Source organism: Canis lupus, chromosome 23 (assembly GCF_003254725.2).
Source record: "Canis lupus dingo isolate Sandy chromosome 23, ASM325472v2, whole genome shotgun sequence".
Classification (NCBI taxonomy): domain Eukaryota; kingdom Metazoa; phylum Chordata; class Mammalia; order Carnivora; family Canidae; genus Canis; species Canis lupus.
This window is the reverse complement of record NC_064265.1, coordinates 2,238,783-2,527,140: the sequence shown is the minus strand read 5'-3', so window position 1 is coordinate 2,527,140 and position 288,358 is coordinate 2,238,783. Positions and strand designations below refer to the sequence as shown.

The following is a 288,358-nucleotide window of genomic DNA, read 5'->3' as shown; positions in this document are numbered from 1 at the left end:
AGGATAGGATAGGTTTGCTTCAACAGTGCTCAGCCCACACAGCCCTTCTCACCCCAGTCCCAGGTATGGGATTGGCCTGCAGATAGGTTGATTGCTCCAAGGTTGGGGTTTGCAAGATGGGTGTGGCAGAAACAGACAATGGCCAGGACCTTCCAAGTTGCTAAGTGATGCCTTGAGCTAGAAGGGTAGAGAGTGAAGTCTGCAATTAAAAGATTTCTGAGTTGTGTAATTCTAGGAGGGGGTGTGCTCCACAGTATGCCACCATGTAAGTGATTTGCCAAAGAGGGGAAGTAGGGAAATTGTCATTGGAGTTATTGGAATAGGTCAAGGATGAACAGGAAAGCAGAAGCTGTGGGGTATATGGAGCAGCTTGGAGTGGAGAAGAAAAACAAGCAAGGTTTGCCAAAGTTTTTAGGGATAGAGAGGGAGTGATCTGAAGGTCGGTGGAAGGTGGCTGCTGGGAGGGGAGAGGGAGATAGGGATCAAGGACAGAAACTTCAAGAAGGAGATGTCTGCATGGGAAGTGCAGTGTGCAACAGCAGCTGCAGAGTCAGTGGGAGACAGGCATTGCTCCACTGGCAGCAAAGCAAGACAGAAGAGTGGAGACAAAATGAGTAGCACGCACTCAGGGAGTACACTGCACTGCCTAGGCCAGGACTGAAGGAGCCAACACAGAGAACATTTACTGAAAGCCAGCTACTGCCTGAATATTCAGATTAGCTCAGTGTCCATCAAAGTGTCCCACTGGGTCACTTTCCCTAGGTGAGGTGGTGTCAAGCAGTCCATGATGATCATTTTCTCAATTTAAGATTAACAATTTGAAGCTAACATTCTCATTCTAATATGTGTTATAAATATGTACATAACCAGCATGTTATCCTGGAGAATCCACAGATATTCTTGCTTAGAGTAAGGCTAAAGTTTAAAATGGAGTCAACTTAAAGAAAGAGATCAACTAAATAATAAAACAGATGGTACACAAGTCAGGGGCAAAGTGTGACCGTAGTACAAATGCCCCAAACGTGGGAAAGCCTGGACTATCTCATGTACTCCACACACCTCCATGAGTTTGACATAGCAGTCATTGCCAGCTGTGTGTGATGACAGCCCAGGTGTCTCACCGCTGAGGCACACGGCAGCCCCAGCTCACACAGCCCCAAGCAGCCGCCAGGTCTGTGCTGCAGAGGGAACCACAGTTCTCAGCCACAGGTGTCTTTACAGCCTGGAATGGAGCACAGGGAACCCTGGGCCTGCTAAAGGGAAGCTTCTTTCCCAAGTTACCCATCCTGTACCTTTTATACTGAGACATTTGGGATGTCATTCCAGCCTGATTTCAGCCCAATTTCTTCTAGAAAATGTAAAGAAGAAAAATCACCCTTACCGTGTCAGACACCTCTGATGCCTTGTTCTCTTAAGTGGCTGGCACCCTGCCCGGCCTCTGCCGTGATGGCCTCCAGGAAGCAGCTACGTTCTGCCCCCCTGAGGCCCCTGTGTGAGTCTCTGGCTGCTCCCGTGACTTTAATACTCAGATGACCTGCCGTGCTGCTGGCTGTTCCCTGGGATCTAGCTTCCCCAGTGGCTCCTGAAGGACTCAAGCCATACAACCCAGAAGCACAGGGAACTTAATTCTCCATGGGGGGAACTGGACCGATGAGGGACAAGAGATGAGAGAGAGCCAGAAGACAAATCTCCTCTCCATTCCACCATAATGGACACTTTAAAAGCATGATGTTTCTGAAAAATCCACTCAGAGACATCCCACATGGCAAAATTATGTCTCTTCTTGAAGCTGCTTGGTGAAGCACCACGGTGTGTGTTCTTCTCATTTTTGCCTGTGGCACTTCCCCCCACCACCCTTGCCGCCCTGGCATGGCAACTTCTGATAAAGCACTAGCACGTATGCCTGCCTGGTGCCATCTGTTCAAGGGAGCCCAGGCTATCTGAAACCAAATAGGGATTATTTCTTCCCCCCAGTTCTCAGCCATAACAATTTAAAAAGTCAATTCCAGGGATCCCTGGGTGGCGCAGCAGTTTGGCGCCTGCCTTTGGCCCAGGGCGCGATCCTGGAGACTCGGGATCGAATCCCACGTCGGGCTCCCGGTGCATGGAGCCTGCTTCTCCCTCTGCCTGTGTCTCTGCCTCTCTCTCTCTCTCTCTGTGACTATCATAAATAAATAAAAATAAAAAAAATTAAAAAAAAAATTAAAAAAAATAAAAAGTCAATTCCAAAAGTATAGTGGGCTATGCTCCTCACCTCAAAAGACTGCCCAGAGGAACAGAGTGATTTGCTGGCAGAGGCTGGGAGGAAGACCGCCTGCTTGGGTCTAGGGAGTGGTAGCAGCAGCCGCCATGCTTCTGTACATGCTCAGCATTGGGTGGGAGGCGCCCACCCACTAGACAGCCCAGAGCCATCAAGTGCACAGACATGGCAGCTGAACGAGATGGACCTGAGGCGAGAACAGCAGTCATGAGTGCCAAGGCTGTGCCAAGGCTGTGCCACGGCTGGGTTCTGGCTTCTGGCTTGGCCTGTCCCTTGGACTGACTGAAAGTCCCTGAGACAGTCCCATCCGGTGGGGGAGGGGCAGCACCTTTTGGAATGAGAACTTTGAACTGGATTATGATTGAATTCTTGGATTAGACTAACATTTTTATTGGATTAGACTGGCCTTTACTGGAGTGGACTGAATTTAGTGTTCCTGCTGCCAAGTGGGAATGAGAGCTCATTAAAGAAAGTACATGCAATTATTATTATTTTTTAAGTGCATTTGTACTCTCCCAGACCCTACTTTAATTTGGCCAGGAGCCCTGTCCTTGAGTGTGAGCCCTGAGGAGAGCCAACCAGACTCCGGCACTTGGACAAACAGGGCTTATGTTTCTGAGGCTGGAATAACAAGGCCTGGGGTAAATTACCAAGATGGGGGTCAATGGTTGAGTGGCAGGGCCTGTCTACATGAGAGGCCAGCTGTATGCTCCTGGCCACAGAAGTCCTGGGAAGGAACAAAACATCAGCACTTCGACTGCGTTTTTAGTATGCTTTCCTGGGTATCATCAGTGTGAACACAGCCCCAATATCAGTTTGCTGGTTGTTGTAGAAGTGGGTGTGTGTGTGTGCTTGTGTACACGTGTGTACAAACGATGGCTCAGAGCTCAGGCTCTGACCTGACAGATGTGGATTAAGACTTGGTGTTATCCTCCACGGAGGTGAAGACCCACCCACCAGCAGTGTAAGGTAGGACTTCTTAATGTCTCCAAGGCATGGCTGTCTTGTCTGGAAAGTGGGGATGATCCCCCCCAACCTCACCGGACTGCCGTGAGAACCCAAACTACATCCATGACATGCGTGCCACCTTCACAATTCCCGCCCTCCGCAAGTCATTCTCGGCTCCAGCTCTGCCCCATCCTACACCTGGTCTCCACGCAGACCCACACCCCTGGGAGGCTGACCCACGGAAGGCCTTGGCAGGAGAAGATTGCTCCAGGGGGTAAAGGCCTGGCCACCGCTTCCCGTTCCTCCTCACTCCAGGGTCCTGACTCCATTCACAGCTGGGCCCCTCGGTGTCTCAGCTCTCAGTGGGGCCTGGTCTCCTTCTTCCCTTTGGGCCTCTGTGGTAACAGCTGGCCTTGGGGCTACTTTGGGGGACTTCAGCATTTATTCAGGCTCCATTTACCCCGTCCTGGGATCTGCGAGGGGTCCCCTCATCAAGTCTTGTCATGGGGACCATCAGGGAGGACTCTGGTTCCTTCCTAACCCTGGGAGACACACTCCCGGAGTATTGTTTAATCAGTGTATCCTTAAACACATCTTACAAATCTAAATGATTTGTTTTATGGGAATTTTATGTCTCCAAGTCATTGTGGACTTAATATGCTGGTGTCAACCTTCCTCATACACATTAAAAGAATTTACTTTTAAAATAAAAGTACTCACCACGTTCCACCCCAAATCACCTCCGGTACCTCTGTGGCCTGTGCAGCCTCCTGTAGGAAGCGCAGAGTCGCTCCGTGGTAAAGCTCTCAGCTCAGGACACACACTTTCTGTCTGAATGCCGTCCGTAAAATTAGGGCCCACGCTGTCACACGGCAGCCCCTCCAGACATGTGGCAACTGCACACCAGGCTGGAACATGTTCCTTCTTAAGCCATCTATACTTTTCTCATAAAATACAACATATCATCCTGTTGCTAATAGAGAATGAATGCCCCCCGTTGTGGCAGCTCTCTTCATGAGAAGCATCTTCTCTCCCCTGCAGAAAGGGCAAGGAGTTCATTTTGAAAAAGAAATTATCTGCAATCACCCCCACTGCAAACATAAAGTCTTTCTGAAGCCCATCTTCAAATTACAAGTATTTTAAAAATAAATTTGGTGGAATCTTGCTGGGATTTTCGTACAAGAGGCTGAATGGGTAAGACAGAATGTATCAGTCTTTGTTAAAAAAAAAAAAAAAAAAAAAAAAAAAAAGAACAGGCCTGGCAAGCTGGGCTCCACTCCTAAGCACCATCCCTGCTGTCCCATCTCTCCCCACCACACCTCCCGGCCACACGCTCACACACTTGTGCACACTGCACCCCCACCCCCAGCCCACCTGCCGCCCAGCCCCAGGCTGGATGGCGCCTGGCTCCCTGCCCTCAAGCATCGGGAGCTGGCTGCTTTCTGTACAAATTGCCTCCAGAACAAAGCAAGTTGGCCTGTGAGAGGACTTCCCCACATCTGCCGCAACAGTGCTGCTCAGGATTGAGCCAGACTGACGAGAAAACTTATTTTTAAAAATTCTTTTTGCTTTTTCAGTCACTGCCGACGAGAATCTGAACTGAGATGTGTAGAGGGGTGCCCTGCTGGGTGCCCTATAACTTCCACTTGTTTATGGGAATAAGAGGGAGAGAAAATGACTTCAAGAAGCATACTTTGGTCATTGAGAGGGGCTTTTTTGGAGGCAAGCCTGTCCTGTGTCCCAGTGCCAGTACCTCCTATTCTCTGCAGAGGTGAAAACAGCCCTCTGGCTTGCTAAAGAGACAGAGAGCCACGGGAAATCCCTATAAGCCCCATGTCAGTAGGGCTTCCCCTCCCTGCCAGATGGAAGTTTGAGGACCAGACCCACAAGGCCACTGTGAGGAGCCAGGTCCCACGTCCTCCACAGATCCCTGCAAATTCTCAGCACTTACTGCCAGACCCTCCCCATGGCTCCAGACCCTTCCCTGTCTGGAATCCAAGGTGGTGCTCCATTCACACCTAGGTGGCCCAGATGAAAAATACCAGCCCTCTCACTGATTTCCATAAAACAATCCACTCTTACAGGTACAACTCTCCACCACCTGACATCATCAATTTATAGCCCTCTCCCCTCCAACAGGCGGGCATAAGGTAGAAGTATTTTGCAAAAAAGCCCCAACTATTTATTTCAATGGAAGAACCTTTAATCCATCCACGCGGATACTCCAAAAGGTGTACCGATTTTTCACACACATAAAATTCTTCTATGAAAGAGGGATCCCTAGTTTATATAAGGTGAAAACTATAGGTTTCTTTTTTAAAACGCCAGTCATTTATTTCAATAACTAAGGCAGCACCGAAAACATTCTTGAAGTCTCCTAGGTGCTGTGAGTGTCTCTGGCTAAGCACAGTGCTAAAGGACCTTCTCTGTGAAGGCAAAAGGCAGCACAAGAACACAAAGAAACCAGCACAGCAATGATGTGAGGACTGAATGCTTATGTCCACCCAGATTCATATGGCGAAACCCAAATGTGAAGGTATCTGGAGGTCCTAGGAGGTGATGCGGTCGTAAGGGTGGGCCCCAGGATGGGGAGGAATTTTATGTCTTGCCCTTTCCCTCTCCATCCACCAACTGGGAAGTGGGCCCTCACCAAGAACCAGATCAGCCCACATCTGGACCCAGGGACTCAGTCTCCAGAACTGTGAGCAATAAATGTTTGTTTTCAACCCCTCTGTCTATGGGAATGTATTAGACATATTAACATACATGTGTTTAAAAAAGCCAAATAGGGGCAGCCCAGGTGGCTCAGAGGTTTAGTGCTGCCTTCAGCCCAGGGCCTGATCCTGGAGTCCCCGGATCGAGTCCTGCATCAGGCTCCCTGCATGGAGCCTGCTTCTCCCTCTGCCTGTCTCTGCCTCTCTCTCTGTCTCTGTGACTCTCATGAATAAATAAATATACTCTTTAGAAAATAAAATAAAAATAAAAAGCCAAATAGTACTAGAAGGGAAGTGAGAAAAAAAGTTTTTCCCTTCCCATGCTTCCTACCCCAAGATCCAACTCCTTGGCAAATAGATGTTTCATTTACCTCCATTTGTCTGAGCAAAAGGCTTATACTATTGTGTTGATTTTCCCATTTTATACATAATCTCCTGCCTTCCTGCTGTGGGTGAGGAAGGTTTTGCATATATACCTTTGCTTTATCTGCTTTCCCTCCTGCATCCTGCTCATGTATTCATATCACAGTTTTTGTTAAATAAATATTCCATGACTGTATTATTTTTACTAAGTAAACATTGGTCAAGCTGCTCCAGGAAAGTATTACATTTCCTTTCTTTTTTTTTTTTTTTTTTTTTAAAGATTTTATTTATTTATTCATGAGAGACACAGAGAGAGAGAGAGAGATAGAGACACAGGCAGAGGGAGAAGCAGGCTCCATGCAGGGAGCCTAATGTGGGGCTCAATCCCAGGACTCCAGGATTAGGCCCTGGGCTGAAGGCGGCGCTAAACTACTGAGCCACCCGGGCTGCCCTACATTTCCTTTCATATATGACTTTTGTTTTCTCTGGACTTAATAATTGGCTTTTTTCCCCCCAAGAGCATAATTACAGGTATCCATCACTTATTCTCCCCATAAACTCTCCAGAGGAGATGTAAAATTCTCCTCAATATATTCAAACACAGGGCAGCCCCGGTGGCGCAGCGGTTTAGCGCCGCCTGCAGCCCAGGGCGTGATCCTGGAGACCCTGGATCGAGTCCCACATGGGGCTCCCTGCATGGAGCCTGCTTCTCCCTCTGCCTGTGTCTCTGCTTCTCTCTCTCTCTGCGTCTCTATGAATAAATAAATAATAAAAGAAAAAAATATATATTCAAACACATTGGTTCCATCTGTATTTTGAAGCTGTCCTTCCTCCTGTTCCAGTCTGGGCTGAGGCTTCTTCCTATCCTTGCTTCCCAGTGGTTGTCCTAGGGCTTCACTCACCAAACCCTGGATTCCCTCTGCCTTCCTTCTGTGTTGAATTCATTTTCTGGGTCCTATGCATTCCTCTTTCTCTGTTAATTCCCTATTTTAGCAAATCTCTTCTGGGATCCAGAGGCGACCCATGGCTGCTTGACTGGGTACAGTAGTCCCCCTTTATCCATAGTTTTGCCTTTTGTGGTTACAGTTATCCATGGTCAACTGCAATCCAGAAGCAGATGATCCTCCTTCTGATGTACTGTCAGGTCAAGAGCAGCCTGATGCTATGTCACAGTGCCTACATCATTCACCTCCCCTCGTCTCACCAGGTAGGCATTTATTTTATCATCTCACATCATTACAATAAAATACAATAAGATATTTTGAGAGTGACCACATTCACATAACTTTTATTCCAATAGATTGTTATAATTGTTCTGTTTTATTATTGTTATTATTCTCTTACTGTGCCCACTTTACAATTTGTTTCATCACAGGGACGTATGTATAGGAAAGACATAGCACATACAGGGTTTGGCATTATCCACAATGTCAGGCAGCCCCTGGGGGTCTAGGGAATGTATCTCCTGCAGATGAGGGGGGACAACTATATAGAATTCTAGACCAGAAATAGATTTTCTTCAACATTTTGAAAGTCTCATTTCCTTTTTTTCTAGATTACAATGTTGCGGAGATGATTGATGTCACTCTGACCCCAACACTTTGCATGGGATCTGTTTTTCTCACCCTGACTGTGCCTGACTGTCCCAGAGGGGTTTTTAGGATCTGCTCTTAACCTCTGAAATATTTAAATTTCATGAAAATGTGCTTCAGCTGGACCCCTTTCCCCTTTTAAAAAAATTCAATGTGCTGGGCACTTTCAGTGTGAAAAAGCATATTCTTTAGTTCTGAGATATTTAAAAATATTGCTTCTGATAATCTTCTCTACTCCCTTTTTTTTGGTGTTTCTGTTGTTGTTGATCTCCATGGAATACATTTTATTTTCTATTGGACCTCTTATTTTACCAAGTATTCTTTATCACATTTTCTGTGAGATGACCTTGTCCTTAGCCTCATCCTCTTTATTTCATTTTATTTGTCGTGTGTTTTTTTCAATACCCTTATTGTCTTCTGAACACTCAGCTTATCGATGCCGATGCCGTGACTTCTCTGGCCTCCAGGGTGGGGCATTATCTCTGTTTATTCTGTTCCTTCTCTTGTTTATTTTGATACCCCTTCCCACGTTGTTGGTATTTCTTGTGGTCTTTGTCTCTTTATATTAGACCGGTGACATCCAAGGTTGGCTGGAAACTCTAAGTGGGAATGGGCTTGCCACCTAGGGCTTCACTCCCTTAGAGGGTTCTCCCAAATTCAGCATTTTTGTTTTTTCTCTGGTTTCTTACTGGCAATCAGTATTCTGGGAACACACTATGGATAGAGGACCAAAGCAGGAGTAAGACCTCAGCATTTTACTCCTTCTCATCTCTGGCTCGGCCTTACCTCCTTCCCAGCTGTGCCAGGCATCTCCAAACCAGAAGTTGCCCTGGGTGGGTTTCTCCAGGGGGAAAACTCTAGGCTCTTGCTGGGGCAGGGAAGGGCAGAGCTCAGGTTGTGTGGAGCAGGGACTTGACTGCCCTTCACACAGACTTATCGATGCTCTTCCTCAGCCTTACCACTTACCCTTACTTTCAGAGATACCTGGTCCTTCGATTCCTGACTTTTTCTGGGTGTCTGTGGCATGAATGGGCATGTTGCTTGTTGGCATCCCCCGTACATGCTTTTAACAGCAGAGAAAGCTGAGCGCTAATTGGATTTTCCTTCTCTTCGTCATGCTGGGTGTCTGCCCTATTTATTGCTTGAATGCAAGTCCTGGTTCTAGTTTCTGTGCGTTCTCTCTCAGACCCATCCTCACTACCCCACGAGGTAGGTACTATTATCAACACCACTCAGAGAGGGGAACACAGGCTACTAGTGAGTAGGTAATCTGCTAAGGCCCACGGCTATGGTGTGGACCTAGGCCATTTGACCACAGAGCCCTTGCCCTGAGCTACCACATCAGGCAGCCTTGGGGGTGGAAGGGCAAGAGCAGAAGATAAGGGACAAGATGTGGGAGAAGAGTGACCCTGTATAGGGGTCCCAGCTCCTTCCCCTCCCACTGGCTGCATGACAGGCCGTTAAGTCGAGAAGCAAGGTGCTGGGAGCAGGAAACGACTTTATTTGGAAAGCTAGCAATCCCAGTGGTCCATCTCCCCCAGCTTGAGATTTGAGCTTCTTTTATGTTAGCAAGAGGGGCAACAGGGCAGGGAAGGGGGTGAGGAGTCAGAAGGTGACCGACATCTACAGACATCCCAGGAAGGTGGTATAACCTCTGTGTCTTTGGTCAGTTGGTCTTTGTGTATAGGAATCTGGTCATGTTGTTCCTGCAAACCTTTAAGGTGGTATGGTCACGTCTGTGTGTACTTCCTTATCTCCTCAGGTGCGGTAGGTTTCAGGTAAAAAGCAGCTTCTGCAAACCTTAGCTGTAACACTCCTGCATGCAGGGCTAAGCGGGAGTTTCTAATCCACAGGTCACAGCAGCAAGAGAAATGGAAGCAATATGGGGTCAGATATGCTAAGTTTCTCCCTGATACGATCCTGGAAACTCCTCTGAATGTCTTCCATTGGCTTGTCTTCTGTTGAGTCTTGGGGCGAAAATCTATTACACAGAAGTTTTAGATGGTGGGAGCAGTACCTCTGGGGAAGAGCTGTGGTTGGTGGAAGCAGCAAACTTTGTGTCCAGCCCAGGTACTTCACAAGGTGTCTGGGTTTCAACACAATTTGAAAAAGGAAGTGTTCTGAGATAACTTCGTTCTGAGCAGTTTTCAAACACTATTGTAATCAAACACCATTACCATCCTCTGAGAGACTTTAAAAATCCAGAGTCTCGGGGTCCTCCCTCCCCAAAGCAATTAAACCAGAATCCCTGGGAGTGTGGCTCAGGACTAGAGTGTGGGACGCTTTCCAGGGATTCCAATGCGCAGTGAGTTCAGAACAAGTGCTGCAGACCAGTGCTTTGCAAACTGTAAGGTGCACCCGAATCACCTGGGGATCTTGTTAAAAAGCCGACTCTGATACACTACATCTACCAGGCTCCCATGTGATGTTGCTGGTCCTGGGACCAAAGTGCCTGCATTGATGATGCTGAGCAGGAAGTGCTAGCCTGGGAGGCGGAAGCTAAGGTTGGCATTAAGGTCTGACTTTCAACTTCATGATTGAATTCTTTTTCACAATTGCTATAAAGATTTATGGGAGCATCTGGGTGGCTCAGTTGGTTAAATGTCTGACTTGATTTTGATTTTGGCTCAGGTCATGATCTCAGGGTTTCAAGATCGAGCCCCACGCCGGGCTCTGCACTGGGTGTGGAGCCTGCTTAAGATTCTCTCTCTCTCCCTCTGCCTCTGCCTCTCTTCCCCACTAAAAAATTTTTTGCATTGCAGAAAGGGATATGAATTCTGTGACACAGTTCTAAACAATTTAAGAAGAATATTAATTAGCAAAAGTTTTTATGCTTTTAGAAAGTATAGATGTTACTGAAGATATCAAAGGGGGGGCAGTTTATATGTCACATTTGGTTTATAACCTAAATGACCAGGACCAGGTGAACACCCAGGTCTCCCCTATCTCAGAATTCCCAGGGGTGACCAACATCTCTCTGAAGCTTCATATCTACTCAACTCCTTCAGCAGTTTTCCTGCTGACTCTCCTTCAAGATCAACACAAAAATCCCTCCCCTTGAATAAAAAAGAGTAATTTACTCTGTCCTGAAAGCACCTACCTGAATGATGCAAACACTGTTCCCAAAGACTCTACTGTTTCTTATAGGAATTTTGATATGTTAAATATTCTTAAAATATATATTAGACCTATAAGGAGAAATCTAGGTTTACAAAAATAATTATGTTTCTGTGCATTTCTGTATGATGGTTAAAGAATTCCAAATGTACCCCAAGGGGTCCAAGCATTCAGGGAATTTCTGAGATGCTAAAATGGCCTGTACTTACTCGTATCTTCTTCCTCCCATCCCTACCCGGCATCTCATATTCTCTCTGCTTTTCTCCACCTGCAGACATGTGTATCACATATCAAAGGGAAAGAATACTTCAAGAGGAAATCTGTACTGTCCTTATTTTATAAATTGGGTTTAATAATTCATCTAAAAGAGAATTTTTAGCAACAAGGTTTGCATATAAAAAGGGAACATGCCTTCCCTAAACAGGCATCTGTTACTCTTGCTGCAATGCTGAGTGGGGGGGAAAAAGACCAGTCGGGTCCAAGTGCCTTTCTCAAATTTGCTAAGGATACACACGGTCTCCAGCCCATTAGGCAAAGTGATTTGAGAGCAAGCCTTGCAAGGAATTTAAACCACACCCTAAAAGCCTCTTCTTTGTCACTGCAGAAATCCACCTAGAGGTCATTGCAACAAACACATATATTCCAAAAATGTCTGCAACTGTAGGTCTGTTCATTTCCTGGTCATGAAACACCACCTGCCTAGACTCCCATGGTTGCCTCAGATACCAAAACCACAGCGTCTTATAAGTCAGATGGCATTGGGTTTGAGGGTCTGCAGGTCTCCACAGGCACACACAAAGCTGTTCAGAATGTCAAGAAAATCAGTCATTCACACAGCTGTGCTGCTCATGCGTGACAAGCTGACTTTAAATATTTGTCACTCCAACTTGCTGATATGGGGGGAGGGGGAGCTGGTAAAATGAAAGGCTGGGGGGTGGGGGAGGAGATGAACAGAAACCTCTAATTGCCCAGGTTTGCTGCCTTGAATATATTTCTGCAGTAGCTCTGCGGCACGCAGCACCTTCAATGTTTTTAGACCTGACAATGGGTAAGTTGCCAGGGAGCAAAGGCCCAGCAAAAGAAGCAATTAATAGTTCCTTTTTCAGTTTATAGACAGCATCTGTCTCCCTGCCTGATGATATGAGAATTAACTTTGCGAGTTTCTTTCTCTAAAATGTCCCTATTTTACCATATCCTTTGCAGAGTCCCATTCAGTCAGGGGAGCATCTGAATAAATGAAATTTCCCAAATGTTTTTAAAATCTGCAATAATATAAAGTCTTTCTCTTGAAATCCAGCATATTCCAACAACATTACCTAGGTATTTTTTTTCTTTAAGGGTGTCACTTGTTTGTTAATACAGATTCTCTTGAGCAATGACACCCAAAATGGGGAGAAATATGGACATGTACACTCTTCCTAGAGGTGTGTGGACTGAGACCTCCTTTCTGGAAAGTATGTGAACCCTTTTTTTAAAAAAAAAAGATTTTATTTATTTATTCATGAGACACACTGAGAGAGGCAGAGACACAGGCAGAGGGAGAAGCAGGCTCCCTGTGGGGAGCCTGAGCCTGACCGGACTGGATCCCAGGATCCCGGGATCACGCCCTGAGACAAAGGCAGATGTTCAACCAGTGAGCCACCCAGGTGTCCCTGTATGTTACCCCTTTAAAAGCATGATGTTCTTTGAGGGGCAGCTCCACTGCTAGCCATTTGTCCTAAGGGAGTGGTCATGGTGTATTAAAGACTATTGCATTCTAATGTTCACCATTTATAATAACAAAACTAACAAAAATATAAAGCTAGTGATTAAAGTATGGCAAAATCATGCAATGAAATACTGTGCAGTCATTAAAAAAGAGTTGTAGGAGAATATTTGATCAGGAAATGTTCATGATGAAGTGTTAAATATTAAAAAGTATAAAACAGAATGTACATTGATACTGTTTTAAAATTTTTAATAAGTCAGTTTTAATTTATCACAACATATCTGCATAGAAAAATGACTGGAAGGATTTTCAACTACATATGGTATGGGGGCGCTGAGATTACAGGGGACTTTCCGTTTCTCTTTTGGGTTTTCCTATATTTTCCCAATACTGTGCATCACTAAGAGGAAAATAATAAATGGGGAACCGAGAACCAAATTCGTTAAACTACGAATATTATCACAATTAGAATAAAAGACGCTACCAGTCAGTTTAAAATGACCGGTGGCCTTTATTGATCAAGCGTCAAGAGATTCCACGTGGCCCAGCCAAAGTCCATTACTTCGAGGCCTTCTGGGCCTGAGGGAGCAGCCCCAGGGTTCAGATGAACTAAATGGTGTTTTAGGCGCAGGCAAGAGACAAGGGTCCCTTCACCCACGACGTTCAAACAGGAGTCTGAGGGCTCCCGCGTTCAACAAGTAGGGAGCGTGGATCCCTGGGTGGCGCAGCGGTTTGGCGCCTGCCTTTGGCCCAGGGCGCGATCCTGGAGACCCGGGATCGAATCCCACGTCGGGCTCCCGGTGCATGGAGCCTGCTTCTCCCTCTGCCTGTGTCTCTGCCTCTCTCTCTCTCTCTCTCTCTCTCTCTGTGACTCTCATAAATAAATAAAAATTAAAAAAAAAACAAAAACAAGTAGGGAGCGGGTAAGATGCAGGTTCCAGAAGCCACGCTGGTGCGAGGCCCGCCCGCCGGTAGGCTTAACCTCCCTGCCTCACTCACTCACTCCCTCCTCCGGACCCAGCGCGGCGACAGCACCTGCTCCCCCGGGCCGAGGCCGAGCAGCGCCCCTCCGGCGGGCCTGGGAGCGCGCCCGCCCCGGACGCACGCCGGGACCCGAGGGACGCGGAAACAATGCGCGCGCCCCCGCCCCGCGCCCCCCGCGCCCCCGCCCCGCGCCCCCCCCGCCCCGCTACCCCGCGCCCCCGCGGCCCCCGCGCCCCCGCGCCCCCCGCGCCCCCCGCGCCCCCGCCCCCGCTTGTGTGCGCGGCTGTGGCCGGTCGAGGCCCGACCACCTGCTCCGAGGACTGTGTTTCTTGCTGACACCAAACGCCCGGCAGGGGGTGGAATGAAAAGGACAAATAAATTAACTGTAAAGAAAAAACAACCCTTCCCGCCTTCTGCCACCTACAACGGCCTCTCCATTCCCAAGCGTTCTCTCAGGGCCACCACCAGGCCCAGAAACCGCCGGAAGGGGGAAGGGACGTGGATAAGAGCTAGGTGAGGAGCCAGATGCGTCAAGGAAGGGGGACGTCCTCCTGGGCCCCCCGCCCCGCCCCGCCATCCGACCTGCGCGCCCAGGTTCAGGGCCCCTGCGGGTGCTCGCAGCTGGGGCCGACGCACCTGCTCCAGGGGCCGAGGCTCTGGTCCCGGCAGGGGCACCCCGGAGCTCCAGCTCCGTCTCCTGCCTGGGGGCGACAGGGCCCGCAGAGTCAGCGCAGGGGCCAGATCCCAGGTCCCTGTCTCTCCCACGCGATTGAAGAGAACATTTTTGAAAGGAAACTGAATTCATCTTCGAGAACACTATGGCAAACTGATAATCATTTTGTTTTTATGATTAGAATGTCAGGCACAGAAGTCACAAAGATTTTATATGGGCTCAAGATTGCTTTCTCTCAGCAACCAGAGCTCTTCAAAATGAAAAGAAAACTAATCTCTAAAGTTTTCTCTTATATAGCCTATGGAATGTATATTAAAATCCTAAAATTCCAAGGGAATTTTAGCTGTCATTGTCAGGTGAGCTTGACCCACTGGACAAACATTGAACAACTTGAAGACAGAAGTAAAATGATGAAATAAGAATGTTAAAAGCCCACTAAATATTTTGTAGCGATTGGTCCTGTGTTTGAAATCAACTTTTTACCCTTTTCCCCCCCTTGTTTTCGTTGTTGTTGTTGTTGTCGTTTGTTATCTGTACATTATTGTCTTACAGAGAGTGTTGGTCTCCCTTTGGAGCTGATTTGACCTCACTCCCCTTCTGGCAAAGCTTTTATTTGCATTTCCCTTGTGCACCCAACAGGTATGTATATTAACAACATACTTCATTTTTGGCACAACAGCCTCATTAATTATGTCAGCAGAGAACTGGCATCAGGACTCCTGATAATTCTTGTTTCCCCTCTGCTGGCATTGCTGCTTCTGAACTACCAACCTACCATCAGCAGGCTTCATTTTCTCTCTGCCTTCACCCTACTCGCTCCTGTGCTCTAGTCTGCCAACCTCCCAGTTCTGCAAAGAACAGAACATGAGGTCCTAGAAGAATGAACTCTACTAGTTTTATTATTATTTGGCTTGAAAGAGACTTTCTGAGCCTACATCCTGGGTCCTTCTGGCCTCTTTGATAAACTTTTGATGAGGAGGAGGAGGAGGAAGAGAAGGGGTGATAACAGTGGTTACCACTTAATGAATACTTACTATGTGTCCTAGGTATACCATTATTTCTAAAAAGACAGATTATGCCATTTAGTTCCTAAAACAACCCTAGAGGAAGCTATCATTATTAAATATTTTTATTTAGGGATCCCTGGGTGGCGCAGCGGTTTGGCGCCTGCCTTTGGCCCAGGGCGCGATCCTGGAGACCCGGGATCGAATCCCACGTCGGGCTCCCGGTGCATGGAGCCTGCTTCTCCCTCTGCCTGTGTCTCTGCCTCTCTCTCTGTAACTATCATAAATAAATAAAAATTTAAAAAAAATATATATATTTTTATTTATTTATTCAGAGAGAGAGAGAGAGGCAGAGACACAGGCAGAGGGAGAAGCAGGTTCCATGCAGGGAGCCCAACGTGGGACTCGATCCTGGGTCTCCAGGATCATACCCCAGGCTGCAGGCAGCACTAAACCGCTGCGCCACCGGGGCTGCCCAGGAAGCTATCATTATTAATACCCATTTACCAGATAAGAATGCTGAGGCTCAGTGAGTTAGAGTCACAGAGCCAGGACTCGCAGGACCAAGGTGGGACTTCGATATGTCTACTGGTGCCATGCCGTGAGGCAGTCCCGTCTCTCACAACACACAGCAATGTCGGCAAAAAGTAACTGGGGGCTCAGAGGTGTGAAAATCACTTCAAGAGTTAAATACCAGATAATATGAACTAATAAAAGATCAGGAAAGCCATTTCTGAGCGTCCATTTGGCTGACACAGCCCAGCAAATACTATTGTCAAAAACACAAACACAAAACTCGGCTGTGTTTTGTTTTTAGTTTCTGAAGTTTCTATTCCGAAGTCTGAGATTCTGGTCAGTAATTTCTCCTTGAAGCCTAACATGCCTTGCCCAGTGACCAGGGAAGTAGGGCACAAGTGGTTGTTTTCACAGATATTCTTCTGATTTTAGTCTATACCATCATTCAGGCCATCACGTTCCCTTTCCATCCACATCTGGCATCTTGGTTGACATCCCAGGTGAAGCCTGTAGAGGAATTGATGGCTTGTCCCCACCCACACCCCCATCCCTGCCCCCCAGTGGCTGCCTTATTAAGACAACTCAGTGGTTATGAGGAGTTCCTGAATATGAAGGTTCAGCCATCACTCAAGAACATTGGGGGTTTGGGATCAACTACATCAGGCACTAAGCTGAGGCACTGCAGATAAATAAATGTGGTCTCCATTCCCATTTTACTTAAAATTAGGGCTTTGAATAAATCAGAACAGCTGACTTATGGGGCAGTTAGAAACTAAGGATGACAGACAGTGCGTATCATGTTAGAGAAAGCAGAGAGCAGGAAGGATCCAAATGCATCCCCGAGAGAGAAGGAGGCCCTCGGGATGGGATCAGTTACCGAAGATGGAGAGACACTCCCAAGAAGAGATAGGACAGATACTTGGTCCATACCACAGGGTAAGGCAAATGGCTCATCATAAAGCACATTATTTTTTAAAGTTACCAAAATTTGATATGTTTGATATGAAAACTTCAAACTCTATAGAAATAGAATACCTTGGTTGGCATTACCCTTTCACTGTCCCCTGGTCTATAAGCTCACTCCCTAGGGACAGGTACTGTCAACAGTTCAGTGTGGAATAAAGGAACGTAGTTGCTTCTTTCCTGAACATGACCAAGAAAAGGATTCCAAAGAACATGGTCTGAAGGAAAACAGACCACAGAGCTTACAAGGATCTCTGCTTGCTGAGTTGTAAGATTCGTCTGTGGAGCAACTCACTGATGCCTGACTTCTGCTATCTGTTTTGGAAGAAAAGCCTAAGGTAGGTAATATGTGATTGTCACGTGGAATCTAAGATTCGGTGGCAGTCACCAGGCAAATGACCATTCCATCCTCTGGATAAGGTGTGAACAGGTTCTGGTTAGATGTCAGTGTGTCCACCTGGTTGCTGCCACGGTTAAACCTTAACCAACATGAACGTCTTTATGTTAAACTAACCTGTCACATTGTTAGTGTGCAGAGCCTTGGGGAATGGGACAGGTGTGTTTTAAGGCGAGGAAGAGGAACTTGGGTTGGTGAGTCAATGCCTGGGGCGAGGGGGGTGGGCATCATAATCATAATAGTTCCAGCTCTGGGCAGCTGGAACTCTGGAGGGAATTTGGAAGGGAAAGAAGGGGCCATGGTTCCAGGGGTGGGCTATGTCCAGGGGATGAGTTTTACACACTTTACTTTGCCTGGGGGCAGACAGTAATAATTATGATATAAAGTTAAATTTGGGTCGATTTTGATTAATTTATATCGGCACAGACTTGTCAAAGGACTCTATCTCTCTACATCCTGCTCCAGAACCTTGACCTTGCAGGGATTTGAACAGATCTTGAAAGGCTGAGTAAGGAGGAGTAGCCACACTGTCAGCAGGGCCCCCTTGCATGGCCCATCACAGATCACTGTGTGGCCCTGTGACCAGATTCAGCCCCAGGAGGGATGAGTGCAAGTGGTGTGTGCAGTTTTTCTGTCCTGCCCTCTGTGTTCCCCTTGAAGCCTTACATGCCTTGCCCAGTGACCAGGGAAGTAGGGCACAAGTGGTTGTTTTCACAGATATTCTTCTGATTTTAGTCTATACCATCATTCAGGCCATCACGTTCCCTTTCCATCCACATCTGGCATCTTGGTTGACATCCCAGGTGAAGCCTAGAAATAAACGCTGACAGCAAGATTCCAGTGCAGGTCGTTTCTTTGAGAAGGTGATTCTAGGAAACATAAATAGGGAAGAGGGGAAAGTGTGTTAGTCTGGATTTTCTGAGGAGAAGGTGCCAAGGTGGGATGAAACATGCAGGATTTTATTAGGGGAAACATGTATGTGAGGCACAATGGGGACGGAGCCAGATGAGGCCAGGAGAATTGGCACACCGCCAGACAAAGGTGAATCTGAGAGGGAAAGCCTTTGACTGCCTGCCAGGCTAGGAAGGGTAGCAAAGCCAGCATCAGGGGAGTCCCAGTTCTCCTGGGAATGACCTGCTTTGGAGTCCTCATGATGGTCATTGACTGGAGCAGCCCATGCAAAGCAGGGCTTGCACGAACACAGCCAGGGCTTCACAGCACAGCAGCCAGCCTTAGAAACTGTACGCTCTGATTGGAGGCAAGTCTGCTAGTGCATTCTCTGGCCACCCCAGAAAAAAGGCAGGGAAGGAAGCGGCGTGAAGAGTGCACTGGTGAGCAGCTGGGGGCAACCAAGGCACAATCTGCTGGGGCTCTCTGGGGGACTAGGTAATCCCCCACAGGAGGAGCATGGGCAGGGATGCACCCCCACCATCTTGCAGCTGATTGGCTGGCCCTCACCACCAGAGCTAAACTAGCCTAGCAACCAGTACAGGTTCAACACCCAGCATGTGCTGGAGACACTTGTTAACTTCATTTTGAGAAAGCACTTCTGTTTGCTCCTGCATGGAATCTTTCCACCAGAGCTGCTAACAAACTGAACATATAACTGATTGGGGTTATGCTTCCTCTTTCTTCACACTCCTCACCTCCCACCCCACTCATTTCTGCTGGAGAATTAGAAAAGTGTGAAATACCCCCAGAGTGAGGAACATAGGGGATTCTGGGAAAAACCAGATGGAACAATCCATCGCTCCCCACTGTAAGGACACACCACCAAACTCTGATTATAACCATTTCTCTTCTTTACAGTTCTGTGTGGAAACTTATGGTCAAGAAAAAAAAAAAAGATTAGAAAGAATATACTGTACTAAGGGTGGTATTATTATGGTTATTTCCCTTTTATTCCTTAATGAAGTGTGATTTTACCTCTTTAAATGTTTAAAAATGGCTATTTTTTTCAACTTTTCTGTATGCTTACATGCTTCCATTATAAGAATTATTCTTTAAATTTCAAAACATTTATTCCTCTTACCTTCCCATTTTTGTTACCTTAATATCCTCTGCTTCCTGTTCTTCCCTTCACTGCACCATTCTCCCTGCCATCAAAAAACAAAAGATTCCATTAATTCCAAATCTTTGGTGGTTCATAAGGGCACATGTGATCTTGGGTGGATGGCAGACTTTCGTTATTCCTGGCTGAGAAGTTCGCTGAATCTGAGGAGTGATGACGATGGTGGGGTCTTACCTGAGAGGAAGATGGCAGATAATATTTGGTCTGAGTTTATATTCAGTCTTCTAAAGAAATGTCGTTTCCTGCAGCAAAACCAAGTAGTTAGTCATCAAATCTCTCGTCCTCTTCTCCTTGCAAACGATAGTGGGACCGTATTTCCCAGATTCCCTTGCAGTTCATAAATATCCCTGAGAATGCTGCAGCCCATGAACAGCAGTAGAAGTGATAGCATTGTTTCCAGAGCTCCAGATGTTATGAGCGTGGGTCCCTCCCTGATCATCACCTGGAGGGGAGATTCCCACCCAGCAGGAACACCCATTCTGGACTTGACTTAGCAAAGAAATAACCTTCAATTGTATTAAGCCATGGAAATGTTTGTTTCAGCAGTGAGCCTACCACAACTAATACACTGTTAATCTTTCATGTCTGCCAAGTTCGCTCTAAATCTACAGAGTCCAAGGTGAATTTGACTGCAGGGACTAGTGGAGCTCCACATTTTAAAAGACCTACAACCTGGACTCTTTTGCAATCACAATACCATGAGGAAGTAGTAGCCTTGTTGTTTCCCGATCTCTTGCTGTCCTCTAGATTACCGTAACTTCCACAGTGGAAGCAGCAGCTTTAGACAGGGAGCCCAGATTATCTGTCCCTACTCAAGAACAAGATGATGCATGAATCTACTCAAACCCTGAGAGCCTCGGAAAATACCAGTTCATTTTAGAAACAACCAACCACCGCAATACTAACAGCTAACTGTGGCCGAGTGAGAGGCTGAGGACTTTGAATAGATGAACTCATTTAATCTATATAGGTACTAGTGATGTGGGTGATAGTCTCACCATTTGGGGAACAGAAGGCACTGAGGCACAGAGAGATAAGAACATCACCCAATGCCACAGCTAGTGAGTATCAGATTCAAGCACAGGCAATCTAACAAAAACAAAATTCTTGGAATTCCAAAATCTTGAGATTCACACTAGAATGAGATGTTCTGTGACTGCAATGCTCTTGGTGCTGGCTGTGTGATGGCCTGTGCATGGTCATTCCCTCCTCCCCTCATTGTGCTCTCATCCTGCTCTTAACATCCAAACTCCTCCTGTTGATGGCCTCAGCTCTGGAAATGTACAGCCTTGCAAAGGATGACACGATCTCCCTCTTTCTTGATCTACTTAATCTCATTAGGCACAAATTGTAATATGCCTTGATTCAGGGAACTTCTCTGCCAAATTAAGTCCCCTGAGATCTCTCACACACAGACCTTGATTTATGAACACCAGACTCTTTCAGTCCTCTGTGATTTTCTTTACTGAAACCATGCAATGCCAGTAAAAGAGAGTTGATGATAAAATCTTGGTTTCCTATGAATTCAGAGAATTCAGGGAACATCAGAGGTCATGTGTTTCAAATACATAGTAAATCTCTATGACTCTACTTACTGGGATGACAATTAGAATAACAACCAGACAAACCCTGGGCTTTGATAGGACACTTGGTTTAATACTGAAATACTAATAAAATGATCTGTTACGACTATTTTCAGTAATTCAACATTTCTTTTACAAATGCCGCATCTACTCGGAATTTCTCCAACTGCAGGACATGGTGCGCTGGACCATAATGAGGATAAAAACAGTTACCATTTATTAAGCACCCACTATGTTCCCAGCACTGTGCCAAGCAAACACTATTGACTTACCATTGCATTCCTATTTTAGAGATAAGGAAACTGACACTCAAGGAGGTTACGTTACCTAAGATATGACAGGCAGTATACTGGGCCCCCCAAAGATCTTCCTGTCCTAATCCCCAGAACCTGTGAATGGATACCCTGAAAGGTAAAAGGGACATGGCAGGTATGATTAAGTTGAGGACCTAGAAAGGGGAGATTATCCTGGATTATCCTGATAGTTCTTATAAGGAAAAGAGGCAGGAGAGTGAGAAAAGGAGATGTGACAAGTGAAGCAGAGGCCAGAATAATGTAAGGCCACGAGTCAAGGAGTATACAGGTGGCCTTTAGAAGCTAGAAAGGCAAGAAAATGGATTCTTCCCTAGAGCCGCCAGGGAGAATACCATCCTGTCAACCGATTTTAGACATATGACCTCCAGCACTGTAACATAATGAATTTGTGTTGCTTTAAGCTACTAAGCTTGTGGTAATTTGTTATGGCAGCAATAGGAAATTGCTAAAACAATGTCACATGGAGGTTGAGTCGTAGAGGCAGGATTGGAACTGTGTTCTGTATGACCGCAGAGACCATGCTCTTTATGTATAAGTTAAATTGCCTTGGAACTTAAATATATGGCTTTTAAAATATGATTTTTATGTTACACAAAATATTATATTAAGAAACAGAATATGCAACCCCAAAGATTTTTTAAAGATGAAATACGAGAGGTCAAAAACATACAATAGACCAAAAGAACAAGTAGAAGGCATAGAACTAGAGTCATCCTTTTTTTTTTTTTTGAGATTTTATTTATTTATTTGAGAGAGAGAGAGAGAGAGCATGAACAGGAGGGAGGGGCAGAGAAAGAAGGAGAAGCAGACACCCCACTGACCAAGAAGCCCAATGTTGGGCTCCATCCCAGGACTCTGAGATCATGACCTGAGCTGAAGGCAGATTCTTAACCAGCTGAGCTACCCAGGCTCCCCTAGGGATTTCTTTATATGGTAAATTGGTACAATGATGAAGGTGGTATCACAAAACCATAGTGTAAGGATGGATCATTTAGTTCATTGTGATAAGAAACTGGAGTTTAAAATCCAGTAATAAAGTATGTGCAAGAACGCCTCAGTCCCAGGATTTTTTTTTTTTTAAAGATTTTATTTATTTATTCATGATAGTCACAGAGAGAGAGAGAGAGAGAGAGAGAGGCAGAGCGAGAAGCAGGCTCCATGCACCGGGAGCCCGACGTGGGATTCGATCCCGGGTCTCCAGGATCACGCCCTGGGCCAAAGGCAGGCGCCAAACCGCTGCGCCACCCAGGGATCCCAGTCCCAGGATTGAGTCCCACATCGGGGTCCCTGCATGAAGCCTGCTTCTTCCTCAGCCTATGTCTCTGCCTCTCTCTCTCTCTGTGTCTCTCATGAATAAATAAATTAAGTCTTTAAGAATAAATAAATAAAGTATATGCAAGGCAGTCAGACTACAGCCTTTCCTCATACCCTGAAATGGAAGACTCCAGATTGACTAAAGTTTTAAATGTGAAAGGAAGGATGATAAAACTAATAAGGGAAAATGTATGAGAAGATCTTCATAACCAAGAGATGGACAACTGTAAGGCAAACAAAGAACAATAGATCTAATTGTATTAAGTGAAAATATTTCTGTTTGGTAAACCAATATAAACAGGTATTAATTTGGAAAAATATAGTCACAATGATTTAAAAAGAGAAAGAATTATTTATTCAAGAACAGGCAAAAGATATGTATAGTCCATTCACAGGTGAGTTTCTCAAACTCATATTAATGCAATCAGATAAATGCAATTAAAACAGTGGACACAACATATTACACCCAAAAGAATAGAGGAAAAATAGAAAAGTAATTAACAATGAGGGTTGATGATATTGTGAGAAAACAGAAAATTTTGTGTGCTGCTAGTGGAAGGGGAGACTGAGATGGTCATGCAGGTAACCTATCTGGCATATGCCCTAGGACCCATGGCTTCTCTCCTAAATAATATCCTAAAGACCTGATCATATGTGGATTGTAAGTGGACGTTTATAAGGATATTCACATCTGTGTTATAGAGCTGGAAGCAATGCAGGGACCTGTCCTTGAACACAACGGATAACAATGTATTATGGACACACCAGAGGATATGCTCTACAGCAGTTACCAACACACTAGCTGTACAGCCGTGTGGACATACCTTAAGACACAGAGTTGAGTGAAAAAAGAAAGAAACAGAGCAAGTTCCAATGCCATATACGCAAATTAAAACACAAAATAACACTATGTTCTACAAAGAAACAACTTATCCAGGGGCTTTTATCAAACACATTGAAGTGGATGTCTAGGGAAAGAAGGGAATAGAAGAGGTGATAAGGGATAAAAAGGAAAATAAATCAATATAACAGGAGTGGTGGTTCCTACAGAGCAATGATGCTGATATGCTGTAACTTCAGATCTTTCTACACCTAAAATAATAGAAATAATAGTTTAAGGCAGGGGAGGGGCTCTTTTCTCTAAGCCACACCATACTACAGAACCAAGTCCCCAGGGGAAGCCACTTTTCCGTGTCATGTCAGTTAGAAAACATGAAGTGTTAACAGGTACCTAATGTCATCTGATTCTGTAAAACACTCAGAGTTATAAAGAACAGAAGCAGGGTAACCTGCATCTCAAAAAGCCCTCTTTAAGCCCTTTTTAAGGGCTTTTTAAGTAAGCTTACTTAAAGTAGGAACTAAAATGTCATTTCGAGTAGTGAAAAAAATTAGAACAGCATCTTTTTAAACTTCAAAAGTGAAACACAACGTTTTAAGAATATGCTTTACCTCATACTTTATAAAATTGTATTTTTAATGCAACACTGGTCTGCTGTATTGCCCAGAGCTGGAAACCATGCAATAAATATTTGTTGGATGAACAAATGAACAAATGATGACCAGTTCTTAGGAAGAACTAAGGATGTGGAATGAGCACTTGGGTGTTATGCTATATGGTGGCAACTTGAACTTCAATAAAAATGAAAATAAAAAAAAAGACAGAACAAAGGATGAATCGAGTGCTAGGTTTTTCTTCAGAGCTTGTCATCATTCATTTCTTTTTTTTTTTTTATTTAAATTCAATTTGCCAACACCCAGTGTCATCATTCTTTCTCTCGTTTTTTAACTGGTTTAACTCTGCAAGATGTTTTGGTTTTGCTGAGCTTGCATGTGACTCTAGTGATTCTCCAACTTCACATTTATCAGCTTTGTGAAAACCTACATATTCACAGGTGTCAGGATTTCTCTTTGCAATTGCCCTGCATTGTATTTACATTGCAAGTGTGGACATGAACATTTTGACAGGAACCGCTTTCATAGCTGATCACTGAGAAGTGGCTTTTTGATCCGTATGTTCACTTCTGCTTACCATGAAACCCTATTTCTCTGAGGGCTCAATGAATGCTCAGGTTACAGAAATACTCTCTACTAGCTCCACTTTGCAGGTAAGAAAACTGAGGTTCACAGAGGTGAAAGGCTTGCCCAGAATCTCATGGCTTGAAAGTGGCAAACCATAGGAAGCACAGTGGGAGGTAGACTATTCACTCACATGACCCTCAAGCAACACTATCAGGGGGTCTCTGTCATTGCTCCCACTTTACAGATGTGGTGCCTTTGAGGCTCACAGAGATTAGCTGCCCATGAGGAATCCTAATAAGTAGGATGCAATTTGAACCTGAGCCAATTTTGGATTTTCACTTCCTCTGCCTCCTCTGGTTTCTCAACTCTTAATTTTTTTCCCAATTCTTTTGTTGTGGTGAAATACACATAACATAAACTTTACCATCTTAATATTTGACTACGTCCAAGTTCAGTAGTATTAGATATTGTTGTGTAACCACCACCACCATCCATCTCCGTAACTTTTTTCATTTTATGAAACCAAGACTCTGTACCCATTAAACAGTAACACTCCATTCCCCTCCTCTCCCAGCCCCTTGCAACCACCATTCTACTTTCTGTCACTATGATTTTGACTACTCTAAGCACTTTATAAAGTGGAACCAAATAATATTTGTCTTCTTATGACTAGCTTATTTCACTTATTATGATGTCCATAAGATTCATCCATACTGTGGCATATTCCAGAATGTCCTTTCTTTTTAAGGCTGAATAATATTCCATTGTGTGTATATACCATGTTTTGTTTATTTGTTCTTCCATCAATGGACATTTGGGCTGTTTCTACCTTTTGGCTATTGTGAATAACGCTGCTACAAACATGAATATGCAAATATCTTTTTGACATTTATACACTAGGCTTTCAATTTTTTTGGATACATGCTCAGAAGTGGGATTGCTGGGTCATAGGGTAGTTCTATTTTTAATTTTTTGAGGAACCTCTACACTGTTTTCCACAGCAGCTATGCCATTACCTTCCCACCAGCAGTGTACAAGGATCCCCTTTCCTCCACATCCTGGCCAACAGTTGTTGTTTTCTAACGTCTTGATGGTAGCCATCCTGATGGTGTTAGGGGGTTATTTTATTATAGTTTTGATTTGCATTTCCCTAATTATCAGTGATGTTGAGCATCTTTTCATGTGGTTGATGTTTATTCATACATCTTCTTTGGTAAAATGTCTGAATAAGTCTCTTGCCCACCTTTAATTAAGTTCTTTGGTTTTCTTGTTGTTAAGTTTTAGGAATTCTATATATTCTGGATATTACTCCCTTATCAGAGGTATGATTGACAAGTATCTCTGCCTATTCTGTGCATTGCCCTTTTGCTCTGTTGATTATGTCTTTCATTGTACACAATTTCAAAATATTCATGAAGTTCAATTTGTCTTTAACTTGTAATTTTTTGAAAAAATATTTTATTTATTTATTTAAGAGAGAGTGCTCAAGAGAGCATGAGCAGTGGGGAGGGGCAGAGGGAGAAGAAGAAGCAGACTCTCCGCTGAGCAGAGAGCCTGATGCAGGATTGGATCCAGGATCCTGGGATCATGACCTGAGCCAAAGGCAGATACTTAACCGATTGAGCCACCCAGGTGCCCCTCAACTTTTAATTCTTGTTCACAATGTCATTCCTGGCCTCTTCTCATCACCATTTCCTTTTTAGCTTTTTGGAAAGTTTGGAGAAACAGAATGGTTGATAATCATTGCTCTGATGACAGATCCCAGCTTGGCATTTTCACAAAGTCATACACTATAAGCACCATTATTACTAAGTCTTTATTGACATCATCCTGAACCTGTGTTATAGCCTGGGTCCTCCCCACTCCAAAAGTAGACTCTGAAATAAGGACTTGGGTGCAGCTGATTTCTCTGGGAGGTGATTCCAAAAATTAGGAGTGAAGGAGAGTGGGACAGTGTGAAAGGAAAAACCACTAGAAAATTGTCGTATTGAGGTCATCATTATGAGCGACTGGAGTTAAAGACCCCAGGAGATACTCTTGGGGGCTTAGAGGATGCTTCTCAGAACTGTCCTCTGTGGGTCTCCATTTATGCATTAGCTTCTAGCCTCCATGGATTGATTCTCCTGCGTGTTTGGGCTGTGCATGGTGGGTGCTAAGATGCCCCCAGATTCCCCAGCAGAGAGGAAGGCTTATTCCCCCAGTGCTGGTGTGCTGCCTAAAGATGGCCATCAGCTATCAGAATTCCTGGGGATAACTCCAGAGAGGAAAACTTCCTCATCCAAGGACATTCTTCCTTCTGGGGGAGCCCACAGTCTGTCAATGCTGGGACACAGAAGCCTGTCCCAGCCCCCTATATTGGGCAACCTTGTAGGGCTATCACAGCTTCAGAGCACGCTGAAGGTTCAGCTCAGGGTCTCTTGGAGACCACATCATGGCTGATTTCTTCCTCTGCCCTACCTGCCTCCATAACCTCAGAGGTTGATGCCGAGATCACTCCTCAGCAAGCCAGACCTGGTACAACTTGTTTACATACCACGCATGGGTCCTTATCTTAGGGAAGGGAAGCCCCAGAGAAGGAAGTGGAGAGCACACAGCTTGTGGAGGGATGCTGTAGGCCAAAGGAGCAAGGGGACTCACAACTCACCAGGGCTGTAACTGCACGTGAGGTTTGGGGGGGCCAGATGCAAGGCCCAAGGACACACCTGCTACCACGAGTCAGAGCTGATTCCCAAACCATCAAACAAATCTGAGTCTTGCTCTGCTGAAGTTTAAAGTTATAATTCATTGCCATTATTTTTGAGCACCTCAATATGCCCAGGTAAAATGATGTTAATCAGAAGAAGAAGTGGAAAGTTATGACATCAAGAATAGTCATGATGAGGACAGACAAAGGCTAAGAACACATCGGCCACTGAAATAAAAGCAAAAGGCCTGTTCCTTTCATAAGCCCAGCCACTGACTTCCAGTCTAGTGCTTTTAGTCTGGCAGGCCAGCCTCCTGCAGTGATGCTGGTAGGAACTGGAATCATCAATATTCCACTGCTACCTTCCAAGTACTGCATGGAGTGCCTCATCACCAAGGAGGGCCTGCATCTGGCTCTTTTCCACCCAAGTCACTGAGAGGAATGGAGACCCATAATCGAGGAAGCAAAAATGCATCTGTCCACACTGCTGAGGGAATCCTAGAGAATGCATACTGGTGCCAGGAAAGGTTTTGGGGAGCTGAGACATGAGCATGGAAGAAGGGCTGAGAATGGCATTACTGATCTCAATTTTGTGCTCACTGGGGCCTTTGCCTATGCATGATACTCTGTGTTTTGTTTTGTTTTAATCCCTGTTTCAGATTAGTCCACAGTCCATCTAAAGGAACTCTCCAGAAGGGAAAAAGACACCAGGATTGAAACTCTAATAGGGGATATAAGGATTTTCTTTTATTTACCAAAGAACAAAATACAAGGAAAGATCAGAATAGTGAAGAAAATCATTGCAGCAGAGATGATGGAAACATTGGCTGGATTGAAAAGATGCTAAAGGAATTTCAGAATAACCAAATTGCGCTCAAGGTACTTAATCCCTTGACTGGGGCCAGTGGCTTCTTTCTAAAGAATATTTATGAAGTCTGGGGGTCTGAGATGCTTCAAATTATATCCGGCAAAAGAGAGAGTCACTTAATAAGACAATAAGGTGAATAATTGTGGAAGTGCAAGCAAATTATGTAGTGGCACCTTTAATTCTATTTTTTGGAGCCAAACAGAGTGGCATGTTCAACGTTTTCTCCCCTTCTGAATGGAAATTAAGATAACAGTATTCAGGAGAAGGAATTTGTGCAGATCCCTGAGTACCTCACTTGGCAAAAGTGAGACTCAGGATTTCCAACAGCAAAGTGAGCGGTGGTGGAAGCTCTGGCAGTGTAGGTATTGGGTCTGACAAAGTCAGATACCCACCACCAAAAGAAAACATCATTGAAAATTATCTAGATCTTCTTTTATTTTATTTTTTATTTTTTATTTTAATTTTTTTAATTTTTTTAAATCTAGATCTTCTAAGAAAAAGGCAAAATTATGTGGTGGTTGTGTCACTGCTGATCACCTTTAACCTATTCTCCAGTTCACCCAACTAGGGGAGGCTTCGATTGGCTTAGTCAGGCAATATATCATCACTACTAGATCCTTCTTCATTGAAGGCAATCAACCTGCCATGAATTCCTGTGAGACTGAGTTTCAGGAGGGTGAGGACTGTGTCCCCTTCTCTTGTGGCTGTGCTGTGCTCAATGTGTAACATGCTCAGAGTCTGTTGGCTGAATGGGTAAAGGGAGCTAGAGTTTGCTGATGTGAATACCCAGCCTTTATAATTCTCCCTCTTGCTCATCTGTCCTTCCTACTCCCTACCCTACCCTCAAATGACTCAGGGGCTTTTTTCTTAAGACCATATTAGCTACCACTAGGATTTGCTTTTGGCCTGGATTTTCCAGACAATCATATCCAAGAGATCTCCAAAACACGAGGTTAGTGGGAAATAAAGATCAGAAATGAATGGCACTGATATTCCAACAGAAGAATCCTAAGCAATTAGAAGAAATGTGTGGGAAATATCAGAAAGGGAGACAGAACGTAAAGACTGCAGAATAAAATGCAGGAGGCAAAGCAGGGGGAGCGGAGCGTGGACCAGAGGGGGATCCAGTAACACTGGTTTTGTAAAATTTAATAAAACGTATAATTGACCCTCATTAGATTTATTCACATTACAAAGAGAAAGCTGTTTGCTAATGAGAAAAGCTTTATTCCCCAAATTTCAGATCACGAATTCATTTCCCTCTTCCTTGCTGGTTTGGCACATTTTTAAATGGCTTGGTTAAAACAATTATTAATCCTAAATTAAATATCCATGACAATTAATCCCCCAAGAGCCAAGGAAAGTTGCTATTGCTTCCTACCTCATTTTCTCCGTGACCAAGTTGTTACTTGCTCTCTCTAATGCTACTTGTGAGCTTTATTAAAGCAGAAGAAATACACTCTAGGTTAAAGGGGAGAAAATAAATAAAAATAAAATAGACAGTGAAAATGTTTGTTAATTAGGCCATAGGCGGGCATTTTTAGCTTTGTTTTACTGTGTACTTATTAAGGATTACATTTAAAATCGAAAGGCCAAAATGTTTATTATTAGCTGTATACTTCATCTGTAAAATATGAATTATAATTGTACCTCATAAACTGTTGCAAGGCTTAAATGAGTTAACCCATGTAAATTGCTTAGAACAGTGCAGAGTGCCCCACAAGCCCTGGTCCATGCCAGCTGTTATCATTGTGCCCCTGTGTGTTCTTTCCACACATTTCAGCTATTATTTTGGCATTATGTCAAATAATATTTTTAAAAATATCTGATCAACGTTTAATTTGGACTCTGAGAAACTAATTTTCTTTCTCTCTTTTTAAGATTTCTTTATTTATTAGAGAGAGAGAGATTGAGGGCAGAGGGAAAGGAGGGAGACAATCCTCCAACAGACTCCTCACTGAACATGGAGCCCAATGCAGGTCTCCATCTCAGTATGCTAGATTATGACCTGAGCCGAAATCAAGAGTCAGCTGTTCAACCGACTGAGCCATCCACATGCCCAAAACTAAATTTCTCTTTAAAAACTTTTATATTCTTCTGTTTGAAATAAAAGTAATTGCAGACCTTCCTCTACTTGCAATGGGGTTACATCCCAATAAACCAGTCATAAGTTGAAAATATCAGGTCAAAAATGCATTTAATACCCCAAACCTACCAAACATCATAGCTTAGCCTAGCTCACCTTAAATATGCTCAGAATACTTACAATAGCTACGGGTGCAGAAAATCCTCTAACATAGAGCCTATTTTATAATAAAGTGTTGACTATTTCATAGAATACTGTACTGAAAGTGACAAACAGAATGGCTGTAAGCATATGGGTTGTTGACCTTCCTGATGGCATGAATGACCTCAGTGCTGCGCTTGCTGCTGCTGTTCAGCATTATGAGAGGATGGTGCATATTGCTAGCCTGTGGAAAGATCCAAATTCAAAATTCAAAGGATCGTTTCTTCGGAATGCATATCACTTTCACACCATCGTAAAGTTGAAAAATTCTAAGTTGAACCATCATAAATCAAAGACTGTGTGTACACGTATTTGTTATATGCAGTTTTCTGGATCAGAAAAACTGGGCAGTGTTTTAAATGTTTTAACTATTTAGATCATAAACCATTCCTTCTGTTATACACTTTTCTGTTTCAAAATTTCAGCAACATTAGCTGCTAAATTCAGCGATGGCCAGCTGATGAGGCTTCCCCTACTGTGTCCACCTCTCACAAGTCAATGAGAGAGACTCATGGACAGGGCACAGCTGGTCTTCGTCACATATTTTCATCCAGGTCCAGTCCTCCTTGGTAGGAATGAGGCCAATTTCTCTTTGTCAATTGTAATAAGCCTCGACAGAGATAGATTGGAGTTAGGGTATCTTATTTCCATGCGAAGACATTTATCTTTTTTCCCTCCAAAAGATGCCTAATTTGCATTTTCCAGTGGCACACAGGATGCCCTGTCTAGAAGCCTGAGTCAATGGACAGCATACTCTCTAGGGTGCATTTAAGTACTCCTTACAGTCTGTACCTCTGAACAGGTGCCCTCATGGGACACAGCTTCAGATGACTCCCAAACCAACTCCTACCTCATTCACACTCTATTCAAGTTCTCCTCCTAATTGTCTTATTTTTTTTTCCAGAATCATACATTTATTTCAATGTAGGGCCAGTGCAGCATGTGGGGAAGCAAGGAGAGGAAGTTAGAGGCTCAGAGGACCAGCAAGTAGGAGATCAGAGTTTTCCAATGAAGATTTTACTCTGAGCTGGAAATGAGTTGCCCTTTGGGTTCCAGTACAATCTGTGCCATTTATCTGCCAGTCTCTCAAAGGTAAACTAGAACATCTCCCTGCAGGTAGTCACCCTGACAGTGAAATGGGCAATTTCTATCCTTGTCTCATTTCGTCTTCACAGCCAAGTTGTGAGGTAGGCATCTGTATAGCTCAGGGACACCTAAGTAAAGTGGTTTGGCCAAAGTAAGAGTTTTATTTCCCTCATGTGACACAAAGTCCAGACAAGGCTGGTACAGCTGCTTGAGGAGTTAATTATCAGGAACTCAAGAACCTGCTCCACTACCATTCCTGAGCATGTGCCTTCCAACTTCATTGTCACAAGATGGCTGCCCCTCCTTCAAGAATAGCATTTATGTCCCAGGCAAGAAGAAAGGGAAGGGCAGAGAGTAAAAGGCATGTGCCAGCTGAGTCTGGCCCTATTTATAAGGAAAGCAATAGCTCTTCTTGAAGCCACCCCAGCAGGCTTCTGGCCACCTCTCATTAGTAGGAACTAGCAATATGGTCACCCCTGGGTGAAGGGAGCCTGGGCAGGGGAGCACTTAATTTGGGACATTGTCTTTCCAAATAAGACTAGGCTTCCATTGGTAAGAATGGAGAGGTTGTGGAAGTAGACGAGGAGCAGTGTCTGCCTCACTACTATTATTCCTGTTTTACTGATGAGGAAACAGCTTTGGAGAAGCTACAAGATCTACTCAAGGCCATGCACCCGGGCAGTGAAAGAGCCAGACCTTGCCTCCAGGTCCTCCATCTGTGCAGATGCCTGTGTGAGGTGGTACAATGAGCAGGAGCACAGAAGAACCAGGTCAGTGATCCTCCTGCACAATATAGCACAGTTGGAATTCAAATATAAGGAATGGTTAATTTTTTGTGTTCCTGGGTAATATCTTTCATTTATTTGCCAGTGATGTGGATATAATTTGAGCTGCACCTGTTTTACTGACAGAAAAAGTTCAAGCCACTTAATCCAACTATTTACTTAATCAGTGGAGGAACTGGGAACAGTGCCAGATTCATGATGAGTTGAAGGCAAATGAGCATTCCACTGTGTTGGATATGCTACCCTGCTCTATGAAAGAAATCCTAGAAAAATCAAAGACATAGAATACCTTTGGGATTGATAAATAACATCTCCATCATGCTTCTTTAATGAGGTTTACTCAAGAATTTAAAATTTCTCCCAGGGCTGCTGGTCTGTGACCATTCAGAAAACTGAGAGGTATCCCAGCAGATAGAGAGGAGTGGTACTTGGTTTTCTCTTTAGGGGTTGTATACAACATACTGGCTTGAAGGAGATTGCTGCCAGCCTTGTGAGCCATCTATACTTACCAGTTCATTGCAGTGTCTCCTTCACTGTGTACTATGTATGTGAATAATCTTGATCCTAGTTAGGTCAGAAGAGTCATAAAATCCAAATTCAAATCTATGTAGATTATTGGTGCATAAAGGTGGACCCGTGGCCAAAAATACTGTCCTACTCTAACGCAGTCACTTCAACTGCATGCCTCAGTACCTGGGTATCTCAGCCACCTCTAGGCCTTTGCCTGGGTAGATCCTCTGCTGGACCTGACCTTTCTCCTTACCTTGAACTCCCCCAGAGTAGCCCCTTCACATCCTTCTAGCCCCAGGTTAGCCATCCCTTGTCCTGTAGGTCAGGATTAGGATTCCTTCCAAATGGCTTCCATAGTCCAAACTCAGAACTGGCCACTCTGTAAGGTTAGCAGATAACTAAGGTGATCATATTATTTACCACCTGAACTAGAACCCTTAAGAAGGAATGGCAACACTATTAGTAATTACACAAGAATAACCACTATAGACAAGCACATGTATGCTCAACTCCACTGATTTCAGAGGTATTAAAATATGAACATAAAAAAGATACATCTTTAAATCAGTGAAATATAGCATTTAACTTTTCCAATTGTTTGGACAAATGAAAACTGTGTTTTCCATGGCCTTTGTGTGTATTCTATTGTTATTGAATGTTTGTTTTTTTGCTTAAGTGATAGAACCTCACAAGGTTCCAGAAGATTCTTGACACTGTGTGTCAAATGTCTTAAAATCATTCATACCCTTTGACTCAGCATTTCTATCTCTGGGAATCTATCCTATAAAAATATTCGAAGTTTTGTAAAAAAAAAAATTGTCTGTACTTATCATAGCATTAATAAAAAACAGGAAATAATTTAAATATTTGGCCTATAAAGTAGATTAAATAAACTATGGTACAAATTGACAGAATTTGTATATAGACTACAAAAAGCCATTGAAAACTTATGTTGTATGGGGCACCTGGGTGGTTCAGTCAGTTAAGCGTCTGTCTTTGGCTCAGGTCATGATCCCACCAATTGGGATCGAGCCCCACATCAGGCTCCCTGCTCAGTGGGAAGTCTGCTTTTCCCTCTCCCTCTGCCCCTATCCCCCACCCTGGTTGTGCTTTCTCTGTATCTCGAATAAATAAATAAAATATTTTCTTTTTAAAGAAAAATTACATTGTAGAGATTGATTTAATGACATTTTGTTAAGCAGAAAAAGATTTATAAAATAATTGAAACAATTCATTTTTATTTGTAAAATATTTTTGAAAAAGAAATCTATAGATGTTTTCTCTATATGTCAGAAAAAGATGGAAGGATATACACACCAAAAATCATTTATGATAATTTGTTTTTCCCTGTGCTTTTTAATAGTTTCCAAGTGTAAGTATAAATAAAATTACAAAAAAGGACTTAATGTGTACTTCTATATAAAAAACATTTTAGGTAGTGTTTCTGTTTTTCTGTACTTCATCTGGTTCTAAGAAGAGAGACATACTTTTGAAACACATTCTCCTCAAGACTGGAAGCTGGTTTGGGGTAACAAAGCCAAGCATCTTGTCTGGCTAAACATATTTTCTTTTTGGCATACAAAGAGCCAATTTTGTACATAGGATCATACTTTTATACTGTTCTTCTAAAGAATGTTTTTAAAGAGAAAGAATAGGTGTTCCTATTCTTTTTCATGCAGCTATACTGAACTGGCCTCAGAGCCATCTAGAAAACTGTGTTCACCTTTCAGCAGAAAAGCTGACTCCCTCCAGGCCTTGGGTCCAAGATCCCAGTCACTCTGAAGAATGATGATGTCACGCCATGGTCAATAACAGCAAGGGAAGCAGCTTTTTCAGTGCTGGTCCCAATGCCTTAGCCTCAAGCCTCTTGAGCATCAGAGAATCTGTAATGAACAGCACAGAACAAAATACAGGATAGGTGTCTCTATGTTCAAGTAATTTCCTGATTCCAGAATCTGCACTGGAGCCCCAGTAGCTCTTTTCTGCAGTTCCAGACCTGGTCTACGATGCTCAGCATCTTCCTAGCATAGCAGCAATTCATGGGTTCCAGCCCAAAGGCACAAGTAGTTTCTGATCTCAGGGTATCACTTTCTTTCCTTATTGTTTTTCCAGTCCTTCCAATGCCCTGTAACCAATTTTCTTTAAATAAAAAAAAGACTACTTAACATTAGTCTCCATACTTAGTTACAAAGAAAAGCTCTACTCTCTTAGCAACTTTCAAATGTATAACACAGTATTATTAACTATAATCACCATGCTGTATATTACACTCCCATGGCTTATTTAATTTACAGCTGAAATTTTGTACTTTTTGACTGTCTTAACCCATTTTGCCTACCCTCCCCACTACCTCCCCACCTCTGGCAACCACCAATATGTTCTCTATATCTATGTTTTGATTTTTGTTGTTGTTTTATATTCCACATATAAATAAGATCATATGGTATTTGTCTTTCTCTGTCTGACTTATGTCACTTAGCATATTCCCCATGTATGTGGTCTTCAACAGCAAGATTTTATTCTTTTAAAAAAAAGATTTATTTTTCCATGAGAGACACACACACACACGCACACACACAGAGAGAGAGAGAGGCAGAGACATAGGAGAAGGAGAAGCAGGCTCCTGCAGTTCCAATGCAGAACTTGATCTCAGAACTCTGGGATCATGCCCTGAGCCAAAGGCAGATGCTTAACCACTGAGCCACCCAGGTGTCCCGATTTCATTCTTTTTTAATGGCTAAATAGTATCCCATTTCTATCTTCTTTATCCATTCATCCATTGATATACACTTAGGATGTTTCCATATCTTGGCTATTATAAATAATGCTATCATGAATACATGGATACAGATAGCTTGTCAAATTACAGTTTTCATTTTCTTTGGATAAATATCTACAAAATGGAATTGCTGGATTATATGATATTTCTATTTTTAATTTTTTGAGGAACCTCCATACTGTTTTCCATCATAGCTGCACCAATTTACAGTCATATTAATAGTGTACAAGGGTTCCTTTTCTCCACATCCGCATAATACTTATTTCTTGTCTTTTTTATAATAGCCATTCTAACAGGTATGAAATGATATTTCATATTGTGGTTTTGCTTTGCATTTCCTTGATAGTTAGTGATGCTGAGCACCTTTTCATGTACCTGTTGGCCATCTATGTCTTCCTTAGAAAATGAGTCTATTCAGATTCTCTGCCCATTTTTTTAATTGGATTTTTTTTGCTATTGTATGAGTTCTTTATAAATTTTGGTGATAAACTCATTATCAAATATATGATTTGTAAATATTCTCTCCAATCAGTAGGTTGCCTTTTCATTTTGTTGATGATTTCCTTTGGTGTGTCAATTTTCTGTACTAAGTTCTCTCTTTTTTAAATACCTAGATAGTTTTTACATTCTTGATGGGACCATGAGTGATATACCATAATAGCTCAGGTTACCAGACTCAGGGTGTTTGTATTTTAACATTCTAGAAACTGATACTTCATTCTAGATACTGATACTTTCTCGGAAGGTGAAAGTCTACTTGGGGAATTTCCCATCTCTCCTATGTTTTAAATGCCCTTTGCCTTTGAGATAGGAACAAAACCTTACTGTGGCAAATGTTGGATGCATAAGGGTCCACAGGCCATAAAGGGTCTGAATAGCTATGACCAGGTTGCAACCATAGTTACCCACTCCTTCCTCCCTAAGACCCAGAAAAAGCCTGGACAGAAAAAAAAATCCATCATTGATATCCAAATGAAGTATGTTCAAGGATAGCGGGAAGCCACCACTGGAATTTTTTTATTGATTGGGGAGGGATGGCATGTCCTCAGAGAAAGGGAGAGGAAGCCCTTACAGAGGAAAATGTGGACGTTGAGGAGGCTTGAGCAGTGAGAATGGGAAAGGGGAGCACCCCTTTGGAACACTCAGGAGGCCTGGTCTCCCAAACAAGGTAAGTTAGCTAATAAATCCCCTCAGTTTATATGATTTGGGAGACTTAGACTGGAATTCCTTCTAAAGGCATTGTTAAAACACCACCAGAAGTCACTTTACATTTAGGATACAGAAAACTAACAAAGCCTATTTTCGAAAGGGTAACCTCCCTTGCCCCCAACACATAAACACTGTATCGACTTCTGGTGACCCTTATCCCATTTCCCTCAGACTGGCAGAAGAGACCCCAAGTTAGAGTCCCTTCCTTTTTCCCTCTGCCCAAAGGGCAGCGTGGGACGCCCCCCAGTCCTGTGGGATGGAAAGGAGGGGCCTGGAACAAGAGTTATGTTCCAATATTGGGGTAACTGAGGGCCAGTTCCTCGGCTTAGTCATATCTACATCCAAACAGAATGGCATATAGTCGGCACTCAATAAATATTTATTGATTCAAATTCGGTCTGCACTTCTATGCATGCCACCCCCTTTGCATCTTCTCTGCAAGTCTACCAACTGGAAAACACTTTGCAATGCTGTTTCTGAGCCAATACACACCATCATTTCTTTTACAAACCTTCTGGGACTTGGATTAGTTTTGAGAAATCCACTAGCATTAGGGAGTCCTATGAAAGGGTGTGAGGATAAAGAAAGACAGTCACTGTTCAATATATTTTTGCTGACTGGTGTGCAGCTTGGATGTTAACTAGTACCAAGTGAGCAGGTCTCATCAGATGTGTAATGGCAATGAAGTGGCTCACTTCTTGGGTGAGACTAACTTGAAATCTCTTTAGAAGAAAGAGGGTATGAGATAAGCTTTCCCTTCTGAGAAGTAAATTGGCAGGGTTTACTAATTAAAGTTAAAAGCAAATGTCTGAGTCACACTTCCTTTCTGGCTTTCTGGCTCCTTCCTTTTGGTCTCCCACTTATTTCTAAAACATGTGCTGCTCCACTGGAAAACACTGTGGATAACACATTTGACACTAATGCAGACACTAATGATTTTAAGTTTTTCCAACCAAATCTGAGAGTTTGTGATACAAATAAATATGTGCTTTGGGCTATGATTCTTCCAGTTAAGTTCTTTGGAATTCTGTACACTTGTTTTCCCTTTTTTTCTCTAAAGCATAAAGGTTTTCATAAATGCAGGAAGTGTGCATTGGGGGAGAGGGTGATGTGAGAACTTACTGAACTCCAGGTTGATAAAATCCTATGGGACTTTGAGAATGACTACTGCCTCTTTTCTGGAAGGTATGTGGAGTAGAAACTTCTGCTTCTTGGTTTGACAGCACACACTTTAAAAGGAGCCTCCTTACGGTTTTGTAATTGATTTTCAATTTTTTAAAGTGAAATAATACTGCAAGCATGGCAATAAAAAGCACTGGTTTCTTCCCTCCTCATTACCAATCCACAGGTCCACTCTCCAGAGGCAACCACTTAGTTCAGTTGTTTGTCCCAGTACTAACCCCCCTGTTTTAAAATAACATGCTATGCTGCAGTTTCTTGATTTACCAGTGTTGGAAATGATTTATTGATTCCTATTAGTTTAGATAATGACTTAGCACTCTTACAGATCCTCACATTCCCTTCCCATTTCACCCATTCTCCTAATATGCTATTTTGGGAATTAAAATAGTTGCCAATGTTTATGTTATTACAAGTATGTAAATATTGGTCACTGCTAAAGCAGGATAGCTCTTTCATCTTTCCATCTCTAGTAAAATGTTTTGTTTTTCCTGCAGTTAACCACTGCCTCAACCTTTTCCATTTACTACTTTTCCCCATATCTTCCAATGGATCTGTCAAGTATGTACAAATAATATTTTCTAATGACCAAGTATATCAGGCGCTTTATTAGTTCTCTTGATTTCCTAAAGACCTCTCTTCCACAGCTCTCTACCCTTCTTTTTTATTCTTAACTGGGTGTAGACTACATTCTGGGTTTCCTGTCATGATCCTTCTGTGTTGTTTCCCTGGTTCAATGAATCTAAAGTTTTCCTCTTTCCTTTCCTTTCTGCTTCCTCCCTTCTTTGCTTAAGCACACCCTCCAGCAGCTTCCTGATACTGGTTGCTTGAGAAACAAATTTCTTAGGGCTGTACTCATCTAAAAATTTTTGCTTTCAAATTTGACTGATAGCTTGGAAATACAGATTCTTTGACTCAAAATTACTCCTTCTCATTCTTTTAAATTCATTGCTTCCATTATGCTATTGGGACGATCAGTGTCATTATGCAGCCCAGTCTTTTGTGTAGGATCTATTTTTCTTATTCTTGGAAGCTTTCAGAATTTTTCTTTATTCCTGGGGTTCCTTGATGTGGATCTTTTTCCCATTTCCTGAACTGGATAACTAATGTGCCCTTCCAGGTTCTGGAAATTTTTTCTTGGAATGTTTCTTTAACATTCCGTTCTTTCATTTCTCTTTCTAGAATTCTGGACCATTTATGTAATTTTTAAAATTTTCTCTGCCCTATCATTCATATTTTTAACTTTTTATTCTATTCTTTGGAAGAATTCCTATACTTTATCTTCCAGTTTTTAATTTTTTATAATTTTAATTACATTTTAAAGTTTCTAGGTTGTTTTCATATTCTCTCCATTGCTTCTTTTCCATGGTATTGTCTTTTTTTTTTTTTTTTGGCTGAACTATGCTTTCTTTTCTTTTTAAGAGGATTAATTTAGTGAATAGGTACATTCATGTGGTGGGAGACAGGATCCAGGGTGCCTTTCTCTACTTTGAGCGTAGGCAGGGCTTGTAGATTGGTCAGTGTGCAAGGGCTATTGCGTTGCATTCAGGCCTGGTCTTGCCCCCAATGACAAGATCTTCAGGCTTTCCTTCAAAGTCTACAGATTCTTTAGAGAAGAATCTTTCAATCTTCTGCCTGTAGTAGGGGTACCTACATGCCCACATTTGGGGACAAGATAAGACAACAACAAAGGGACATGTTCAGAATGCAGACTTGCATTTTGCCTGCCATTGTAAGCCCCATATCTCTCTGTCACCTCCCCTGTGCTCATGCCACTGAATCTGAAGTATCTGAAAAGATACAAATTTCTCATCTCCTGTGGGTGATAGTGGGTGAGACCGAGGGTCTATCCACTTCATATATAGACAAAGCTAGTGTTTTACCCCTATTTGCCCTCCAACTTCTGTAGTTTGGTGTCTTAGGACCCTGAGCTTTTTCTGAATTCTGCAAAGTGAACTCATTTCTTCTCAGTACTTGGACTATGCCTGCCTCGATGTGCAAAGTCAGAGACGATGCTTCCAAATGCTGTTTGCTCCCAAAGATTTTTAGAAATCCCTTGTCTACAGCTTTTTACTTCTTGTTTTCTCTGTCTAAAATGAATCTAATTTTATTTCTTTGCTGTCATTTTAGGGGAGTTTCAGCAGAGAACAAAGATAAAGGTTTCTGTAAAATATTTGCAAATCATGTATCTGATAAGGGCTCAGATTGCTACAATTCAACAATAAAATGATAACCCAATTTAAAAACAAGCAAAGGATTTGAATGGACATTCCTTCAAAGAAGGTATACAAACGGCCAATAAACACATAAGAAGATGCTTATCATTAGTCATCAGAGAAATGCAAATGAAAGTCATAGTAAAATGCCACTTCATATCCATTAGGATGGAGATAAAGTAGCAAGTATTGGCAGGATGTAGAGAAATTGGAAACTTCATACATTATAGGTGTTGGTGGGAATGTAAAATGGGATTGCGTTTTCCTTCAACAGAAAAAAAGAGAAGGTTTTGATTATTGATCATTATTAGTCCATCCATCTAGTCATCTCTTCAGTTTTCAAATTGTGTTTATTAAGCACCTACTCTATGCCACACAGTGTTTTAGATACTACTAGGATTCAATTGGGAGCCAAAAAAGACCAAGTCCCTGTGCTCATGAGGTTTTCAGTGAAGATGGACATCAACTAAAAGTGTACCAATACTCAATTATAACTGAGATAAGTGCTGCAAAGGAAAAGCAGTGTTCTTCCATGGGAGAATATAAGCAGTGTTCTTCACCCGAGCTGTGTAAGGACAGGGAAAGCGACCCTAAGAAGGTAACTTTGAACTGAAACGTGAAGTTCAAGTAGGAACTCATAAGGATGAAGGAGAGTGCTCTAGACAGAAATGAAGACCCTGAGGAAAGATTACACAGGGAGTGTTTGAGGAACTTCATGCGAACACAGTGTCTGTTTCTTGAAAAGCACAGCTCAGAAAGGAATGAGTTGAGGCTGAAGCAGTGACCCAGCGCCAAAAAGATCCTTAAGGCCATAGCCACAGTTTTTTTATTTGGAAGGTAATAACAGGTCATGGGAGGATTTTAAGCAAAGGAGAGATATGTTTCAATTTTTATTTCTTTGTTTAGAAAATCACCTTGGGCTTCCAAATACAGAAAAAATGGTGGGGAGTAAGCATCAATGAGAAGTAAGTATTAGAGTGGTCTGGTTGGGAAAGTCAGTAGGTGAGCAAAAGTTTGGAATAGAGATGGAGGGAAGTGATATTTAGGTTGTGTTAATGGGCTTTGGCAATAGGATGGGATGTAAGGGCAAGAGTCGTGTCCAGAGGAAGTGTTGGTGCCATTTGGGGGGGTGGAAGAAGGTTTGTGGGGAGGATAGGGAGACCACAAGCTTGGCCCTTGATTTGTCGTATGTGAGGTATTTGAGCCATAAAACTAGAGGTGCTGGGGACAGAGGGACAACTGGATATGTGGGCAGATATGGGGTAAAGTGGGCTTGAGGTGTATATTTGGATGTCATGTATATTTGGATGTCATGGGTATGCCAACTATTGACATTTACTTCTTGTGCAGCTGTCAACTTAACAAGCAGCAGTCAGAAACTTCAACCAAAATCTACTTTCCTCGAATGAAATCAGTAAACATGATGACAGCTCATGGTATACAAGGTTCCATCCTGGAGGCTGAGGGGGAGTTAAGGAGTGTAGGTTTGACACTGTAGCTCGAAACAAGTAAGAGCCAACTCAAATAAGAATACAGAAGCCAAAGAGCAGACCACCACAAGATGCCCTAAACAGCATGCAGTGACTGCTGAGCAAGGAGTAGAAACATGAACCTCCTGATTTTTCTGACCAGGAAATGATAATACCTCAGTTTTCCTCCCCCTGCCTCATCAGGAGTTCTGCTCCCACATTTCCATTATGTTTCTTCTTGCTGTACAAAACAGAAAATGCCATACTCTTTCTTCCATTCCTGTACCCCTTCCTTCCTGCATGTCTCCTTTCATTCCTCCTTCCCTTTCTCATGCTCTGTTCTTCCTCATCAACAGGCATCTAGAAGCACAGATCTCCACTTTCTGTGTCCAGGGGAACATGAACTCATAGAATGTAAAAATCAAACTGCCTGAAGAGCATCAAATCCAGCTTTTGTTAAAGTGAGGAAGGGAAGGGCCCCAGAATGGGGAATCAAAGTCCTCACTCAGCACATACACCCAATTCTGGGCATCTGGACACTCCTGTGGCCCTCTGCAACTTCTCTCTGAGATCACCAATGTCCTCATGGCCACCTTATGGTTCCCTTAGAGGCTCCAGGACAATGGGTTTTCCTGCTTATCCTCCTACTTCTCTGACTTCTCTGTTACGTTCAAGACAAGATATTTGGCTTGATACCTTGTCTTGAACATAACCAGCCTTGGCCCCTTCTCTGTTCCCATGTGAGCCTTTCCTGGCAATAAATGTACTAGAGTAAGTATGGTGTCCTAGTTCAATAACCTTCTCTTCAGGCAAGGTCTCCATTTCCTTTCTGAACTCCCAGTTGGACTGAGGATTAAATGAGATAGAATGTGTTGGCAAGTACTGACAAAAGTGACAACAAATTTAAAAATCTCTTAAATGAAACTAGATATCTTTTCTTTACCTCCAGATATAAATGGAACTAACACACTTTAGTAGTAACAGACTTCATCTCCTGTGGAACTATCTCTCAGAGTTATGCTCCTATCAATTAGGAGTGTTTTCAGAATACAGAATAGAAACCTCAGTTTACAGGGGACTTATTAGATACGATTGATTTTTTTGGTATGACAAGAAGATCAGAGGTAGGCTCTTATAATAATCAGTTCAACTCAACCAATTGTGGACCTCGTTTCCATCTTTCTGTGTGATGGCCTTTTCCCCTTAGGTTGCAAAGGGTTCCCCTCATGGACGCAAGATGTTTGCCACAGCCCCAGGCATCCCCTTTGCACCTAAAACAAGGTAGAAGAAGGAAGGGGCAGTGCAAATAGTATCTATTCTTTCAGTTAAAATCACAGTCCTTCCCAATAGCCTTCAAGAGGCTCTTGCTTACATCCTTTTGGCCAGAACTATGTCATGTGGCCCTCTACAGTTAAAAAATATTCAGATCATGACATTCCGTATGTCTCTAGCTTTAACAAAACAGAGTGTTTATTGGAACAGAAGCTTAAATTTTGTAGATATGGTATCTGTTCATACTTTAACATAAAGTGTTCATAACACACACACACACACACACACACACAAATATTCAGATTATACCACCTCTGTACTGGAGACTGGTATTGGAAGAGAGGATTGGGATTGGTGTTGAGTTATCCAACCGCCAGTCTGCTGTTGACTCTTCTTTGACTCTGTAACATAAAGAATCAGGAGGTCATAACTATAAGTAGATGATAGAGATCCAATCAATCATAATTGTGTGTGTGTGTATGTGTGTGTGTATAATATATATTATATATATAATGTTTATCTCTACATATATACATATAAATATATATATAAATATATATAGAGACACATCCCTAAATATATACATATATAATAAGGTCAGGTGAGTTGAGGTTTCTACTTTATATTTATTAATTAATAAAAAGGTAAATTTCATCTTAAGAAGAAAACAAAAATATTTTTGTTTTTATTTTTATTTTTTTTAAATTTTATTTATTTATTCATGAGAGACAGAGAAAGAGCAAGAGAGAGGCAGAGATACAGGCAGAGGGAGAAGCAGGCTCCATGCAGGGAGCCCGATATGGGACTCGATCCCGGGTCTCCAGGATCACGCCCTGGGCTGAAGGCGGCACTAAACCGCTAAGCCACCTGGGCTGCCCCTGTTTTTATTTTTAAGTAAAAATTTCTTTTTCTTTTTTTTACTGAGAGCCTGCGTGTTCTGGGATTTTGTGGATAAACTTAAATCCTTAAGACTAGCAATGTAGACATTATTATCCCAATTTCATAGCTGGGGACTAATGATATTCTATTTCTTAGTTGGGTAGAGCTGGGTTTGGCCTTATGCCTTTCTAATTTTAAAGCCAGAGCAACACAGAATCCAGGACAAGGAATCCCCAGGGGAAAATGTACAACCCTGGGAAGAACATCTGAAACTATTGAGAACTGCTCCCTGCCAAGTGGAGGGAGATGCTGTGAAGTCAAGTTGTACATTGGTGAATTGCAAACACCACTGAGTGGGGACCCAGAGCAAGGAGTTTCCTTCCTAGTGTTTCTGATCTGGCCTCTCTCTGGAGAATCATCTAAAGCCCTTAAATTTCTGAGTCCTGGAGTAGAGGGCATTTCTCATCTCAGGCACATCGAAAACTTTTTCTCTGGTGGGAAATAACTGCTCTCCTGCCAAACAGGACCAATGAGCAGAGGCCTGAATCCACACTAAATCCCACATAACTCAAGTGCCAACCAAAAGCCTCCAAACTTGCCAACTAAGTGCCAGGTGTGATGCTAGATTGGATCCTACATTGTAGGGGTATAAATGTTGCTATAAAAAATGGGGCCATTAGCAGTATAGCAATGTTAATTCCTCAAATTCTATTTTTGAACTGTGATTATGTAAGAGAATGTCCTTTTTCTAAGGAGATATATGTTAAGTATTTAGGGGCCTAGAGTCTTAGTCTCTGCAATTTACTCTCAAATGTTTTTCAAAAATAAGGAAGGAATGAATAATGTATATATTTCATATGGTTCAACCTTATAAATGGAAAGAGAGAAAAAAGTGGTAAATGAAAGTGGAAAAATGTGAACAATAGGTGAACAAAATATAAACTCTATGCCAAAGATATGTTGGAGTCCACTGAAATATTTGAAACTTTTCAGTAAGTCTGAGAATTTTTTCCTAAACAAAGGGTTAGTTTTTAAAGACTCAAAGATGGAGTAACATGCTGTTATGTAGTGGGCATACTAGAACACTTTGTAGTAGGAGGGTGAAGTGATAGCAGTAATTTGCAAGTTCTGCATAGGTGTTGCCTCCCTTTCTCCACAAAGCATTCTCCAAGCAGGCACTTGAATCCTACCCAAGTCATTTCAAAATCTCCCACAAGATTCTCAAAACTGCATGTCTCAGAAGTATGGCTAATGGGTTCATCTGCAAGAAGTTACCTTGACATTTGACTTATGACTTCCCCTCTTTCTCAGTTTGAGGTGAAAGACTAAGTGGTTTTCCAAACTTGGCAGAGTCCAATGGGCCTTTCAAGGCAGTCTTTAACTAGAGTTCCATGGCCATGCCCTTTGCACCTGAAAGTTCCATTATGTTTTCCCAAGCTTCCTTCCCAGGAGTTGCTCCATCTACTACTACTATTAATAATACATGTCTTGGCAAAGAACCTCGGAGTAAGTGCTTCTAGAAATTGGCCCATCAGGTGGATCTTCCCTGAAGCTTTCCTCGCAATGCATTTTCCTGAGCCTGCTGAATTGGTGACACTGAGAAGGGGTTCACTCAGCTGAAGTGTTAAGACCCATCATCCCACCTGGGAGAAAGCTATAATTCCCAGAAGTTCTCATTAATTCTATTGCATGGAGGGGCTTATGTGTGAGGGGGTGAGGTCTCCAGAACCTAGAAGGAGGAAGACATAGAGAGCTATACCTAAAGCTACTTTGAGAGGAGCTGTGACTTTGGGAAGGCTCTAGGTCAGCCAGAAGCACCCTCACTGAGGGGGAGCCCTGACCTCATGCACCCTACCCTCTCACCTCCTGTAGGGACTCCCCTACCCAACCCAATCAAAAGCCAGAGGGCAAAGGCAAGTCCCCTGAGCACAGAGTGTGAGTCTGGAGGTAAAATAGAAATAATAAAAATAAAAATAAATGAGAGATGATGGGTTTAAAAGAGACAATGTAAGTGAACATCCAACTTGGTGCATGTTGTTTTCATTATATTCCGGGAAGGAAGTCTTTATGGGAGGGATCTTCCAGGAGAGAGCTCTGTGCTTTTTGCTATGCTTTTCTGGGAGAAAGAGAAGTCAAGAAAGCCCCATTTAGTGTTGCTAATGTTGCTAGTTGAAATAATTTCTAATTTCAAAATTTACTGTAAAACCACAGTAATCAAGACAATGTGATATTGGCAGAAGGACAAACATAGTTCAATGGGGATCTATGAGTCCAGAAATAAACCCTTACATTTTTCAGTCATGGATTTTTGACAAAGGTGCCAAGACCATTCAACTAGGGAAAGAAATCTTTTCAACAACTTGATATACACATGCAAAAGAATGATTTGGGAATCTTATCTCATACCAGATACAGAAATTAACCCAAAATGAATCTAAGAACTAAAACTATAAACTCTGAGAAGAAAACATGGCTGTAAATTTTCATCACCTTGGATTAGGTAATGATTTCTTAGATAGAACACTTAAGACACAAGCTATCAAACAAAAATAGGTTAATTTGACTATATCAAAATTTAAAACTTTTGTCCTTCAAAGAATACCATCAAGAAATTGAAGACAACCCTCAAATGGTAGAGTATATATTGCAAATCATATATCAAAGAAGGGATTTACATCCAGAATATATAAAGAATTCTTACAACCCAATAGTCAAAAGACAAATAAGCCACTTTAAAAGTGAACAAAGGCTTTGAGTAGACATTTCTACAAAGAAGATATGCAAATAGTCAATAAAAAACACATAAAATGTTCAACATCATTAGTTACTAGGGAAATGCAAATCAAAACCACAGCGACATACCACTCCTCACCTGCTAGGATAGCTATAATAAAAAAGACATACAATATCAAGTGTTGGCAATGATGTGGAGAAACTGGAAGCCTTATAAATTGTTGGTAACCTAAAATGGTGCAGCCTCTGTGGAAAGCCATTCAGTAGTTTCTCACCAAGTTTAATATAGAGTTACCATATGACCCAGTGATTTCACTCCTGGGTATACACCCAAGAGAATGGAAACATGTTCACACAAAAACTTGTACACAAATGGTCATAGCATCATTATTAATAACAGCCAAAATGTGGAAACAACCCAAATGTCCGTTGGCTGATAAACTGATACACTAAATGTGGTTTTTCCGTACAATGGATTATCATTCTGCACCCCCGCCCCCACAGAAATGAAGTGTTAACACATACTTCAACATAGATGAATGTTATGCCAAGTGAAAGGAGCCAGGCACAGGGAGCCATATGTTATATGATACCATGAATATAAAATTCCAAAAAATAGGCAAATTTATAGAGGCATAAGGCAAATTAGTGGTTTCCAGAGGATAGAAGGAGGAGTAAATGGGGAGCAATGAAAATGTCTGGAATTAGATCATGATGGTAGGTGTACAAACTTGTAAATAGCTAACATCACCAATTGTACACTTTAAAATGGTAGATTTTATGGTATGTGAATTACATCTCAATAAAGCCATTTTTTAAAGATATCAATGGATAAGTTGGTATAGGGGAAAAGAGAATTAATGGACAAAAAGATAGAATTGAGATAACCACTCAAAAATTACACAGAGAGAAAAAGTGATGGAAAATATGAAAGAAAAATGTAGAGATATGAACAAAAGCATGAGCAGGACAAACAGAGCTTCAAAGAGAATATAGAGAGAATAGAGAAGAATCAGGTTCAAAGACATAAAGAATTAAAGTTCTTAGATTGAACTTTGTATCTCAGATTAAATAAAAATAAAGTCTCATCTTGTTACAATGTAATGAAATTGCAGTGCATCAAATACAAATAGATTGTCCTAAAAGCTGCTAGAGGTAAAAAAAAGATTGCTGTTAATGTGTTGGCTGTTGTTTTGGAAGTAGGTAGGCTTCTTAGGAGAATTATGGTTGCCCAAAGACAAAGGGATACCTTTTAAAATGATAAAGGAAAAGATTTCTCCCACCAGACTCCTATGCTACTAAACTTTGACTCAAGAAGGCCAACAAACCCATAGATGATTGCTGAAATAGAAACTAGACCCTGCACTTTGGCAGGAAAAGAAAAGTGAACGTGGACTGGTGGAATGGAAGACCCATTGAGGAGCAAAGAATTGCTAAAGTATTGGCAAATCTAGACAAATGTTTCTGAACAGTGAGCTGTGTGTGATTCTTTTGGGGTGATAGGCCACTCTATCCACCATACTGGCAGTAAGCATTTGAGTATGGTTTTCATTGGTTTTATTTGTAGCCCATAAATGATATGGTTCCCTCTATCCATGCAGTCCCTCTGGAATTGCCCCTGCAATTGTCTTCTGAAATTCTAGTCATTCTTTAACACAGAGGGGCCTCCTCTGATCTCTCTCTCTCTCTCTCTCTCTCTCTCTCTTTTTCTCTCTCTCTCTCATGCACACACATACCTGTACATATATGCACATGCACACAAACAGAACTGTCTACTAGATCACTTGAGTTCCTATAGCACTGTGCACAGCTCCTGTCATGACACTTAAGAAGAAATTATATGATGGCTGACTGTTTACAATCAGCAAGCCCCATTAGATTGGGAGTTCTTTAAAGTTGGAAGTCCTCCTTTGCTAGCACTTCGCACAGGCTGGCATGTAGTGGATCTCCAATGAACTGTCCAGTTGCTTTGGCACATACAGGCCATCTTAGTGTTGGATAGCTGGTTGAGTTTTGGGTCATTCTTAGGTAATAGCAAGGTTTTTTTTCAATTTATTTAAACTCTTCTGGACAGCTTACAGATAGCAACCATTTTATTCTAGACTTGGATAAGTTCTATAGGACAGTAGGGGGCTGATTCCACCCAATCTTACAGCAACTACTAACAACTACCAGAAATTCATCCCCAGCATTCTCATAAGACTCTGACATTCAGCAGCAAATTAATTGCTATGGCTTATCAGTAAAAAATCTATGCATTTTCAGCCTCTCCTAGATTTTTTTTTTTTGCCTCTCCTAGATTATAAATAAATTAACATAACAATATTTTCAATTCAGAAAACAATGCCAAAATATAAAGAATTGCATAAAGGAACTCAAGTGCAATTAGAAAGGAAGAATCCAATACACCCTACAGGAATCCCTCTAACCCTGAATTCCTGCAGAGGGAAAATATCCAAGTGTTCAACACTGGAGATAATTTAAACATCTATCCTGTAATTTTAAATTCAGAAACTCAAGTTGCCCTGGTATTCTTTGCTTAGCAGACTCAGAGAACTTGTCATCTTCCATCACTTGTGTTTAGTTTCACAGTTAAATATACATACCAGAAGCAACCTTCCACCCTCTTTTATTTCCTTCTTTACTCTTCTCTCTCCCTTCTCAGACATCACTGGTTTGGGTGGGTCTGGTTCTGTTCCAAGTTTAACTGAACATCTGGAACAATTTTTCTATTGTTCTTCATCTGAGTTTGAAACACCACAGATAATTTTGCTAAGCACCATTTTCCCTTAATTTTTAAACCTACCCAGATTTCAGATGTATTTATTTCTTGCGCTTCTGATTCATATATACCTTACTCTTCAAAGTGCATTTTGTTTTTTCATTGTTGTTTTTTTTTTTTAAACCATTTGCAACCCAAGACAACAGTTGGGCAATCTTTGCAGTCTTTGTCAGCATCTTATAACCATTTTTTTCTTCCAGGAAAGCAGATTATTGACAGAATAAAGGAATAGACATCAGGAACCCACAGTACTCATACCCCCTCCCTGTAACACCACCCAAGAAAAGCTGATGGTCAGTCCAAATCCTGAAACCATGTGGTAAATGAATGTGTCTGGTAGGCAAAGAGGCCCTCCTGAACACAAAACAGAGGATTATTAGTTCTTGGTGATAATGTATGTATAGAAACTAGAAGGACTAAATGAAAGGATTTTTGTATACCTAAAGAAAGCATACATCACAAACACTTTTTTTTTTTTTTTAAGAAAAACTTTTCTGTTGCGGTAAAACACGTGTAACACAGAATTTACCATTTTAACCATTTTCAAGTATATAAGTCCACAGAATTAAGTAACCATCACCACTATCCATCTTCAGAAATTTTCATCATTCCCAACTGAAACTCTGTACTCATCAAATACTAACTCCTCAGTCCTCCCACCCCCTAGCCTCTGGGAATCACCATTCTATTTTCCGTCTCTATGAATTTGACTATTCTAGGTACTTCATATGACTAGAATCATATAATATTTGTTCTTTTGTGTCAAGCTTATTTTATTTAGCTTGATACATTCAGGCTTCAACCACGTTTTAGAATTTCATTCCTTTTTATGGCTGAATAATATTCCACTGTATGTTTTTATAGCAATTCATTCATCAATGGTTATTTGGTTTATTTCTACCTTTTAACTACTGTGAATAATGATGCAATGCTGCAAATCATCCAGCTGCAATGAACTTTGGTGCACAAATGTCTTTTCAAGTCTCTGCTCTCAATTCTTTGGGGTATATACCTGGAGTAGAATTGCTGGATCATATGGTAATTCTATTTTTAATGTTTTGAGGAACCACTATACTGTTTTCCATAGCAGCTGCTCCATTTTACATTCTTACTAACAATGCTGAATGATGTTTTTTAACTGCCTACATTACTGATGCCAATGTAACCCAACCAACAAGAATATGAGGGACAATCTGTTTCATCAGGAGAAGAGACAGGGGCCAAGGTGGTTATTGTATCACCCTTGTATTCAGGATGTCTATCATTAACAAAATAGCCCCATAAGTGAGAATAAAACTTGAGGTTTCAGGAAGCTTTAGAGAAACTAAGGAATCCATTAAATTTTCAGCAAGTATGAATTTATAGGCACCCAGGACCCTCTTCTAATATACTGCTGTCAATATTCACAGCCAAGCACAGAGGTGTTCTGGCTAGATTGCATTGCATTTTTATTGTATTTCTATATCTAGTAATCATAGCCCAGCTAAAGTTCTCTGCTTATGCACACTGCTCCCTGCCAGCTAAGCCACCTGGTAAACTTTTGTATCCAGTTAGAAAGCATCTCATTCTTGAAATAGCAAGTAGTACATGGCCTCACACTCAGGCTCTCCTCCATATTTTTCCTTGCTTCTCACCTATGGAAAGGGCAGTGCTAATGTCCTGTCCCCCTGGAGCCCCCAGGCTGGCCCACATAGTCACTGCCTCTGACAGGGACCCTCCTCAGTGGGACCAGTTGAGAAATGGGAGGAACAAAGTGAAGTTCCCAGCCAAGCTTTGAATGGGTTCGCAGAGCAAGCTCATCACTGCATCTGGCTTTTTAGTTCTTCCTATCATCACCACTGATAACTTATCATACCTTACCCCCTAGCCAGATCCTCTGGACTAGGAACAGACTTCTGTATGACTAGGGGCAGAGAGGGTATGAGAAGTGTCATATGGCAGAGAGAGCACATGGGAGGGATTTCACCCAACCAAACAGTGTGAGAATCGGAGGCAAGCCCAAGTACCCACATATGACATCTAAGTGCCCCAATCCATACACTGTTGGCTGTCCTGGTGACCTTCACAGGGCCTGCTGAAACTATGATCAACTCCCGTCCTCAGGAATGTGGAGTTCTAGTTTTGATTAGTTTTTCTTGTGAGGGGCTGGTAAGGGGATCACATAACCACAGACAGATGAGCCTCAGAGACTGTAAACTAGGCCAGGGTGGCCCATTTCAAAGGCATTGAGGAGGGATCCAAGAAAACAAGAGGCAATTTCCTCTGGCCACATCACAGAAATGCTGGGCAGGTTGCATCTAAACAATTGCAAAGAGCTTGGAAAACTCCAGGCCACAGGCAAATCATAGCCACGAATAATTACACCCCCACAGTATTATGGTGAGGAGGATTTCCCACAGTCTCAGGGTGAGACTCCCAGCTCAGCATGTGGTTCCCAAGCAAGGCCAGAAAGTCAGGGTAGGAGTGACTGGAAACTAGATAAGACCCTGAGATAAAGGGTACAGTCAGTTAGGAAATGAATAGCATCACTAGTATCAGGAGATGCTGGGAACAGGCAATAGGCAGAAATGCTGAGTAGACCCAGTGAGGGCTACATGTGGAATGTAGGAAAGAACTTCACTTTGAGTCAGCCAGATTTGTTTATATTCCAGCTCTGGTACTGCCTTCTTTTTCTTTTTTTCCCCTCCTACTGTCCTCTTTGGAGACCCCTCCTCACCATCGACACACAGACTCTGAAATGAAGAGCTAGATGCAGATAGTTGATTTGGGAGATAAGCCCAAGAAACATCAGTTGGAGTGGGGAAGTGAGGAAAAGTAAAAGATATGGAGGGGGTTATCCAGCTGTTAGCACTGGGGGAAAGGAGGTGCAGAGCTGTTCCCAGTGAGAGGTGAGAGAGCCGGAGTATATGTCCACCAACACCCTTCTGTCAACAGTTGAACCCGCTAACTTCTCTGGCACTTCAACTTGTCCCTTGTGCTTTGAGAAATGGGGCACCTAGGTAGGAAGTTCAGGGTTCTCAGTATGGAAAGGTGTTGAGGGAATACAGGGGGGATTCCATGACCACACTGGTGTGAGGATAACAAAAGACAACAAGTCTGAATGGGTGAGCCAGGAACAGAAGCCTGAGAGCTCCTAGGGACTGGTCATGGTTCTAGGGAAGGCTCTGGATCTCTCTAGACTGTGGAGTTGGTGGTGTCCATGTCCCCCCAAAGTAGCCTCTTAAATAAGGACTGAGGTACATGTAGTTTGCTCGGGGAGGTGACCCAGAGGTGGGAGTGTGTTAATGAATGGGTCTCCACTGTGGTCAAGTTGGGATCCACCCTGCCAGGAACTCTCTGAGGAACTATGAGGAACTAACAACTTCAGGATTGTTTCAGGAAGGATAGAAAGCTAGCTTTATTTACAGACCCCCCCCCCCCCCCGCCCAGTTCAGGTGAGAGATGTCATTGGGTCTGAAATATCCACATATGCCAGCTGCCATGCCCAGGCTAAGCAAGTTCCTATGCTGCTAGGGATGGCCTCAGTTAGGGAGCAGGGGATGTAGACACTGGGAGTGGCAGGTGTCGTATGTGGGGACTCTTCTCAGCAGCATGTTTGAACCCTGAGGTGGGTGGTGGGAACATGCAGCTTCTGTTCCATCTACCTAGACTCTGAGGGAAGGTGGTCTCAACAGTAAGTGGGGCACAAAGATAATGATCTTCTGATCAGCAAAGGTGTCTGGAGGCCATGTGGCTATCAATGACAGGTAAAGCCAGAACCACAAAATGTTCAGGTATTCCAGCATGCAGGCAGCCAGGGGCTGCATGAAAATCTGACTGTACCTGGGAAGAGGACTGCAACCCCCAAACAGGGCAGGGGAGACCAACAAGTATTCCTGACCCCTTTCCCTAGTTATTTTTTTTCTTTAATCTATTTAGAGTTTATTTTTGTGAGTGGTGATAAGTTTTGTTTTCTTGTATGTGGACATCCAATTTTCCTAAGACCATTTACTAAAGAGAATTTTCAGAGGGGCAGGGCAATATGCCGGAGGAGTAGGGTCCCGAAGTCACCTGTCCCCACCAACCTACCTAGATAACTTTCAAATCATCATGAAAACTTACGAATTCGACTTGAGATTTAAAGAGAGAACACCTGGAATGCTACAGAGAAAAGAGTTTGCACTTCTAACAAGTACAACTCCTTTTTGGCCACTCTGCACTGAGCAAAATGACTAGAAAGAAGAACTCACCGCAAAAGAAAGAATCAGAAACAGTCCTCTCGCCACAGAGGTACAGAATTTGGATTACAATTCAATGTCAGAAAGCCAATTCAGAAGCACAATTATAAAGCTACTAGTGGCTCTGGAAAAACGCATAAAGGATTCAAGACACTTCATGACTGCAGAATTTAGATCTAATCAGGCCGACAAAAGATCTAATCAGGCCGAAATTAAAAATAAATTAAATGAGATTCAATCCAACCTGGAGGTCCTAATGATGAGGGTTAATGAGATAGAAGAAAGACTGGGTGACATAGAAGACAAGTTAATGGCAAGGAAGGAAGCTGAGGAAAAAAGAGAAAAACAATTAAAAGACCATGAGGAAAGGTTAAGGGAAATAAATGACAGACTCAGAAGGAAAAATCTACATTTAATTGGGGTTCCAGAGGGCGCCGAAAGGGACACAAGACCAGAAAGCATATTTGAACAAATCATAGCTCCCTAACTTGGGGAGTGAAACAGTCGTTCAGATCCAGGAGATAGAGAGATTCCCCGCTAAAATCAATAAAAACCGTTCAACACCTCAACAGTTTAATAGTGAAACTTGCAGATTCTAAAGATAAAGAGAAAATCCTTAAAGCAGCAAGAGACAAGAGATCCCTAACTTACATGGGGAAAAATATTAGATTAACAGCAGACCTCTCCACAGAGACCTGGCAGGCCAGAAAGGGCTGACAGGATATATTCAGGGTCCTACATGAGAAGAACATGCAGCCAAGAATACTTTATCCAGCAAGGCTCTCATTCAGAATAGAAGAAGAGATAAAGAGCTTCCAAGATAGGCAGAAACTGAAAGAATATGTGACCACCAAACCAGCTCTGCAGGAAATATTAAGGGGGACTCTGTAAAAGAAAGCGGATGACCAAAAAATAATCCACAAAAACAGGAACTGAATAGGTATTATGACACTAAATTCATATCTTTCAATAGTAACTCTGAACATCAATGGGCTTAATGATCCCATCAAAAGATGCAGGGTTTCAGACTGGATAAAAAAAGCAAGACCCCTCTGTTTGCTGTCTACAAGAGACTCATTTTAGACCTAAGGACACTTACAGCTTGAAACTGAAAGGTTGGAGAGCCATTTACCATTCAAATGGTCCTCTAAAGAAAGCAGGGGTAGCCATCCTCATATCAGATAAATTAAAGTTTATCCCAAAGACTGTAGTAAGAGATGAAGACGGATACTATATCATACTTAAAGGATCTATCCAACAAGAGGACCTAACAATCATGAATATTTATGCCCCTAATATGGGAGCTGCCAAGTATATGAATCAATTAATAACCAAAGTAAAGACGTACTTAGATAATAATACACTAATATTGGGAGACTTTAACACGGCACTTTCTGCAAATGACATATATAGTAAGCACAACAACTCCAAAGAAACAAGAGCTTTATTTTTTTTTAAGATTTTTTTTTATTATTATTCATGAGAGATACACAGAGAGAGAGAGAGAGGCAGAGACACAGGCAGAGGGAGAAGCAGGCTCCATGCTGGGAGCCTGACGTGGGACTCCATCCCAGGTCTCCAGGATCACACCCTGGGCTGCAGGTGGCACTAAACCGCTGCGCCATCAGGGCTGCCTGAAACAAGAGCTTTAAATGATACACTGGACCAGATGGATTTCACAGATATTTATAGAACTTTACATCCAAACGCAGCTGAATACACACTCTTCTCAAGTGCACATGGACTTTCTGCAGAATTGACCACATACTGGGTCACAAATCAGGTCTCAACCAATACCAAAAGATTGGGATAATACCCTGCATATTTTCAGACCATAATGCTTTGACACTTGAACTCAATCACAAGAAGAGATTTGGAAGAAATTCGAAGACATGGAGGTTAAAGAGCATCCTGCTAAAAGATGAAATGGTCAACTGGGAAATTAGAGAAGAATTAAAAAGATTCATGGAGACTAATGAAAATGAAGATACAACCGTTCAAAATCTTTGGGATACAGCAAAAGCAGTCCTGAGAGGGAAATTCATTGCAATACAAGCATCCCTCAAAAAATTGGAAAAAAAAAATCAAATACACAAGCTAATCTTGCACCTAAAGGAACTGGAGAAAGAATAGCAAATAAAACCTACACCAAGCAGAAGAGAGTTAATAAAGATTCGAGCAGAACTCAATGAAATAGAGACCAGAAGAACTGTGGAACAGATCAACAAACCCAGGAGTTGGTTTTTGAAAGAATTAATAAGATAGATAAACCATTAGCCAGCCTTATTAAAAACAAAAGAGAAAAGACTCTAATTAATAAAATCACGAATGAAAAAGGAGAGATCACAACCAATACCAAGGAAATACAAACGACTTTAAAAACATATTATGAAAAAAATAAAAAATAAAAAAAAAACATATTATGAGCACCTACACGCCAATAAATTAGGCAATCTAGAAGAAATGGATGCATTTCTGGAAAACCACAAACTACCAAAACTGGAACAGAAAGAAATAGAAAACCTGAACAGGCCAATAACCAGGGAGGAAATTGAAGCAGTCATCAAAAACCTCCCAAGACACAAAAATCCAGGGCCAGATGGCTTCCCAGGGGAATTCTATCAAACGTTTAAAGAAGAAACAATACCTATTCTGCTAAAGCTGTTCCAAAAGATAGAAAGGGATGGAATACTTCCAAACTCCTTTATGAGGCCAGCATCACCTTAATTCCAAAACCAGACAAAGACCCCACCAAAAAGGAGAATTACAGACCAATATCCCTGATGAACATGGATGCAAAAATTCCCAACAAGATACTAGCCAATAGGATCCAACAGTATGTTAAGAAGATTATTCACCAGGACCAAGTGGGATTTATCCCCAGGATGCAAGGCTGGTTCAACACTTGTAAAGCAATCAACGTGATAGATCACATTCACAAGAGAAAAAACAAGAACCATAGATCCACTCAATAGATGCAGAGAAAGCATGTGACAAAATACAGCATCCATTCCTGATCCCAACTCTTCAGAGTGTAGGGATAGAGGGAACATTCCTCAGCATCTTAAAAGCCATCTATGAAAAGCCCCAGCAAATATCCTTCTCAATGAGGAAACACTGGGAGCCTTTCACCTAAGATCAGGAACACGACAAGGATGTCCACTCTCACCACTGCTATTCAACATAGTACTGGAAGTCCTAGCCTCAGCAATCAGACAACAAAAAGACATTAAAGGCATTCAAATTGGCAAAGAAGAAGTCAAACTCTCCCTCTTCGCCAATGACATGATACTCTGCATAGAAAACCCAAAAGCCTCCACCCCAAGATTGCTAGAACTCATACAGCAATTTGGTAGCGTGGCAGGATACAAAATCAATGCCCAGAAGTCAGTGGCATTTCTATACACTAACAATGAGACTGAAGAAAGAGAAATTAAGGAGTCAATCCCATTTACAATTGCACCCATAAGCAAGAGATACCTAGGAATAAACCTAACCAAAGAGGTAAAGGATCTATATCCTAAAAACTACAGAACACTTCTGAAAGAAATTGAGGAAGTCTCAAAGAGATGGAAAAATATTCCATGGTCATGGATTGGAAGAATTCATATTGTGAAAATGTCAGTGCTACCCAGGGCAATTTACACATTTAATGCAATCCCTATCAAAATACCATGGACTTTCTTCAGAGAGTTGGAACAAATAATCTTCAGATTTGTGTGAAATCAGAAAAGATTCCAAATAGCCAGGGGAATATTGAAAAAGAAAACCAGAGCCAGGGGCATCACAATGTCGGATTTCAGGTTGTACTACACAGCTGTGGTCATCAAGACAGTGTGGTCCTGGCACAAAAACAGACACATACATCAATGAAGCAGAATAGAGAACATAGAAATGGGCCCTCAAGTCTATGGTCAACTAATATTCGATAAAGCAGGAAAGACTCTCCACTGGAAAAAAGTCTCTTCAATAAATGGTGCTGGGAAATTTGGACAGCCACGTGCAGAAGAATGAAACTGGACCATTCTTTTACACCATACACAAAGATAAACTCAAGATGGTTGAAAGATCTAAATGTGAGACAAGAATCCATCAAAATCCTAGAGGACAACACAGGCAACACCTTTTTTGAACTTGGCCACAGCAACTTCTTGCAAGATACATCTATGCAGGCAAGGGAAACAAAAGCAAAAATGAACTTTTGGGACCTAGTCGAGATAAAAAGCTTCTGCACAGCAAAAGAAACAGTCAACAAAACTAAAAGACAACCTACAGAATCGGAGAAGATATTTGTAAATGACCTATCAGATAAAGGGCTAGTATCCAAGATCTATAAAAAACTTATTAAGCTCAACACCCAAGAAACAAACAATCCAATCATGAAATTGGCAAAAGACATGAACAGAAATTTTACCAAAGAAGACCACACATGGCCAACAAGCTCATGAGAAAATGTTCCGCTTCACTTGCCATCGGGGAAATATAAATCAAAACCACAATGAGATACCACCTCACGCCAGTGAGAATGGGGAAAATGAACAAGACAGGAAACAACCAATGTTGGAGAGGATGTGGAGAAAGGGGAACACTCTTGCACTGTTGGGGGGAATGTGACCTGGTGCAGCCACTCTGGAAAACTGTGTGGAGGTTCCTCAAAGAGTTAAAAATAGACCTGCCCTATGACCCAGCAATTGCACTGCTGGGGATTTACCCCAAAGATACGGATATAGTGGAACACTGGGACACCTGCACCCCACTGTTCACAGCAGCAATGTCCACAATAGCCAAACTGTGGAAGGAGCCTCGGTGTCCATAGACAGATGAATGGATAAAGATGTGGTCGATGTATACAGTGGAATATTCCTCAGCCATTAGAAACGATGAATACCCACCATTTGCTTCGATGTGGATGGAACTGGAGGGTGAGTGAAGAATGTCAGTCGGAGAAGGACAAACATTATATGGTCTCATTCATTTGGGGAATATAAAAATAGTTAAAGGGAATAAAGGGGAAAGGAGAGAAAATGAGTGGGAAATATCAGTGAGGGTTATAGAACATGAGAGACTCCTAACTGGGAAATGAACAAGGGGAGGTGGGGGGCGGTGGGGTGACTGGGTGACGGGCACTGAAGGGGGCACTTGACGGGATGAGCACTGGGTGTTTTGCTATATGTTGGCAAATCAAATTCCAATTAAAAATATATACAAATAAATAAATATTTTTTTGTTTATTGTATATTCTTGGCACCCTTGTTGAAGATAAATTGATTATATATGAGTAGGTTTATTTCTGGTCTTTCTATTCCTAAGTATCTTGTTCCATGTGTCTGTTTCTATGCCAGTACCACATGGTTTTGATCATTATAGCTTTCTAATGTTGTCAGAAAATATGATGCCTCCAGCTTTGTTCTTCTTGATCAAGATTACCTTAGCTGATCAGAGCTTTCGTGGTTCCATAAGAATTTTAGGATTAAAAAATTCTATGAAAAATGGCATTGTAATTTCAATAGAAATTACAGAATCTACAGATCACTTTGGATAGTATGGGCATTTCAACAAGATTAATTCTTCCAATCCCAAAACATGAAATATCTGTATCTTTTAAATTATTTCTGGCTTCTACACTTGGTTTCATCAATGTCTTATCAATGTACAGCTCTTTCACTTCCTTGGTTAAATCTATTCCTAAGTATTTTATTGTTTATGATACTATTATAAATAGGATTGCTTTCTTAATTTTTCTTTCAGATATTTGTTAGTATATAGAAATGGAGCTGATTTTTGAACATTAATTTTTTTATCCTGCAAGTTCACTGAATTCATTTATTAGTTCTAGCAGCTCTTTAGTGGAGTCTTTGGGGTCTTTATATACAAGATAAAGTCATCTGCAGATAAAGATAATTTTATGTCTTTCTTTCCAATTTGGATGCTTTTTTTCCCCTTTTTCTTGCCTAATTACTGTGGTAGTACTTCCAGACTATGTTGAATAAAAGTGGCAAGAATGAGCATTGATGTTCCTTGTTCCTCTTTTCACCGTTGAAAATGATGATAGTTATGGACTTGTCTTACATGGCCATTATGTTGAAGTTTATTCTTTTTACACACAATTTTTTGAGTGTTTTTATCATGAAAAGCTGTTACATTTTGTCAAATAGTTTTTCTGCATATATTGAGATGATGAAATGATTTTTATCCTTCATTCTGTTAAGGTATCCTTCATTCTATTGATTGAGTGTTGAACTATTCTTACATCCCAGGAATAAATCCCACTGAATCATAGCGTATGATCCTTTTAATGTGCTTTTAAATTTGGTTTGCTATTATTTTGTTGAAGATTCTTTTGTCTGTTTATCAAGTATATTGGCCTAGAATTTTCTTTTCTTGTAGTGTCCTTATCTGGCTTTGGTATCAGGGTAATACTGGCCTCATAAAATGATTTTGGAAATGTTCCTTCCTTTTTTATTTTTATTTTTTTAGAAAAGTTTGATAAGGATTGGTATTACCATAGGACCAGTGAAACCATCTAGTTCTATGCTTTTATTTCTCAGGAGATTTTTTTATTATTCATTCAATCTTCTTCTTTGCTATTGGTCTGTCCAAACTTAGTTATTTTAAAAGAAAATAAACATTGAATCCAGGGGGAAAATTAGAACTGTGAGCAACTATATCCATCAGGAATGAGTTAGTCTGTAACAAGAGACTCAAAGCAGCATGGCTTAGACAAGATAAAAGGTTATTTCTCTCTCTGGTGAAAGGCTGGAGCTTTTTATTTGGGAGCTTATGTGGTGAGCTCTCCTACAAAGTCTCCAGGTTCCTCCCAGTTCCTTGCAGTGCCACTCCAGTGTGGTCCAAGCAGGTGACCCTCACATCCCATTCCAGGCACAAGAGGAAGAAGCGACCAAGAAGAGAAAAGGGAGAAGGACAAAGGTGATGCACAAGCTGTTTTGAAGGAAGGCTCCAAGTAATTGTCATGTCACTAATTTAGTTACATCCCGTTAGTCCAGTCTGAATCCCATGACATGCCATATTCAGGAAAGGCTAGAAACATAGGCTGCTTTCTGTGTGACCATATGCCCAGCTAGAAATCCTCTCACTGAAGAAGAAGGAGAATATGGATACAGGCCCCCAGGCTACAGCAAACTTTGCTGGTCACCTTTTAATTGTGGATTCTTAGCCAAAGGTGGTTGAGTGCATGTGGAGAACATAAACTATATCTCATATATGTTCTGAGCATTAAATTACCACCCACTCCTGTGTCCTCCCATCTCACATGACAGCAGGGCATCTCATCCTTGCAGCAGTGCGAATGGTGTCCCATCCCCTCCTTTCGACCCTCCTGAGTTCACTTACAGCTGTGGGGGACAGTTCCTGCATGACAACTGCCACCTCTGGTGGACATGTGTCTCCTTCTCTCTACCTAAGACTTCCTTTCTCTAGCACATGAGAACTTGTTCCACCACAAGCAGGTACAAGTGATGTTTGGAGGCATTAATATGCCTGGAGCAACCCTCAAAGAAGGGACCTAAGAGTCAGTGGGTTCATGCCCGCCCCAGGGTCCCCAGCCTACAGCAGGAGAATTCTAAGGGTGTTCATCACAGTTTCTCAGACATGACCCAGCAGGACTGATGCCAGGTGACCAATAGTTTTCACACCCATTACTGTTATTTTCTCCCCCATGCTTCATTTCTCCCCCACTATGTTACCCAAATAAACTCCCTGCACCCGGGTCCTTATCTGAGGGTCAGCTTTTGGAGGAACCCAAATGAAGACACCTTCACATGCCTTCCCTGTGGCCACCTAATTGGTGGCTAAATCAGAATTCAAACTCAGATCTCTAGATTTTTAGACCAAGTGTTTTTGTTTTTTTTTTCCCCACAGTTCTAGAACAAGAACATGGGAACATTTTAAAAACCACTACCCTGTCAGCAAATTGCATTCTGAAACTGTTGACCTGATTTCTGAATCAAATCCTAGGCCCACAAAGAGTGAATGGAGTAGATGAACATGCACTGAAGACTCAGTCTACTTATTAAAGATAATAGGCAGGATTGGTCTTGCTAATAAATGAGGCCTGTGCCTCCTCCTGCCGGTCATTCTGGGGACAGCTGTTAGATTTGATTTATTGTGTTTTTCTTTATTAGGATGCTGTGCACAGTGGCAGGAGCTACTGTGCTGAGAGGGAGGAACTCTGCCCTGGTAAACCCCAGAGACTGTGCATCCTAAGGCTAGGACAGAAAGAGACACTTTGGGGAACTGCCAAGGTCATCCATGACCTCAGCTGACCCTGTGCCACGGGAGGTAGGCATACAGCCTCCCACAGCCAATGCTTCCATCCATTCCCTGTCAAACACATATACAAGATAAACTGAGGCAAATGACTGAGAACTCATCAGGATACTGGGATTGGAGTCTTGAATAGCGAAGGAGCAGATGAAGGGGGTGACAGTCAGATGGGGCCAGATAGAGAGCCTGGTAAACGTGGCCCTGAGATCCTGCCCCCCGTCCTGTCCCAAGCTGGCATCTCCTCAGCTCCTACCTCCCTGGCTCTGGATTATTGTTTATGAGCTGCAGCTTATACATTTGTCTCAATAGATTTGGTACTTCCAGCATTAATAATAATTATTATTATTATTTTACTATAAGTATAATAATGTTGATAGCATCAACTACTGCTTTCTTTGGCTGAGTGTTTATATGGCAATGGCTTTACTTTTAATACTCCCTTTGAGCCTGACAACAATCCCATTTTACAGATGAGTAAACTGAGCCTGAACAGGGCTAAGTAACCTGTCCAAGGCCACATAGCCTAGTTCCAGTCTGTCTGCACCCAAGGCCATGGCCTTCTGGTGGGTTTTACTGGGACATCAGGTGTTACAGTGCTAAGACCCCAATAGAAATGTTGGTTTTGACTCTCACCTAGGAAGACCAGATAACCTGATTCCCTGCCTGCCCTGCCAAGTTAGGAGGCTGAGGACATGGGTTGAGGTGGGTGAAGGGGAACCAGGCTCTGCTTACTCTTCAGCCTGCCAGTGAAGCCTGTTCCCCCTTCCCGAGGTACCTTGAGTTAAACCTCGGGAAGCCCTGCCTGGGACCACGGAAGGCCTTGGAAGGGACTGAGACCTTCCAACAGGCAAGGTGGGCTTCATCCCTGGGCAGCTGTAACTGTCCTGGCCCTGGAGTGGGCCCAGCAATCCCTACACCTGCCTCAGGCTTTCTTCAAAACATGTTCCAAAACTGCACTTTCTTGGAGAAATGAGGGTTATGAGAGGGGAGAAAGAAAGAACAAAAGTGAGGGCAGAAGTATTAACAAATGATCTGGGATTCATTTCTTTGAGACAGCAGACTCCTTAAATTTTTATATGTGGCAACTTGGTGATTAAGTGTTGCTGGTGCCAGAGGCTTCTGAGAATGAGCAGGGTGCTGGGGACAGAAGGGAGGGCCATCCTGCCCAGCCTGCAAGCCTACTTCCACAGGGTCTGAACATCAAGGACATGCCCATGCTCCTTTGGGCTCTCCTCTGCATTCCAAATCATTAGCTGTACCTCTTCAGGCCCTGGTTCCTTCTACTGAACGTGTGTGTGGTGGGGGCAAGGTGGCTAGTGCACTGTGTTTTGGCTGTTTCTTGATAAAATGGAGAGGTTGGTGTGCGTTCTTGAATACCAAGGAGCAGAGTAGCGACTGGAGCCAGGGTTTTCCTGATACTATTAAAGGGCTAGTGAGCAGAGGGCTGTCTGCTCTTAACCTCTAGAAAATGAACACAGCAGCTCAGCAGCCTGTGATGGATGGGGGCTGGTGCACTAACGACTCTGCAGAAGACGGGAATCTGGGACAGGTCTGCGCTTCCTGGTCCACAACCTGAAACGTGCAAAAGGAGGTTTTCTTTGTTCCTTATGCACCAATTACAAGAGGCCAAACCCCAAAGCCTGGTGCACATTTGCCAACATCCTATTGGTCAAAATGCTGTGTTAGTCCTATCAATACAATGGCTGGGTTGAGACATTTCCCACTGCTTTATTTTTCTCTTGCGTTTTAGGATACAACAGAGGAGGGTTGGAAGTGTTACTCAAAAAAGGATTTCATTTTAACTCCAAGAGAAATCCAGTGTCGTTCTGACTCTGTATTGTTCTTATTAGTAACTAGAAATATCTACTCATCTGGAGGCTCTAGGGCAGGGATATTTGGATATCTGATAGGAGGTCAACAGAGCACTCTGGACTGGAGAGAATTTCTTCAGGAGACACTAGGTGATCTGAACTAGAGAGTCCTTGGGAGAAAGTAGAACCTGCCACAATGGTTATTTGGGAGTGCTCTCAGGGGAGCAGAGGAGAGTAAGGGGAGGAACTGAGCAGAGATGTGGTGAGCTCAGCCTGTCTGCATGGCATCTCCAGAGCATGAATTACACTGGAGTTGTCCCACCTTGAGGGAAAAGGACTTACCTTACTGACCTTAGCAATCTCATGTCACGCAGTCACTGGCCAGATTGGTGGGGGTCAAGGTGACCCTTAATCTTGTTGGATGTTGGGGTGGGAGAGGGCTCCTATTCCTCTGGGAGGGGCCGGCTATGTGCCATCAACGGCCAACACTCAGAGCTGCTGAGGACAGGTGCACTTGCCCTGCAAAGGGATCTGAGTGGGCCACCAATATTACCCACTGCCAAAGGAAACCCCACATTTCATCCACATGAGTAGCTAGCACCAATAAACACACCCAAATCACTGACAAGTAAGATTTATTGTGTGATCTTGGCACTAACAAACACTACTGGTTCCCAGCTTATCATAAAAGATGGGTTCCTTAACTGCTTTATCTCAGTTTCCTGTGGGTAAAGTAAGATCCTCTACGTACTTCCCATCCATTAGATCCTGATATTTTAAATATTCTAATCAATAGCCAGACTATTTGGCTCTGTTGAGCTTTCCATTTTGAAATGTGTGTTTCTGAGCTACTGCTTAGATGAGCCTGGGTCTTAAACAACCCAACTGCGAACCAAAACCAAGAGGAAAGAAAAAGGTAGTTTTCTAAATCCAAATGGAACCAAATCCAAAGTCTTTTAACTGGAGCATGAATCAGAAACGTAAATGACAAACAGATTCATATACTTTCCGAAACTACTGAAGCAAAGAAAAGCCTGCATGTTGAAATAATCTCAAATTTTTGGTGCAATTTCATTTGGTGTGAGTCACTTGTGGACATTTGTCTCTAATCATCAGCTGCTTCAGTTTTGTCATGATGTTCTTATCTCAGTCCTATTTCATCACTATTCACTCAAAAGCTCCCCGTTTACCTTTTCAGTTTGCCTCTTGAAGGTGGAGGAGGAAAGGACGGGAGGAGGCTAGTTTTAGAATCTGCTGAGTATGTTGACAGGAAGAAAGAACTCTTGTTTAGCTGCAAACTTCTCTGGTTGTTTTACTGGCATATTAACAAAATTGACTCCTTCCTGCCTCTCTTGTCCTCATCCTTTGCTCCTAGAAGTAAACCACACTGGAATCATTTTGGCATTGCCATACACACACTACCTTCTAGGCCTCGCCCTGGAAGACTGCAACCAAATAGAGCACAGTCATCTCTGCAGCTCAGGTCGTGTGCAGCTTCAGGACCCATTCGTTTCCAGGCAAGTGCCAAGGGAACTAAGACCACTTCATTTTCCTGAGGACTTCCAGGCGGCGCTGAGACTGGGACTGGCTATCACTTGTGTTTCCCTGGACTACAAAGGGACACGGGCCTGCTGTTCATTCTGGCAGGATCTCGTCAATTAGTTTATAATGCTGTCTCAAGATGACTTCCCCTCTTTTCTTTGAAATATTTGCTTACATACATTTTCTCACTTTTCTTTCTGCCTTCCCATCCTTCCCACATACACACTCAGAAATAGCTCACTGCTCCAGAGCGGCAAGCTGGGGCCCCAGGCTCTCCGGGTAGGGCTGTGGAAACCTATGGTCGCTCCTTGGAGCTGGCTAGCAGCCAGGGAGGGAGATGGGGCTCTGGCCTCGAACCAAGGACGTAATTACTGACATGCTTAGCATCCATTGACTCCTCTCCTGTGAGGGCGTCGCTAATGAGATAATCCACCACACAGGACTTTTGCTGGCTTCATGTTGCAAAGAGAAAGAGAGCAAGAGAGAGAATTGGGACCCAAAGATTCAAAGCCCAGGAATGAGCTCACACAGCCATTTGGAAGCTTCATGAAAAATGTAAGCAAAGCCTAAGCCCCTTAAACAAGCGAAGTCCAGACTTAAGTACCTATACTCGTAACATGCACTTACATCACAAAAATCCCTCCTACAAAAAAAAAGATTAAATATTCGACTCTAAAATTAAGTGAACTCATGCTCAGAGATGAGGGATATGCTGAATGACATCTGAAATCCAAAAATTCCGTGGGAGATGTTTGAGACACCAGATATATTCATGGCACATCACTAGTGCAAGTGCAAATGACCATGATTAAGTGATTGATGTTGGCTGGGTAGGGACCATGGTGAATGAAGAACATGTGTCAGGTAAATGAGGCACCTGTTACATTGCTCCAGGTAAATTTAGCCGCATGTAAGAAAACAGCCAGAGGTGTGAAAAGCTGGCGCTTTTTTTTTTTTTTAAGATTTTATTTATTTATGAGAGACACAGGGAGAGAGAGAGAGGCAGAGACACAGCAGAGGGAGAAGCAGGCTCCATGCAGGAGCTGGATGTGGGACTCGATCCCGGGTCTCCAGGATTGTGCCCTGGGCCGAAGGCAGGCGCTAAACCCCTGAGCCACCCAGGGATCCCAAGCTGGCGCTTTTTAAAAGAGAAGCTAGAAATTCAATATTTTATATGAAATCTCTGATTTTTAAATGCTGTGTCTAAATATTTTTAGACACTGTACAGACCAAATAATGTCTGTATGTGTTAGATCTGGCCTGAAGCCTTTGAGTGAATAAAAGCTTCAAAGAGAAAGTCCTAATGTCCATGAACTTTGCAGACCTTCACAGAGATTGTCCACACCACTCCAGGGAGATGCTAGAGACCTTATTTACATTACCTGCTATTAGGGTTCTGCAATGATATCTGGACACTAAAGGAAGCCAGACCTGCAACGTGAGGCTGTGTTTCTCCATCAGGCCAGGATGACTCAGGGAGCCTGGCTTGGCTGAGCCAAAATCACTGCAGACTCGCTCACTCAGGCAACCGTTCGATGCCTGTGGAAGGAGAGCAGAGGACAGTGCTCCACCCACAGCCACCCACTGCTCAGAGGTCTCTCTGAGCATGGTGTGACCCTCTAGTCTACAGATTCCATATGGAACCCTAATATCAAACTGATACATGACAGGCCTGAGGAGCAGAGGTTCCCCCAGTGAGCCCCTCCTGCTGTCTCATAGACACAGTCCGCAGCCCCAGAACCTCACCTGACATGCAGCCAGCAAACTTGCCTCAGTGCCCCTGGTCTCTTTGGAAGCCTACACCCCTCCCCTGTGATGTCTACTGCATTCCTGAGCCCTGTGTTCCAGCTTCCCTTGGGCGGCTTCTGTTCTATTCCACCTCTACAGTTGCCAAATATTTTAATAGATTCTTCTAAAGACACAAAAGAACATGATCAACATCTTTTACCTCCCAGGCATCTTCCTCCTTCCCCTACTATCAGGAGGGATGCAAATCCCTCCCCACATGGCACATATAGCAGCATGGCAAGTGTGGTGTTTTCGAGCTCTTACATCTACCCTTGAGGACTCACCTGCTTCCCCCTAGCTACCTATTTAAGGACTACCTCTTGGGGTTGCTTCGTGGGCCTGTGACCCATACAGTTGCTCAGGACCCCACATCTAAATGGTCCTACACTTGATTTAAGTCTCTGCTGTCACCATCTAAAAATTCTTAATAATTTTTGAATAAAGGGCTCCACATTTTCTTTGCATCAGGCCTGGCCAATCTTGGGCAGTCAGTCTTGGCTGTACTCCTTTAACCCACACAGTGCCCTAGGAGGATGGTAGAATATGAGGATACAGCTCACCAGGCCTCAGTCTCTTCACCTACAAAAGGTATCAGGGAGCAAAAATCCCTGTCCCGTTCAAGGTCCTTCTAGCCAGACGAAGAAGCAAGTTGACATAAAACAGATTAACAGGAGAAAATCAAATTTAACAGCATACACAGGGAATCCACACAGATAGGGAAATTCCAAAGACAGTCAGGCACAATGAGGTCTCTATGCCATCCTGAACTAAGGAGAAGGGGTAGGGGTCTGGGTCTTCAAAAGGAAGGAATACAATTCATAGGAAGATTTTAAAAAGTATATGTTGATAAACAACTGTTTATTGGGCCACTCAGAAACAATGGGACACAGAGGACTGATCAAACAGTCCTTAAAAAACAAAAAACAGGCCTGGCCGGGTTCTTCCCTGTCCACCATCCTTAGTTGACATCATGATGTAGTTGTCTGTGACAGCACACTTCCCTGACAGCACACTTCCCAGAGCAGGTCCTCTGTCTAAATTCTTTTAGGCAGTTGTGAGGGAGGTAAAGAGTTTTTCCAGAATCTACTGGGTTTTGATTGCTTTTTAACTCAAAATAATCTTGCCAAAGTGGCCCATCCTGGGCCACCTGCCTTTGATTTCCAACATGACATTATCAATCTTAAAGGACACTTACAAGGATTAGATGTGACCATGGTAGGAGGGTTGGCAAAGGGCCAGCACAGAGCAGGAGCTGGTCATTACCCTGCAGGCAAAGCAGAACAGAGTCACGATGGGGAAGCTGTGGGGCACAGGCCATATGCAAGTGGCCTACTCCACAGAGGGAGGGGCTCTGAACTACAGACTCCATGAGGAGGTTCCCTGCTAATAATAAAAATAACATTTACTGGAAACATATTGTGTGTCAGGCACTTTTCATCCTTACAGCTTTCTGAAAAATATGCAGTATGTGATGTTCCCATTTTATAGATGGGAAACTGAGTCACAGAGGGCAATTTACTCAGGTCCAGAATGCTGAGTGGCCGAACCAGAATCCAGACCTCATTCTGTCTGTCTGCAAACCCCCTGCTCTTTCTGCTTTGCCATGCATGGGGAATGAAAATACAGTATCATCACCCCTTCTCTGAGCCTGAGAAAACTTGCTGCCAATCCTGGCACGAACAAGCTCAGAGCGTTGGCTCAGCAGGTCTACAGCAAATGTCTGACCTATGAATGACAAGAAACATCAGAAGAAAGAGAAGTGGAGTGACCACATCACTGAGCATCCAAACCAGGACACTTCTGAGATTGGTTACAAGGACCAACAAAGACTGTACCAAGTCCACCGGGGCATCTGGTTACCCTGGAGAGAACTGAGCTCACTGGCATTGTCATTATTCATAGAGATTTATTTTTTCACTGTTTAAATATTCTAAGAAGATATCCAACTCACTTTTTTTGTTTGTTTGGTTTGTTTTTTTGTTTTGTTTTGTTTTGTTTTGTTTTTTGTTCTCCTCTGGGCTGGCCTCTCCTCCAGTTGGTTCCTGCATTCTGCACAAGCCATTCACTGGAGAGGGTTTTTTTTTCCTGTGTCTAGTTGGCCCTCACCCAGCCCACACACACAGCATCTCCATTGCAAACAGGAGGGACCATGCTGGACACTGTGGCCTGCCATTGGAATGTTTCAGGGTTGGATGATGCCCTGGTGTGCCCACTAGACTAACTTCGAGGCTATACAAACTGATCCGTTGCTCCAAGGTAGAGCACTCAGGCAGTCTTCCACAGTAGACAAGTATTACTTGTCTTGTATTCGCTGCTGCCCAGGAGATGATGGCAGCCTGTTTCTAGGCCCATTTATGGATGCCAGAGACAGTGATTCTCGAAGAAGTTTCCAGTTTCTTGATCATTTTTCTTCCCATAAATGTAAATTTTAGAATCTTAAACATAGAGAAAAGTTGCAAGTCTAGGACAAGGAATACCCATACACTCTTTATTTAGATTCACTGAGTTTTAATTTTAACTTTGTTCCTCCAACACTTCCATTTATGCATGTGCACGCAGGGCTTATCTAGACATATGCCTGTGAACAATAAAAAAGAAGAAGCAGGATTGAGCAGCAAGCCCATCCACTTGCTGTGCAACTGGGCCAAAGTTTTGGGCAACCCAAAACAGAGTTTCAGAGCAGAGAGTGGCTGTTACAAAAGTCCTGTGCTGGGACAGATAGTCGGCCCATGCTCACTCATCAGCTGGGCTGGCGTGTGTGTCAACTTAAGGCTGGGGGTGCTCACTGCATCCTCCTAGCTTGGGGCAAGACCTTTCTTGAGGGAAGATCCAGGTGCAGCCCTGCGACTTCCAGAGAGCCTCACCACTGCACATAACTGTACCAGAGTCTTAGCAACACCTGCAACATTTCCTATTTGCACATAAACCCCACATGTCCTTGACCCAGGGAGCAGATGTGATGGATACCAGCCCATAGGGCACAGTGCTCACCTGTACATGCAACCTACCCAGTGAACACTTGCAACTCTGGCTGAAAGCACTTTGGGGGTACAAGAGCATGTTCTGTGCATAGATGGGGAAAGCCAGAAATGCTGGAGAGTTGCTGGCCCTGGAAGCAGCCCTCCCCTGAGGACCAATGGGACTTGGTGGGTACCTGTCCCAGCTTCCTTGCCAGCTCAGGTGGGACCTCCTGAGGTGCATTCTGCACAGTTTCTCAGAGACCCCAGTGGGACCAGGCCTCAGGGGCTCTCCACAGACACCTGCACAGAAAAGCATCCCACATGGACTTCATTCCCTGCCTGAACTCACTTCCCACTCCCTTCAAGGGCCTTCCTGGGATTTCCTTCCAAATTAACCACTTGCACTTGAATTTCTCATCTCAGGGTCTGCCTTTTGGGGGGCCCAACTCAAAGCAATGCCCATGCATTTGCCATTTTGCTCTTGAGCAAAAGTGAATTGTTGCAAAGGAGGTCAGGCAGAGATGAATCACTAAGCTAGTGCCTGGGCCACAGACTATGTGGCTCCTCATTTCACCCAGGCTTGGTCATTTCTACATGAGGTTGGAAGGATGCACTTTTACTTATCAGTTTTACTTTGTGACCTCTCAAAGATGTCAGAGCATTAATACCCAACAAGTGACTCAACCACTGAAGAGGGGAGTTTGTAGAACACAGCTCAGAATCACCCTACTGACAGGCTAGTTAGAGTGATAGATACTGGGGTATTTAGAGCTCACTGTCTCATCGATCCCCAGTGGGATTTGCCTGCTGCCCCTCGGGATCTATTTTGGCCTCTTTCCCTGTTTATTCTTCTTACTCCTTCCTGGGATATTTCAAATGAACTACTTTGGCCTAAATCTTTGTCTCTGCATTGGCTTTAGGGAAAATACAAACTAAGATGTCCCTACTTTTCAGATGAGGAAACTGGCAGACTTCCTCATTGAGGAATCTATTCAAGGTTGAACAGCTATGATTGTAACCCCAACGAAGTCTGGCTCTACAGCCTGAGTTCTTAATCTCTAACACAGGGGTTCTCAAGATGGGTCGTGCACTAGAATCATTCAGAAGGTATGCCAAACCCAAATTGGGGGGCCCCACTCTTGATGCCAAGAGCTTCTAGGGTCTGGTGAGGCCCTAGAATTTTCATTTCTAACCAGTTTCCAGTACTGTTATTGCTGTTCCCACACGACATTGTAAGAACCACTGCTATAGGACTTAGGCCTCAGTAACTAGGGACTCTGTAATCCTGCTGATGAAGATGTTTGTTAGAATTGATCCCTCTTACCAAGATAGTAGAGCCTATCCCTATGTAGGTTGCATGCCTCAGGGCAACTGAGCCCAGGTGTGATTCCTGCACTGCATGGTGTGCTCACACACACTCCTGCTACACTCAGTGATGTGCTCACACATACTCCTGCCATGCTCCCTGGTGTGCTCACATATACTATATCTGCTCTCCAGCCTGTATTTTCTGAGTACCCACTATGGCAGATATTGTACAAAATACTGCAAAGATACAGAAACCTATAAGAACAATATCTACTCTCGGAGAATGTGGATCTAACCTAGGGTGGAACATTCAAGACCGAGTCCAAACCACGCTATTAGGTAGTTGATTTTGGAAGCCACTAGCGGAGGATCTGATGCCTACAATTAGTATCTCAGAACAGAGAAAGCAAAGACCAGAAATTCACCAAGTCAGTCATCAGAAGAAGTGGGAAGTCAAGCTCTGGTGTGGTGGGCACAGGGCAGTGGTGAACTATGGACACTGCTCCTGATTGTGTGATCCCTGTTCTATCTGCAGTTAATTAACAAAGCTTATGGGGTTGCCTCAGAATGAGATTCAATCAGAAAGCCCAAGTCTCTTGCAGTTTTGATTCTGACATTGGAACTCGTTACTCCACATTCTTCATTGTGCTAGCAAAAGGAGATTAATTGATGGGATGAAAAGAAACCATATTAATGGAAGGGACAATATAAATTTGTATTCAGTGAGGCAAATCAGCAGTGCTCTGCGACTACCAGAGCGGGAGGCAAAGAATGGCATGCTAAATTACTCCTGTCTTAGGTTGTCAATTTAAAACACCTTTTGTGCATTCTTTTCTTTAATCAAATACATGTGCATTTCATGCACAGTGTGAAGGCAATACCCGCTAACCTGCAGCGCTAGGCCCTCCCCCAAATATAAAGGGTTCAATAGCAAAGGCTTATAAGTTTAACTAGAGTTGCTTTTATTGGAAGCCTTTTCTGTGTATAAATATAAGGTAGCTATTAATGTGTGTTGTGTGCATATGTGCGTGACTTAGTTGCAATTAAAAAAAAAAAGACTGCAATGGTTTGAATCATAATGATTTGCAACTAAAAATCCATTAGCCCTGTCTATGGATGATGCTAAATATACCAAATGTCAGGATGTGGTGGACTGGAAGGACAGTCTTAAAATAGTTCCTTTGAAAATAGCCCCTCCGGATGGTTTTTCTCCACAGATCTATCTCCTTGACATATATTCCTGGAGAAATAAAGCCGATGATCAGGGAACAGGGCAAATTCTACGGAGGGAAGAACAGACATGAATATTTTGCAGTGTGAGACCTCGGGGATCCCAGGCCAGGGGTCCCCACACCTGGGATTGCCATCCAAGTCCTGGTGGCAGGACACGTGGATCTTTTAGCCTGGTGAGACAGCTGACCTCACTGTCAGGTACAGATTTGTTGCAGTTCTGCACTGAAGTTGTTATATGCAACATCTAATGTGCAGACAGTGTCAAGGAAGTATAAACAGGCTTTGGCTGTGGGGCTGAAAGACTCTTGAGGGAGCCACTTGAAATGGTTGGAGGTTGTGGCCAGACTTCCAGCTGCTTACATCCACCTTGCTTTTCCTGGGGGCTCTCCCTTGCTGCTTTGAACCCACTCTACTGGCTTCTTTCTTTTTTATTGCAAGCTCTGAGTGCCAGGGAATTCATTCCCCTAGGAGCAATCCTCACTCAAGGAATTGTTCACAAATACCCCAGCAACTTTGCCCTCAAGTGAGACAGATCTGAGGTGCACGTTTTACATTTATTCTTAGAGTTGCTCAAAGGGACTAACTTTCAGGGTCATCCAGTAGTAACCTGGTTACTCCACAACCTTTATTGACTGCCTTCATTTCCCTATCTTACTTCACCAGTGCCCTCCTGGAATTCCCTGACATCACTGCCAAAATTAACTATTTGTACCCCATTCTCATCTCAGGATCTGCTTCTGGGGGAACCCAAAGTAAGATGAATGTATGACTTCTATTATATCTATTCTGAGTCCTTATATATGTATTTTAACAGAATACAGACAAAAGGGAAAGTGCCAGATATTTGCACTTTTATATGCTTTAATTATATAATATATTATGCATATGATAATTATGCATATAATTAGGTACTGTGACCTAGAAGCTGGAAATTAGATTGATGGAGAGGAAAGATGTTTAGCAGACAAAGAACAGTATCAGCCTCTAATCATCATCTTCATATTTTCCTTAGATTACAAGTATTGCTTTGGGTCTTATTCTACATCTAGGGAACTCTAGTAGGTCAAACCAGCCCACTAAGAAGTTTTTTGTATAAATATTCTTTCGCCAAGGGTTCAGGTGCATGAAGACTTTGAGACTATTGGTCTGGATGAAGAACCAGGCTTGGAAAAGACAAAGGCTGCCCATCTACCCTACCTGTTGTCCTGGCCCTATCCCGAAGACAGGACTTGGCTCATGGGTTTAGCAGCATCAATGTCACCTGGGAACTTGCTGGAAATGCAGATTCTCAGCCCCACCTGTTGACCTACTAATCAGGATTTGCATTTCAGGAGAGCCCAAGTGCTCTGTGTGCCCATTTGCCTCTGGGAAGGGGATGGAGGTGGAACTATTTGTGGGCTATTGCTTTTAAATGGGTGGACATATGACTTTGATAAAAGTTTTACACTACCATAAAAAAGGAAATATATGTTTGAGAGTACGATTTAAAGGCGTAAAGTATAAAAACAAAAGAACTAAAAGTTTTAAAAGATACAATAGGTATAAAGGCAGGGTGAAGGCAGGGGAGTAGAACATATTGACCAGATGCTGGATCTTCCACATAGAGGAAAAACATGCAACTCAAGAAATAAGAATAAATATGTTATTTTTTAAAATATTTTTTTCTTTATTTATTTATGATAGTCACACACACAGAGAGAGAGAGGCGGAGACACAGGCAGAGGGAGAAGCAGGCTCCATGCATCGGGAGCCCAGCGTGGGATTCGATCCCGGGTCTCCAGGATTGCGCCCTGGGCCAAAGGCAGGTGCCAAACCACTGCGCCACCCAGGGATCCCTAAATATGTTATTTAGAAGAAATGTGGATAGCTACTGGGAAAAAATAGAAGCAGAATCATTTTAAAGCTCTTGGCTCCAGGGAGCAGTATTAATGGAGAGGTGATGTGCAGGAAAGAAGCTTTTATTTTTATTTTGGGCATTCTATACCGTTTGAATTTTTATTGGAACATGCATACATTATTTCCTTTGTTATTTATAACATTAAGCTTTAAAAAAGAAGAGAGCTAAATTAAAACTAAAGTACAAGGGCAAGAGGGCTTTTTAGAATATAAAATATTTGGACATATTTACAGGTAGAAGATAAAAGAAAAATAAAAAGATACTAAAGATAGAAGAAAAGAGTGGCAGGTAGATCTTGGCCATTTAGCTATGTCTATGCCTCCGCCTGAACTTCCAAAGAACCTTGATTGGAACTTGTTTTTTTCTGAATCCCAGAACATCACTATACAACTTTTCTTTGTTAAAATTTATTCTTTTCTTTTCAGTTGCAGAAGCTGACCGCCAGTCCCCTCCCTTCCTTAAAGACAATCAATGTTGTTAGTTGGGCATGTTTTGTTTCTCTATTGGTTAGTTAATGCCACAACACATCATTTTGGTGACACACTGCAATAGACATGTATTGCTTCGTGTCTAGTGTGGTCAGGTCGGCAGCCTTACTCACTTTGACTGGGTTTGCCCAAGTCAGGGGGGTCACCTGACTATCAGCCAAATATAAGATAGCCTCATCTGGACAACTATGGAGACTAGGCTCTTGTCCCCCAGCAGACTAGCCTGGGTACGTTCTCTGAGTAATGGAACATGAGAGCAAGCCAGCCCCATTGCTCCAGACTCTCTCCAGCTCCCACTTGATTCAAAGTTATTAACATCCCATTGATTCAAAGCAAACCACATGGCTGAAGTCAGGGTCAGGAAGAGATGGGGAAACAAAGATACATAGCAAGAGTACAGATGTGGGAAAGGGTGACGCATCAGGACCTTCATTACAATTAATCACACTACTAAGTCAGGAGCTGGAAAGTTATGGACCACAGGCTGAATCTGACCCACTACTTGATATTGTAAATAAAGGTTTTTTTTCTCTATCTATCTATCTATCTATCTATCTATCTATCTATCTATTTAAATTCAATTACTTAACATATCCTGTATTATTAGTTTCAGAGGTAGAGGTTAGTGATTCATTAATCTTATATAACACCCAGTACTCATTCCATCACGTGCCCTCCTTAATGTCCATCACCCAGTTACCCTATTTCCCCATCATCCTCCCCTCCAGCAACCCTCAGTTTGGTTCTTATGACTAAGTCTCTTATGCTTTGTCTTCCTTTCTGATTTTGTCTTGTTTTATTTCTTCCTCCCTTCCCCTATGATCCTCTGCTTTGTTTCTTAAATTCCACATATGAGTGAGATCATATGATAATTGTCTTTCTCTGATGGACTTATTTCCCTTAGCATAATAACCTCTGGTTCCATTCCATCCACATCATTGTAAATGGTGAGATTTCATTTTTGATGGCTGAGTAGTATTCTTGTGTGTGTGTGTGTGTGTGTGTGTGCGTGTGTACACCACATCTTCTTTATCCATTCATCTGTCAAAGGACATCTCAGCTCTTTCCATAGTTTGGCTATTGTGGGCATTGCTGCTATAAACATTGAGGTGCAGGTGCCCCTTCAGATTTGCTACATTTCTATCTTTGGGGTAAATCCCTAGTAGTGCAATGGCTGGATCATAGGGTAGCTCTATTTTCACCTTTTTGAGGAACCTCTTTACTGTTTTTCCAGACTGGATGTACCAGCCTGTATTCCCACCAACAGAGTAAGAGGGTTCTCCTTTCTCTGCATCCTCACCAACGTCTGTCATTTCCTGACTTGTTAATTGTAGCCATTCTGACTGGTGTGATGTGGTATCTCATTGTCGTTTTGATTTGTATTTCCCTGATGCCAAGTGATGTGAAGCATTTTTTCATGGGTCTGTTGGCCATTTGTATGTCTTCTCTGGAGTAATGTCTATTCATGGCTTCTCCCCTTTTCTTGATTAGATTATTTGTTCTTTGGGTGTTGAGTTTGTTAAGTTCTTTATAGGTCTTGGATATGAGCCCTTTATCTGATAAGACATTTGCAAATATCTTCTTCCATTTGTAGGTTGTCTTTGGTTCTGTCAACGGTTTCCTTTGCTGTTCAAAATCTTTATATCTCGATAAAGTCCCAATAGTTCATTTTTGCTACGATTTCTCTTGCCTTTGGAGACTTGTCTAGCAAGAAGTTGCTGCAGCTAAGGTCATAGAGGTTGTTGTCTATCTCCTCTAGGATTTTGATGGATACCTGTCTCAGATTTAGGTATTTCATTCATTTTGAGTTTATTTTTGTATCTGATGTAGGGAAATGGTCCAGTTTCATTCTGTATGTGGATGTCCAATTTTCCTAACACCATTTATTGAAGAGACCGTCCTTTTTCCACTGGATATTCTTTCCTACTTTGTCAAAGATTAGTTGACCATTTCTGGGTTCTCTCCTCTGTTCCATTGATCTATGTGTCTGCTTTTGTGCCAGTACCATACTGTCTTGATGATTGCAGTTTTAAAATAGAACTGAAGTCTGGGATTATGATGCCACCAGTTTTGATTTTCTTTTTCAGCATTCCTTTGGCTATTTGGGGGCTTTTCTGGTCCCATATAGAATTTGGATTATTTCTTCAAGCTCTGTGTAAAAACTTGATGGTATTTTGATAGGGATTGCATTGAATGTGTAGATTGCTCTAGGTAGCATAAACATGTAAACAATATTTGTTCTTCCAATCCATGAGCATGAAACATTTTTCTATTTCTTTGTGTTCCTCAATTTCTTTCATGAATGTTCTATAGTTTTTGCAGTATATATCCTTTGCCTCTTTGGTTAGGTTTATTCCCAGGTATCTTATGGTTTGGGGTGCAATTGTAAATGGGATCAACTCCTCAATTTCTTTCTTCTGCTTCATTGTTAGTGTCTAGAAATGCAACTGATTTCTGTGCATTGATTTTATATCCTGCCACATTGCTGAATTCCTGTATGAGATCTAGTGACTAGGGGTAGAGTCTTTCGGGGTTTCCACATAGAATATTGTATTATCTACAAAGAATTAGAGTTTGGCTTTTTTGCTGACTCATATGCCTTTTACTTCTTTTGTTGTCTGATTGCTGTGGCTAGGACTTCTAGTACTATGTCGAACAGCAGTGGTGAGAGTGGACATCTTGCCGTGTTCCTGGCCTTATGGGAAAAGCTCTCAATTTTTCCCCATTGAGAATTATATTTGCTGTGGGTTTTTCATATATGGCTTTTATGATATTGAGATATGTTCCCTCTATCCCTACACTCTGGAAAGTTTTAATCAAGATAGGATGCTGTATTTTGTCAAATGCTTTTTCTGCATCTATTGAGAGGAGCATATGGTTCTTGTTCTTTCCTTTATTGATGTAGTGTATCACATCAATTGATTTGTGAATGTTGAAACATCCTTGCAGTCCAAGAAAAAATCCTGCTTGATCATGGTGAATGATCCTCTTACTGTACTGTTGGATCCTATTTGCTAGTATCTTGGTAGAATTTTGGCATCCATGTTCATCAGGGATATTGGTCTGTAGTTCTCCTTTTTGGTGGGGTCTTTGTTTGGTTTTGGGATCAAGGTAATTCTGGCCTCATAGAAAGAGTTTGGAAGTTTTTCTTCCATTTCTATTTTTTGAAACAACTTCAGAAGAATAGGTATTAATTCTTTAAATGTTTGGTAGAATTCCCCTGGGGAGCCATCTGTGCCTGGACTCTTGTTTGTTGGGGGATTTTTTATTACTGCTTCAATTTCCTTGATGCTTGTCAGTCTGTTCAGGTTTTCTATTTCTTCCTGTTTCAGTTTTGGTAGTTTATACATCTCTAGGAATGCATCCAATTCTTCCAGATTGCCTTATTTGTTGCTATATAGTTGTTTATAATATTTTCTTATAATTGCTTGTATTTCTTTGTGTTGGTTGTGATCTCTCCTCTTTCACTCATGATATTATTAATTTGGGTCCTTTCTCTTTTCTTTTTCATAAGTCTGGCCAGTGGCTTATTGATATTATTAATTCTTTCAATGAACCAGCTCCTAGTTTTGTTGATCTGTTCTACTGTTATTTTGGTTCATATTTCATTGCTTTCTGATCTAATCTTTATTAATTTTCTTCTCCTGCTGGGTTTAGGCTTTATTTGCTGTTCTTTCTCCAGGTCTTTTAGGTGTATTGTTAGGTCATGTATTTGAGATCTTTCTTGTTTCTTAAGAAAGGCTTGTATTGCTATGTACTTCCTTCTTAGGACTACTTTTGCTGCATCCCAAAGTTTTGAACAGTTGTGTTTTCATTTTTATTAGTCTTCATTATTTTTTTAAATTCCTCTTTAATTTCCTGGTTAACACATTCATTCTTTAGTAGGATGCTCTTTAGTCTCCATGTATTTGAGTTCTTTCCAAATTTCCTCTTCTAATTGAGTTCCAGTTTCAAAGCATTTTGCTCTGAAAATATGCAGGGAATGACCCAATCTTTGTTACTGGTTGAGACCTAATCTTTTGTGGAGAATGTTCCACGAGCACTCAATAAGGATGTATATTCTGTTGCTTTAGGATGGAATGTTCTGAATATATCTGTTAAATCCATCTGGTCCAGTGTGTCATTAAAAGCCCTTGTTTCCTTGTTGATCTTCTTAGATGACCTGTCCACTGCAGTGAGTGGGATGTTAAAGTCCCCTACTATTATTGTATTATTACCAATGTGTTTCTTTTTCTTGTTAATTGGTTTATATAATTGGCTGCTCCCATGTTAGGGGCATAAATATTTACAATTGTTAGATCTTCCTGTTGGATGGGCCCTTTAAATATGATATAGTACTTTTCTTCATCTCTTATTACAATCTTTGGTTTAAAATCTAATTTGCCTGATATAAGGATTGCCACCCCAGCTTTCTTTTGATGTCCATTACCGTGATAAGTGGTTCTCTACCCCCTCACTTTCAATCTGGAGGTATCTTTGGGTCTAAAATGAGTCTCTTGCAGACAGCATATTGATGGGTCTTGTTTTTTTATCCAATATGATACCTGTGTCTTTTGATTGGGGCATTTAGTCCATTTATATTCAGAGTAATTATTGAAAGATATGAATATAATGCCATTGTATTACTCATAAGGTCACTTTTTCTGTATATTGTCTCTGTTCCTTTCTGGTCTATGTTACTTTTGGGTTCTCTCTTTGCTTAAAAGATCCCTTTTAATATTTCTTACAGGGCTGGTTAAGTGATCACAAATTCTTATAGTTTCTGTTTGTCTTATATATTCTTATATATATAAACTATAAGAATTTGTGATCACTTAACCAGCCCTGTAAGAAATATATAAATATATAAATATAAATATATATATATAACCAGCCCTGTAAGAAATATATATAAATATATAAATATAAAAAAATATATAAATATATGTGTGTATATATAACCAGCCCTGTAAGAAATATATATATAAATATAAATATACATATATATTTATATAGTTTTATATATATAGTTTTATATATATAGTATATAATAACATGCCAGTTCTTTTTGGCCTACCAAGTGTCTGTGATAGGTCTGCTGCCAGCCTTATGTTTCTGCCTCTGTAGGTTAAGGACCTCTTGTGGTGAGCTGCTGCTTTCAGGATTTTCCCTTGGTCTCTGGGATTTTCAAGTTTCACTATTATATGTCAGGGTGTTGATATATTTCTATTGATTTTGAGGGGGGGTTTCTCTGTGTCTCCTGTACTTGAATGCCTCTTTCCTTCCTCAGATTAGGGAAGTTCTCCATTGTAATTTGATCCAATATACCTTCTGCCCCCTTCTATCTCTCTCTCTCTCTTTCCTCTTCTTCTGGGATCCCAATTATTCTAGTATTGTTTTGCTTTATGGTATTACTTATCTCTTGAATTCTCCCCTCATGATCCTAGTTGTTTATGTCTCTTTTTCCCAGCTTTTTATTCGCCATCATTTTGTCTTCTTTATCACTAATTCTCTCTTCTACCTCATTTATCCCAGCAGTTAGAGCCTCTATTTTATTGCATTTCATTAATAGCCTTTTTAATTTTTTACTTGATTAGATTTTAGTTCTTTTATTTCTTCAGAAAGGGATTCTGTAGTGTCTTTATGCTTTTTTTCAAGCCCAGCTAGTATTTTTCTAATCATCCTGAACTTTAGTTCCAACATCTTACTTATGTCCATACAGATTAGGTCCTTGGCAATCAGTACTGCCTCTTGTCCTCTTCTTTAAGGTGGGTTTTTCCATCTTGCCTTCTTGTAGGAAGAGGTCACTTTTCTATTTGTGGAGTAGCAGCTATTCTCTTCTCAGATCTCTAGTTGATTTTGCAGGTATTCAGAATGATTTGATAGCTATCTAGCTGAGTTTCTGAGATCAGAGGAAACTAAGGTCTCCTACTCCTCTGCCATCTTAGACTCCTCTCTGTAAATAAAGTTTTATTGGAAAACAGCCATGATCATTCATTTATGTGTTGTCCATGGCTAGTTTTACACTATGATGGAAAAGTTAAATAGTCACAATAGATATAATATTGACAAAAGTATTTAAACCAGGTTCTTTATATATTTTTTTTAACCAGGCTCTTTATAGATAAATATGCTGACTCTTGTTCTAGACCTTTCTAAGCATTTACACATATATATTTATACATATACCATATTTATTTTTTTAATTTTACATAAAGAGGAACACATCATACATATCATTTTATAATTTCTTTTTCTGCTTTCTTGGAGATCTTTTTATGTTGGTACATATAAATCTACCCCATCCTTTTTAAAATCTTTTGCATAGCTTTCTGTTTTGTGAGTAAATCATAGTATATTTAACCTCTCTCACACAGAGAGAGGCAGAGACATAGGCAGTGGGAGAAGCAAGCTCCCCAAGAGAAGCCTGATGCGGGACTCAATCCCAGGACCCAGGGATCACAACTTGAGCTAAAGGCAGTTGCTCAACCACTGAGCCACCCAGGCATCCCACCGCCCTTCTATTTTTAATTTTCTGCTATTACAAATAATACTGCAATGACCAGCCTTATGTATGCCTCTTCATATACATGTGGATTATACTTCTCTAGGATAAATAACTAGACATAAATGGAGAGGGTGATGGGTGTATCTATTTTTTCCAATATTTAAATATGAATCTTTCAAACAAACAGTGAAGACTAAATAAATTTAAGTGAGTACCAATATATCACTATCATTCTACCATTAACATTTTTGTATATTTGTTTTATTACACATCCACCAATTCCTCTGTCAATCCATTAATCTATCTAATTTTCTGATGCATTTCCAAGCAAATTTGAGAAATTATTACACTTCTCCCTAAATGCTTCAACTTGCATATAGTTGACTAGTGTGAAATATTTTTCAGAGTTTTCTTTTTATGTAAAATTCAAGTACAATAAAATATTCAGATATTAAATGAACGTTCTATTGAGTTTTGACAAATGTTATGCCTGTGTCACAGTTAAATCCATTAAAATATAGAACAGTAACATCACCCAAAGTAGTTTCCTCATTCTATTTCCTGGTCACTTCCCATCCCCACACCAAGAAGCAACTACTTTTCTGATTGTTTTTTCATCTTTTTGTCTGTTAAACTTCATTTATGGAATAATACATCCTTACCAACATTTAATAGTGTCACTCTTTTTAATTTGAGCCTATTTGGGAGGTGTGTAGTATCTTATTATTGTTTTATATTGTATTTCTCTAATGACAATTGATACCAAATGTTTTCCAGTACTTTATATATATCTATATCTATATCTATATCTATATCTATATAAATCTTTTGCCCATTTATCTCCAGTATTTGTGTTTTAATTGTTGTCAATGTTCATTTTTTTTAACTGTAGTCTATCTATGTCTCAAGGGAATTTGTTTTATTTAGTATAGTTGACAAATAATGTTACATTTGTTTCAGGTGTACAACATACTGATTCAACAAATTCAAACATTATGCTATGTTCACCAGAAGTGTAACTACCATCTGTCCTGATACATTGCTATTACATTATCACTGCCTATATCCTCTATGCTGTGCCTTTTATTCCTATGCCTTGTTCATTCTATGACAAAGCCTGTATCTCTCACTCCCCTTCACCCATTTTGGCCATCCCTCTACCCTTTTCTTCTCTGGCAACCATCAGTTTCTCCTTTGCATTTAGAGATGATTCTGCTTTTTGCTTGTTTACTCACTTTTTCTTGCTTTATTCAAAGTTCTTTATATATGCTGAATCTCAGATCCTTGTCAGATATGTTTTTCAAATATTTTCCTCAGTCTGTGGCTTACATATTTACTTCCTTAACAGTGTCTTTTGATGAGATGTTTTTAATTTTGGTAAAATTAAATTTTTCCATTTTTAAAAGGTTATTGCTTTCTGTAACCTAGAAACATCTTCCTACCCCAATTGATAAGATATTCTTCCATCTTTTTCCAGAAACAATTCATGATTTTAGCTTTTATGTTTAGATCTCAGAGACATCTTGAATTAACTTTGGTGTATAAAGTGAGTTAGAACATAATTTTTTATTTGAATAATCTGCTCTATTTGTTGAAAAAAATTTTCTCTCTACATTGGATTGTTTCAGCATCTGTGTTACAAATCAACTGACTGCATAAGCTTGAATGTATTTATGGGCCCATTGTTCTGTCATTAACCTAATTACTGACCTTTATCCCAATACAGTAAGTCTTGAGTATAAATTTTCTGACTTGGTGTGTCTTTTAAGGATTGCTTTGGATATTCAAGGTTATTTATTTTTCCATATAAATTTGAAAATCTAAAAAAAAAGTTTTGAAAATCTAGTTGTTATTTTCTTTTTAAAAACTGCTGGTTCAGGCTCCCTGCATGTTGCCTGCTTCTCTCTCTGCCTGTGTCTCTGCCTCTTTCTTTCTCTGTGTCTCTCATGAATAAATAAATAAATAAAATCTTTTTTAAAAAAAAAACCCTCTGCTGGGATTAAGATTGAAATGGAAAGAAAACTGAAGATCAAGTTAGGGCTAATTAGCATTTTAATAATATTGGATTTTCCAGGTGATTGACATGATGTATTTTTCTATTTATTTAGGGCTTTTAAAATTTATCTCAGCATATTTTCCAGTTTTTAGTCTAAAGTTCTTGTTTAGCTTTTGTTAAAATTTATCCTAAATATTTTTCTTTTCTATTTTTTATTTTATTTATTTTTTTATGTTTTTTTCTTTTCTATTTTTTAAACAATGGAATTTATTTTCTAAAAATTCATTTCCAATTATTTGCTGCTAGTACATAAAAATATAATTCATTTTGGTATATTAACCTGTATCCCATGACCTATATAAATTAACTTCTGAGTTTAATAGTTTTTTTATAGACTCCATAGAATTTTCTAGAATTTATGTCATCTGCAAATAGAGACAGTTTTACTTCCTTCTTTCCAAATATTATGTCATTTATTTATTTTTTCTTGCCTTACTGCAATGGCTAGCATCTCTAATACAATGCTGAGTAGAAGTGGCTAAAGTGGGTATCATTACCAGTCTTAGGGGTAAAATTTTCAAAATTTTACCATTAAGCATGATGTTAGCTATGAATTTTCAATAGATTTGTTTTATTGGGTTGAGGAACATCTTTTATTTCTGGTTTTCTATTAATTGTTATTATGGATAGATGCTAACTATTGTCAAATCCTTTATCTGTATCTGTTCAGATGATCATATATATGGTCTTTCTCTTTATTTTATTAATATTATGAATTTCATTGATTGATTTTCTTTAATGTTAAACCAACCTGGTGCTCAGATAAATATTATTTAATTATGATACACCATTCTTTTAATATATTGTTAGACCCCAGTTGCTAATATTTTATTAAGGAAATATGTATCTATACTCACAAGGAATATTGGTATGTAAATTTTTTGGTAATACCTATGTGAGATTTTAGTATTAGGATTATATTAGTCTCACAAAATAACTGGGAAATATTACTTCCTCCTCTATTTTTTGAAAGAATTTTTTTTTAGTTTAATAAACATTTATTCCTTTAGTTGAACAAACTCTACACACAAAATATATGGTTTAGGATCTCTTTTTGAGTGGAAAGGAATTTAGGTCTCAAGATTTTGAGCCTGTTTTCTGGAAATCATTTAACTAAACCTAAGACTCCTGAAAAAAATATAAAAACTGCTTCAAGGAAACCAGCAATTAGATTTTTAAATTAAACTATGGATTAAGCCAGCAAACTTAGAACTGGGGCAATTCCTCTCCTTTATTTCCTCAAATTCACTCTGGGAAACAGAAACCTCATCTACTGGAAGACAGAATGGAAACAATGTGGTGGTATACTTTACATCAAGGTGGGCACAATTGGGCTGGCAAGTTTATGGAATGGCAAGTATTTTGAGGGGTCTGAATAAGGATGAGAAAAGTTAACTGTGGAGAACACATGTAAGGATCAGAATGGAAACTACTGACATTGACACCAACTAGGAGACTTTTCTCAATAGCCTAAGGAAATTGCACAAGTGGGTTGACCCAGAGGAATTAGGACTTGGAATGAATAATTATGTACTTTTAAAGCCAACCCTATTTTTCCCCCCTAAGGTGTCTAGTGGATAAAGACCAGGGATAAAGTATTTAAAATTCTGATCAAAGCTAACTTTACCTTCACACTTAAAAGGCTGATGGTCACCATTTTCCCAATTTGAGCATTAGTTACTAGCTTACAAACCTTAAGGTAAAGTCTTCTCATTTACCTAATGTTCAATTTCCATCAGTTTTCATATAGACCAGAGTAAATACCATTAACTGACTGCTTAGTATAAAATTCAGTATTCTACATGAAGTTGTGGGATAAAACCAGGAGCCTCCACTTTTTATGTGGATTTCAATGGTACTGTGGAGGAAACCCATGCAATTTTGCTTCCATTGTGCAGGATTATTTTCATTTTTAAGAAAACCTTACAACAGCTTTGTTCAATTTTTTAAAAATGGTGGCATTCTTTCCAAAGCAGCAGTTACATAATTGGAACACTGGATTCAATCTAAAAATGTGTTTCCTATTTAACACTGTTCTGCATACAATCACGATTAAAGATTAGGATTGTATAAGATTGATGTTATTTCTTATATGTTTGATACAATTGATGAGTGAAACTATTTGGGCCCAGAATTTTGTGTGCCAGAAGGTTTTTTGTTATTGTTGTTGTTTTAAAGATTTTATTTATTTATTTATTCATGAGAGAGAGAGAGAGAGAGATGCAGAGTAATAGACAGAGGGAGAAGCAGGCTCCTCCCAGGAAGCCCAATGTGGACTCAATCCCAGATCTTGGGATCATGCCCTGGGCAAAGGCAGATGTTCAACCACTGAGCCACACAGGTGTCCCTCTAGAAGTTTTTTATTTTATTTATTTATTTATTTTTTTAAATCTTTTTTTTTTTTTTTTTTTTTTTTATTTCTGATAGTCACAGAGAGAGAGAGAGAGAGAGGCAGAGACATAGGCAGAGGGAGAAGCAGGCTCCATGCACCGGGAGCCTGACGTGGGATTCGATCCTGGGTCTCCAGGATCGCGCCCTGGGCCAAAGGCAGGCACCAAACCGCTGCGCCACCCAGGGATCCCTAGAAGTTTTTTTTAATGCTGAATTCACTTTATAGTTATAGGATTATTCAAATTTTCTCTTTCATCTTACATCCACGTTGGTAATTAGTGTTTGTCAAGAAATTTGAAGGAATTTATCCATTTTTATCTGTTTTTCAGATACATTGGCATAAAATGTTCCTCTCTCACTTGCCTTTTACATTTTGAAGATTCCTCACAGTTTCTGATTCACCAAAAATATTCCTTTTTTTATCTAGTGTAGTTATGGATTTATTAGTCTTTATTTTTATTTTCTACTTAATTATTTGGGGACAGGAAGAAGAGGGTAGAATAGAAGCTCAGTCCACAGCCATGCTAAGAAGTTTGGATTTTATGCTACAAAAAATCCAGTCTCAGTTGACCTTCCCAGCTCCAATCCCATCTCATCACACATTGTCTGCACTGGAACCATGTGAAAGCTCTAGAGTTTCCTCATTTTTTCCATGTATCTGCAGGCCCTTATGTCTTTCCAATTCCATACCCTCCCATGTGCCAATTTCCTACTCATCTTTTAAGACCTAGAACATACCTAATCGCCTCAGTGAAGCATTCATGGACTTCCCCATCAGGGTAGTGAGCCCCTGCTCTCTCTAGTTTATAGCTCTATCAGGACACTTCATTCACTGCTCCAGGGTCCAATTTTAAATTTATTGATGTGCTTTTTCCCCCCTGCCTTGCTAACTTTGTCTTAGGGCAGGGACTGGCAATTTTTCTGTAAAAAGCCAGATGGTAAATATTTTAGGCTTTACCAACCATACAGTGTGTGCTATTAACAACCATACAGTGTATTATTCAACTCTGGCATTGTAGCGAAAGCAGCCACAGACAATGCATAAGTAAATGAGTGTTCTCATGTATTCCAATAGATGTTTATTTCTAATAAACATGTGTGTTCCAATAAAACTATTTACAAAAACAGGCAGTAGGCTGGATTTGGCTTATGAGCCACAATCTGCTGACCCCTGTCGTAGGGGCCACTCATTATCCACATTGTGGGAAAGAGATTAGAAATGATTAGCAGGAAAAAAAAAAAAAAAAAAGAAATGATTAGCAGGGATCCCTGGGTGGCGCAGTGGTTTGGCGCCTGCCTTTGGCCCAGGGCGCGATCCTGGAGACCCGGGATCGAATCCCACATCGGGCTCCCGGTGCATGGAGCCTGCTTCTCTCTCTGCCTCTCTCTGTGTGTGTGTGATTATCATAAATAAATAAAAAATTTAAAAAAATATTAAAAAAAAAGAAATGATTAGCAGATGCTGCCAGTGACTCACTCATATCTCCTTACTTTTTACTTTTAGTACTTGCTGCTAACTTCAAATGGCAAACTTGGACATTTTTGTGAGTTTGTGAGCAAGGCTGGGGCTTGCTCAGACCTGGAGTCTACTTTGCTATCAATGAACCAGACTGGCAGTGCCAGAGAATTAATGCCCCCTACAAGCTGCTTTCTGCCAGTATGTATCACTTACCTCTTGAATGGATTAACTCTGGGTTGCATGTTTATAGGAGTTAGAACCAACAGCAAATTTGGAGGGAGTACATTCACACAATACTATCCTTGCTACTGATACCAATTGCTTTTGGACGCCCCCAAAGCCACCTTTGGTTACAAAAATTTACCAGAAGGACTCATAGAGTTTACTGAATGCTATTATACTCATGGTTATAATTTATAACAGAGAAAAGAAATAGGTTAAAATCAGCCAAATAAAGAGATGCATAGAGTCCAGGAGGGTCCAGATGTGTGGCTTCCAGTTGTCCTCTCTCAGTGGAATCATGGAAAGGGTTATCTTTTCTCAGCTATAGTGTCCATGATACACATGAAATATTGTCCACCAAGGAGGCCCACAGAGCCTCAGCATCCAGAGTTTTTATTAGGACTCAATCACATACTGCTTGTATTCTGACCTTTTAGTCTCAGGCCCAAAGGCTGCACTATAAATTACATTGTTACACTGTTTGGTGGTCAAAGCTGCCAGGCAAAAAGGGACACTCCTTCAGGCAGGACATTTCCAGAAGCCTAGAGATCACCTCTCATTAGCCAAGCACAAAAGCCAGATCTCTCTTTGGGTAATGTTAATTCCTCACTACACAGTATTCTACACTGGCTCTTTGAGTTCCCAGAATAGCTAAGTTCCAGTTGCTCATGGTAGTAACTTCTTGCCTATATTCTCTTTATTGCCTTCCTACATCTCTTAACACATGTACGTTCTTCACTCCCATGTTGATGTTTCCTGGGATCTTTCCCCAGATAAAGTAAGCACACTTGATTCTTTTTTTTTTTTTTAAGATTTTATTTATTTATTTGACAGAAAGAGAGAGAGAATGACTTGCCTACAAGTAGGCAGAGTAGCAAGCAGAGGGAGAGGAAGAAGCAGGCTCCCGCTGAGCAGAGAGCCTGATACTGGGCTCAATCCCAGGACCCTGGGACCATGACCTGAGCCAAAGGCAGATGCTCAACTGACTGAGCCACCCAGGTGCCCTGCACACTTGAATCATTATCTCATGACCTTCTTTTGGGGAACCACACAGGGACAAAATGTTGCAAAAAGTACACAAAAATATCAAGAATTAAATTTTGTTCCAAGACAACAATCTGGCCTAGCTATTGCCTGAGAGATTACATTTTCCAACTACTTTAGTTCTTATTTATATTATCATTCTCCTTGTCCTGAGAGTCAATTCTCGTAGGGTTCTCTACTAGTACAGGTAAAATTCTTCTGTCAGCCATTAAGACTTAGATGAAATCATAAAAGGGGATAAGATATCCAAATAGAAAAAGAAAGGAAAAAGTCTATGCATCTGAGGCTCCAAGAGTTCTTGGGAGGGAGAAGTGGGTAAGAACAAAACAGATGAGTGAGACAAGCAGGTACCCATCACACACAGAGCCACCTACTATATAAGGGTAGTAGTACCAGAGGAGAGCCTCTACTCACTCCCTTTTTTATGGTTAGGCTTGTAAATCAGTGGTTCTGAAATCTGTGCATCAAAACCAGAACCACTTGGGAAGAAAATCAGACTGAATCTGTTGATAATTCAGATTCAACTGATGAATCTGTTGCCTCTGAGAGTGGGGTCTCTGAATTTGTGTATCTCTCAATAGCTATCTGGCTGATTTTAGCGTAGCTGGTTACAGTTTGAAAGCCATCATGGATGACTTGTGAACTCCCACACCTCACCACCCCACCTCAGCTGCCTAAAATTCTGAATTTAAGTGATATTTGTTGTTATTCTTCACAGTGTGTTTCCTGAAAAGAGCTCCCATTGTCACATCAGTGTTGATCTCATTGAAGGCTCTGGGTCCTATTGTCTTCCTTTGCTTAGGAAAATACTTTTCACTCAAGTAGGAAATGGGTTGTGAACATTTGTAAATAATGCTGACATCCTCCTACCCTTCCTACCTCTTCCTTCCACCTGCACATCCTCAGGGCTGAAAGGAAGAAGAGGAGCCATTGTGTGTCTAAATGGGCTCCCATTTGTACAGTCACAAAACTGTACGCTCAAGCCTGAGTTTTCACATCAAGCAAATTAGGGGTAATTTTTTGCTTTATAAAAATTATTCTTTGTTGTACAAAAGGATTCAATGTAGGCTTTCTTTTAATATCCAAGTTCTTTAGTGCATTTCAAATATAATTCAGTTTCCAACAATTCAGTTGACTTTTTTTTTTTAGGAATACATTGATTGTGTAAAACCAGGTATGCCAGAAAGTTCCTCATTATTGGTTTTTATGTCTTTGAAGTTCAAGAATGAAATTCTATAAATTCATAGGAGACATTGGAGGACCTGGTTATGGTTTCTAGAAATGGAATCTCCCACTGAGTTGTTCAGATGTTAAAAAAGCTAAGAAAAAAAATCACAAGCTACCCTGAAACCCTATAACCTATACTCATTCTCTACTTTTGATAATGTCATTTTTTAGCAAAAATCATTAAAATTTTGCAAAACAATAACTATAGCTGGTATTTCACAAGGTTGTACAAACTTCACCATTATCCATTTGCAGAATTTTTTTCTTTCATCATCTCAAAAAGAGAGATGATGATTTTCTTTTGTTTTTTACAATTGCATCTAGATTTTTAAAAATATAGTTTATTGAAGCATAAATTGACATACAATGCTACATTGGTTTTAGGTGTGCAACATATTCATTCAACAACTCTATATACTATGCTCACCACAAGTGTGGCTCCCATCTGTCCCCATACAAGGCTATTACAATATCATTGACTATATTCCCTATGGTGTGTCTTTCAGCCCTATGACTTATTCATTCCAAAACTGTCTCCTTCACCCATTTTGCCCATCCTCCCAACTCCCTTCCTTCTGGCAATCACCAGTTTGTTCTCTGTATTTATGGGTCTGTTTCTGCCTTTTTGTGTGTATTAGCCTTGTTTTTTAGATTCCACATATAAGTAAAACATACAGTATTTGTCTTTCTCTGTCTGATTTCTTTCACTTAGCTTAATACCCTCTAGGTCCATCAATGTTGTTGCAAATGGCAAGATTGCATCCTTTTTTATGGCCGAGTAATAATCCATTGTGTATGGAATATAACATGGAATATTGTCATACCTTCTTTATCCATTCACTTATTGACAGACATTTAGATTGCTTCCATGTCTTGGCTATTATAAATAATGCTGCAATAAACACGGGGGTACATATATCTTTTTCAATTCATGCTTTTGTTTTGTTTGCATAAATACCCAGTAGTAGAATTAATGGGTTGTATGATACTTCTTTTTTTTTTTTTACTTTAAACAAATTTTTGTTACACAAAGGTTGTCACAAATGTGGATATTTCTCTACTTTTTTCATCTACTTTGTACACAATTATTCTTACTCTCCACAGAATGGCTACTTCTGAGCTTCTCATCTAGTGATGGCAAGCACTAAAATCCTGATTTTAACAGAATAGTAGTAAAAACGCCTCAGTGATTTAAGTTGAAAGTAGTACTTTGGTACATGGCTCTTGTACTCAGTTACCAGGAATGTACAAATATCTTTTTATTCAAAAGCACAAAGCAAATTATCTGTAGGTATGGACAGTGACAGCAGTAAACCATCATATGCTGTCAATTGAAACCAGTAAACTGATGGTTACAGTGATTTTCTTAAACATCAGGCAGCCTTTTCTTCAGTCATTTCCTTCAACGGACTTCTCTGGTTATCGTTGAGGAGCTCTGCCTTGAGCTTCCTCTCACAGTTCATTAGTAATGGTAAAGCACTATTCTAGGAATTAGAAAATGTCACCATGCATACCATCTCCCATTCTACCCATTCTGCCCACTCCTAGGTCTTTCTCTTCTTTGGGAACCCTGGTGACTACAACTTCTGCTGTGATTAATAGAGAGGCTACTCCAGCAGCATCCAAGAAAGGTTCTTACAACCTTAGTTGAATCAATGATTCCTTTTTTCCATTATATTCACAAAATCTTCAAGCACAGCATCATAACCAATTTCTGAGGAAGGTCACATAATTTTCTCAACTATCCATGATCCTTCCACACCTACATTCTTAGCAATAGTCACTGCAGGAATTTTGAGTACTCATTTAATAATTTCTATACCAATTTTTTAATCTCCATTAGCTGGGGTTACTGAATGCAAGGCTAGAGTGCACTGAAGCAGGGCACAGCCCCTTGCCAGAACAATGCCTTTTTCAGCAGCAGCTTGTATAGCACCGAGGGCACCCGTAACTTTTTTTCTTTTCATTCACTTCAACATCACTTGTTCCACCAATCTTCAGCACAGCTACTCAGAGAGGGTTTTGCCAGATGTACATTCAGTTTTTCCTTTTCATATTCACTTGTTGAAATATCTAACTACTCAATGATTTCTTTTTAAAAAAAATAAGATTTTATTTATTTATTCAGGACAGACATACACAGAGAGAGAAGCAAAGACACAGGCAGAGGGAGAAGCAGGCTCCATACAGGGAGCCCGACATGGGGACTCTATCCCCGGTCTCCAGAATCAGGCCCTGGGCTGAAGGTGGCGCCAAACCATTGGGTCACCGGGGCTGCCCCTCAATGATTCCTTGAGTACATTTTTCAATTTGAAATGTGCTTGTCATCTTTTCCTTTCAAGAGCATAGCATCAACTCTAGTCACAATGGCCTCTCTAACTTCTCCTAAAGCATGAAGCTGAACATCTGCAAGATTTGGTCAATCCTTCTCCAAATACTGCACCACCAGTACAGTAGCCCTATGTTTAAGCTGGTTCTCTCTATTGTTGCCAAAACCTGGAGTTTTGAGTGCTACAGCCTAAAGACCAAATTTTAGCCTACTCAAAACCACTGTACTTAGAGTGTTTCCATCAATATCTTCAGCAGTTATGACTAACAGCTTACACTGCCCATAGGCAATTTCAAGAGCAGGTATAATGGATAAGACACTAAAAATTTTCTTTTCACTCAGGAGAACATAGGCATCTCAGAATTCATATTCCTGACCCTTTGATGTATTAATAAAGCACAGAAAAATATAACCTCAATAAAACATCATACCTTCAATAATTTCTAATTAATCATTTAGTGTTTTTCTATCTTTACTGTGACGACACCCTCTCTTCAAACCATTTTCATTGTATCAGAAATGATGTTGCCAATTTCTTAGTGTCCATTTGCAGAAATCATAACAACTTGAGCAATTTCTTCAAGGGTTGTTACACGTTTAGACTACTTAGATTCAGCAATTATAGCATCAACAGCTACCATTTCCACAGGACTAGCACCTTTTCTAATCTTCTTAAAGCCTTCCTTGGCTTTAAGTGTGCTAGTACAGTAGCAGTAGCGGTGCCATCCCCAGCCTCTTCATTTGTATTACTGGCAACATCTTGAACAAGTTTAGCACCAATATTCTTATATTTATCTTCTTATCTATATTTATCTTTTAAGTTAGTGGACTTTGCAACACTATCTGTTGTTACTTTGGGACTTACCCAATTCTGTTTAATAACCACTGTTCTTCCCTTTGGCCCCATATTAATGGCTACAGCATAGGCTAAAAGGTCTGCATTTTCTTGCATTAAGGCTCAAATTTTGGCATAAGCCCAAGTGAGATAAGGAGCCAGTGCCCTCTCTGGACACTGGCCTAATTTGGCAAAAGACTGTGTATAATCAAAGTGTTTCTGTGGGGCAGCAGTAGGGGGTGCTTGAAGCTATAGGAGGTGAGTGAGGAATAGAAGGATAGAATGCATGGCATATATGGCCAGAATTGTATATTTCTGTTAGTACTCTCCTACTGTTTTCCACAGTGGCTGCACCAATTTACATTCCCACCAACAGTGTATGAGGATTCCTTTCTCTCCACATCCTCACCAACACTTGTTATTTCTTTTGGATACTAGCCATTCTGACAGGTGTAAGGTGATATCTTGTAGTTTTGATTTGCATTTCTCTGATGACTAGTGATATTGAGCATCTTTTCATATGTTGGCCATCTGTGCGACTTCTTTGGAAAAGTGTCTATTCAGGTCGTTTGTCCATTTTTAGTCAAATTATTTGTGTGGTTTTTTTTTTTTTTGGTTTTGAGTTACATAAGTTCTTTATATATCTTGGATATTAATCCCTTATGTATCACTTGCAAATATCTTTTCCCATTCGGTAGGTTGCTTTTTTGTTTAATTGATAGTTTTCTTCACCATGCAATATCTTTTTATTTTGGCATATTCTCAATAGTTTATTTTTGCCAGAAAGAAACTCTTTACCCCTTGACCAATAATTCCCTATTCCTTTCTCTCCTCAGCCCATAGTAACCTTTCATCTACTTTCATCTCTGTAAATTTGTTATTCTAGTTACCGCATACAGGTGGAACATATTTTCCTTTTTGTATCTGACTTTAGGGTTGAGTAATATTATATATATATTTTGTTTATCCATGCATCTTATGATGGACAGTTGAGTTTTTCCATCTTTTGGCTATTGTGAATAATGCTGATATATACACTGGCATACAAGTATCTGTTTGAGTTCCCGCCCTCAGTTCCTTGGGGTATACACCTAGATGTGGAATTGCTGTATCATGTGGTAAATCTAGGTTTAATATTTTGAGGAACTATCAAAAAACTTTCCACAGAAGCCATACCATTTTTATTCCCACCAGCAATACACAGGGTCCAATTGTTCCAAATCCTCAAAAACACCGGTTATTTTATTTTTGTTTGTTTATAGTATGTGTGTTCATTTATAACAGGTGTGAAGTGGTATCCCATTATGATTTTTTATTTCCATTTCTCTAATAACTAGGGTTATTGAACATTTTTTTATGTGCTTTTGGTCATTTGTATGTCTTCTTTAAAGAAATGTCTATTCAAGTCTTTTACCAATTTTTGAATTGGGCCATTTGTTTTTATGTTGTTGAGTTCTTCATATAATCCCATATCACATATATGATTTGCAAATGTATTCTGCACTCTGTAGGTTGTTTTTCCACTCTCTGAGTAGTGTGCTATAATGCACAAAAGCTTTTGATTTTGGTGAATTTACCTATTTTTCTTTTGTTACCTATGTTTTTGGTATTATAACCAAAACCCACAGTCAAATCCAATGTTATGAAATCATAGCAGCTTTTTATGAGAAAGAAAAATGACTTTTGGAATTTTGTCAATTGCCAACAACAACAACAAACTTTAAAACAGGCATGAATGTTTTAATTCTGTGATGTAGGAATGTTGAAATTTAAGGATGGAAATATTAATTTTTTAAAAAAGCAGGAGTGGCTATATCAATAACAGACAAAATGAACTTCAGAACAAATAAAATTACTAGAGAAAAAGAGGGAAGGTATGTGATGATAAAAAGATCAAGCTACACAAAGACATAACAATGCTAAGTGTGTATGCACCAAATCACAGAGTCTCAAAATATATGCAATAAAATCTGATAAAGTTTAAAGGGGAAATAGACAAATCTGCAAATGTAGTTGGAGGCTTCAATATTCCTTTCTCAGTAAAGGATAGAATTACTAGACAGAAACTCATTAAGGACATAGAAGAATTTAACAACATCATCAATTTACAGAATCTAATTGACATTTATAGAACACACCATTCAACAATAGCAGAATACACTTTTTTTTTTCAAAAGCCCATGGGACATTCACCAAGATAGACCATATCTTGGTTCATAATACAAACTCCAACAAGCTTAAAAAATGGAATCATACAGAGTTTGTTCTTTGACCATAACAGAATCAAATAGAAATCAATAACAGAAAGATAACAGAAAAATCTCCAAACACTTGGAAATTAAACAACATGCTTCTCAAAAGAAAAATTTTAGTATCTTATAACTGAATGAGAATGAAAACACAACATGTCAAACAATGTGAGACATAATTTAAAGCAGTGCCAAGAGGGAAATTAATAGCAGTAAATGCGTGAGGAAACACCAAAATAATTTCCACAGAAGCTGGACCAAATAGGAAAGATTTCAAACCAATAATGTAATTTCCTATCTCAGAAAACTAGAAAGTTAAAGCAAAATAAATTCAAAGCAAATAGAAGGAAAGGAAAAATGAAGATAAAAATAAATATGAATAAAATTGAAAATAAGAACATAATTGAGAAAGATCAATGAAACTGACAAAAATTAAAATGGAGAAGACATAAATCACTTATGAATGAAATTAGGCATATTGCTACAAATATTGCAGTCATTAAAAATAACGAGAATACTATGAACAACTTCATGCTCAGTTTCCTAAAAGAAATTTGAAAGCTTAGAGGAAATGAATCAAGTTACTGAAAAACATAAACTACCAAAATGCAGCTAAGATCATCTGAATTGTCATATAACCATTAAAGAAATCAAATTCATCAACAAAAACTTATTTAAAAATTTCCAGGCCCAAATGGTTTCACTCAAGGACTCTACATAATATTGAAGAAGAATTAACACCAATTTTATACAATCTCTTCCAGAAAACAGGAGAGAGCAATTCTCAATTCATTTTAGGAGGCTGATACCAAAACCAAGCAAAAGCAGTACAAAAAAAGAAAAGTTTGGGCAGCCTGGGTAGCTCAGCGGTTTAGTGCCACCTTCGACCCAGGGCATGATCCTGGAGACCCGGGATGGAGTCCCACATTAGGCTCCCTGCATGGAGTCTGCTTCTCCCTCTGCCTGTGTCTCTACCTCTCTGTCTCATGAATAAATACATAAAATCTTAAAAAAAAAAAAAAAGAAAAGCTTATGTCAATATCACTCTTCTAAAAAAAAAAAAAGATTCTATTTATTCATGAGAGAGAGAGAGAGGCAGAGACACAGGCAGAGGGAGAGGCAGGCTCCATGCAGGGAACCCCACGTGGGACTCCATCCCGGGTCTCCAGGATCCCACCAGGGGCTGAAGGTGGCACTAAACCGCTGAGCCACCAGGTCTGCCCCAATATCACTCTTGAACTTAGGTGCAAAAATATTCAACAAAATGTTAGCAAACTGAACTTAAGTATGTATAAGAATTACACACCATAACCAAGTGGGATTTATTCCACATGTGCAAAACTTGTACAACATTCAAAGATCAATCAGTTGTATCAATTCATCACATCATATAATCATATCAATTGGTGCAGAAAAGACATTTGACAAATTCCAACACCTATTAATTATGAAAACTCTAATCAAGTTAGGAATGGAGGAGAATTACCTCTACTTGTTAAAAAGCATCTGCAAAACCTTACAACTAATAACATACCTAAAGGTGAAAGACTAAATGCTTCCCCCTAAGATCAAGAGAAAACAAGGATTCTGTTCTCACCACTCCTTACCCAGTAGAATGCTGGAAGTTCTAGCCACTAAAATAAGACAAGAAAAAAAAAAAAAAGGTACACAGATTGGAAAGGAAGAAATAAAACTGGCTATCTTTGCAAATGGCATGATGGTTTATAGAGAAAATTCCTAGGCCACCAAAATATTCCTAGAACTAATCCAGAAATTCAGCAAAGTTGCAAGATATAAAATGAATTCATGAATTCAGTTGTATATCTATACACTAACAATGAAGCATAAGAAAGAGAAATCAAGGAATCAATCCCATTCACAAATGCACCAAAAATCATAAGATATCTAGGAATAAACCTAACCAAAGAGGTAAAGGATCTACATTCTGAAAACTATAGAATACTATGAAAAAAAACTAAGAGAGACACAAAGAAGTGGAAAATGTTCCATGCTCACGGATTGGAAGAACAAATATTGTTAACATGTCTATGCTACCTAGAGCAATCTACACACTCAATCCAATCTCTATCAAAATACCATCAACATTTTTCATAGAGCTGGCACCAATAATTCTAAAATTGTATGGAACAGATAAGATCCCAAATAGCCAAAGGAATGCTGAAAAAGCTGGAGGCATCACAATACCGGAAATCAAATATCTTACAAAGCTGTTAGCATCAAGACAGTGTGGTACTGGCATAAAAACAGTGCCAGTGGAACAGAAGAGAGAACCCAGAAATGGACCCTCAACTCTACGGTCAGCTAATCTTTGACAAAGCAGGAAAATGGAAAAAAGACTGTCTCTTCAACAAATGGTGTTGGGAAATTGGACAGCTACATCCAGAATGAAACTGGACCATTTCCTTACACCATATAAAAAATAACTCAAAATGGATGAAAGACCTAATGTGAGATATAAAACCATCAAAATCCTAGAGGAGAACACAGGCAGCAACCTCTTTGGCTTTGACTACAGCAACTTCTTGCTAGACATGTCTCCAAAGGCAAAGGAAACAGTAGCAAAAATGAACTATTGGGACTTCATCAGGATAAAAATCTTTTGCACAGCAAAGGAAACAGTCAACAAAACTGAAAAGCAACCTACAGAATGGAAGAAGATATTTGCAAATGACTTATCAGATGCAGGCTAGTATCCAAAACCTATAAAGATCTTATCAAACTCAATACCCAAAAAAAACAAAAAATCCAGTCAAGAAGTGGGCAGAAGACATGAATTGACATTTCTCCAAAGAAGACATACAGATGGCCAACAGATACATGAAAAGATGCTCAAAATCATTCATCATCAGGGAAATACAAATCAAAACTATGAGGAGATACTGCCTCGTGCCTGTCAGAATGGCTAAAATTAACAACTCAGGAAATGACAGATGTTGGTGACGATGCAGATAAAGTGTAACATTCTTATGATGTTGATGAGAATGCAAACTGGTGCAACCACTGGAAAATAGCATGGAGGTTCATTAAAAAGGCAAAAACAGAGGAGTTCCTGGGTGCTCGGTTGGTTAAGCATCTTCCTTTGGCTCAGGTCATGATCTTAGGGTTCTGGGATGGGAGCCCATGTTGGGCTTCCTGTTCAGTGGGAAATCTGCTTCTCCCTTTCTCCCTGCCCCTCTCCCCCTTGCTTATGCTCTCTCTGTCTCTCTCTTTCTCTCTCAAATAAATAAATAAAATCTTATTTTAAAAAGGTAAGAATAGAACTACCCTACAATTCAGCAATTGCACTACTAGGTATTTATCCAAAGGATACAAACATCATGATTCAAAGGGGCACATGCACCCCAATGTTTATAGCAGAAATGTCCACAATAGACAAAATATGGAAAGAGCCCAGATGTCCATCAGCAGATGAATGGATAAAGAAGATGTGGAATATATATATATGATGGAATATTACTCAGCCATCAAAAAGAGTTGAATCTTGCCATTTGCAACAACATGAATGGGACTAGAGGTTATAGACACATAAATCAATGGTATTAAATAGAAAACACAGAAGCAGACCTGCACAAATATGCCAACTGACTTTTTATAAATGTGCAAAAGCAATTTAATGGAGGAAAGATAGCTTTTTCAACAAATGATGCTAGAACAATTTGGTATCCACGGGCAAAAAAGAATCACCTCATACCTACACATCACACCTTATAGAATAATTAACTCAAAATGGGCACAGGCTTAAATATAAAACCATAAATTTCATTTTAAAAATTGGAGAAAAATCTTCAGACTTTATGGATAAGAAAAATTCCTTAGACTTGATACCAAAGCAAGACCCATAAAATGAAAGATTGACAGTTGGATCTTATAAAAAATGGAAATTTTGCTTTGCACAAGTTCATGTGAAGAGAATGAAAAGACAAGCTACAGACTGGGACAAAATATTTGCAAGGCACATACTTGGAAAAGGACTTTTTTAAAGAATATATAAAGAACTCTCAGAAGAGTGATGATCCCAGAAGATCCCAGAACTTGTCATCCTATAAAAATACCAATTTAATAACCATCCATGCACAGAAAAGCTTAGGAGAGCTCCAAAATTCAGGTCAGTGGTTACAGCACACCAGTGGAATACAGAAATGAGGAAAGTAATTGAGAACGGTAAGAAAACAGTTTCACTTTATCTGCATTAGGTTCCCCCAAGCCAGCACAGTGCAGTGACAAGAGAGATCCCCTCAGCCAATGAGCTCTCTTCTGGGGGAAAGAGCAAGCCCACCCACAGAGTCCAGCGCTGGGTCCACCCATGGTCTCCGTCAACTGGCCTGTCCAAAATCTGTGGCTAGGCTGATTGGTGAAGGGCTTTCCCTGACAAAAGTAGGTTATAAAGACTGCAGAGGTGATTGCTTTTAAATACTCAGAAACAAATGCAAGGCTACAATAATCATGAAGTATTGGGGGAACATGATACCACCAAAGGAACAAAATAAAATGCCAGTAACCAGCTCTAAATAAATGGAGACCTATGAACTGCCTGACAAAGAATTCAAAATAACCATCTTAAAAAAGCTCAGTGAGCTACAAGATAACACTGATAGACAACTAAATGAAACAGGGAAAAAAAATACATGAACAAAATAAATAGTACAACAAAGAGGTAGAAACCATAAAATAAAGGAACCAAACAAATTCTGAAGCTGAGGAATACAATGACTAAATTGAAATAACTTTTAGAGCATTTCAACAACAGACTTCACCAAGCAGAAGAAAGAATTAGTGAACTTAAAGAGAAGTTTGAAATTATAATGATAATTTGAAATTATCCAGTCAAAAGAAAAAAATACAGGGAAAGAGCATGAAAAGAATGAAGAAAGCCTGTGAGACTTAAGAAAACCATAAGTAAACCAAAATACATTGTGTGAGCACCAGGAGAAGAGAAAAAAGGGGAGTACAGAATGTTTATTAAAAGTAATAATGAATAAAAACTTCCCAAATCTGTGGAGGGAAATAGCCAGATTCATGAAGTCCAAATGACCTCCAAAATATTGACTCTAAAGAGGTATATACCAAGACACATTATACTTAAGTTATCAGAAGTCAAAGGCAAAGATAGTATAGTACACAGGGAGTTCCCAAAACTATTGGCTGGGAAAATGAGAATGCCTTATTATTATGAGTTTTTACAACCAGAGAAGTTCAAAGATTGAAGTTTTAGAAGTTTGTGCAGTGACTGGGTGGAGCCTGGCACACAGAGCTATGCTCCTGTGGAGGGTGGCAAAGGCCCAGAAGCAGACAGCATGCTCTTGAGGACCCCCTGGGTCAAACGGAGAAAAATAGTTCCCCTTCTTGGAGTGCATTTGGGAGAGGTGGTACTGTGTCTCAGAGGACAAAAGAGTTGGCAGTGCCATTGTGCTGCCCTGTTCATTAGCATAGGGGCAGAGACACCTGCTGAGGGCAGCAAACCTGGATGCGGGCTTTTGCTGTGTTTTACTCTAAACACCAAGTGCCTGTGCATTCATGCAACTACCTTTCTGGGACAAACCAGCCCTAGCCCCAGGATGGTGAGACCCTCCCTCAGAGGATCTGTGTGGGTCCATGCCACACCAGGTCCCTAAAATTTTGAAACTCAGCTAAGGTGCTTGAGATAAAGCACAGGTACACTACGCTGTGCTGCCTGGTGGGCAGATGGCTTAGACACAGGGTGAGAGCCGTGATCTAAGGGATGCCTGGAACACATGGAAGGAGATTGTTTGCTCTTCTATGAAGGCTTCCTGGAGAACAGTGTAAGGAAACTCCCCTCAATGGGGATGAGAGAGTGGGTTAGCACTATGTTAATGCTCTCTGTCCATCAGCATGGTCAGACGTAAGTGTGCAGCACAGCCACCCACAGCAGAGGCTTGAGCAACTTACACCAAGCCCTGTACCCCTGTGCCCGGCACATACTTTTTTTTACTAGGGCAAGTGTGCCTGAGAGCCAAATCAGCAGCAGGCCTCTCCCCGAGAAGACCACCAGAGTGCCCCCTCCAACAACCCTCATGTGCACCAAGTCATAGACCATAGACTTCAGCAAAGTTTCAGCTCTAGTGGAAATAGCATCAGGTCTGTTTTAACAAGCAGGCCAGAGCATACCTACTTAAAACTTGCCACACTCTGGACAAGGATCAAACACCCGCCACTGCAGGCAAGGAGAAACTCTGCAGAGGACTAGCCTGAGGGAAAGACTAGCCAAAACACAGCAGAGTGCACACAGCATATGCAAGAAATACTCTCTGAAGAGATAGGCACTGGACAGTATATGACCACTTCTTAATAAAGCCATTACTCTCAGCAGCAGGAAACATAACGGGCTTTCCTAACACAGAGAAGAAGACAGAGACCTAGAAAATGCCAAGACAAAGGAATTCATCCCAAAGAAAGAACAAGAAAAGGTCACAGCCAGTGATCTAATTGAAACAGATATAAGTAATATGCTTGATCCAGAATATAAAACAACAATCATAAGGATATTAGCTGGGCCTGAGAAAAGCATAGAAGATACCAGGGAGTCCCTTACCACAGAGATAAAAGACCTAAAAACTAATCAGGCTGAAATAAGAAATGTTATAACCAAGATGTGAAACTGACTGGATATAATGACCACAAAATGGAAGAAGCAGAGAAATGAATAAATGATATAGAAGATAAACTTATGGAAAATAGTGAAGCTAAAAAGAAGAGGGAAAGAAAACTATTGGATCATGAATGTAGACTTAGAGAATTCAGCAAATACATGAAGTGTAATAACATTTATATCATAGAAGGCCTGAAAGAAGAAGAATGAGAAAAGGGGACAGAAGGTTTATTTGAGAAATTACAGCTGAAAATTTCCCTAATCTGGAGAGGGAAACAGACATCCAAATCCAGGGGGCACAGAGAACTCCCATCAAATTCAACATAAGCAGGACAGCACCAAGACATATTGTGGTAAAATTTGCAAAATACAGAGATAAGGAAAAAAATCCTAAAAACAGCAAGGGAAGAGAAATTTCTAACTTACAAGAGAAGACAAATAAGGTTAGCAGCAGACATCCACAAAAACTTGGCAGACCAGAAGACAGTGGCATGATTTATTCAACATGCTGAATGGGAAAAATATGCAGCCAAGAATATTTTATCCGTCAAGGCTGCCATTCAGAATAGAAGGAGATATTAAGAGTTTCCCAAACAAACAAAAATTAAAGGAGTTCATGGGGGATCCCTGGGTGGCGCAGCGGTTTAGCGCCTGCCTTTGGCCCAGGGCGCGATCCTGGAGACTCAGGATCGAATCCCACATCGGGCTCCCGGTGCATGGAGCCTGCTTCTCCCTCTGCCTATGTCTCTGCCTCTCTCGCTCTCTCTCTCTCTCTCTGTGACTACCATAAATAAATAAAAATTAAAAAAAAAAAAAAAGGAGTTCATGACCACTAAATCAGCCCTGCAAGAAATAATAAAGGGGATTCTTTAAGTGGGAAAGAAAGACCAAAAGCAGCAAAGACTAGAAAGGAACAGAATAAATCTCCAGAAACACCAACTTTACAATGAATACAATGGAATTAAATCCATATCTATCAATAATCCTTCTGACTGTAATGGACTACATGCTCCAATCAAGACATAGGATATCAGAATGTCTGATAAAAACAAGACCTATCTCTATACTGTCCTATAAGAGACTCATTTCAGACCTAAAGATACCTACAGATTGAAAGTGAGGGGATGGAGAACCATCTATTATGCTAATGGATGTGAAAGAAAGCCAGAGTAGCCATAGTTTTATCAAACAAACTAGATTATAAACCAGAGACTGTAACAAGAGATGAAGAAGGGCACTATGTCATAATTAAGGGGTCTATCCAACAAGAAGATCTAACAATTGTAAATACTTATGCCACAAACTTGGGAGTACCTAAATATATATAAATCAATAACAAACATAAAGAAACTCATTGATAATTATACAATAATATTAGGGGATTTTCACATGCCACTTACAGCAATGGACAGGTCATCTAAACAAACAAACTAAATCAACAAAGAAACAATGGCTTTGAATGACACACTAGACCAGATGGACTTAACAGATATATTCAGAACATTTCATCCTGAAGCTGAAGAATATACATTTTTTTTTTAGTACAGATGGAACATTCTCCAGAATAGATCATATACTGGGTCACAAATCATCCCTCAGCAAGTACAGAAAGATTGAGATCAGACATACCATCCATATTTTCAGAACACAATGCTATCAAACTTGAAGTCAACTACAAGAAAAATTTTGGAAAGACCACAAATACATGGAAATTAAAGAACATCTAACTAAATAATGAATGGGCTAACCAGGAAATTAAAGAAGAAATTTAAAAAGTACACAGAAGCAAATTAAAATGAAAACAGGACAGTCCAAAACCTTTGGGATGCAGCAAAAGCTGTCCTGAGAGGGAAATATATTGCAAAACAGGCCTACCACAAAAAAGCAAGAAAATCCCAAATACACACCTAAACTTACCCCTAAAGGACCAGAAAAGGAATAGCAAATAAAGCCTAAAGCCAGCAGAAGAAGGGAAATAATAAAGATAAGAGCAAAAATAAATGATTTAGAAACCAAAAAAACTAAGTAAGAACAGATCAATGAAATCAGGAGCAGGTTCTTTGAAAGAATTAATAAATTGGTAACGCCCTAGCCAGACTTATCAAGAAGAAAAGAAAAAGGACCCAAATAAATAAATCATGAGTGAAAGAAGAGAGATAACAACTGAATACCACAGAAATACAAGCAATTATAAGAGAATATTATGAAAAATTATGTGCCAAACAAAGTGTGCAGTCTGGAAGAAATTATATCCTGGGAAGATATAATCTACCAAAACTGAAACAAGAAGAAATAGAAAATTTGGACAGATATATAACCAGCAAAGAAATTGAATCAGTAATCAAAAATCTCCCAACAAACAAAGATATTGGGCCAGATGGCTTCCGAGGGGAATTCTATCAGAAATTTAAAGAAGAATTAATACCTATTCTCAAACCATTCAAAAAAAAAATAGAAATGGAAGGAAAATTTCCAAACTCCTTCTATGAGGCCCATATTACCTTGATTCCAAAACCAAACAAAGACCCCTAAAAAAAATTACAGGCCAATATCCCTAAAGAACATGGATGCAAAAATTCTCAACAAGATACTAGCACACTGAATCCAGTAGTACTTTAAAAGAATCATTCACCACAATGAAGTGCGACTTATTCCTGGATTGCAGGAGTGGTTCAACATCCACAAATCTAACAACATGATATACCATATTAATAAAAGAAAAGATAAGAACCATATAATCCTCTCAACAGATGCAGAAAAAGCATTTGAAAAAGTACAGCATCCATGATAAAAACCCTCAACAAAGTAGAGATAGAGGGAACATTTTATCATAAAGGAAAGCCACATATGAAAGACCCACAGCTCATGTCATTCTCAATGGGGAAAAACTGGGAGCTTTTTCTCTATGGTCAGGAACAAGACAAGGATATCCACTTTCACCCCTGTTGTTCAACATAGTACTCAGCAATAAGACAACAAAAAGAAATAAAAGGCATCCAAGTCAGCAAGTAAGAAGTTGAACTTTCACTATTCACAGATGGAATGACACTCTACATAGAAAAACCAAAAGACTCCACCATTGCCTGAACTGATGCATGAATTTAGCAAAGTTGCAGGATATAAAAGCAACATGTAGAAATCTGTTGCATTTCTATACACTAGTAATGAAGGAGCAGAAAGAGAAATCAAAGAATTGATCCTATTTACAATTGCACCAAAAACCCATAAGATACCTAGGAATAAACCTAACCAAAAGGGCAAAAGATCTGTACTCTGAAAACTATAGAACATTTATGAAAGAAATTGAAGAGGACACAAAGAAATGGAAAAACATTCTGTGCTCATGGGTTGGAAGAACCACTATTGTTAAAATGTCTATACTAAAAAAGAAAAGAACAAACAAACAAAAGAAAATGTCTATACTATATTACTATAAAGTAATCTACACATTTAATGCAACCCCGATCAAAATACCACCAGCATTTTCCACAGAGGTAGAATGAAGAATCCTACAATTTGCATGGAACCACCAAAGACCCCGACTAGGCAAAGCAATCTGAAAAAGAAAGGAAAAACTGGAGGTCTCATAATTCTGGACCTCAAGCTATATTACCTAGCTATAATCATCAAGACAGTATGGTACTGACACAAAGAAAGACATAGATCAATGGAACAGAACAGAGAACCCATAAATGGACGCTCAACTATATGGTCAACTAATCTTTGACAAAGCAGGAAAGAATATTCAATAGAAAAAAGACAGTCTCTTCGACAAATGGTGTTGGGAAAATTGGACAACCACATACAGAATGAAACTGGACTACTTTCCTATACCATACACAAAAATAAACTTTTATAATAGATGAAAGACCTAAATGTGAGATAGGAAACCATAAAAATCTTAGAGGAAAACACAGGCAGCAACCTCTTTGACATCAGCTGCAGCAACTTCTTGCTAGACATGTCTCCCAAGGCAAGAGAAACAAAAGCAAAAATGAATTATTGGGACTTCATCAGAATAAAAATCTTTTGCACAGCAAAGGAAATAGTCAACAAAACTAAAAGGCAACCAATGGAATGGGAGAAGACATTTGCAAATGACATATCTGATAAGAGATTAGTATCCAAAATCTATTATGAACCTATCAAACTCAACACAAAAAAACCCCAAATAATCCAGCAAAATAAAGGGCTGAAGACATGAATAGACAGTTTTCCAAAACAGACATCCAGATGGCTAAAAGACACATTAAAAGATGCTCAACATCACTCACATCAGGGAAATACAAATCAAAAGTATGATGAGATACCACCTCACACCTGTCAGATTGGCTAAAATCAACAACACAGTGAACAACGATGTTGGTGGGGATACTGAGAGAACTGTCTTACACTGTTGGTGGGAATGCAAACTTGTGCAGCCACTCTGGAAAACACTATGTACATTCCTCAAAAAGTTAAAAACAGAACTATCCTATGATCCAGCAATTGCAATACTAGTTATTTATCCAAAGGATACTGATTTGAAGAGGCACATGCACCCCAACGTTTATAGCAACATAATCAAAATCACCTAATTATGGAAAGAGTCCAATGTCTATCAGTTGATGAATAGATAAAGAAGATTGATGAATATAAATAGTCCAATTATCAATTGATTAATGGATAAAGAAGATGGATAAAGAATATATATATATGATGACATATGATATTAAGAATATATGATGCTATCTAAAGAATATATATATATATATATATGATAGAATATTCCTCAGGCATCAAAAAAATATAATCTTACCATTTGCAAGGACATGGATAAAACTAGAGTATATTATGCTAAGCAAAATAAGTCAGTCAGAGAAAGACAAAAACTATATGATTTCACTCATGTGGAATTTAAGAAAAGAAAGCAGGTGAACATAAGGGAAGAGAAAAAAAGAGAGGGAAGCAAACCATAAGAGACTCTTAATGGTAGGGTAGAAACTCAGGATTGATGGGGAGGAGGTGGGTAGGAGTTGGCCTAAATGGGTAATGAATATTAAGGAGGTGACTTGTGATGAGCACTGGGTGTCACATGTTATTAATGAATCACTAAATTCTACTCCTGAAACCAATATTCCACTATTTGTTAATTAGCTAGAAATTAAAAACTTGAAACAAAAAGAAATTAAAAACAAAAAATAAAAATGAAGGAGAGATAAAGACTTTCTCAGATTAATAAAACTGAAAGAATTCATCACTAGACAAACTGAAATAAAAGAATGCTAAACAGCAACATGAAATCTTATGAAAGTATAAACTTTCCTGGTAAAGATAAATATATACAAAAATAGAGTAATGTGATAATGATGGTGTATGAGTCACTTTTAATCTTAGTACGAATGTTAAAAGACAAAAGCCATAAGAATAACTATAACCACAAAAATTTGTAAATGGATATACAATGTAAAAATAAGTAAATTTTGATATAAATAAAATAAAGAAGGGGCTAATAAAAGTGTAGTTTTAATGTAGTTGAATTTAAGTTGTTACCTAGATAGATTTGTATAATAAGAAATTTTATTCAATCCTCATGGTAATTACAAAGGAAAACCCTAGGGGTATTAAAAACATATAAAAGAATCAAAGTATGTCATTAAAAAAAAAAGCCAAACACATGTCAAATCACAAAGACAGCAAGAATGGAAGAGAGGAACAATGGATTACAAACTAGAAAAAAATGAACAAAATGACAAATGACAATATAAGTCTTTACCTATAAGTAATTACTTTAAATGTAAATGGATTAAACTCACCAATCAAAAGAGATAGAGTGGCTGAATGGATAAAACACAAAATCCAACTATATGCTATTTATATAGATTTGCTTTAGATTTAAGGACATACATAGACCAAAAGTGAAGTGATGGAAAGACATTCTGTGCAAATGATAATCAAAAGAGAGCAAGAGTGTCTATATTTATATCAGATAGAAAATGACTTTACATCAAAACCTGTCATAAGAGACAAGGAAGTTCATTACATAATGATACAAGGATAAATTTTATAGTATTATATAACGATTATAAGTATGTATGCACCCAACAACAGAGCACTTTAAATATATAAAGCAAATATTGACAGAACTGAAGGAAAGATTAGACAACAATATAACAGTATTAGGAAACTCCAATTTCCCACTTTCAATAATGGATAGGTCATCCAGACAAAATCAATAAGGAAACAGCCAACCTGAACAAAATATATTCTGAAGAACCTAACATCCATATACAGAACAGTTTTTCCAAAAGCAGCAGGATATACATTCTTTTCAAATGCACACAGAACATTCTTCAGGATAGGTCACATGGTAGGTCATAAAACAAGTCTTAACAAATTTAAGAAAACTGAAATAATTCTAAGTACTGTTTCTGAGCACAATGGAATAAAACTAGAAATCAATAACAGAAAACAGAAAAGTCATATTTGAATGGAAATTAAACACACTATTGAACAAAGAGGAAATCAAAAGGGAATTTTAAAAACATCTCAGACAAATGAAATGAGAACACAACATACCCAAACCTATAGGATACAGCAAAAGCAGCACAAAGATGGAAAATTTATAGAAATAAATGCTTACATTAAAAAAGAAGAAAGATTTAAAAAAATACAAGATCTCAAACAACTCAACTTTGTTTCAATGAACTAGATAAAGAACAAATTAAGCCCAAAGTTAGCAGAAGGAAGAAAATAACAAAGGTTAAAACAAAAATAAATGTAATAGAGAATAGAAAAAAAATCAACAAAGCTAAGAATTGGTTTTTGAAAAGATAAACATAATTGACAAACTCTTAGCTAGACTAAGAAAAAAGACCCACATAATTAAAGTCAGAAGTTAAAGAGGAGATGTTGCAACTCACCCACAAAAATAAAAAAGATCATAAAGGACTATTATGAACAAGTATATGGCAATGAATTGGACAATATCGAAGAAATGTATAAATTCCTAGAAACATACAGCCTATCATGATGGTATCTAGAAGAAATAGAAAGCCTGAAGAGACCAATAATAAATAAAGAGATTGAATCAGTAATCAAAAATTTCCCAAAAAGAAAAGGCCAGGACAAGATCATTTCACAGGTTGACTCTACCAAACATTTAAGGAGAATTACCAATCTTAAAAATTCTTCCAAAAATAAAAAAGGAACACTTCCAAACTCATTTTATGAGGACAGCATCACCTTGATATCAAGGTCAGTTAAAGACACCACAAGAAAAGAAAACTACAGGCCAATATCCCAGATAAAAAAAGAAGCAAAAATCCTCAAGAGAATATTAGCAAACCAAATTAAACAGTGCATTGAAATGATCATACATGATCAAGTGGATTTGTCCCCGGGATACAAGGATAATGCAACATATACAAATCAGTCAATGTGATATACCATACTACCAGCATGGAGAATAAAAGTCATATGATTATCTCAATAAATGCCTAAAAAGCATTTGACAAAATTCAACACCTTCTCATGATGAAAACTCTCAACAAATTAGGTAGAGAAGGACATACTTCAACATGATAAAGGCCATATATGAAAAGTCCACAGCAAATACCATATCTAATGGTGAAAAACTGAAAGGTTTCCCTCTCAGATCTGGAACAAGGCAAAGATCTTACCACTTTCACTTACCAGAGTACTGAAAGTCCTAGCCAGAGATATTAGGGAAAAGAAAGAAAGAAAAGAAAAGAAAAGAAAGAAAAGAAAAGAAAAGAAAAGAAAAGAAAAGAAAAGAAAAGAAAAGAAAAGAAAAGAAAAGAAAAGGTATCCAGATCAGAAGGGAAGAAGTAAAATTATGTCTGTTTGCAGATGGCATGATCTCAAACGTAGAAATCCCTAAAGATTTCCTCTTCCCCCAAAAAACTGTTAGAACTAATAAACACATTTAGTCAAGTTTCACAATACAAAATCAGCATGCAAAAATGGGTTGCATTTCTACACTAAAAACAAACTATTCAAAATGAAAAATTTTAAAATTATCCCACTTACAATAGTATAAAATACTTAGCAATAGACTTAACTAGGTAGTTAAAGATTTTTACATGGAAAATTTAAAAATACTGCTGTAAGAAATTGAAGCAGACACAAATAAATGGAAAGGTATCACATGTTCAGGATTGGAAGAATTTATATTGTTAAAATGGCCATACTACCCAAAGCAACTATAGATTCAATGCAATCTCTATCAAAATTCTAATGCTATTCTTTATAGAAAAGAAAAAAAAGTCCTAAAGTCAGTAAGGAACCACAAAAAAATCCTGACTAGCCAAAGAAATTTGAACAAGAAGAACAAAGCCAGAGACATCAAATTTCCTGACTTCAAAATATATTACAAATTTACAATAATCAAACTAGTATGGTACTGACATAAAAACAGATGTACAGACCAATAGAACAGAACAGAGAGACAAGAAATAAGCCAAACATATATGGTTAACTGATGTTTGACAAAGGTGCCAAGAATAAACAATGGAGGAAGAATAGTCTCTTCAATAAATGGTGTTAGGAAAACTGGATATTCAAATGCAAAGAATGATATTGGACCGTTTTCTTACACCATACACTAAATTTAACTCAAAAAGGATTAAAAATTTGGAGTGCCAGGTGGAGAAATTGGTTAAACATCCAATTCTTGATTTTGGCTCAGGTCATGATGTCCAGGTCCTGGGATCAAGCCCTGTGTCTCCTGTGTCTGGCTCCACATTCAGTGGGGGGGGGGGGGGGTGTCCACTTGTCCCTCTCCCTTTGCCCCTCTCCTTCAACCTGTGCTTTCTCTCTCTCTCAAATGAATAAAATTCTTTTTCAAAAAAGGATTAAAAATTTAAACACAAGGTCAGAAACCATTAAAGTCCTAAAAGAAAAGATAGGAGGTAAGTTTCTTGACACTGGTCTTGGCAATGATTTCTTGGATGTGGTAAAAAGAAAAAAAAAGCAAAAACAGACAAACTAAAGATCTGCACAATAAAGGAAACAATCAACAAAATGAAAGGCCACTGCAGAATGGGAGATATATGTGGAAAATATATTTCTGCAAAGGGTTAATATCCAAAATATGTAAGGAACTTCTACACTAAATAGCAAAACAGCAGCAACAACAACTAACCCTGTTAAATATGGGCACAGGAACCGAACAGACATTCTCAAAAGAAGACATATAAATGGGGAACAGGAACATGAAAAGGTGCTTAACATCATTAATCATCAGGGAAATGCAAATCAAGTTTGCAAAAAAGATCATCTCACAAATGTTAGGATAGCTATTCTTATTAAAAAGAAAAAAAGAGATAAGAAGCATTGACCAGGATGTGGAGAAAACGGAACCCTTGTGCACTATTCATGGGAATATAAACTGGAGCAGCCACTGTGGAAAACAGTACAGTGGGGTATTAAAAAACCCTAAAAATAGAACTACCGCATTGAACCAAACATCCCACTTTTGGGTATATACCCAAAGGAACTGAAATCAGGGTCTTGAAGAGTTACCTACAATCCTATATTCATTGCAGCATTTTTCAAAATACCCTACATACTGAAGCAACTTAAATGTCCACAGATGGATGAGTTGATAAAAATATGAGGTATATACACATGTGTATGTAAATATATATATAATTTATAGTATATATGGTATACATATGTATATGTATGTATGTAGATTATATTTGTGTGTATACATAGACAGATGAATATATGTGTGGAATATATTCCATTACACACATAATGGAATATTATTCAGCCTTAAAGAAGAAAACTCTGGTATTTGTGACAACATGGATGAACCTGAAGACCATTATGCTGAATGAAATAAGCCAGACACAGAATGACAAATACAACTTGACACCACTTACTGAGTCAAACTCATAGACATGGAGAGTATAATGGTAGTTGTTAAGGTCTGGAGGGAGAAGGAAACAGGGAAATATTAGTCAAAGGGTATGAAGTCTCACTTCTGCAAGATGGATAAGTCCTGGAGACCTACCCTATAGCATATCACCTGTAGTTAACAATATTGCATTTTATACTTAAAATTGTGCCAAGAGTGTCAATCTTATGTTGTGTTTTCATTGTACATAATAAAAACAATAGAGTAGGAGGAAACTTTTGGAGGTGATGGATGTATTTATGGCACAGCTTGTGATGATAGTTTCACAAATGTATACTTATCTCCAACTTATTAAGTTGTGTACATTAAATACGTACTGTGTCTTATATATCAATCATACCTCAATAAGGGGCTTTTAAAAAAGAGCTCTCAAAGCTAAAAGTAAAATTCGAAACAACAACCTCTAATTAGAAAATAGGCAAAATATGTAAAGAAACATTTCATTAAAAGGTTATAAAGATGGCAAATCAGCATATGGAAAGATGTTCAGTATCATTAGCTATCACGGAAATACAAATTAAAACCACAATAATATATTGCTGCACCTATCAAAATCACTAAAATAAAAAGCAGTGACAATACCAAATGCTGTGGAGGAGAGAAGCTGGATGTAAAATTGCACAAGCACTCTGGGACAGAGTATGGCAGATAACTAAAAACGTGCTTACCACATGACTCTGCAATTGCCCTCTTAGGCACTTATTCCAGAGAAATGAAGAGTTACATTTACACAAAAACTTGCACACAAATGTTCATGGCAGCTTTATTTGTAACAGCCAAAATCTGAAGACAGCCCAAATGTCCTTCCACAGTGAATGGTGAAACAAACTGTATACACTTGTGGAACCTTCATAGCATGGCATAGTATCCAGCAATAAAAGGAATAAACTATTGATACACCTAAGGACATGGATGAATTTCAAAGGAATTTTGCTGAGTGAATAAAGCCAGTTCAGGGGTGCCTGGGTGGCTCAGTGGGTGTAGGGACTGACTTCAGCTCAGATCACCATCTTAAAGTCCTGGGATTGAGTCCCAGGTAGGGCTCCTAGCTCGGCCAGGAGTGTGCTCTCCCCCTCCCTCTGCTTCTACCCCTCCTCCTACTCTTGCTCTCTCTCTCTCAAATAAATGAACTCTTAAAAAAATAAAATAAAGCTAATCTAAGGAGACTACATTACTTTATAATTCCATTCATATAATGTTCTTGAAATGACAAAATTATAGCAAAACAAGTTAATGGCTTGTCAGCTTGTCCCTTCCCTCCAAGCATGGTGGTTTATAAAAGGCAACAGGAGGAATTGTGTGGTAATGGAGCAGTTCTGTATCTTGAGGGTGGTGGTGAATACCTACACATTTGATGAAATTCTATGGAACTAAATATATGTGCATAGAGGTAAAACTGGGGAAATCTAAATAATATTGATGGGTCAAGGCCAATACCCTGGTTGTGATATTGTGCTGTAGTTTTGGGAACTGTTACCATGAATGGAAAACTGGGTAAAGGGTGGACAGGATCTCTGTGCACTGTTTCTGAACAGCTGCACGTGAGTCATCTTAACATACTTTAATATTATATTAAACGTGCGTTCCTGCTGCAGCATCCACTATTAGGGTTCTTTATTTTTATATTAAAAATGTACAGTCCTTTTAAAATGCATTGTCCAAGGCCAGAAAGCTATTTCGTAAATTTTAAGAAAGCACCTAGCTCGCAAGCGACACTCCCGCACCTTGCTGTCAGCTCGGTGGTGTGCGCAGCATGGGGTTGGAATCGGGAGCTCCGGAGGGAGATCCGGCCGTGGCCTCGCGGTATTCAGGTGTGCGTGCGCGTCTGTGTGTGTAGGTGGGCGCTGGTACGAACGTGAGAAAGAACGGAGAGGGGGAGCTGCTGTTACTGTCAAGGAAGGTGGCCGGCTGCTGAAGGTTTCCGAAGGGTGCTGGCGCCTCGGGAACGCCCTCCCGCTGCATCCCGGGGAGGCGGTGGGCGGCGGCCCAACAGCCGGGGCGCAGGGACCGAACCGCCGTCCGCAGGGAAAGGTGAGCGCGGGACGGCGGCGGGGGGCGCGGTTTCGGAAGCGGCCGCAGGCTGGCGGAGCAGCCCGGCCCGGACGCTGCAGCGGACACGCCGAGGAGACTCGGACGCCAGGAGCTCGGCGTAGAGGCCGGGGAGGGCGGGGCCGCCCGGAAATCCCGGCGGCGCAGGCCGGGGGCGCGCACACGAGGGGCACGTGGGTGTGGGTGTGGGTGTGGGTGTGGGGGAGCCGCCGCCGCCGAGGAGCGGCGGGCGGGGAGGCTGCAGCGCCCCCGCGGCCCCCGCGGCCCCCGCAGGCGGGCCGGGGCGGGGAGAGCACCGGGCCCTGCGCCTGGAGGCGCTCTCCGCGCGGGTCTCCTCCCGCCGCCGGGGCGGGGCGCCCCCCACCCCCACCCCCACCGCCCCGGCTCCGGTGCGGGAAACCCCGCGGCTTTGTCCAGGGATGGCCGAGGGTGAGGGCGGAGGGCCAAGGGGCTTCCAAAGCCGGCGCGGGGCAAAGACACGGATAGACAGAGACCGGCGGGCGCGCCGCGGGCTTCGAGGGAGCCGCGTCCGCAGCCGAGCTCCGGAGGCTGGCGCCGGGGGCCGGCGGGACCGGCGGCTCCACGTGGGCGGGCCCGAGCCGCGGGCCTCGGTGCGGTCGCAGGCGGCCGTCGTGTGCGCTGCCTTCCCCCGCGCGCCCACGCGGGCCCACGGAGCCGGCCCTCCCCCGCCGCGGGCGCGGTTGGCGCCGGGAGCGCGCGGCGCGGAGGAGGCGGCCCCGCGGGGAAGGTGGGGTGGCGCGCGGCTGAGGCGGGGCTGGGCGCGGGGGCGGGGGCGGGGGGAGCCGCGAGGTCCTGGCCCGCGGCCGCCGCAGCCCCGCAGTGGCGCCCCGCGCGGAGGAGGCGCGGGGGGCGGCGAGGTCCCCGCCGCTGGCCGCACTGCGGTCCTCGCCCGCGTCAGTGTCCTCGGGCTGAAAGGGAAGGGAGGACCATTTAAAGGGACCGGGCGCGCAGAGACTTTTGCTGGCTCCAACCCGTGCGAGGGCTGTGGCCGCGGGGCCGTGGGAGTTGCAGGGCGAGGGCAGGTGTCATAATGCGGGAAGGCGACCGCGAGCGCAGGCGCCTCCGCCGGGCTGACCTCCCGGGAGCGCAGCGGGAGAGCGGGCGATCCTTTGAACTGGGCATTTCCCACAGTGGTCCTAAACCCAGCATTAACCCCTTCCCAAATCCTACCCCCAACGCCTCCAAATTCCTAGTAGTCTAAGTCGGTTCTACCAGCTTCATGTTATGTTTAAAAAAAAAAAAAAAAAAAGACAAGATTTTCGCTTTGTTCACCTCTCCGTCCCCAAGTCCCCCGTGAGGCAGCTTTTCACAGTCCGAAGACGTGGTAACTCCAAACCCACATCAAGTTGCTCTGCGCCCGGCTTTCGCTCCGCAAACCCGGACGGTGCCACCGGGGGACGCTGAAGGCGAAGTCGCGGCGGCCGCCGGAGCCCTTGACGCCGCCGCCGAGCGCAGTGCAGACAAGCTCGCGTCGCTCCCGAGGCGGGCGGCTCGGCCCTGCACCGACACTTGCTGTGCGCGTCTGTCTCCCGGTCGGGCAGCGTTCATTTCCTCAACAGAGCTGACCCGGTAGACGATGGACTCGGAATCCCGAGAACCCTCTCGCCCGCGGGCAGCGTCCTCCTCCGGACACCCTGCACTCGGCTGCGGCCGGCGCCGCTGCTCCTGCCCCCCCCCCCGTGCTCCTGCCCCCCGCCCCCCCCGGGCTCGGTCCGCAGCTCCCCACTGCCTACTTCCCAGCAGCCCAGAGGGGGCTTTTCCGAGTTTCCTGTCTCAAGGCAGCAGCTACGCGGTGGCCATCCCCCTTTTCTGGTTGTCAAGGGCAGAGCCCATGAAAGTTCCAGGCACCTGTGCACTCACCTTCCCCCCAAACCCACCGTTTGGGGCGACCTCTCGGGGTGGTGTGTGTGTGTGTGTGAGAGAGAGAGAGAGAGAGAGAGAGACGCATGTGCCACATAGTAATTCCCGGAAGACAAAGCATTGGTCTGTACAAAGATGGTCCAGAGTTCAAGTTAAAAAAAAAGAAAAAGAAATCTCCTCGAGGCTCTGAGAAAGTGCTTGTCGCCTGCCTCTGCTTCTGTGGCATCTGCATGGCGGAGAAGGGATTTTAACTCTGAATCTCCTCCAGATCCGCTTGGCAGTTATCTCCTCTGGCAGTGCCGCATCAAGGGGCCCCGCCGCCACCCCGGACTACAGCCCCCCGGTCCCCAGTCCTTGCTGGGGGAGGCGACTGGGGTGTGTGCAGGGGCGGGAGGGGGAGACTGTTTTTAATTGTGAAAATTCTGAGCTCTGTGTGCTGGTATTCTCTTGTCACAATCAACCCCTATTTTTAAAGCGGCGGCATCATCAAGATTAACACCTGGAAATGGAAAACTTAACCACCTTCCTATTAAAGAGGTGCTGTTTTTATAACCGAGCATTTTTCTTTCCGATGGATTTAACACTTTATTGATAAGACTTCCTCAACCTTTGCGGCTGGAGGAATTGGAGGCGGGGACTTAGGGAGAACACGTTTCTTTTTACATCTGATGTTTCTCTCCACCCCCCCCACCCCCACCCCCACCCCCAGTTTACATTGGTCAGATTCTCAGCTTCCTCAGAGGTTCCCTATGCAGCGTTTGTGCCAGAAGCTTTGTGGCTAGACCCCCTTTTCGGGTAAACCTGCTCGGTGCTTGTCCCGCGCCCAGCGAAACCTAGTACCTATGGGTCAGGGGCCCCTGACTTCCATACTGAGTCACAGTCTAGTCGGAAAGGCTCTCGGGGGCGGCAGCCGTGTGGCCCAGCTGATGGAGTGGGGGACGGGCCGGGGCACCCAGGGACCCGTCTTCCTCCCCGAGGTCCCCTTGGCTCAGCAGAGTTCCGCGGCGACCTCACCCGCGTCCTCGCCCAAACCGAGTACAAAAGTACCTTGCACAAAAGTTTGAGAGAATCTAGTGTAGAAACAAGAGTTTTCCTTTCAATTTGGTTATAATAAATAGTCATCTAAGTGTATCCACATAGCCACCCAAGTGGAGAGCAGATGCCCAGATTCGCGGTCCCCACGTGTTGCTGGAGCTGGAGCTGGCGCAGACGCGTCCGCGGGCACAGTGGCGAACGTGACACCGCATTTTCTCCGAATTCCTGCCTTCCGGGGTGGTGCAGGGCCCCGGGGGTGGGGGAAGAGGCTGCGGAATCCGTCCGTACTGCAGGACCAGAGCTCGGGGACGGGGGTCTCGTACGGCTCCGCTCTCCCACGTGAGGGAAGCAGTGCTCGCTACGGTTGATTCATAGCCGGGCTTTCCACGACCAGAGGGACGTCCCTGCCCGCACCACTAGCTTAATAGTTTTTATTTGACCTTTGTCGTCAGTAACACGCTCCCGGAGACGGGGAACAGGACGCGCACCCCGAGGGCTGCCTCTCCCTCCTCCACCCGGCGGCGTGCTTCCAGGGGAGGGTCGGAACCTTGCAGCTCCCGAGGCGCCCCCCTGTCCCCCGGGATCCCGGAGCCGTCAGACCTCCCCGGGCGTGGTCCGGGCCCTCCAGGGCCTCGGAATTGGGCGGGGTCTGCAATGCTTCGCTTTGGGTTCCCTCTGGCACAAGGTGCCTGTGTGCAGAGAGAAAAACCGAACCGAACCAAACCAAACCAAACCAAACCAAACCCAGAAACACACTCCTGAAGTGCCACTGGCATTTGTGGCGGTGGTGGTCTACACCGAGTGCCCGCGCCCGGAGCCGTGGGGGAGGGAACCGCGGCCGAGCGCAGGGCAGGGGGACCGCGAAGGCCCGCGCGCTCTCCGGGTTCAGCGGTCGGGAGCGCCCAGAGACCGGGCTGAAGGGGCTGGAGGCTCTCCCGCACCCCGCCAGCTCCCCCGCCCTCCCTGTGTCCCCCGGCTTTTCCAGCAGGAAGATGGGGTGCCCAGCGGGGGTGGGGCGCTCGGGGCCGCGGGGCCGGGCTGTCACGTGCCCCCTTCCCCCGCCACTGCTGCGGGAGTTCCAATCAGAGCGCGCCAGGGGGCTCCTCCTGGGCAGGAACCACCCGGCTCGGCGGCGCAGGGTGGGCCGCCGTCACCTGACCGCCCGCCCCCGCCCCCCGCGAGTAAGGGGCGGTGGTAGCGTCTGCTCGGTTACAAATGGCCCCTCCCGCCCCGCTCGCCCGCTCGCTCGAGCTCGGCGCGGACCCGCCCGGGCGCGCTCCTCCCGCGGCTCCCGGCGTCCCGCCGCCCAGCCCGGAGCGGGCCCGCGGGCCCCGCCACCCTGGAGGGCGCCGCCGGCACCCGGCGCGGAGGCTCGCCGGCGGAGGTCGCTGCGGGGGGCTAGACCCCGGCGGCGCGCCGCTCTCCCCCCGCAGGTGAGTGTGCAGGACGGGCGTGGGATGCTGCGGGCACGGTGCGGGGGCACTTACGGGTCCTCGGACGCAGACGCGGATCCGGGCGATGCGCAGGTTAAGTTTGCAGAGGGAGCCCGAGGTTTCTCTCCCTCTCGGCCTCCTCTTGCTGCTCCAGCGGGCTGGGGTCTCCCGGGAAAGCCTGGGTTTGGGGGAAGGGCTTTGGGAAATTCTTGTCTTGAGATACTTGACAAAGGTTGAAAAGACCTATCAGGTGGAGCGTGGAGCTGCAACTGAAGGGTTAGACAGGTGCATTCGAGTGTGCCTGTGTGTGTGTGTGTTTGAGAGAGAGAGAGAGACTGACTCTTGGCTAGAAGGATGAGCCCAAGATAGGGCGAAGTCTCTGCGGTGGGTCATTCCATCCCCAGAAGCCACTTAGATGCCAGAGAGGGAAATTGCGCTGCTCTGAGGTGGTCACTGGATAGATGATATGGCAGCAAACCATTGACTTCCTCCCACCCCACACTGGATTTCTGATATGCCCTTATAATAGCAGAAGTGCAGGTGCTTATGAAGAATGTGTGAGATTTTCAGGCACCCAGAAAATATTCCTTTTACATTTTAACTTCTTGGCAGAAATTAATATTAAAAGTGCTGAATCATGCAAAAAGATGTGAAAAATAATGTACTTTATTTTTTTGGTAAAGTTTTTCAAAGCTACTAATATCTGCCTTTCTGGATGAATGCTTTAAATTTAAGGTATAGGCACTGGGTGTTTAAAATGCACATTTTTAGACTCTGCCCTTGGCTTTATGAGTATCAGCTGCTTTTCTTTCTTTAGTGTGAGTTGCATCCATTCATTATCTCCTACCACCACCCCCCCGGGGGGGGGGGGGAAGAAAAGAAAACCCAAGCCTTTTTTTTTTTTTTTTTGATGTGTCCATGATTGTGAATGGAGTGGAGGAAACAGTCCTCGGAAATAGAAAACATCCTCCTTTGATGAGTGCAATGATGGGCAATTTGATTTGTCATATGCCACTGAAGGGAATGTCAAGCTGATAACATGCAGACTAGAGAGAAAAAGAAACAGGAGTTGCCCATGGAGGGATAAGCCCTAATCCAATTGTGCTAGTCAGTAAAAGAGCTGAAGGAGAGTGCTTCCACATTGGGGCCTGAGTCTTTGGTGGAGGTGAACGGCTGCAGTTTTTGATGCAAGTTCTGAGGTCAGACACCAAGTAACATAAAGATAATTAAAAAAAAAAAATCAGCGTCAGGATTAGTAAAATGGGTGTGTCCAAAGACAGCTCTTGTCCATTTACTCTGGGCTGCACTGTCTGAACTGCTCAGTGGCCTGCTGACTCATAAGGGAACCAGAATGGCTTACAGGGTTGGATTTTACTTGTAGACTCTGAAAGAACTGTACCTGCTGGCCCCCCCTCAATAAAAAAACAATAATAGTAATAAAAGAAAGAGAAAGCTCCTGCAGCCATCCATAAACAGAAGTCCATTTCCTCTTCCCTTCTTTTCTTCAGGGAGGTTTTTCCCGATTCCTTGACTTGTCACCTTCATTTCAATACCTGTCATCCATGCTCATGCAGATAACATTTAGTTTGATATAAATATTTTAATCTAAATCTTAACATGAGAAATAATGGCACTCCTAAATATGATTATTTCCAAGATATTTGTGAAAGATACTGAAAAACGGGAATATGAACGATTAATTGAGTTTTCTTTGCAGCATAGACTCCCTTAACATTGCATGCAAGACTAGGAGCCCCACCCTGTTTCTGAGCATCTGCATGAAAGGCCAGGAAAGGATTTCAAGAATTGCAGTGGTGCAGAGAGAGGCAGTTTCTAGGCTTGGGTGTTACATTTACTTAAATGATTACTAAAATTGTGAAGGGTAGCCTTTAATCCGTAGGTGGGTCTTGAAAAGCACAGTGTTATTCTGTTTCACCTGACAGCTTGTTAAATATCCATTTAACTTTCAGGGGTTGATTTTGATAGAAAAGCGATATGAGGTGGGAGCTGCTTCCAAATTTTAAGATCCTGGAGCTAAAAGACATGATTGGAAGGACAAATGTCAAAGCATTTGGTAAAGCCAAAAAGTTATTTTTTTTATTTTTTTTTGCTCTGATATTTTTAATACGATTTATTTACAAAAGTAAGTTTTTCAGAAAGAGGGAGCTCATTTTCAGGCAATAAACCTGCTTGCAGAATAGACAAACACCTGGCATCTCACAACAGACATGCATAAGTGGAGCAAGAAAGATGTGAATGAGCTTACCTTCTACTGCTTGGTCCTTCAATCAGAACCCAGTCATGTCACGTCAGATTAGGAGAAGGCAAGGCATTTCTGCAACAAGACAAGGAGATTTCAAATCTTATTTTAAATACTATGGGAAAGAAAATGTTTTGAGTTGCTCTGAAGAAAGAGACAATCTGTATAAATTCACAAATCATCATTATTATTATAGCCATGCTTATCTGCATTGTCTATTGCAGATAGTGGGTCTGACCATGACGAAGAGAGATACCAAGACTTTTTTCTTTCCTTTTTTTAAAAACAACTCAAAAGGATGCCTACTTGATGTTACCATTCATTTTTTAAGACAAATAAATTATTTAAAAAATAGAAAATAATACTTTTCCCCTGATGGCTAGAGTGAAGTAATGTACTACTAGTGTAGAAGCAGTAACCAGTTAACAGTATTTTAACAGTTATTCCAGAACGAAGTGAGACTCTAGGTAAAAATTGTATGTTCTCTTGAGAACCAATATAGGTTCAAATCTGCTAAAACTACCTCCTGTTTTTTATTTTTCCTTTTTTCTTATACTATCTCTGCTGTCTTTAAAATCCACAAACCACACCTACAAATCCTAGCACCTAGAAGGCTTTGGGGTTTCACTTGGAACACACAATCAGATAAACTGCCTATGATTGTGGGTCATTCTGAAATCAAAATAGATCTCAGCTTCAGCCTCAAGAATCAAATTGGTAGGATGCCTCCAGAGCTTTGCTTAGACACCAGTATCCTGGCATCCTGTTTTCAAAAAGGGTCTTTTCCGGGATCCCTGGGTGGCGCAGCGGTTTGGCGCCTGCCTTTGGCCCAGGGCACGATCCTGGAGACCCGGGATCGAGTCCCACGTCGGGCTCCCGGTGCATGGAGCCTGCTTCTCCCTCTGCCTGTGTCTCTGCCTCTCTTTCTCTCTGTAACTATCATAAATAAATAAAAATTAAAAAAAAAATCAAAAAGGGTCTTTTCCTAAGATTTGCAGTGATTATTTTGTGGAAGTTAACTCTGCCCACTTGCACAGTTAATTGCATTGTGAGAAGGTTCCAGAACAGTATTTCCTTGAGTTCTGACAGTAAATATGTACACAGCATTGCATGAAGAGCATTCCAGAACACCCACCTCCCAGTGAAGTGAATGCGCTGGCTGAATAAACACCTGGGCTGCTTTAGCCTGCCAACAAATCTCATTTTTTACTGTAGGAGATGGTATTTCATCTAAGCTTTTGTCGGACCCTAGAGAGCTTTGCAGGATGAAGAAGAACATCTGATGTCTGACTTCCTTTAGAGTTGGCCTACAGGAATCTACCTATTTTCCATTTGACAATGTCAGGTTACACATATTTGCAAGGAAATTGAAGAAAACTCACAATGCTAATCTTATTATAGTGAGTTGTAAGATTAGTAATATCAGTAATATCAGCAGATTTATGTATTTTAAAGTTAATTAATATATTGATATATTTCTCAGTGTGGGAGTATTGGGTTGGGTTAAGTGTTAGTAGGAAGTTGCCTTTTAAAAACCATTTGGGAACAGCCCAGGTAGCTCAGAGGTTTAGCACCGCCTTCAGCCCAGGGTGTGATCCTGGAGACCTGGGATCGAGTCCCATGTCAGGCTCCCGGCACGGAGCCTGCTTCTCCTTCTGCCTGTGTCTCTGCCTCTCTCTCTCTCTCTCTCTCTCTCTGTGTGTGTGTGTCTGTGTGTCTCTCATGAATAAATAAATAAAATCTTAAAAAAAAAATTAAAAACCATTTGAGGAGCACCTGGGGTGGCTCAGTTGGTTAAGCATCTGCCTTTGGTTCAGCTCATGATCTTGGGGTCCTGGAATGGAGCCCAGGGTCAGGCTTTCTGCTCAGCAGAGAGTCTGCTTCTCCCTCTCCCTCTGTGATCTCTCTCATGCTTTCTCAAATAAATAAATAAAAATCTTTTTTAAAAAAGTAAAATAAATCATTTGGAAATTGCTACTTCTTAAAAATCATGTGACATTACATACTTGCACCATATATCTCTGCAAAATTAAAGAACACACATTTTGCCACCTATGCATGCATCCTACACAAATTAGAATTGCTATTTAGGATCATTCAGTTATTTATTTTGAGTAGACTTGGGGTAGTGGGGAGCGTCTTTATTTCTTTTCTGGTGGATGTTGGGTTTTGATCCTTCTGTGTTTAATCCTTCTGTTGGGTATCTTCGTACTTACAAGCCTCAAGAAGAGGCAGTGAACAAATGCAGTAGTTTATATTATATGTAAAGTATATTTTTTGCAATGTGTCTTTTAGGTTGCTGATTTAAAAGTATTCATGCTCTAGGTTTTAGAACTAAAAATACCATGAGAAATAACTTTTGTCCCAGTGTAGCTCAGGATACATCTCTTTTGGTCAAATTTCTATAAATCTTCTTTGCTACTTATGGAATTTGGAAACTATCCAGACTGCTATTGATCTAAATATTTTCATCTTACAGGTCTTCCTTTGAAATAGTGGATGGTGACTCGGCTCTTCTGCCTGAGAGTGGTTCAAAATGTAAGTTAAACAACCCAATAATGAAATATCAGTAATTCTGGAGCTCCATGCAAAACAGTTTCTTATTTTTGTCCCTTCTGCCCAAGACATTAGCCTCGTAAGTAAGATACCACTTCCTTGGGTTGGGGGAAGGGGTGCCTAGCTTAGACCGGTTGTTCACCATGCAGCAAGGTAGCGACGTTAGTTACCACATTGCCATCACAGCCATGGAATGCCATTCTCTCCTACCCTCCCCAACCTTATAATTTTTCTGGTAATAGAATATGAATCTTTGGTGTCTGGATGATGCTTGAATTGACACTTCCCCAGATGTCACATCTTTCTGGGTGGCCCTGCCTATTCTAATCTCCCAGCTCAAGCAGACGGATTCCAGTATGGACACGCATCTAGCCTCAGGACTAGAGTTCTTTTGTGGCCAGATGAAATTCTATGGCTACTGTCAAGCTCCCTTTCCTACCATATACATTGACTCATATACACTTCTTTAGCTCTGCTGGTAAGGTCATACTATAGGAATTTGGTAAATTTCATTTATAAAACAGGAAGAGTCAAAATCTGTAGGAGGCCATTGCTGTTTCACACAGAGACACTGGATGGTGCAGGATTTTGCAGATTTCCCAGGGTCAGTCTACCTTTTCCACTTTGCGGATATCAAGTACTTCCAAGTACAGCTCTTTACAGAGGGAGCTATATGTTCTCAGAAAAGGACTCCGTGCTGGGTTAGACCCTTCCCTGCTTTCTTAGAGACCTCAACATGAAATTTAAGATATTTTTTCAGGCCCTAGAAAGCTAATTTTTATTAGGAAACCCATCTGCCCTACCTTTTCTTCCCCTTGCTTTTTTGCCTTCCTGTCTCTGTCCCTTTGCCCAGAACATGGATTTCCATGTAATTCCATTCACTAAATATCTCTCCATTTTTGTTTCACTGCAGAGTTTATTGCTAGAGCTGCTAATAGACTTTCAGCACAAATAGTATATTGATCACTTGAAATCTTGTTTGAGCTTGACTGAATATACATAATGGGGTGTCAATTGGGGAAAAAAATCTTATAATAAATGGCAGGCGACTTATATTCATGAGAAAAAATGTCTTGGGCAGCACACGAAATATCATGTTTACTGTAGCATGACAGACTATACCGTTCTCCATCACATTCAACGGGTAGATTTTTAATAGCAGAGGCAAGGTTAGAATACCAAGATCTTGGAAGCTTTCTTTCTTTGTTTATATGGGGAAGCATTTTTGTACACTCTATAGAGTATAAACATCTTCTAGAACCACAGCCAGCAAGAAAGATCTTTTCTACCTGAGGAATTCAGAAATTGCAAACAAATCTGTTTAAGTTGGTGTATATTTAAAATCAGCAACTGATTTATGCAGTCCATATTTTTTAAGTTTTTACCATGTGTGTATCAGTGCATACACTTACTGTATGCAAATATCATTTTCAATGTGTATATGGGAGAGCACAGTATATTTAGAGAAAAGCCTGCTTTACATAAATTATTCTTAAGAACAACCAAGCAGAGAAGTTACCCGTGCGTTAGGAAAACTAAATCTTTTTTTTCCCTTTAAAATTTTCCAGTGAATAATGATAAGTAAAGAAATCTCAATTTTATTGTTTTATGTGCAATTCACTAAAATCTATTTCATGATAGAGCAGTGATTATGATGGTATGTAGTTCCGAGAAAGTGATATTTTTGGTTACTTTCTGTAGTTGACATAGAGCTAACTTCCTGACTGCTTGCTGTCTGGGTGGAATCTGGCCACAGAGGGAACGCGGAGTCTTGTAGCTGCTGTAATCCTGCTTTATCCCAGGATAGTGGGATCCATTATACTCTTCCACTGGGTGGGGTGAACCTAGCTTCCATCAGGAGTTCTTTGTCTCCTATAAGTGAATAAAGTCAATGGGCTCTTTGCTTATCGGGTTTTAATTATTGGGTGGTTTTTTTTTTAAATTTTTTTTTTTTTTATGGCAAAAATCAAATCACTCTCTACACAAATGTCTCTTCCAGTCCTGAGCAGTTTTCAAGAATTTTAAAAGTGTGCTGTGACAGAGTTTTAAAAAAAAATCTCAGGTCATATCAGATAACCAGAAGAATCTACTACTTATCACAAAAAATGGGTGAAACAGGACAAGTGAGGCTATCAAAGCATAAAAGACATGACATCAGGCCCTGATCATGTCTACTCTTCCGTAGTGTTTCAAGAACTTTTGCTTGGTCTTATCTATTTCATTAAAGTGCTTTTGATTTATTTTTTAAGGTTTCCAGTTAGCAGTTAAGACAATGCAAAGTTTGCTGAGAAAATGGGGTTATCTGAGACCTAGCCAGTTGCAGAGGCTTAATAGTATGTGAATATAGGAGACCTATGCATTTTAGTTCTATTTTTTTAGAAGTAAAATCTTTTATCTATATATTCCCTTATGTATATACTAGTTTTGTAACGATTCGGAACTATTTGTCATACGTGTTTTTTTGCACAAAAAGAGGCAATCAAATTTGATAGTTTAAGCTTGGGGAATTATGCATTGAGACTTTAGCAAAATTGAGGTTATATGAGAACCTTAAACTCGGGAATTAACTATTTGCATAAACTTCATTACTTTTAACCTACAGAGAAATGTATGTCTGCAAATGTCAAAACTGGGACTTATTGGATGTCACCAAATTAAATCCTGGGGAGAAGAAAACTGGAAAGAAAACATTTCCCAGAGAAATTTGAGTCTGAAAACTGCATTTACAGGCCTTGCTGTTGTCTTAAGTTTGGACAGTTTTACAAATTTATTTTAATTAAATGAAGGGAGAAAAATTAATAGGACCTAAGGTAGAAGTTCTATGAACTATTTTCTGGTGAAGAGACACTAAAGATTATATGTTGGTAATATAATACTCAGTTTGGTGATATAAATATCTAGTTTCAATAGATTGCTTTCTAACCAGTCCTTAACATCCTACAGTGAGAATATTTAAAGGCAGAACAAATGTAAGCACATATAGATCTCTTCAGTAGAATTAAAAATAACTTCAGTATACTCACCTGGTTCTCAGTAAAGCTTTTGAATTGTTTCAAATCTTTATTTACTATAAATTTCCAAAACACAGTCACATTTGCAGCTGTTTTGCAGAAATGGACATTATGATTTCTGAGGTTTAATATTTTATATATGCTAAATGGAAATTTGGAAGTAGCTTTAACTCCTGTATTTTTTTTTTTTTTCTTGTAACTGCTATATTTTCAGAAACCGGAGTCTAAGCTCTTTTCCCTTTGATGCAGCATAAAGTTACATTCATTTAATAGAAGAACAGCAGTGGGACTATTTTTTCTTCCAACAATGATTTCAGTAATAGGTAATGGATTAAGGGTAATAATATGCTTTTTAAAAATTGATTTTTTTCGGGATCCCTGGGTGGCGCAGCGGTTTAGCCCCTGCCTTTGGCCTAGGGTGCGATCCTGGAGACCCGGGATCGAATCCCACATCGGGCTCCCGGTGCATGGAGCCTGCTTCTCCCTCTGCCTATGTCTCTGCCTCTCTCTCTCTCTCTCTGTGTGACTATCATAAATAAATAATTTAAAAAAAAAAAAATTGATTTTTTTCACTTTAATAAAAACACATTCAGGCAAAATAAAGAAAAATTACCATGTACTAATTCAGTTATCGGTGAAATAGTTTGACATATACTACTTTTAGTAGATCTAGCTTCACATTTAATAAAAAGTTTATTTTCAGGTGTAACTGCTCATGCCAACAGAAAATCAACAGGCAGTTTGCTTAGGGCATGTACCTTCCAAGCTCTATGTAAGTTAGTGTCACTAAAAGAAACTCTGTGACACAGAGCAAACCTTTATTAAACTCCCATGTGCCTCTTAAGAATTTGTATTCTTAAGGGGATTAGCTGGGGTCACAGTCAGCCAATGACTTTTTGTGCTTATTGATATATTAATAATATATGTACATTGTATGAATTTATAACATATGCATATTGTTATATTTATTAATAGTTAAGTGCTTATGCCATTTCAAGGAGCCTAAACCATTCCAGTTTAATTCAAACCTAATACTGAGAAATAGGCATAAGCAAATGTCCTAACATTAAAGGAAATAGGCTTGACGATTTCCAAGCTTAGTTTTTGTTTGAAATACAACGTGGTGAGAGAAATCATCTATTGATAGGCAGACCCACCATGGTCATATAGAAGTTTGGTGAAAATACTATGTGGTAGACTTTTTGGTTTGTTCTGGTTTTGGAGAGCGTCTGTGTGTGTGTTGGGGATAGGAGCTTTAAGTCTCATTTTTAAAAATAAAAAAATCAAGTGAAACCAGTTAGCCTATTTTCAGGTTAAATCTCTTCATCTTGCTGCACTTTGTTCCCCTGGTGACCATGCTTTGCTCACACAGACAACTGTGAACATGCAGATCCATTGTCCGATGGACTTGACTTTGTCTCAGCCAAGCAGAGGGCATACCCCAGTCTGTGAATTATGTACCTACATCAAGAATTTGAAAACCCAGTGTCCTAGCAGTGTTATTCTCCAGCAAGGTAACCATACCCTTTCAGAATCTTCATTTTGTTGCTGTGCTCTTCCGTAAATCCCTGCAAACACCCAGATCTTCCCATAAGTTCTTCAAGATCATTTTTCTCCCTTGTTAAAATAAAAGCTAACATTCAAGGTAAAACTTTAAAATATGAAACCTGTGATAGACCCATATTGTTAAGCTCTAAAAGTGATTTGGGGGAGCATGAATTTTCAGCCTAGACAAAGTTCTAACTCAGGCCTTCATGAACACCCTTTAGGAGATGTGTCTTAGCCAAGTGTTTGCAGAACTGGGGTGCTGGTTATAGCAGGCAGACAAACATTTTCTAGGCAAGGACTTAAATTGAAAATTTTAGATAAAAGCTAAAACAGCACAAGGTGAACATTTAGAGAGATAACAATTTCTGCTGTTTCTTTGGATATGTTAGTAAATGTAGGAAAACTGGCCAGATTCCAGGTTTTCTTCCTTTTTTTTTTTTTCTTGTGTAGTAGTCTAGGGATGCTGCTAGTGGTGGCCACGATGACTAAACAATCTTAGTTTTCCTAGATCCAAACATGAGGCTGACCAGGTTTCTCCTAGAGCCTACATCTTGAGCAGCATTGTCCAGTGGCACCTAGCTCTGCAATGACAGAAATGCTCTGTATCTGCGCTGTCCAATATAGCACCGCTAGCCACGTGCAGCAGCCGAGCACTTGAAATGTAGCTAGTGTGACTGAAAAACTGAATTTCTGAAATCTTATTTAATTTTAACTAAGAGTTTAAAAAGCCACATGAAGCTGGTGACTATGTGCGAGATGGCATTGCCTCAAAGCATCAGGGAAGTGAGTCAGGCTTGCCATGAAGTCCCCTTCATGGATAACGTGAGCTAAAGAAAGGCAGCACACGCTACAGAAACCAGAGATGGGTCGGCACCAACCATGGTGTTCTCTGCATGGTGGGCCCTGCAACTCATGGTGGCTCCTGGTGCATTCTTGTTTTTACAGTTTTAAATAGAACCAAATGCTTTCAATCAGGACACAGTGTATGATATTGTCATTGCTCTCTCTCTCTCTTTAAATTTTAATGTGGTAGGAACACTTAGAATGAGGCCTACCCTCTTAAAAGATTTTTAAGTATACAATCCAGTCTTGTTATCTATAGGCATAATGTTATACAGCACATCTATAGAATGTATTCGTCTTGCATAACTGAAATTTTATACCCGTTGATTAGCAACTCTCTATACCCCCTCCCCCAGCCCCTGGCAACCACCATTCTATTCTTTGCTTCCATGAGTTTGACTATTGTTGCTGCTCCGAGACTCAGTCCCCAACTGGGCACTTAGCTTCAGTTGTCAGAACCTACCCAGATCCTGGCTCATTTGTTTGGGTTTGGGCGTCCACCTGAGGGGCTCTCAGGGAGAATTCTGGCTTTGAAAGAAGGGGCTTAGGGACAAAAGTCTGGATTTGCCCTTTCACAAGGTCCTTCTGTCACTTCTTTGTGGTCACTCTACCCTGCTGCACATGGTTAGGGCTTCACCATCTGACTGACATGTGGACTCCTGGGTCTGAAGAACTTACCTCAAGTGTGCTTAAAAAGGAAGCTTAGACCCCTTCCATCAAGGCAGGACTGACTGAGAAATGAGGACAACTCGTTGATCCCACAGGCACAGGCCTCTTACTGAAACCAGCTAAAGCTTCCGCCATCAATGTAGAGGGTGTTCTGACTGAATTGACTTTGACATTTTCAGAGTCTGTTCCAGGATGTAAGAGTCACTGGGCTAGTAGACTTTTTCTTGATGGAGCTTGGGGTCTTCAACTCCCACCATCCTAAGACTTTACCAATAGATATGTGGGGGATGAGAGAGGGGTAAAGGCTGCTTTGCAGTTGTGACCATTCCCTTTGTGTCTGCCCAGGGTGACTCTGTGCAGCCCAGTACCACGGGAAGCTTTTATGGGGAGAGACAGACACCAGGGTGGGGGCAGGTGGGTAAGGCAGCAATGTCCTCAGAAGTTCACAGCCTAGAGCTCATCATCTCCCCCTTGGTCCAAGATCTTCCAAATTGGCCCTACCTCACAATCATCTAGGAGATTGTTTACCAAAATACTGAATTAGAACATTTCTTTCAGTTCTCTCAATTCTGTCTTCGTGGTTAGGGGATTTTCAAAACCTGCTTATGCCAGGCCCCGACTCAGACTGAATCAGAATCTCTTGGGGTGGGGTTTGGACGCTGCATCTGCGACAGCCTGCATCTGGCTACGTCAATAGGAGTTTGCTCTGGGAGGCCGCCACCCCATTTCCCCACTTAGCTTGTGCACACTTGTTGGGTACCTGCTGTGAGTCAGGCCCTCCTAGGCCAGTGTCCTTGGCCTCATCCTCTTGGCTGCCTCTTGGCAGCCTCCTCACTTCTGCTCTGCCGAATGAGCCCTGGGCCTATGTCTAGGCAATGACTGCTCTAGACAGTCTTCTAGCACCTGTGGGACGTGTCCTTGGGTGTAGGTGAAGTGGTGTGCCCTTCCCACCCTGCTCTCCAGGAATTTGGGGTCGTGTATAATCTCAGCAGCTCCTCCTCCCAGGGTCCAGTGTGGTCCCTGAGCCCTGCCACCTCCACTGCCATGGTCCCTTGCAGTGTTCTGTCTCTCCAGCCACTCTGATGCTGACGTCATTCAGGCCTATCTCCTGCCCAGGCTGAGTTAAAGGGCTCCTTGGATTGCTCTTCCCTCCAGTCATCCTTCCAGGCTTGGGGACAGGCCGGTTGTGTCTCCATCATCTGCCCAGCCCTGCCTTCACTGCCCCCTGTCCTTCTGGGCCACTGACAGGGCTTCTGTACCTGGCAGCCCCTGTACATCATCTGCTCTTCTGCCCTCCCCTCTGTGTTTGCTGATCTGATGACCCTCAAGGCCTGCTTCACTGGGTGCCCGCAAGCTTCTCTTGACGCCTGTGGCTAAACTGCTCATTCCTAAGATCGCCACCCCGCATCTTCTCCCACCTCTCTAGTCCTTAGCTCTGTTTCCTCATCTGCCCTGGCTCATATTTGAGTGCCCCCAGGGCCTGCTTCCACCCTGTAGCTCCATCCTGTAGGCAGGAGCCACAGTCCGTCACTACCTGTCCCTCAGCTCCCAGGACAAGGCCTTTGCAAGGGCTCTCTCTGTATCACACACCCCTACTGAGGTGCCTGTGACATTTTTAGTGCCCTTGACTGGATGCTCTTGGCAGTGACCCAGGCTTTTGCTTTTCCCCTGACTGTGGATGTGCTGGGCGTTCATCTTAGGCCTCCTAGCCTGCAGCCTCTGCTCTTCTCACTGCTTCCACCCAACATGCTGCACACACACGCACACATGTGTGCACACATGCACACAGATGCACATGTGCGCTGTTTTCCCCCTGGTGAACTGTGTTCCTTCCTGCCAGTCCCTCATCCTTCCCTCCCTCCCCATCAAGCTGCTCACCCATACTTGCCTTCTCCGAGCAGCCTCCTAGCACTTTGCTGATACTTTTGGAAATTCTTCCACGTCCTTCTTCTTTGAAAGAACAAGAATGTTGAGGCATAGCTGGCAAGTCTTTGTAGCGTGGGGTGGAAGGATGCCAGTAACCCTCCTGCTCTTGCCCTCTCTCACTGTGTGCCCCAGTCCCCAGCTTTGTTGACCTGCCGGAACAAGTTGTGAAGTATGGTTCAGCATGCACAGCAGCTCTGTTTTGTGCAACTCCTGGCTGTACCTAGTAAGCCCCTTTCTGGGGCTGCTGCTTTGGGGGTAGCCTCAAGGGGCACTGAGCCTTCCTTTCCTGGAGATCCCTCAGAGACTGTGGGGACAACCAGGCCCCTCCTCTGGACAAGTGCATGTTGATGAAGGATGCTGGCTCTGCACCCATTCCCATAGGGAGAAGGGCACATCAAGGAAGAGAGAAATTGTGAGAGGGAGCTGGTCCAGGGCACAGAGGACCTTGCCCATGGGTGTTGGTGGTGGGGAGGCTGAAGAAGCTTCCAGAACCCAGTCTTAGTGGAGGAGGAAGAAGGTATGAGACTCTGAGGGACTCTCTGTGGACCTGTGAGGAGGCAGACGGGCTGAGGGAGCAAGACTGGCTGGAGGAACTGCACTTGTGGAGGGTATGTTAGCGTGGGGTAGGAGGAGAAGAGGGAGGGGCAGAGGTAAGTACCTGCCTTGCCTGCCTAGACTGATCAGTTGGGGGTATTGCAAATGCCTAGGAGGGCCACCGGCCGCCATCTGCTTTCCTCATTCCAACGCTGTCGTGAATTTTCCCATCTTAGTGCTGCCACACTGCTGCTAGGCAGGTTGAACTGGGGCATGTCCACCCTGGGCTGTGTCATCGTCCCATCATCCCATGCCTGAGCCATGCTGCCCAGCATGTGGAGAGCCTTTACTGCAGTGACCATAGTCAGGTGGGAGGGCTGATGTGGGCACTGTCTCCACCTGCTGTAGATAGTAGCTGACCTACCAATAACCTCATGTGGAAGAGAACTAATCCTAGAGGAGAAATGGCCGCAAACCCCCAGTGGACTGTGGCCCTGAAGATGGCATTACATTCCAAACTTGTCCCTCAGCTAAGAGGCCCTTTGGCAACTTCTGGGGAAAAGCCTGGTCAGTCTCCTGTGCCCTTCTTAGGTCTTTCTGCCGCAGCCCCACCTAGTGCCAGAAGCCAGCCGGGCTCTAGACTGTGGCATGCCTCATATAAAAGCCCCATCCCTTGGCCACCCCAGAGCTCCACAGCCTGAAATGTGTGGATGGCTCTGGGTGGTCCCCTCCATGAGCACCTCCCACCATCACCTCTCCTCTGCTGTCCATCTCTGGCTGACAATTAAACCAAAGATAAAGGACAAATCACAACAAGCCTACACAGAAAAGTCCTTCTAGGCACAAGAATGGCTCAATCCTCCAGATTAGCACCATTTATATCTTTATTTATAGGCGTTACTGTACTTGAGAATGATCAAACAGCATTGCTTCAAGAAGGTTGTTTGGTCATTGGATTTAAAGTACACAGAGAGGGTTCATTGTCCACAGTCCGAGCTGTAGCCCAGGCCAACAGCAGAGATTTGATCAGAGTTTGCTGAGTAGGTGGCAGAGTGCATGCTGACACAGAGTCAAGGGTCGCATTGGCAGAGCCTTTGTCATGGGGTCTGTGAGCTAGGGGAGGAGGGAATGTAGGCCTGTGACAGGCCCTCTGCAGAATGACACAGCAGCTCGTGTGGGCAGGGAGGGGAGCTGTTCTCTCGGACTCCCACAAATTGAGAGACGCTTGGGTTCATCAATAATTTAAAGTTACAGGGCAGCCTGGGTGGCTCAATGGTTTAGCGCCGCCTTCAGCTCAGGGCCTGATCCTGGAGACCCGGGATCCAGTCCCACGTCAGACTCCCTGCGTGGAGCCTGCTTCTCCCTCTGCCTGTGTCTCTGCTTCTCTCTCTCTCTTTGTGTCTCAAATAAATAAATAAATAAATAAATAAACAAACAAATGAATAAAATCTTTAAATAATAATAATAATTTAAAGTTACAGTATTGGGAACTAATCTCGTGTGGAAAGGACGATGGTTATTTCTAACTCCCAATTGTCGGCACCAATGCGCCACTAACTAGTAAGGATGTCCCCACAGACTCCTCTACCCTCCTCTCACAGATAGGTTGACCCGAAGCAGTTGTCTTGACAGAAGCTGAGTGCACATTTGGAGATGGTCTGGAGTGCTTGAGGAAGACTTCCCTGGTTCCATCACCACCTGTCTTCCCAGTGTGATGCCTCTTCTTTGTCTCCCAGCACCCACTATGCCTCGAGGGGCTGGGGAGAGTCAGGATCATACGCTTCAATTGGCTCAAGCTCTGAGGGCATCAATTGAATTGGGGATACCCAGGCGTGTGCTCTTTCTCCCCCAAGTTTGGACCTGAATTCGCTGCCTGGGCCCAAGCAGCAGGACCTACGGCCTAAGGAAGTTGCCTCCTCACCCTCATGACGTATTATTACCGCTGTTGTTAACTATCAGTCTGTAGTGTTTCCTCAGCACTTGATGTGGATATTTTCATTTTATTTTCACAACCACCCGGGTAGTAGGTACTGTGATCACCAATTTGCAAGTGAAGACATTGGCTTAGAGAGGGTAGGCTAGTGGCTCTAGATCTTCTAGATCACGCAACTAGAAGAGGTAGAGGCCAGCCACATCTTGTCCTTCCCCTTCAAGGCCCAGACACCGAGTTCCCTCAGGCAAGGCTTTTAGACCAGCTCACCACCTACCCCAGGAATCAAGAGCCTGGCAAAACAAAAAAAGAAGGAACAAACCAGAAGCTCCAATGTGCCTCAGGGGCCTCATTTCCCAGCCTCCTCTTCCCAGCCAGGCCTCAAGCCTCTGCAGTCCATCCATGTGATTCCCCAGGACCCACTTTCCCTCGCCTCCATGCATACCATCCTCAACTTTGTTTTCTTAGAGTTTTATTCCTATTAGAAGAAAAGTTTTCTTCATATTGATTTATGTCTCCCTCTGGAGATCATTGGTTGAAGTGTTCCAAAGACTTCAGAACTACTTTTTGTTTCACCATTAGATTTCTGTCTCTGCAAGGTACCTGACCATATGCTATCCATTCTGGATGTTGGCTTCAGTGGAGTGTCTACTCTGAAATTTTTCTTATTCCAGATACCAATGAAACATTCTGTCTCATGGCAATCTAAACCTCGGTTGGAGAAATGCTAAGAGAAGGGGGAATGGGTTCATGCTCAGTGACACATGGTACCTATCATTCCTGATTCCCCCATCTACCCACATTAGCAGGAAGAGAAATCAAGGCAGATGCAACCAACTTCAGGGGCAGAGGGAGAAAGCAGGATGAAAAACCCTCAACACAGGGCCAGGCACCCAAGTTCATGAGAGTGACCAAGCACTGGCTTGGATTCAGACGGCCTGGGTTCATATTCTGGCCATTCTGGCCATTCCAGCATTCAACTGCTGGTTGCCTTTGACCAAGTTCCTTAATCTCTCTGTGTATCAGTTTCTAAATATGTATGATAACAGCCCTCCCTCCAAGCGTGGTTATTAGGACCAATGAGTGTGTGTGTGTGTGTGTGTGTGTGTGTGTGTGTGTAAGCACCCAGAGAAAGTGCCTCGCACATAATAGTGCTTCGTGTTAGCAATAAGAAGAGACTCATGCCCACAAATGACTATGCAGAATGATGGCTGTGGATATTGTCACCCACAAAAACCAGTAATAATTCCTGTTTTCTATGGGCAGAAATGGTTGACAGCTCTAGGGAGGTACCCACTTAAAATCAGAAGAGGCCCTGCTGGCCACATTACAGGATTCAGGGAGATTATGTGATTTATTGTTTGTTTAATTTATTTAGGCCATGCTGAGTTCCACACAGTGTCTGAGCTATATCCCGTCTGCTTTCTCTCCATGTGCTGTTGCTTCTTGGTGACTAGACTGTATTGTCATCTGGAGTACCCTCATCTCCCTCGTGCCCACATGTCCCCACCCCAGAGTCATCACCCAAGCAAAGGCCACCATCACCACCTTTGAGCCCATACCCTTGGCCTCTATCTGACCCACTTACATCTGCTCTACCCATCTCCAGCCTCTGCTCTCCTCTTCCCCCCTCTACCCCTTGTCCCTGGCCATACAGCATCCACGGTGGTCTTTAGAAACACAAATCTGAAAAAAAAAAAAAAAAAAAAAAAAGAAGAAAAAAAAGAAAAGAAACACAAATCTGATCACTTTATGCTTCTCATTCCCCTCTCCCTGCCATGGGCTGTAGCTTCTTCTATGTTTCTTCATAATACTCTGCAGTTTCACTTTGTACTTGGTGGGGTCTGCTTTGTTCCTTTGGCCCACATTAGCTGGTAAGGGCCACAAGCACAGGACTGTGTCTGTATTGGTCACCTCTGTACCCCAGCACCAATGGCCTCATGGTCATTGCTTGGGGGCAGAAAGAGAGAGAAAGAAGTCTGAGAGCAGCTAAAGATAGAAATGTCTGGAAGTCTACCTGCTAAGAAGCTAGGAGGACCCATTGGAGGTCACTGGGCTGGTACAGACGAGGTGGGGAGAAGAAAGCCCCAGCACCGCACCCACCTGCCATCTCTGCCTCTGAGAGCCAGGCAGGGCTTTCAGGTCTAGGAAGTGCACATGCTCATGGGGGGCTGGGAAAACAGGTCCTTCTCTCACCAGGATAAAGGTGGCTAGCTCTTGGGGAATGCAATACTGGGTGGGTTAGAGAGGAGTGGTAAAGATTTGTTGAGTACCTTTGGTGCCGTCTTTCTCACACATCATCTCAGTTCAGCTCCACCAAAACTTTTTGGGCTTAGTCATGTGGTTCCCAGGTACCTGATTAGAAAACGGAGATTCAGGGATCCCTGGGTGGCGCAGTGGTTTAGCGCCTGCCTTTGGCCCAGGGCGCGATCCTGGAGACCCGGGATCGAATCCCACGTCAGGCTCCCGGTGCATGGAGTCTGCTTCTCCCTCTGCCTGTGTCTCTGCCTCTCTCTCTCTCTCTGTGACTATCATAAATAAATAAAAATTAAAAAAAAAAAAAAAAGAAAAAAAAGAAAACGGAGATTCAGAGAAGCTCCATGCCGGCCTCTCCTCTTCACTCTTGGTCTCAGAGCCAATCCTGAACTAAACAAATCTACCACAAAGCAGCAAGGGCTCAAGCTCTCACAGTGAGGAACGTTCAGATATGATGATGGTCTGTTAAGCAAGGTGGACAGTTTTTATTTTTTATTTTTTATTTTTTTGGTGGACAGTTTTTACCTGAAGAATCTGGCAACTGTCTGAACCTGTCCAGGAAAGTGTTGCTTAGCTTCAGCACTGTGTAACTGGCTTGACTCCCCTCATCTGGAGCTCTTGAGGTCTGATGATAAGGTCAGGTGTTGGCATTCTCCAGATGAAGCACTGACCGGCCAGGAAAACAAGTAACAGCGGAGGTGGGTGGGAAAGCAGGACCAAATCTCCCCCTCTGGGTATGGCTCTGCCTGCGTCTCTGTCAGCAGCTGAGGGTTGTGAGATGAGAGCTTCACAGAGCTGTCACAGATGACAGACAATAAATGTGTAAAATAGGCTTTGGTAACCAAGCCATGATAGAAAGATCGTGTGATGGTGGTAGGAGGCGAGTTATAGGCAAAGGAGAAAGATCAAAGGACTCCGAATACAACACTTAGTGGTGGTTCCTGACCTTTTTCTCGGCAGAGGACACAGTCACACCCTCATGGCTCCACTCTTGCTCATGAGCAGGCCCCACTTCTAGATGCTGGTGTTGGTCAGACAGACCCAAGCTCCTGCTCTCCACACAGATGGACTCCTAGGGAGTAGACAGCATCACACAGAGTCCCCTTAATCTGCTCTTATGTAAAAGAGTCTTCAGCTATAGCACCCCTCATGTTGACAGTGCTAGCCCAAGCAAGGAATGGTGGTAGCCTTTAGGGTGAGGGTAGGTAGAGATCAGGTTTAAAAGATGTTGAGAAATAACAAGAGGGCACAGCCTTGCCTTCCGAAAGGAGCCACAAGGCAATCCCATCCCCTTATTAGCTAAACATTCAGAGATCCAGATTCCCAAGGGAGAATACCCTGAAATCAGTAGGCACACTCCTGGCCCGGGACTTAGCTTCCCATGTCACCTCATTCCTGTCCCTTTCCCTCTTCTACAAAAGGGCAGTGCCATTGCATGCTGTAGTACTGCACATGTCAGGTTTGTATAAATGCAAACTAGATTCAGGTCTACAGTATTTTCCTTTCAAACACTGATACTTTAATGGCTTAAGCCACACTGACCCTGTAACTTTATCCGGTAATGTTGGTTTTTAAACTGTCTTGTGATCCACATGAGTAATTCACTTGTGGTCCAGGTAGACCACCTCTATGGAAAGAGGATGATTGCACACAGCCAATAATGTTTTGTGCCAAGGCCAGGAAAGTAGACCATGGAAAACTAGACCAGGAGGAGAGCACAGGGCACTGGTGGTTAAGAGGAGCTGTCCCAAGTGGCTGTCCACACTTCCCTAGGGATGCCCCCAGTGATAGGCAGTCACAGGCCTCCCCCAATAGTATCAACTGCCCTGGCTCTTAATTCTGACATAACTTAGCCATAAAGCAAAGCAGCTGGCTCTTCTGTGGGCTGGGGTGGTCCTACTTTAGTCCATTTGTTTTAGGGGTATGGACCAGTGCTCCAATAACTTGACACCTGAAAGTATTGGGTTAAAAATACAAAGGGGAACTCAGGCTCAGAGACCATTAATAGGCCCCAAAAGGAAAATGGAGCTTGTTTTGTAATCAGGTGAACAAAACAGTGATTTCAGTCTGAGTTGAGCCCAATGCAGTTAAGACAAAAAAGCTCAAAGTTTAAACAGCTGTAAATCCTATGAGCACTGGAAGTGTCCTCAACATCCTAAGAGGGTTTTTTGTCTTTGTTTTTAAAGAACTCTAATCACTACAATAAACATTTTTATACGGAAGATAAAAAAATTTTAAATTGAACACTGTAGTCTGTAGTCTGTGATGGCTGTAAGAATAAGGAGTTTATTTCCATTTAGAATTGCGGGGAAATTGCTTGACATTCCAGTAAAAATAAATTAAAAAATTTTTTTTCAATACCAGAGAGAAAATTGTTTATAATCAATATGTGTTCTCCAAATGAAAAATAATTTAATATAAATTCCTCTTTTTTTCTTCTAAAATGATTTGTTAACATGAGATGTGATGAAGTTTTTCTCTCTTTGCTCCTGTTTTAAATGGCTTTAGAAGATAGTTGGGCAGTGGCTTTTTCTACTGGAAAGGAGTGCCCCATTGTCTCCCTCTTGTTGAATTTATACCTTGTTCAAAACTCTATTATTTCTTCTATTGATACTTCATTCTGTGGAATACTTGAGGTGCTTCTATGGTGTCTCAGAAGAAGCTCAAGATAGACTTAACAAACCCAAACTAGTTCCTTTCTAAATAATGAATGTATTGGGTCCCTTCTTTTAAATGAGATGCTACAATATGGATGCAAGTGTTTCATTACAGAAATGGGATGAATGTATTACAAATACTTTCAGTAAAAAGAAGTACGTTGGCCCTTGAACAGCATAGGCTTAAATGACGCATGTCTCCTTTTAAAATAAATTTATGGGTAAATGTTTTGGAGATTTACAACAGTTTGAGGAAAACAGATGAACTGCATAACAGGAATACTGAAAAAATTAGAAAAAGGCATTATTGTAAAAATACAGTATGTAGTGCATGTAAAATACAAAATACGTGTTAATAAGACTGTTTATGTTATTGGTAAGACTTCCAGTCAACAGTAGACTGTTAGTAGTCAAATTCTGGGGGAGTAAAGAGTTATGTGGGATTTTGGACTGCACGGGAGTCATGCTCTTAACCCTCACATCGTTCCAAGGTCAGCTCTGGTTTGGTTAGTATTGAACACAGGAATAAAATTCCACTGCTTCTCAAGCTCAAGTTAGAATGTCAGTTGCCCCCCAAAAGAGTGATTTTTGCAAAGAGAAATCTGTTTTTAAAAATCAGCAAGCTAATGGACCACAGCAGATTTTGAATTCCAGTCCTGACCAGGAAGCAGGAAAAAGAATCCTCAAATGTACTATTAAGAGATGGCTGTGTATGTAGAGAATACAAGTGGATTTTAATGTTAGAATAAACACAGCATAAATTTGAAATGCCAATCAGAACACGTGCATTGTCTCCCCTAAGCTGTCCTACGTTGTTGGATGAACCCTGTCATTGCGCCTTCCGAAGGGTGTAGGTAAATGAGTAGTGGTAATGTGTGTGCCAGGCCCACACGTTCATGTTCACGACAGCTCCTCGCTGGCAGCCATGTTCGTCTGTGAGTGGTGAAAAATAAAGGAAATCTGAAGGTGATTCGTCCCATCGTGGGCCTGATAAATTAAAAATTTGTGTGTGTATGACAAGAGTTGTATAGTCCTAGGAAAGCGAAGAAGAAAGTGAAAACCATTAAAATTAAATGTTGCTTCTAACAAAGCTTTTAGAAATAGACAAATATAAATGATATTGATTGATTTAAATTGATTTTTTTTCTTTTTATCTTTTATTCTGGAGAGTCAAGGGAGAGTGACCCAAAGCTTTGCAGGAGCGCGTGAGCTGACAGAGTGCTAGTGGCTTTCTGTTTTTATAAGAGCCTGAGCAAATTAGGACATAAATGTTGCCTGAACATTTTCTGTTTTCAGACCTGCAAGAGAAAACAGCACCCGTAAGTGGGAACAATGCCGCAATCTGCTTTGTCTGCATATAGGGACTTTGAATGGACGCTCCAGCTATAAAATACTAAACAATCTCAGCATGCCCCCTTTCCTCATCTCACAAAATTAATTTTAGGAACAGTGTCTTCTAGGGGCTCAATCTTTGTGCATTTCAGCACCACAGATATGCTCTTTGTACCTAATTTTCTTAAACTGACCAATACTTTCATGGGAAGAAATGAGGAAGATGGTGTGTGCTGGGTATTTATTTTGTGACACTGCCCACAAGGGCGCACTGGCCTGTAGGCTGGATGCCAGCCACCAGCCCATCACTTCTCAGTGAAAAGAACCTTTCAGCTCGGTTACCTCCTAGAGAGAGCTGATTTTCCAGCAGTCAGGCTTGATCTGGGTAAATAATTAGAGAGCTAGAGAGCGAACACATCACCCTAGTGCTGTCTGTGATTCTGCTAATATAGCCAGACCCTGTGATTCCATCACTGCAACAATCTTATGGCTGCTTTTCTCTAAAGCTGCACAGAGAGAGAGAGAGAAGGAGGGAGGGAGGGAGGGAGGGGAGGGAAGGATAGAGGGAGGGAGGGAGGAAAGGCAACAAAGCCAGTTGCTTGCGTTTGTCTTAAAAGAATTAATGACATTTCTCATTCTTTCCGCGGAACCAAGAAAACAGCTGCAGCTCTTTATCTGCTCATAAGAAGGTAACGCTCAGTGTGCCTTCGTCTCCCCAACACCCTCACCTACCAGGATATGCATGCCCAGTTCAATTACTTCAGCACATTGATTTATTTTTAAAAATGGTATTGCCAAAAAAAAAAAAAAAAAAAAAAAAAAAAAAAAAAAAAATGGTATTGCCCCTAGTTTACTGGAATTTGCAGGGCTCTGGGTTGTGCCGGAGGATCACATTTCTCATAAAGCAGACCCTGAAGTGGTTAATAGCTTGTCGTTGAACTTTTGCAGCTGCTCATTAAAAGCCAACTTAACAAAAGAAACACTGGCTGTTGTAAAGCACAGTGTGGCTCTCAACAAATATCCAGTACCCTGAAACTTTGTCACATTTTGTCCTGTCCTTCTAGAGTTAGGAATTGGAAAGATGATAATAAGGTCGTAATGAAATTCCCAATTTTTCTCTGTGACTTCAGTTGCAACATCTATAATTATTGTACTGTTAATTCTTGTTCATGGAGAATCGTGGTAAGGCCAGTCTGATTTATTGAAAAATAGTAATTGTACTAATGGAGTTTTTATTACTTTTGGGAAGATAGTTATGAATGAATACTAAGAAATAGAAAAAGGTAACTTAATTAAAATAGTTAAAATTCACAACAGTTATGTATAATGTGCTGTGTTAACTACAGAGTTTCCTTAAACAATTTCTGGACCAAGAACTGGAAGACACAGTGAAGAAACAGGCTGTTAGATGACCCCCCCCCCCCAACACATACACAGTGTGGAAGATCCTGAATATCAAGGAAGTTGGAAGTCAGCTATTCCCCCACTCAGGGCTCACCTCCACAGATTTATTTATTGCAAATTTCACAATTACTGAGTTCTTAATAGAGTTGAACTACATAATTTTCCAGCAAACGCTGGCTGAATTGTGACATTCAGTCACCAACATGTCAGGCCTTGCTGGCATGTGACAAACTAAGATGGTCTGGCCTATCTAAAGGGTTAAGTACCAGCCAAAGGACCTACTTTGTTTCTCTTCTGCCAGAATGCATTCAGACTAAATCTCCAGACCCAAGGTTTTAATTTATTTTTTAAAGTTTTCCACCCATTTAAATAAACCAGTTTGTCTTGGAGTTCAGAGCATCAATAGTTGACTACTATTAACCATGGTATCTCTTAATAGATTAGAGTAAGCTCTCCCTCCCTTCCTTCCACCCCAAACCCAAGGCGGCTTTGAGGGCTTGCTCCCTGGCAAGACTGAGGGAGGTTTTTGGGACTGGACCCCAGCAGGGTCAGTGTGTCGGGTGTTTTCTGGCCTTGCATGAGGGGGATCAGGAATGTCCTTTGGAGAATCTTGGGACATGATGGTCCCTCCTTCATGGGGGAAGTGTCAGGACTTTGGCATTTTAGGGTGTCATGAAAGAATCTTCTGGGGGAAAACAACGTGCAGGACCCCTCTCAGTAATGCTCTTTGCAGGTTGCCGCCTTCAAAGCAGAGCCAGACTCGGGCCCTGCCCCGGTGAAGTCTTTGTCTGCCTGCGCAGGATCTCCCAGCTCCGGATTGATTTTTGGCCTCTGCCGCATCAAGTTGGGGGCTGGCGCGGAGTGTGGGGGCGGCTGGGGGCGGAGTGTGAACTCGCATCCACTGCACCAGGGAGCCCAGTGCCGCTCCACGATTTTTTTTAACTTGGAATTTCCATTTGACAAAAAGGCAAGAGGCTTCTCCTGGATGTAGCGGAACCATTAACATCTATTAATAAGGCGGCCGGGGTAAGTAGCGGCGCGGCAGTGCGCGGGCGGGCTGCACGGTCCCGCGGTCCCGGGCTGGGCTGGGCTGGGCTGGGCTGGGCTGGGCCGGGCCGGGCCGGGCGCCCCCCCCCCCGCCCCCCCCCCGCCCCGGCCGGCCGCGGCCCGTGCACCACGCACCCTGCGCTGCGGTCTGCGCCCGCCCCGCCCGCCCGCCCCCCAGCCCCGGCCCCGGCCCCGGCCCCGGCCCCGGCCCCCGCTCCAGGTGCCCGGCCCTCCGCACGCTCGCCCCCGACCCTGACTGCTCCTGCCCGGTACCGCGTGTCGTTTCTCACGGGCACTGCCTGCCGCCTTCCCGGAACCGTCCTTTCAGATTTCGTGATCCTGCCCCGGCACAGCAGCTCTCCTAGGAGGTGGTGCTTATGCATATTCATTTTGTCTAGTAACTGGCTGCCCGTCTTGCCATTGCAGGCTGATTTATTGATTTATGTATAAAGTGTGTTTTATTTTAGTAATTAGGCAGTCCTCAGTTCATGGAGCCGTCTGCACTTCCCAGGCATGTTCACTGCGAGGATTGAGAGACAAAGGTTGTCGCGGCACCGCCCCCCCCCCCCCCCCATTTCCTACCTAGTGACCACAGACTTCGTTGTTTTATGGAAAGCTAGTTAGGAATGGCTTTTTCTCCCCCGGAGGCATCAGTGGATTAAATATTAGTGTTTACAAAGAAAGGACACAGTTATCTTGGCAAGCCCAGCATTTGACAAGTAACTCCTGGGGGGTGTCATGCAGCTTGGACTGGGTGGCATGTTTCAGTTTGAGAATGATTGTAGGATTGATGTTACTTCTGTGAAACCGTCACTGGCACATACCTTCCTATCAAGGCACATGAAAATAAATGTTGCCTTTCATTACAAAGATGGTGCAGTGAAAAGGGAGACCTCACTTCAACTGTGTTTTCTAGTATCCTTGTTTTATTCTCAACTTTGACTTTCATCTTTCTATGTTCCCACCCCTTGATTCACCCGTCGTCCATCCACGTCCCCATTGTTAAAAAAAAAATTGTCTGCCCAGGCATGCTTATATTTTTCAGGAACTCTATTATGCCTATAAACTTGACCTGGATTGTGTTACTAATTTGGTAGGTTATCCTGTCATGCAGGAAATCACAGCCTATGAGTCGATATGTCCATATGAACCCCTCAGCCAAATTAGCTAAATTGTTTTTAAAGGATATTTTTAGGCCAGTGAACACTTAGTAAAAATGTCTTTACAGATCTTGATAGACCTATTTTTAGATTCAGTACTTTAAAAACCTGTTCAACCCAACCAGTTCTCAGTTCTAATCAATGTAAAATGTGCTTCTAACAAAAGATGTTTATTTTGTTAATGATTAAGTCATTATACATTTCCTTTATGGAAATAGCTGATCTAATGGCGATAGAAATTTCACCACCTAAACTATTACTCTGATTTTAAACTCAAGAAAAAAGTACGCATTTCTTATATGGGACGAGGAAGGAGCCATGTAAGCATGAATAACTAAAGTACAGTTACATTTGTTTGGGTTTATATTTTTTGTGAACTTGTATATTCTATCTGGCATGCCTCTTTTCCTTTTTAAAAGTGATTTAAAAAATAAATAAAAATAAAAGTGATCTAAATTTTCAATATACTGCCAATTTATATTGTATGTAAGGTAGATGAACATGCTACATGTATGTATGTATATGATTTAACCCACGGGTAGAAACGACAGCCACTAGTGTGGGAATAAAGAAGCGTCTGCCTCTATGAGAAAGAGCAAGAGAGAAAACCATCCTAGATCAATAACTCATAAGTAACTAGCACAGAAAGGGGCCCGAAGCTTTTCTTTTGCTTCAATTCTTAAATAAGCCTTTTTCTGGTGGCATCATATTCATATTGGAGTGGTTAAGCAAAAAGAAGAAAACAGGACATTTACCAGGCAATATGTTGTTTTTATTTTATATATTTACTACAAACATTTTTGAAATGCCCTTATCGTCTACTGAAAGGTAATCATAGGATTGATATTCTCAAGATGGCATGAGAAATAGATGTTTAAGAGTAACAGCAGATATGAGTTGGGATGTGATTAAGCTTGTGGGAAAGAATCTGGCATATAGACATGCAGTGTGTTTGGTGTGTCTTTGTGCCTGTTTTATAGGAGGCACATTAGCATTGTCTGTGAACCACAGCACTACGTACACACAGAATGAATGTAGGGACTTAACACAGCAATAATACATTTAGTGCGGTAAGCAGTACATAGATCTTTCTAAAGTCTCGGGTATAGCAGAAACTTACCACAGCGGACGTAATGATGGAAAGAATTACAGTGAGCAGGGCTGATTCCCCCTGAGCAAAGAGATATTATGCCTTGAAATGTGGTTGTTTGAGTAAGCAGACGGTACAACTCCCCCTACCCTCTTTAGTGGCACTGTCTCTGCGTGGCCTTTTGTTTATTGTAGGTGGAGTTGGCACTAAATCCCTGGGGAGGCTTATGGTGTATATATATATATATATATATATATATATAAAAAATCTTTTACTGATGGTCTGAATTCTATTGCACTCGTACAAACACACAGTTATTAGAAAGCAACCAATGTGAACATGTGCTTGTGCAGGCTTCTTTAAATCTATTTAAAAGAGTATAAGGGAATTTTTAAAAACTCTACCCCAGATCATTGCCCTACAGATTACTACTTGTGCATTTTTTTTTTAACCTAGAAAGCAACCTTTTCTCTACTGGAGACTCTTGATCATTAAAAAAAGGAGGGGGGGGGTGTTTGTTAGGCTTCTGTTCTAAGAAAGAATAGCAACTGTGGACTGTTTTCAGTATCAGAAAAATTGGGGAGAAATATCCTATTTGGTTCAAGGATTCACAAAAAAATATGTATTTTCTTCATTTTGATAAATAAGTGAAAGGGAACAGTTTAATGTAAAAGCCTATACCAAGGCAACATGATATGGTATCATGGTCTTTTGTGGCTGAATCCAGAAGCAAGGGGAAAGTCATTTCCACTTTGCAGATGTTATCGATCATCCCTTGTTTATCAAGGCTGGTGTTGAGAATGAAATTACTGGGAAGTATTAGAGACTATTTGTATAGATGTTTACTGATGCAGAAATGTATTCTGAGGGATCCCTGGGTGGCTCAGCAGTTTAGCGCCTGCCATTGGCCCAGGGCGTGATCCTGGAGTTTCGGGATTGAGTCCTGAGTCGGGCTCCCTGCAGGGAGCCTGCTTCTCCCTCTGCCTGTGTCTCTGCCTCTCTCTCTCTCTCTCTCTCTCTCTCTCTCTCTCTCTCTCTGTGTGTGTCTCTCATGAATAAATAAGTAAAATCTTTTTTTAAAAAAATGTATTCTGAGTGCAACTCAGAGTAGGATGGAGTTCTTTGAGTGGCTGTGGGCATAGGTCTGTAGCAGTATAGGGGCTGAGGGCATTCCAGTTACCCCACTAGGATGTCTTAAATTACCCTGAGAAATTAGGTAGCATCCAAAACCCCACTCATACTGGCCTACCTTGGTAGCCTTTGACTTCTGGCCACCTTTTAGGCAAAACTGTTTCTAGGCTCACTTTAATACTGTCTGTCATTTGGGGATCAGGATATTTTCCCCACCCAAAAAACTGCATCTTCTGTGTACTTGAAAAAGAGTTGATTTTGGTGTAGTTTTACAGAACTCAGTTCCAGGGAGATAGTAAAATACCTTAGTGGTTTCATCTTTATGTAATTAACATATTTTAAGCTCTTTATTTCAGGTCAGTGGCCTATTTTTCTACTTTAGATGATTGACCAGCATTAACATATCCAACATATCCTAGAAAAAGTAAATTAGGAATGACTGAGCAGCCCCAACGGCCCTCCATAACTAGTTTGTAATAGATTCAAAGAGAAAAGCTCTTGCCCTTTCTTCAAACTTTATCCCAAATACAGTGCTCCACTGGCTGATAATCAATAATGATTCATGTGGGGTTTGACTTCAAATGAAATTTTGTTGTCTTTTGCCCCACAGGATTTCTCTGTAACAGTCTCCAGGTGGCCTAGGTGCTAAACAGGCACTTCCCCTTTGCTTCAAGGATTAACAACATGAAAATCAAAGTGTACAATAGCATCAAGGTATTGTTTAATTATTAGATAACTTATAGTTTTTGAAATTAAAGATGGTAATATTAGTCTCATAAAATATCTAAAAGTGCAGGGCAGATACTGGATATGGAATTGAATATGGAAGATGAATTTTTGTGCTGCACTCACATTTTTAAAAGCATAACCTTCACACCACTGTGGAACTGAGTGTCATATGCGCCTAAGAAAAATGTGGATGGGTAGAAAAATAGGAATGTGTGCTTATCTGCTCCGAGTGCTAATCCAGGCTTGGTGACTCACCAATCAATGTTGTGCTTAACCACAAAATGCTTAAGACAGGAACCTGTCAGGGTGCAGATGGAGGCTTGTCACTGCATGGAACCTATAATGCTGATCAAACGTTGTGGCACCTCTTACACAGACCCCTCTCTCCCCTCTGAAGAATTTCCCTTCTACTAAGGAGGTGAGTGGCAATAGAAGAAACAGGAGCAAGAGAGCAAAGCAGTCCCAGAGGTCCTCCTTTCACTGCATGGGTCTGTGATAAAGCAGATTAAGTGTATGTAGTCGGGGGCACTGGCGGGGAGTTGGCTGTATGTTAGCAGAGTGTGTGTAACCTAGCACCCAGGAGGACGGTGGAAGGGAAGCTCTGAGAAGTCCTTTCCTGTGTGCTGTGTGGGCTGCAGAGACACGGTGAGACCCCATTGCTCTGCTTCCACCAGCAGCCACCTGAGAGGCTCCTCCTTGTTCAGCAGCAGTCTCCTGGAATATGCTCCGGTGGTTGCAGGCACCACAGCCTTATTAAAGCATTGTTCTTGTTCCCAGTGACCATCTAATAGGGCAGGGAATCAGGTTGAACCACAGGAATTCGGCTATTTCTGACCTACAAAAACAGCAGTTCCTCATTCCCTATTTCTAATCTTGCTCTACTTCTCACAGCAACCAGATCACGTAATTCCCCTGACTAAAAATGTTCCACTGGCTTCTCAGTGCACTCAAGAAAATCCAGGCTCTTCACCTTGGCCTCCTCCCAGTTCCTTCAGGACCTGGCCCCTGCCTGCCTCTCCCCGTTTCCCTGCTCTCCTGCAGCTCACTCTGGTTCTCCTGAGCTGGCCTCCCTGCTGCTCCAGAGCTCACCTCAAGGTCTTTGCATTTGTCCCTCGAATCCTATGTCTGGCTCCTTCTTGTAATTCATGTCTCAACTCCAATGTAACCTCAGATGGGCCATTCCTGGTGCTTCTGTCTGAAGGAGCTCTTCCTCCTGACTCCATTTTCTTCTGAGTACTTTATCCTTATCTGATATTTCCACTTTTACTTCTCAATTGCCCTCTCCTTCACAACAGTGGAAGAGGAAGCAAGCACCTTGCCTGTCTTGTTCTCTGCTGTGGCCTCATTGCCTGGTGCATAGCAGGTGCTTGGCGCAGATTTGTTTAGTGAACGTATTGGACGCCTTGTGCACCGCTGGGACTCCTCTCAGCTTGTAGCCACTGCAGAGCCTGATTACAAGCAGTGTGGGGCAGCTTTCTATAGGTACCACCAGGGGTGCTCTGCCCAGAGCTGTCTGCCTCCGCTTCCACCCTCTGCTGGCCATCACCCTCATAGTGCCTCCTCCAGGGGTGGAGCACCTGTGGTGGTACCACGGCCAGCCAACCCAGCATGGCAGCCCCTACTTCCTTGATGACCTCCTCCATCTCATCTGCCTGTCCCCACTCCTGCTAAACTATCTGCCTGCACTCAGCCTAATAAAGGTGCAGTATGTTTTATGATCTTGTTCTAAAAAATAATAATAACCCAGTAAGTTTCTATACTACCCAGTTGATTTGGTAATAGCTAATGGTTAATGAGGATGTACAGTTTTAAGTCTAAACATTTAATCCTCCCAGGAGCCCTAGGAGGTATTCTCCCCACTGAATCGATGAGGAAATGGAGGTACAGTGACATTGATTCAGTGGCTCAAGGTCACATGCCATCAGCTGCAGGGCTAAGAGCCACATCCTGGACTGGCTCTCTCAGCCTCTCCCTTATGACCACCATCTCCTGGCTTTTGACTCAGGCCTTTGTCAATAGCCTCAGACCTTCCTTCCGAGTCCCTCTATCCCTGTTGTTCCTCTCTGTGAATTCTTCTCCCAAAGTGGCCTGGGTGCCCAAGGGCACTAGGAGACCATGATCAGGTGTTAGCAGTTCATTTGCCTGGTTGACCACAGGTGTGAACTTGTGCAGGGGTGAGCAGGAGCCCACCCCAAACCGGCCCTAGCATTTACACCTGCTCTGTGGGCTTGCTTCTGTCCTGGGGATTCCACACCTGTGGTTCAGTGCATGGTAGCTGGACCTCCTGTACCTCTTCCACCCCCCATCCAGCCCTTGGAGTTGGCCCAACACCACTATGCCTCTCCAACCCTATTTCTTCTTTACCACAGTGCCCACCTGCCAGGTTATTCTAAGGATTAAATGACATGGCATCTATAAAGTGCTGAGAATACCCAACTCCCAGTAAGCACTATAAAAACTACAATAGAGGTCGTTGGGAGATAAGGATGGGACCTGAGGAGAGGCAAATCCTGGGGAGGGCCCACCTTCTCTGCTGTACATTGGAACAGAGGAGAACACAGTTTTGTCTTCTTTTTGCCTCTATCAAGTCAGAGAAGATGGGCGCACAGGAAGGAGTGAGACCAAGAGTGCTGTGGACACGTGTCCTTTTGTCCTGGGTATCTAGAACCCTGGACATGAGCCCACTTACTGTACATCGGCAGAACAGGTTGTCTTGAGGGTGGGGAGAAGCATGGACGGAGAAGCTGTCTGTCATGAAGCCCGCTTGGGTGGCCAGGGCATCATTTCACGTCCCTAAAGGCAGAGTCTCAGAAGCAGTTCCAGGGCACATTCTTTAGCTACCCAGAGGAAGGGAAGAGGTAGGTTGGGGTCAGATTCACCATCTCCAAGACACTGGATTCTTCTGCAGGGACTGCCACCCACCACCTCCCCTGTCTGTGAAGGTATGAATATCAGTGCACTTACCTGTCTCCTTCCCAGTGCATGTGGGTGCAGTTGGAATGTTTCCTGCACACTTCCTAATCAGAAGTGACACAGTCTTAGAGGTTGCTTTTGTTTAAAGATTTTATTTGAGTTAGAGAGCGTGAGAGAGAGAGAGAGAGAAAGAGAGAGAGATAAGCAGACTCCTCACTGAGCAGGAAGCCTGATGTGGAGCTCAATTCCAGAACCCTGGGATCATAACCTGAGCTGAAGGCAGGTACTTAATCAACTAAGCCACCTAGGTGCCCCAGTATTAGACTTTTTTTTTTAATTTTTATTTATTTATGATAGAGAGAGAGAGATGCAGAGACACAGGCAGAGGGAGAAGCAGGCTCCATGCACCGGGAGCCTGATGTGGGATTCGATCCCGGGTCTCCAGGATCGCGCCCTGGGCCAAAGACAGGCGCTAAACCGCTGCGCCACCCAGGGATCCCAGTATTAGACTTTTTAATTGGTTTTTAGCTGAGGGTGTTGCCCACCCAGGGACATATTAGGAACCAGAGGGTACACGTTAACTTTGAGAAATGTTTAAGTGGCTACTCTTACCCTAGGCCCTCTGAGTAGTAGGCGAGCAACCTAGAGGCCAGTGGTCATGATGGATTGGCACACCTCGTACTTCCTGTTTCAGCATTCATGTATGGGGACTGGCAGGGTTGTTCAGTGCAGAAGACTCTCAACTTGATAGTGCTTTTCCTGTCCACACAAGGCCCACATGCATCTGAGCAAAGAACATTTCAGGTACAGCTTTAAATTGTAGGTCATTGATGGTATTTACAAATCCAAAGAATAAAACATCAGGCAAAACAGCTGATACCGAAAAGAAATAATCTTTTCTGGCCAGGAAGACCCTTCCTATGGAAAAGGTAGAACCCTTGAATCAGCAAGGGATCAAAACACTTTGGTATCTCTTATTACTTGGTATTTCTTTTTTTTTTTTTTAATTTTTTTTTTTATTTTACACACACACACACAGAGAGAGAGAGAGAGAGAGAGAGAGCGACAGGCAGAGGGAGAGGCAGGCTCCATGCACCGGGAACCCGACGTGGGATTCGATCCCGGGTCTCCAGGATCGCGCCCTGGGCCAAAGGCAGGCGCTAAACCGCTGCGCCACCCAGGGTCCCCCTACTTGGTATTTCTGATGCAAAACAGAGTCACACTCTGAGAAGCTAGTCTTCCAGTGTTGATCTTTAACTCTGTTGGAACGTACCAGGGTCTTATTGACCGTAAGTGGCGAGAACAGTCATTTTTGCTCTTCTAGGTATACCACCATGCCCAGAAAAGAGATAACAGATAATGTAAGATAACATTCTGTTTTGCCATTGTGGCCTCCTTAAATCCTATGGATCTGAATAGCCCATTTCATAGAGGAATTTGTTGACTCTTTTATGAGGGTTTTTTTTTTTTAATGCACAATACCATCTTTAAGTTCTTGCTCATGAGTATGTTATTCTCTCGCTTATTGGCACATCCAGTCATGTTTTTCAAAGTCAAGCTTTCTTTTAATTGACGTATAGTTGACACATGATGTCAAAGGCAAGTCTTCATCTTCCTCTTTCTTCTCAAGTGTGTACATCCTTTACAGTCCTGTGTTTCTGCCGACAACACAGGGCAAGGTGATCAACATCATCAAAGGAAAAGTCTGCACGTAGTCTAAAGGCCTTTGCAGATCAGACCAACTCCTTATCTTTTCTGGACTTAGTACCTCCAGTTTGTGATTCCATCCTCCATCTTACTTGAGGAAATGTCCCTCTGTTTTCACATCCCACAAGAGAATTCTGTTAAACGTTTTAATCTTTTGCTTTGCTTTTTGAACCATATTTTCATGTTTCTAAAAATGTGTGAGGAGGAACAGGAATGTGGAGAGGTGAAACCATTACCTGGTCATCAACAATAACAACACATAAGTGCAAATATATGGAACTGTCACCACCATACATAATTTATTCAGATGCTTTCTTCAGTGTTTCCTGTTCACTTTCAACAGAAGGAGGTGGATTGGCCCTGTGAACTGTTGAGAGGCACTTTGCATGTCAAACGGCTGATTTCCTTGCCCTTCTTTTGGTTGACTCTTTATCCATGCATAGTACTGTTCTAAAATCCATCACTTGCTCTCGTTATGATTTTAAAATTCATACTGATATCAGTTTAATGCAAATGGAATACCTTACACATTTGCATTACAATGGGAAGATATGAAGTAGGCTGGCTTGGGTTGCCTCTTATAGACTCCATGAATATACCTGCTGGCTTGGTTCCCAGGATGGTGGTTTAAATCTAGCCTGCCCAAGTAAGTTACCAGATGAGAGTAGTTTATGGCCAATCAAGGGACAGAGCACTGCGAGGCAGGGGGAGGGACACAAGGGGAGGTAATCAGGTGGGGCTGCCAGCATTGTGATCACCCAGGGATCTAGTGGCTCCTAAGTGAAGGTGATTATTGAAAACAATCACTTGGGGATGATTAAAAAAATAATTCCCAGGAAACCCCCTCCCCAAACCTGAGTTCTGATCCAGTAGGTCTGAAGCTGAGGCTTGGGATGCTGTCGTTTGAACAACCACTCTGGTATCTGTGATGAGCAGCTTAGCTTGGGCACTTCTCTTAGCTTTGGTTTCTATATCCCTAAAAGAGGATAATATCTGTTTCACAGAGTTGTTGGCAGGAACTGAAAGAATGTGTGGAAAGGGCCCTGGGAACTGTGAAATGAGACAGACGAGGACCTACTGAGTTAGTGGGTTTATCTCCCAGCCTCCTCCTAAAGGAGTTTCTGCTCTCTGCTCCAGATTGAGGTTGGCCCTGCCCGCAGGTCTCGGGATTCAGAAAAGTACTGTGTTCCAGGTAGGAGCCTATCTTCAGTCTTCATCTTCCCACATCCAGATGCCGAGAAAAGCTGTCTAGTACCTTAACTCTTTCTTCCCTATACTGAGCACCCATTGTTCTAGGTGCTTGGAATACACCTGAGACCGGGTTTCCCATCTTTCTTCATCTGGACGTGTAGGAACACACTGTGGTTTGCTCCACTGAGAAAGTAGTGTCTATGTGAGTTCTCCCACTTTTCAGATAACCCTCAAGATGGTATTGGTCAGAAATGTCTACAGTTACTCCTGTAAACACTTCCTAAGAGATAACTGGTAGCTCTGAGCCCATCTATTCCAGCCAGTAGCAAGGATGGGTCTTTCGTGGTCATGTCATGTAGCACTGGCCTCTGCTGGCTTTCATACAGCTGCAAGAGATGCTCCTGTCCTGTGCTGCCCATAACTGAGCCCAGAGGTGGAGATTTCCCCATACCTTCCTTGTCCAGAGTGCCCAGAAAACTTCAAGACCAACAGCAGTCCCTAGAAAAAAATCCCAAATTATCTTCACTTCCTAGAGTTAATTAGGATAAGGTAACAATTCTGTTTTGTTTGTTAGCTAGAATAGGAGAACAAGGACTTTGAACTAAAGATAAGGTTTTTTAAAAAAAATTTTTAAAGATTTTTTTATTGGAGAGAGAGTGAGGGGGGGAGAGAGATTGAGAGAGAGAGAGAGAGAGAGATTGAGAAAGCATGAGCGAAGGAGGGATGGAAGGAGAAGCCGACTTCCCTCAGAGCAGGGAGCCCAACGTGGGACCTGATCCCAGGATTCTGGGATCATGACCTGAGCTGAAGGCAGAAACTTAATAGACTGAGCCACCCAGGTGCCCCTTAAAGATATGTTTTAATGAAGTCACTTGTCAGCCATTGTGGAAGATAATCTGGTTCCAGCTCTCACATGCCATTATTATTAAATACACTGATATATAGTAGTAGTCAATATAGTAGTCAATGGAAAAAAATGTATGCCAGACTCCTTTTAGGAGTTATCTCATTTAGTTTGTTGGAAGAAGTTATGGAAATAAGTGTTGAAGGAGCTGAAACATAGAGGCTAAGTAGCTTGCCTGAGGTAGTACAGCTTGTGGATGATAGATTTGGGATTTTAACCTGAGTGTATATGACCACTAGGCTGTTCTACCTCCCCCAAGATTGATGGTCGAGCTTTGTATAAAGCAGATTCACCCTGAGATCCCTTGAATGAGGAATATAATTACTGAAATAACAAAAAGAGTTTGTTGAAATACAGTCAGTAGTTCTTAGTTTCTTGAAAGTATTAAGCCCTAAGGCATCTATCATGTAAAGAATTAACTATTCTGTGGCATATCTAGGAGGATACCAGTTATGAACTATCTTTGGGAGACTTGGGAAAACAGTCTCTTCAAAGCTCTCCATTACCTTTAAAAGGAAGACCAGAGTCCCTTACGCTGCTCTTAGGGCCTTGCACCATTGGGCCCCTGCCCACTTTATTTCATTTCCTTTAAATGCACCATGCTTTCTCCCAGCTTGGAGCTGAAATCTTCCTTTCTCTGTTTTCATTCATCAGATCACAACTTAAAAGACACTTTTCTTCTTTTGTTCTTCCAACTTCATTAAGATATATTATTGACATATGACATATGTAAGTTTATGATGTACAATGTGATGATTCCATACACATATATAATTTTTTTAATTTATTTATGATAGTCACAGAGAGAGAGAGAGAGAGAGAGAGAGAGAGAGAGGCAGAGACACAGGCAGAGGGAGAGGGAGAAGCAGGCTCCATGCACTGGGAGCCCGATGTGGGATTCGATCCCGGGTCTCCAGGATCGAGCCCTGGGCCAAAGGCAGGCGCCAAACCACTGCGCCACCCAGGGATCCCCATACACATATATATTGTGAAAAAAATTATCAGTGTTTTAAGTTAACACCTCCATTCCTTCACAAAATCGATGTGGTGATAATATTTAAGATCTACTGTCTTAACAACTTTCAAGTACATAATACAGTATTTTTAATTATAGTCACCACACTGTACATTAGATTCCCCAGAACTTATCCAGCATCTAACTGGAAGTTTGTACCCTTGACCAACATTTCCCCTTTTCCCCGTCACCCCCATCCCTGGCAACCAGCATCCTATTCTCTGTTTCTATGAGTTCAGCTTTTTTATATTCCACGTGTAAGTGAGAACATAAACTGTTTGTCTTTTTTTTTGTCTGACATATTTTGCTTACCATCGTCCCCTCAAGTCTCTCCGTGTTGTCACAAATGCCAAGATTTCCTTCCTTTTTATGGCTGGATAATATTCCACTATGTATATATACCACATCTTCTCTATCCATTCATCCATCAGTGGACATGTAGATTGTTTCCATATCTTGGCAATTGTGCATAGTACCACAATGAAATGGAGGTACAGATATCTCTTTGAGTTGGTGATTTCATTACCGGTGGGATTGCTGGATCTTATGGTAGCTCTGTTTTTTATTTTTTGAGGAACTTCCATACTGTTTTCCATACTGGTTATACCAGTTTATATTCCCACCAACGGTATACAGGTGTTCCCTTTTCTTTACATCCTTATGAATACTTGCTCTTATCTTTTTGGTAGTTAAAAAAAGAAAGGCACTTCCTCAAGGGAGCCTTCTTTGTATGATTATTTTAAAAAGTCCAGTGAGAGAGTAAAAGTTCCATGAAGGTCAAGATGTTGTCTCTTCACTCTTGGATCCCCATCACCCTGACCATGCTTGGCACACATGAATGTGCACCACATGCACAATATAGAATGGATGGATGCATGGATGCATGCATGCATGGGTAGGTAGATGGATGGACAGATAGAAGGAAGGAGAAGAAAGATGGGTAAAAGTGTGGAAGGAAGAGTAAACACAGTTAGGAGCCCTAACAAGATTCAAATGTCTCTTATGTGATTTATCAATAATCCCCAAATAAGGGACCAGGGAGGCTGGACCGTGTATTTCATTTTGTGTTTCCCATCAAAGCTTTTGCCATTCTGGCACTGAACTCGTTAACTTTCTTGCCAGGTCCAGTCCTCCTGGCTTCTCTATCTCTGTTAATGGTACAACTAGTCATCAGGCTATCCAAGTCATAACTCTTGGCATTTTTGCCCAAGGCCCATCCATTCTGTTTCCCTTCTCTAGCATCTCCCACTCAAGCCATGCCCAGCCCTGCCCGGGGTCAGCCTGTCATCTCATCCCTCATCTCTTGCCTGGTCTTACCTGCAGCCTCAGATCTGATGATCTTCACCCTACGTTGTGTCCTTCCAATGTAATTCTCAGAGGTGGGGGAGGGGGAAACCTGGTTTTTGAAAATTATAAATGACCCAGGGGGGTTTAGTTTGAAGTAGAATTTTTAATATTGCCTTTTTATATGTGGAAATGGGAGAAGAACATAGAGGAGGTGGCAAGACAAATTTTGGCTTATGGGCTTGTGCAACATATGCCCAAGGACACCTCCCCAACTCCACTGGGGTGTATGGGGGTAGAAGGGACATTTCAGAATCTTTCAGGGGGGTGGAGTGTGAATTTATTTTTTGTTACTCAAAGGGGTATGAATGAAAAATGGCTGAACAATGCCACATTAATGATTCTCTGTTGCCCCTGCAAGGGTTTGTCACTCCCAGGAGAAGGAAAATCTGTGTGGCACAGCCCTCATACCTCTAGACCAGCGTACTTTGGTGGCACCCCAGGAGCCAGCTAGTACCATTGGGCATGCACCTTGGAGGCCCATTCTCCAGTTGTCAGCAAAGCCAAAATACTGCCCTCCAGTGTTCCAGGGCATGGCAGCCTAGCTCTGCAGCATGGTGCTCCTAGCTGAAGTCAGTGGGCCCCTACTCTGTCTTTGTTGTCAAATTTCCCTCCACTCGAAGACCTTCAGCCTCTCCAGAATGCTTACCCCTCTTAAAGAGGATTTCATTGAAGATGGGGTTTGTCAGGGGTGGGAAGGATTTTGCTGAGATAAATCTGCTGGCCTTCCCATCTCTAACCTTTGGACCAAGATCCTCTTCATTATCCGTAACTTCTTTCCCTGGGTGTCACCAAGCCTTGCAGCTCTTCATCATGGGGTGTCTAGTGTCGTGGGTCACTTCTGTTCCACATCCCTGTCTTCCCCACCTCAAATCTCATGTCCTTATAGACAGGAATCCTGGCAGATCCAACTTTCTTTGTGTCCTTAGCACCCAGCACAATGAGTGGTACACTAAGTAACGACCAGGTGGGTAGACAAACGGACAGATGGATAGATGGCGAATGGATGGATGATGGCTAGATGGGTGGATGGATGGATAGACAGATGAACAGAAGGATGGTGGATAGATGGAAGTGTGCCTGGATTTCATAAGATGAACAAATGAAAACATTTGTAGTTTTTTGAAAGACAGGGGCCCAGTATAGTCCCATCCTGAAGAACTCCTCATGAATATAAACTTAACTACCACAGTCCAGATTGTTAGTTATGGGAAGATCAAAAGCCTTTGGCTGAAACTCATATTCTGTTATCTGTGCAGCTGCTTCCTGGGAAATCTCACACAGCTGGCCCTTTCTACCTGGTGCCCCTTTGTCACCCCATCCATGGACTTTCATGGTGCCCCTCTTATCTTTTGCCAAATTGTTCTCACTTTCCCACCCTTATCTTGAGATCCCTGCCCTTGTTCTTGGGCAGGTATGGAGTCTGCTGCGGGCTGATCTGGTGCCTGAGTGCAGGCAGGGCCAGCATGGCCTTGGCGGTGCCCTCTGAAGAGAGCTGGTGGACACTGGGCAGCTGCAGGCTGCGGGTAAGCCTTGTCCCCCAGGCCTAGGGGGCTTGGGGGCTCTGTGGTGCCTTCCTGGTGGCAGCTGTGGTTCTAATCTCAACCCACTCTCACCTAAAACTGCTCTGCCCTCCGTAATTAAACAGTGCTTCTCCGTGGCTATGTCCCTATGGCACAGCTGCTGGGTTAAGAGGAAATTCTCTTTCTGGCCTTTTTAATGTTATCCCTTCCAGAACATTAGACATTTTGAGATAAAGACCAAAAATCAAAGATGATATTCTGTTTCAGATCTTTTTAAAAAAAAAAAAAAAAAGATGTGAGTGTAAAATCCCACACAGTAAAAATACTCATTGCTGCAGCAATTTAATATTCTCTTTCTTTGGTGATAAACTCCAATTTCTCATTTAAATTCAGAAATCTAGGGCGATCCTCACATCTCAGATAACTCACTGTTTTACAAAATGGTGTTATGATAATAGTGATAATGACAATAGAGCAACAGTAAGATGATCCCTGAACTAGTCCTTAGCTGTATGTCACCGAAAAATAATTGTTTACGAGCAAGGTCTTTCTTACTGAGAAACTTCTCTTGTCTCTCTAGGATCAAAATTCTCAAATAATTCAGAAGGCTTTTGTCTCTTTCACTGTTGTTCCTCATTTCCCAGAGTGCTTAAGTGATCCCTTGGATTTTTAGCCAATGATTTCTATAGTCTTAAAACTCAGTTCCCAGATTCTCTGTCTTGGGGTTGGGCAAAGGCTCTATTTTCTCTGGTGATGAGAGGCAAGATGTTTTTCTGTTCTACAACAACCCACATGCCTGTTTGGGGGTGTTAGTACCTTAGCATATGCCTTATTTCCGTAATTTCATCCTGTCTTATAAGTACTATGTGGCATGCACTTATTTCTTACTATGTTTTTTTTTCTCTGACTCTAGAAATAATATATGTTCATTTGAGACAATTTAGAAAATACAGGAAAGTATAAAGAAAACATTAACGCCACCCACAGTCATACCCCCAGGGATAACAACTGATTAGACCATCTTCTGATTCCTCTCGTCTTTCTCTGTGCAGATATGAGCCATAAATTGGAACTCTGCTCTACACACAGTTTCATATCCTGTTCTCTCCCCACCTTTCATTTTCTTTTGAGCATGTTCTCCTGGCATTAAACATTCTCTGAAAACATAATTTTAATAGACAATTATCTACCACGTGGAAGTACCTGAATGTATTCGCTGTTCACCTACTGCTGAATGTTCATATTGTTTCTCTTTTTTTGCTAGAATGAATAGTGTTTCTGGAGATGTCATTGTTAATAAACCTTCACTGGTGTCTCTGGCCCTGGGCTTCTGTAACTTTTTAAACTGAGGTATATCATACATAAAATAAAACAGACTGTTAGCATACATTTTTACATTTGTAAACACCTGTGTGTTATGCCACCTTTAAAGGCTCCTTTTTATATTTCCTCAAAATTGTTTGCTGTGGGTTGTTTCAAGTCTTCAAACACCAGCAGTTACCATGGACTTTTTTTTTTTTTTAAGATTTTATTTATTCATTCATGAGAGACACAGAGAGAGAGAGAGACAGAGACAGAGGCAGAGACATAGGCAGAAGGAGAAGCAGGCTCCATGCAGGGAGCCTGACGTGGGACTCGACCCCGGGACTCCAGGATCACGCCCTGGGCTGAAGGCAGGGGATAAACCACTGAGCCACCCAGGGATCCCCACCATGGACTTTTCTTGTAGAATTTTATATAATGCTGTTGGGCACCCCGTGGTAGAGAGGCTGCTATTTTGACTTTCGAGTTGAAGAAATGGAGTCTCCACTCGCTAAGTAGATGCCCTAGTCATACAGTGAGTAAGGGTGGAGATAGACTCGGATCCCTGGCTCACTGGCACCCAGAGCTTTAGCTCTACGTGATGTTCTCTCCCCAATAATTAAAAGTAAAAGCTACCAACAGTCCTTGATAGAATAGGAAACCATTAGGTTTTGTTTTTTCCCTTTCAAACAGGCTGCACTGACTCACCTGCTCATAGCTTGCATTTAAAATCAGTAGAGAACTGTCATTGCTACTTTCTCATTTGGATAGTATTTTGCTCACCGGTATTGCTCAGGACTAGAAAGCAGTATCGGCTGTCATTGAGTTACAAGTCACCCACTCATGCCCCTCCCACAGACTCAGGCTTTCCCCATTTATGTTCCCAAGGAAAGGAGCAGTTCTGAGGATGGCAGCTTTTGAAAACCAGTTAACAAGTTGTCTCTGGTCAGCAAAGCATGTAGAGAGGAGCCCTTAGTTAAGGTGCACAATTTAGATTTGGGACATGAGAGAAACTTCAGGCTGTCTGGTCCAGCCTTCCCAGTTTACAAAGGTGACACTGAGCCCAGCATCATCTGCCTGGGGAGACAGCCTATTGGGGGTAGGCCTAAGACACTACCTAGGACATCTGCCTCAAGCACAGGGTGTGTCTCATCAAGTCAGTGGATGGCCTGGAGCTGAGCTACTACTTCCTCTGGAGGATGCAGTCAGATTGCAGGCAGTCAGGTTGGACACCGCCCAAGTGCATCCCACCTTAGAGAAATCCAACACAATGGAGAAAATTGTCTTTCCCAAGTTCCTCAGTGTATGTGGTTAAAAGGAATGCCAGGATAAGCTACTTGGGTAAGATGGGTGAGGACCCCCCAACTCCCCCTGAGAGCAAGCTGCCACCCAAAGTGTGTGAGCCCAGTTAATGCCAGGGCTCTGGTTCGCTGTGTGGGGTGTGGAGGTTTGGGGCCAGACCTGCATGGGGATGGGAGCATCTACACCTAGTAGTTCAGGCACAGTAGCTGGGTGAGTTGCCTTTACCTTTCAGGCCTCATGAGCAGAATGGGAATGATAAAAGTACTGGCATCCAAGGTCGATAAGCAGACAAATGTGAAATGCTTAGAACAGCACTTGACGTGATGGAAACACTGCCAGGACAAGGATTGCTGCCACTCCTGCTGGTACTGCTGATGAAGTGGAAGGTGTGGACTCCCTGCCCCTTGGCACCCTGGAAGACACTGTGATCTCTGGCACCACTACCCTCTGCACAGTTCCCTTGGGGCAATAGGAATCCTTGCCTGGAAGAAATGCTGGAGAGTATTTAAACAAGTGGCAAATTATCAACTTGTCCATGGCCCCTCCTTAGTCTACCCCTTGGATGTTTAGACACCCCTTCCTATGTCTCTTGATAGACCAGGTCCCTCAGCCCAGCCCAGGGCCCCATGTGTCTCCAGGAAGATGTCGTTTTCTTAAGGTTCATTTTGGGGAAGTAGACCTTGGGGGTTAAGAGGCTGGTCACCAAACCCCTTGTGCCTCTCAGCTAATTCCTGTCTTTTTGGGGGGGCTTATGGGAAAACAATAACACCACCTCAGAGAGGTTAAGAACTACATAAGTGAGTGGATGCAAAGCATTTACACTGGTGCCCAACCCACTATCGATATCAATAGTTATCATCTATTGCATATTATTTTCCTCTTCCTGTTTCAAACCCGTAATTCTTCTATATTCCATTTATTCCTTCTTTCTTTCTCTCTGACATTTTCCACAGTATTAGACTTCTATGCCCATGTTCTTGACAGAAGACTTCAGCTGTGTTGTTCTGTGAATGTTGTACTGATTTCTTTTAAAGATAAGCTCTTTTGTGTGTGTGGTCTTCTATGACACTCTACATTTTCTAGTATAGGCCTTTAACCCTTGGTTTAAATATTGGAGTATCTCAGGCAGACTCTGCTCCTGGAAGGCCGGGACAGTCAGATCCCCAGTGCTTAGCCAAGATTCTGGCGCAGAGCATGTGCTGACAAATTTTTGCTGAGTCACTGATTTTCCTTACAAAGAAGCCATAGAGAAGGTCGTTGGTGGCTGATGTATGGCCTCAGGTAATCCACGGAGACATCTGTTGGCAGCATCATATTCTTAGTCAAAGCAGCCACCCCTGCCATCTTTTTCCTGTTTTGCCTTACTTCCAAAGTTCTTGTCTTAGAACAACTGGCTTTCTGTTGGGGCAGATAATATTCTTTTATTTTGTTCTTCCATCCCCTCTGTTCCTCTGCTGTAAAAGCAAGAAGAGAAGTTGCCAGGAGCAAAGCACTCCATTGAGGACATCTGTTTTCTGTTTCCTGTCTGGGGCTCGGAGGTTTAGTGAGCATAGGTTCTGATGTGCAAGTGTCATTTTCAGACAAAATCAAGTAAAGGCATTTTCCCCGGGGTCTCTCTTGTAAAAATGTACAGTGAGAGTTTTTCTAAACTTTTTCTCTTTGTGTAAGTAATATTTGCCATAAAAATCTCTGGCTCTGCTGAAGACTTTAAGGTAATTTACATGAAGAGGGAGTATACACACACACACACACACACACACACATATATATACTCCCCTCTTCATATATATATATATATATATATATATATATATAGTTATTTTTCAGGGGACATAATTTTTTAAATCAACTCTTCTCCCCGCATCTCCACCATTCACACTAAGGTGGTCAATATTAATAGCCAGTGAGTTTCACATACGTATAACATAAGTGTGATGTGGTCATTATTTTGTACAAGTATAATCATAGTCTGTGTGCTTCTCTGCATTTCACTTTTGTCACTTAAGAAACTGGGCCAATCCCTACAGTCAGTTTTTGGAGTTAGCCCTAATTCATCCAGGATGAAGCAGGATGGCAGCAGGATGGATGTACCACTGTGCAACCACATAACTAAAATGAATCCAGCAACTTGTTAGTGAAGAATACATCAATACAAGGAAATGCAAGGATGACTTTACATCTGAAAATCTATTAGTAGAATTGATCATAATCACAGATTAAAGGAGAAAACGTGTTCAGTCGTTGCAATACATGCATGAGTAGTTCTTGATAAAAATTTTATTTTCATTCCCAAATTTTAAATGTGTTTGACCACTATGGGTCAAGGGCAGATTAAGAGCACCTACCAAACCTACAGTAAACACTCAGCTTTACTGGCCAATTGTTACATGCGGAGATGCCGCAGAAATGCCTCATTCCACCACTTTAACATTTTACTGGCAGTCCTGAGGGGTATAATGATTGAAAAGAGAAGAAATTTATCATTTTCTGAACCTCATATTGTAATCTGCATAGAAAATTCAAAAGAATCTATATGATCAGAACTGTTTGGTGAAGGGGCACCTGGGTGGTTCAGTGGTTGAGTGCCTTTGGCTCAAGTTGTGAACCCAAGGTCCCAGTATTGAGTCCTGCATCCAACTCCCTCACAGGGAGCCTTCATCTCCCTCTGCCTGTGTTTCTGCCTCTCTCTGAGTCTCTCTCATGAATAAATAAATCAAATCTTTTTTTTTAAAAAAGACCACTGTTCAGTGAATCCAGAAAGTTTGCTGGATAAGAAGTTTGCAACTTCTAAGAAGGAGGTGAAATTTAAGAGATTCTGTTAACTATAGGAAACTCAGAAATAATTCTTGTAACAGCAGCGTGAGGTGTATATGGAAGTAATTTTAAAGCCTTATTATTGAAGGACAAGAGAATACATGGAGACATAAGCCAGTAGTTTCCCCAAATTAATATATTAGTTCAGTACAATTTCAATAAGAGCTTCAATAAAAATTTCCACAAAATTTAATGAGCTGATCCTAAAATTCATGTGGAGGAGTAAAGGTCCAAGAAAACCCAAGATAAGAAAGGATATAACCTTCACCATGAGAGAAATTTTTCATAAAGACATAGTTATTAAAATAATGTGGTATTTGCAGAGATGTAATATTTGGGTTCTCTAGTCCGTTTGGTCTAAGTGTTTATCGGAGTTATACTTCACAAGTGGTGTTATTAATCAGTGGAAGAAGGGAGCCAAGTCAATATACTGTGCTAGCATGACTGATTTTTTCATACAAGGAAATATAAACTTAGATAGCTTTCTCACATCTCACACAAAAATAAATTCCAGATGGTTCTAAGACCTAAATGTGAAAGACAAAGTTTTTAAATGTTTAGAAGAAAAACAAGCAAATATCTTTATGACCTCAGGAAGGGGAGGATTTCTTTTCTTTTTTTTTTTTCCAGTTTCCTCAATAATGACTGAGAACCAACTCTAGTAAAATGTATTGAAGTATTATCCTTAAAGGCATGAACCCATGAGCCTTGAAAGCTGAATGAATCTTAAAGTCAACCTCATTCCACATTCTTTTTTTTAATTGAGATCTAATTGATGTACCACATTATATTAGTTTTAGGTGTACAATTTAAGGATTTAGCATGTGTTGTATATATTGTGAAATGATTGCCACAGTAAGTCTAACATCAGCCATCATACCTAGTTACACACTTTCTTTTTCTTATGAGAAGGACCTTTAAGATCTACTTTCTCATCAGCTTTCAAATATGCAGTACAGTATTATTAACTGTAGTCACCATGCTGTACAGTATATCCACATGATTTATTTATTTTACTATTAGAAATTTGTACCTTTTGGCACCCATTTCTCCCAACCCCCACTCCTGCCTCTGGCAACAACCAGTCTGTCCTCTGTATCTATGAATTCAATTTGTTTTTGTTTTTGTTTTTTTAGATTCTACATACAAAAGAAATCATACAATATTTGTCTCTCTCTTCCTGACTTATTTCACTTAGCATAATGTTCTCAATACCATACGTGTTGTATATGTAAATGTATAGACCACTTTTTTAAAAAATCTACTCATCTGTCATGGACGCCTAGGTTGTTTCTATGTCTTGGCTATTGTAAATAATGTTGCAGTGAACATGGGAGTGCAGAAATTTTTTTCAGGTTAGTGTTTTCACTCTCTTAAGGTAAACACCCAAAAGTGGAATCACTAGACCATACAGTAGTTATGTTTTTAATTTTTTGAGGAACCGCCATACTGTTTTCCATAGTGGTTGTACCAACAATGCACAAGAGTTCTCTTTTTCCACAATCTCACCAACACTTGTTATTTCTATAATAATCCATCCAACAGTTGTGAGATGATCTCTAATTGTGGTTTCGATTTGCATTTTGCTGATGATTAGTGATGTTGAGTACCTTTTCATGTACCTGTTGGGCATCTGTATGTCTTTTTTGGAAAAATATCTGTTTAGATCCTCCACCTATTTTTAACTGAAACTTTTGTTTCTCTTTGTTTTTTGTTTTTATTTTTTATTTTTTATTTTTTTGCTATTGAATTGAGTTCTTTATGTTTATTGGATATTAATCCTTTATAAGTATTGGATATTAATCCTTTGTAAGATATATGATTAGCAGTTATTTTTTCCTGTTTTGTAGGTTGTCTTTTCCTTTTGTTGATGTTTTCCTTTGTGCATAAGCTTTTTAGTTTGAGGTACTCCCACTTATTTGTCTTTACTTTTGTTGCCTTTGCTTTTGATGATCCAAAATAATCATTGCCATACCAATATTAAAGAATGTACTGCCTATATTTTCTTCTAGGAGTTTTATGACTTCAGGTCTTATTCAAATCTCTGATCTTAAACACTCTCCTTTCTTGGCTCCTTTTGTTGTAAATTAATTGACCTTATATCCTTGGGTTTATTTCTAGATTCTCTATTTTGTTTCATTGATCTACATTTCTGTTGTTATGGCAATACTGCATTGTGTTATTTACTATAGTTTTGTAATGTAGCTTGAAATCAGCACATGTCCAGTTTTCCTGTGGTTTCTCAAGATTACTTCATATCTTTTTTGGTTACATGAAATTTTAGGACTGTTTGCTCCACTTCTGTGAAAAATGTTGGTGGAATTTTTTTTTTCATCATGATAAGTGTACTGTTTAATCCCATCATCTATTTCACCCAGCTCCCTTCCCAACTCCCATCTGGTAATCACCAGTTTGTTCTCTATAGTTAAGAGTTTGTTCTTGTTCTTGGTTTGTCTCCCTCTATTTTTCTTACTTTTGCTCATTTATTTTTTAAATTCCGCATAAGAGCAAGGTCATATGTTATTTGTCTTCCTTGGACTTACTTCCCTTAGCTTAATACTCTCTAGCTCCATCCATGTTGTTGGAAATGACAAGATTTCATTCCTCTTTATGGATGAATAATATTCCATAATATATATATAATAATACATATATTATATATATATATTCCCATCTTCTTGTTAAAGAAGATCCCATCTTCTTCCCATCTTCCTTTGTGCATAAGCTTTCCCATCTTCTTGTTCCATTCATCAGTTGATGTTCATGTGTGGTGCTTTCATATCTTGGCTATTATAAATGATGCTGCTATAAACATAGGGGTGCATGTATCCCTTTGAATTAGTGTTTTTGCATTTGGGGGGTAAATACCCAGTAGTGCAATTGCTGGACTGTAGGTTAGTTCTATTTTTAAGTTTTTGAGTACCTCCATACTGTTTTTTTCAGTGGCTACACCAGTTTGCATTCCCACCAATAGTACAAGAAGGTTCCTTTTTCTCCACATCTTTGCCAACCTTTATTGTTTCTAGCGTTTTTGATTTTAAACTTCTAACAGTGAGGCACTATCTCATTGTAGTTTTGATTTGCATTTCCCTGATGAGTAATGTTGAGCATCTTTTCATGTGTCTGTTGGCCACCTGCATGTCTTCTTTGGAGAAATGTCTTCATGTCTTCTCATTTTTAAATTGGATTTTTTTTCGGTGTTGAATTCTATAAGTTACCTGTATATTTTGGATACTAACCCTTTATTAGTTATGTTATTTGCTAATACCTTCTCCCATTCGGTAGGTTGCCTTTTAGTTTTGTTGATTGTTTCCTTCACTGTGCAGAAGATTTATACTAATGTAGTCCCAATAGCTTATTTGATGTGATATATCACGTTGATTATTTTGTGAATATTGAACAACCCTTGCATCCTGGGAATAAATCCCACTTGATTGTGTATATGATTTTTCAAATGTATTCTTGGATTTGGTTTGCTAAGGATTTATGCATCTATATTCCTGAGAGATATTGGCCTGTAGTAGTAGTTGTTGTTTCTTCTTCTTCTTCTTCTCCTCCTCCTCCTCCTCCTCCTTCTTCTTCTTCTTCTTCTTCTTTTCTTTTCTTTTCTTTTCTTTTTTCTTTCTTTCTTTCTTTCTTTCTTTCTTTCTTTCTTTCTTTCTTTCTTTCTTCTTTCTTCTTTCTTCTTTCTTCTTTCTTCTTTCTTCTTTCTTCTTTCTTCTTTCTTCTTCTTCCTTTATCTGATTTGGGAATCAGTGATATTGGCCTCATAGAATGAATTTGGAAATTTTCCTTTCTCTTCAATTTTTTGGAATAGTTTGAGAAGAACAAGTATTAACTCTTCTTTAAATGTTTGGTAGAATTTGCCAGTGAAGCTGTCTGGTCCTGGGCTTCTGTATTTGGGAACCACTGGAACTTTGATAGGAATTGCTTGAATCTTTAGATTGCTTTGGGTAGTATGGACATTTCCACAATATTAAGTCTCCCAGTCCATGAGCACAGAATACCTTTCCATTTATTTGCCTTACTCTATTTCTTTCATGAATGTCTTACAGTTTTCAGTGCAGGTCTTTCACCTCCTTGGTTAAACTTACTCTTTTTGATGCATTTGTAAATGAAATTGTTTTCTTAATTTGTATCTCTGCTGGTTCATTATTAATGTATAGGAAGGCAAGAGTGTTTTGCATATTGGGCTTGTAACCTACAACTTTAATAAATTTGTTTATTCTAACAGTTTTTTGGTGAAATTCTAGGCTTTTTTATATATATAATGTCATAACTGTCATCTGCAAATAGTGACAGCTTTACTTCTTTTCCAGTTTGGATGCCTTTTGTTTATTCTTGCCTAATTGCTCTGGCTAGGACTTCCAATACCGTGTTGAATAGAAGTGGTGAGAGTGGAAATCCTTGTCTCATTTCTGATCTTAGGGGAAAAGCTTTCAGCTTTTCACCATCGAGTATGATGTTAGCTATGATCTTGTCATATATGGCCTTTATTATGTTGAAGGGAAGGATTTCTTTTTTTTTTTTTAGTTACATTTTTTAAAATAATAAACTTATTTTTTATTGGTGTTCAAGTTGCCAACATACAGAATAACACCCAGTGCTCATCCCGTCAAGTGCCCCCCTCAGTGCCCGTCACCCATTCACCCCCACCCCCTGCCCTCCTCCCCTTTCACCACCCCTAGTTCGTTTCCCAGAGTTAGGAGTCTTTATGTTCTGTCTCCCTTTCTGATATTTCCTACCCATTTCTTCTCTCTTCCTGAAGGGAAGGATTTCTTAAGACACAAAAAAACAATAAAAGGAAAAATTTATAAATTTTGGAACATAAAAATTCAAGCTTATGAATGACAATAGAAACCGTTTTTTAAATGTGGATGAATAAGACCCTCACCAGGAGATGTTTGAAACATGTAACAAAGAACTAATTCAGACTACCTAGAGATTTACTAGCATTCAATGAGAAAACCACAAACAAGCATTAGAGAGATGGTCAAAGTATAGTGGAGAAGAAGCTGTTTGCAGAAGGGGAAAGTTGATAGTTCATAAATATATGGAAAGATGCTCAATTAATAATGAGGGAAATGCACATTAAAACCTCAAAAGGCAACCATTCCACAGCCAGCAGATTAGTTCAAGTGTTGAAGTCTGACAAAAATGAGCCAGGTAGGAGAGGAAGCATTGAAGAAGAACTTGTCATACTGCATGGTGGGATTATAAATGCAGACAACAACTAGTAAATTTCAAGATCCAGCCTCTCCCCAGCAACTGCACTTTGTTGGTCTATCCTAGTGACCTCCTCCATGTGCTCTAGGAGATGCAGACCTATGACAGAATGGAAAACAAGTTAAACACCCATCTGTGGGAGATGAAAAAGTACTTTTTTGGCACACATAGTCAGTGCAGTTCTAAGTGGCAGCAAAAATGACAAGGATCAACGTGGATAAAACTCAAAGGTATATTGGTGACCAGACTCATTAAATTGTATATATAGTGATGCCATTTATGAAACTATTGGCATATATATATACATATATATACACACACTCATGTATCTATATCAGATGGACTATACAAAAAATATATACATATGTATATATAAAATGGATAATAGAGGTAAAATATAGGTAAAAAAAATGGCTGATATTGACCAATTCATATAGTCCTTTCTAATATACATATAATATAAAATATTAAAAGGTGAAAAGAAAGACACTTGCCAACTCCAAGATAGTGATTGTTTTTGGGGAGGGTGAAAGAGTTACTGAGTTAGGAAAACCTACAAGAGAGCTTCAGATGTGTCTATAAAGTTTGTTTTAACATGCAGAACATGCATAGGGCATAATGTGAACATTTGTGAAACCTGAGTTATGGGTACTTAGATATTTTCTACCTTCTTCTCTGTACCTTTCTCTGTGTTTAAAGTACTTCACAAATTAGAAAGAAAACCTTTCCTTGGCAAGAAAGGTCAGTGGCAGATGTGGTTCTAGTAGGCCCTGGTCCTCATCTGTGTTTGTGCTTTATTCCTAGACTGAAAGCAATGATGGCTGCTGTCATCTGTGGCCTGGCCACTGCATTCAACAACAGCCAGAGGAAGAGCGAGACTTCTGCTGTCTCTCCTTAGAGTGAGGAACCATCTTTCTCAGAAGCCCCTGGGAACTTCTGCTTCAGTCTCATTGGTCTAGAACAGGTCACATGTCTAGTCTTGAACCAAACCTTGAAGCCAGGAAAAGGCCAGCAGTTAATTGGCTTATTAGACCTGTATCCCTGAGCCAATCATGGGCAAGGGAGGTGAGATCACTCTTAGACATACTAAGTCTTTGAAAGAAGCTGTGGGTGAAGATCAGGTGAGTTATACCAGGGCAAAGGTGGGTACCTGAGGAAACTTAGCCTTCCGTTACAAAGAGGAAGGGGAAATAATGCAAAGTAGAAAACCAACCCAATAGTGTCTACCATAGAAAAGATTGCCAGGAGTAAGATTTAAGTATGAGGGAATGTGCCCTTTAAGTTGGAATCTATGTTGTCAGATTGCTTTCTAAAAAGATTGAATTAATTTACATTTCCACTGGTGATGTTGAGCCTGACCCCTCAGCAGTGGGATTTCTCACCTTTCAGATTGATAAAAATTAAGAAGTGATAAGTGATAGCTAATTGTTGCTGTGATTGCGGTTCCCTGACAACTCCTCAGGTTGGGCATCTTCCCTTTGTGTATTGGCCATTTGAACGTGCTCTTCTATGAACCGTCTATTCATACTGCTCGCCAAAATAAGAGTTCTTGTCATCAAGCTTTTAGACTGCATAAGATTCGAATATGTTTTAAAAACATTTTCTGGGCTCAGAGGAGAAAAGAAGTGATATACATTTCTAGAAGCAGCTTGATGGGTTGGTAATAGGAATTACACAACAAGCAGGATACCCAAGACTCTTGTCCCCATTACTCTACCCCAGTTGTGTGTTTGTGGTACCACATTAGGGACAGTGAGGCCCAGAGAAGGAGGCAATGTAATTTGTATATAAAATGCAAGAGTTGCATGGTTGTTTATGAGGAGCTTCCCAGTTATAGTACTTTGTGCTGCTCTTATGGACAGAGCTGGAGAAGGTTGGTCTGCCTTTGACTCTCCAGAGGTCCCAAGTCTCCACCCCTACCCTGTGCTGCCCCTCACCAGACAAGACGATCTCTGGGGCTAGAGTCTACCTCTCTGGGCAGATCAGGATCTTCAGTTCCCCTTCCTGGATTCCTCAGCTGGGAGACAGAGCCTTTGCTCTTTCACCCTTCCCTTGCTGCTCTGAGTTGCTCCATATGGGACACGGGTGTGAGCATCCAGTTCTGGAGATCGATCAGACTTTATTTCTTTCCAAAGCAGCCCTATAAAAGCAAAGCCTGACCTCAGCGCCAGTGTTTGCTGTATAACAGCTAGGCACCAGTTACACATATCATAAGCAGGTGAGGTGAAGAAGGCCAGAAGATGTCAAACAGGAAGGAGTTAAGAGCTTGTTCTCAGTCATGGGTCTCTCTGCTCATTCAGACCAAAATTGTTTACCTACAGATCACCTTTTACCAGTGAACGCAGACATGGCAGCATCAATGACAGTGTTAGTGATCCAAGCCATATAGTTACAAGTCTGCCTCAGGACTTCAGTGTGGGGGAGGGTGGCCCCAAGATGCATGCAACGAAGAGGGGCTGGGCTATGTGTCCTTCCTGCCTGCCTCCAGTACCGGAGTGTTCCTCTGGTGAGCAAAGAATGGGGTGCAGTGATCTTCTGGCCTTGCCAAGGTGGCTTCTCAGCCACGTATAGAGGCACCACACTGCATTCCACAAATGCCACTACCATCTCTCATTCAGTGATACCAATGTGAGCTTTGCCACCAAGGCAACCAGGGTTAGTTGTTTTTTTTTTTTTAACTTTTAATCCCCATCACTCCCCAGATTTTGAATTTGAAAGAGTTGTCCCATGGCATTCAGAACTTGTTTAGAGGAAATAGAAAACCATGCAGATTCTCAGCATTTCTTACCAACTATTTTAGGGACAGATCTGAATGCAGTGTTGTACCAAGGTGTCTTAACTTTTCTTTTTTTTTTTTTAATTATTTATTTATTTATGATAGAGAGAGAGAGAGAGGCAGAGACATAGGCAGAGGGAGAAGCAGGCTCCATGCACCAGGACCCCGACGTGGGATTTGATCCCGGGTCTCCAGGATCGCGCCCTGGGCCAAAGGCAGGCGCTAAACCGCTGTGCCACCCAGGGATCCCCTGTCTTAACTTTTCTTAATGTCCTAATTGACATCAGATTTTTATAAAAATTTCAAAAGCCTCTGATATTATTATTCTGACAGCTGACTGTATTTATAGATTTCCAAGCAGAAAAAGAATCACTAAAGCTTTTCTAATTTAATCATCTTCTAGAAAGCCATCTGAAAAAAAAATAGGGAAGTGCTTCATTCTCAGAGGTTCCCTGGACCTCAGCCAGCTATGCCCAGGTCCCCAGTCAGAGCTGCTATGAACTTCACTGTGGGAAGGGACTTTCAGCTCAGGGAAAAGTAAGTTCCTGCTGTGACCAGCCAGGTGCAGTTGGTTGAGGCCACTCTGCTCATCTAGTTGGGGGTTTCCAGGGTGTGCCTGGCAAGTCCCCAGTGCATGTGCACAGGGTGAATGGTAGGAGGGTCTGGAGCTCCTGTGCTGGGGGCAGGAAATTAACATCAGCCATGACCACTTTCTTCTCTCAGTTGTCCAAACTTGAGATCTCCTAAGTGGTGTACCACCAGAGAACCCACTGTGGTGTGGGAAAAAATGCACATTAGACTAGAAAAGTTTATCCTCTTGCATTTGAAAATGGACCTAATATGTTAGTATAGTGATGTATACACCTAATTTGTAAATAAATATGCATATAACAGCAGGCAGAACCATAATTTGTCTTTCACTAATGGGGTCCTGTGCTCAGAAAAGTTTGGAGGCTACTGTGTTAGATGATTGCCATTAATCTAGAACAGAGAGAGTCAATTTTCAGTTGAATAGATGAAAATGCTAACAGACTTCAAACTAAGCGTCAATTGTGTAGATCAAGTCTGATAATTTTCCTCACAGCATCATATGGTATGTTGGTGTGCACTTAATAGCATTGGGTTATTTCCTGCAGAAACCTTAAAGTGTGAGATGTCGTATTTTACATACATTGTTAGCCTCTGTATGTGCATAACAGAATGAAGAGCTTTCTAAAGGGCCTACAGCACAGTCAATGCTGTCATTCTGTATGATAGAAAAACTGCAGAAGTGGATGGTAGAGGGGACCACTACTGATATTTTGCTGTATATTTTAGCATCTTTTCTCTAAATATTTGCATTTTTGGTTAACCAAAGTATGATTATGTTGAACAGTGTTTCATAACCCCAATTTTTTCATGTAATATGTATTTTTTCTTGTCAAAAGGTGAGAATAAAAAAAAAGGTGAGAATAGATCACAGAGACAGGGTCATGATCATGAAGGTCATTTGTGTCAATTTGGCTTCTTGGTTCTAAGATTCAGACCTTGGAAGATCTATCCTTGTTGCTTACACTTTCTTTGTAAATCCAAGAACTCATCAAGGGCTTTCCAGTGAGAAGTACATCTCCATGCACACCATGATTCAGGTAGAGCGGTGAGTGCCTTCTCTTCTCAGCACTGAACATACGTTTGAGAACCATATTGCAGTGAGAAGCCTTTGGAAGATGCATAGTCTTGACCTAAACCTGGAATTCCTCCCAGCAAGGTGGGACCTGAGACTCCCCTGTCTGAGCAGTAACCAGCTGCTCCAAGCAGCTGCCTCCTTTGCCCCATTCTCGGTTCTCCATCATAAGATTTCCCACTTGGGATGCCTGGGTGGCTCAGTGGTTGAGCATCTGCCTTCGGCCCAGGGCATGATCCTGGAGTCCCGGGATCGAGTCCCACATCAGGCTTCCTGTGTGGAGCCTGCTTCTCCCTCTGCCTGTGTCTCTGCCTTTCTCTCTCTCTCTCTCTGTGTATCTCTCATGAATAAATAAATAAAATCTTTAAAAAAAAAAAAAAAAGATTTCCCACTGCTTCTGAGAAAATCTTGTCCCTCTCCCCACCCGAAACATGGGCATTAGGTAATAGTGACACATGAAATATACTTCAAGGGGTGTCCTTAGATTCCAACAAAACTAACAGCCACCCAATCTCAGGCAGGGGAGCAAAGCACAAAGGTACTTAGTAATTGCCATCACCCTAGACAGGATGAGATTAATGGGTCCTCACTGAGGCCAGTGGCCCAGACAAAGCAGGCTGACACCTATAAGCAGTTCCCTGGTAGTTGCCTAAAGTCACTACCTTCTCCCATTCCAGCAGCTCATCTGAATGCAAGGGATGTGATTATATGGATAGACCTGACAATGCTATTTTTAAAAGCAGATCTTATTCTTAAATTTTTAACGTTTGATTAACTCTTAGTTTTGAGTTACTGCACAGGACAGTACCAGGCCTCAGACATTTGCCTATGGTCGTCCCTTCCAGGTCACCAGGCCCTGCTTCTGATTATCTTGAAGCAGCAAGACCTCCCCCTCCACAGGGAGGGCACAGAAATTCAGGAACCTCCTTGGATTTATGTAACCCAGTCAGGGTCCCAAAATGTCTTTGGCATCCTTTTCTTTTCTTTTCTTTTCTTTTCTTTTCTTTTCTTTTCTTTTCTTTTCTTTTCTTTTCTTTTCTTCTTTTCTTTTCTTTTCTTTTCTTCTTTTTTCTTTTTTTCTTTTCTTCTTTTCTTTTCTTTTTTCTCTTTTCTTGTCTTTTCTTTTCTTTCCTCCCTCCTATCTCCTCTCCTCTCCTCTCCTCTCCTCTCCTCTCCTCTCCTCTCCTCTCCTCTCCTCTCCTCTCCTCTCCTCTCCTCTCCTTCCTTCCTTCCTTCCTTCCTTTCCTTCCTTTCTTTCCTTCCTTTCTTTCATGAGAGACATAGAGAGGCAGAGACACAGCAGAGAGAGAAGCAGGCTCCATGCAGGGAGCCCGATGTAGGACACAATCCCACATGTCCCTGGCATCCACATTTCTTGTACACCATTAAGTTAATGGCACAAGCGTGTTTGTAGAAGGCCCTTGATTCCTATCCCTCTGTTAAACATCATGTTCCCAGGATGAAGGGGCAGGAGGGTTTTCTGCAATCCTCAGAGTGGTCTCTGGGTTCTACCTTTATGAACCAGCAGAGTCTGGAGGTCTGGTGATGGAGGTCAAGCAGGTGATCCATCCAATACAGAAGCAGTTTGACAGCCTGTGTGACTTCCTTTGTTATCTTGGGAATGAAGTTTGACAGGAAGGTTCTGGCTTCCAGATAATTCATGTCCTCTCTAGAGGCCTGCCCTCCATTGCTAGTCAGTTCAGAGCAACCCTGAGGTCTTTGGTGAATGGTCATTTCAGCTCTTTGTAAATACTTTTGAATTGGGACATTTCTCTGTGAACAGCCCAGATAAACAAAGGGCCCAGTGTATTGGGTTTTGTTGGTATTTCGACCAAGTTAGTTGAGCCAGCCTTCTTCATACCAGTCCATTCTTGGAATTCTAAACATGACTGTGGTAGACATCTGAATGCTATCTTTAAGCACAAAGCTCTTATAATCCATTTCCTTAGTAATGTCCCTAGGCTTGTGGTCTGAAAACTATAGATGAGGAAATGCTATCTGCGTTTGGAAGAGGGGATTTCCTTGTTATAGCTGGGGGGAGGGTACTGGGGACTGCAGTCAGTGTTAGAAGGTATGAAGTTGCATGTGACTAATTAATAATGTCTCCCACGGACAGCGGCAGAGAGTGATAACCAGCTGGCAAACTGTCACCCCAGAGCTACCCAGCAGCCTGAGATCCCTCCCTGCCAACACTTAAAGCCAGCCGCTGGGGGTTTTACTACACCTGTGTAAGGGGTCTTATTTGTGAAGGACTTACCTGGGATCACCAGGAGTCAGCCTCCAAACTCTGAGCTTTGTCTGACCAGAGCATTTCTTCTCACCTACATGGAAAGTGACTGTTCCACTGTGGAGTCTGTTCATCTGTTTTTAAGGTCTTTCCAGCAGTGCAAGGACTCTGGTTCTGCAGAGTATCTTCCAGATACAGATGTGAATTGATTGTTTTTCTATAGGCAGGACTGTCTAGTTTGATCAGGGCTTCCTCCACAAACCTCTCTATCAGATATAACAACAACTAATACAGCTTAAACCCCATAGCACCAAACGCCAGAAGACTGTCTGGGTTTGGTGCTTATACTAGAACATGATGGCATATAAATACTGACTGGGGCTTAGCAGTGTTAAACAGAGATCTTCTGGTAATCAAGTTTATTAATAAGAAGATTTCATTTGGGGATAAAATTTCATTTATGATTTTGGCCCACTCATGCCTTTGCATTAAAATTTTGAAAAAACACTAGAGTAAATAAGTACAGATTTTTATTTTCTTTGCTGTGGATATTCTTATATATCATTGTATAAAAGCCCTTTTGGCTCATGGCAGAAAGATTTTTCCTACTTTTAAAGGAATTTTATCTACAGACTCATTAGATACCATTTTGCAGTCTTCACATTTCAAGAGCGATTTAACGCTCAAGTGTCAGAATGCTTAATCCAATTTCAAAAATCAACTTTAGTTCCGTTGACATCAACATGTTAAACTGCTGAGATGCACGTGTGACAGCGTGAGGGCAGATGAAAGGGTGCCACACGGCGTATACTGTAACCCCTACTAGGTGGAGACCCAGGAGTGTGGAGGAGAAAGCCATTTGGTGGAGACATCGGCACCCTCTGGGTGTCTTTGTATCTCTGTGATGTCCACGCTGCCACCTGCAGATTGGCAGTTAGTCACCTTATGATGCTGCAGAATAGTCCATAGAATAGTCCATCTGAAGGAGAAAGCCAGAGTGTGTTCCCTTGTTTCTGGGTCATGCTCAGTGTGTGCACAGCTCTCCCAACTCAGGGTGAATTATGCAAGGACAATGGGAGCAAAGATTCCCACTGTTCATTGGTGCAGCATGATGCCAGGGGCTCGGCTGACAGACACTGGTGAGCTGCAGGCCTGACACCACTATCTGTCTGCTGTCCCTCTCTGCTGGCCTCTCCGGGGCTGAGCCCAGTGCCTTGCACCTGGTGGGACCTCAATACATCCTTGTTGACTTGAAATGGGTCCTTCATGGCTGATCCTTATGTCCTTCCCCCTGGGGCTGGGCCCATCACAAAGGGCTTTCCATGGAGCCGTTGCCACTGCTCTGAATCAGTCCTTAGCATGTCCTCAGTCTCAGAGCATCGATGAGGCTGCTCACCCCGCCCCTTGCTGGTCAGCACATCTGCACTGTCACTGGCACAAAGGACAGAGCCAGGCAGGGGGCAGGGGCCTGGCTGAGTCTCATATAACTGACCCCAACAAACCCCCACTGTCGGTGTGGCGCTGCTGGCACCCCAAGCTTAAGGTTGCTTTCGTATATATCCTTCCACAAGCCTCTGTACCGTATGCTGTATGAAATCAGATTTAGAATCACAGGGCATCTTAGAGACTTGCCTGGATCTTACTTTATAGGGAAGCAAACAGAAGCATGATTCTAAATGAGATTAGATTCTTTTAAAGGGTAAAGAGGTGATTTCTGAATTTCAGGGGAACCACACAGACGTAGCCTGGTGTCCTCAGTAACACGCTCCCTCGGGAACTGTTTATTGGGCTCTTCCTTGCACTGGGGCTTCAGGAGGAAGAGGGGCAGCCTTTGGGTTCTGGGGAGATGCCAGGCTGCATGCAGGAAACTGCGTGTGTCGGGTCAGAAGAGTCCTCGTGGGTGAAGACAGCAGGAGAGGCAGAAGCAGGAGAGAAGCCCACACAGGAAAATGGTACACCCTCCCCTCACCCTGGACTCAGCTCTGAGCTCCCCTGATAGGAATTCTGGGGGCTCATTTGTCACCAGATTCCTTTTTTTTAAAAAAGATTTTATTTATTTATTATTCATGATAGAGAGAGAGAGACAGAGACGCAAGCGAGTGAGAAGCAGGCTCCATGCCGGGAGCCTGACGCAGGACTCGATCCCGGGACTCCAGGATCGCGCCCTGGGCCAAAGGCAGGCGCTAAACCGCTGAGCCACCCAGGGATCCCCGTCACCGGATTCCTAATCCCCCAGGGACAGCAGAGGAAACGGTGACCACAGAACACCCACAGACAGAGAAATTGGAGATCTCTGTTTATCCAAATGAGCTTTATCTGTGATGAAGTACTCACGGGCCAAGACGTTTGTATTTGTGGCTCGGGAGGCCTGGGGTCCAGGGAGTGCTCCCTGTATTGGGTGGCGTCCACACAGTTGCCCTTCCTCCTGCTCACCCCTCGAGCCACCATTCACGTGTCCAGAGCAGTGTCTGCTGGGCCAGAAAGCATATTGTCCCTGCCCAGGGGTCCTGAGACCACAGGAGAAGCGGCTCTGCCCAGCGTCAGCCTAGGGGAAACCCACACCACATTTCCTCTCACACTGGCCCCCTGGCCTGCCTGAGCAGCTTCCCCAGGGGTGAGGCTCTGGGGTGTATTTAGACATTTTGCAGACCCATCCTGGGCCTGGTACTGATTCTCTGCCCTGACTCCCACCTGCCAAGGCTCCCTGCCTATCCCCAGCTCATCTCCCTGGAGGGCCAGGACTACCGGCCTCCCTAGCACTGGGGTTGCTGCCACCACGTGGCCCAGGGGTACAGGGATCTCCTTCCACTCAGGCACCATTCCCCGAGCCCAGTAGAAGTTCACCTGCCACATTTAAACCTAGCCCAGCAGTCAGCAACGTGTAATAGAGAAAAGGAGAAGTGCCCACCAGAAAGGCCTGTCTTTCCGCAAGCATCCCCACTGAGCACTTCTCCCAGCCCCTGTGCTACCGAGAGGTGGAGGATGTGTCTGCCTTCCCCCCACCTGCATCTGCAGAGATGACTGGCCTCTGGAGACGCAAGCCTCCCTGCCCCAAGGGCCCACTCTCCCTGCACTTCATTTTTGGCGTCCCATTCTGGCAGTAAGAAGTTACAGTCCCCTCCAAGGAACACCCCGCTAACTCTACCAGGCTGGCCTCGTCCTCTTGCCCTGCCCAGGACAGTGCTGCCAACACTCTGCCTATTGCTATGCTAAGGACCTTGTAGCACAATGATGCTCCCACCGACCTCATCGACTGTCACATCCTCCGCTGCTCAGGATGACTTGGCTCTCAGGCAGCCAGCAAATTCCCCCAGTCCAGTTCGTTTGGTCTAGGAGAGCAATAGATGTGCTGCCAGGAGTCCAGGCCTCCTGGGAGGAGCCTCAGCCAGTGCAGGCCTTGGTTCACTTTCCTTCCAGGGGCCCTTCCCAGGGTTCACAGCTCAGAACAACTGTCTGAACAAGAAGACACACCTTTAGGACACAAAACAGAAACACAACTCCACTTACAATACGGATCTTAAGTCAACTACAGCCAGCTGTGGTGATAGGCTATTATCTTAATTACATAGATGCAAATACTCCTGATTCCCGTAGCTTTTCTTTAGACTTTTTCATTATGACCTTGTTCTAGAGCTGGGCTTGGGACTCTTCCTCATCACATCCTTCTTAGAGGACTTGTCAGAATATTTTCATTCAACTTAATCTGTATTTTTATGTGAGCAAAAGCATACAAAGCTGGTAAGTCATGGTTAAGGGAAGCACCCTGCAGCCCTGGGGAGGGTAGCCCCCCAGAACTCTGTCTCCAGCTCCCAGGTTCCTCCCTCAGTGTGGAAACAGAGCCCACAGCCCTTCCAATTGCAGAGCCCTTCCCCCTCAGGCTCCACTGGGCCTGTTCAGGTCTTGGAGGGACTTACTGCTCTCTCCATCTAGCTTTTCCCCATTTGATTTCAAAAAACTAGTAATCAAAACCTCTTTCTCCAGATGCCAAAGAAGCCTCAGACCTTCTGCTTTCCAGCTTTCTCCTGTGAGAGGGGAATAGGAAACCCACCCCTCTCGTGCTTTTGTGATCTTTCAGCTGGCAAGACAAAGTGGCCGTGTTTGTGTTTTAGCCTGGTCTGCTACATGGGTCTCATCTGCTCCATGGGATCATGAGCCTCCCGAGGGCAAGGACAAGATCTTATTTTCTTTCTTTCATATTAACTGAACACACCTCCTAACAGGCCTCACTTCATCATTGACAGCTTCTGTGTCTGCATCCCTCTCATGCGCAGGAACCTTCAGGTGTGTCCCTGTAAGAACCATTCCCAATTGCTTGTTGAGTCCTCCCACCCCTCCGGAGAAAGGCAGACAGTTGGAGCAGGCAGGGGGTGACCTCAGAAATAGTGATGGCCCAAGGGTCCAGTGGGAGCCATGTCGCTCCCCCAAACCCTAGTACGTAAAGCAGATCCTCTGTGCTGAGGATCAAACTTGAGGTGGTGTTCTCTAAGGAGAATTTTAAGAACAAATTGGAATATTTGTAAGTGGAAGAAAATGACCCAGTGTTCCTCACTGTAACCTCTAGTTCCCTACTGTTAGGGGTGCAGGCAGGTGTGTGATGATGTAGTGAAATCCACTTGGAGGAGGGTCCTAGGCACCAGGCAAGAGCAAAGAGCAACCATAAAGAAAGTCAACTGGATTATCAGACAAAGTTCTGTTTAAATAGATTGAGGCAGAATGCACACACACAAATCAGCACAGGAAAGAAGGGGTTTAAAAATAAAAATGAAAAACTTTTTAATAAACTAGAGAAATAACCCTGTAATCTGTTTGTTTTTGTTTTTGTTTTTTAATTTTTAGTAAAGTGTTGCTTTTAAAAATCTGGACCTAACACAAAGAAGGCAAATAGAGCTTTCTCTACACTTGGCTACTGCCAATTGATTGGGCTTGGTATCTAAGATGAAATCTGAGACCTAATCACCATTCAACAAGAGTCCCATAAGTGATTATTAATGTCTGCCAAGGGCACACAAAGGAGGTCTGGTTTGGGTGTTGTGGATTTGCCACCTTCCCTGACCAGTCCTTTCCAAATCCTCTTATCAACTGCCTTCAACCCCCCCAACTGGAGAAGATTTTCGTTAATGTAAAAAAAGGACAGCATAGCTGATCCTACCAAAGCTACAGTAAAGTGATGGTCATTCATTCAATTGTTTCTTGTTCATTGAAAAAGGTATTGCATATACAAAGGCATCAGGCAGATATGTTGGAGAATACTAGAAAGAATCACTCATTTGCTGCTTCAGATACCTAACTTTCTAATCCCAGAGATAGACTACGAGACATAATTGGTGAGAATGCAAGTCGTCCCTAATTATAATACCAGACAAAATAAAACAAGCAGGGCCTGAGATTCTCTGTGTTGGAGATAACTTGTTCAGTGCCTCATGAGCACTCTGAGTGTTGTTTCCTTTTGCATTTTGTTTTGTAAGCGGTGAGACTTCTTCAAAAACCACAAAAGTAACTGTTTTGGTGAAGGAGGAATGTAGACAAAAGTCCTTGATGGGTCACCAAGTTAAGTCTGTAGACCTTTGGCGAAGGCTTCCAGTAGACCCAGAGAATATGGGGCTGTTCTTTCCTGAAACTGCAGGATTGTTCTGAGATACCAGTGCTCTGTAAACTATAACTTTGGGGGAAGAATCTCAGCACCCTGTGCTGTTCGTTTCTTGCCTGAACAGAGATCGTATTTAGCTAATTGCAGTAACCTAAGACAGAACACCGTGTGGTTGTGTGGTTGTGTGGTTGATGAGATGGGTTCAGGTTTCCATGAAAAGTATGTGTTTATGTGAGAGGGCAGCCCTGGTGGCTCAGCGGTTTAGCACCGCCTTCAGCCCAGGGTGTGGTCCTAGAGACCCTGGATCGAGTCCCACGTCGGGCTCCCTGCATGGAGCCTGCTTCTCCCTCTGCCTGTGTCTCTGCCTCTCTCTCCCTCTGTGTCCCTCATGAATAAATAAATTAAAAATCTTAAAAAAAAAAATACGTGTTTATGTGAGAAAACCAAGTCCCTTTATGAAGTGAAATTGTGATCTTTCCTCACTTTTCCTCCCTTGCCCTCTGTGGAAAAGAAGATAAGCAGAATGAGTCAGGCCAAAGCTCAGCCATGCCAGGAAGAGCATGTTTGGAATATTTCTTGTATTTTTCCCCTTTTGAAGTGCAGTTTGTAATGTAAGGTAAATAGGCTGGTCATTTTATTTTGTCTCATCACCTAATGCATGGCCATGAGGTTCCTTTAAGAAGGTGTGTGCCTTAGGGCACACCCTGGGGGTTCCTAGGTGTCGTGGCAGGTAGGGGGCCAGCCTAGGGCAGCCAGCCAGAACCCCTGCAGGATACCTCCCGGAGCCGAGGCTTTAAGATGGAGGAGTGAGTTGGCCATCTGGATGTCTTCTTTGGAAAAATGTCTATACAGGTCGTCTGCCCATTTCTTAATTGGATTATTTTTTGTGTGTTGAGTTGTATAAGCAAGCTCTTTATTTATTTTGGATACTAACCCTTTATTGGATATGTCATTTGCAAATCTTTTCCCATTCGGTGAGTTGCCTTTTTCTTTCATGATGGCTCCCTTTGCTGTACAGAATCATTTTATTTTGGTGTAGTACCAATAGTTTAATCTTGCTTTTGTTTTCTTTGCCTCAGGAGATCTAGAAAAATGATTCTGTGGCCTGAAACTAATGTAACACTGTATGTTCATTATACTTGAATTAAAAAAATAAATTTTGAAAAAAAATATTAAAAAATTTTTAATAAAATAAAATGGAGGAGTGAGGACCATCTGTGAGGGGTAGCAAGGGTGAAAGTTTTGTGGCTGAAGTGATGGAACAGACGGCGAACACGCCTGCTTCCCTAGCCCCTTCCTGCTGGGAATCCAGTGCTAGTAATAGCATCAGCACATTAATCTAAAAATAAGGCTGGGAAAGTGCTTGATACTTCCTGCAGACAGACCCTGTTCCCCTCATCCTCCCTGCTTTCTCCAAGGCAGAACAGCACGGCAGCTCTTCTTGCTGAAGCTGACCAGAGCACGGCCCTGCTGGACTTCCCAGCTGTCCTTCCACCTGCGGTGGCGAAATGTCAGCCTTTGGAGTCAGGGTGATGCTGCGTCGCTTGTCCGGGCTGGATGGCAGCTTCTCCCTTAGCCCTTACCTGACCTGCACATCGGTGCTGAGGTGTGCAGGGCCCTGGGAAGAGGCCAGTGCCTGCTCCTGGGGGCCCAGAAACAGGAAGACACAGCCCTGCATCAAGATGCAGCTCCTGCCCTGTTTCCACCCCTGCCCACCACCCTAATCTGTGGTACCCTGGATTCCAGCTACCTACCCTTGACCTCTTGCTTGGCAGACACATCTTTGTGCCTCCTTCATGTGAGCCCGTCTCGTGAATTCTGTCTTCAGTGTTCTCTGCTCTGGCCATTCCCTTCTACTTGCTCTCACCCTAGTCGTCCCCTGACCACCCCCAGCCAGCCCCCCACACTAGAGCCAGTCACCTCCCCACAGGAAGCACCGATGACAGTCTTCTCCGAGGGGGTTCCCGGGGGACGGGGAGGCTGCCGGCCCCTCCACACTGTGCCAACAGCTCCCTTCCCAGCCTCAGGCCTGTGTGGGCCTCCGATGGTGCCCAGCTACCCTTCACCACAGCCCACGCCCTGCCTGTGCCCCCACTGCCCTGCAGACTGCCCCCCTGCCAGCTTCTCCTCTGCGTTCCACAGCATTTGCTGGGCCCCGCTCACATTTGGGTCACCTGCTTCTGCAGCATCATACACTTTATCTGTCTGCCTGTTTCCCGGAGCCATCAGCTACTTGGGGGGCAGTGCCATTCCTTCTTCCCTGGCTGTTTGTGGCATGGAGTTGAATCCCTTTTTAGGGGTTGGAGCCCCACCTTTGTGGGAAGATGGATGACTTCACGGAGTATTTGAACTGGGACGTGAAGATTTAGGAAACAACCTTACGTCAGCAGCCGTTAACGGAAAGGTAGAGAAAAGAGTGCTGTTGACTGTTACACTTCGTTTCCCTTACCATTCTGTCCCTTTAACTTTGCCATCTCGGAAGAGTGCCTGTTGCCATCCCTCCCACCTCCTGCCTGTGGTCCTGTTCATCCCCGAGCCTGGGCTGGGGTGGCCCGCAGTGGCAACTCCAGCTTGCCTACTGCCCCGGCCTGATTTCTCCGCACACCACCCCAGCAGGACACAGGTCCGGGTCCGAGGGGCTGCTCTCCCTTCCAGCAGAAGCCCCTCATCCACTTAGAGCTATAGTGAACAGGGAGCTCAGAAGTCAGAGGCAGGCCATTCATTCCCAGAGAAGTACTTTAAGGCAGGCAGGTATGTTGTTGTGTTTGTTTCTAAGCGAGACAAATGTGCTTTTCAAAAGACTGTGTGTGTGTGCTCACACCCCTGAGTCTGCTTGAACATCTAACACCTACCAGCTCCCTGACAGGAACATTTGTGGCAGATAAAAGGCATTAAGAAGTCCTGAGAGTGAAACTGGATGAGTCACGGAGAGAGCGAGCTTGCCAGCCTTTGAGAGCAGCGGGTTGCAAAGCTCCCCTCCCGGTTCCTCATTTGCTCACACCTCGTGCGAAGCAGGGACTCGTGGGTGGGTGTTATCATCCCCTTCCCTCAGCCCCACGGCTTCCCATGCGCCTCTGAGCACAGGCAGGATGCCCAGCCCACTGCATGCCCCGCTGGGCTCCTCTCAGTCCTGAAGGGTCTGTTTGCCAGGGGGGCTGCAGGATCCAGCCTGGGGCTGCTTTTGCCCCAGACACAGAGACCCGAGTCAAGTGACTGCCGCCACTTTGTGCATCATGGCAGCACAGGGAAGCAGCGGGAGGATATGGCCCTGCCTGGCAAGGCTGGAGAGATTAAAAAAGTGCCTGGAAAATGGCCGAGAACATTTGCAACTGAAGATGACAGGGAAAGGGGGCTTACAGTGCCAGCCTGCAGGCAGCACCGATGATCATTATTGGACACATGCAGCCCTGTCTGGTCCCTGGGGCCAGGCAGCACCCCATCCTGCCACACCTCCCTCATTGTCAGTGTTGGATGTCTCCCTGCACCTGGGAGAGTGATGAGGGGACTCCTGTGCAGTCCTTTGTGGAACCAGGGGTCACAGGGGGCATCACGGTGGCAAAAGCAAAGGTATTTTGCAGGGCTTGCCGCTTTTTGAGGTCTTTCAGTAATGCTTAGAGCTGATTTAGGAAATATGGGATTTGGCAGTGAGATTGGAATGAAAAGGGGGAATGTCAGCTGTGGGAGGGGAGAGTGCTTAGACATTGGGTGGAGGTATGTTGGAGGGTAATGAAAACGAGTGACTTGACGGGGACCCTGGGGGTGGAGCAGCTGGAAAGAGTTCTTGGAACCCCCAAGAGGTACCTGGGGGAGCTGCTGTCCAGGCCTATTGTCTGTGCCTCCGTGTCTTTTTAGAACCCATGGCCAGTTCTTCGAGGGCCTAACCTGGAAAGGGATTCTGAGCCAAAGGCTTGCCTTTCCCCAGAGGCTGATGAGAACCCGTGATCACAGACATACCTGTGGCCATCAGTAGCTCTGGGAAGATGGCGCTTGGCTTGAGTAGGACAGAAACTTCCAGACCTTCCACTCAGCATACCCCACTTCTGTTACTGAAGCCATAGTCATTGAGCTAAGATGCTAGGACCTGCTGGTGCCTTAATAAGAAGCTGTTTTTGAGGTGCCAGGTGCAACCATGCTCCACATGCTATTTTGTATCCTGAGGTCAAGCTCATCTAGAGAAGCAACTGATGCCTTTGGGCGGGGTTGAGGAAATTTCGTCATGGGGAAATGGTTGACCTCCTGTGGTTACGGGAACTCCAGGGCTCTAAGCCATCCTGGCAGGAATCAGTCTGTGGCTTAGAAATTCATTCAAATATGGTTAAGCAGGTCCCTTCACCCTCTGAGTCACAACATGACCATCTAAAGAACTGTGCAAATAAAAATGTGTTTTCATTTTCACTTATGCAGAGGTGGGAGACGACAAATTTTCAAGCACAATTTTAATCAAACCTGGAAGAAAACTGTTGAGACTTGAACAACTAGTTGGAGCCTTGCCTCTGTCTTTTTGTTTCTGCATAGGTCTATTCCTCTATAATTACTGGACTCACTAGCAGAATGCAGTGCGTTCAGTCAGGGCCTGCCGGGCCCATTGTGTGCTAGGCCGTAATAGCCCCACTGGAAACTCAGAAATGGAGCTTGTTTTATTAGAAAACTTGAAGGACAGTATCAAAAAGGAAAAGGAAAAAAAGCAAAGAAACTAGCCACAAATCGGCCTCATCAAACAGCCAATCAGTGTATCCAGCAGCATAGAAACAGTGCATTCTCGTAGCCAGCTGGCAACAGAGGGAAGGCAAGCGCTCTCCTCCACCTTGCTCATTTGACAGGAGCCTCAGGAGCTGCATTCATCATTTTGGCTTTAAACAAGGGATGTCGTTTGTGGAATAGGTTTTCTTTTTTAACCACTTTTTTCAGCGTGGTTGAATTTACCCAGGAAGTTAATTGCCTCCTCCTTTTACATTGACCATGAGAGGGTTTCATGTCTGAGAAAAGTGACATTTGGGTTTAGGTTTTCTAATTTAGAAACACAAAGGAAGGTGACAGAGTGTGTGAGAACGTAGTTCACACTTCGGGGGGAAAGTGCTCAGGTTAAATTCTACCCTCCTGGAAGTGGCACACATGTGCCAATTGAAGGAGGTGAGTGCACACCCACTGGAGGTGGAGGTCTGCGCTCACCCAGAATCTCGACTTCCCCAGCAGTAACAAGCAACACCAGCAAGACTTTGCTGTAGTTTCATAGGATGCTGCTTTAGCAAAGCGGGACACCTTCCCCAAGAAACACTTGTAAAAATGCCAGCCTTTTGGAGGAAGGTCATTGTGAAATGAATTACTAGAAAGAAAAGAAAGAATACCAAAAACTGGTGGCCTGGGGGCTGGGGAGCTGACACTTACCTGAACCAATTATCCCCTATTTGACATTTTGGGAAGGATGGCTGGTTTTGTGAGGTGAAGGGGCTGGTTCCTACTAGATCCCGCTCACCCAGGCCAGGACAAGGACTGCTAACCGCTTCTGGAACACATTTTGGTGACGTTTTGGGGAGCCTTATCTCTCAGTGGGAAGAATCTGAGTTCTTAGCAGACAGAGAAAGCCAAACTTAAGATGCAGCATTTTGGAATGATAATGATGGAGGGGCTAAGGGCAAAATGCAGCTGTCCTCTTCTCCTCCTCTGGGGAATATGTGATGTCTTAGTCTCCTCCAAGAAGGATAAAAGCAAAGGCGAGGGCGAGACTTTCCCAGCTGTGTGGGGGCATGTGGAACCCACATATGATGTAGGGGCTAATGTAACAACCAGAACCAAACCAGACTTGGAAACGATTGGTCATCTTCTCCACATCAGGATCCAGGTTTTGTACGCTTGAAATAAAAATTAGAATAGTAAGAAATTAATCCTATTTGGGAGAATTTTAATTATTTTTTTAAAAAAGTGCTTTCTTTACCCTCCTCTTTGGAAGGCACCTCAAACAGGTATTTAGTTTGACACTGACCTAGATTCTAGTTTATCTTCTAACCGTTAAAACAGGAATATAGATATAGTCATCTGATTTTTGAAAGTTAAATTCACTGATGTAACCTTTTTTCTTTTGTATTGTCATCATCATCACTGCCAGCATCCATTGCCCACTGATGGTGGCGTAGGAAGCAACATTGAAAATGAGTATTGCTCTCCATACCCAGACCTACTATCTCTACCCGCTGGTTCCGTCCACTTCAGCACTCTGGGTGGCCCTTATTTGTTTCTCTTTCAGATTGCTGGTTCCTGCCCAGTAACTCCCACGCTGGCTCTCAGGTTGCTTGTTGGCCCAAACAGGCTGAGTGCATCTCTGAAAACTGATGGTGTGTTAAGAACTGCCAAGGGGCTCTGCCGTGCCTGGGGCCATATCCTCACAGTCCCCGTCTCAGCGGGCTGCCACCTGGATGGTGGCACCTGAGCGCTGCTCATGGAGTCCTGTCTGTCTGGACAAAACAAGCCCAGAGGTCTGAGGCGGGGCAGGTGTGTGGAGGAGGCAGTAAGAGGATGGGAAGGAACAGAGGAAGGACACCAGGAAATGTGAGCCGTGAGGACACACAGGACATGAATTTTGGAATTGTAGAAAACAGGAATCAATCAGCCAAGAAAATGGTTGATAGGATGCTGACAAGCAGGAATGCTTTTAGAAGCCTGTTTTCCCAAACCCGAGCCGAGAGGAAGGAGAGGTAGGGCTACCAGACAAGGGCTACCAGAGGTCAGGAGAGGTTGGCGGACACACACAAGGCAGTCCCTGTCATCTGTTCTAGGAGGCAGCAGAGCTGATGGCTCCGAGGGGGCTCAGCCAGGCCCCCATATGGCACTGGCAGCCCGTCTTGTGAGGGCTTACCCTGCACCTCGCCTTGGGCCCCCGACATGAGGGCGCCACGGCTGCCAGGGGCCCACTGGAAGGGACAGCTGCCTCAGGGCCGCAGGGGGGCAGAGTGGGGGCCGCCAGCAGCCTCCAGGCCCAGGGGAGCAGGGAGCTGCCGCGGAAGCCCTGTGCTGACCCCACAGACCCCGCCGTCATGCTTGTTGAGAACTGGAAGACTCGCTGCAGAAGCTCAGGATTTAGAAAATCAGAAGTGAGGAAGAGCCCATGGCTCCTGAATGACATAGTCTGCTTTAAAGAAACAAATGTCAGCATTTTAGCGTGTCCTAGGCATATCAGACCTTCCCTCACCAAGAGACAGCCGATGGAAGTGAGAGGAATCATGGAACTCGTTTTGTTCTAGCACCTCTTGGGCCCTGACTGTTCAGCCCCCGCTGCCTCGGGCTGCAGTTGCCCCTGGCGTCTGAGCATCCGACTTGGCTCAAGGGGGCCCGGGCGTGGCCCCTCAGGCAAGCCACTAGTTTCTCTGGCAGTCCCTTCCTCTCACTCTAAAATAGAAGGGCTGCCCAGGGCCATTGGGTGGCTCAGTGGTTGAGCGTCTTCCTTCAGCTCAGGTCATGGTCCCGGGATCCTGGGATCAAGTCCCACATCGGGCTCCCCTCTGCCTGTGTCTCTGCCCCTCTCTCTGAGTCTCTCATGAATAAAATAAAATAGGGGTTGTCAAATCCCCGGTAGCAGTAGGATAAAGTGAATGCACCGTGAAACACGGGAGGCCCTTGCCAATGCATGGGGACTCCAGGAATCAGTGCAGCCTGGGGGTGCAGCTCAAAGGAGCCCAGCCAGTGTGAGCCACTGTTGTCAGTCCTGCCACACCCCCATGGTGACAAGAGGGGCCACATATCCAGCACTGGCTCATGCTTCTCATTAGTTATCCTACCCCAGCTTTACAGTGCTGTCAGAAATCTGAAGGCATGTTTTCATGGCTGCCACCAAAGAGAAAGAATGAAGGGTGGGGTAGAAGGAGGAATAAAAAAGAAAGATGGGTGGATAAGTGGATGGATGGCAGGGAGGAAAATGTGTCCACAGTCCAACTTCTAGCTTGGCCTTTGCTCCTCCCATAGCAGTATAAAGAATCGGTAAGACATTGTTACTTTTTTTTTCTTAATTCAACAAAAACTTGTTGAGCACCTGCTACTACATCCCGGTCCATGCTCTTACCCTTCAGGGGCTTGCTGCTGAAAAGGGACAGTGAGAATAGTCCATTAGTCACTTGAATGCTCAGCACGAGTGGTAAGGGCCCCACACAGGGGGCATGTGAAGGACACTGGCCCTCCTGAGGAAGGTTCCAGGGCCTGCCCTTCAAGGATGGGGAGAGCTGATGGTACGGAGAGCTCTCCATTGAAATGCTGCCCTTCCCTTGTGAGAAACTGCAAATGGTTCCTCTGGTTTGGTTGGTTTCCTTTGAAGTGGAGAGGGGGACCTGTGGAAAATAGAGAATATTGGGGTCATACTGTGAGCAGCCCTAAATATCAGAGAAGGTTGGGATCTTACTGTGAACAGCCCTAAATATCAACCTAAGAAACTTGGACCTTTTTTCAAAATGTTGAATGTGAAGTAATTGTATCCATATTTTGGAATATTATGCCATGGTTAGCATATGTACCAATGTGAATTAAATTCCAAACCCTGTCATTGAATGGAAAATGTGAGGTGTGGAAAAATATGTCCTGTGTGATGACACCAGTAGAAGGATACTACACAGAACGATTCTGTGTGTTTGTGCTCTCTGAGGGTCAGAGAGAGCCCACACCAGACTTGAGGCAAAAGGAAGGAAGGAAGGAGGAAAGAAAGAAATTAGGGTTTGAGGCTATGCAGAGTGTCGAAGGCAGCTTTTTTGATAATCTTTTAGTTTTAACAAGGAACATGTTATCTTGCCATTAAAATATAATTTTAAAATTCAAAAGGTAACAGAGCCATTGGCTTATTTCCTACTTCTTAAATTTTCAGTTAGAGTTTGCACACTCTGAGAATTGGGAAGATATTCTCTAAAAGCAAACAAAATCTAGGGGTTAAAAAAATAAAGCCCCCATCCCCCCCAAGCTTCAAGGACACCTTCATCACAGATTTGTGCAGTGTCACTTGTTTGGGTCCTCAGTGATCAGTTTCAGGTGGTAAAGGATGCGCTTGACCCACACTGACCTAGCAGAAGCATTCCCTTTCCTGCCCGTGACTGGATCCCACCCCATGGCTGTGGCTGGCTCCAGGCAGCAGTGGTGAGTATGTTTTTCTCTTTCCTGGCACCAGGATCATTTTCTTGGAGAGTCTCTGTGGACGTTGGCAAATAGTTTTGGCCTTCCTCCAAGAGATTGGGTTTATACCAGTCTAAATGAGGCAGGCATTTAATCAGTCACCCAGGGAACATGCTCGAGGCCCTCTGGTGTCTTCTTTATAATTAATTTTTAACATTTGTTTTCAGTATAAAATTTGGGCCTTTATCCTCTTTGAAATAAAAACATAGCATGTATATTAGACCGTATTGGCACTAAACTTCACACACCATTCTTTTATTCCCTTCCAACTATTAACTCCTATTAAGCAAGACAGAGAGATAATAAGATCCCCCTGCACTCCCCTGACTCGCTGGCGTGCGCAGTGTCTCATCCTCTGTAATTGCCTTCGGTGGCCAAGCTCTTTCCTATCATTAGTGTACATCAGAGGCTACTTGTCAGAGACCCGGCCACCTTCCAACTGCCCCTCTGCCACGTGCCCCCTCTGTGCCTGGCCTCTCCCTGCCCCAAGCGCTCTGGGAGGCCCTGCTGACTGAAGCTCTTGTTAACAAGACACAGCGGGTATTTCTGGATTTTTAACCCTGGGATTTAAACTTGAACTGGTGTAGATTATTTCCTGTTTGTTTGTTCGACCTGCTGTTATCTCTCAAGAGCCCAGGCCTGAGCCAAGGAGACCAGAAACATCACAGTGGTTCATGAGGCTCGGTGTGGACAGACATTCCCAGACATTGAGTTTGAGTACAGATTCCAAGGTGTCTCCCCAGATGTGCTCAATCAAAAAAAAAGCTGAATGACTATTTGCAGGCTACTCAAGTGATGGGTTTTCACTTTCTTTCAGAGACATTTCAACACAAAAGTGATTTTGACTCTCAGGGTGCTGGGCCATCAGGTCTGCCTTATACCCTGTGTGCAAGTGCAAGTTAGGAACAGGGACCCTTTTTTCTGGACAGCTACAAGCCACAGAGGAGACAAGGATTGGACTTCAGCCCTGTTTGCCTCCTTGGCTAGGCGTCTTTTGCAGTTAACAACGTATACATTCACACACGACAACCCTCCTTCCTGTGTGCTCTGATAAAGAAAACAGCTAGCCTTAAGAACCTACACATGTAAGCATAAGACCAGAAGTTTTTTTCTTATGTAGTTATTATCTAGAACCCTGACAGCAACTCTTAAGGTTTTATGTTGAGGGAGCAGAGGGTCAGAAAAGTTCATTTCCCTAAGGTCACAACAGTCAGGAAGAAGCTGAACCAGATTAAAATCCAAGTCAGGCACTGAGATGGTGAGCAGTTGCATGGATAGGAAATTATTTAGAGTCAGTGTTCTCCAACAAGACCATAGGTAATTCCTTGTCCTCCGTCCCTCGGAGAATCCTATTAACTCAGGACCCCAGGAAAGGTCCCCCAGGCCAGGAGTTAGCTGCCTCTCTTCGCCATGGGAGTGAGCAGAAACCTCAGGCCTCCAAATGATGAATGAGGACGTGTTTATGAAGTACCAGGAGACCTGAGCCAAAGGCATGTGATGTGGTAAAGCGTTAACGATCGCATGTTTATTATTAGCAAAAGTGTCACTTTTTGCAGCCAACCACCGTGATTAAAAGTCTGGTTTTTCTTTTCATTATGTGTAGGAATGAGAGCAAAGGTCTGAAATGCAGAAGGGATCACGAAATTGGGAGTCCGTGATGACCGGTTACTAAAGTTGTCCTGTCCTCTCAATTAGCGGCTCAGCTGTTAGTCTTCTGGAACAGCTGGTGGCCCCGAGCAGAGCGCTGACTGGGCCCTGGGAGTGCACTCCTGCCCAGTGCTGGTCTCCTCGCTCCTGTGCCAAAGGTGCAGCTATATCATGGAGTGCCCCGGCCTCAGGACTTCAACAGTTCTGTGTTGCCCACGTCTGCAGGGCCACTGGGCTTCTGCTGGCCCAAGGTCGGCTTGGTGACGCCTCTGTGCTTCAGGTGGTGGCCACTGGTGGCTGCACTCTTCACACCGCCAACCAGTAACACAGTAGTCAGTCTGTTCAGGGTGATGGCGGAGGGGCGATGGAGCAAGTAAAAATGCATCAGGTCCCTGGTGATCTGGCCAAACTGAGTTATGCAGCCAACCCGAAGTCAAGGGGCAGGCTCCCCTCCCCTCCTTAGTGGGAAGAATTGCAAATCCGTGTGGCAAACAAAGGGGAAGGAGGGTCAGAATCTGGCTCAGTAGTGCCCGCACCACAGCCCCACACTCCCTGGAGGCTCATTTAGTGGAACCTTCTTTCTGTGTCCTTCCTTCCTTATAAGCAGGAGGAAACCCTAAACCCCAAACCCCACCCCACCCCCAAATCCACCATCCTCATAACCATGCTCTTGCACAGCACAGAAGCCACCCAGCAGGCCACTCACAATTTCAGAGAAAAACTGTCCCACATCAGATATTTTTCATTTGATTCTCAAAAGCTCTTCAAAGGGATATTTTTTTCTAGACGTGTCTCCCTTCACAGTGAGACCACAGCCTCAGTTTTCCTTACTTTCTCTGATAGATACTGAGACATCCAGATCATCCTCCTCACAATGACAGTAGCTCATTGGTGTCCCTTCCTCATCATGGTGGCTTTGATTCTCTTCAAAGAGAGATGGAGGGTGGGGATCCCCTGCTACTCTCATAACCCCTTTGTTAACTCTGGGAAGCGGCCCTGGTTTCACCCTCCTGCAACGTACCCGTAATCCCCCTTGCTACCAGGTGGTACAACGAGCAACCTGGTCTCCAGCCTTGTCTCAAGTGGTGACACCATCCCAGGCTGAAAGGTAGTTTGAGAGGTCAGCTCATCTGTTGACCTCTAAAACTGGTTGAGCAAAAAAATAAAAATTAAAAATAAAAATAAATAAAAATAAATAAAACTGGTTGAGCATTAGAATCAGCTGGGGAAGTGGAGCTCCTATCTCAGATTCCTGGTGGGCTTGGATGACTAAGGGCAGAGCTGGTGGGAAGGCTCCTTTGGGAACTATTGGCCAGGAATCACAGACATAGATTTTAGACTCATTTCTCACTCTGAGTTCCTTCCCCAAGTTACTCATTCACTCTGGACCCGTGTCTTCATCTGAAAATGAGATGGTTGAATTAGGTTATCTGGAATCTTGCCATGCAAACTGTGTTCCATGGGGGCTTGTTATAAACAGAATTTGAGACTCCACCCCCCAGACCTGCAGGTAATTCACGTACACATTAAATTTTGAGAAGGAACTAGGGCAAAGCCGAAGCAGGACCTTCACTTACCCCAAAAAGCTGGAGAAGCTAGTTCAATCTGCTCTTCCTTTCCTAGAGAGGGGAGCTCTTTGTAGCTTGGAAGTTCTCTCTTGGTGATGATCAATGCTGTCTTGAGGGATGGGCTAATGCATGCAAAATGAAACTTCCTTCTCTCTTATGCAGGTTTTCTCAGGTTTTTTCCACTGTGTTGCTAAAATTTCTCAAGTAGACTCTAGAGCTCTCCCAGAGTGGTCTTGTTTGTGGATAGCAGCCTGATTGGTGATCTTTGTTGGGGGACAGAGAGGCTGGTGTCCCATCACATCACCATTTTCTGTAGATTTTATTAAGGTAGCTTCTAGAAGCCTCTAATTTTGTCCCTTTAAAACGATTCTTATTCTACTGTACCTTCTCTGTTATTCTCCCCCAGTTCCTTTTGTGAAGCCTGTCTTGAAGATGGTTCTGGTCCCTGGTCCTGCCATAGTCAATATGGCAGCTCACTCATAGTGCTGTGTTCTAGGTTCTCTCTTGCCAAGGACCAAGGGCCAGGAAAATTGAAGAAACATATAAACCATGAAAAGTCCAGAAGAGAACTGTAGTTAAAATTCTGTGCAAGGCTCATACAAGTCTGGGTCACTAGACTTGTCGGGATCACAAAATAAATTTAATGTTACCAGAGCAGAGAGGAGCAGAAATCAAGTTCAAGAACCAAGAGCAAGGAGAATAGAAGCATGCAGGAAATCTGCTTTCTGTTACTGCCTGTCAAAAATATAGGCTGATGCATGCCTAGGAAAAGAGATTATAAATTTCCCTGGCCCCTTTCCTTTGCTATCTTGAAGGGGAATTTGTGGTGGACTTAGGGCTGTATTGATTGGCAATTTATTTGTGAGTTGTTTTCTGAAAGGGGGACTTTGCTTCTCGGTTCTCTGCAATTTACCACAGTTAACTGTCAGTTTGGGGAAAATTCCCTTTACCCTAAGCCAAGCCTCCATACCCCACTCCACCCCACCATACCTTCTGCAAAGGGTATGACCGTTTAAATGGCAGGCCCCTAAAGGTACTAAACAGAAGATATATTTTCCTGTTCCCTCCTGGAGCCTGTTGACAATCCCCTGCCTCTTCAGGGTAGCATATTGGCAATTCTGTATTTTCCAACATTATTCTGTGAGGAAGCGTGGGCAGTTCATAAATAAAAACCAAAAGACCCTCTTTTATTCATGTTTCAAGGTCTAATCCAGGAGCCAAGGACCCTGCAGAACTCTGAGACACTGGATTGGGGGCACTTCCCCATCTTGAGACCAAAGTGACATGGTCATAGTAGAAAACAAGCCAAGTATTGACTCTATCCATGAACCATTTTAATAAGCAGTTGGTTGAACAGATGCTGAGTAGGCTAAGCTCTTGGTATTGAGGTTTACATGAGACAGTGCAGTCCCCATTCAACAGGCAAGGAGACATGTGAAGCAATAAATGGCTCAAGGTCTCAGGCCCAGCAAGAAGGCAAGGGTCTAAATCTAGGCTTTCTGCCTCTCCAGCTCATACCCAAAGCCTGTCTCCACAGTTCTGACCAGGAAGTGTCTCTTCCTCATCACACCATTGCCTTGCTTAGTTTTTTGTAGAACTGTAAGTGATTCTTACTTTGTATTTGAGATTCAGCCATACGTCGCCTCTCCTGAGAAGCCTTCCCTGGCTCCCAGGTGCCCCACACCACTCCTGGCAGAGTCTGTGTAACCAGTGCTGTTATCATAGTGTCTTGAAGCAAGCTCTTCAGGTCTGTTTTTCTCATTAGACTCCGAGAGCCTTGAGTCGTTCCCAGCACAGTGCTAGGCACGAATGTCCCTGTCTTTACCACCATAGGGATGTGCAGACTCTGTGTTAAAACAACCCAGATGGAAAGCGTGTGTGTCTGCATGTCTGCATGCAAAAATGTCTCTGCGTACATGCCGTATTCTGTTGAGATCGTCGCACCTTGGAGTATCTGTACCACAGCAGAGCAGACGGGGCTAAGGTGGTTTCAGTGACTCCTGGGAGCAGGATGGCAAAGCCTCATGAGAGGCTGCCCTCTGCAGTAGGGGAAACCTCTGTCACAACTCAGAGCCCTCACCACCCTGATTAACATTTCATAAGACATCGTGGTTTGTTTCTCTCCATCAAAACCCTGACTTTAGCTATTATTCATGCAAAACTGCTCTGCACAAGGGTCAGCAGAGCTTGGCATGTTCAGAAAGGTGAATTGATACTTGTTTTTCCTTGTGGATTCCCTGTGACAGTGAGACAACTGCTCTGAGGCTCAGAAAGGGTGACAGCTGATGTAGTGATTATGGGAAATGTAAAGATCACCCTCGTTTGTGCTTCTGGGGAGTTGATGTGGCACAGTGGTTAAGAGTGTGGGAGCTGGGGCGCCTGCGTGGCTTGGCCGGTTGAGCATCTGCCTTCAGCTCAGGTCATGATCCTGGGGTCCTGGGATGGAGCCCCACATCAGGCTCCCTGCTGCTCCCTCTCCCTTTCCCTGCTCATGTTTGTTTGTTCTCTCTCTCTCTCTCTTTCTCTCACTCTCTCAAATAAATAGAATCTTTTAAAAAATAAATGTGGGTGCTGGGGCCTGCTATCCTGGCTTGCTGCTTGATAGCCTGGTGACTTTGGGTGAATTGAGGCAGGGAAGTTCTATTGTTTCCTCATTCCGTGACATGCAGATGATAATACCTTCCTCAAAGGGCTGCCGCAAGATTGAAAAGTTAATGGACACAAGGCACTTGAAATAGTTGCAGACAGCGCTCACTGTTGGGGCTTGGCTAGCCTGGACGCACCCAGAGGGCAGCCCCTCCCTGGCTCAGGGCTCTCTGTGTTGCCACAGACCCCAGTGCCACAGGTCAGGGAGAGGGGAACAATCAGTCTCTACTTGTTGAACATACAGGTATTACTCCCAGCCTTGGTGGGCAGATCAGAACACGCTCTGAGCAGAGGAAGAAGAAGTTGGCCTAGTGGAATTGGAGAGCTCCATTTTATAATCAGCAGCTCTTTCTTAACACTTCAGAGCCCTGCATCCACAGCAGGTCCAATCCAGCTGAGGACTTCCAACTGCATTGCTGAAAAGCAGTCATCCTCTGGTCACCTGGCACTGAATCAGGGTGGAGGGTAAGATGACCTGTGACCTCATTAACCACATGAAGTCCACTTAGATGACACAGTGACAGCAGATGGTGTGGAGGATGCCTGCTCCAGTAACGTCTCACACTCTGGCTCTCACCTTTCTGATGTTACCAGAGCCGTGTGGCTAAGTTATGAAATCTTCTACAATTTGCAGGAAAGGGTCATTTTGGCAGAACAAGTGTCACAACAGAAAAGAGATGGGAAGGCAGCCGGGAGGCTCTGGTGACTCCAAGAAACACTTGGTGCTCTGCTCCCATGGTAGGGGAGGCGGGTGCCCATGTGGCCTGGGTATTTAGTCTGAATGCATAACTCTTCAAGGTGTGCCTCTACCCTGGCTGCCTAAGCATGATGAGACATGATACACCCTTGCATTTGCACTGAGGGGCTGACTGAGCCACCAAAAGTAGGCAGGTGTTATGTCTGTAGGAGTGAGATTTGCATGGGACCTGACTGTCCCTGAGGTCTCTGCCTGGGACATTAGCCTTGGAATAGTTGTGGCATCACCATGTATGGGGAGATACTACTTGGTACAGTGGGCAGGGGAGGCCGCCACAATCCAGATGGGTGACTTGGCCTGTTTTAGCAGGAGCATATAGCTGCCATCGTAAGCCTGGAGCAGTCAGAAAAGATCCTCCTCATTCATTTTCCAAGAGTCTTTCCAGGACAATTTAGGGCAGGATCCCCCAGCTGATCTACCCATCTTCCCTGGGTACCCCTGGACTACAGATGGGGACCATTGCCCCTGTGAGTGAATAATGGGCTTCTCAGTCAGCAGAGTACACATTATGTGCCTGTCTGCTCCTCCTCCATCAATGCCTCTGTGCAGGGGTGAGCTTGGTGTGGGCATTAATTTGGATTCCTCCAGAAGCCCGCACTGAGAGGATTCAGGTGCAAATAATGTATCTGGAAGGTGAGCCCAGGCAACAATAGTTAGGCCAGAGGGGAAGGCAGGATAGCAGGCATTCATTCAAAAGTTCGTGACTACAGCCACCGAGGGGTGAAGGAGCTCAGTGAAACATTCACCCACCACCTCTCATGGTTACTGGTTGAGGGCTGCTCCTGGGCTGTTAATGTACCAGCACTTCTAGCCTTCCCTCTGTAGCTTCAGGCAGAGAGAATCCAAGCTTGGAGCAAGAAACCTTGGGTGGCACCAGCTGGTACCCAGGAATATGGGCGGGGCATCAGCACCCATGCTACAGTTGTCTAGAGAAGGGGTGCTTGGCTTTGTCTTTTCAGGCAGACCAAAACTATAATTGTACTTTTACAGGAAGGAAGACCAAAAGGTAGAAGCAACCCAACTGTCCGTGGACAGATGGAAGGATGGGCAGACAAGCAAAATGTGGTCTATCCACACAATGGATTATTATTCAGCCTTAAAAAAGGTAGGACATTCTGACACATGCTACAATATGTATGAACTTTGAGGATACTATGCTAAGTGAATAAGCCAATGACAGAAAGACAAATACTGTATGGTTCCTCTTCTATTCAATTCATAGAGTAGCCAAAATCATAGAAATCATATGGTGGTTGCCAGGGGTACTAGAAGGAGGAGTTAGTGTTTATACTTTGGGAAGATGAAAATGTTCTGGGGATAGATGGTGGTGCTGGTTGCCCAGCAATATGAATGTCCTTAATGCCACAGAACTATGCGCTTAAAAATGATTAGTAAATTTTATGTATATTTTACTACAATAAAAAATAAAGAAGGAAAACCAAGCACCAACACCTGAGTAACTTCTCCAAGACCACTCAGTGGTTAGCTGTCTCCAGTGAGGCCAGTGGAGAGTAGGAGACGCATCTGTTGCTACTGCAGGCACAGGGGACCTCACTCAGCCTGTCACCTCCATACCACCTGAGGACTCCACAGCAAGGATGGAACAAGCCTCTCTGAGTATTATAGCCCAGATTAATTTGAGACAAGAATGACACTTTTTGGGCTATCCAAGGAGTAACTCCTTGGGATGACTGGCATCCCTGAATCCCACGCTGTTACAGTTTCATCTTGCAGAAAGTGAAACTGACATTTTGATGACCTACTGTGCTCAGGAGGCAGAGGGCATCAGACCAGACTTGCTGCCTGTTAGTTTATGTCTTAGGGGCAGGAGGGAGAGCGAACAGATATTAAGTGACATTAGGCACAAAGCCGAAGGATGGGTTAACGAAGCTGCCAGGGGGAGGGGGCTGCGCAGAAGCTGGGGGAAGGGCAAGGTATCCTGATGGGCAGCAGGGACAGCAGGCAGGGACGGCCTTGGGGAACTGGAAGGTCGAGGTGGTAGAGAATGACATGATCAGCTTTGTTTCATTCTCTTGCTGCTGTGGGAAGAATGGATTAGACAGGGTGAGGGTCAGGAGCTGCGGTTTGTACCTGAGTAGGGGTGGGGTCAGCAGTCACACGAGGGTCTCACATGAGGGTCAGGATGCAGAAACATCTCAGCACCTTTGGGGAAAAACATCTGTAAGTCATAACTTAAATTAAAATAGAATTCTGTGATATATTTAATCAGTTGTAATGAGAACAGACATACATAGAAGACAGAAACCAGAAATTGGAAACCTCATTTTAGGTGGCTTGGAGCACAACCATGATTAAAGTGATTGTCCCTGCACTTTCACTGCTTCACAGGGCACTCGGAGAACCCAAAACAGCCTCTACCATCTTTTCAGATATCCCTTGCCATAAAATGGAGGGTTGTACTCTGTCTTTCCAGCACCTTCTGTTCGCATCGCATTTTGCTAGATGCTGAGACATCAAGATACACAAAATAAGTAGTCACATCTCCAGAGTGCTTCAGGTCTGGTTGGAGCAGTTAGGCAGGTGCAGCTGAAGAGTTAAACATGTGTCTTTTGTAGCAGATCAAGGCAGCCAGAAGTAGGACGTGATTAATTGTTTAATGATAAATGGGACAGAAAATAAGGGACTGTAGGAAATGAGAGAAAAGGAGAGCCCCTTAGGGTTTCCTGAGCCAGATCTGAACTAGAATGATGCCTGGGGTTGGGACTGATCCTAAACATGAGAGCAGCATGAATAAGAGCAAGGGGTAGAAAGGGCGTGGTGTCTGAGTGGCAGTGTGCATCGCACTGGAGCTCTGCTAGAGGATTCATTTCCACAGGCGAGAGTAGGCTGCAGGGTGTCCTCAGGTGGAGAGGTGGTGAGACACCAGATTGTATGCAGGGGCACGGGGCCTGTGCAGTCTGGGAGGCCATCCCTCATCCCCCACTCTGGAAGTGAAAGCAGGATAGAAGCCTGGATGGAGGGGGCAGTGGTGATGTCCTTGGAAGAGGGTGGGGGAGAAATTTGGAGAGTGAAAGGAGTTACTGTAGACATTCTGAACATGAGGTGTTTGGGGAACTATCAGACGTAGTGCAAAGAGGCTGAAGGTGAAAGAAACCACCCTTGGGCTTATTTTTCATAAGGCTGTGGGGATGTTCAGGAATGTGAGGTATACGGGATAGTAGAGCCATGTGTCAGTGGCCAGGGGTGAGGAGGAGACAGATGGCCACTCAGGTTGGGTCATTTGAGGAGAGTTTGACTAAGGGGCAGAGTACAGAAATATGGGCAGGGGGTGGGGAGACACGGAGAGGTGCAGTCTAGGGACTGGGAGCTGTGGCAGCCAGCCTACAGGGGACTGGAGGAGGGTTGTAACCTGAGAGGCCACATGGAGAGGGACTAGCCAAAGGTGAACCCAGGGACAGCCGCATCCCAGCCTCACTTGCCTCTCCCCACCAGAGAGATGGGTACCATTGCCAAAGTGTCTGCTGAAGGCCAACCTCCCCCACTGCAGGGTGAGGGAGACAAGAAATGATGCAGACACCACAACAGACTGACGGAGATGGTGCAGGGAGGTGGGCGCTGGGCAGCCTGAGTGGTGACAGGTGGCTGTGCTTATGCAGGGGAGGGCATGGAAGATTATGGGGAGGAACCCGATGGGAAGGGGCAGGTTTGAGTCCAATAACCAGGCATAGGTATACATCTCTGGTCAGTCCTCCCTCCAGAAAAAGCATGATAGTAAAAAAGAAAAAATATTTTAGTAATCCATGAAAACTGAGTAATGATGATGATGATTACAGAGTGAACACCCACCAATTGATGAGCCTTTGTATCCTATGATTTGTTTTTACAAAACTAGCAGAAACCAGAATTTCCAAATTCTACTTCCCCTTAATTTTTGTCCTCAGAAAATCTGACCTACATGGTGCTTGAGAATAATATTCTCGAACTAGTAGCCTGGTAAGAATCAGCCCTTCCCCTTCCTTTTCAATTCACCAGAATCGACATGTTAGCAAAATCTGCTTGAGAGCAGGTTTCTTCAGCTTGTTCAGCACAGGCTCCCCATCCAGTAGGTCCAGGGTGGGCCCGAGGGTCTGCATTCCCACCAGCTCCCCAGCCAGGTGCTGGCGGTCTCTGGAGCCACTGGGCACAGCCAGGCCACGGAAGGCCTCTTCTAATGACCTGAGTGGGGATTCAGGGGAAGAAGCAGCAGTTAGGTGATCACAAGTATAAGAACTGGGTGAGAAACATCTATACAAACCCCCCTCCCCTTCCCAAAAAAAAAAAGGAAAGAAAGAAAAAGGAAATGCAGCTCAAAGCAGTGAGATCACTTGCTCCTCTTAGTGCATCACTCTCTGAATATGTCTTCAGATGTTCTCTGCTGGTAGACAGAGTGTGCTGTTCAAAAACAGATGCTTCTGGACACAAAACCTGTCATGCACATTTTAAGTTAACTTAGTAATCAGTGTGCCACAGATTAGCCCTGGGCTTGCTGATCTTCCTGAGATGGTTCTCCTATGCTCCTATGCTATGGTATGCTAGAGGTGTTTCACCACCACTCCCCTCTTCCTGCCCCCCTGTGCACCCTAAAAGTGGGCTCCCTCAACTTCTTGGGGTGATTTGAGTCATAGATGAAGGCTGATAGTTCACAAGCCCCTTTAAAGGCCCCCTTAACCTTGCTGCCTGCAAGGCTGGCCTCCCTGTCACTCTGGCTGTCCTGGTACATGTCAGAAAGGCAGTCCCCCAGTGTCTTTTTCACTCATTGCCTGAAGAGGGCTGTCAGAGTTCTTCTGGATCTGAAAAGCACAGACTGTTTGAGGAGGGGGACTTCTCAGACCCCCACTTAGGCCTCTCCCTGGCTAAGAGTGAGCCAAGCAGTGTCCTGGCTTCTCCACCTCCAAAGGTTCTCAGCTGGGACCTGCCTTTCCCTTGTTACCTGTTATGTACCTGTAATCTTTGGGTGGTGAGCTGAGACCTAGGGATGTAGTTGTCATGAGACAGTTTACTCTGAAAATTAAGGTCACTGAGGTGGAAAAACCCAATCAACCTACTCCAGCCCCACCCCATTCCACTGCCTCTTCTTGAACTGGATTTTTCAGAAGCAGAGTGAGGCATTTATCAGCATACACGGTCTGAATATCCCTGGTTCTAGTCATCTTCTTTTCTCTTTCTGGATTGTTTTCTCTCCACTCAAGCTCACCAAGCAGTACAGTTTCATCCATAATCCCTGGCTCACTATGGAGACTTGATTCACTCCTTATGAGATGACAGGCTCACCTCAGAGAGGTCCAAATGTATCTATCCGCAGCGCATTCCAGTGAGAATGAGCATTACTGAGCACATACTGTATTCCAAGGACTGGACCAGACTACATGCGGCAGCTCACTGCCATGCTGGATGCCTGTGAAGTGGGGGGTTGGTCAATTCCCACTTCAGAAAGGAGACTGGCACATATACAGATCAGTTACTCTTGATGAGGGGCACTCAGATGAAAATGGTGGCGTCAGACCCATCCAGCTAAGCACCTAATTCCTAACTGTGCCATCTAGTGTGAGCACCAGCTCAAGCTGTTTCCACCCTAACCAGAACTGCTCAGGAGCAGTTCAGAGGACCCCAATTCAAGCCGTCCCTACATTAAAACACTACAGACTAACAATGTCAGTGTGCCAGTGTAGGACGAGGTACTGTGTGCCCTCCCCTGTGTGCTTCACAACACCCAGATCCAGGATTTGGGTCAAGGCATTTTCCTTCAATGACAAGTGCCACCTCTGGCATTTTCAGGCATGCTGAGGGATTCTGGGTTATGCAATCCTTCCCCAGTGCCCTCAGCAGCAGAGTAGGTCCTCATGATGGTTGACCCCCATCATGGGGAATCAAAACTGGTCTCAAAACTCTCAAAACCAAAGGCTGAATAGCCAAAGAGCTGCCCCTAATAATGTGTGATTGAGATGTCTTCAGGCCGGATCAGGCTCCGAGCGCACATCGCATCCCAGGTGGTTTGGTTTTGGAACTAGAGGTGCCTTTGGACCTACACACCCTTGTCTGAGTGGCACAGACCCCCAAGGGGGTGTCTCTCCCTGCTGGCTGCCTGTGTGAATGTGCAGAGCCCCTTGAGGCAGAGGGAGACAAGGCATAGCAAATTAAAACAATTGAAGTCACATCACTTGTGCCTCTTTGAGGCAAGCCATAAATACATAAATACTTGAACCTGCTATTCTGACTCCAGTTAATATGTTTTAACCACAGTCTGTGGGCTCTGGAAAGCAGCTGTGAGGAGCAGGGCGATAAATTGGATCGTAAAAGCACAGGATAGAAAAATGATTGCAGCATTTTTACAATTACCTGGTTTGCCTCTGTCTATAGAGGAAAGAGTGCTTTCTCTTTGTACTTCTGTGGTAAAAATGTATCCAGCCTAAGTCTGTTTCATTATTATATCCTCATAGTCCAGCGTGTATTGATTGCTCACCACTCACCAAGACTCACACCTGCCCTGCCCACAGGCTCTCTTGGCACTTCTGCTTTTCAGAGGAGTGGCCTGTGGGCACCGAGGCCAAGTGTTTCCCAAGCCGAAGGGCCGGTCCCCAGGGACTCAGGCCTGCCACCCAAGTGCCCATCTCCAGAGCCTGCTCCTCGCAAAGGTGCAAGTTTTACTTACCCGCTACCTTATGACAAGGGGAAGGGAAATAGGTCAATTTTCTTTTTTCAGACTGCATGTTCTTTTCACTTCTGAGGGATTGGAACCATCTCTGGGCCTCTGCAACTCTGACCAGAGTGGCCAGGTCACCTCAGTGTCCAAGCATTTTGCTGTTTCTCTGTCTCCCTGCATATTCTCAAGAATCTCACAAAAGTGAACTTAGATCCATTGTACCAAGTACAAGCTGCTTTCTATTTTTTGCTCTCCTACTTAAATTTTCAAAGAATCTAAAATAGCAGTTGCCATTTTTTACCATGTTCTCTTCTGAAATATTTAATTCTTCCTCAGGCGGTTTAACATCGCATTGCCCAAGGATTAACTTCCATTTTTGAAGAGAGTCTATTAGCTGAGAGAGAGGCAGAAAATGCATTTCAGCAAGTGGCAGGGACAGAGGCTGGGAGTGTGCACAGAGGAGCAGGGAGGCCAGGGCTTTGCCTTTATGAAGCTGCTTGCCCATCAGCAGAGCCCAGACCAGCTCCCTCTATTAAACACTTACTGATTTTTAAAAAGCAAAGTTTCCCTGCAAAGACCAATTTTAAGGGGATTAATGCTCAATGAATAATGTATCACAGAAAGAACTACAACAGAAATACTTAATTGGAAGAGGTAAAACCAACTGTGGTGAAGTGCAACAAGTCACCTTCCAGACGCAAAGCAAGTTGTGAAGGGCTCTATGTGTCTCAAACTGATCAAACGTGAGGGCTGCTCCCAAATCACCCACCAGCCAGAATGGGGATGGCTAGGATCTCTGGCTGCCACCAATTCTCAAGTTGTCTGTTTTTTTAATGACCCCCAGAGAAGACAGGAGGGAGAAAAGTGTGAGAGATTTCTGCCTCTGTATCTAAGGTCCTTGTCAACAGTTTAATTCTCCCTCTTAGGTAATAAGTCAGGTGGAGCCAATCTCAGGTGACTCCTGAGCTTGTGCCTGTGTCTCTCCCTGACCTTCATCTGCTCCCCTTGGGCGAGGCCTGAAAAGTTTGACGGTTATCTGCACCCAGAGGCAGCCTTTTCCAGCAGCCACAGTGGAGAGCTGTGATGCTTTTACCACCTTCTTCCACATCTCGTCCCTTTCTGCCCTCTTCATTTAGTTTTCAAGGTGTGTAGCTTTTGGCTTCTTTAACCAAAAGTGTCTGAATTCCCTTACCATGTGGTGATAGGAGGGAAGAAAGATTTCCTCCCTTCATCCAAATTTACTTGGTTTTGAAAAGAAAGGTGTCTAAGCTGTGATATTGGAGATGTTCTCTCCAGGCCACCATGGGAAAATGTAATTCTTGGCCAATTAACTATAAAGGCTGATTTCCCCAAATCCAGATTGGGTAGTGATAAGTTGCTAATACTTATCAACTATAATTTTCTTTCTTTTTTTCTTGATAAAGAACATGAACGGGGCCATCAAAAAATCACAAAGAGACCAAAAGGCTCCCATTTTTGGCACAGTTGGCCCCCTTAAGACACAGAGAAAAGCTCCTGCTCCCTCTTCCTCAGGCCTGCTGAGATAGAACCGAGAGGCACAAGAGGACCCTGAACCCCTGGGGCGCAGCAGGTGCGCAGGGTGCCCCACAGTACTGCATGGCACGTCTCAGTCGTCCCAGGAAAGCTGGCCCTCGAGCTCCCGTGGCCTCACATCCCTGCAGTCACCAGGCACAGGAGGAAAGGTGTGTGAACAGCCCTGGAGCCACAGGATCTCAAGCTCAGGGAGAGCTCACACCTCACTGCCAGTTAGAATTACATGGTGGGGGAGCTTTTAGAGCCCCTCTTCTCCAATGAGCCCCACATCAGTTAAATTGTGTCTCTGGGGGAGAGACACCGACATTGGTGCTTTTCCCTAAACAGTGCACAAGAATCCGTTGTGCAGTCAAGTTTGAGAAGCACCAATCTCAGAGAACTTCCCCAAGACAGCTTTGGGGAAGGTTTCATTCAGAATGATACCTGCCCCCATCCTAGTCCCCACTTATTTAGTAGACTCTCCAGGTTTTCCATACTTTTCCCATTGATTTTTTTTTGACACGTTTCGTTTTGCAGCTGCATTTCCCCTCCACAGCTGATATGATCTTTGATAGTCTTGTTTCTTGCCAAGAAAATGGCTTAAAGCTTTAAGCACTGTATGACCTTACACCCTTCCAACTTCATAAATCTGCTGGCTTTTAAGGATGCCTTTGGGACCAGAAGATTCCTTTATTCTAGAATTCTCCCAGCAGAATTTCTTTAGAAAGTTAGTTCAGCTCTTCAGGTCTTTTTTTTTTTTTTTTAAATATTTTTTTTAATTGTTATTTATTTATGATAGTCACAGAGAGAGAGAGAGAGGCGCAGAGACACAGGCAGAGGGAGAAGCAGGCTCCATGCACCGGGAGCCCGACGTGGGATTCGATCCCGGGTCTCCAGGATCGCGCCCTGGGCCAAAGGCAGGCGCCAAACCGCTGCGCCACCCAGGGATCCCTCAGGTCTTAATTAATATATGCCAATGTTTTAAATTTACATTTAAGGAGAACATGTGTAGAGTTGAGGAATTATGTGAAGCAGGAAGAACGAAGTGAAATAGCCATCATTGCAAATAGGCATTCTTTTTATAAAACTATAACAAATAGTGTGTTTATTTCTCCACCAGTATGCCTTCCAGAACACATAAAAGTATGGTATAATGGGAGGCAGAAATCTCTGGTCTAAATTCTGACTCATCTACTGTCTAAACATGAAATGTTAGGTATAATATTTCATTTCTTGAGAATTTTTTAATGCTGCCTACCTCACAGGGCTATTACATGCTTTTAAAGAGATCTAGGTGGAGGTACCCTGAGAAGGCCAAAGCACTATATGATATAATGTAAGACTAAAGTGTTATTAAGGTTTCACTATCTGCTGTGGACTTTTTGTACATGGGTATGATGGCTGCACTAAAATAGGCACATTCAAGCCATGATCTAGCAAAAGATCAGAAGTTTAAAGAGAAGTTAATAATAAAATGGATAACTTTGCAGTGCTTCTTCCCTGTGATGGCATCGCCTGCAGAGGGCAATTAATTGGTTGAAACACCACTGTTGTTCATGATGATGTTTTAAACATGTCTTACACTGTGCTTCATGACAGAAAGGGAATAGAAGTTGGGAAAAGGATTCTTAAATAGGTAGGAATTACTGACATAATATAATTTTTATAAGTTATTTTAAGAACTGAAGAATTGTGAAAGCCCCTTGGACTTATTTCCTACATAACATGCATTTTCCATCCTGTGGTTGATCAGCAGGTCTGTGCAGAGACAACCTGGGGAGTGTGTGGCACAACTGTGCAGTGGTCGCCAGCTTACTTACTCACTGTCGTCGGGTATTTATGCTACGAGCCTCCTCCACTCGCTGTCTTCCAGTACAGCAGAATCAAGACACAGGCGGATTCCCTTATCTACATGTATATTTGCTCTTTTCTCATGACTAAGCACGTATTACAGTTTTTAAAAATCATTAAGATGAGGAAAATCCTCCTTTGGAATGATGGAGAGGGAAATGAATGAAAATTTTCACCCTTTACTCTGTATTTCTGCAGTGTTCATAAGATCTCCCTTTTGTCACCACCTCCCAACTTTGTCTCTTCCCATCTTGTCGCATCTCTGGAAGTAACTACCATTTACCATGTGGTGTTTATGTTTCCAGATGTTCACCATTTATAATCATGGTCCTTAGAAAACAGAAATGGGACTCTATTACAGAAGTATTCATCTAGCTGCCAAATGTTAATTGAGCACCTACTATGGGTAAGTCACTTTTTCGGTGCTAAGGATAAAACACCCAGGAATCAGTAAGGTCCCTGGTCTCAGATAGTTTGTATTCTAACCTTTAGTAACTTAAAAAAAAAAAACAACTTTTTATTTAGGAATAATTATAAACTAACTTAGAGCTGCAAAGATAATACAGAGAGGTCCTGTGCATCCTTTCCTCAGTCTCCCTCCTGTGGTTGCATCTTGCATAACCATAGTACATTATCAAGAGCAGCCATACAAAATCACATATAGTGGATTTGTGTAACCATCACCAGTCAAGATCAGGAGCTATGTGTCACCCCAAGGATCTCCGTACTCTTCCTCTGTAGTCACACACACCCCAGGTCCCCTTAACCATCTTTAACCCCTGGCAACTACTAGTCTGTTCTCCACCTCTGTAATTTTGTCACTTTGAGAATGTTATATAAATGGTATCATTCATTATGTGAACTTTCTAATTGCTTTTTTACTCAGTATAATGCCCTTGAGATCCATCCACATTGTTGCTTCAAAAGCTTGTTCCTTTTTATTGCTGAGTAGTATTCCATGGGATAAATGTGCCACAGTTTGTTTCACCATGTGCTTTTAGAGGGATATTTTGGTTGTTTCCAGTTGAGGCTATTACAAGGAAGATTGCTATAACAATTTATGTGCAGGTTTTTGCGTGAACATAATTTTTAATAATTTTTCTGGGACAGATGCCTGGGAGTACAATTGCTAAGCTGTATAGCAAATATGTGTTTATTTTTTGAAGAAACTGCCAGACTGTGTTCCAGAGTGGCTGCACCATTTGTACATTCTCATAGGCAATGTATGAAAGATTTCTCCACATCCTCTCTAGCATTTTGTGCTGTCACTATTCCTATTTTATCTGCACTAATAGGGTGATATCTTGTCATGGTCTCAATGTGAATTTCCCCAATGAATAGTTGCGTTGAACATTTTTTCATGTGCTTATTTGCTCTCCATATATCTTCTTCAGTGAAATGTCTGTTCATTCTTTTTGCCCATTTTTTTTTTCCTGGATTGCTTGTTGTTTTAATATTGAGCTTAGAGAGTTCCTTGTATAGTCTGGATAATAATCCTTTGTAGGATGTGTGGCTTCCAAGTATTTTCTCCCAGCCTGTATAATAGAAGGATTTTATTTTGTTAAAGTGCAATTATTAACTTGTTTTCTTTTATGGTGTCATGCCACATCTAAGGATTCTTTGCCTAGCCCCACATCTCAAAGGTTTTCTCTTAGGTTTTTTTCCTAAGTTTTATGGCTTTACGTTTTGTAATTAGGCCCATCATCCATTTTGAGTTAATTTTTGTACAAGGTATGAGGTTTAAGTTAAGGCTTATTTTGGTTTTGTCTATTGGTGTCCAATAACTCCAGCACCATTTGCTGAAAAGGCTGTCCTTCCTCCACTGATTAACTGTTGCACCTTTGTCAAAAATCAGCTGGGCAATAATATGGAATTAGTTGAGTTCTCTATTCTTTCCAATGATCTGTTCCTCCACCAGTACCACACAGTGTTGGATTACTGTGGCTATACCAAATCTTGAAACAGGTAGATTGATTTTTCTCATTTGATTCATTTTGAGAATTGTTTTGGCTATTTTAATACCTTTGCCTTTACAGAAGAATTTTAGAATAACTTTGTCTATACCTACAAAATTCAGGGATTTTTTTTAAAGAATTGCATTAAACTAGTATATACTTGGGCAGAATTGACATCTTCACTGTGTTGAGTTTTCAAATCCATGAACACAAGTATGTCTCTTATTTATTTAGATCTTTGATTTCTTTTATTAGCATTTTGTGCTTTTCAGCATCCAAGTTCTGTACAAGTTTTATTAGATTTTCAAGTAGTTGTAAATGGTATTGTATTTTAAATTTAGCATTCACTAATGTTCGTTGCTAGCATACCAACAAATACAATTGATTTTTGAATGTTTGTTTATCTAATATTCAGTGACCTTGCTGAGCTTTCTTACAGGTTTTAGTTGTTTGTTCATTTTTGTTTCTGTTTTTAGATTTGTTGGGATTTTCTATGCAATCTCATGATATCTAGAAATAGAGGCAGTTTTATTTCTTCCTTTTTGTTCTTTAAAAAATTTTTTTCTTGCCTTATTTCTCTGGCTAGAACTTCCAGCACTATGTTGAACAGGAGTGGTTAAAGCAGCCATCCTTGCCTTTCCCATTTTATGGGGGAAAGCATTCAGTCTTTCACCATGAAGTATATTATCTGTATAATAGTTTATAGATGCTTTTCATCAAGTTAAGGAAGTTCCCTTATTTTTCTGAGTGTTTATATCATGATGGGTATTGAAGGTTGTCAGAGACTTTTTATGCATTGATATGGTCATGTAATTTTCTTCTTTAGCCTGTTAATATGGTGAATTACATTGACTGATAATTGAATATTTACCAGCTAGACCCCTAGAATAAACCCCACTTGGTCATGGTGTGTAATTCCTTTTATGTATTGCTGAGTTCTGTTTGCTAATATTCGTTAAGGAGTTTTGCATCTATTTTTATGAAGGATGATATTTTCTAGTTTTCTTTCTTATACTCTCCCTGCCTGGTTTTGTTATTAGGATAATGTTGGCTTCATAAGATAAATTAAGAAATGTTTCCTCCTCTTCTGCTTGCTGGAAGAGAAAGTATACAATTGGTATTAATTCTTGTTTAGCAGACTTCTTCTAAGAAGTTGCGTGGGCCAGGAAATTCCTTTTTTGATAAATTTAAAATTACAAATTCAATTTACTTAACATTTATAGGACTATATAAATTGTCTCTTTCATATTGGGTGAGTTTGTGGTAGTAGGTGTTTCTTGAGGAATTGGTCCATTTTGTCTGAGTTGTCATATTTATGTGTATATAGTTATTTGTAGTAATACCTTATTATCCCTTTGAAGTTTTCAGATTATATAGTAATATTCTCTGTTTTAATTCATGATACTGGTAATTTGTGTTTTTTTTGTTTTTGTTTTTGTTTTTTTTGCTTTGTCGGCCTTCCTAAGAGACTTATCCGTTTTCCTGCTGTGTTTGTTTTTTTTCCTGCTGTTTTTAAAGAACCAGATTTTTGTTTCTTACTTCTTTTATTTTTCTGTTTTCAATTTCACTGGTTTCTCTTATTTATTATAGCCTTTCTTCTGCTTGTTTTGCGTTTATTTTGTCCCTCTCAATTCTTGGGGTAGAAGCTTAGGTGATTATTATTTAGGACTTCTCCTTTCTAAAATAAGCATTTTAGTGCTATAAATTTCCCTCCTGGCCCTGCATTAGCTGTTTTTTCTTTTTTAAGATTTTATTTATTTATTCATGAGAGACAGAGAGAGAGAGAGGCAGAGACACAAGCAGAAAGAGAAGCACGCTCCGTGCAGAGAGCCCGATGTGGTACTTGATCCTGGGACTCCACAGGACCATGCCCTGGGCCAAAGGCAGATGCTCAACCGCTGAGCCATCCAGGGATCCCCATGTTTTTTTCATCTTAATTCAGTACAGCATGTTTTATTTCCCTTGAGACTTCCTCTTTCAACCATGTATCACTCGGGAGCCTTTTGTTTAGTTACAGGTGTTTAGAGTTATCCTTCTGTTATTTATATCTGGTTTCCTCTGTGTGTGTGTGTGTGTGTGTGTGTGTGTGCGCGCGCGCGTGTGTGTGTGCATGTGTTGTATGGTTTGGCTCTGCGTATTGTTTTTCCTTGAATATGTTCCACAGACATTTGAAAATAGTGTATATTCTGCTATTGTCGGGTAGAGTGTACTATAAATGTTGATTCAGACCTGTTGGGGGATGATGCTGAGGTCCCTCTCTCCTTGCTGCTTTTCTGCCTGTTTTCTCTATCAACTTTTGAGTAAGAGATGTTTAAGTCTCCAACTATAATTATGGATTTCTCTGTTTCTCCTTTTAGTTCTATCAGTTTTTGATTCTCATATTTGCAGCTCTATTGTTTGGTATATACCCATTCAGGATTTGCTGTGTTTTCTTGATATATTGACTCTCCTATCATTATGTAATATCCATCTCTGTCTCTGGTAATTTTCTTTGCTAAGAAGCTTACTTCATCTGATATCAATATAGTCATTCCCACTAGCTTTTGATTGATTGTATGATATATCTTTTTCTATCCTTGTACTTTTAATCTATCTGTATTATTATATTTGAAGTGAATTTCCTATAGACAGTATATAGCTGGGTCATGCTTCTTTATTTACTCAGCCAACTTATTTTAATTGGTATATTTAATTTAAGTATTGGTATGCCAGGGCTTAACTTAGTCATTTTATTTTTCTTTTCTGTTTGCACTCTCTCTCTTTTTCATTTCCCTGTTTTCTTTTTCCTGTCTACCTCTGGGTTACATAAACATTTCTTAGAATTCCATTTTTTTAATCTGTATGTTTTTGAAGTGTTTGTCTAGATATTACAGGTATGCATGTGTGTATGTGTGTACATGTAAGCATGTATCATTTATCATGGTCTGTTGGTATCAGTATTGCACCAGCTTGATGCATAAAAAACCTTACTTTTGCAACCTTTTCTCCTTCCCTGTCTTAAATATTTCCTCTACCAAACTTACAACTACATCAGACAGTGTTAGAATTTTGTTTCAACCATTAAACATAATTTAGAAAATTCAAGAACTCCAGAGGGGCTATATATTGTATTAACTTGGTCATCTTTCTTCTCTCTGCTTTTCATATCTGTATCTTTATGATGTGGAGGTATAGAACAGATAAAAAGATATATTTTTTAATTAAGGCACCTTACCAATTTTAGTAGTTTTAGCCATTTTTAAGCTGATGATTTTGGATTTTGGATGACAACAGCCATGTACTTTGAAAAGAACTATATTTGCTCTTCCTTCCTGATATTTATGCCTCACTTTATTTTCACATCACTGCCTTGCCCAAGGTGTAATATGGAGTAGCAATGATGATGATGTGCAAGCATCCCTCTCTTGCTTCTAATTGTTTAGTGTTAATAGATGGTTTTGTAGGCTTCTGTTTATATCCTTTATCAATATTTTCTCTGAACTTAGCTTATTAAGAATTTTTATTAGGAATGGATATGCAATTTTATTAAATGCCTTTACTGAGTTTATCAAGACAATCATGTGTTTTTTCTCCTCTGATATATTAACAAGTTGAAGTATAATGATAGATTTTTCTAGCATTGAGTCCACCTTGCATTGGTCAGAACACTCCTCCTGGTTATGGTGTATTATTCTTTTAAGAAACTACTAATTTTGATTTGTTATTATATTTAGAATTTCTGCTTATGTGTGCATTAATAAAATTGTACTTCTAATCCCTGCCGTACACCAAACTGATGATCTCTTTTATATAGCACATATGTTCTCCACACTGCCATGGACCACTCCGTATGGTCACTCTATCAGATTTCCTAGTAAATATTAAATTTCGTACTATTAAATATCTTGGCTTTAATAGGCATTTTTAGTTATTGAACTCTGATCTGCACTTTGCTATTTTAGCATCATCTTACCCATCTTTCAGTATTTAGGTTATACTAACTTTATAGGATAAATTGAGAATCATTACATATTTTCTATGTTCTATAGAAATCTAGCACAGGAATTAGTATGTACTTTAAGTTTTAAAGGTTGTTAAAAGTTAAAAAAAAAAAGTAGCAAAAACATCTGGGCCTGGGACCTGGTTGCTAGGAGTTAGAGGTGGAGGCTTTGACTACATTTTCCATTTTTCTTTTCCAGTAGTTAGTCTTTTCAGATTTTTTGCCTTTTGTTGAGTCATTCTAATAGTTTATATGTTCCTAGAAAATTATTTCTACTTTCAATTTTGTTTCAAAATGTTTTCAAATTTATTGGAATTCATGTATACTCTAATAATTTTGAAATAAAATCTATGTCTATAGTTATATCCCCTATTATTCCTAATTTTGTTCTGCTTACCTTTTTTTATCAGACTTATCTCTCTTCTTTGGTCTTTAAACATCTTTCGGTTTTTTTTTTTAATTTTTATTTATTTATGATAGTCATACAGAGAGAAAGAGAGAGAGAGGCAGGCAGAGACATAGGCAGAGGGAGAAGCAGGCTCCATGCACCGGGAGCCTGATGTGGGATTCGATCCCGGGTCTCCAGGATCCCACCCTGGGCCAAAGGCAGGCGCCAAACCGCTGCGCCACCCAGGGATCCCCATCTTTTGGTTTTAATAATAAACCTGACTTGCTTGTTTTCTATTTCATCAGTTCTTGTTTTTGTCTTTATTGATTCTCTGTATTCTTTGTTTAGCTCTTTTAAAAAAAAAATTACTGAGATGATTATTTGATGCATTTTCAATCTTTGATTTCCAAATGCATTTTAAACTTGGAGTCCCTCTTTGATGCACCTTGTAGATTTTGAGCTGAGTGCTCTCATTATGATTCATTGCTATAGGCTAATTTCAGCTTTGATTTTCTTTTATAAATTACTCTTTGGTCAGAGTTCCAAGAGACCTGTAGTATTTATCTTTTAAAGGTTTTATTGAGATTTTATTTGTGGTCAGATACTTGGTCAGATTTTTTAAGTGTTCCCTGGAAATTTAAACATGTATTCTGTTGGTTGAGAATGGAGTTTAATATGAAATTCATTAGTTTGATGATTGTGTATTCAAATCGTCTATACCCTTACCTATATTTTTGTCTACTCAACCTGTTAATTTTTGAGAAAGAGGTGTGAAAGTTTCCCACTATGACCATGAATTTAATAGTTTCTAGCTTGCATTTCTAACACTTACTACATAGATCCGTGCTGTGTTGTTCAGTAAAAAAGGTTTATGACTATTATAATCCTCTGGTTTGTATCCTTAATGCATATAAAATATTCCTTGCTTTTGGCCTTGTATTCTATTTTTGTCTGATATTAATACAGAATTTTTTGCTTTTTTATTATTAAAGAATAATTGACACACAATGTTGTATTAGTTGGAGATGTACAACATACTGATTCAGTAATTCTATACATTACTCAGTGCTCACCATGAGTAGTGTAGTCACGATCTATCACCACACAACATAATTGCATTATATATTGACTATATTCCCTATGTCATACTTTTCATCCCTGTGACTTATAACAGGAAGCTTGTACTTCTTAATTCCTTCACCTGTGTCACCTGCTCCCACATCATCCTCGCCTCTGGCAGTCACCAGTGTGCACTTTGTTATTTGGTTGTTTATTTGTTTTGTCTTTTTGGATTCCACATATGAGTGAAGCCATATGGTATTTGCTTTTCTCTGTTTGACTTATTTCAGTTAGCATAGTACTTTGTGGGTCCACCCGTGTTGTCACAAATGGAAAGATCCCCTTTTTTCTGGCTTAATAACGTTCCATTATAAATACACACATGCACGCAAACACACACACACACACACCACATCTTTATCCATTACCTATCAGTGGACACCTAGGTGCTTCCATATCTTGGCTATTGTAAATAATGCTGCAGTAAACATAGAGGTGCATATATCTGTTCGAATTAGCGTTTTCATTTTCTTTGGGTAAATACTACGTAGTAGAATTACTGGATCAAAAAAAAAAAAAAAAAAGAATTACTGGATCATATGGTAGTTCTATTTTTAACTTTTTGAAGAACCTCCATCTTGTTTTCCAGAGTGGCTGCACCAGTTTACATCCCCACCATAAAGGTTCCCTTTTCTCTACATCTTCGCCAACACTTGTCTTTTCTTGTCTTTTTGATAGTAGCCATTCTGACAAGTGTGAAGTGATAGCTCATTGTGGTTTTGGTTTGCATTTCTTCTTGCTTTCTTTCTGGTAACATTTACTACGTTTATCTCCATTCTCTTTTGTGCCTTTCAAGATATTTTTTAACTAACATACAGCTCAGTTCTATATATTTCCCATCTGAAAGTTTATCTTTTAAAAGAATTAAACTCATATTTATTATAATTATCTATACATTTAGGCTCATTCCTGTCATTTATTTTCATTGTGTACTTCACATGCTTCTCGTCATTTCTCTCCCTATCTCCTTTTTCTTTATTGTTTTTTTCTTTTAAGATTTTATTTATTTATTCATGAGAGACATGAGAGAGAGAGAGAGAGAGGCAGAGACACAGGCAGAGGGAGAAGCAGGCTCCATGCCTGGAGCCCGACGTGGGACTCAATCCCAGGTCTCCAGGATCATGCCCTGGGCTGAAGGCGGCGCTAAACCGCTGAGCCCCCCCCCCCCCCCCCCCCGGGCTGCCCCATTTTCTTTATTGTTATAACATTTTCTTTTTTCCCTTTTGTGCTTTGAAAGTTCTAAATCCTATTCTTGTTGGGTGTTTAAAGCAGAGCATTTAATTCTCATCATTGACAGGGAAATATAATTTTAATCTGAATTTGTAACCTCCTCTCCTCACAGGACAAAATCTGTAGCACATTTTTACCTCTGTTTAACTTCCAAGGACTCTCTCTTGCTCTCTGATAGCCCTGTTTTCACAGTACCCTATTCTTGTGTCATCATTGCAATGTCTCTGGTAGCCAGAGCGCGTGCATGTGTGTGTGTGTGTGTGTGTGTGTGTGTGTTTCTCTGTACATTCCATTCTCTGCATTGGAGTCCAGTTCAGGTTATTTTCATCTTTCTCTGTTTCCTCAAAGGTCTCATAATTCTTACTTGTCTGCTCACATTTTAAATGCAGAAATATGTGGATTGGTGTTTCCTCAGCAATCATATGCTTGGTTTCTACTGTAGATCTCTCCTCTGAAGGAAAAGATGGCTAAGAAGCACATGTCCATTAATGGTGTGACAATATATTTACCTTCGGGGTGCCTGGGGAAGAAGGCAGCCAGGCCAGCTGGGGACCCACATGGGGGCCACACCGAGAAGTTTTGCCCTGAGATGGAACAGCTTCCCATAGCCCACATCTGGGCAGAGTTGTGTTTCTCTTTTCCCCTCCTTTCCCACAGCTCTTGGCTGTTGAGATACCTGTGCTGTCCTCTGGCTAATGTTCCAGACTCAGTAGCCAAGAAAACAGCTCCTCACCCCATCTTAGACCAACTTCCAGCAGTCTTTCGGAGGCATTCCCATAGCAAACCATATCCAGCCTTCTACATACAGGGGTAAGATTGGTCTGAGTATGTGGAGACTATCTTGTAAATAATTTCCCTCATAAGTGCTCCCAACAGTCTGCCCTCTCTCCAAACTCAGATTTTTTCCAGCTTGTCATTGGGAAGACTCTCTTGTCTTTCTGTTTTTTTAAGATGTCATTTATTTATTTGACAGAGCGAGTGAGCAAAAGCAGGGAGAGGTGCAGAGGAAGAAGCAGGCTCCCCACTGAGCAGGAAGCTAGACATGAGGCTCTATCCCAGGACCCTGAGCCAAAGGCAGACACTTAACTGACTGGACGACCTGGGCACCCCTGGGAAGATTCTCTTACCTCTGCCAAGCCTACTGCTACATTTGTTTTGGGTAGCAGCTTTCACTATTTTCATTTTTTCTATTGACCTGCCCCACCTATCAATATATCTGGGGCACTGATGGTGCCCTTTGAGTGCTATTAAGGATTTATTTTCCTTCTTGGTGGTGGGAAGACCTAAGTGCTTGGTCTGCCATTGTGAACCACAAGTTTAAAGACAGTTTAGCATGCCACAAACCGGTAGCTTTTGAAGTGAGGAAAACAAATAACCAAAATACTTTAATATAAATAATTCCAAAAGAGACATCCCCTTTCCCTGTATGTGAAAGTCAAATAAACAAAATATAAGAGTATGAACAGTGTTTGTCTGCAACAAGAATGAAGTAGTAGTAAACCCTACTGCTCAGCAGAGATTGGGTGTTGGGCTGTGTTTGTATTGGCAGCATTGGTCATGTACACTAGCTGCCTCTATTAAAATGTAACTATTAGCAAATGAAATTAAATACTTCAGTTGCCTAGTAACTAATCCAATCTGAATATGAAGCAAAAATAGAATAGATAAATTTAGAACTTTTAGGCCACGTGCCAAGCAAAATATTCTTGCTTGTATCCTTTTGATCATCTGCCATTTGAATGGAAGGAAGAATATTTTAGTGTCAAATAAGCCACATTTTTGTTGGCCTTGCTTGCTAAAAATGAGTACCCTTTAATGACTAAACATGTATGAGAGATGAGGCTTCCCAAGGACCTCTAGCCACACTGGCTAAGGAGGGGCCGGGACAGAAAGAAGGTCTGATCAACTACTAGGAATTTATTTGTTCTGACTTAGATGAAAAGCCAAAGGGCATGATGTGATTTAAGCCACATTATACTATTAGAAGAAAAGTATAAACCATCTGTTTTACCCATTTCCATAAAAAACAAAAATTTCATTTTTCCTCCCAAAGCAGCTTTTGAGCAAGACACAGCAAATTAAGAAACAATTTAAGCTTATGTTGTACATGAAGTAATTATTGGGATCATATAATGGTGGAACTTAAAGACATACGATGACAGATAAATTGACACTGAATAAGATGTCAGTTCCTTTAAATACGACTTTTTACTGCCTCTTCAAAAAAACAAAAACGAAAACACATCACAAGTGAAAATAAATAAATAAAAATGTCTTCCTTCCAAAATAATTTAAAATTTAAAGCAGAGTTGTAAGAATGGTTCAATGAAGTCCTCTGTACTCTGAACCCAGACTGATTGCTTTACCACTTCTCTCCCCCTTCTTCTCTCCCATATATACATATATGCTTGCATATGTTCTCCCAAACCATTTGAGAGTTAGTTTATCTTTAAATATTTTAATTTGTGGGCAGCCCCAGTGGCACAGTGGTTTGGTGCCGCCTGCGGCCCGGGGCATGATCCTGGAGACCCGGATCGAGTACCACGTCAGGCTCCCTGCGTGGAGCCCGCTTCTCCCTCTGCCTGAAAACATAACCAAATACAGTTCTCCAATTCAGGAGATTTAACATTGTGTCAATACAACTATTGTATTGATACAGGGTCATAGTCCATACTCAAATTGTGCCATCTGCCTCAGTGATACGATACCCTTGAAGTAGTGTCTCTCCCCTCCATCCAGGATCCAGTCCAGTAGTCCTTGTTGTGTCTGGCTGTTACATCTCTTTGATCTTCTGTATTCTGAAAGAGTTCCTCAGTCTGGTTGTCTTCCCTGGCATTGGCAGTTTTAAGAGAACAGAGAAGATTCCCCATTTGAGGTTTTGTCCTGATTAAAATGAAGACACATTTTTCAATCAATAATTGCAATCTTCTTTTAGTAATCTAAGTCCTTAAGGCGATTGTCCAGTAGCTGATGGCTAGCAGACCTCACAGCCTTGGCTGCCCAGACAGCACATGCCAAGGGCTCTGGCCTCCGCTATCTCGTGTCACTGCTCAACACACAGTAGGCATTTGCTAACAGTATCCAGGGTCTCATTCCAAAATAGGAAGTAGCCATTTCAGCTGAAACCTATATTTTCCCTCCCCTTTATAAGTGTTTCAGAGATATAAAAACAAAAGGCCACATACATTCGTGAAAAACATTGAGGCTATCCCAAATGTTCTTCCGTTGCTGGTAGTTAGCAAGTTACATTTTAAACAGAAAGGGTGGCTGAAAAATTAAAGGTCTGAGAATTAGGAGTGAACATCCCTGGTAGTGTGAAGAAATTTGTAAACAAGGTTAAAAGAAACGTCCCCCTTCAGGCCCCGTTGAATTCAGCATGTTGGCTGCCCGCCTTCAGGTCGACACTTGCGCACTCAGGTTGTTGCTGGTAGGTTAGGTCAGGAAAAAAGGCCTTTGTGGGAACTGTGGCACATGTGTGTCAGAGTTTATGTCTACACACGGATGGATCTGGAAGAAGAGACAGTCAAAGCACTGCTTCTCGTCCTTGGAACCAAAGAGGTTTGTGTCTGTCTTCCACAGCTGCCCCATGTCTGCTGCCATGGGCCATTTTCACCCAGGCCCACAGACACATTATAAATTCTGAACAGGATCATACAGTTGTTCTCAGCCTCTTTCTGTGAGCTCTTTGCTTAGTGCCTGACTTCCCTCCTTTCTGCCTCTCCTTTCTTCTTTTCCTCTCCTTCCTGTCTTTCTATAGTTATTTCCGGTCTTAAAAAATAAAGACCTGCGACACCATCATGGCAGTTGTCTCTAGGCTGTAATGCCAGGTTCTTGGGGTTTCTAACCATGAACCTTGGTGCATCCTTCTGATTTTATAACTCTTAGCCCCACTTCTGAGCTTAGGTTCTCACCTGTTCTTTTTCAGCTTTAATGAGAATCTCCTAAACTGCTTCCTCACACCTACTCTGTGCAAAGCCAGGAATACTACAGAGGTGAAGGGGAGATTGGGCAGCTCTGTAGATTGTTGCTTCCCATTCACTCATTTATTCAACATCAAGTCTTGAGTATCTATTATCTGTCAGGCACTGTTCTTGGAGCTAGACACATAGAGGTGAACAGCTCAGACCTGAGTCCCTACTCACAGAGCTTGTGTCCAGTGAAGAGCCATGCATCACATCATCTTAGTAAATAAAGCCAGGAGAACATCATTACAGCTGGTGACAAGTGCTGTAATGCTCATCAAACAGGCTAATGTGAAAGAGTGGGAAATGGTTAGGGCACTCACCCAGCTCCTCCTGTGGAATGTCCTCTCTGACTGTGGGTTGTACCCTAGTGCTTGTCTGCCCAGACTGCCTTCCTACTCCATCTTTTCCCTTGGGCTAGATCCAAGATGAGTATGTGGGGAGATGCCAGCAGGGCCCCAAGAGCTCCTGGCTGATGATCTATAGGAGATGCTAAGTCATTTGGAGTTTCTAGGAAACAAAACAGAGTTGTGTACATCTTACACAGAACTAGGTCAAGGAACTGAGAAAGAGTTCATTTGATAATCTGACCAATTATTTCCTGAAAAAAAAATTTATTTTAGTTTGTTCAAGGGGAAGCTAATAGGGCATTATTATTTGTTTAACCTAATTTTTATATGGAAAAGAATCAGAACTACATACAACAAATTTAGAATAGGTATTTGTCTTGCTTATGCTTTCTAGCCATGATGTGACTGTACCTCGGAGTTCATTCAAATGATGTTCTGCAACTCTTAGCAAGTAATTACCATTCAGTTCACAGCTGCCCCGAAAATTGGGCCATATTGCAAGTCTCTCTTATAGTATTTATCTTGCAAATCAAAAGGTTACAGACTGAAATTACAACTGGAAACCAGGTAGGTGATATTTTTTTCAGATCTTGTGAAAAAGGTCATGCCTTTGGGCTACTAAGGTGTGAATTTTTAAAGTAGGGTAGCCTGTATCGGCAATGAGGAGCAGGAAGAGCTGCATCTGTTCAAGGCTTGATTGGTAATAAGCCTCCAGGCCAGCTTGATGGGTTCTTCTCCTCTGGTGTCAGCCTGAGATGGTCATGTCACAAATGTAGCTGTGAGCGGTGCTGGGGTGTGTATTAAGGAAAAACACATGAACCATTCCTCACATACGTTCTGTGCAAAGCCAGGGGTATTTCAGAGAGCAAGCAGAGAGTGAGCAGCTCTGTGGAACAAAGATGTCACTTCCCATTCATTCATTCACCCTTTCATTCAACAAGCATGTCTTGGGTATCTGTGCTTCCATCAAGCTTGACCTCAGCCACTCATTTGGTAATTTGTTTGGGGGGGGGGGGGGGGCGCAGCGGGGAGGTGAGAAAGCAAGGCCTGTCTAATGCTCGTGATGAGACCAAACAATCAGAGCCAGCCGGGCCACCAACCCACATGCTTTCACCAAAGGTGGAGGCGTCCCCATTCCCCCCAGCATGAACCTCAGGATTTCTGTGGCCTTGCCCTCTCATAAGAGCTGTGGCTAGAAGCCCCTGGATTTTCAGTTTTAAGTTTATTTCCCCTCAGGGAAACAGCAGCTGAAGATACAAGGGGGGATGTGAAGTGCTCTCCTTTCCTTTCCTCTGCTCTCAACTCCTGATTCCAAAGTCCTGGAAATGCCAGAGGCCAATAGAAGGGCTGAAATGAACACCAGCCAAGGTGGGAGACAACAGAGGCCTCCCTAGAAAGCCTGTGGTCCACCTAACCCTCACCAGGGTCAGCAAAGCCAAGCCAGATGGTCAGGCGTGGAAACAAAGTTCATCAAGAAGCAGAACTCTGAAATTGCCCAGGGTGCAAGCTGAGTCACAGGAGCACACAACAGAATACACAGATAGGGCTTCTCTGCCCTGCCTACACTCAGCCCACTTTGCAGCATCAGGTTTCTCAGCAAAGCCAAGTGTCCCTCTGGTTCCCTGCTGACCTGGATCTGCCTCCAAACCTCCATCTCCTAGGTCTGCGCCTATTTGTTTCTCCTCCTGGACCCCAGTGCCTCACCTGGGCCAGCCGCAGCACAGAGAATATGGACCACTCACGTTGTGCCTCACCCCAAAGCAGCCTCCTAGCTAATCCAGAGAGAGACCAAAAACCAAAAAAAAAAAAAAAAAGAAGAAGAAGAAGAAGAAGAAGAAGAAGAAGAAGAAGAAGAAGAAGAAATAAACAATCTTCCATCTCCGAGAGCTTTATTTTTATTTTTTTGATGCAATGTGTAAGTCTCCTGAAAGATTAAAGTGTTAACCTGAGGCTCCAAAGCAAATGGACCGTGGTCTGGCCACGGCAGGCACTGTGCATGCACTGTTGTGGCACTGGGACCACAGAACCTGGCAGGGAGAATCATTGTCCCTTGGTAATTATGCGCATCCATTAGCACAGCATCCTTTCTTTGTCAGAAGCATTTGGTGACAGCCTCCCTCCAGAGCAGCACACAGCTCACATGGTCTGCAGTTAGATGGACCTCCCCAAGGGAGATGCTGCCAACAATGCGACAGTGCCGTATTAAAGGCAGGGTTGCCTGGGTTTTGGTGGTGGTGGCGGGTTTTTTTGTTATTAATCTCAGACAGCAGCGCAGAGTGTTTATTATAATTTTATAGACACTGCTAACAAAAGCTTCACTCACAAAGGAAAATTAAACGTTAAGGTTTCACAGATGGTGGGGCTGTGGTGGGGGCTGGCAAGCTGCACAAGGTTGGGAAGGACAGGGGAAGTGTCATTTCCCTTCCTTTAGGAAAGAAAAATATGGGTATGCCATAAACATAGCTTCATTCCCCAGCCAGCAATGCTTACACTTAATATGTTTTGTCAGGCAAATCTTCAATACAGATTAAAATGAAATGCCAAGTAATTTCCACCTCTTGGTCGCTTGTGTCTGTGAACAATGAAGAGTGTTTTGATGAATGTCAGTTAATGGCACTTGTACGCTTATAGATTTAGTCACAGCAGCAAGCACTAAGAATTGGGGGATGGGGTAGGGGCTATCTGGGTGTGGAGAGAAGGGACAGGGAAGATCGTTCCATAATCCCTTTCTGACTACTTTGGTTCACGACAACCCAAATTGAAAGTGAACCAAAAACAAAATCAGGCCAAGATAAGGTGACCCTTTGTTGTTAATGAGGCTCAAAGCATCAAAGATGATTTCCAAGAGCTGAGTCTGCTCAGAGGAGTTCTGTGCATTTAGGATGTTTTGTCAGGCGGATTCTATTTCTGTGGGAAGAAAGGGGGCAGCTCCTATCTTCCCCACAAATCTTAACAGTTGCACCTGAGTCTGTCCCCTTCCTCCTTGGTTACATCTTGACAGAAACCAGACACTGCAAAACCCACAGGCTGAGTCATATTTACCTCCTTTCCCCACATGTCACTGCCCTTGCAACTTTGCATCCTGAATCCCCCAGTGTGGGGTGAACTTGAAGAGCAAGAGGAAAACAAGTGCCAGCAAAATCCTGTCACCCAAGGATTTAAATAAAACCTCACCTTCCTCCTGACTGGCATATGCAGCGGGCTTATTTCTCTCATCCTGTTCTTCAGCTGGATTGGGAGGATTTGGTTTTCACTTACCCCCTTATTGTTCAGAATACGAGCTTTAGCTGGAGGTTGCTGACTAATTTTACGGTTGTGTAGGTAACTGTTAGCACTTCGGTCAGTCCTGCATTCTTTTTGAAGGAAGTCTCTGTGTTCCAAGTCTAGTAGGTTAAATTGGTTTTCCCTTCAAGAGAAAAGGCTAGCAAAGGCCAGCTGATTAACTTGACTTTGGTGCTTACATGTTCTGTGTTCATTCTTTGAATCACTGGTGACCAAATCTGGTAGTGTCCAACCCAGTCTTTTTAGAATTGGAAAGGAACTCTCGAAGGAATGCTTGGGACATATGGAAACACTCTCTTCCTGAGACCTGAATGCATCCCAAGGGCCAGGAGAGTAAAAACATGTGTTCGGCTCCACTGTTCTCACCGGGAGCTGATAGCATTTACACCCCGTGCTCAACTGGATCAGTCCCCACTGCAATCCTCCAAGGGTCCACCATCCCGTTTTACTCTGAGGAGGCTGAGCCCACATGGCTTCCCCCGACCCCAGAGAGAGGGGTCGGGCCTCTGGGTCTGTCTGACCCCAGGTCCCAGCTCTCCCACCAAAGCCTCATTTTTAAAAAAATTTTCCACTATAACTCAGAATTCAGCTTACTTGCTTAAAAAAAAAAAAAAAAAAAAAAAAAAGTTGAGAAAAGAAGTAGCTCTCATTTGTTTATGTATTGGTGCTGAATTGTTTTAAAAGTTTTAACCTTGTTTCCTTTGGGTCGATGTCAAGCACGGTGTCCGCAAGCTGACTGTTAGACGGAGGATTGTTTTGCCTGTAGGAAATCTGTGCCTTCCCAAGTGCAGCATCAGTGTTTACATTCTTAGATAATCCAAAAGGCCCATTTTACTGCCAATTCCAGGCTTTCCAAAACTCCAGTTTAAGGAGGTGTGTCTAAAGCACGAATAAATGGAATGGCTTGAGTTGGTCTCCCTTCTGCATCCAGAGAATTTGGGAAACAGCGGAGAGTAGGTATACTGCCAACCTTCGAGAAGAGGAAAGACCACACCTCCTGACAACACCAGGGGGCTGGAGGACTGTGGCCAGGACCCAGGTTCTCCCCCATGACTGACCCGGAGTCCCTTCCTCCTTCCCTCCCTCCCCTCTGAGCTCCAGAGCATGCATTGTTTTCTCCTCATTTGGGGAGTGAAAACAATACTCTCTTGTCACTGGGGGCACATATAGAGGTGGGGGGAGCACAGGGGTGAGGCCATGTCTCCATTTCATCACACATAACGTGGGGGCAATGTTATATCTCCCTCTCTGGGAGCCTTGGAGAGGTGTGGAGGGCACCTGGACCACACAGCACACTTGGGAATTCCAGAAGCTGCCACCTTGTCCCACACATCACTGTCCCTTCTCGGCAAACCTAAAATCCGTCTGTCTTTGATAACCATTCAAGATCTTTTGACATTTGGAGGGAATAGAGAGAGAGGAATGTCTCATGCTGGGAGGTAAATACTGGGGCCCAGCCTGCAAAGACTGTTTGAGAGGCAATTCTGAACAGCAATGCCATCAGGTCAGAGAACTCCAGGGCATTGCCTCAGGCTCATGCCTCTGGAACCCTTTCATGATCAGAAGGACTCTTTAATTTCAAAATCAAAATCTCTGGCAAGGGCAGCCCAGGTGGCTCAGTGGTTTAGCACCGCCTTCAGCCAGGGCGTGATCCTGGAGACCCAGGATCGAGTCCCATGTCAGGCTCTCTGCATGGAGCCTGCTTCTCCCTCTAACCTGTATCTCTGCCTCTCTCTTTCTGTGTCTCTCATGAATAAATAAATAAAATCTTAAAAAAAAACAAAAATGATCTCTGGCAAAACACCAAAATAGAACTGAGCACCTCAGTCAGCAAATTTTGCTTCCTAAGGAACTGTCTCCACAAGTGGAAACACTGATGGTAACTAGGAGCAGAAAGAGTTGGGGCCCAGGAGCCCTGCCTCCACCAAGGCCTGACCCCCATGGGGTGGCCAGAGTAACGTCTGGTCCCCAGGGCAGTGTAACAGGGTGAGCCCAGGAGGGACATTCCTCCAAAAGGATTGCAAGGTTTTGCTAAATTATACTGGTGAAAGCCTGAGAAATGTTCAGGAATGGATTCTAAGGGTGTTTGACTAAGGAAGATGGAATAGAGAGATTCTGAATTCATGTGTTAGCTCAAGCAGTTGGAAGTGGCTCTAAAAGATTGCTTTGCTGATTGGCTATAAGTTAAACTCAGTGGTTCTACATTCAGTAGCAAGGTTCTAGAACTTTCCTGGGATAATGCAGAAGGAAGGACGCAAAAGCCTAGGATGGCTGGGAGGTTGGAGTAGGTTTATCACCTGCAGTCTGCACACCTACTTCCTCACCGTCCCCAGAGAGGGCTCAGAGGATGCTCTGCTAAGGCTCTGAGAAATGTAGTGAGGTGGCACCAACTGCCTTGACGAGCTCTGTGGTGGTCGGGCTCTGTAGGCTGGGCAGGCTGGTGGGGATGATGGGGTCACCGTGTGGCAGAAGCCAATGATAGAACTTAGTCTCCAGAGACAAGGTTGTAGTTACCAAATGGGCATCAAAATGTTTTCTCAATATTGCTAGCCAGCTCTCCTACTGACATTAATTGTATGTTTCCTTTTTCCATTATTTTTCTGTGATTTCATTATATAAACACCTGAACACTCTGTAGCCCACGTTGGCTGTGAATCATCTGAGTCCCTCTACTTTGATCCTTTTTAATTTTTCTTCCTAATATTTGATATTGGAGGGAAACACTTCCAAGAACATAATAGGTTCTACCAACATGTTACGCTTTGGCATAAAGAACTCTGAGCATTATTTAGAAGGAATGTTCCAAAGTGTGTACCACTCCTCAGGGATCCCCAACACAGAGCTTTTTAAGACCTCCCCAATGTGACATTTGGGTTATTTCTGTAACGAGCTGCCGGTGACAATGATGATGATGGTGGTGATGGTGGTGGTGGCTGTGAGTATTTACTGAGCCTGTGGATTATCTCTTTTATTCCCTCTGACAGCCTAGGAGGAAAAGTGTTGTTATAGTCCTTATTTTACAGATAAAGAAACTGTCAGCTCATCATTGGCAGTCTGTCTCACTGACCTTTACCCTTTACCTTTCCACCCCAGGTACCAGGCTCTGTGGGAGTCTTCTCTGAACTCCAGCCACACTGCCCTCTACTTGATGAGTACTAGGTGGTCAGACCCTCAGAAGCAACCACAAAAGGTGGGCAGTGTTTTACAGTTAAATGTGCTGAAGCATCAGCCCCGGGAAGGTGGATTTCATAAATGGCAAAGCCTCACGTGGACATGTTGTCTAGTTCAATTATGATAATGCAATCCCCTGTTCTACATGATGCAGATGAGGCTTGAGATAGATGAGTCAGTGCCTCAGGGTCATTCAGGGGTAAGTGATGGTAAGTCTCATTTTCTGACTACAGAGCTTCCCCAGAAGAAGCAAGGTCATAATCTCAGACACCTCCAGAAGCCGCCCATGGTCCTATCAACAAATCGTTCAAACTGGAGGAGGCAATAGAAGTGGTGTTTGGAAATGTCTCCCCGTGCCCTTCTGGCAGTCAACCTGCTCCCCTGAGCTTCCCACCAGTTCAGTGTGAGTCAGTGTTGTGGATAAGCTACCTCACTCTTCATTACCATTTCCTTGCAGACTGGTCTGAAGCCATTGTGGAGTAAAGGAAATAAAAAGCATTAACTATGAAGCAAAATTTGCTCCAAAGGAAAGTTAAAAATGTTTACAAAGTACATCTAGCCCCTCACAAATTTTTATAAAGATTAAATTGGCTGCTCTCAGAAAAGTTTACTGTGAGACCCACTGCCTTGGTTTTCCCCATCTACAAAATGGGAACAACACCATGATCTTTTTTGGTGCCTCTTGAGGACAAGGGGGATGGAAGTCAGGTCTATCTTCGGCTGAGAAGACAAGCTTTGCAGAGAGTCTTCTCCTTATAGCCCTTTCTCTTCAGCTTCCTTTGAAAGCCCTGCCCACTTCTCCTGAGCCCGCAGATCTGCAGCTGTTGCCTGAGAGTGAGAGGACAAAGCAATAACATCAGCTAGGTGGTGTGCTTGCTGCTTTGTCTAAAGAGCACTGTATCGCCAGCCAGCCTGGGTTTTGTTTTCTTTCTAAGAATGAAGAATGGAAGGAGGATGGAAGGAACAGAACTCCTGGACCCTGAAACAGGAAACTCTTCATCCTCTTGCCATCTGTGCTTAAAAGACCCATGAAAGCATGTCTGTAGAAGCATTGCGTGAAACGAGAGCTAAGAGGTACTTACAGGTTCTGTGACGTCAGCTGTGCCTTATCGGTATGTCTTTAAAAAATACACAAGTGCAGGAGAGAATTCCCCAGCAATCATGCCCACCACCCATCCCAAGTTTTTTCAGCCCAGACTTAAAACAGCAGGTCAGTGATTAGGTGGGCTTCCTTTGGTGAAGAGAAAGCACGCCCCCATGACATTCAGCTGAGTTCCAAGGTTGCTTTGGCTGAGTCTGATGTTGAGTGACTAGAAGAGTGACCAGTTTCTGGAATTTTTTGTAGAATGAAGGAGGCTGGACATCCTGTGTTGTGTCCAGAAAATGGATGGAGAAGCTCAGTGTGGTACCTGCCGGTCAGTAGGGCTTTGTGCCTTATGACGAGGTATTCTGAGTTGGTTGCAGCCTGGCTATGGACAAAGACACACATTGTCTGATTTTGAGGCTCCCATATTAGCAGTAAGGAAACTGAGGCATGGGGTGAATGGAAGCATGTGGACATATTCTAAGGCTGTTGAATGCAGGAGCCACATCTTCATATCCGTGCTGATGTCCACCTTCCACCACATTGACATTCATATGGGGAAGGGGTCCTTGGTCTTTCTATGTCCTAGATGGACCTCTTCTCATAATATCATCTTTAAATACTTATGTTAAGATACCTAGGATCTTAAAAGTGCTTTATCTGAAGTGTCAGGGATATTTGTCTAAGTATTACTTATTCCATTTCATCCGTAAGTTATTACACATAGAATTTTTTTAAACAGTGTTACCAAGGAAGGTGCATGGACCCCCTGAATTCTCCCCTCTGCCTTGGTCCATCCCACCTTCCTGTTCCTCTGAATAACTCCCTACCCCAAGCATGTGAGCCCATTCATTTGCAGGAAAGCTGCTCCTGCCCCCAGGACTCAGAGGCATTTTTTGAAGTGTGCTGCAAATGGCCAGAGTCCCAGAGGAATTCACTAGCTCCAGTTGATCTTGGGCTTGTTTAGGAGCTAACAGAGGTGGGTCCTTGAGCTCCTCCAATAATGACATTCTGTAAAAGTCATGTCAATGGTGTGCCTAGGTCTAGAGTCTGGGGAGCGCACCTTCCAGGAGACAACTACTCCCAGCCACCAGAAACTGTCAGAAAGATTTAGACTTGTGATTTGTCCTTCACTTTTGCTAGTGATCTCTAAATAATGGCTGAGTAATCTCCTAACAGACTGTGAACATGACATTGCAGCGAGCCATCGCAGGTGGGTGAGCACAGGTGTGAGTGTGTGCACCAGTATTTCCCCCAACTCAGGGCTGTGAGTGCAGGAGGGGTGGTGACTCATTCTCAGAAGCCTGTTCCCATTATCTTTTCTGGAGTGTTTTGTGCTGTTGTAGAGGTAGTTCATTCTGTTCAACAGAACCTCCCCTTGCTCCTGTGTTAAATCACATTTCATTAAAAGATTTTTTTTTCTTCAAGTTGCTGCATTTTGTAAGATGATCATTTCTTGGGCGAAGTCCTGGAAAGAAGAGAATGCAAACCTGGTGTGATAGAGGCCAGGAATTGTGAGAGGGAACAGGACTTCCCTGTACAAAAAAAAAAAAAAAAAAAAAATAGATCTGTGCTGAGAACCAGAACTGCCCAGCAAGGCTTTTGAAGTCTCAATGCCAGTCAAGGTCTTCAAACAACAACTTCTGTTCTTCCCTGAGAGGAGCTGCTTGATCAAGCTTCTCCAATGTATGTTTTGTCTGCAATGGAAGTGCCAGGGGTCAAGATAGGAGGGGCACACAGGAGCAGAGAGCAGCCCACCTGACTGGGGTGGAGGGGCTTGCTCTCAGCACAGCCACCTCCATCTGGGCTGGGGATGCTCAGGCGAGTTGGGAGGGCCTCTCCCCAGTCCTAAGCAGGCAGCAGGAGAGGAGAGGAGAGGAGCGGAGAACAGAGGAAAGGAGAAAGAGGAGAGGAGAGGACAGCAACCCCGTGGCTGCCTCAGCTCCAGTCGTTGGGCGATGGGGCTTTGTGTTGGAGAGAAAATGGAGACAGGACTGGCTTGTTCATTTATTAATAGGCGTTTGTCACACACCAGGTTAGGAAATAATCCCCCTATTGTCATTATGTCTTAATCCTCCGGTTGTCAATATGTCTTCCAGGGCTTGCAGAGGAGGGAGGTGCTTTTTCAAAAGAAATCTCTTTTCAGAGATAAATGCAGATGAGCTTCTCTTTATACAATGGGGCATGGCCCTAAAATAAAATGTGTCTCAAACATGATACTTAAGATATGGAAGAAACTTCCTTTTCAGTAGCGTTGTAGATCTGTTGAAGAAGTCACTCCTTAGGAGGTTTTTGTATCAATAGAGGTTTCTGTATGTTGGGTTTCTTTAAAGCAAGGTTTTTCTGTATTTTGCTTGGATCCTAAAATAGTAATAAACAGCATCATTTAGGAAAGCCAAGGAGCTGACAGCCCTTTTGGAAGCTCTTAGTACCTCAACTAAGTCTAATCCACCTCTGATAAATGCATGTGGGACTTCCGCCTCCCTGGATCATTCCCTCCCACACCCACTGAGATGACCCTAGTTTTTGAAAACTGCAACAGCTTTTGAGCAGTTTCGAACTCAGTGAAGAATTACAAAAGCAGAGTCTCAGGAGCAAAGTAAAAACAGGCCTCTTTCAATCATATGATTATCAGTTAAATCTTTCAGAGTAGAGAAACCTAAGCACTTTCTATCCCTCTGACTGCATGTGAATGCTGAGTATATCCCTAGAACAACCAAAGGGACAGGAGGTAGCCAACTTTCATTTAGCTGAAAAGAAAACAGGAAAACACACACACACACAACACACACACACACACACACACACAACTAACTAAGGCACCACATTCACCGTAGAAAAGAAGAAATCCATGATGCTAGGTAGCATTCATGGCAAAAATGAATTTTCTGGCGGTGAATCAACCACTAAAAAAAGCTTCCTGGAGCACATGGCACAGAGCAGCTTCTCAAACATGTCATGTGCTTATTATTTTGCTCCCAGCCTTTATTCCCCACACCACCCCAAGGCTGCATTCAGATACAGCAATTCAGTGCAAGGAGGAGCTTCTCTGTGAGATTAATCACCAGCAGGGGCCACGAGTGTCTGGCTGGGATGTGTGATTGATCCTGCCAGAGGATATGCAATGGGAAGCTAAAGCTGCCTTTTATTCAGTAAGCAAGGTTCAGAGACGTTTGCATTCTGCTAGGTAAGCACGACTCTCTCAAGACCCAAGTTAGATGGACTGCCCACTCAGCAGGAATTCTTGCCAAGGTAACACACAGTTGTGCCTCAGTGGACATGCCTGAGCCATGGAGGCCAGAGATTCAGAACTCATTTTGCAAATAGCATGATTCCATCATGTTTTAATTACATGAAGTGTAACAAACCCATTCTATTCAAGAGACTGGCAGGTGAAAAATGGATTAAGATCCCTGCTGTAGACTTGAGGTATATAGGATTTTTCTAATCGCTGGAGGGTGCTAGATGCTGGAATTTCCTAATTTTTGCAGAAAAAAAGAGTCTTGGGGTTTTGTAGACATTTTTGTCACATTCTCCTTTCTCCACACCCCTTAAAACTTAAGTGTAGGATTTATGAACAACCAAAATGAAAAGGAAAATACTGCATTTGGTATCACTGTAACTGGGAACAAATAAATGCTAAAGAGAGTTAGTAATTCAGGAGGTCTATCTGGATTCAGATGCCAGCAAAAGAAATGTTATCATGCCACCAATGTGTTTTGTAGCCTTGAGGCCTGGAGAGCCAGTAGGTCTGGGCTCAAAGCATAGCTGTGTGGCGACTTTCTAGCTACAACTCTGGGTAAGTTGGTTGTAATTTCCAAGTTTCCATTTTATTTTATTTTAATTATTTAGTACTTTTATTTCTCCATTTTCTTAAGGTGGGAAATGGATAAAACAGTACTATCTCACCTCATTCAGAATTCAACCAGATAATGTGAAGCATCAAGTCTGGAAATAATAAGTACATAGACCTCCACTAATGATTGGGATTAATTTATCAGAAGACCTAGCAAGATCTGGAAGAAATAGGTGGTAGTTGCTTCCCAGGTTGCCAAGGGAGGCATATAGCTCTTCCCAGGAGCAAAATACCCTCCTTGAATCAAGAGCAAAATCCTGTCTTGAAATATTAGTACCAAGCAGGTTTAATACTCTGCCCTCAAGGTTATCCTACAAGTGTCTAAATGCTCACATCAGAATGCACATTCAGCTCTGCCCACACATAGGGGCCATCTGAAACCTACGCATGTACACCATCACTCAGAAACCGCTCTTTCCTATATACAGGATGGTCTGTACATATATAACTGCTTTTTCCCTGCTCACTATGATATACACATCCTTTTGTCATTTTAAATTACTGCATAGTTATTTAACCAGTAAATTCTGGACATTTAGATTATTTCTCCTTTCCTTTTGCTATCAGTAACTGCAGTTAACATACTTAAACAAACTTCTTGGCATATTTCTTTCTTAGAATCCTATGAAAGGAAGTGTCAAGCCGGTTATACTGGTTTTAAGGACTTTTGTTTCATTTTGCTAAATTATTTTCAAGAAAGAGGACAGTTAACACTCTATAAACAGTAAGTGAAAGTGCCAGTCTCCTCATATGCACACTGACTGGACTTAGTAAATGTTTGATCTTCCAATAGCATTTTGAACACCCTGGAGCAGTTGAATTTGGATCATTAGAGAAGGCAAAACACCTGAGGGGGGGGGAACCACCTGAGGAAATTCATGTATTTTCCTGTAATGGCCTTGAACTAAATAGGGGAATTCTTTTTTTTTTTTTGCTCTCTCTCCCTTCCTCCCTTATTTCCTACTTGCCTGCCTGCCTTTTCTTTTGAATCATAGCTGCATTGACATATTTTTCATAAAGCTCAGTAAGAAATTCAAACAGCGCTACTTAGAATAACAGCCTGGTGCTATCTTAGAAAGTTAAACAGTCACAAGTCTATGAACTAAGCATACAGGTTGGAAAGACACTTGCATAAGAGCTTGAGAGTACCCAAGAATGCACACAACAGCCCTAATCACCAAGCTAAGAAACTGACCTAGCTGTACATCCTCAGGAAAATTGATGAGGAAACTGCCATATTCCCACAGTGGACTGTCATGTGGCAGGGAAATGGGTGAACCACCACTAAATGCAACCACATGGATGAATCTCGGAAACAACTCTGAGTGAAAATAGCAAGTTGCAGAAGATTAAGTCCAGTATGATACAATTTGTATCAAGCTCAAAAGCAAACCAACTTAAATAACATACTGCTTTAGGGGGGTACATACATATGTGATAAAAACATTTTTTCATCAGATAAAAAACTAAAGAAAACCCACCTAGCGGTCTCAGACTAAAGATCGAAGCGAACTCTGCAAAAGGTACTCTAGGGGTCCTTTGGGGTAAGAGATAAGCCAGGCTGGTCTATCACTTAACAGCAGTGAGTAGGGCTCCATGCCCTGAGCTCCTGTTGAGCAGCATGTCAGCTGCCTCCTCCAGCTTTTGCACATAACCCTCAATCACCCTGTAGTGTAGAATCAAGTCCCCCATTTCTTTTTCTTTTTCTTTTTCTTTTTTTTTAAGATTTTTATTTATTCATGAGAGACAGAGAGAGAGAGAGGCAGAGACACAGGCAGAGGGAGAAGCAGGCTCCATGCAGGGAACCTGATGTGGGACTTGATCCTAGGACCCCGGGATCACGCCCTGGGCCAAAGGTAGGCACTAAACTGCAGAGCCACCCAGGGATCCCCCAAGTCTCCCATTTCTAACATCAGGTCTGTAGGAGTCTAAGAGGTTGAGTACCTTGTCCAAGATCAGGAGGTGGCAGACCCAGGACTCGGTTCCCATGAATCTCAGCACAGATACTTGTTTTCTACCCTGGAATGCCTCTTCTCACCCACCAGAGCTACCAGGGACAACACAGAGGCCCGTGGTAGAGATGCTAGAAATGTCTCCTTATACCCAGATTTCTGTAATTAGCAGGTGACAGAGTGGAGTATATGTCTGAAGACCTTAAAAGACATGCCCGTGGGGAATTGTACCACAGACTTTGCATCTGGACTACAGTAAGCTGTAAATGATCGTGAGTTTTGACAAATTCTACAATCTATGCTAAGATTAATTTGTCTCTACCCAGTGCCTGCCTCATTCAGAGTGATTAACATGTATTAACTCACTGAATCTTCACAGCAATGCCATGCATTGGGTGCTGTGGCTATGCCCTTCTTACAGATGAGGAAACTGAGTCCAGAGAGGTAAAGCAATGTGCCTTAGATGTTACAGAGGTAGAAAACAGTCCTAGGATTTGAACCTGGGCAAATCATAAGGCCCATGTTCCTAACTCCTCTGGGTCATGGACAGGAGGTACTTTCCCCCTTGTCAGGTGCATACCAGATAAAGGTGCTTACAGGAAGGGGTACACCTCTTCCAATAATTCACATTAATGATCCCACAAAGCCGTAAGGAGGTTGGCATCAAAAATAGTGGGTGATATATGTTCACTCCATTCTGCCATCTTCAGGCCTCTGAGAGCCTAGGAGAAAGACATGCTTAGCAGATTTTGGAAAGAGTCTGGAGGCCTGCTGAGAGTCTTGACATTCTTGTCTGAATGACATTGGCAGTGGCAGCTGTCCAAACACTGTGGTTGACTTTTAAGCCATTTAATTGAAACCATATTTAAAATACAAAAAAAAAAAAAAAAAAAGAGGAAGAGGAAGGAGTAGATGCCAGAATAGGAGAAAGATCTTGGCAAAAAACTTCCTATGCACTTTTTTTCCACCATTGGATTGACCAGACAGGGCCACAAAGCTGATACAACAGGATTAGCAAAATTGCATTGTTGGACATAGGCACAGCATGACACGTGCTACAGCAAAGGCATTTGGCAGGATTAACCTGCCAAGGATAAAGATGTAGCAGACAAGGGACTGAATTAATAGACTGGCATGACGGAAGCGGGGAAATCTATTTGCATGCAATATTAACTGTGCTAATAAACTCTGGGCTGTGCTCGGCAGGCCAAGCCATCCTCCTTGAACCAGGAGTTTTTATTTTGAAGCCCACCTGGAAGGCATCAGCCAAGATGCACTAAAGAAAGCAGCATTCACAGCTTGCATTTGAGTTTATTTTTGCCATTATCCTAGAGTAGACATCCTGTCTTACATGCCTGAAACAGTTATTTGTGACTACTGGCTGTGCAGGGTGATCGCGGTACCTCGGAGTTTTGATGCCAAGGGGTCCTCCATCTAGAGGGTTATTGTCTATGAAAAAGCAAGGAAGAAATGTAAGTACAAAAACACTCTAGAAAACACCTCCTTGGAGTGGATTCTTTTGCCTGATTTGTGTATTCTGATTCTCTTGAACATCAGGATGGGAGCAAGGTGAACAAACGAGACCGTCGATGACACAAATTTTAGGAGGTGCTCACCATCCTGCCCCTGCGAGTGGAGTCAGCATCTGAGAGCAAGTGACTCACAACCCTCACCCAGGCCTTGCCCTGCTGAAAGCACACATAGAAACAACATAAGCTACACCTGTTCAAAACATGGGTGCACTTAAATCCACTGACCAGAGACACCAATGCACCACTGGGTTTAGGGAGGTGCAAAGGGAGGGGGCCACCCGACACAACAAGATTGTGTTGTCCACCAGGTTACTGCTATGAGAGGGTGGAGACCTCTGCTCCTCGAGGGGCAGGTGCAGGCGTCATCCATAAGCTCCAGTGTGTCACTGGTGGGGGCTGCTTGAGGATGTTAACTCCCTGACATCCTGCTGACACACTCCGGCTCTCCTTCCTGATCCAAGTAGCCCCCAGGCCTACCACATCCTGTATGTGGGAATGGTGATGCTGGACACCAACCGTGTCTGCCACATGCAAGATTTAATTTGCTTCTGAAGATGCTGGAGCTGTATCCAATTCCTCCTGCTCTGAGGCTTATTAGGAATGTCAGTTTTTCAGAGAGTCCTAGATTTAAACCTGGTTTATCAGATTGGAGTCCCTGGGATGGGGACTGGATTCCTGAGCTTCAGTTCCAAACCAGCTGAAGCAGGATCTAGAGCGGGAGTGGAACCCTGAGCCAGCCAGACTGGGGCTGGTGTCTGTGGTGACCCTTGTTCAACATGTTGGGGCGGGGGGGTGGCTGATGAGGAAACACCATGCATTTCTGTCACTGCCATCTTTTTCCAGAAGTAGCAGGCAGGAAAACAGTTGACTTGAGACCTCTGATGTTATAAAGCTTAGATAAGTGCCATGTACTTGGGATTGCCAAGGCAAGTAAGTGGTCATCATGTTCCTCAAAACAAAACAAAACCGAATTAGTGGCCTTGACCCCACCAAGTGTGTAGTGAAGGAATGACACCAGCAAGGCCAGAGTAGAGAATCATGCGGTAAAAGGCTTGGGTTAAAATCGGTGCAGAGTCAAAAAAAAAAAAAAAAAAAAAAAAAAAAAAAAAAAATAAAATCGGTGCAGAAGTTTAGAACACCAGAAATCTTACATTCTCTTAAAATGCCCCTGTGTGGTTCAGGTCCTCAGGAGGGCAGAAGCAGCTAAGAAGGCCGGCCCCACAGTGGGAGAGGACAGGGTACTCCACAGGGATGAACAATACAGGAGCCCCCAGCCCTGGGGCAGGTGGGGGCTCTAGCCAAGCCCAAGGCCACCAGCCAGGTCAAACACCCTGTTATAGGGAGAGGGGTAGCTTCTTGAGCTCACAGAAGGCTCCATCCACAGGAAAGGCCCAATCATTGACATTGCAGAGGACATTAATGGTCTAGACCTGTGTTCCAAGATCCAAAAGAAAGGGCATGCAGCCAAGTCCACAGGGAGAGGTGGTGATGGTGGACAGTATAGGGAGCTGAGCCCCCAGGACCTGTGGGATCTCACAAGGAATTTGGATTGCATTCTGGGTGTGATGGGAAGGGAATAAGGGCCTAACATAGCAGAGTGACATGCTCTGATTTTATGTTTTAAAAGGATCACTCAAGCTGCAGAGTAAAGAATGACTCACAAAGGGACAAACTGGGTGTGTATTGTGTTACCTGATATGAGGGTGAGAGTCTCCTGGGGGTGCAGGGTGGCCATGGAGATGAAGAATGTACTTCAATGCCAGTGACCCAATGGCAAGCTTAGAACTGAGCAGAAGAGACGTCATGGACACTGTATAACAAGTGCCTTGAAGGAAGAGTACCAGATGCCTGGAGAGCATGTCATGGAGGAGTCCAATCTGGTCTGGGCGATGGGAGTCAGTCCAGGAAGTGACTTTGGAGTGGAAGTCTGAAGGAGGAGTTGGTACTAAACTATGCAAAGTGGGGAGGGAGGATTTCAGGTGAAGAGGCTTATGCAAAGGCCCTGTGGCAGGAAAGAGAAGTTAGAAGAGTACAGAGAGGAAGAGGAATGTGAAGAATAAGGAGAAAAAGAGGGCCAGGCTGCCCTTGCATAGTGCCAACTGCTTCCAAGCATTTGAGGTTAAACCATGGTCACTTGTGGCTTTTGAGACAATCATTTCTTCATTTCTCTTTGACACTCTGAGCACTGATAGGTTCTAGATAGAACCAAGAAGAGGTAGCTGTAGATAGCTCTATCCATGGCCCCAGCTTCTCACTTATTCCCAAGTCCCCTTTTGGCCCTCGGATATAGGAGTGGGACAGTGTGAGTCCCTAGGTATGGTGTTGTGGCTTCATAGGAGTCTGTACAGGTGTCACTTGGCACCACTACAGCCTTCCCAAGTGCATGGTGTTAGCCAAAATGCATTAACTTTGCTAAAGGCTCTGGCCACTCAACAGTAGCAGTTAATAGTCCCCCCTTGCTTTTTTTTTTTTTTTTTTTTACAAGGAGCTAAGCTCACTTTCTAGGACTTGCTCATTCTCAGAGTAGGTGATTGTTAGTCCACAAGACAATCTACCAGACAGTCCAGCACCAACGGAAAGAAAAATTTCGAGGTCTCTCCCTACCCAAAGCTCAGAAAGCTAGCCACATAACTCAGCACCAGTACTTACTGAATACACACATGTATCAAGCATTTGCTGTAGGCAGGGTTTTCTAATCTTACTACACTGTTCTGCAGATATTAGAACTGAGGTCTAGAGAGTTCTACAACAGGCCCTAGGAACACAGGAAGAGACAGGGTCAACCTGGGGCCCAACATAGGCAACACACATGTTGTAGACACCTCAGGTTAGCAGCGCTGTGGACCACAGAGGCCTCAGTATAGACATTATGGCCTGATGTCCCAGCAGGATTCTTTGATTGTAGGCATAAAAATCCAATTGTTTCTGAACTCAAAAGCAATGGTGATTTACATGGCACAGCTATGGTTGATCAGTTACTCAAACTTTCTGCCTCCCCCAATTCTGGCAAGAACTTTGGTGGAACTTCTGTGTCACATCCAGTGCTAGGAACCTGCCAACTTGGTGTCCTTAAAATAAAGCAGGTTCTAAGATGGATGGCAGAAAGTGGAAAATATTTCTCTTGATTGGGTAGCTAAGAGCTACACGGCCAGGCAGGAGCCACTTTTAGCCAAAGAAGCTATTCATTTAAGTATTTATCGACACCTGGAAGTGGGGATTCAACTTCAAATGCTATTTTCATGTCAGTTTATGTTACAGAATTTCATAATGGTGATAAAACATAAGCAAATACTGAAATGAGAACTGCTAAGTTCTCATATATCTCACATCTCTCACATATCTCTCATATATCTCACATATCTGCCAGCTGAATCTGAGTGCTGGATCAGGTCACCTGCTGATGGAAAGGCAGAGCATGGTGATGACTCGTTTTCACACTGACCCCCTGATTTCCTTTCAGGCATCCTCGGCTTCTGTTGGTTTGCATGACAGCCCCAGATCCTCAGTGATGGCCCTGATTTTGTGCTTGGGATGTGTTTCCACCCTCTGGAGGATGAGTCCAGAAATACTCTCCATCCCTGGAGGATTCCACTCGGACTCTGGCTGTCCTCAGTAGGTGTGGGAACCTCTCCGTGCAGCCTTCAGGGTCTGAGGACAGATGGAAAGAGAGGAGGTGGGGGGGGGGGGGGTTCTTGGCAGTTACTCCTCAGAACATGAAGTGAGAATGGTCTCTGGTTTCTGTGTGTGGCAATGGAGTGATGGGAGTCCCCGCATCCCTGCCATGTAAATTTCAGTGAAGAAAAAACTTTTTCTTAGAAAGATTTGGTTACCATTGCACCTCCCAGGGCAGAGATGTGCAAGCTTGGGGGGGGGGGGGGTATGTTTCCCTTTGAGGATTTGTTGAAGGCAGTAGAGCCCCTTCCCAGAAAGGCACCAGTACACAGGTAGGTTTGTGTCGCGGGGCCTGGGCTCCTTGGAGCTACTAATACCACCCATGAGTCTGGAGGATGGCAAGGCTGGCAAAGGACACGACAAACAAGAAAAGTGTGGGATAAAGATAGGGAGATGACATGTCGATTCTGCTTGCATTCCGTTCTAACCCACAGCTGTCTCTGTCCCCCCTCCACAGGCCAGCAGCAGCAAGGTGGTGACCGCATGCCTGCCAGCCACCCGAGACCTCCAGGCATGGTGTGGTGGGGCAGCTGGTGTTGTGAATCAGGCCGTTGCCAATCAGAGAACGGCTACTTCACAACACCAGGGTCACACCCCATCACAGGCACCGGCTGCCGTCAAGGCTGCGCAGCGGCTCATCTCAGGGACACAGCCATGCCCTCTGGAAGCCCAGCATGCATGCAGCTGTGGCTCCTCCTGCACAAACAGCTCTACTCATAAAAGAAAAACCACTCCTGGCTATGGCCTTCCCACTGTGAAACGGAGCTTTCACCCCTGTAAGGGTTAAGTGCCACTAAACTGAGTGTTTCCTCCCAGATGCCAGAAACCCAAAGGGTGGACTTGGGTCTTGGTTTTGATATGTGGCGGTGGTAGCTTTGGAAAGGGCAAGGTGGCAGGAAGGGAAGCCCTAGTTACAGGTGATGGCCTCAGGGGACACCCCTGGAGAGATGGAGGCCTTTGGTAGCCACACAGACAGGGGACAGGTTCCCTGGAGAGTAAAGGCCTTTCTTTGAGTGTGAGAGTGCCACAGCTCTCCGGGAGGCCTGTGTCCCAGCGTGGCTGGATGAGAGCCAACAAAGGGACCCTCCCTAGAGGGTTGACTTCTCTGGCAGGCCCATCCTGGTAATATGTCACCTGTGCTGACAGGTGGGCTTTCTTCTACAGGACCTCACAGCCAGGGGCCCGGCAGCATTGAAATCTAACAAAGGTCCCCAGAGCTCATGCCTGACTTAAATCTTACACAGGACACCATCGTATTTCAGAGCCAAGCAGGGAGTTGAGAGATGGAGTGGCTGTGCCGGCCAGTGTCCTTTCTGAGGCTCTAAGGAAAAGAAAGAGGCCTACCTCTGGCTGTCTGTGGGGCACAGAGAGCACCCAGAGCCACTCTGATTAGCCAGGCTCTGTGTCACCTCCATGCTGTGCCACTGTCCCATAGGAAGCAGCGGGACGGAGGAAGACAGCCTGGTGGAAACGCACCGAGCAAGGTTGCACAGAGCCTGAGAGAAGCAGAACAGCCCTGGGTCCCTGTCCCCTTGGGGTTCCGGGAGGGGAGTCTGCCGCCCCTCACCCACCCCAAACCACGGCATGTCTGACGTTTGTACCAAGTTATGCCTGGGACAGGTATCTTAGAGTTGAGAGTCCTAGTTTCTCGGAAGTTCCTGCTGCCTTTTCCTGGAAACACCTGCGCCGCCCGCCTCGGAGAATCCATGCCCTAGCAGCGCCCTGACCACAGCACGGTGAAGCCAGTGCGGCTTGCGTGGCCCCCAGGGCGGCCGGGGGCAGAGGGGGGATCCGGCCGCACAGCACACCCCGGTGCAGCGGTCTCAGCCCGGGGCGGGCGAGGCTGGGGCCTTCCGCAGCGCCCGCAGGTGCAGGCCCTCGTGCGGCTCCGCGGCCTGCACGCCCCCGGCCCTCGCCATCCTCCCCGTGCTGTCCAGCCGGTTCCCGAGCCCAGGCTCCCCACCCCGGAGGCCCGGTGAGGTGCCCGGTGAGGTGCCCGGCGCAGTGAGCGCTGCAAGCTGGACTCTGCCTTTCCATTTAGCCACTGCGCATCCAGCCACGGGCCTCTCCCTGAGGGTGCGTCTGCCCCTGGCCGTTTCTAGGCTCCCTGAGGGCAGGGGCGTTCAGCTGCATTCACTGTGCGCCTTCCAGCCCAGCTCCACGTCCGGCCTTGGGTAGTAGCTCAGTATGTCGTTCAAGACACGAAAGAGGACAGCCCGGACTGTGAGGGCCTTTCAGGGTCACGCTCTAGTCCTCTTGCCCATTGGAGCCCCAGGTTTATTTTCCTTTCAGTGACATGATAATAAGAGCGGGCACTTACAGCATGCAGACGGTAGGCCAGGCACTGCTCTGGGCACATGGTATCCATTTAGCCACTTATAGCCTCGGTTTCCCCATAATGGGCAGGTCACGTGACCATCTTATCAGCTAAGTACTGAGGTCGCGCCATCCACACTGTTGTTACTCAAACCCAGGTAGCCTGGCCCCAGGGTCCCCGCCGTGAGCCGCTGCTGCACACCCCGAGGAGCTAAAGTGCAGGGGACAAGGCTGGCGTGGGAGGCCCCCGGGGCTTGCTCCCAGGAACCCAACAAAGCCTCCTCCATTCTCGGAAGCTTCCACTCTGGTTTCCTTAGCCAGATAGACCAGGCACTATTCTGTTTGTGCCTTCCTGAAAGGTTAGTTTCTAACCTTGTTAAAAGCACTTCATAGGGAAACCTGATTAAAAAACCTAATAAAATAAAAAATGGGGTCAAGTCCAGAGAGAGAGAACTGTTTAAGAAGCAGAGGAAGCTCTACATAATTTTGTTGTTAAGCCAGTGAAGTCATCCGGAGGTTTGCACAGTTCCCGTCAGAGGTGGGAGGTTGCAAAGGCAAGTGTGTGCACTCAGAGAACCACGTGCTTTTGAGAGCGAGCCCCGGAGGCACAACCCTGGGCCTCTCTGCACAGTGCTTAACCCCAGGCAATGCCCCATGCCTGGGCCACCCTCCTCTGCCCACAGAATGATTTCCAAAATGCATCCTGCCTCACTGAGAAGGGCCTGCCCTCATTCAGGACACCCCAGACCCTCCACTTAGGTAGACTTGATGTCACCTGAGCAGAAAGAAATTCAAGTGTCTACCCCCCACCCTCTTCTGAAACCCTGGCTTAGCGATCTGTACCACACACCTAACCTTGGGGATCCTGCATTTGCAGCTACCACATTTCCAAGTACAAGATTCTCTCAAGGGGTCCCACTGCAGACAACCGAAAGCCTTGGTGGTGCATGGAGCTTATCGAAGACATACTTTTCCACCCACCATCTTATCTTTCAAGCTGGTCACCATCTGCTGACCCTTGGTCAGTGCTTTTGGGGGAAGCTAGGTTTACAAAGGACTTTTGTTGAGTAAATACTTAACAAGAAAAGCAGTGGTTCTAAGTGTGAGCAGCATCAGCTCTGCCTGGGAACTTGACATGCCTGGATGGAGCCTCCAATCCAGACTGAGTACTTCCACTCGGGGAGAGCAATAATCTTGATCTTCATGGTGCTGGGGGCCAGGGCTGTGATCTCCTTCTGCATCCTGTCAGCAATGCCATACAGAGAGTCACCCTCCAGCCCTGCTGAATCAGAAACTCCGGACTGAGGCCTGGCAGTCTGTGTGTGAACCAGCCCTCCAGGCATTCTGAAGTGCCCCAAATTTGAGGACGATTAAAGTAGAGTGAAAGATGGGGGAAAAACCCCTCTCGGTGCCATGTGATAAAAGGGCACAATAAGGGAATGCCCGTGCCTGCGGTCAGCAACAGTGTGAGGAATAGGGGATCTACTATATGTTGAATAATAACGTTTTTAAACTCACTTGATTTTTAAAAGTAAATCCTCAGGTGTTCTGAACTATGGAAACCTGACCCTTCCCTTCTTCACCTGAATAAACATGCCCAGAACATTTTTTTCTCACAACAAGGACGTTGGAAGGTGTATTATTTTCCACCAATCTACAGACTTCAGTTTTGCTTTGTTTTGTTTTTCACAATTACTGAAAATGTATTGAATTCTTAACACAGTATCTGGCATATTTTAAAGGCTTTATATTTCTTTAACCTGCACTCACGACCACCCATTTTAAGAAGTGAAACTAGAAGCAAGAGAGGTTAAGTGGCCTGTCCCGCCATCCCCACCCCCACCCCCCAGGAGGGTAGAGCCGCGGACATGCTCAAGCAGAGCAAGGGCGCAGACTGGAGCCCCATGGTGTCCTCAGGCCTGCGCTGAGACCTGCTTTTGATTTGCTACCTGCATACAGAACAACTGGGGACCAGGAAAGCTAGTGGTGCCAGGTCAGAGCACCCTGAGTCTGAGCACGTGAGAGCTATTTATGATTGGCAGCTTACTTGGGGAAATCTTGACTCTAAATGCCATAAAGACAAAACATACCAGGCAGTCATGGAAGGTAAATTATTTTACCTTGAGGTGGGTTTTTTTTGGTTGGTTGGTTTGCTTTTGGTTTTTGTAGATGTTTTTGATGAGTAGATTCTCTTGTTTTGTTTTGCTGTTGGTTCTCACTAGGCCCCGTGGATGGGCTTTTACGTTTTCCTTGTGCAACCACAGCCAAAGACACTTCCAGCTCCATGCATCAGTCTCTCAGTAGGTCCGACCCCAGAGAAGAGGCTTAAAAAAAGGTAATTTGAGGGTTTCTGTTCATTGTGTAACAAGATAAAAGTTTCCACATACTACAGTGAGATGGTCTGTAGGAAAGCTGTGCACAGACCCTTTGCTGGAATTGAAGAGTCCACAGGCCTCCCAAACAGAGTCGAAGTGGAACATTTTAACCATCACAGCTCCATTTTTTTTAGTTGGAAAAGTGGAGGTTCAGGAAAGTCAGGTAACCAGCATTAGGCTATACAGCCTCACCCTCTCTTTCCAGAACCATGATGGCCAGAGCTTTCTGCTCCAGAACAAACACAGTGACCCAGCTCCCCAGCTGGTGTTGACTGCCTGCAGGCACTGGCTGTGTCATCTCATTTAGGTACAGGACAGCTTTGGGAAGGGAAGCAGTGCTGTCAATCCCATTCTTCCGGTGAGGAACAGTCTCAGAAGAGTGAAGAAATTTGCTCAAGGTCTCCCAGCTGGTGAATGGACTGTCAGACTGTCGGACTTCTTCCGACCCTGCTGATGGGCTTCATCCTTCTCCTTCCTGGGCAGCTCTCCCCCTGCCCCACCAACAGACCGCACCTTACCCTGGGACTGCTTGCTTTCAGAATGTTCCAGCTGGGGGCACCCAGGTGGCTCAGTTGGTTAAGCTGCTGCCTTTGGTTCAGGTCCTGATCCCAGGGTCCTGGGATCCATCCCCACATTGGGACCCTTGCTCAACAGGGAGCCTGCTTCTCCCTCTCCTCCCGCCCCTGCCGCTATGCACACACACGTGTACTCTATCAAATAAATAAAATCTTTTTTAAAAATGTTCCAGCTGACAGCTTAAAACACTGGAGCTTGGGGAGAGAAAGCACTGCCCTCCTGTAGCGAACCTCCTGTATGCAGATTTTCTCAGGCCTCACTCAAGTGGACAAGAGTGTGTGTGTGTAATTGGCTTTTTGACTGTGAAACTCACCTTAATTCTCTTCTGTCTTTGCCTGTACCGTCTCTTTCTGTGCATTGCCTGCAGGAATACCCTTCAGTGTTTTAGAGGCACAAAACAAATAACAAAAAACAAAACATTGTTCCAGCACCAAACCATTCGAAATCAAAAGTATTATAGATGTATAGGATAGGATATGAAAGTTCCTTATAATCCTATCCCCAGAGAAAACCACTTAGTTTTTAATGGTTTTTTGTTTCGTTTGTTTGTTTTTTATAATGATTACCAAAGCCATACCCTTTTAACAATACATCAAAATGAATTAAAGGTAAATACAGGGCAGCCCGGGTGGCTCAGCGGTTTGGCCCCTGCCTTCAGCGCAGGGTGTGATCCTGGAAACCCAGGATCGAGTCCCACATCGGGCTCCCTGGGTGGAGCCTGCTTCTCCCTCTGCCTGTGTCTCTGCCTCTCTGTGTGTGTGTCTCTCTCATGAATAAATAAAGAAAATATTTTTAAATAAATAAATAAATAAATAAATAATAAATAAATAAAATAATAAATGTAAACACATGCTTCATTGCTCAGTCATCCTTGGCAGGCACAGGACCACATCCATGTGTACAGCTTGCCACATGAGTTACCAGGTCTCCCCACCATTGAGCCCTTGATTTTTGACCCAGAGTAAATAGAATAGGCAAGGGCTGACTTGTAGTGGTTTTGAAACACTCAGTCTTGAGGTTCTGACCTTCACTGCCCAGGGTCCCCTGGGATCCGCCACCACCCCCACAACCTCACTCCACCTTCCTGCTAGTCCTCAGACTCCCTGCCCCTAAGGCCTTCTCACCCACCTTTCCCTGCAGAGACTTCTTTCCTCCAGGTGTCAGGTTGACTCCCTTCCTCCCCTGAGGGCCACCCTGAACTTTCCTTTGAATGTGTGCCACTGGCCACAGCACAACCCTTCCCTCCCATCTCCCTACCTTGCTCCGCCTTGTCTCCAAGGCGTATGTATCACCTTTAGACTCTGATATAATTCACCTGTGATCTGGTCTCCTCCCACTAGATGTAACCCCCTGAAGGCAGGGATTATTGTCAGCTCTGTTCATTGATAACAGCTCCAGCGCGGTGCAGGATACACGCTAGGTGTTCAGCGCATGTCTGTCGGATGAGCAAATGTGGGACCCATCTTTGCCAAGGCCGAGGAGTAACAGCCCTTCTCCTGCTGGCCCCCAGCTTCTCCATCCCAGCCCCTCCCATAAATGGCTCCCTCTCCGCTGCATTCACATGGCATTTAAGCTCTGGGAAACTCAAGTTTCCAGTGCCCTCATTTTATTGATAAGGATGATAAAGCCCACAGGAGAGGGCTCTTGGCAAAGGCAAGAATGACTTTCGTGGGGCATTGTGACCAGAGGCTGTCATAGACAAGCCCAGGAATTTTGGATGCATCTTGCCAAGTTTAAGGACACAGAATACAGCTTCCCTGAGCTCCAGACTAGGTCAAGTTCCCCCATTACTCACATGGCACCCTGTACTTTAAAACCCTTTACACTCTTAAAGAACTGGTTTTGCAGTATCCTTTCTCCACCAAGCAGCAAGCTTCAGAAGTGGAGAAGTAAGGCTCCCCAAGACCTGACGATACCCGGCACATAGTAGGTGTTTTGACGGACTCTGTCTCCTGTAGTGCCTTGCTCTGTTCTGGCACACAGGGATACTTGACACTTTCCCCATTCTGCAAAAGACATTCAGTGCCTCTCTATTCCCAGAGCCACAAAACAAATTCAGAGACGACTGCCAAATGGATGGTACTACCAGCTTGGGAAGAGAGTGACCTGGTAAAGATGCTCCTATTTCTCTCCATGGAGTGGTAGGAGTGACCTAGGACCTAGAGGACAGACCTAAACTGTGACTTGCAGCCAAAAGCATTCATAATTTGTCTAACCAGAACTGTTCTATCAGAATTATCACCCATAACAAGAAGCCTGGAGGTAGGGAGTCCAGGACTGATGCTGTGATTTAAGGATGCCATCGAAAACCCAGGCTTCACCTTTCTGTTTTACCACCTTGTGGTCACAAGAAGGCTGCTACTGTTCAAGGCATCACCTCCACATTCCTCGAAGAAAAAAGGAGAGGCAGAATGGCCAGAAATATCCCTCTATTTATCAGGACACATAGCTTTCCCAGAAACCTCCACACAGCCACCTCCCACTTACATCTCACTGGCTAGAACTCCATCACATGGCCACCTGGAGCCCCTAGAAAGGTGAGGATTCACCTACTGAGAGCGGACAAGATGCAGCAGTGAGGGAGGAGTGGGTCTAAGAGCTGTAGAGTTAGCCAATAGCATCTGCCAAAACTATGAAAGTTATTTTTTATAGAACTGCTTTCTTACTACAAAAGCAATGTGTTCCAGTTGGTTGCATCTTTTTGACATGGATAAAACCATACTATAGGTTGCTTTATAATGACCTTTTCACTTGAAATGGTGAAAAATCTTTCCAAATTATTAAATAGTCTTTACAGAATCACATTTTATGTCTCTGTGTTCCATTGAATTAGAGACCATGGTTTATGCAGCCCCTTCATGTTGGGCCTTTCGAGGTTTATAAGGGTACAGTGTGACAAACCAACACCGGTGACTCTCCTCGTAGCTAAACTTTGCTCAACATGCCCCTTTCTCAGAATGTATCATAAGGGAATAACCTTGGACATGCACAGTATTGAGAGCTTCAAGATGGCCTACCAAATAGCCTTCCTGGATGGATTATTCCAATGTACCATCCCCCCAGCAGATACCAGTGCCCTTTTCTCCCCCAGTTTTTCACCAACACTGACAAAAAGACTGGGGAAACAGAGACAGTAGCCTGACCCATTCCCCTCTTTCTTCAGATGAGGGGACAGAGGCAGCACTTGCACGAGAGTCTCAGCTCAGCCAGCCCTGGAGCCCGAGCTTCCACACTGCGTTGGGCCACATCCTGGAGCACCCTTGGGGTAGAGAGAAGCACCAGGATGTGGGAGTCTGAGGGGCCTCGGGAGGCAGGAGGAGGTGCCAAGCATTCTCAAGAAGAGAGGGCCAAGCCTGAAGGCCTTGAGGGCACAATGCCTAGAAGGTCATGGGTATTGGGAGTTCTGGGTCAGGGAGTCACCCTGGCAAGACAGATTTGCTTCTGACTCAGCACTGCAGTGCCACTCAAGCTGCAGGACCATAAATTGTTCACTTCCTTGTCTCTGGGACCAGTAAGATGGGGAAGTACGGCTCAGATCCAGGTCCTCTTGCTAGCTGTTCATGCCTTGGTATGAACTGAATTGTCTCCCTGAAAGTTTATATGTTAAAGTCCTAACCTCCGGTATCTTAGAATGGGATGATATTTGGAGATAGGTCCTTTAAGGAGGTAATTACAGTGAAATGAGGTCATAAGGGTGGAGCCTTGATCTGATATGACTAGTCTCCTTACAAGAAGAGGAAGAGATACTGGATCTCTCCCTCCCTGAGTATGCACTAGAAGAAAGGTGATGTGAGGACACAGCAAAAAGCTGGCCCCCTATAAGCCAAGTAGAAGGGCCCCAGAAGAAACCAAACATATCATCCCCTTGATCTTGGCCTTCCAGGCTACAGAACTGCAAGAAATACAATTGTGTGGTCTAAGGCCCCCAGTGTGTGCCACTTGGCTGTGGCAGCCCGAGCCTACTAATGTGCTGCTCCCACAGGTGTGGGGATTGATGCTGTTTCTCTGGCGTTCTGAGCCACAGGTATCAGATACCCTGCAACCGGAGGCTGATTGTTTCCAAGCCTTGAATACTTGGTGTGGCAGATGCTGTGGACACCCACACATTATCCAGGTGGACTCTGGTTCCCTGGCCATAATCAGCAGTTCCCGGCCTGCATTCCTTCTCAAGTTCTGTACCTGAGGCTCTTTCTGGTGTCCCCAGAGCCTGCTCAGCCTCTATGCAGGCCACATCTGCCAGCACATGGCAGGGAGCCAGCACCCCGGGGCTGTCTTCCACCAATGAGGAATAGAAGTCAAAATGGTCCCTGTATTCTGCATAGTTCCTCTGCATAGTCCCCAGCAGGTTCAAGCACATGTAGACTGGCTCACTGATGCCCCTTTACTGGCTCATACTCCTCCTCTCTGTAACACCGCCTGTCAGCTCCTGCTTCCTGGGATCTCCTCTCAAAGAAACTGCTCATCTCAGCATCTGCCTTTGAGGGGACTCAAACTAGGCACATAAGATAAACAACTGTGTTTTGAACCCAAGACAGACTTAGGTGCATATATATATGTGTGTGTGTGTGTGTGTGTGTATACACACACACACACACACACACACACACACCAAATAGAATGTATTCTTTGGGGACAATGAGCAGTCCCTGAAGCTGCAGAGCCCGAGTCCTTATCACAGGGATGACAGCAGCTGAAGCAATGGCCACCCCCCCTCAGAACATGGAACCAGGAGTGTTCAAGCCACACGGACCTGGTCAGATCCCAGTTCTGTCTGCCTCTCCCTAGCAGGGCCATCTCAGGGTAGATAACTGGCTAGGTCTCCATGTCATCAACTGTGGGACTAGAAATATCACCAGCCTCACAGACTGGTGAGAGGCCCGAGGAAGATCAGGTGAGAAAAGCACCTGGCCCACAGTGGGCACTCAGCAGAAGGCAGCCGGCTTTTCTTTTTGAGGCAGCTGTGGAGATGTACTCCTCAGCTCTGGCTTCCAGAAAGAACTTGCTGCTCTGTGGCAAGGAGTAGAGTGGGTCGACAGCACGTTTAGCTGTGCCTGAGTCTCTGAGCAGACTTCTGCTCAGGCAGCCCCCAGCCTATGACTGAGCACAGCAGAGTCCTAAGGCCAGCCCCTTACTTGCAACATGGACCTTCTTTGAGGGGAAGTCTTTGCTCAGGAGCCCCCCACTAGACCAGCTGAGACTCCATCAGACACACATGGCAGCTGGAAGTTCTGCTGCCCAATTCTACTTCCTCCCCTTTGTACCCTTCACTGGCATTGTCTCTCCATTCCCCACCCACACCCCCAAAACCTCTCTTATTCCTACTTCCCTCTCAGGTGAATCCTCCCAAAAGATGGTGCTAAGGCATCTTTCCCTTCCTGTCTTATTTCTGAATTTACACAAAATAGCAACAGAGACACATTTTCACAGGGTTCCATCTGAGGGTCTCAAGTCTTTTAACCCGGTGGGATCCCTCCAAAAAAATTAGGATCACTCAGGCTCTTCCATTGAAAGCCATAGAAACAACCTTAGTTAATAGGAAAAAGAACAAGAATTTATTGAAATGCTATGGAATACTCAGTTATTTAAGGAAAAGCTATAAAGAACCATGCTCCAAAAGGATGGGGACCCAACAGCTCACAATCTCCTAGAATTATGAGCTTTTTTTTTTTTTCAGGACACTATTATTGATATCAATAGCTCCAGTCAAATTTTAGTTCTTATAACATCCTACTTAGAGTACAAACTCCAGGGGTTTGTAATTGGTGCAGGAGGTGATGGGGTACCTTGCAAAGCAACTATTTTTTTACTGATGGACAGAACCACTGACACTGCATCCAAAGTAAGATCAAGGTGTCACTAGGGTCTGCCAGATGGCTGTCAGTTTTGATAGAACCAAATAGAAGAAGCAATGCCCATCCTGTCCCAAATCATGCCAAGAGCTCAAAAGCAATGCGTTGCTAATATATCTCCACCTGTTCACTCCTGCCCAACCACTATCCATTCCTTCCCTAAGTGTTTTGAGGTTCTTGGTTTCATATTATTGCACCTAATCTTAACATTTTCATCTCCCCAAAGTATCAGATAAGCAGTCAAGTAGGTGTTATTTCAAAAGAAATATTTTGGTTGCCTCCAAAAGAAAAATGTGGAGGCCGAGAAAATTAAGACCATTCCACCTTAAGTTCAGCGTTAGCACAAGTACAGCCATCCCAGGCCCCTGTGAATAAGAGCTGAAATTTACAGTACTTCAGTTACAGGAAAAAAAAAAAAACCAGCTTACAGCTTAACGTCCTAGAAAGCCCCATATTAGAATGAGAACAGAGCCCAGCCAGTGGCAGGAAGCCCCATATCAGAATGAGAACAGAGCTCAATGCCCTTGAAAGCCCCATATCAGAATGTAAACAGAACTTGAGGAATTCCTCCACCCCTTCTGAAAATCCCCTAGACCAGCCCATAAAAATCCAGCTGAAACCCACCTCGGGGTCCAAGTCCCTGCTCCGCTGTGTCGGGTGTACTTGGACCCAAGCTGGAGCTTGCAAATAAACCCTCGTGCGCTTGAATCGGTGTCTGCTCCTTGGTGGTTTCAGCTCCTTGGTGGTTTCTTGGATTCGCAATCTTGGGCACAAAACAAAAAACATCCTTTCCCCATGCAATTCTTTCCTCCACTCTCCATCCTGATGAAAGACATTCTTGGTAGCACCAACTGCATCCTCTCTGGAATTTTGGCAACCTTTCAAAGGTCTCAAGATTTATTAAGATCTTTAAAGGCTATTTCACATTGTTCTAACTTTTCAGATTAAGCTCCTTATCCCAACCCTAGAACACTTTTGAGAGCTCAGGAAATCCATTAACGTGCAAGAGCCTGACAGCTGGGCCAGGAGACCCACAGCAGGAGATGTGGCACCCTAGGGATTCATATCCTCTAGGTAGGGATTCACCTTCAAACACTCAAGGCTGCTGCCTGCCAACACCTGTGATTCTCTGCCTAAGGACTTGTGGGGTTTTGCTTGTTTTTGTTCTGAATGTTTAGAGGTCAAGCGGAGAATGTTAATGTCCCTGGGAGGAGCACTCACCCAAGGACAGAGGAGGCTTTGCTAGACAAATCCACCATCCTCCTTGCCCCTTGGGAGGGTAACACAGTCTCCAAAGTTCCTCAGGGTACAACCCTTTGTAGCAGTCATTTCTGAACCCACACCTTTCCCAGCTGCTTCTCCTTCCCTACCTCACTTCCCCATTCTACTGATGATTCCATGGATCACCAAGTTACTTGCACATAAATCCTTGTCTCAGTGTGGTTCCCCTAGAAGTACACCTCAAGACAAAGCCCATCTTTGCATCTGTTAGTTTCTTTCCAGAAAGACTTGGAGAACAGCAGCACCCCTCCGCTGCTGGCAGAGGTGTGGGAAGGAAGCACCAGGCAGAGCCCCGGGCCAGCTGGGGAAATCCAAGTGGGAAGGCTGCAGCTTTCTCCCCTCAACCACCAGGAGACCCGCCTCTGTGTACCGAGCTGCAGTTCTGCCCCTGGGCCTGGGGGAACCAGGAGGCTGCTTCTGGGAATAGAAGGGATGCAGATGCCAACAGCCTTTCACTGCCTATAGGCGTATTTCACACTGACAGACTACCGGGGGTGTAGAACTATTTTTATTTAAAACACTGGTTGCCATGGTAACGTCCACATGACCCAATACTTATTCTAAGTCACACAGAAAATACCCTTGGGAAGGGAGAGAGAGAAACCCTGTGAGAATGCAGTGCAGCTAGCGGCAGCTCCTGGGAAAGAAGGCCACCCCAGCTCATGGTCTGAGCTCCTGCTCCTACACCTGCCCGAGTCCTCCAGGACTTTCACTTTGCAGTCAATGAAGAGGTTTAAAGGTGTGTGAGGAGTGCCACGATCTACCAACCTGCTATAGCTCCTCCTGGAAGGTCAGAAGTTTCCTCTGGAGTGACCTATTTCACCTCAAGATGGGTGCTCAGAATGGGCCCGGGGCACAGGGTGGGGATGCCGGCCCGGGGACCGATGCCCAGCCCCATTCAGCTTTCCAGAGTCTGCTTGGGCTGCAGGGAGGTCACAGGGCCACACACAGGCCCTGTGGCAGAAGAATGGGGGCTGGGAAGGCAGGGCCCACTGTGCCGCCTGGAGAGTACCTCCAAGGAGAAAAGGAAACCATGGGAAAGGAGTTGGCTTTTAAGAGCCAGAGGAAGAGCTCATACTACAGCAGCCTCCACCTGCATGCCTCCCTGACCCCGGTGCATTTCAGCTTCTGCACATCTTTAGAGGTTTCTTTACCTACCGGTTAGCATAAATCCCAGATTGGCAATGTTAACATCTGAGACCCTCAGAGACATGGAGGACCCAGGTGTCCTGGCCGGACCTGCTAGGGATTGGTCAGAGGCCGTGCAGCTATTGGTGGTTCAGTGTAGTAATTAGCATAATTCATAACTGTTCACATGAGTATGGGGGGGTGGATGTGGGCCATCCTTGAGTGCCAACTGGACAAAGGACACCAGGCCTTTCCCTTCCCCCGGCAATTCAATAGTGATTACAATAATAACAACAGCTCACACTGATTGAACACTCAATATATGAGAATGCCTGGCTCATGTGACCTGCGAGGCACCACTGTACCATACACATGATAAACTCCAGTTTCCCATCACTGAGCTTAAGTAACTGTCCAAGCAGCTGCTATGCCATGAAGCTTCAACCTGAACCCAGATCTGTGTGACTCCTCAGTAAGTGCTTTTTTATCCACATAATGCTGTGAAAGTAACCATGTAGGACTGCCTTGCCCAGGAAGATGGAGGCAGAAGAGCAGATGGAAGTATACGTGGAAGCAGGGAGGAGCCAGCTCTGCCTTGTGGATGATGATAGAGCTGGAGGGTGATAGGTGCTGGCCACGTGTCTGTAGTTTCAGTTCTTTGTCCACTTTTGTTATGATCTCTTCACTGCCCAGGCCTGGTTTGGCTGCCGTAACAACCCCTCCACACTGTCAGTGGTCTACCATTTCTGTTTTGAGACCCAGAGGAGGGAGGAGTGGCCCAGGAGGTACAGTTGAAAAGGTACTGCTGTATTTTGAGGCATGTGAGACATTTGTCCTAGATCAAAAGTGTGGGGATGCTGAAGTTAATTCCCTTCTAGGCTCCAGCTCTGTGGGGCAGACACAAGCTATTGTGGGATGGCCCCTGCTAGTGGGTGCTGCCACCAGGAATGCCACAGAGGTGCAAGGTTTAGGACCAGAGCAGGCCCATGGCTTCCTTAAAGTCTCTGTTTTCTCACCTTTTAAATGGAAGTATGGCTGATGCTGTAAGTATCCCACTCATAGCCATGTGGCATCCTCAGGAGGCTGCGTAGGGATGATTTCACAAAGTCCAGCGCAGTGTCCTCCAGCCACAACAGTGAACTCAACTGAACACGTGGGATGGGCCGCAAGCACCCAAGAGTTAAGTCTTCAAAAGCAGTGAAGATGGGGCTGGCAGAGATTCCTTCAAAGGGTCCCCATAGGGCTAGAGCCCTAGGTGCCGACTATGTAACCTGCACATTCACGTCCACCATGTCCATTGTCCTCCCTTCTCTGTCTCACTTCCCCACACTATCATCATGCTTCCTGGGATTACCTCCTAAGTAAAACACCTGAGTCTTTGTTTCTGTATCTGCTTTGGAGAGAACCTGATGTAAAACACAACTTCAAATGGTCCAGGGAGTATTGAATGAGGATGCATGCCAAGTTCCAAGTAAGGGAATACTTTAATGACATCTAATATCTTTTTACATATAATACATATCTGGGAATGGAGTGGTGTTTGGCTATGGGTTTAGTTTTGTACATTTTGTGGCTTGTACATTCCCTAAACTAGAAAGCCCCTAATCTGGGATTCAGTTTGGCTATGGTGATCATCCACCAAATTCTTAATCCTCACATGGATCACTAAGATTCTATCTTCTATATTAGTTTTTCTAATAAAATTCCCCTAAAACCCAAAGAAGTTGCATGGAGTAGATAAGGCATCAAACAAAACCTGCAGTTGGCGATCTCGTCTGTCACCCTGCAGGCTCATGGTGTCTTCTTGCTGCCCAAAGAGAAACCTGCCCACATACATGAGAGCCACTATGCTTCCTCAATCTAACCTGCCTCAGCTACCAAAACTAAAGCTGCACCATGAACAAACCTGTACTGTTGTTCTTTATTGCAGCAGGCACCTCAGATTGAGGAGCAGAGTGGGCATACCCCTGGCTGTACAGTGGAAAGCTGGAAATGGGTCGTTCCTTCCCCTCACACTTGCACCAGGCTTCAAGTTTCTTTTGAATACTCTGCTTTCAGCTGCAACTTTCATATGCTTTTTTAATTCTACTCCATAATGTATCCATATCTTAGAAAAATAGAATTGAGGCCACACCCCTGCCAACATGTTGAATAGGAGTCACATTTCCTGACCTCCAATATAAAACCCCTTGATTTTATTTAAGCTGTTGGCTTTTGTGTCCTCTAATTCCACAGGCTGCTTTGTGTTTTCAGAAAAGAAAAAAAAAAAAGAAGAAATCAGAACACATGTGACAGGATATTTGAATCAGAAAATTAAAAAGAGGTTTTCTCGTCCACCCACAGCACCCTCTCCTATTTAGAGCAGTAAGCCTCAAACTTTCCTTTAGATGAGAGCCACGGGGAAGGGAGGAGCTTTTTAAATGCAGCTCCTTAGTCCCACTCCAGGAGGCTGATTTTAGGCTTTGAGATTCTTTTTTAAGCTGGGACGCTGGTCATTCCAATAAAGGTCATATTTGGACTCTCACTTTGTTCCTTTAAATCATAGTTTCTCAAAGAGAGGTTTCCCTAGGACACCCCTCTGCCTACCTCTGCCCTAAGCTCCCAGAGACATTCAGAGGATCAGAGAATGCTGCCTCTTTGCCTGTCAAAGGCAAAAAAACAGCTTGAAAATCTGATGCTTCACAAAGAATGATGTACCTCAAGGATTAAAGCCCTCAAATGAACCATACTGCATAAATTTGATTTTTTAAATCCATGATTATTTATAAATATTCTAGGACTATGAGCTACCCATCATGCACAGTCCCTAAAGATGAAATTTATTACATCAAATAGTAACGGAAAAAAAACACACAAGCTGCCCCTTGGAGATGTTTGGCATGGATATGTCCTGCAGAGAGAAGTCCTTTGGAGTTTCTTGACATCAGAAGGGGAACATCTCCACCTCCATCCAATATTCTTGGTTAATTCTGTTCAGAAATATTCCACCTGCACATTTCTTAGGCTTCTTGTTTCACACACAATTGTCTCCATTTGGATCAAAACTCAGGGAAATAAAAAATATACATACCAGCATCAAAATAGCTAATAATGAAAGAAATTTAATCTATTCATTCCCTACAGGCACCTAAGCAAAAGCTTGCTCCTTTGCAGTAGATCTCAGGAGAGACTTTAGGGAACAAGAACTTATGCTTGTTTTCGACTATGTTGCAGATTTAACTAACAGAAAGGGAAGGAAATTAGGAAGCCCTGAAATTCCAGTTAGAAAGAGATCTCCAATACATTTCTGTCGTCATCAACCAACTCTGTCACAGATATGGAGGGAGCTATAAATCCACACATAGACATGGGGGATAACTTCTCTTTAGACATAGGTCCAGTCCACTTCCAGGAAGGAGTCATTCTTATAATTAGAAGATTTGAATACAGTACTTTAAGTTTTCCACTATGTCTCCATCAGTTTCCATGAGATATGTGTCCAGGAATACTGCATCACTGTTTCCAGTGGCTAGGAGAATGAAGAAGTAGGACATGGAAGTGTTCTTTATCGAGCTTGTTTACCCCTGGAGGCCACCAGAGCTTAATGCCACCCCCAAATATACTCAGAGCTGGTGTAGAACGAACACTTGAAAGAATTGGAGTTATTTGTACTTGAAGCCTACTCCCAGGGTCTGTTAATTCCCTGGAGCCTCTGGTGAGTCCATGGTTAGGAAAATGTCTTCTGCCACCAGACTAAGTCCTCAGGTGACAAAATGTAGATGCTGGAAGCTGGAAGTCTGATGGCAGGGTGGTAAGAGCAGGGGGACCTGGGACACTAACAGAAAGAGTTACAGGATTCTTAGGCTAATAGAATTATTTGCCTCTTCACTATTTTATCAAAGACTGCTTTCTATTGGCAGTAAGACCAAGGGAAGGAAGGAAGGGGATGAAGGGGGAAAAATCCACACTTGTCACCATATTTCTAATGTAGCATTTCTCAAGTGTAGGAAGTGGAAGAATGATCTCCAGGGGGAAGACAACTGGTATGGAAACATTGTGATATAATATCACATGGAGCTAGAGCATACTGCTTTTTTAGAATATGAGTATAGAAAGAAAAACTTAGGAAAATGTGTTTGCCATACACAGAAAACAAAGCAGTGATTCCCAAGTTGATAACTCTTAAGTAACAAAGTCTTGGGACAGGTGGCAGATTCTGAGAAGTTTGGTGGTTAATAAATAGTTTGGAGTTTTAAAAGGTTGGAAAACACTGCCAGTGTGAGTAAGGCCAAGAGGCTAACCACTATGTGGCCAGAGACCTGGGAATAAATGAGAGCTTCCTGTGATTAAAAAGAGAGAGAGAGAGACTTTACAATAGAATGTGTTGAGCAACCCAGCCTCTCTTATGAAAAATCTGGCACCATCTGAGTTTTACCCTGAAAGGAATTTTAATCCTGTACCCTGGAGTGTCACCCTATTTTAGGGTGCTCTCACTCTGATCCCCAAGAAGTACTGACCACCAAGAGCACTCAGCTTTTCAGATGTATTCTGAGCTCCTCAAGAAGCAAACTCTGAGGCAAGGTCTGTTTGAGAATAGTTTATTTGTAGAGTGCTAAGAAGCAGGAGTGAAGTAGTAGGAAACAGAAATTGGCAATAAAGAGTGCATTAATGAGGAGGTTACTACTGTGGATGGGTGGTTTCAGTCCTACTTGGGACCTTCTGGGGAACCATATGGAATCTGCCTTCTGTGAAAAGCTGCACAATTGTTCCTAAGTCCCTGTCCTCCAGAGGCATTAGCCCCCTTGCACTTTTGGGTGACTGCAAGTAGAGTTCCATGGACCTCGTCAGGTTTGGAGAAAGCTCAAGAGCAAAAAAGCCAAAATAAATAAAAGCTATGGGGACCATTCATAGTGTACATAGATATCTGCTCAGATATCTTTCAGTTCATCTGATGCAAGGCATCTCCTACTATTGCACCCTCATATCTGCCACAAGACTCACCCCAAGGCCATGCTTCCATCTAACAGAATTACAGCAGAAGCACTGGAACTAAGTCATTCCTATCCAGTGCAGGACTCCTCTAAAGGGCAATCTCTGCACATGGATTCCCCATTGCCTTGGCCAAGATTGTCTCAGAGTTATACTGAGGTCTGAGGAACTCCCTGCCTACTTTTGCTTCCTCCCCTTTATGCTTCACAGAAGTTTCCCCTTATAAATCTTTTGTTCATCTAATTCAGCTTTGGGATCAGCCTCTGGGAGTACCTGAAGTGACACAAAGCTTTCAGAACACTATTAGTTTGGCGGGAGCTGTCCACCACCGTGGTGCTGAAATCAGAAGTAGGCCAAGGAGATGTAATACAGAAACAAAATATATCTGTGTTTTCCCTTCCTAGTTGTGCACCATTAAATGGTGCAACATATTCCCTTGGTTCTCCTCAGCCTGAGGGAAGTAGCTGGTACTTTCAAAAGACTTCTTTATGGGACGCCTGGGTGGCTCAGCAGTTGAGCGTCTACCTTCCACTCAGGGTGTGATCTGGTCCAGGGATCAAGTCCTGCATCAGGCTTCCTGCAAGGAGTCTGCTTCTCCCTCTCTCTCTCTCTGCTGTGTCTCTAATGAGTAAATAAATAAATAAATAAAATCTTAACAAACAAAAAAACAAAAGACTTCTTTAAATGCCATGAAGTATAAAATGAAATTTCCACAAGACCACATAAAGTAGTTTCCACTGCTGTTCCTAGGAACGTGAATGCTGCTGAAATCTGGAGTCACTCTCAGATGTTCACAGCTCCAAAACCAGAAGTAGAGTGGCTTCTGCCTTTTCTGAATTCCAGATTCTTACAAATGTCTTACATCAGCAAAGCATGACAGGAACCCAGTTGGCAAGATTAATTAGAAATGAAGCTCCATATTCTCAAGCTTCAAAGTGCAACCTGGAAAGGAGAGCACTGGGGAATGTGAATTAAGTTGAAGTCCCATAGATGATTCCTGGGATAGAAGGCAACCTTTTATTCTCATCAGATGGGACAGTCTCATGAGGGATCAGGAGTCTGCAAAGAGATGGTGAAGTAGAAAGGAGAGAGCACTAAGTTTGAATTCTGGCAACAAAGCTTAAGTCTCACCCCTGCTAGAGACCAGCTGTGTGACCTTGGGCAAGTAATATAATCTCCCTGAGTCCCAGCAACCTAATTTGTAAAGGAGAGGTGGGGCTGAACCAGAGATTCTCAAACAGTATTCCAAGGAACCCTAGATTACTGAGAAGTTTGAAAGGAGAGAGGAAGCCAAGACCACCTGAGCCACAGTAACCTCACCTTTATCTGATTCAAATTCTAGTGTTTTCCAGGATTTTCTCTGAAACTTAAAATAAAAATTTGAAAAACTTATACCCAGATGATCTTTAAGGCATTTTCTATCCTTATCTTTTTTTTAAGATTTTATTTATTATTTATGATTTATTTATTTATGATTTTATTTATTTATGATTTTATTTATTATTTATGTGAGGCCCTGCACAGGGAGCCCAATGTGGGACTCAATCCTGGAACTCCAGGATCATGTCCTGGGTCGAAGGCAGGCGCTAAACCACTGAGCCACCCAAGGATCCCCTATCCTTATCTTTCAAAAGTCTATGGGACTTGAACAAAATATGGTGCCTGCCTCACAGAAGTATATGAACTTTGGAAGCTACCTAACATCTCTGACTCACTCTTCTCATTGTAAAATAATGACATCATCACTAAATAAATCCCTGTAATGATATTTTCAGGTGATTTTCACACATACCAATGCCACATTCATCCCTTTAAGGGACTTGCTATCAGTATCTCCATTTTATATTTGAGGAAGCTGAGGCTCAGAGAGCTTGAGTAACAAATCCCATTATTCAGCAAGCAAATATCCCAATATCCATCAGGCTCCAACATCTATGTTTTCTCAACTCTACCGTCTATCTGTTTTGGAGTGGTATGAGGAAGAAATAAAATTATAAATGCCATGATGTTTTAAAAATCATGATATAAGCATAAAGAACTACTATTCTGTGGATAAGAAAAATAAGATCCATCTATATACTGCTTAGAAGAGACTCATTTTAGATGTAAGGACACACACAGACTGAAAGTTAAGGGATGGGAAAAAATACTCCATGAAAATGGAAATGAAAAGAAGGCTGAAGTGGCTATACTTATTTTAGACAAAATGGAGTTTAAGACAAAGACTGTAATAAGAGACAAAGAAGGACATTATAAAATGATAAAAGGGTCAATCCATCAAGACATAAAATTTGTAAATATTTATGCACCCAACTTAGGAGCACCTAAATATATAAAGCAAATATTAATAGAACTAAAGGGAGAGATAGCATTACAATAATAGTAGGGGACTTTAATACCCCACTTACATCAATGGATAGATTATTCAGAGAGAAAATCAATAAGGAAATATTAGCCTTAAATGACACATTAGACAAGATGGACTTAACAGATATATACAGAACATCCCAATTAAAAAACAATAGAACACATATTCTTCTCAAGTGTACATAAAACATTCTCTAAGATAGACCATGTGTTAGGCCATAAAACAGCTCAATAAATTTAAGAAGATTGGAATCCTACCAAACATCTTTCATCTTTTCATCTTTCTTGTAATTAGAAATCAATTACAAGAAGAAAATTGAAAAATTCACAAATATGTGAAGATTAAACAATATCCCTGTAAGCAACTAATAGATCAAAGAAATCAAAAGAGAAATTAAAAAAATATCTTGAGACAAATGAAAATGGAAACACAATATAACATAACTCATGGTATACAGCAAAAGAAGTTCTTTTTTTAAGATTTTATTTATTTATTCATGAGAGACACAGAGAGAGAGGCAGAGACATAGGCAGAGGGAGAAGCAGGCTCCCATGGGGAGCCCCACACAGGACTCAATCCCAGGACCCTGGGATCATGACCTGAGTTCAAGGCAAACGCTTAACCACTGAGCTACCCAGTGCCCCAGCAAAAGAAGTTCTATGAGGGAAGTTCATAGTGATAAATACTTACCTCAAGAAACAAAGTCTCAAATAAACAATCTAACTTTATATCTTAAGGAACTAGAAGAAGAAGAAAAAACAAAGCTCAAAGTTAGTAGAAGGAAAGAAAAAAGATCAGATTGGAAATAAATGAAATAGAGATTAAAAAGAAAATAGGAAATATTAATGAAACTAAGAGCTGGTTCTTTGAAAAAATAAATAAAATTGAAAAAAAATTAGCTAGACTAACCAAGAAAAAGGAAAGAAGAGTCAAATAAATAAAAATCATCAATGAAAGAAGAGACATTATAACTGATAGCATAAAAATGCAAAGGATCAGAAGAGGCTACTACAAAAAAATTATGTGCCAAAATTTGATAATCTAGAAGTAGACAAATTCCTAAAACTAATATTCCCAGACTGAATCAGGAAGAAATACCAAAATGAACAGATGGATTACTAGTAGTAAGGAGATTGACTCAAAACTCAAAAATCTCCAAACAATCAAAAATTTAGGTCCAGACGGCTTCACTGGAGAATTCTACCAAACATGTAAAGAATTAGTACCAAACATTTTCAAAGTCTCCCAAAAAATAGTAGAGGAGGGAACACTTCCAAACTCACTTTATGAGGCCAGCATTATCTTGATACCAAAACAAACAGGTATACCTACACCACAAGAAACCTATAAGTTAATATTCTTAATGAATATTCTTAATGAACATAGATGCAAAAATCCTCAGCCAAATATTAGGAAAATGAATTTAACAATACATTAAAAGGATCATAAATCATGATCCTGTGATATTATTCCATGCAAGGATGCAAAGCTGGTTCAACACTTGTAACTCAATCAATGTGATACACATTAATAAAATGACAGATAAAAATCGTGTGATCATCTTATTAAATGCAAAAAAAGCATTTGACAAAACTCAACATCCATTTATGACAAAAACTCTCAACAAAGTGCTTACAGAGAGAATGTTCTTCAGCATGATAACAGTCTTATGACAAACCCACAGCTAACAACATATCTACTGGTGAAAAGCTAAAAGCTTTATTTCTAAGGTCAGGAATAAGACGAAGATGCCCACTCTTGCCACTTTTATTCAACATAGTATTGGAAGTTTTATCCAGAGCAATTAGGCAAGAAGAAGACAAAAAAGGCATCCAGATTAGAAAGGAAGGAGTAAAAAGGTCACCATTTGCAGATGCCATTATATTTAGAAAACCCTCAAGACTCCACCAAAAAACTGTTAGAGCTAATCAATAAATTCAGTAAAGTTGCAGGAAACAAAATCAGTAGACAAAAATTTGTTGTGTTTTCATATACTAATAATGAACTATCAGAAAGAAATATTAAGAAAACAATCCCATTTACAAATGTATCAAAATTTATCTAAAAATAAATTTAACCAAGGAGGTAAAAGATCTGTATACTAAAAAGTATAAGACATTGATGAAAGAAAAAAATTTTTTTAAGATTTTATTTATTTATTCATGAGAAACAGAAAGAGAGAGGCAGAGACACAGGCAGAGGGAGAAGCAGGCTCCATGCAGGGAGCCTGACATAGGACTCAATGCCAGGTCTCCAGGATCACAGCCTGGGCTGAAGATGGCGCTAAATTGCTGAGCCACCCAGGCTGCCCAATGAAAGAAATCGAAGAAAACATGTATCAATAGAAAGATATTCCATGTTCATGGATTGGAACAATCAATCTTGTGAAAAGGTCTGCACTACAAAACAACCTACAGATTCAATACAGCCCTTTTCAAAATTCCAATAGCTTTGTTCAGAAATAGAATAAACAATTCTAAAACTTGAATGGAACTACAAGAGACCCTGAACAGCTAAAGCAATCTTAAGAAAGAGTAACAAAAGTCTCATGCTTACTGATTTCAAATTATACTACAAAGCTATAGTAATTAAAATAGTATGCTATTGGCATAAAAACAGACAACATAAATCAATGGAAAAGAATAGAAAGCCCAGAAATAAATCCACACACATAAGGTCAATTAATTTACAACAAAGAGGCCAAGAATATACAATGGAGAAAGGACAGTCTCTTCAATAAATGGTGTTTGGAAAACTGGACAGCCACATGCAAAAGAATGAAACTGAACTACTATCTTACACCATACACAAAAAATTAATTGAAAATGTATTAAAAACTTGAATGCAAGACCTGAAACCATAAAACTCCCAGAGAAAACATAGACGCCGTAAATTCCTTGACAAGGTCTTATCAATGACTTTTTGGGATTTGACACTAAAAGCAAAGGCAACACAAATATAGGCAACAACAAAAATAAACAAGTGGGACTACATCAAGCTAAAAAGCTTTTACACAGCAAAGGAAACCATCAACAAAATGAAAAGCAACCTACCAAATGGGATAAAATATTTGCAAGTCATATATCTAATAAGAGGTTACTATTTCAACTATATTAAGAACTCATACAATACAATAGCAAAACACACAAACATTCCAATTAAAAATGGGTGATAGATCTAAATAGACATTTTCCAAAGGAACCATTCAGATGGCCAACAGACACAAGAAAAGATCCTCAACATCACTGGTTTCCAGGAAATTACAAATAAAAATGAGATATCACCTCATACCAATCAAAATGCCTAATGTCAAAAAAAAAGAAGAAATAATAAATATTGGTGAGGACATGAAGAAAAGGAAACCTCGGTAGGAGGTGTGCAAGATGGCGGAAGAGTAGGGTCCCCAAGTCACCTGTCCCCACCAAATTACCTAGATAACCTTCAAATCATCCTGAAAATCTACGAATTTGGCCTGAGATTTAAAGAGAGACCAGCTGGAATGCTACAGTGAGAAGAGTTCACGTTTATATCAAGGTAGGAAGACGGGGAAAAAGAAATAAAGCAGCAAAAGGCCTCCAAGGGGGAGGGGCCCCGCGAGGAGTCGGGCTGAGGCCGGGGCGAGTGTCCCCAGGACAGGAGAGCCCCGTCCCGGAGGAGCAGGAGCTGCACCGACCTTCCCGGGCGGAAAGGGGCTCGCAGGGGGTTGGAGCAGGACCCCAGGAGGGCGGGGATGCCCTCGGGCTCCCCGGGACACTAACAGACACCTGCGCCCCGGGAGAGTGCGCCGAGCTCCCTAAGGGCTGCAGCGCGCACGGCGGGACCCGGAGCAGCTCGGGGGGGCTCGGGGGCGGCTCCGGGGAGGGGGCTGCGGGCGGGAGCAGCTTGGGGGGGCTCGGGGGCGGCTCCGCGGAGGGGGCTGCGGGGCGGGAGCAGCTCGGGGGGCTCGGGGGCGGCTCCGCGGAGGGGGCTGCGGGGCGGGAGCAGCTCGGGGGGCTCGGGGGCGGCTCCCCGGAGGGGGCTGCGAGGCGGGAGCAGCTCGGGGGGCTCGGGGGCGGCTCCGCGGAGGGGGCTGCGGGGCGGGAGCAGCTCGGGGGGCTCGGGGGCGGCTCCCGGGAGGGGGCTGCAGGGCGGGAGCGCGAATCCAACAGCACAGACCGGAGGCACAGGGCGCCGGGACACAGCCCAGGAGCCGGCCTCCCCCGGGACAGGCAGAGGCCGGGAGGGCCCAGGACAGCAAGGACGCTCTTGCCCCGAGCTGAGCAGATCAGCGGCCCTGCCCTGGAGCCTCCAGGCCCTGCAGACGGAGAGCTCTGGAGCTACTGCGGGAGCTGACTCCAGGGCTCCAGAGCTGGCCCCGCTACTGCGGTTGTTCCTCCTGGGGCCTCACGGGGTAAACAACCCCCACTGAGCCCTGCACCAGGCAGGGGAAGAGCAGCTCCCCCAACTGCTAACACCTGAAAATCAGCACAACAGGCCCCTCCCCCAGAAGACCAGCTAGACGGACAAGTTCTAGGGGAAGTCAAGGGACTTAAAGTATACAGAATCAGAAGATACTCCCCCGTGTTTTTGTTGTTGTTGTTTCTTTTTGATTTCTGTTTGCTTTCCCCACCCTTTTTTCCCTTTCTTTCTTTTTCTTCTCTTTCTTTTTTGTCTTCCTTTTTTCTTTTTTCTTTTTCTCTTTTCTTTCCTTCTTTATCGCCTCTCTTTTTCTCCTTTTCCCAATACAACTTATTTTTGGCCACTCTGCACTGAACAAAATGACTAGAAGGAAAACCTCACCTCAAAAGAAAGAATCAGAAACAGTCGTCTCTCCCAAAGAGTTACAAAATCTGGATTACAATTCAATGTCAGAGAGCCAATTCAGAAGCACTATTATAAAGCTACTGCTGGCTCTAGAAAAAAGCATAAAGGACTCAAGAGACTTCATGACTGCAGAATTTAGATCTAATCAGGCAGAAATTAAAAATCAATTGAATGAGATGCAATCCAAACTAGAAGTCCTAACGATGAGGCTTAACGAGGTGGAAGAACGAGTGAGTGACATAGAAGACAAGTTGATGGCAAAGAGGGAAACTGAGGAAAAAAGAGACAAAAGACCATGATGATAGATTAAGGGAAATAAATGACAGCCTGAGGAAGAAAAACCTACATTTAATTGGGGTTCCCGAGGGCGCCGAAAGGGCCAGAGGGCCAGAATATGTATTTGAACAAATCATAGCTGAAAACTTTCCTAATCTGGGAAGGGAAACAGGCATTCAGATCCAGGAAATAGAGAGATCCCCCCCTAAAATCAATAAAAACCGTTCAACACCTCGACATTTAATAGTGAAGCTTGCAAATTCCAAAGATAAAGAGAAGATCCTTAAAGCAGCAAGAGACAAGAAATCCCTGACTTTTATGGGGAGGAGTATTAGGGTAACAGCAGACGTCTCCACAGAGACCTGGCAGGCCAGAAAGGGCTGGCAGGATATATTCAGGGTCCTAAATGAGAAGAACATGCAACCAAGAATACTTTATCCAGCAAGGCTCTCATTCAGAATGGTAGGAGAGATAAAGAGCTTCCAAGACAGACAGGAACTGAAAGAATATGTGACCTCCAAACCAGCTCTGCAAGAAATTTTAAGGGGGACTCTTAAAATTCCCCTTTAAGAAGAAGTCCAGTGGAACAATCCACAAAAACAAGGACTGAATAGATATCATGATGACCCTAAACTCATATCTGTCAATAGTAACTCTGAACGTGAACGGGCTTAATGACCCCATCAAAAGGCGCAGGGTTTCAGACTGGATAAAAAAGCAGGACCCATCTATTTGCTGTCTACAAGAGACTCATTTTAGACAGAAGGACACCTACAGCCTGAAAATAAAAGGTTGGAGAACCATTTACCATTCGAATGGTCCTCAAAAGAAAGCAGGGGTAGCCATCCTTATATCAGATAAACTAAAATTTACCCCGAAGACTGTAATGAGAGATGAAGAGGGACACTATATCATACTTAAAGGATCTATCCAAGAAGAGGACTTAACAATCCTCAACATATACGCCCCGAATGTGGGAGCTGCCAAATATATCAATCAATAACCAAAGTTAAGATATACTTAGATAATAATACACTTATACTTGGTGACTTCAATCTAGCACTTTCTACACTCGATAGGTCTTCTAAACACAACATCTCCAAAGAAACGAGAGCTTTAAATGATACACTGGACCAGATGGATTTCACAGATATCTACAGAACTTTACATCCAAACTCAACTGAATACACATTCTTCTCAAGTGCACATGGAACTTTCTCCAGAATAGACCACATACTGGGTCACAAATCAGGTCTGAACCGATATCTAAAGATTGGGATCATCCCCTGCATATTCTCAGACCATAATGCCTTGAAATTAGAACTAAATGACAGCAAGAAGTTTGGAAGCACTTCAAACACGTGGAGGTTAAGGACCATCCTGCTAAAAGATGAAAGGGTCAACAAGGAAATTAAGGAAGAATTAAAAAGATTCATGGAAACTAATGAGAATGAAGATACAACCGTTCAAAATCTTTGGGATGCAGCAAAAGCAGTCCTGAGGGGGAAATACATCGCAATACAAGCATCCATTCAAAAACTGGAAAGAACTCAAATACAAAAGCTAACCTTGCACCTAAAGGAGCTAGAGAAAAAACAGCAAATAGATCCTACACCCAGCAGAAGAAAAGAGTTAATAAAGATTCGAGCAGAACTCAACGAAATCAAGACCAGAAGAACTGTGGAACAAATCAACAGAACCAGGAGTTGGTTCTTTGAAAGAATTAATAAGATAGGTAAACCATTAGCCAGCCTTATTAAAAAGAAGAGAGAGAAGATTCAAATTAAAAAAATCATGAATGAGAAAGGAGAGATCACTACCAACACCAAGGAAATACAAATGATTTTAAAAACATATTATGAGCAGCTATACGCCAATAAATTAGGCAATCTAGAAGAAATGGATGCATTCCTGGGAAGCCACAAACTACCAAAACTGGAACAGGAAGAAATAGAAAACCTGAACAGGCCAATAACCAGGAAGGAAATTGAAGCAGTCATCAAAAACCTCCCAAGACACAAAAGTCCAGGGCCAGATGGCTTCCCAGGGGAATTCTATCAAACGTTTAAAGAAGAAACCATACCTATTCTACTAAAGCTGTTTGGAAAGATAGAAAGAGATGGAGTACTTCCAAATTCGTTCCATGAGGCCAGCATCACCTTAATTCCAAAACCAAAGACCCCACCAAAAAGGAGAATTACAGACCAATATCCCTGATGAACATGGATGCAAAAATTCTCAACAAGATACTAGCCAATAGGATCCAATAGTACATTAAGAAAATTATTCACCATGACCAAGTAGGATTTATCCCTGGGACACAAGGCTGGTTCAACACTCGTAAAACAATCAATGTGATTCATCATATCAGCAAGAGAAAAACCAAGAACCATATGATCCTCTCATTAGATGCAGAGAAAGCATTTGAAAAAATACAGCATCCATTCCTGATCAAAACTCTTCAGAGTGTAGGGATAGAGGGAACATTCCTCGACATCTTAAAAGCCATCTAGGAAAAGCCCACAGCAAATATCATTCTCAATGGGGAAGCACTGGGAGCCTTTCCCCTAAGATCAAGAACAAGACAGGGATGTCCACTCTCACCACAGCTATTCAACATAGTACTGGAAGTCCTAGCCTCAGCAATCAGACAACAAAGACATTAAAGGCATTCAAGTTGGCAAAGAAGTCAAGCTCTCCCTCTTTGCCGATGACATGATACTCTACATAGAAAACCCAAAAGCCTCCACCCCAAGATTGCTAGAACTCATACAGCAATTTGGCAGCATGGCAGGATACAAAATCAATGCCCAGAAGTCAGTGGTATTTCTATAGAAATGTTCTACTAACAATGAGACTGAAGAAAGAGAAATTAAGGAGTTAATCCCATTTACAATTGCACCCAAAAGCATAAGATACCTAGGAATAAACCTAACCAAAGAGGTAAAGGATCTGTACCCTAAAAACTATAGAACACTTCTGAAAGAAATTGAGGAAGAAACAAAGAGATGGAAAAATATTCCATGCTCATGGATTGGCACAATTCATATTGTGAAAATGTCAATGTTACCCAGGGCAATGTACACGTTTAATGCAATCCCTATCAAAATACCATGGACTTTCTTCAGAGAGTTAGAACAAATTATTTTAAGATTTGTGTGGAATCAGAAAAGACCCTGAATAGCCAGGGGAATTTTAAAAAAGAAAACCATAGCTGGGGGCATCAGAATGCCAGATTTCAGGTTGTGCTACAAAGCTGTGGTCATCAAGACAGTGTGGTCCTGGCACAAAAACAGACACAGAGATCAATAGAACAGAATAGAGAACCCAGAAGTGGACCCTCAACTTTATGGTCAACTAATATTCGATAAAGGAGGAAAGACTATCCATTGGAAGAAAGACAGTCTCTTCCATAAATGGTGCTGGGAAAATGGGACATCCACATGCAGAAGAATGAAACTAGACCACTCTCTTTCACCATACACAAAGATAAACTCAAAATGGATAAAGATCTAAATGTGAGACAAGATTCCATCAAAATCCTAGAGAAGAATACAGGCAACACCCTTTTTGAACTCGGCCATAGTAACTTCTTGCAAGATACATCCACCAAGGCAAAAGAAACAAAAGCAAAAATGAACTATTGGGACTTCATCAAGATAAGAAGCTTTTGCACAGCAAAGGATACAGTCAACAAAACTCAAAGACAACCTACAGAATGGGAGAAGATATTTGCAAATGACATATCAGATAAAGAGCTAGTTTCCAAGATCTATAAAGAACTTATGAAACTCAACACCAAAGAAACAAACAATCCAATCATGAAATGGGCAAAAGACATGAACAGAAATCTCACAGAGGAAGACATAGACATGGCCAACATGCATATGAGAAAATGCTCTGCATCACTTGCCATCAGGGAAATACAAATCAAAACCACAATGAGATACCACCTCACACCAGTGAGAATGGGGAAAATTTACAAGGCAGGAAACCACAAATGTTGGAGAGGATGCGGAGAAAAGGGAAACCTCTTACACTGTTGGTGGGAATGTGAACTGGTGCAGCCACTCTGGAAAACTGTGTGGAGGTTCCTCAAAGAGTTAAAAATAGACCTGCCCTACGACCCAGCAATTGCACTGTTGGGGATTTACCCCAAATATAGATGCAATGAAACGCCGGGACACCTGCACCCCGATGTTTCTAGCAGCAATGTCCACAATAGCCAAACTGTGGAAGGAGCCTCGGTGTCCATCGAAAGATGAATGGATAAAGATGTGGTCTATGTATACAATGGAATATTCCTCAGCCATTAGAAACGACAAATACCCACCATTTGCTTCGACGTGGATGGAACTGGAGGGTATTATGCTGAGTGAAGTAAGTCAATCGAAGAAGGACAAACATTGTATGTTCTCATTCATTTGGGGAGTATAAATAATAGTGAAAGGGAATAGAAGGGAAGGGAGAAGAAATGGGTAGGAAATATCAGAAAGGGAGACAGAACATAAAGACTCCTAACTCTGGGAAATGAACTAGGGGTGGTGGAAGGGGAGGAGGGCGGGGGGTGGGGGTGACTAGGGGATGGGCACTGAGGGAGGCACTTGATGGGATGAGCACTGGGTGTTATTCTGTATGTTGGCAAATTAAACATCAATAAAAAATAAATTTATTATTTAAAAAAAAAGGGGGAAACCTCTGTGCTCCATTAGTAAGAATGTAAACTGGTGCAGCCATAACGGAAAACAGTATGGAATTTCCTTAAAAATTTCAAAATAGAACTACTATATGATCCAGTGATCTCACTTCTGGGTATTTATCTGAAGGAAACAAACACATTAACTCAACAAGATATGCACCCTCATGTTCATTATATATATATATATATAATATTCATTATTATATATATTCATTATATATATTATTCAGCCATTAAAAAGATAAGGAAATCTTGCTGTATATGATAACATGGATGGCACTTTAGGGTATTATGCTAAGTAAAATAAATCAGAGAAAGACAAATACTGTATGATCCTATTTATATGTGGAATCTAAACAAAGAAAATAAGCTTATAGATACAGAGAACATATTGGTGGTTGCCAGAGATGGGTGAAATGGGTGAAATGGGTCAACAGTACAAGAAGAAAGAAAAAAAAGAAAGAAAGAATTGCTATTCTATTTTAGAGTCAGAATTACTTTTGCACAAGTGAACCTAACTCCTTTCCATAGTACAATATCATGTTAAAAGTCTCTCTGGTTTATAACTCACTTTCAACAGAATTTACAATACTTTCCCATTATACATTCTGGACTCAGTCCGTGCACCACTCCTGACAAGCTGGGCCCTGCCTCCCCCTTCCACCGTGGATCTCAGCCACTTTCTTTGTATAAGTGTCACATGTTTGTTAAGGACTAGTTTGGCTCTGGAGCTAGATGGCCTAGGTTTGAGGTGGCTTCTGCATTTACAAGTCTTATGGCCTGGCGTAAGTTACTTACCTTCTTTGCCTCAGTTTTCTCACCTGGCAAATGGGGGTGCCGTGAGCTTAACTAGCTGTTCAGTTTGAGGGAACAATCCTCCATAAAAGTGAAGGATTCTCACTTCTGACTCCAATTGCAAGCTGGAGAAGTTCCCAAAACTACCCACAGGTTCAATAATTTGCTGGTAAGACTCACAGAACTCACTGAAAGCAATTATACTCAGAGTTTATTACAGTGAAAAGATGCAGGTTAAAATTAGCCTCAGGAAGCGACTCACAGGGCTGAGTCTAGGAAGGGTCCAAATACAGAGCTTCCAGTTGTCCTCTTCCTATGGAGTCCTAGATGGCATTACCTTTTCTAGCCACACTGTAACAATACACACAGGATATTGCCAGCCAGGGAAGGTCACTGAGTGTCTACTGGTGATTGACCAAATACTGCTTAGGTGTCTAACCTTTAGTCCTCTCTTCCTCCAGAAGTCAGAACTGATAAAGCATGGCCTAAAGTCTCTATCATAAATAACGTTGTTAGAATATCTGGTGGCTGAAGCCCCCAGGCACCTATCAGGCAAGACATACCAGGGTCTAAAGATCAACCAGACCTAGGGTCAAGTTCATTCTTCAATACAGCAGTTCAATAACAGCTCTTATTTCATGGGCTCATTATGAGGAGTAAATGAGTTAACACAAGTCTACCCAATGCAAATCCAAGGTCCCAAATACTCTGAAAACTGGAATTTTCTCACAAATCAGTTAGTGGCAAAATTTACAGCGCAATTAGTGGGAATTTTCATTTTCCCACAAATATCCTGCATTTTCCTACAGAAATATCACTTGGGTGTGATTTAGGAGAGAGTGCTACAAACCCCTCCAGGGGGTACAACAGTATAATCAGCATCTACCACACATTGCCCTTCTAAAACCCAAAAGTCTACCTGGCCCCAGGGACTTGGATAAGGAGTTGTGGGGGATAAATGCAGGTACTAATAAGCTTCTAGCATATAGAAACCATTCAATAAATGACAACTATTATTATTATTTTTTAAGTTAGTGGCTTTATTTTTTTAATTTATTTTTATTTATTTTTGATAGACATAGAGAGAGAGGGAGAGGCAGCGACACAGGCAGAGGGAGAAGCAGGCTCCATGCTAGGAGCCCCACAAGGGACCCGATCCCGGGACTCCAGGATCGCGCCCTGGGCCAAAGGCAGGCGCGAAACCACTGAGCCACCCAGGGATCCCCATGACAACTATTATTATTATCTAGTAACATAAATAAAAATGTAGTAAAAGAAGAAAACACCTCTGGAAGTGATCAAGACCACTGACTGAATATTCCTCTGGCAAAATTTTACCCCAACAAATTTTCACAAGAAAATTCCAGCAGAATATACAGTAAAAATAAACTTTGTAGAATATTGCCCTTGTTAGCTTTAGTATCATAAGTATTACATATTATATATTTTTACATAATAAATACAAATTAAACATTGCCATAACAAAGTTAAGCAGGGTTTGCTGAGAATTGGGGGAACAGAGACTGTATCATGGTAGTTTTGAGGGTTTGCCACAGGCTTTCAGCCCTTTGTGTTTATTGACAAACTTAATGTATATTTAGTTCTGAACTGCCTGAAACTTGTCACCTGGTGAATTTCTTAGCACTTCCTACCAATGTTTAGACAATTCCATTTGTTGCTCCCTGAGGCTACTAATTAAGCGTTTACATTATTGTTTTTCCCTCTCTAAAAAAAAATTCTTTAAAACCGTCCTTATGCGATTGTGTCAAAGGAGTAGAGGCATGCCTGAAACCAGACCACTGGGAAAGGCAAATTAGGATAGCAATGTCACAGAAGAAAGGGAAATTCACAAGAGCCTACTCACATTACAAGCGGAGGAAAACAGAGCTATCCGGGAGCTAGCCTTTCCACTTGTTTCCACATGGTCCTTTCGGGAAGCAGTAGGAAAATGGATAGGTGGACAGAGAGACTGATCAGAAGACAACTACCTGGGGCAGCCCCAGTGGTGCAGCGGTTTGGCGCCGCTTGCAGCCCAGGGCGTGGGCCTGGAGACCCGGGATGGCCGGCGTCCGGCTCCCTGCATGGAGCCTGCCTCTCCCTCTGCCTGTGTCTCTGCCTCTCTCTCTCTCTCTCTCTCTCTCTGTCGCTCATGAATAAATAAATAAAATCTTTTAAAAAGAAAAAAAAAAAAAAAGAAGACAACTACCTCTAATTTCCAATCCCCAAATCCAAAGAGCTCTGAAAACAGAAAGATTTATCTGTCACTTAGTTACAAACATGCCCTGGACTGATGAGGGGCTATTTTTAGTCTTTATGCTGCTCAATGTGAAATATTCATAGTTTTGGCTACAGAAATATTAATGTCTTTGATTACAGGGTACTTCCCCAGTCTCCACTGGGGGTGTTAAATAATATATGTGCTGAATTACCTTTCTAAAAATCCCCAAAATTCTGAATTTAGAAATACATCAAGGTTTTTGGATAAGGGATTACAGTCTTACAATTGCATGAAACCCCAAGGAGTAGATGTTATCTTTTATCTTAAGGATTATAAAACATATGTAGAGATGTTAAGTAACTTGCTCAAGGTCACACAATAAGCAGCAAAATATTATAAGCTTTGATAGAACAACTATGTCAGTTGCAACTTCCAATGAACAAGACTTTGAATGACACAACTAGGAAACTGATGGTTCCTGAAGGTACACTGAAAATTATGAAGAGAGCTTTTGCCACTGGCAAAGTTATGCTACTGAGATTTCAGACCAGGTCCCAGAGAGGCCTTCTATCCCCAATTTCAAGGAAACCATGCCCTCTGACTTTAAGAAAATAAATTTCTTCTCATCCCTGAAAAGTAGAGGAATTTGATAAAGAAGTTGCCTGGCAAAGAAAAAAAACTCACCAGACTGAAATCAAAACAAATCACTTTTTGCATATTAATCAGGCTTTTGATTGAAACTGTGATGGTTGCTTCCAGAGAGGAATATTAACAGTAAAGTGCTGCTAATTTAAGCACAACCAATTTAAAAAGATGTACCTAGAAATGGCCACATGGGAGAATCACTTAAGCTGCATCAACCACCCACTTCATTTGGTGGGATATGCCTGGTTTGGGAGATCCAATGTCACGACATTTGCTCGTCCCTGAGGGGGACGTAATCCACAGATCTCTGGTTTTTAAGAATCCATCCCAATTTACTCCTTCCAAGTAAGCAAGAAAGGTCTGGAGGAAGGAGCCTGATCTTGGGCTAAAAAAACTATCGAGGAACTGCCACAAAGTTTGAGCTCCATTCCCATGATACTAGAAGGCCACCCCTTCCAAGAAGGCAGTAACATAAAATCAGCATTGGGCTCAATGGTAAACTTCATCTGTTAGAGCTCTTCCCAGATCCCCTCTCACTGGTTCTGTTTGTCCCTCTATGAGCTTCTTAATGCTTGTAGCCATAAGTCTCTTGGAAAGACTACTGGAGCTACTGGTGCAGCTTTGCCTGCAAGCACCATGCTTTCATCCCTGGGGTGACTGTAGACAAAGCCTGACTAATGCAAGAGTGTGGAAGCTTTGCTACCTTGCCTCCAGTCCAAGCAAAATTTAGGCCCCGGAGCTCCTTTGAGGGATCAAGTCAAAGCTGTGACTTTGCCTGAAATTGCCTTTCTGGACTGCTTCTCCCTCTTTCCCCACAGTCCCTTACTGATATTCTAAGAGCTTATCCTTTTAAAAAATCATCCCTTGAGTGTTATCCCACCCAAAACCATTATATCCAAGGTTTTGAGATCTCCATATAGAAAGTACATGTTACACGTTGAGGTGAATCATGAACCTCAAGTAAATCCTCTAGATTTCTGGAAAGGACCTACTTATTTAAAGATTATTTCATGGGTGAGCTCATCATTTGCCACCTGGGTCTGCATGGGGATGAGGCAAAAGAGAATAAGCTAGAACCAGAACAGAAAACATGACCCACTCAGATGCTCATCTTTCCTCTCTCCAGAGCTATGGATAACACAAAAGTATATCTGTTGTGGAGGCTTGTAGCTATCCCAAGGACTACCCTCCCTTCTCTCTCATAACCATGGAACCACAGTTATAAACTGGACAGATACCTACCCAGTCAGCTACCATTCTAGTTAGATGTGGCCATGTGGCTAGATTCAAGCCAATAGGGTGTGAACTTCAGTGATTTGCACTTCTGAGGCATGCTTCCCTTCTCCATCACCCTATGTGGACATGGTGGGAGCCATTACAGACTATTTGGATGAAGGATACACGGATGTAAGTCAATTATTTCTCAATAAAACTAGGCGCGCGCGCGCCGCGCACACACACACACACACACACACACACACACACACACACACACCGTCACAGACCCCTGATAATCTCTTTCTATTACTACCAGGCTCACTAAGCACCAGAACAAGTAGATTCGATTTTAAAGGTTCTAATCATTTTGTTGGTAAATACAATTTTTTTTTTGTTCCCAGAAATAAAAATTCCCTGGCACTACCAGCTATCTATGTGCAGAGCAGGTCCAGCAGCCTATAGGTGGGTGCTAGCCATTGGAAGTGAAAACACACTGGGGGCCACATGCATAAAAATGATACTTGAATCCAAGGGAACATGAGTAAAGTGCTGACAAGGCCTGCTTAAAAAGGTCCTTTCTAAAATTTTTGCCTGGAGATCCCAAGTGATTACTTGTGGCACTTATTCATGTAATCCTTTTTATAGGAAACAAGTCCGACTTTCACCTGGACATTTCTATTAGTTATGTTTTCAAGGGCCTAACATGGCATTTTTGTGGTAGCCACAATGAGAGACAGTTACATTTCATAGGTCTCTGCAAGTTCTAGAGAAAGGATAACAAATTTTAGGAGTTCCTGAGAGGGTCCTTTATTCCCCACTGATAGCTCAAAATATTCAGCAGCAGAAGGGATCCCTGGGTGGCTCAGCAGTTTAGCACCTGCCTTTGGCCCAGGGCGTGATCCTGGAGTCTCAGGATCAAGTCCCACATCAGGCTCCCTGTATGGAGCCTGCTTTTCCCTCTGCCTGTGTCTCTGCTTCTCTCTCTCTCTCTCCTCTCTCTCTGTGTGTGTCTCATGAATAAATAAATAAAGTCTTTAAAAAAATATTCAGCAGCAGAAGTCATCTGTCTGATTCCTGAATATAGAATAACAGTGACCAGATTTATTCCATACCTATTTAGGAACAATCACAGGCATTTCATTATATAAAAAGGCACTTGACAATATGGCCTGAGATGGATACATGTAATTCAAAACAAACTAGGGCTGAATGACTGAAAGCTGTACACACACACACACACACACACACAGAGGCACTCACACACACGCACATGCACACTCCCTCTCCTCCGTCTCTCTCTCTCTTTTAAAAAGCTCATCTAACATCATTTATACATATTAAATTGGAAAATATGATAAAGAGTGATAAGTCTTGGTGATGGTGAGTGAGGGTGCAGGAGCATAGGCACTCTTAGGTGCTGTTGATTGGGAGGCAAATTATCGCAACACTTCTGAAAGCCAATATGATTCAAAAGACTAAATATATGCATATACTTTGACCCTCAAAAGATCTGTGTTTAGGAAATTTGAGGGGTGTATAGTTCAATGAATTTTATACATATGTAGATTCAGGAAACCACCAACAATAAGCATACATTAAAAACCTCAAAAAATAAATAAAAAATAAAAACCTCTGGTGTGGGACACCTGGGGGGGCTCAGCAGTTGAGAGTCTGCCTTTGGCTCAGGTCTTGATCCCAGGGTTCTGGGATCCAGTTCCACATTGGGCTCCCTGCAGGGAGCCTGCTTCTTCCACTGCCTGTGTTTCTTCCTCTCTCTGTGTGTCTCTCATGAATAAATAAATAAAATCTTTAAAAAATAAAAATAAAAACCTCTGGTGCTGTTCCCTTGAAGTCATTCTCTTCCTACCATAATTACTGGGAACCAGTGATTTGTTTTTCAATCCCTTCAGTTTATTTTTTCAAGAATGTCCTATAACTAGAATAATATTATGTAACCTTCTTTCACTCGATACAATGTGTTTTAGGCTCATCTAGGTTGTTGCGTTATCAATAATTTGTTTCTTTTTATTGTTGGCAGTGTATTCCATTGTATACATGTACTGTAGTTTATCCATTTGCTAATTAAATGATATTTGGGGGATGCCTGGATGGCTCAGCGGTTAAGCCTCTGCCTTTGGCTCAGGGCGTGATCCTGGAGTCCCCAGATCGAGTCCCACATCGCGGGACTCCCTGCATGGAGCCTGCTTCTATCTCTCTCCGTGTCTCTGCCTCTCTCTCTCATGAATAAATAAATAAAATCTTTAAAAAAATAAATAAAAAATAAATGATATTTGGGTTATTTGCAGTTTTGGGCAGTTATGAATACAGCTGCTACAAATATTTGTGTACAGGTTTTTAATAAACATAGGACTTCAATTCTCTGGATAACCAGTAGTGGATTGCTGCGTTATACTGTAAATAATTGGTTAACTATTAAAGAAACTATATTTTTACAAACAGCTGAACTATTTTCAAAATTTACATTCCTACCAACAACATAAGAGTTTCAATTATTCCACATCCTTTTAACACTCAGAATTGTATTACTTGTTTTCATCTTCTGCTAGATGTATAGTGTTATCTCATCACAGTTTTAAAGTACACTTACCTAATGATTGTGTTGAATATCTTTTTGTGTGCTTATTTGCCATCTGTATATTATCACCAATGAAATGTCTGTTCATGTCTTTTGCTAATTTTTTTTAATTGTTGAGTTTGAGAGTTCTTTATATTTTGGATATAATTCCTTTGTCAGGTATATGATTTCTAAATATTTTCTACCAGTCTGTAGCTTCTGTTTCATTCTTTCAAAAGTGTTATTTGCAGACCAAATTTTTAAATTTTAGTGAGGTCCAGTATATTAGTATTTTTCCCTTACAGATTGTCTAAGAGCTCTTTATCTAAATTTAAGTCCTGAAAACTGTGTCCTATGTTTTATTATAAAAGTTTTATAGTTTAATGTTTTACATTTGGATCTTTATTATTTCAGTTAACTTTCGTATAAAGTATAAGGTGTAGATTGAGGTTTATTTTTTTTGCCTGAGGATGCTCAATTCTTCCAACACTATTGAAAAAGCTATCCTTTCCCCCATTGAATTACTTTGAGTCCTTGTAAAAAAAACAGTTGGGCATATTCAAGTGAATCTATTTTTGTAGTCTCTAACCTATGTTTATTTGATTGTTATGCCTATCTCTTCATCAATATCATACTCTCTTGGTTACTGTAAGTATTAAAATCAAGTAGTCTAGTTTTTCCAACTATATTCTTCGTTTTCAAAATTGTTTTAGCTGTTCCAATTTATCTGTTTTCCGTAAAATTTAGGATAGTTTTATCTACATTTACCAAAAAACCTTTCTGGGAATTTGACTGATACTAAATAATCACTGTACATTATTAGTATATAGAAATATGACTAGTTTTTATATATTGATCTTGTATCCTGCAAACTTGCTTACCTCACTTATTAGTTCTAGGAGATTTTTTTGATGATTCATTGAGATTTTCTACATAGAAAGTCATGTTGTCTATGAAAGGGTATCATTTTATTTCTTCCGTTGCAACTTATATTTTTTTTAGTTGTTGTTCTTTTGTTTCATTTTGTTATTTGTTTCTTTTTTCCCAATTCCATTAGCTAACACTTCCAGTGTCATGTTGAATAGCGGTGGTGAGAAGACATCTTTGCCTTGTTCCTAGTGTTCTAATGTTAGAAGGAAATTATTCTACCTTTTACTAACAAGCATGTTAGCTGTAGATTTTTTTTTTTTTGTAGGCATCCTATATCAGGCTGAGGAGATTCTCTTCTACAATTCTGCACCCACTTCTGATATGTGTGTTTTCTACACCACTAAGCAATTCTGACACCAGCTCAGCATCTTACATTTCAATTCAATTCTGACACTATCTGGAAATAGCATCAGATTCCATGGGCTCAGTCCCACGAGACCACTCCCCTTCCCACTTCAGACAGCAATCACAAGACCAGGTTGTCACCTGTGCTTCTGACCTGCTGGCTACAGATTGGAAGTTGCAACAAACATCTCCTCTGATTTGACTAATTTGCTAGAGCAGCTCAGGACTCAGAGAAACATTTTACTAGATTATCAGTTTGTTATAAAAGGATCTAACTCAGGAACAGCCAGATGGAAGAGATGTGTAGGGCAGGGTATGTGGGAAGGGATGTGGAGCTTCCATGTCCTTTCCAGGCATACCACTCTCTCAGAACCCACCACATATTAACCAACTCAGAAGTTCTCTAAACCCATCCCTTTTGAGGGTTTTTGGGAAACTTCATTACATAAGCATGTTAATTAAATCATTGATGATAAAATTCAATCTCTGGCCTTTCTCCCTTCCCAGGAGGTATGTGTGTTGGAAAGTAGTGGCTGAAAGTTCCAACCATTTTTTTTTAAAGATTTTTATTTGTTTGAGAGAGAGAAAGAGAGTACATATGGGGGGAAGGGCAGAGAGTGGAGGAGAAGCAGACTCCCTGCTGAGCTTGGAGCCCTAGGCAGCCCCACTGTGGAGATCACTCTGAATCAAGGCGGGGATCACCAAGGGTTTCAACCCTAGGACTCTGACATCAGGATCTGAGCCGAAGTCAGGCACTTAACAGACTGAACCACTAAGGCATCCCTAAAAGTTACAACTTGCAAATCACACTGTTGATTCTCCTGGCAACCACCCCTATACTTAGGTGCTTTGTAAAAGTCATCTATTAACACAGTAAGAGACACTTTTATTGCTCTTATCACAGGAAATTCCAAGGGTTTTAGGAGCTCTGCCAGGAACAAGGACCTAATATATACATTTTATTATAAATCCCAATAATGCCTTAAATTCTTAGTTTGTTAAGAATTTTTATCAGGAATGTGATGTGGGGCCACATAGCAAATGGTCAAGAAAGAATTTTTGAGACATTTTTGATGCAAAAAATGTGCTTTTTTTTATGCAACAGGGAGAGGATCTATGGGCAGAAAGAGCTGCCCTGTGATTGTGTGGAGCAACTGATTATATACTTTTTAAGTTGGGTAGGGTAAGGATAACAGAAGTCTCTAAAGGGATTTCCATATGTTAAAGAAGACACAGAATCCTGGAGATGGTGCTATATTGTCAAGCTAAGGTTGCTTTTACTCTTTAGCAAAACATCAACATTAAGGCGGCCTTGAGTTCCTTAAGGAATGTCACACTCTGCATGTCTCAGATACCTTTCACTGGGTTACAAATTGTCAGGAAATTTAATTTTATCTACATTTCTCTTCCCTTTGTTCTCATCAGAATGGCTGTTGGAATTTGTCAAATGTCTTTTCTGCATGTATTGATTTGATCATATGGGGTCTTTTTTCTTTGGACTACCAATGGTCAATTACATGGATCAATTTCTGAATATCGAATCAGCTTGCATTCCCAAACTAAACCCCACTTGGTCACGTGTATTATCCTTTTTATGTATTGCCTCTTATAATTTGCTAATATTTTCTTGAGCACTTTTATATCTACTTTCATGAACAATGTTGGTATGTACTTTCATTTTTGTACTATCTCTGTTTTGGTATCAGGGTAATGCCAGACTTATAAAATGAATTGAGAAGTATTTCCTTCTCTTGGTATCAACTACTATCCCCACTTGACAGGATTACCTGGGGACTGGGATATAAGACAAAATAAATCCAGGAGGATTTCTGCCTTTCTTTTTCTTTCTCCCACCGCACCCAACCCCTCCCCCCCCCCCGTGTGTGTGTGTGTGTGTGTGTGTGTGTGTGTGTGTGTATAAGTGTTAGCTTTCAGGGATCCCTGAGTGGCTCAGCGGTTTAGCGCCCCCTTCCGCCCAGAGCCTGATCCTGGAGTCCTGGGATAGAGTCATGTCGGGCTCCCTGCATAGAGCCTGCTTCTCCCTCTGCCTGTGTCTCTGCCTCTCTCTCTCTCTCTCTGTCTCTGATAAATAAATGAATAAAATCTTTAAAAAAAAAAAAAAAGAGTTAGCTATCCAACTCTTCAAGCAAGAAAGACTAAGGGATTCTCCTGGAGCTTTTCTGTGCCACAGTGCTCACTTCTGAGTCTCTGATTACATGGAGTTTGACTACTGTAGGGGGAAAAAAAACAGTAAACTCCCTACCAAATTGGTGGTACCTTTGTATCTGGGTTCTTCCTCAGTCAGCCTCTACTATTTATTTTTCAAAGTCCTCAAATAGCTATTTCATGCACTCTGTCCACGTTTCCTAGTCACATAAGGTAGAAGTGATGGACGGGTGCTTATTCTATCTTATTCAGAAAAAGAAAAGCAAGTTTAGGAATGTATCCTAAGGAAATAATCAAGTCATGTACTGATAATTGTTGCAGTAGCCCTCCCCCCACCCCCCTTATCCACAGTTTAGCTTTCTATAGTTGCATTTACTCAGTAAACCAGGGTCAAGAAGCTGATGATGATCCTTCTTGTGATAGGTTTTCTTTCTTTCTTTTTTTAAAAGATTTTCTTTATTTATGTGTCTCATGAGAGACACACAGAGAGAGGCAGAGACACAGGCAGAGGAGAAGCAGGGGAGCCTGATGTGGGACTCTATCCCAAGACCCTGGAATCATGACCTGAGCCAAAGGTAGATGCTCAACCACTGAGCAACCTGGATGCCCCTTATGACATATTTCCAGAAAGTCAATAGTAGCCTAACATTGTATCACAATGCCCACATCATTTGCCTCATTCCATCTCATCATGTAGGCATTTTATCATCTCACATCATCACAAGAAGTAGAAGGGTGAGTACAGTGCAATAAGATATTTTGAGAGAGAGAGAAACTAGATTACATAATTATAATTACAGTATATTGTTATAATTGTTCTTTTATTATGTTGATCTCCTACTGTTCTGAATTTATAAATTAAATTTTATAATAGGTATATATGTATAGAAAAAGCATAATAAAAGTCTAGGTACTATTTGCAGTTTCAGGCATCCACTAGGAGTTTTGGGATGTATCACAAGAAGATAAGGGGGTCAGCTATATCCTTAAAGGATTTTCATCACAGCCATGTTTAAAATAATTGTATAGTCTGTGTTATTCTTTAAGCAATAAAATCTGTTTATTTTAACTTAAATCTAGCAGATTTAAGCAGGATATGTATTTTTAAAGGGATATTGAATGGCTTAAAGAATGCCAAGAAGGATAAAGAAGAATTAATACCTATTTTTCTGAAAATGTTCCAAAAAATAGAAATGGAAGGCAAACTTCCAAACTCATTCTATGAGGCCAGCATTATCTGATCCAAAACCAGACAAAGGCCCTACTAAAATGGAGAATTACAGACCAATATCCCTGATGAACATGGATGCAAAAATTCTCAACAAAATACTAGCACATCGTATCCAACAGTACACCAAAAGAATTATTCATCACGACTAAGTAGGATTTATTCCTGGGCTGCAGGGGTGGTTCAACATCTGCAAATCAATCAACATGATACACTACATTAATAAAAGAAAGGATAAGAACTATATGATCCTCTCAATAGATGTGGAAAAAGCATTTGACAAAATACAGCATCCTTTCTTGATAAAACCTCCACAGTGTAGGGATAGAGAGAATATACCTCAATATCATAAAAGCTATCTATGAAAGACCCACAGCAAATGTCATCCTCAACAGGGAAAAATTTAGAGCTTTTTCCCTAAGATCAGGAACAAGACAGGGATCTCACCACTGCTGTTCAACATAGTACTGGAAGTCCTAGCCTCAGCAATCAGACAACAAAAAGAAATAAAGGCATCCAAATCAGCAAAGAAGTCAAACTTTTGGGTAACCACGCGGGGAGCAGAAGCGGTGTCCTGCTTTCGCTTTGTTTCCTAGCTGTACTTCCTTCCCTGCTCTCCAGACTTCCTCCTGGAAGGAAGATCCGCATCCCCGAGCAGCTCGTTAAGCCTGCTTTAGGGTAGATGATTTGGAGAAACCCGGGGCTGAAGTTAACCTTTTCCCCCTTCTTTCAGCTCTACCTCGGCACCTCTCTCCATGGCAGTTCCCGAGACCCGCCCCAACCACACTATTTATATCAACAACCTCAACGAGAAGATCAAGAAGGATGAGCTGAAGAAGTCCCTCTATGCCATCTTCTCCCAGTTTGGCCAGATCCTGGATATCCTGGTATCTCGAAGCTTGAAGATGAGGGGCCAGGCCTTTGTCATCTTCAAGGAAGCCAGCAGCGCCACCAATGCCCTGCCTCCATGCAGGGTTTCCCCTTCTACGACAAGCCCATGCGCATTCAGTATGCCAAGACTGACTCAGATATTATTGCCAAGATAAAGGGTACCTTCGTGGAGCGGGACCGCAAGCGGGAGAAGAGGAAGCCCAAAAGCCAGGAGACCCCAGCAGCCAAGAAGACTGTGCAGGGTGGGGCCGCCGCCCCTGTGGTGGGGGCTCTCCAGGGCCCTGTCCCGGGTATGCCCCCAATGACTCAAGCCCCCCCACATCATGCATCACATGCCAGGCCAGCCTCCCTACATGCTGCCTCCTGGCATGATCCCGCCTCCAGACCTGGCACCTAGACAAATCCCACCAGGAGCCATGCCCCCACAGCAGCTTATGCCAGGGCAGATGCCACCAGCCCAGCCTCTTTCAGAAAATCCACCAAATCACATCTTATTCCTCACCAACCTGCCCAAGGAGACCAATGAGCTCATGCCGTCCATGCTTTTCAACCAGTTCCCTGGCTTCAAGGAGGTACGACTGGTCCCCGGGCGGCACGACATTGCCTTTGTGGAGTTTGACAATGAGGTACAGGCAGGGGCCGCTCGCGATGCACTGCAGGGCTTCAAGATCACCCAGAACAATGCCATGAAGATCTCTTTTGCCAAGAAGTAGCACCTTTTACCCCTGCCTGCTCCTGCCCCCTGCTCTGGGGCCACCCCTTCCCCCCTTGGCTCAGCCCCCTGAAGGTAAGTCCCCCTCAGGGGCCTTCTCAGAGCCGTGTGTGAGTGAGTGGTCCCCACACAGCATTGTACCCAGAGTCTGTCCCCAGACATTGCACCTGGCGCTGTTAGGCCGGAATTAAAGTGTTTTTTTTTGAGGTTTGGTTTTTCACAAAAAAAAAAAAAAAAAAGAAGAAGTCAAACTTTCACTCTTTGCAGGTGACATGATATTCTATGAAAAAAACCCAAAAAACTCCACCAAAAAATTACTAGAACTAATACACAATGTCAGCAAAGTTGCAGGATTTAAAATCAACACACAAAAGCAAGTTGCATTTCTAGACACTAACAATGAAGCAGCAGAAAGAGAAATCAAAGAATTGATCCCATTTACAATTGCACCAAAAGCCATAAGATACCTAGGAATTAACCTAACCAAAGAGGTAAAAGATCTGTACTTTGAAAACTATAGAACACTTATGAAAGAAATTGAGGAAGACACAATATGGAAAATCCACACCCATGGATTAGAAGAACAAATATTGTTAAAATGTCTACACTAAAAAAAATAAAATAAAATAAAATAAAATAAAATAAAATAAAATGTCTACACTACACAAAGCATTCTACACATTCATTGCAATCCCTATCAGCATTTTTCACAGAGCTAGAACAAACAATCCTAAAATTTGTATGGAACCAGAAAAGATTCCGAATAACCAAAAGAATGTTGAGGGGGAGAATAAAGGCTGGAGGCATCACAGTTCCTGACTTCGAGCTCTATTACACTGCTGTAGCCATCAAGTCAGTGTAGTACTGGCACAAAACAGACACATACATCAATGGAACAGAAGAGAAAACCCACAAATGGGCCCTCACCTCTATGGTCAATTAATATTTGACAAAGCAGGAGAGACTATCCAGTAGAAAAAAGAATCTCTTCAACAAATGGTGCTGGGAAAATTGAACAGCCACATGTAGAAGAATGAAACTGGACCACTTTCTTACACCATACACAAAATAAATTCAAAATGGATGAAATACCTTAATGTGAGACAGGAAACCATCAAAATCCTGGAGGGGAACACAGCTTTTTGTTAGACACATTTCCAGAGGCTAGGGAAACAGAAGCAAACGAACTATTGGGACTTCATCAGGACAAAAAGCATCTACACAGCAAAGGAAACAGTCAACAAAACTAAAAGGCACCTATAGAAAGGGATATTCTCAAATGACATAGCAGATTATGGGCTAGTATCTAAAATCTATAAAGAACTTAATAAATTCAGCACCTGAAAAACAAAAAATCTGGTCAAGAAGTGGGCAGAAGACATGAACAGACATTTTTCCAAAGAAGAAAGACAAATAGCTAATAGACACAAGAAAAATTATCACTTGTCATGAGGGAAATACAAATCAAAACCACAATGAGATACCACCTCACACCTGTCAGAATGGCTAAAATTAACCACTCAGGAAACAGCAGATGTTGGCAAGGTTGTAGAGAAAGGAGAACCCTCTTACTCTGTTGGTAGGAATGCAAACTTGTATAACCACTCTGGAAAACAGTATGGAGGTTTCTCAAAAAGTTAAAAACAGAACTACCCTACAATGCAGCCATTTCACTACTAGGTATTCATCCAAAGGATATAAAAATAGTGATTTGAAGGGGCACCTGCACCCCAGTGTTTATAGCAGCAATGCCCACAGTAGCCAGATTATGGAAAGAGCCTAGATGTCCATTGACAGATGAATGGATAAAGAAAATATGGCACATATATTTAATGGAATATTACTCAGCCATCAGAAAGAATGAAATCTTGCTATTTGCAATCATTTGCTAAGCAAAATAAGTGAGTCAGAGAATGACAAATAACTTATGATTTCACTCATATGTGGAACTTAAGAAACAAAACAGATGAACATAGGGGAAGGGAAGGAAAAATAAAATAAGCAGAAAACAGAGAGGGAGGCAAACCATGAGACTAGAGAACAAACTGAGTGTTGCTGGGGGGGAAATGGTTGGGAGGATAGGGTAATTGGGTGATGGGCATTAAGGAGGGCACATGATATAATGAGCACTGAGTGTTATATGCAACTGATGAATCACTAAATTCTACCCCTGAAACTAATATGTTTCACTATATATTAACTAAAATGAATTAAAATTTAAAAAAATAAAAAGAATGCCAAGGAGGATGAGAAACTACCTTAAGAGATTGTGTAACCTCAAACAATGCCCAAATTCAAGCCACTAGTGACTACCTCACAACATCATTATCCAGCTTTGGCTACTGTGAATTACACTGGACTCTGATCACCATTAATCATACTGTAGCCATTGCTGTCCTCAGATGCCACCATCAACAAAGACAATAAGCTGTTGTTCTCTCTTGCATCCCTTGAGCCACTCATAGTGTCTCTTCTCTATAACACTTCCAGAAGGCCAGTGAAGGCTTTGTGTTTTTTAATTTATTTTTACTAACACAAGATACTAACTTTAAGCACTAAACTATGTACCAAAGGTGATAAAGGTAGAATTTTAGAGGGCAGGACACCACTGAGAACGAGTCATAGGAAAAAAGATTTTTTGTAGAGTAGGGGCAGAGCTGGGTCATGAAGTATGATATCAGAAGGAGGGTTGTACAAGTCAGCTATTGTACAGACTGAAGTGTAACTATTTTTAAACAGTATTTCCCACTAATGGACTTAGAGCCAACCAGGGAAGTTCTAATTCTGGTATTAATTTTGTTTTCTACAGTTCTATGGACATTTGTGGTTTACATCTTCATATATCTCATAGCTTTCAACCTGGCAGCGTTAAGTTGTCCCAAGTTTGCATTGCAACAACCTGGCCTCACCAGTTCCTATAAGAATTTACTCATGTCAAATATTTTGTGGTTTTGTTATACTTCATCAAGGATTTGAGGGATCATGTGAAAGGGTACCATCTTGAAATACATGGCCTTCATCCACCTTGCTGGCTATTTTCTCTCTCTGTTTCTCCTCCTCCCCCTCCTTCTCCTTTTTTCATTCATTTCCACATCCCCCTCCTCTCTCAACCACAAATATCTTCTCTTTGCTTTCACTAACCATTTTACTTTCACCCTGTCCCCTCAGGGTCTCACCTGCTTCCCAGTGGCTTAACAAAGTACTTCTTTCAAACATATCCAGTACTCTACTCAAGAGAACACCTGGTAAAGAATATTCTCTCTCAAAGCAATCCCAGTTATGTGTTTTCTTCTATTGTGAATCAGTTATTCTTACTTAAGTTTTTATTCAATAATAACTAGACATGCAATAAGCAAATGATCTGTAGATTTAACCAATTTAAAAGGGGAAGAAATGAGATGTAGCTACCTATGTACTATCCCTTGAAGAAGCTTATAAAAGTACAGCCCCAGTAGCTGGGATGCTCTGAGGAGAACCCCATTGGGGAGAACAATGGCTAAAAATAGCACTTGACCTTGGGTATCTGAAAGGAAAATGATCAGAAGTGTTGACCAAAGAGTTTAAAGTATCTTTGAAGAAAAAAGAAAAATAAAAGCACACGCACTTTTTTTTTTTTTTTTTTTTTTTTTTTAAGTGCATGGAAGTCACCTTCTGCACTTTCTGGAAAGGAAAAGCTATTCAGCCAAGATGTAGGCTTTCGGGCATGACCTTCAATAGGCAAGGGGCAGCACTCCATGTACAAGAAGACGGTGGAGGCAACAGGGCAGCAAAGGAGAGTGATAGATGCCCCCCAAATACTGGAGAGATCACAAAGTAAGTTGCCAGATCAGGAGGCAGAGCTATCATGGAATCGAAACTAAAAAGGGCTGCTTTCACTCTCAGCAAAGAGATACATGTCAGATGGGCTGCAGGTTCTGGGACTGATGGCATTCATGGGGACTGAATGTTCCCACAGAGCAATGAGGGAGGAAGAATCTGATTCTAACATCTTACTACAAATGTGTTCACCAATGCCAGCACCCTAGCCACTTTGCAATGGAGATTCTTCTTAATGGGAGGAAACGAAAGAGTAAAAGAGGTTTCTTTTTGACTCTCACACTCCCCAGTTGCTGTCTTGCTCTGATCTTTCCCTTGTGTTATTCCCCTTACTCTTAACTACAAAAGAGCTCACCATGTGCTACCAACTGTGAAGAGCTCAGAAAGGAATGAGACCATCAGGATCCAGGCTGTAGAGAACCTAGTAAAATTAACAGGATAATGAAACATATGTAAAATAATAATAATAATAATAGTGCCCTTAGAAATAAGGAGGAAGACTTTGGTTCATGTAAGAAGTAGCTTTAAGCAAAGCCACGAAGAACATACAATACTGGGTAGAGCTGGGCTGGGAAAAAAGATCTTTAGTGGGTAGAGGTAAGTGTATCTGCCACGTGCTAGTTAGTTAAATTTGTAATAACAATTTATTGACTGATACTAGATGTCAGGCTCCAGGGAACCGGCTATGAACAGAGGAATCAGTTTCTTCACTGACAACTTTGTTGTCTGATGGTATGACAGGCAGAATAATGGCCTACCAACGTGTCTACATCCTAATCCTGAGAACCTATGAATATGTTATGTGGCAAAGAAGGATTAAGGTAGTGGGTGGTTAACTGATAGACATCTTAAATAGCTGGATGATCTTCATTGTAATGACAAAGATTACCCTAAATGTGGAATAGAGAGGCAGAAGACAAAGTGTCAGTGATTGATGTGAAAGACTTGACCAGCCATTGCTGGCTTTGAAGATGGGAGAGGCCTTCAGCAAAGACCATAGGCTGCCTCTAGAATCTGGAAAAGGCAATAAAATAGAGCCTTGAGAAAGGAACACAGTCCTACTGACATATGGATTTTAGCCCAGTAGCATTCATTTTGGACTGCTGACCTCCATAGCTATAAGATAATAAGTTTGTGCTGTTTCAAGTCACTAACTTTTGGGGAACTACATGTTGCTGCCAATGCTTTTCTCTGATAAGGAGTAAGGCAGAAAGGGCTATAGAAGGTGTGTTGCAGTGAGAGATGGCAAAATGCTTTATAAGAGAGGACTGGACAATGAAGGCATCCCCTCATTTGCTCATTTTGTGAGACTTGGTGCTTTGGGAGAGATAAGGATATGACTTCCTTTGACAGCATATCCTGATTAGGGAGACACCTATATGATGCAGTTGGAAGTGGTGGGGTTCAGAGCCAATGGCCAAGAAAGAATTTGAGATGTCTTTGGTGCAAAAAGGGGGTTTTATTAAAGGATGGAGATAGAACCCATGGACAGAAAGAGCTGCACTGAGGTTGTGAGGAGAGAGATTTTCTATCCTAAGACAGGGAGGGTGATGTTAGAGCTCCAGAAAATTGAGTCTATAGGTTTCTGGAGATTACCTTTTTTCTTGTAAATCATGAAGATAGTTGCAAACTGATGAAGACTCATATCCTGTGTGACTGTGATGTCTATCAGTTAACCATTTGTTTTTCCCTTTCCTTTGTTCTAGGGCAGTCGGGAGTACCAGAGGAATGTTACACATATCCCACCTTGGGGGTAGGGGGGAGGGAGGCAGTTGCAAGGTGTTAGCTTGTGCTTTGCCCTCAGCTTGCCTTCTGCTCCCTCATCATATAGAGCACCTCTCTTACTAGGCTCTTTGACCAGGCATTATGATAAATCTCCGCAAGTCAATGGATTAATAACAGTCACAAAACAAAGCATTTTGCTTGATTGGAAAGGCTAATCAGATTCTCTCAAAGCTATGTGAGCCCAGCCACTCCTGATTCCATACCATAGCTCAAAGGCTGGAACTTCCAACTTCCCCTGTCATGCCCAAGGTTTCTTTTTTCCATACTTTTTACCAACTTCAAATGTAATAAACATGATAAATAGGTAAATCTGATTATGCTTATTTGTCCTCAACTAGAATATTAACTCCCAGTTCGAGATTCCCAAAAGCTTAGACATGTGGCCAGCATTAATAGATGTTCTAACATTTGTTAACAAATTTTGAAATAATGTAAATTACTTCTGTTAGGTTTTTTCCAAAATGAACGGCAGAGAAATAAAAACAAAAACAAACAAACAAAAAAAAAAACAAAAAAAAAAAACCAGCAGAGCCAGGCAGTAGGTCCGAGAGTGCTTTCGGGCGAGGTTCCGTGACTGGAGAGGAAGCACCGGGCGAGGTTCCGTGACTGGAGAGGAAGCACCGGCGTTGGGGAGTGTGGGGGTTCCGGGTCCGGATCCGGGTAGGTCCCTTGCCTAATTTGGAACACCGTGTCCCTAGGTGATTGGCTGGGGGTGGGAATAGTACAGACGATGGGGGGTGGTCCCTGGCTGGAAAGTCCTGGATGGAAAATTTCAGTTTCCCGTCTAGGCTCTGATTTACTGGAGATGATGTGGTGGTCACGACTGCTTTGGAGGGAAGATCAGCCATTTTGACCCAATTTGAGATGTCCGCCATTTTGGGTACCCCTGTCTCTCAGCCAGCCCAACAACTTCCAAATTTTAAGTTCAAAGATCATGGTCCAAAGCTGGTGGGCTGAGTGTCAGTGGTGTTTGTTATTAGAGAAGCCATTTGAGTATTACTGTTTATGAAAAGAAGAGTCCTGAATTATGCAAAGCTTATATTATGCAAGATTGTCATAAATGTCTCCTCATGTAAAATATAACCAGTTTGTAATTTATTACATATTCATGCAATAAATTAGTGTGCAATCATTAAGATTTAAAATATATTTAATGATATATGAAAAATATATGTTACAGTTATGTTACTTACAGTTTTGAGTTCAGATAATGGGACATAAAACTACACATAGAGGGGTTGGTGGATGGCTCAGTCAGTTAAGTGTCTGACTCTGGATTTCAGCTCAGGTTATAATCTTTGGGTTGTGAGATTGAGCTCCATGCTCAGTAGGAAGCTGCTTTTCTCCTCCCTTTCCTTTCACTCCTCCCCCTGCTGTCTCTCTCACACATGCTCTCTTTTTAAAGGATGTAAATAAATAAATCTTAAAACTACATATAGGGACGCCTGG

At 42.8% G+C, this 288,358-nt stretch overlaps 3 long non-coding RNA genes and 2 pseudogenes across 9 annotated transcripts; 3 read left to right on the top strand and 2 right to left on the bottom strand.

The window, feature by feature from the left end:
• Positions 1-13,937: 13,937 nt before the first annotated feature.
• On the top strand, positions 13,938-43,154 carry LOC112668826 (uncharacterized). 4 transcript variants are annotated; one of them, XR_003141904.3, is made up of 8 exons: positions 13,938-14,199; positions 14,912-14,998; positions 16,956-17,180; positions 27,883-28,102; positions 31,283-31,470; positions 32,101-32,234; positions 41,049-41,107; positions 41,493-43,154. It is a non-coding gene; the product is annotated as an uncharacterized LOC112668826 (long non-coding RNA). The 4 variants fall into 4 exon arrangements; XR_003141905.3 differs by having other exon boundaries at positions 32,094-32,234; XR_003141903.3 differs by having other exon boundaries at positions 32,002-32,234.
• LOC112668827 (uncharacterized) lies at positions 16,442-34,638 on the bottom strand. The gene is made up of 3 exons (XR_003141907.2): positions 34,483-34,638; positions 19,289-19,335; positions 16,442-18,108 (listed from the first exon to the last, which is right to left on the bottom strand). It is a non-coding gene; the product is annotated as an uncharacterized LOC112668827 (long non-coding RNA).
• Positions 43,155-91,181: 48,027 nt separating the features above from the next.
• On the bottom strand, positions 91,182-101,158 carry LOC112668891 (60 kDa heat shock protein, mitochondrial-like; annotated as a pseudogene).
• Positions 101,159-113,389: 12,231 nt separating this feature from the next.
• Positions 113,390-227,213, top strand: LOC118352045 (uncharacterized). 4 transcript variants are annotated; one of them, XR_007405149.1, is made up of 5 exons: positions 117,955-118,054; positions 122,794-122,852; positions 196,381-196,495; positions 224,773-224,869; positions 225,084-227,213. It is a non-coding gene; the product is annotated as an uncharacterized LOC118352045 (long non-coding RNA). The 4 variants fall into 4 exon arrangements; XR_007405150.1 differs by lacking the exon at positions 117,955-118,054 and adding an exon at positions 113,390-113,687 and having other exon boundaries at positions 224,773-227,213; XR_007405148.1 differs by having other exon boundaries at positions 224,773-227,213.
• A 53,041-nt stretch (positions 227,214-280,254) lies between these two features.
• On the top strand, positions 280,255-281,511 carry LOC112668828 (U1 small nuclear ribonucleoprotein A-like; annotated as a pseudogene).
• The last annotated feature ends 6,847 nt before the right edge of the window (positions 281,512-288,358 follow it).